The sequence below is a fragment of the Rhinoraja longicauda genome, chromosome 33 (assembly GCF_053455715.1).
Source record: "Rhinoraja longicauda isolate Sanriku21f chromosome 33, sRhiLon1.1, whole genome shotgun sequence".
Lineage (NCBI taxonomy): Eukaryota > Metazoa > Chordata > Chondrichthyes > Rajiformes > Arhynchobatidae > Rhinoraja > Rhinoraja longicauda.
This window is the reverse complement of record NC_135985.1, coordinates 7,840,634-8,128,991: the sequence shown is the minus strand read 5'-3', so window position 1 is coordinate 8,128,991 and position 288,358 is coordinate 7,840,634. Positions and strand designations below refer to the sequence as shown.

The 288,358-nt window shown below is 44.3% G+C and overlaps 2 protein-coding genes across 6 annotated transcripts; one reads left to right on the top strand and one right to left on the bottom strand.

The window, feature by feature from the left end:
• Positions 1-153,354: 153,354 nt before the first annotated feature.
• On the top strand, positions 153,355-258,709 carry dmxl2 (Dmx-like 2). Of its 4 annotated transcripts, XM_078427225.1 has the most exons (45): positions 153,355-153,645; positions 176,206-176,331; positions 179,756-179,827; positions 185,491-185,569; positions 187,744-187,885; positions 190,022-190,088; positions 190,265-190,443; positions 195,643-195,826; positions 197,537-197,708; positions 199,207-199,413; positions 203,560-203,822; positions 205,464-206,118; positions 207,874-207,995; positions 208,873-208,962; positions 210,514-210,631; positions 211,150-211,266; positions 212,624-212,821; positions 213,728-215,413; positions 217,038-217,145; positions 219,823-219,992; positions 221,952-222,049; positions 223,742-223,907; positions 224,549-224,813; positions 225,664-226,724; positions 228,451-228,642; positions 229,178-229,254; positions 229,560-229,687; positions 229,847-230,095; positions 231,895-232,017; positions 233,777-233,949; positions 234,687-234,820; positions 236,618-236,703; positions 239,412-239,613; positions 240,475-240,592; positions 242,406-242,471; positions 242,845-242,931; positions 243,580-243,701; positions 245,271-245,406; positions 245,547-245,607; positions 249,342-249,469; positions 251,501-251,578; positions 252,238-252,329; positions 253,141-253,193; positions 254,102-254,319; positions 255,460-258,709. In XM_078427225.1, the coding sequence occupies exons 1-45, from the start codon at positions 153,559-153,561 to the stop codon at positions 255,667-255,669; spliced, it is 9,165 nt and encodes a 3,054-aa protein (XP_078283351.1). In that variant the 5' UTR covers positions 153,355-153,558; the 3' UTR covers positions 255,670-258,709. The 4 variants fall into 4 exon arrangements, with proteins under 4 accessions (XP_078283351.1, XP_078283349.1, XP_078283348.1 ...); XM_078427223.1 differs by lacking the exon at positions 231,895-232,017 and having other exon boundaries at positions 213,782-215,413; positions 255,460-258,707; XM_078427222.1 differs by lacking the exon at positions 231,895-232,017 and having other exon boundaries at positions 255,460-258,706.
• Positions 257,394-288,041, bottom strand: gldn (gliomedin). 2 transcript variants are annotated; one of them, XM_078427228.1, is made up of 10 exons: positions 287,879-288,041; positions 270,782-270,833; positions 265,022-265,048; positions 264,829-264,927; positions 263,051-263,206; positions 262,479-262,595; positions 262,304-262,390; positions 262,092-262,217; positions 260,496-260,649; positions 257,394-258,918 (listed from the first exon to the last, which is right to left on the bottom strand). In XM_078427228.1, the coding sequence occupies exons 1-10, from the start codon at positions 287,879-287,881 to the stop codon at positions 258,447-258,449; spliced, it is 1,293 nt and encodes a 430-aa protein (XP_078283354.1). In that variant the 5' UTR covers positions 287,882-288,041; the 3' UTR covers positions 257,394-258,446. The 2 variants fall into 2 exon arrangements, with proteins under 2 accessions (XP_078283354.1, XP_078283353.1); XM_078427227.1 differs by lacking the exon at positions 287,879-288,041 and adding an exon at positions 281,866-282,288.
• Between the last annotated feature and the right edge of the window lie 317 nt (positions 288,042-288,358).

Below are 288,358 nucleotides of genomic sequence, written 5' to 3'. Positions count from 1 at the left end.
GATCATGGCTGATCATTCTCAATCAGTACCCCGTTCCTGCCTTCTCCCCATACCCCCTGACTCCGCTATCCTTAAGAGCTCTATCCAGCTCTCGCTTGAATGCATTCAGAGAATTGGCCTCCACTGCCTTCTGAGACAGAGAATCCACAGATTCACAACTCTCATCCTCCGGCATTTCTGGCTCCTGCAACGTGATCCCACCACAAGTCACATCTTCCCATCCCCAGCCCTTTCCGCCTTCCGCAGAGACCGCTCCCTCCACAAACTTCTAGGTTCACTCATCCCTTCGCAACCTAGGGAAAGTTGGGCCAAAGAGCCTGTTCCCATGCTTTATGACTATCATTCTGCGACTATTCCTAACGATATATTTTACTTTATTCAATAAAAATTTCAGCCGTCTATTATCTTTTATGGTTGCGTTCACCCAGGGGGGAAAAAAAGGTAAGGCTTGTGATGAATTATTATGTTACAGTCAAGTCTGCAGAATTCAGAGGAAGCATAACTAGGCACCCTCCAGCAGTTTGATTAGAACAAATTAAGAGAACAGTTTCTGACAAGGACCCAATGAAAATGTACATGGCTTCAGTTGGTAGTTCTGTATGTTATTATGAACAGCATTTCACTTCTTTATTAGATTCACGATGCATACTGTCACACCGGAAGCAGCACACTTGTCAGATGTGATAACGTCAGACGATTTGCCGTTAAACCAAGACTTTGCCATGCACAGAAGTAGGCGCGGAAGACGCAAGGAACTGCAGATGCTGGACCATTGAGCAAAATACAAAGTGCTGGAGGAACTAAACAGGCCAGGCAGCATCTGTGGGGGGAATGGCTAGATGATGTTTCAGGTCGGGACCCCAGCTTTCTTCCCCACCCCCCCCCCCCCCTACTCTCTGAATGCATTCCAGAGAGAGCTGGATAGAGCTCTTAAGGATAGCGGAGTCAGGGGGTATGGGGAGAAGGCAGGAACGGGGTACTGATTGAGAATGATCCGCCATGATCACATTGAATGGCGGTGCTGGCTCGAAGGGCCGAATGGCCTCCTCCTGCACCTATTGTTTATTGTCTTACTCCAATCAGCCAAAAGAAGGGTCCTGACCTGAAACGTCACCTGTCCACTCCATGCACAGATGCTGCCTTTACAGAGGAGGCCCTACAGCAGCCTGCAGCTCACCTGGGCTTACCTGGATCAGGACATCCTGCATGTGGACCGGACTTTGGACTTGGGACTTTTTCTTTTGTAAATGGCGAGGAAAAAATATGGTGACTTGTGTATGTGTGAGTTGTGCAAAAAGAATCTCACCGTGTGCAGTGCACATGTAACAATAAAGAATTATTGAGCCGGTGGTAGAGTCTTTGCCTCACAGCGCCGGCGACCCAGGTTCGATCATGACTACGGGTGCTGCCTGTACAGAGTTTGCACGTTCTCCCTGTGACCCCCCCAGGGTTTTCTCCGGGTGCTCCGGTTTCCTCCCACACTCCAAAGACGTGCAGCTCTGTAGGTTAATTGGCTTCTGTAAACTGTCCCCAGTGTGTGGGATAGAACTAGTGTATGGATAAACGTTGGTCGGTGTGGACCGAAGGGCCTGTTTCCACGCTGTATCTCTAAACTCAACTCAAGAAAAGGGTGGTGTGAGACGGCAGCCTGTTTATGTGACGCAGGTTGCAGGAGCTCCCTGGGGCAGGGCTGGAGGTCAAGTGGTCACATAGGCCTCACTGCACCTCGCATCCACTTCCAGGAGAGCAAGCCAAGGACAATTGGACCCATGCCCCCCCAGCCTGGTTAGTGCAGACATGAGGAGAATATCGACAACAAATTGACCCAATCTCATTACCCAATTTGGCTGGAAGCTTAGGCATACAATATAACTGCAAGTGACATTGCAAAGTCATTCATTCACAAAATGCTGGAGCGACTCAGCGGGTCAGGCAGCATCTCAGGAGAGAAGGAATGGGCGACGTTTCGGGTCGAGACCAAAGTCATTCTGTCTGCGCAGCAGAGGAGCAGATGGTTTCCACTATCATGAGTCGAGATAAATGATCCGTTGGGAAACCTGTCATAATCTGTCTACTTTAGTTAAGGTTTATTATCAAGTGTACCGAGGTACAGTGAAAAGCTTTTTGTTGCATGCTATTTAATCAGCGGAAAGACTATAGGTGATCACAATCGAGCCGCTCTCAGTGTACAGGTACGTGTTAGAGGGAATACTGTTTAGTGCAAGGTAAAGTCCGGTTAAAGATAGTCCAAAAGTCTCCAGTGACCTTCAGATAGTTGCTCAGGACTGCTCTCTAGTTGTTGATAGGATGGTTCAGTTGCCTGATAACAGTTAGACAATAGACAATAGACAATAGGTGCAGGAGGAGGCCATTCGGCCCTTTGAGCCAGCACCGCCATTCAATATGATCATGGCTGATCATTCTCAATCAGTACCCCGTTCCTGCCTTCTCCCCATACCCCCTGACTCCGCTATCCTTAAGAGCTCTATCCAGCTCTCTCTTGATTGCATTCAGAGAATTGGCCTCCACTGCCTTCTGAGGCAGAGAATTCCACAGATTTACAACTCTCTGACTGAAAAGTTTTTTTCTCATCTCCGTTCTAAATGGCCTACCCCTTATTCTTAAACTGTGGCCCCTTGTTCTGGACTCCCCCAACATTGGGAACATGTTTCCTGCCTCTAACGTGCCCAACCCCCTTAATAATCTTATACGTTTCGATAAGATCCCCTCTTGGGAAGGAACTGTCCCTGAATCTGGAGGTGTGCGTTCTCACACTTCTGTACCTCTTGCCTGATGGGAGAGGGGAGAGGAGGGAGTGGCTGGGGTGAGACTGGACCATGATTTTGCTGGTTAACATCAATGGATGAGCGCCAATGACCACAGCCATCTTTACCCTCCCCTGTGTCTTAACTGTGTGGATTGACCTTATACAAAGACCATCGAAAAATGAATGCAGGGGAAGAATTGATGTTATTGCTGTCTGACATCGAATGCAAGATAGTGAAGCTTATTCATTGAAATTTAGATTTATTGCAGTCTGCATCCTTTGAAAGGAAGCTGGGTGTAGATTTTCCATGACAAATATCGAGTTTTCTTTGTTTAGGAACTGTCGGCAAGACCAACAATACTTATCAAATTTAATAATATAATGCAATTGAATAGGGACTCACATCCTCGAATATCTCAAAGCATTTTAGACAATAATCTTTTTGTGCGAGTGTTGTGTATCCTCCGGTCTCCGTTAATTAAAACTGATTCTTCATTGCACCTTTCCCATATCATTTTTATCACCTATCTTTTATGATTACGAGACAGGACATCGCACATGATTAAAACACTGAGTTGGGGAAATAGATTAATGATGTGCCTCCTAATTGGTTCTGGAAAGGTACATTTTATTGTTGAGGGGAGCTCGGTTTGATTTTCCTGCACCTTTTTATGTAAACAAGAGGCTTTGACTGGGGGGAGGACAGACCACAGGTCGAACACAGCGGGTCAGGCAGCATCCACGGTGGGAATGGACAGACGTGTTTCAGGTCGGGACCCTTCTTCAAGTCCATTTCACTCCACAGATGCTGCCTGACCTGCTGAGTTCTTCCAGCAGCGTATTGTTTTCCCTCAGGATTCCAGTATTTGAAGTCTCTTTTTTTGGAACTACGCAGTGGAAATAGACCCTTCAGACCACCAAGTCCATGCCAACCAACGGTCACCCAGATACGAGTTCTATCCTACACGCTAGGCCCAATATACAGAAGCCAATGAGAGATAAATGAGCACGATGACCTGGGCTCAGAGACGGTGGGAGAAGTGTAGGTGGGGACCTGGGAAAGAGAATGTGGAATGGGAGGTATTGCTTGAGAATCGTGAATTCAATGTTTACTCCCTTAGCCGTATACGAGGTGCTGTTCTTCCACTTTGCGTGTAGCCTGATTCTGGCAATGGAGGAGGCCCAGGACCAAAAGGTCGCTATGGGAATGGGAAGAGGAATTAAAATATAGGAACACCACCGATTCTCCGGCAACTGGTGGTCTGGCAACTCCGAGTGATACTGTAAATAAAGTTAAGCTCCAACCAGATAAATGTGAGGTTATCCACTTTGGTGGCAAGAACAGGAAAGCAGACTATTACCTGAATGGTGGCCGATTAGGAGAAGGGGAGATGCAACGAGACCTGGGTGTCGTGGTACACCAGTCATTGAAAGTAGGCATGCAGGTGCAGCAGGCAGTGAAGAAAGCGAATGGTATGTTGGCATTCATAGCGAGGGGATTTGAGTATAGGAGCAGGGAGGTTCTGCTGCAGTTGTACAGGGCATTGGTGAGACCACACCTGGAGTATTGCGTACAGTTTTGGTCTCCTAATCTGAGGAAAAACATTCTTGCCATAGAGGGAGTACAGAGAAGGTTCACCAGATTGATTCCTGGGATGGTAGGACTTTCATATGAAGAAAGACTGGATAGACTCGGCTTGTACTCACTGGAATTTAGAAGATTGAGGGGGAATCTTATAGAAACTTACAAAATTCTTAAGGGGTTGGACAGGCCAGATGCAGGAAGATTGTTCCCAATGTAGCGGTACGCACGGTAGCGCAGCGGTAGAGTTGCTGCTTTACAGCGAATGCAGCGCCGGAGACACAGGTTCGATCCTGACTACGGGTGCTGCACTGAAAGGAGTTTGTACGTTCTCCCCGTGACCTGCGTGGGTTTTCTCCGAGATCTTCGGTTTCCTCCCACACTCCAAAGACGTACAGGTATGTAGGTTAATTGGCTGGGTAAATGTAAAAATTGTCCCTAGTGGGTGTAGGATAGTGTTAATGTACGGGGATCACTGGGCGGCACGGACTTGGAGGGCCGAAAAGGCCTGTTTCCGGCTGTAGATATATGATATGATATGATATGATAATGTTGGGGAAGTCCTGAACAAAGGGGCACAGTTTAAGGATAAGGGGGAAGTCTTTTAGGACCGAGATGAGAAAGTTTTTTTTCACACAGAGAGTGGTGAATCTGTGGAATTCTCTGCCACAGAAGGTAGTTGAGGCCAGTTCATTGGCAATATTTAAGAGGGAGTTAGATGTGGCCCTTGTGGCTAAAGGGATCAGGGGGTATGGAGAGAAGGCAGGTACGGGATACTGTTGGATGATCAGCCATGATCATATTGAATGGCGGTGCAGGCTCGAAGGGCCGAATGGCCTACTCCTGCACCTATTTTCTATGTTTCTATCAGGATAATCACAAGTTATTTGGGTTGGATCTCTTGGGGTCCATTGGATAATTCTTGCCCTCTTATGCACGAATGAAATATAGACTATTCAGGCTGGACACATTTCGCAGAGTACAGTGGAACCCCGACGACCTGAATCTCTGGCTTTAATGCTGCTGGGGTAATCAAGATTGATGCATGACCAAATGTGGCACAGCGGTAGAGTTGCTGCCTAACAGCACCAGAGAGCTAGGTTCAATCCTGACAACGGGTGCTGTCCGTATGGAGTTTGCCCGTTCTACCTGTGACCGCGTGGGTTTTCTCCAGGTGCTCCATTTTCCTCTCGCATCCCAAAGCCGTGCGGGCTTGTAGGTTAATTGGCTTCTATAAATTGTCCCTGGTGTGCAGGATAGAACTAGTGTATGGGTCTCGGCCCGAAACGTCACCCATTCCTTCTCTCCTGAGATGCTGCCTGACCCGCTGAGTTACTCCGGCATTTTGTGAAATAAATACCTTCGATTTGTACCAGCATCTGCAGTTATTTTCTTCCACTAGTGTATGGGTGACAGATGGGCAGCATGGACTCGGTGGGCCGAAAGGCCAGTTTTCACGCCGTATCTCCAAAACTAAAACTTAAAAACTAGAACTAAATCTGTAAATTTCAGTATTCAAGTCTGATGCTGGCAGAGCTGAGGCAGGAAAATACAAGTAGGATGTAATTTTTTTTTAATACTTTGCTTTATTTACAGTAACGATTAATGCAAGGAACTGTTCAATGAGACGAGGCTTGTCTTGTGAGGTCTCTGTTGGATGGGGGGGATAAACAGTGGACCATGAGCTACAGGAACAGTGAAAGCACTCACTGCCACAGCCTATTATGGGCGGCGCGGTGGCGCAGTGGTAGAGTTGCAGTCTTTTAGGACCGAGATGAGAACGTTTTTTTTCACACAGAGAGTGGTGAATCTGTGGAATTCTCTGCCACAGAGGGTAGTTGAGGCCAGTTCATTGGCTATATTTAAGAGGGAGTTAGATGTGGCCCTTGTGGCTAAAGGGATCAGGGGGTATGGAGAGAAAGCAGGTACAGGTTACTGAGTTGGATGATCAGCCATGATCATATTGAATGGCGGTGTGTACAGGCTCGAAGGGCCGAATGGCCTACTCCTGCACCTATTTTCTATGTTTCCATGTTTCTTACAGCGATCGCAACGCCGGAGACCCGGGTTGGATCCCAACTGCGGGTGCTGTCCGTACGGAGTTTGTACGTTCTCCCCGTGACCTGCGTGGGTTTTTTCTCCGAGATCTTCGGTTTCCTCCCACACTCCAAAGACGTGCAGGTTTGTAGGTTAATTGGCTTGGTAAATGTATAAAAAATAGTCCCTAGTGGGTGTAGGGTGGCGTTAATGTGCGGGGATCGCTGGTCGGCGCTGTATCTCGAAACTAAAACTAAGGTAAATAAATGTGGGCCCACGTTTCCTGCAAAATATGGAATTACCAGGTATCTGGAAAAAATAGTTATATAATGGCAACGGATGAAAGGGTTTCAGCGAGAGAACATTATGAACCAGCTTTTCATATAATCTGAGACTGAGCTATTCTGTTACAGCCATTAGTGCCCTCACAGCTATGTGATTTGAACACAATACAAATGTATTATTTCTGTATGTTGTTTGTAATTTTACTCCTCGGAACAGTGTTTGTTCTGCCCAGTGATCTGAGGCTGGAGTGAGAGGAATGTGGTAATCATGTCCTACTCTCAAAGTGAGGAGAAATAATAGTGAATTTAAGATGTCAAGTCGAGGGGCCTCTCTGTTTTATCAGAACATCTAAAGATTCCCTGACCACTATTTTAAAAGATGAGTAATGGAAATATCCCTGGAGCCCTGGTCAACCTTTAACCCACAAGTGATATTATTTAGAAAACATTATTCTCTTGCTGTTTGTGGCATCCTGCTGTGTGCATGTGGGTATTTACCTTGTAGCCTTGATTTTAATCTTGTATAGTCTTTTCAGAAGAAGGGTCTCGACCTGAAACGTCACCCATTCCTTCTCTCCAGAGATGCTGCCTGTCCCGCTGAGTTACTCCATCTTTTCGGGTCTACCTTCGATAGTCTTTTCTTTGACTGGATAGCACGCAACAAAAACTTTTCACTGTGCCTCGGTACATTTGACAATAATAAACTGAACTAAAGATAGACACAAGAAGCTGGAGTAACTCAGCGGGTCAGGCAGCATCTCTGGAGAGAAGGAATGGGTGACGTTTCAGGTCGAGACCCTTTCTCAGACTGGTTAGGGATAAGGGAAATGAGAGATACGGGGGAGAGGGGGGGAGAGAGAGGAGCAGAGAGAGAGAGGGCAGAGAGAGAGAGAGGGCAGAGAGAGAGAGGGCAGAGAGAGAGAGAGGGCAGAGAGAGGGCAGAGAGGGGGCAGAGAGAGAGAGAGAAAGGGGCAGAGAGAGAGGGGGCAGAGAGAGAGGGGGCAGAGAGAGAGAGGTGCAGAGAGAGAGAGAGGGGCAGAGAGAGAGAGAGGGCAGAGAGAGAGAGGGCAGAGAGAGAGAGGGCAGAGAGAGGGCAGAGAGGGGGCAGAGAGAGAGAGAAAGGGGCAGAGAGAGAGGGGGCAGAGAGAGAGAGAGGGGCAGAGAGAGAGAGAGAAAGGAAAATGGAGCACCTGGAGAAAACCCACGCAGTCACAGCGAGAACAAGGAATGAAAGATGTGCAAAAAAAGTAACGATGATAAAGGAAACAGGCCATTGTTAGTTGTTTGTTGGGTGAGAACGAGAAGCTGGTGTGACTTGGGTGGGGGAGGGGTAGAGGGAGGGAATGCCGGGGTTACTTGAAGTGAGAGAAATCAATATTCACACCACTGGGCTGTAAGCTGGCCAAGCGAAATATGAGATGCTGTTCCTCCAACTAACGAAACGTCTGTGCTGTTATTACGTTATTGCATGGGGCACGGCCTGCAGGATTGTCCACCGTGCATCGTTCACACACTGTTGTTTACGCTGACCTGGCATCGTGAAAGTGGCTCTGGGTTGGATCCGGTTTATGAACTTCAGCTTCAAATGAACTCGATGCGGACTCCATAATCTTTGCGGCACGGTGGCGCAGCGGTAGAGTTGCCGCCTTACAGCGAATGCAGCGCCAGAGACCCGGGTTCGATCCCGACCACGGGGGCGTGTCTGTGCGGAGTTTGTACGTTCTCTCAGTGACCTGCGTGGGCTTTCTCCGAGATCTTCGGTTTCCACACTCCAAAGACGTACAGGTTTGCAGGTTAATTGGCTTGGTAAATGGGCGCCAAAAGGGCCTGTTTTCCGCGCTGTATCTCTAAACTAAACTGAACTAAACTTTCCAGACTCGAGCCACGCCAGTCAGTGAAGGCAGCTTCTGGGCAATGGGCCGATTGGAGGAATTGCAATGGTCTTTAAGTTAATGGGGCAAAACGTAAGACCCAGGCCAAGACCCTTCTTCAGACATGGGTCTGACAAGGGTTCTGACCCAAAACACCACCGACTCCTTCTCTCCAGAGCTGCTGACTGACCCACTGAGTTACTCCAGCATTTTGTGTCTTTTTTTGGTGTAAACCAGCATCTGCAGTTCCATCCTACACATAAGACCCAGGACCTTCCGTCTTCCCCTCTCCTCCGTCGACCCAACTACAAATATCAGGGTCTTAAACCTGGTCATAGAGTCATAGAAGCCTGACCAAGTTGCCTTATTGGGCTAGTCCCATTCACCTGCATTTGGCTCATAGCCTTCTAAACCCATCCTATGCATTCCATTGTTCATGGTGTGGACTCTTATACATCAGCAAGGCCAAACGTAGACTGGGCGATCGCTTCGCTGAACACCTTCGCTCAGTCCGCCTGAACCTACCTGATCTCCCGGTTGCTAAACACTTTAATTCCCTTTCCCATTCCCACACTGACCTTTCTGTCCTAGGCCTCCATTGTCAGAGTGAGGACAAAAGTAACAGCATCTTGTATCTCACTTTGGCGGCTTACAACCCAGTGGTATGAATATTGAATCTTCTAACTTCAAGTAACCCTGACATTCCCTCACTCTCCAACCCTCCCCCACCCAAGTCGTAGCAGTTTCAAAGTCGTCGTGTTGCATCTCATTGTCTATACACGTTCTGACCGAGGACACAGCTGACAATGGCCTGGCCCCTTTATCATCGTTACTCGTTTGCATATCTTTTATCAGTCTGAAGAAGGGTCTCGACCCGAAACGTCACCCATTCCTTCTCTCCTGAGATGCTGCCTAACCTGCTGAGTTATTCCAGCATTTTGTGAAACAAATCTTTCATTCATTTGTTCTATATCTCTCTACATCACCGTATATATCTCTCGATTCCCTCTCCCCTGACTCTCAGTCTGAAGAAGGGTCTTGATCCTAAAGGTCACCTATTCCTTTTCTCCAGAGATGCTGTCTGACCCACCGAGTTACTCCAGCTTTTGTTTCAGTCCATCTTCTGTCCAAGGTCCAGTCTTCTTTTGGTTGCAAAACTTTGCAAGGTTGTCCTTCAACCAAGAGTGGGAATATGGCAATAAAACATAGAAACATAGAAAATCGGTGCAGAAGGAGGCCATTTGGCCCTTTGAGCCAGCACCGCCGTTCATTGTGATCATGGCTGACCATCCACAGTCAGTAACCTGTGCCCAACTTCTCCCCATATCCCTTGATTCCACTAGCCCCCAGAGCTCTATCTAACTCTCTCTTAAATCCATCCAGTGATTTGGCCTCCACTGCCCTCTGTGGCAGAGAATTCCACAAATTCACAACTCTCTGGATGAAAAAGTTCCTTCTCACCTCTGTTTTAAATGGCCTCCCCTTTATTCTTAGACTGTGGCCCCTGGTTCTGGACTCCCCCAACATTGGAAACAATTTTCCTGCTTGTCCACTCCTTTTATAATTTTATACGTCTCTATAAGATCCCCTCTCATCCTTCTAAACTCCAGTGAATACAAGCCCAGTCTTTTCAATCTTTCCTCGTATGACAGTCCCGCCATCCCGCCAATAAGGAGATGGGAGGTGAGAGATGATGTGGTGAAAAAGTCTGGGAACGCAGCAATCTCAACTCATGTTTGGGTTTCCCTGTTGGCAACCCAGAGGGACTTTCAGAAACTTTATCCATTTGTCCTCTTGAGCAAAGGTCTTTCCTCTGCTGTTTCCCACTGCCGAATGGCCTTGTCCTGCATCTATTTTCTAACTGCAAGGCAGTCACAACTAACAGGCACTTCAATTGATTACCATTCCTTGCTAAACGACACTCAAAACCTGTAAATGGCAGTGTTTACAAGGAATGTAATCACTTACGAAACGTGTTTAGCAATCAGTCGCACCCTCCCCACCGAGCCTTTGCCAAAATAATAATGCGTACTTGTGTTTGGAACATCCTGGTTGAATCAACTTTCAGCAAGGGTGGCAGAACCATGGAGAGATGAGTGACTGGGTTCACTTAGCACAGTACAGAACCATCATTAGTCTGGTGTAGGAAGGAACTGCAGATGCTGGTTTACACCGAAGATAGACACAAAATGCTGGAGTAACTCAGCGGGACAGGCAACTTCTCTGGAGATGCTGCCTGTCCCGCTGAGTTACTCCAGCATTTTGTGTCTATCTTCATCATTAGAATGGAATAGACAGACAAGGTTTCAGGACAGGATCTTTTAGTTTTAGTTTAGTTTAGAGATACAGCGCGGAAACAGGCCCTTCCGGCCTACCGGTTCCGCGCCGACCAGCGATCCCCGCACATTAACATTATCCTATACCCACCAGGGACAATATTTTACATTTACCAAGCCAATTAACCTACATACCTGTACGTCTTTGGAGTGTGGGAGGAAACCGAAGATCTCGAAGAAAACCCACGCAGGTCACGGGGAGAACGTACAAACTCTGTACAGACAGCGCCCGTAGTCGGGACCGAACCCGGGTCTCCGGCGCTGCATTCGCCGTAAGGCAGCAACTCTACCGCTGCGCCACCGTGCCGCCCAAACATCATTGAAGAAGGGTCCCAACTCGAAACATCATCCCTCCATTTTGCTCCACAGATGCTGCCTGACCCGCTGAGTTCCTCCAGCCATTTGTGTTGTCCTACCGAGAGTGATCAAGATGCCTTCATCACCGATGAGCAGTTTGGTACCAGCTGTGTGATTTCTCTTTGTTGTTGTAAATAGTACGGCTTAACGGCACGTCCAAAAAGTTTTAAATTACTTAAGTCAATTTCTAACATGTGTTGATTTTATGCTTCTTAGTTATTAGTGTATTACATTAGAAGTTAATTGGTCATAAAATCAAACATAAGAACGGTAAGTAAAACATTGAGAGCAAAAAAATGTTGATGATGTAGCTTAATTTTTAATCATAGTGCATATCGGCACATTATTGTCCACAATAATGCACCGGGTACCAGGAATCAAACATCTCCCTCTATCAACATAAGCCAGCTCGTGCGGCACGGTGGCACGGCGGCACGGCGGCACGGTGGCGCAGCGGTAGAGCTACTGCCTGACAGCGCCAGAGACCCAGGTTCGACGGAGTTTGTATGGATTTTCTCTGAGATCCTCAGTTGCCTCCCGCACTACAAAGACGTACAGGTTTGTTGGTTAATTAGCTTGGCATAAAGGTGTGCATATAAAATTGTCCCCAGTGTGTGTCGGGCAGTGTTAATCTGGCCCCACAGCAGAAGTGTCCATGTCGCGGGGCTGGAATCTGGAAGTGTCCGGAGGTAATTCTGCTACCACCATCATCTATTGTACCCAATATGGCCCCCACTGATTGTCGCCGGAAGCTTGCGCCCTCTTCAGGACGGACGATGACAGTGATGTGACATTTGAAACCTGGATGATGGACACGAAAGAAGAAGTGTTAATGTGCGGGGATCGCTGGGCCTCCGCGCTGTATCGCTAAACTAAACTAAACTAATGCACGCTTTGCACACTCTGTGAAACACCAATGGCTTTCCCCAGTAAACCTGAGCAGTTTCCCCAATAGTATTGACATTGGATGGAAAAGCACAAAGTGCTGGAGGAACTCAGCGGGTCTGGCAGCATCTGTGGAGGGAAATGGACAGATGACGTTTCTGGTCGGGACCTTTCTTCAGACTTAAGGAGCAGGGGGGAGAAAGCCAAGAAAGGGAGGTGACGGGTGGGAAGTGATAGGTGGATACAGGGGAGGGTGGTGATGGCAGATGGGTGGAGTAAGTGACAATGGCTGGAGGTGAAAGGAAGACAAAAGAGTGTCAGATAAGGACAGAAGAGGCGTGAAATGTAAAGCCAGAGAGAGGAATATGAGGGAGGAGAGAGGGGGCATGAAAGCCGATATGGGATGCCGGGACTGGAGATGCGTGTACAGAGGAGGGCAAAGGAGCAGGGTGATGGGGTTTCAGTTTCAGTTTAGTCTATTGTCATGTTTACCGAGGTACAATAAAAAGCTGTTGTTGTAACCGCCCGTGCCCCACGTGACCTCACCCAGCCAGCGGCCACTTGCTCCCGCACCACCAATGGTGGCCGCCCGGGCCGGGAGGCGGGTTGCTACGCAACCTCCATTAAGCGGTGTCCGGGCCTCCGGACCTACACTGTCCAGACCTACAGCGGCCTCCAGACCTACACTGTCCGGACCTACACTGTCCAGACCTACAGCGGCCTCCAGACCTACACTGTCTAGACCTACAGCGGCCTCCAGACCTACACTGTCTAGACCTACAGCGGCCTCCAGTCCTACAGCGGTCCCCGGACCTACACCGTCCAGACCTACAGCGGCCTCCAGACCTACACTGTCTAGACCTACAGCGGCCCCCAGACCTACACTTTCTAGACCTACAGCGGCCTCCAGACCTACAGCGTCCATACCTACAGCCTCCAGACCTGCAGCGGCCTCCAGACCTACAGCGTCCAGGCCTACACCATCCGGACTTACAGCATCCGGGCCTACACTGTCTAGACCTACACTGTCTAGGCCTACAGCGTTCCCCGGCCCTAATACGGGACAAGGGCGGTCCCGTACGAGACAAACCAATTTAGCCCAAAATATGGGATGTCCTGGCTAATATGGGACAGTTGGCAACGCTAGTAATACTTGAAGTTGAAGAATTCAATGTCAAAGTCATTTTACTTTGAAGAGTGTAGGATTCCTTAGTCTATTTCTCCATCTTGTGTTAGCAGTTTAATTTTATACTGGAAACTCCGACTTTGAAGAGGTGACTTACTTGACCCTGGTTCTTTGGCAAGTGAGGATGTCATCGGCCTGGTGCATGCACCATCTGGTGGTCTGAGCCTGCACCTGCGGCTGGGCAGAACGTTTCTGAGATGCATCCTTAGGGTGCAGTAAGCTAAAGAGTCAAGAGTGTTTGTGTAGGAAGGAACTGCAGATGCTGGCTTAAAGCGAAGATAGACGCAAAGTGCTGGAGTAACTCAGCGGGACGGGCAGCATCTCTGGAGAGAAGGAATGGGGTGACGTTTCGGGTCGAGACCCTTCTTCAGACCGATGTCAGGGGAGAGGGAGATACATAGATATCAAGGTAGTGTAGGACAAAGGGAATGGAGACCAAGGAGAATGTGGAATAGATCACTGTTAGCTGGGAGAAGGTAACAACAAAACAAACAGAGATAAAATGTAGTCGGAGACAGTAAGCCTGGTCGGAGAACTGGGAAGGGGGAGGGATGGGGAGAGAGGGAAGTTGGAGAAGTCAATGTTCATACCGCTGGGGTGTGAGCTGCCCAAGTGAAATATGAGGTGCTGTTCCTCCAATTTGCGCTGGGCCTCACTCTGACAATGGAGGAGGCCCAGGACAGAAAAGTCAGTGTGGGAATGGGAGGGGGGAGTTAAAGTGTTTAGCAACCCAGAGATCAGGTAGGTTTAGGCAGACTGAACGGAGGTGTTCAGCAAAATGCCGAAGAGGGATTAAGTGCCGTAAACACTGGGCCGCAGGGCTGGCATGGCGGGCTATGGCCTGTAGATGGAGCCCCCGAGCCCGGTCCCTGCTCGTCCCCTGTGGATCGGAGAGGAATATGGAGGAAGCCAGTGATGGCAGATGCAAGAGCAAGGGCAAGTAAGAGAGGGAACCGGTATCTCAATAGACAATAGACAATAGACAATAGGTGCAGGAGGAGGCCATTCGGCTCTTCGAGGCAGCACCACCATTCAACGTGATCATGGCTGATCATTCTCAATCAGTACCCCGTTCCTGCCTTCTCCCCCTGACTCCGCTATCCTTAAGAGCTCTATCTAGCTCTCTCTTGAATGCATTCAGAGAATTGGCCTCCACTGCCCTCTGAGGCAGAGAATTCCACAGATTTACAACTCTCTGACTGAAACAGTTTTTCCTCATCTCTGTTCTAAATGGCCTACCCCTTATTCTTAAACTGTGGCCCCTGGTTCTGGACTCCCCCAACATTGGGAACATGTTCCCTGCCTCTAACGTGTCCAACCCCTTAATAATCTTATACATTTCGATAAGATCCCCTCTCATCCTTCTAAATTCCAGTGTATACAAGCCTAGCCGCTCCAGTCTTTCAACATACGACAGTCCCGCCATTCCGGGAATTAACCTAGTAAACCTACGCTGCACGCCCTCAATGGCAAGAATGTCCTTCCTCAAATTTGGAGACCAAAACTGCACACAGTACTCCAGGTGCGGTCTCACTAGGGCCCTGTACAACTGCACATAGTACTCCAGGTGCGGTCTCACTAGGGCCCTGTACAACTGCAGAAGGACCTCTTTGCTCCTATACTCATCTTCCATGCTCTCAATTGGGCTGCAGAAGGCACCATGGGCACAAAGGCTGAAGGTGGCCGGGCGAGGAGAGGAGAGGGACGGCGGTTCGGTGGATGACCCGGACCAAGGCGACGGCTGGATGATCACTGGTCAGCGTGGACTGGGTGGGCCGAACGATCTGTTTCCATGCTGTATCTCTGAAGTCTAAAGTAAATTGTAAAGTTCACTTGGTGAAGCCATTCAAGTAACTGCCATGATATTGTTCCAATTGCTTGATGCCAATGGTTCATATTTTTTAGTTCAGTTTTAGTTTAGTTTAGAGACACAGCATGGAAACAGAACCTTTGCCTGACCGAGTCCACGCCGGCCAGCGATCGCTGTACACTAGCACTATCCTACACACCAGGGACATATTACAATCTTTACCGAGGCCAATTAACCGCCAAACTTGTTTGTCTTTGGAGTGTGGGTGGAAACCGGAGCACCCGGAGAAAACCCACTCGGTCACGGGGAGAACATACAAACTCCGAACGGACAAGCAACCGTTGAACCCGGGCCTCCAGCGCTGTGAGGCATTGAACTCTACCGCTGCGCCACCGTGCCTCCTCTCACAAGTGGGATATCTGCATTCAAATTGCAAGGCACGGTGTTTCCTGACTTGTATTGTCCCTGAGCATAACTTGTCTGACAAAATGGTTTCTGTCAGTTGTGCCATAACGTATTTTGCAAAAACATCAAAGCGTATTCCACGCGCCAGTTAACAGCCACGTTTAGCACTCAGGCAAGCGAGCATCACTGGTGATCTTGTGCCACTGTCCTCATTGTTTCAGTGGATGAAACGTTCGTGAAGATGGCTGTGCGCGTCAATTGATTCGCAGTGGTATTCAGTGCCGAGAGGCGACAGGGGTCCCTCACCTTTGAAGATTGCCCATATAGTTTCCCACGTTACTGCAGAACAACAGGATCCTGCCTCTGAAAGTACGGATGCATTTTTGTTGGCAAGATTGAATTGAAGGCATGTGTTTCAGTTTAATAAGCTAATGGTGCCTGACCTGTGTGAGAATTATGGGGGCTGGAAGCTTCACTTTGCAACTAATTTATTTGCTGCTTTCCGCCATTTACTCATCAGGTTGGAGTGGGTGTCACAAAGACATTACTCGTCTACCCGCGATCAAATTCATTGTCCCAATTGATCCCTTGAATGCATCCACTCTGCTTTTCACCATCTTTCTTCAAAACCTTCTTAGGGGTGACACATCTCCATAGCACAAGACACTTAGACAATAAACAATAGACAATAGGTGCAGGAGGAAGCCATTCAGCCCTTCGAGCCAGCACCGCCATTCAATGTGATCATGGCTGATCATTCTCAATCAGTACCCCGTTCCTGTCTTCTCCCCATACCCCCTGACTCCGCTATCCTTAAGAGCTCTATCTAGCTCTCTCTTGAATGCATTCAGAGAATTGGCCTCCATTTGTTCAAGAATGTTTTAAAAGGAATCATGAGGATGAGGATTAGGATTAGGAGCGGCATGGTGGCGCAGCGGTAGAGTTGCTGCCTTACAGCGCCAGAGATCCGGGTTCGATCCTGACTATGGGTGCTGTCTGTAAGGAGTTTGTACGTTCTTTAGAAGGATGACAGGGGATCTCATCGTAACATATAAAACTCTTAAAGGATTGTACAGGCTAGATCCAGGAAAAACGTTCCCGATGTTGGTGGAATCCAGAACCAGAGGTTACAGTTGAAGAATATGGGGTAGGTCATTTAGGACTGAGCTGAGGAAAAAACTTTTCACCCACAGAGAGTTGTGAATCTGTGGAATTCTCCCCCACAGAGGGCAGTGGAGGCCAATTCACTGGATGTTTTCAAGAGAGAGTTAGATTTAGCTCTTCGGGTTAAAAGAATCGAGAGATATGGGGAGATAGAAGAAACGGGGTCCTGATTTTGGATGATCAACCATGATCATATTGAAGGGTAGGAAAATAACCCCAGATGCTGGTTCAAATTGAAGGTAGACACAAAATGCTGGAGTAACTCAGCGGTCAGGCAGCATCTCAGGAGAGAAGGAATGGGTGACTTTTCAGATTGAGACCCTTCTTCAGACCCAAAACGTCACCCATTCCTTCTCTCCTGAGATGCTGCCTGACCCGGTGAGTTACCCCAGCATTTTGTGTCTATGATCATATTGAATGGCGTTGTTGGCTCGAATGGCCTGCTCCTGAACCCAATTTCTTTGTTTCTATGTTCTCCCCGTGACTGCGTGGGTTTCCTCCAGGTGCTCCGGTTTCCTCCCACACACTAGAAAGCCGTAGAGGCTTTGTATGTTAATTGGCAAAGATTGACAATAGACAATAGACAATAGAAAATAGGTGCAGGAGAACGCCATTCGGCCCTTCGAGCCAGCACCGCCATTCAATGTGATCATGGCTGATCATTCTCAATCAGTACCCCGTTCCTGCCTTCTCCCCATACCCCCTGACTCCGCTATCCTTAAGAGCTCTATCCAGCTCTCTCTTGAATGTATTCAGAGAATTGGCATTCCACTGCCCTCTGAGGCAGAGAATTCCACAGATTCACAACTCTCTGACTAAAACAGTTTTTCCTCATCTCTGTTCTAAATGACCTACCCCTTATTCTTAAACTGTGGCCCCTGGTTCTGGACTCCCCCAACATTGGGAACATGTTTTCTGCCTCTAACGTGTCCAACCCCTTAATAATTTTATACGTTTCAATAAGATCCCCTCTCATCCTTCTAAATTCCAGTGTATACAAATCTAGTCGCTCCAGTCTTTCAACATATGACAGTCCCACCGTTCTGGGAATTAACCTAGTAAACCTACGCTGCACGCCCTCAATAGCAAGAATACCCTTCCTCAAATTTGGAGACCAAAACTGTACACAGTACTCCAGGTGTGGTCTCACTAGGGCCCTGTACAACTGCAGAAGGACCTCTTTGCTCCTATACTCAACTCCTCTTATTATGAAGGCCAACATTCCATTGGCTTTCCATTGGTAACAATTGTAAATTGTCCCTAGTTTGTGGCGTGTGTTGGTGTACGGGGTGATCGCTGCTCAGCACAGACTCAGTGGGCCGAAGGGCCTGTTTCCGCACTGTGCCTCTTATCTAAACTAAACTAAATTAAAGACTGAATATGCTGTACTAATTTCTTAGGAATATGCTGCCTAATTCATTTTACTCTATTTATTCCCAGGATGAGGAGAGCATTGGTAATGCCAGCATCTTATTCCATCCATCAGTATTAATTCCTAATTGAGGAGCCAGTTTAGAGTCGGCCTCGGTGACAAGTTTGAAGTCACATTTAAATCAGATCGAGTGAAGAGGTACAGCATGTCACTGAAGGACATTTGTGACCCAGATGGGCTTTTACAGCATCCAGTAGTTTTATGGTTATCATTACTGATATGAACTTTCATTCCCAATTTACTTAATTGCTTGAATTTAATTCCCAGCTGCTGTGGTGGGAGTCCACATCTCTGAGTAAGAGGCTCTGCATGGTAGTCCAGTAATGTACGCACTAATGCCAAGATACCTGTCATTACAGCGGTGCTCAAATTGAGTTTACATAGCAGCTCAAAATCGCTCCAGCACACAGTGAAAATTGGCACATGTTTTGCACCAAAGTGTAATTTCTTCTTTTACAATGGTAATGACTTTAGACTTTCGAGATACAGACCCTTCAGTCCACTGAGTCCACACCGACCAGCAATCCCCACGTGCACTAGCACGATCCTACACACGAGGGACAATTTTATAGCTTACCGAAGCAAATTAACCTGCAAACCTGTCACGTCTTTGGAGCTTGGGAGGAAACCGGAGCACCCGGAGGAAAGCCAAGCGGTCACAGGGAGAACGTACAAACACCGTACAAACAGCACCTGTGATCAGGATGGAACCTGGCGGTTATGTAGGAGAAAGTTAACCTAGGATGAGCAGTTGTCGGCACTGGGCCTGTACTCGCTGGAGTTTAGAAGAACGAGGGGGATCCTCATTGAAAACATATAGAATAGTGAAAGGCTTGGATAGAGTGGATGTGGAGAGGGTGTTTCCACGAGTGGAGGAGTGGAGGACTAGACGTCACAGCCTCAGAATTAAAGGACGTTCTTTTGGGAAGGAGATGAGGAGAAATTTCTTTAGTCAGAGGGGTGGTGAATTTGGGGAATTCTTTTAGATTTTCAGATTTAGAGATACAGCGCGGAAACAGGCCCTACAGCCCACCGAGTCCGCGCCGCCCAGCGATCCCCGCACATTAACACTATCCTACACACGCTAGGGACAATTTTTTTTACATTTACCCAGTCAATTAACCTGCATACCTGTACGTCTTTGGAGTGTGGGAGGAAACCGAAGATCTCGGAGAAAATCCACGCAGGTCACGGGGAGAACGTACAAACTCCGTACAGACGGCGCCCATAGTCAGGATCAAACCTGAGTCTCCGGCGCTGCATTCGCTGTAAGGCAGCAACTCTATCGCTGCGCCACCGTGCCGCCCTTCTTTGCCACAGAGGCCAAGTCAGTAGATATTTTCAAGGCAGAGATAGATAGATTCTTGATTAGCATGGGTGTCAGAGGTAATGGGGAGAAGGTGGGAGAATGGGGTGAGGAGGGAGAGATAGGTCAGCCATGATTGAATGGCGGAGTTGACTTGAAGGGCCTAATTCTACTCCTATTCCTTACGACTCTATGACCTTAAGGCAGCAGCTCTACCGCTGTACCACCATGCTGCTCCCGGGGATAGTAGCAGAGTACGGCCCACCGAGTCCGCGCCGCCTAGCGATCCCCGCACACTAACACTATCCTACACCCACGAGGGACAATTTTTACATTTGCCCAGCCAATTAACCTACATACCTGTACGACTTTGGAGTGTGGGAGGAAACCGAAGATCTCGGAGAAAACCCACGCAGGTCACGGGGAGAACGTACAAACTCCGTACAGACGGCGCCCGTAGTCAGGATCGAACCTGAGTCTCCGGCACTGCATTCGCTGTAAGGCAGCAACTCTACCGCTGCACCACCGTGCCGGATTTTTGTGGAAATATAGCTTTGTTAGTGCAAGAAATGCTGCTGTTAAATAAAGGTTATATGGTTGTAATGGATGGTAGCAGATCGTCTTCTGGGACCGGCATGCAAAGAGTTATCACAACACCTTGGTCCATGGTAGTGTAAAAGATGTCCATAGAGTTAGTTCTGTTGTCAAGGTAGGATTGGGGTTGTGCAGGTTGGTTCAAGAATCTGATGGTTGTAAGAAAGTCATTTAGTTTAGACAATAGACAATAGACAATAGGTGCAGGAGTAGGCCATTCAGCCCTTCGAGCTAGCACCGCCATTCAATGCGATCATGGCTGATCACTCTCAAGTTTATAGTTTATAGATACAGCGCGGAATCAGGCCCTTCGGCCCACCGAGTCTGCATCGACCAGCGATCCCCGCACATTAACACTATCCTACACACACTGGGGACAATTTTACATTCATACATTCATGCCAAGCCAATTAACCTACAAACCTGTACAGTACGTCTTTGGAGTGTGGGAGGAAACCCAAGATCTCGGAGAAGACCCACGCGGTCACGGGGAGAACGTGCAAACTCCAAACAGACAAGCGCCCGTAGTCAGGGTTGAACCCAGGTCTACTGGCACTGTAAGGCAGCGTCTCTACCAGTGCGCCATCGTGCCACCCAGTTACTGAACCTGGTGATGTGCGACCTCAGGCTTAAGTCCCTCCTGCCCAACGGTAACAGTGAGGTGGGGATGGTGGGGATGCGTGATGATAAATGCCACCTTCTGATGCCACCGTGCCTCTGTCGGCTGAGCAGAGTGTCGAGAGGGCGTTACCTAATCAGAGACGGCAGTAAATTGTGAAACCGCGATCAGGCATAATCAGGGAACTGGAAATGAACTTGCATAAAACACATGAGTATTTTCACAAAATACTTGTCAGGACACATATTTCTTATGACATCTGGCTAACTCATTTATATGGTTAATGGCCACTCTAAGCAATGAGTAGTGAAAAGCAATTGTCATTTGAGGGCAGATTTCAAAGTCACGGCAACAATTTACATCAGGTCCAAATGATTATCTTGAATGAAGCGTGCACTCTGGTTAACGTGTGTGAAATATTATTCCCTGTCAACAACCACAGTAGTATCAGGCACTGACTGCTTCATCAATTGGTTCTGTGTGATCTTTCCGCGTTGAAATGAGCATACGTTGTGACATTGGGCTCACATTTTGTCCTGATCATAATACTGCCCATAGTTCATGGGATATTCTAGCCTTATCTACATTCTTAAGGGGTTGGACAGGCTAGATGCAGGAAGATTGTTCCCGATGTTGGGGAAGTCCAGAACAAGGGGTCACAGTTTAAGGAAAAGGGGGAAGTCTTTTAGGACCGAGATGAGAACGTTTTTTTTCACACAGAGAGTGGTGAATCTGTGGAATTCTCTGCCACAGAAGGTAGTTGAGGCCAGTTCATTGGCTATATTTAAGAGGGAGTTAGATGTGGCCCTTGTGGCTGAAGGGATCAGGGGGTATGGAGAGGAGGCAGGTACGGGATACTGAGTTGGATGATCAGCCATGATCATATTGAATGGCGGTGCAGGCTCGAAGGGCCGAATGGCCTACTCCTGCACCTATTTTCTAAGTTTCTATGTTTCTATGTCAGACTCAAACTTGTTATTCAATTGTAACAGTGAGTGGTAAGAAGATGTGTTGAGCGTGTTGAAGTGCCACACCAGGAAGGACAATATTTAAATGCCCCCTTTCGTTATAATTATTTGTTTTCACAATTTTTACGGACGTTGGCAGGTCAAGAGTTAATAACTTCACAAACTGCCGGATTAACTCAGCGGGACAGGCAGCCTCCCTGGAGAGAAGGAATGGGTGACGTTTCGGGTCGAGACTCTTTCTCGTACTGGTTAGGGGTACAGGAAACGAGAGATATAGGCGGTGATGTGGAGAGATAAAGAACAATGAATGAAAGATGTGCAGAAAAGTAACGATGATAAAGGAAACAGGCCATTGTTAGGTGTTTGTAGGGTGAGAATGAGAAGCTGGTGGGACTTAGGTGGGGGAGGGATAGAGGGAATGCTGGGGCTACTTGAATTTAGAGAAATCAATATTCATACCACTGGGCTGTAAGCTGCCCAAGCGAAATATGAGATGCAGAAATTTGCGTTTAGCCTCACTCTGACAATGGAGGAGACCGAGGACAGAAAGGTCTGTCTTCTTCTTGCGTTTGAGGCAGCAGAAGTTATGAAGCTGCTTCTGCTTCTGCTGTCTCTGTTTGTTGTCGTTCGCCTGACTGAGGTCAGTTGACAGGGCTCGCCACGGGGAGGTCGACAACGTGAGCCCCAGAAAGGTCTGTGTGGGAATGGGAAGGAGAATTAGTGTCCAACAACCGGGAGATCAGGTAGGTTCAGGCGGGCTGAGCGAAGGTGGTCCACGAAACGATCGCGTTTGGTCTCGCCGATGTATAAGAGTCCGCATCTTCAACAACGGATACAGTGGAAGAGCTTGGAAGGAATGGGCCTTGTTTCGGGTCGAGACCCTTCTTCAGACTGAGAGTCAGGGGAGAGGGAGACAGAGATGTGGAAGGGTAAGGTGTGAGAACACAGATCAAAGGGGATGGGGATCAAGGAAAGGCAGAATGCTACATTGTTGGCTGAGGGGAAGGTGAGAATGAGGCATACACACAGTAATGTTTAATCAGGAGGACAATGAAACGTCGCAGAACGAGGGTGGGGGACGGACGGAGAGAGAGGGAAAGCAAGTCAAGTCAAGTCAAGTCAATTTTATTTGTATAGCACATTTAAAAACAACCCACGTTGACCAAAGTGCTGTACATCAGTTCAGGTACTAAAAACGAACATACAATGGCACACAAACATAACAGCACATACATAAACAGTTCACAGCGCCCCCCTCAGAGGGCCTCAAACACTAGGGAGTAGAAATAGGTTTTGAGCCTGGACTTAAAGGAGTCGATGGAGGGGGCAGTTCTGATGGGGAGAGGGATGCTGTTCCACAGTCTCGGAGCTGCAACCGCAAAAGCGCCATAGCAAGGGTTATTTGAAGTGAGGGAGCTTCCTCACAAACTCCATTCCCTGAGCGACTGACTGCAACTCTCTCCAGGACAACAGTCTGATCAGAGTCGCGTTTGACTCTCAGGTGGGCAGCTGGCCACGTATAGGTGACATCACAAAGATAGGTTATGTCCTCTCTGTTAATGACCAGACGTCTTCATGCCTCATCGATTTATTCACAAAATGCTGGAGTAACTCAGCAGGTCAGGCAGCATCTCGGGAGAGAAGGAATGGGTGACGTTTCGGGTCGAGACCCTTCTTCAGAAGTGCCATGTGCTGTTATGTTTGTGTGCCAATAGACAATAGACAATAGACAATAGGTGCAGGAGTAGGCCATTCAGCCCTTCGAGCCAGCACCGCCATTCAATGCGATCATGGCTGATCACTCTCAATCAGTACCCCGTTCCTGCCTTCTCCCCATACCCCCTCACTCCGCTATCCTTAAGAGCTCTATCCAGCTCTCTCTTGAAAGCATCCAACGAACTGGCCTCCACTGCCTTCTGAGGCAGAGAATTCCACACCTTCACCACTCTCTGACTGAAAAAGTTCCTCATCTCCGTTCTAAATGGCCTACCCCTTATTCTTAAACTGTGGCCCCTTGTTCTGGACTCCCCCAACATTGGGAACATGTTTCCTGCCTCTAATGTGTCCAATCCCCTAATTATCTTATATGTTTGTCCATTGTATGTTCGACCTGAAACGTCACCCATTCCTTCTCTCCCGAGATGCTGCCTGACCTGCTGAGTTACTCCACCATTTTGTGAATAAATCGATTTGTACCAGCATCTGCAGTTATTTTCTTATACGTCTTCATGCCTCAGCTCCTTTGCGGTTGGAAGTCACGCCTACACCTCTGTTGCCTCTGCCCTCAGGACATGACAGGTTTCGGTCCCTGACAGTTGCCCACCACCCAAACAGATTGTTGCGAATCACTTTGCAGACACTGCAGTTGATGCCTGACCCGCTGAGTTCCTCCAACAATTTGTGTTCCGCTCAGGATTCCAGCGTCTGCAGTTTCTTGTGTCTTCTCCAAATGTTTTTTTTTCTTCACTGTCAGAATCGCAAAAGAATTATTAACATTCATGGAGAATTATTTAATATTCAAATTTTAAAAGTTAAAACTAAGAGCAAAATAAACCAGCCAAAAAATTATTAAACTAGAAGCCATTTATTTCTTTGCCTGAAAACGGCTGAGTGCGGGTGGTTCAAACAGATCCCAAGACAAATGATTGCAGTTGTCAAAACCGCACAAACAGCAGTCCATAAATTCGGGTCTTTGGCATTCTTTTCGAACTCATAAAGTCTCAAACAGCTGCTTGGGGGGACAAAAAAATCACATTTTGATGGGAAGCTGCCAGGATTTTCCTGCAAAAATGTGGCCAGCTATCTCCGCAACCCCAGGAATAGCTCCCTGTCCATGTTCTTAAGCAGCCTGGTGTTCCTCATTGCACAGACCCTCATAAAAATGAAGGATAGCATGAAACTAAGTTGTGCTTTGCTTCTCCATCCAGCTCCTCTGGCAGGCCACATGGTGCTGACAAGTGTCCCTGCTGAACTAAAACACATTTCCATTGAACATTTCAATCAACAGTTTCTCAACGCTTAAACTAACATAACCCCCCATTCCTCCCTCCCCCTTTTCCTCCCTTCCTCCCCCCTTCCTCTCCCCTCCCTCCCACCCTCCTCCCCTTCCTCCCTCCCTCCCCCTTCCTACCTCCTTCCCCCCTTCCTCCCTCCCTCCCCTTCCTACCTCCTTCCCTCCTTCCTCCCTCCCTCCCTCCCCCATTCCTCCCCCTGCTTCCTCCCTCCCCTCTTCCTCCCTCCCTCTCCCCTCCCACCCCCCTTCCTCCCATCCCTCCCCCCTTCCTACCTCCTTCCCCCCTTCCTCCCTCCCTCTCCCTCCCCCCTTCCTCCCACTCCCCCCTTCCTACCTCCTCCCCCCCTTCCTCCCTCCCCCTCTTCCTCCCTCCCTCCCCCCTTCCTACCTCCTTCCCCCTTCCTCCCTCCCTCTCCCTCCCCCCTTCCTCCCTCCCCCTCCCTCCCCCCTTCCTACCTCCTCCCCCTCTTCCTCCCTCCCCCCTTCCTCCCTCCCTCCCCCCTTCCTCCCTCCCTCCCCCTCTTCCTTCCTCCCTCCCCCTCTTCCTCCCTCCCTCCCCCCTTCCTACCTTCCCCCTTCCTCCCTCCCCTCCCCCTCCCCTCCCCCCCCCCCCCCCCCCCACTGTTCCAGAAACTGCCTTTCTTGTTATTTATGTTGAATAAGCGACTTTGTGTACCATAATTAACTTTCATTTTCTTGGAACAATACAAGCAAAATGTGTTGTAGGCATACAGCGCAGAAACAGGCCATTCCGCCCACTTTCCCCTTCTACTACATTACAGTATGGGCATTTGGCCCATATTTGTCCAAATATTTCCCATTCATGTTCCTGGTCAAATGCCTGTTAAACATTGTTTGTAGTGCATTTGTTATACTTGTTACAGTATAGTGTTGATTGCTGTTATTAATATTTATTGAGAAGTTGAGGCTACCATTGGATGGTGTTGGATAGATCATCATCATCATATATATACAGCCAGAAACAGGCCTTTTCGGCCCTCCAAGTCCGTGCCGCCCAGCGATCCCCACACATTAACACTATCCTACACCCACTAGGGATAATTTTTACATTTACCCAGTCAATTAACCTACATACCTGTACGTCTTTGGAGTGTGGGAGGAAACCGAAGATCTCGGAGAAAACCCACGCAGGTCATGGGGAGAACGTACAAACTCCTTACAGTGCAGCACCCGTAGTCAGGATCGAACCTGAGTCTCCGGCGCTGCATTCGCTGTAAAGCAGCAACTCTACCGCTGCGCTACCGTGCCGCCCTATAGATAGGAATGGTTTGGAGGGCTGTGGGCTAAATTAAGGCAAATGGGACTAGCCCAGTACACCAACGTGGTTGGCATTGGCAAGGTGGGCTGAAGGGCCTGCTTCCGTACTGCACAGCTCTATGACTCCCCCTTGACTTTGTCTTTCCGTGACGATTCCAGAGGGTTGTTCCTCAGTGAGGGCCAGGATCTTGGGCCTACACATCGCTTCGTGACGAGTCAGTGTTCCATCTTCATTTAATTTTAGTTTTAGTTTAGTTTAGAGATACAGTATGGAAACAGGCCCTTTGGCCCACCGAGTCCGTGCCGGCTAGTGATCCCCGCACACATATACTATATATATATATATATATTCCTTTATTCGACCCCCACCGGGGAAATTTACAATCCCACACACACTGGGGACCATTTACAATTTACTCCAAGCTAATTAGCCTACAAACCTGTATGTCCTTGGAGTGTGGGAGGAAACCGAAGATCCCGGAAAAAACCCCCACCCAAACTCCGTACAGACAAGTACCTGTGGACAGGATCGAACCCTGGTCTCTGGCGCTGTAAGGCGGTATCTCTGCCGCCGTGCCACCCTGCCGCCCAGGGACCATTGGAGTTACAGATACGATAGTGTTGGATTTTTGTTGCTTCTTTTCGCCTGAAAGCGATCACTGCACGAAACATAAAGCCTCTTGGCTTCACGAAGAGACAAGAATGTTGATGAAGGCCATGGTTAGAGATACAGTAAAACATAATACACTCCCGCAAGCTTACAACCACCGCGTCACAGATGTGGTCAGTTCTTTGGATTATTGGATGGATGACATTTATTTATGTATGCACACATTAGGTTAAAGGTCATCGGCAAGGGAAGGCACAGGGAGCAAAGGGCACACAACTCTAATAGAAGGATTTGCATTAGAATTTGTAAGATCTCTCTCTCGAGAGAGAGAGACCATGAAATGCCTTGTCATTGACTAATGTAAAACAGATAATGAAGGGAATATGTTATCTCGCCAATGTCAAATATATAAAAGTAACCCACAGCATATTGTATGGAACGCATGATTTTACCTTTATCCATCCATGTTCTGGAAGAATAAGGCCAAGATATTTAAAATTAAGCGAATTAATTTTTTTAATAAGTGTCTTTATAAAAGTAATCACTCCACCAAATGGCGTCCATTTAGTTCACCCCCCTCCCCCCCCGAAAACATGAACAAGGTTAAAATCTATCCAGACGTTGCTGTTTTTCTTTTGAACAAAGCTTTTAATTTGTGTTTTCAGCATCAATATAAATAAAAGATGTGTAGCTGGTGGGAACATTCAGAGAACAATATAAAATGTAAAGACCCACTCAGGTTTATTCCCATCTGTGCTCAAGTATCTGGCCGTACCTATTGATTCCACTCACAGAAGGTCAACCAGCATATACCTCTCTCCTTTCAACGTTACTTCAGGAAAAGTTGAAAGGTTTGTCCGTTGCCTTGTTTTATTGCTCGGTACAAAAGAACAGCAAAGTTCTGGTTTCCTTCAGTCAGCTCCCAACACTGGTTTTGTTTCCGGTAATTGCTGTGGTCTGAAACACAGTCCATCCACTGGGCATTCTCTGAACTAGCATACCTTCTCATTTTTCTGTGAGCTGCTGATTTGTAGCTGCCCTCCCGAGGGCTTCTCAGTTAAGCATTGGGTCCCTGATAGGAAAGATTAACTGTAAAGATGCAAGGAACTGCAGATGCTGGAAGCCCGAGCAAACACACAAAGTGCTGGAGGAACTCAGCAGGTCAGGCGGCATCTGTGGAGAGAATGGACGGACAATGATTCGGGTTGGGACCCTTCTTCTTAACGCAATAAGTCATAGGAGTAGAATTAGGCCATTCAACCCATCGAGTCTACTCTGCCATTCAATCATGGCTGAACTATTTTTCCCTCTCATCCCCATTCTCCTGTCATCTCCCCGTTACCTTACTAATCAAGAACCTATCAGTCTCTGCATTAGAAATACCCAATGTCTTGGCTTCCACGGCCGTCTGTGGCAATGAATTCCAGAGGTAATTCTAGAGGAAATTTCAGAGGAACAGTGACAGGGAAATTGGACTCGCTTACATGGGCCAGCATGGACGAGTTGGGCCGAAGGGCCTGTTTCTGTGCTCGATACTCTGCGACTCTAAAGTGACGACTTTACTTAGAATTATTCCTTGATATTCAAAGTTATACAATTTAAATAGGATTGCACCGTAAAATGTTCCATATTGGTTACTCACGATGCTATTTGTGCATCTGACATTAGCCTTCTTAATGCTGTTTGAATTACTAATGCACATTTACCTAGAATTGGCCGGGCACCAAATCAAATTTTGATTCATCACAGACCATCTGAAGTCTTTCCAGAGAACCTGGATCAGAATGGAAGTGCTCAAAACATGAAGTTAATCTTTGCCTTCCACTATATTGAAGCCAATCAGTCAATACATTGGGAGAAAGTGAACAAATCAGGCCCAAAACTGGCTGGGAAATACCGACAGTTCCTGGCAGAATTATTTGCCATTATATGTAGAAGTTGGGAGGCCATGTTGCAGTTGTATAAGATGTTGGTGAGACCTCATTTAGAGTATTGTGTTCAGTTCAGGGCACCATGTTACAGGAAATATGTTGTCAAGCTGGAAAGGGTACAGAGAAGATTTACGTGGATGTTGCCGGGACTAGAGGGCCTGAGGATATGAGGGAGAGGTTGAGTCTGGAACTCTATTCCTTGGAGCGCTGGGACTCTAGTCCTTGGAGCGCTGGGACTCTATTCCTTGGAGCGCTGGCACTCTATTCCTTGGAGCGCTGGGACTCTAATCCTTGGAGCACTGGGACTCTATTCCTTGGAGCGCTGGGACTCTATTCCTTGGAGCGCTGGGACTCTAATCCTTGGAGCACTGGGACTCTATTCCTTGGAGCGCTGGGACTCTATTCCTTGGAGAGCTGGGACTATTCCTTGGAGCGCTGGGACTATTCCTTGGAGCACTGGGACTCTATTCCTTGGAGCGCTGGAGGATGAGGGGTGATCTTATAGAGGTGTATAAAATCATGAGGAATAGATCGGGTAGATGCACAGTCTCTTGCCCAGAGTAGGTGAATCGAGGGCCAGAGGACATAGGTTTAAGGTGAAGCGGGAAAGATTTAATAGGAATCTGAGGGGCAACTTTTTCACACAAAAGGTGCTGGGCGTATGGAACAAGCTGCCAGAGGAGGTAGTTGAGGCTGGGACTATCCCAACATTTAAGAAACAGTTAGACAAGTACATGGATAGGATAGGTTTGGAGGGATATGGACCAAACGCGGGCAGGTGGGAGTAGTGTAGCTGGGACATGTTGGCTGGTGTGGGCAAGTAGGGTTGAAGGGACTGTTTCCTCTATGACTCTAATACACAAACTTGGTGCTGCTCCACCTTTCCAAAGGATGTTTTCTGCCAAGGGTGTACGTAATTACCACAGGTGACATGGATAGAAAATTGGTTGACGGACAGAAAGCAAAGAGTGGGGATAAATGAGTCCCTTTCGGAATGGCAGGCAGTGACCAGTGGGGTCCCGCAAGGTTCGGTGCTGGGACCCCAGCTATTTACGATATACATTAATGACTTAGATGAAGGGATTAAAAGTACCATTAGCAAATTTGCAGATGATACTAAGCTGGGGGGGTAGTGTGAATTGTGAGGAAGATGCAATAAGGCTGCAGGGTGACTTGGACAGGTTGTGTGAGTGGGCGGATACATGGCAGATGCAGTTTAATGTAGATAAGTGTGAGGTTATTCACTTTGGAAGTAAGAATAGAAAGGCAGATTATTATCTGAATGGTGTCAAGTTAGGAAGAGGGGATGTTCAACGAGATCTGGGTGTCCTAGTGCATCAGTCACTGAAAGGAAGCATGCAGGTAAAGCAGGCAGTGAAGAAAGCCAATGGAATGTTGGCCTTCATAACAAGAGGAGTTGAGTATAGGAGCAAAGAGGTCCTTCTACAGTTGTACCGGGCCCTGGTGAGACCGCACCTGGAGTACTGTGTGCAGTTTTGGTCTCCAAATTTGAGGAAGGATATTCTTGCTATTGAGGGCGTGCAGCGTAGGTTCACTAGGTTAATTCCCGGAATGGCGGGACTGTCGTATGTTGAAAGGCTGGAGCAATTAGGCTTGTATACACTGGAATTTAGAAGGATGAGGGGGGATCTTATTGAAACATATAAGATAATTAGGGGATTGGACACATTAGAGGCAGGAAACATGTTCCCAATGTTGGGGGAGTCCAGAACAAGGGGCCACAGTTTAAGAATAAGGGGTAGGCCATTTAGAACGGAGATGAGGAAGAACTTTTTCAGTCAGAGAGTGGTGAAGGTGTGGAATTCTCTGCCTCAGAAGGCAGTGGAGGCCAGTTCGTTGGACGCTTTCAAGAGAGAGGTGGATAGAGCTCTTAAGGATAGCAGAGTGAGGGGGTATGGGGAGAAGGCAGGAACGGGGTACTGATTGAGAGTGATCAGCCATGATCGCATTGAATGGCGGTGCTGGCTCGAAGGGCTGAATGGCCTACTCCTGCACCTATTGTCTATTGTCTATTGTCTATTGAGACAGATATGAGCTAGGCAGCCATTTCTGACTTATCTCCTTGTATTGTGGTACCTTCAACAAGAAAATTCAGGCAAAGGAATTTGACATTGAGAAAAAGGGTGTGGATTGAATGTAGGGTTATAGATGGGTGATACAGTGGCACGGCGATAGAGTTGCTGCCTTACAGCACTTACAGCGCAGAGACCCAGGTTCGATCCCGACTACAGGTGCTGTCTGTACGGAGTTTGTACGTTCTCCCTGTGACCACATGGGTTTTCTCCGAGATCTTCGGTTTCTTCGTAGGTTAATTGGCCTGGTATAAATGTACTAAATGTCCCTAATGTGTGTAGCATAGTGTTAGCGTGCGGGGATCACTGATCGGTGTGGACTCGGTGGGCCGAAGAGCCTGTTTCCACGCTGTGTCTCTAAACTAAACTAAACTAAACTAAACTAAACTAAACTAAACTAAACTAAACTAAACTAAACTAAACTAAACTAAACTAAACTAAACTAAACTAAACTAAACTAAACTAAATTAAAAATGACTTTCCAGCTTGGAAATAGGCCCTTTGGTCCAATCTATCCATGCCAACCATCTGAGTTAGTCCCATTTCCCTGCCTTCCGCCCATATTCCTCTAAACCTTTCCTGTCCAAGTCCCTGCCCAAATGTCTTTTAAATGTTGCTTTAGAACCTGCCTGGATTTCTTCGTCTGGCAGCTCGTTTCTATACCCACCCCCCTCTGTGTAAACATATTTGCAGAAGTGTTAATAGCCATATTAATTTGAGCACTCATGCAATTTTATCACCCATCATCGTTTTTTTCTACAGCTAGAAAATACAAATAATGAACAATTTCCTTCAGGCTAATAGCTGAATCATATTCATCTTCCACACAGTGCTTGCACCAGCACCGAATGTGAATGCAAAAGAATTAAAAGACATTATGGTTTCTGCTTGTGTCTGACGAAGGGTGGCAACACAAAACATCGCCTGTTCATTCCCTCTCCAGACGCTGCCTGACCCGCTGAGTTTCTCCAGACGCTGCCTGACCCGCTGAGTTCCTCCAGCCACTTTAGTTTAGTGGAGTTTCGAGATACAGCGTGGGAACAGACTCTTCAGCCGCCCGGAGTCCAAGCCGACCAGTGGTCACCTGTACCCTAGTTCTATCCTACACACCAGGGGGAATTTACAGAAGCCAATTAACCTACAAGCCTGCACGCCTTTGGAATGTGGGAGGAAACCAGAGCACCCAGTGGAAGCCCACGTGGTCACAGGGGGAACGTGCAAACACCGTGCGGACAGCATCCGTAGTCGGGATGGTTCCTGGGTCTCTGGCGCTGTGAGGGAGTAACTCTACCACTGTGCCACCATGCCGCCTTTTGTGTTTCATGGTTCCTGATTATCGTTCTGTGCTGAGCAAAAGATCTCCAGAGAACGTAGACTTCAAAAGGAGATTTTTCTCGATGATATTCAACTCCATAGCACCCAAAACAGCTCCGATCTGACAAAGACTCAGAGCTGCTCCAGATACTGGCTTTACAGTTCAATATCATTATGTCCAGCTGACTGAGCTGGAACTCTAATCCCTTTAAATTCCCCTTCCTTTTCTCACGTGGATTTCATCAGTCATTTGGGCCACATCTGAAGCTTGCGTTCTTGCCTGGCCCCTGGTGTTTGAGTTTAGAAGGATGAGGAGGGACCTCATTGAAAATTCCCAAACAGTGAAAGGCCTGGATAGAGTGGATGTGGAGAGGATGTTTCCACTAGTGGGAGAGTCTAGGACCAGAGGTCATAGCCTCAGAATTAAAGGATGTTACTTTAGGAAGGAGTTGAGGAGGAATTTCTTTAGTCAGAGGGTGGTGAATCAGTAGAATTCTTTGCCACAGAAGGCTGTGGAGGCCGTCAATTGATATTTTTAAGGCAGAGATTGATAGATTCTTGATTGGTACAGGTGTCAGAGGTTATGGGGAGAAGGCAGGAGAATGGGGTTGAGATGGAGAGGTAGATCGGCCATGATTGAATGGCGGGATAGACTCGGCAGGCCGAAAGGCCTAATTCTGCCCTGAGAAATGTTGGCGTTAGTATCTCACAGGAAATCCAAGTCTAAACAAAACCAACAGCTTGACAGCAGCTATGAATAGACTTGGGTTCCCATAACATCTTTCAGGATGTGCCATAACACTTCACAGCAAAGGAAGCAATTCTGATGTGGAGTCACTCAGTCATGAAGGAAATGGAACAGCTGATGTGTGCTGCAAATGTGCTCAAACAGCGATGTGCTAATGAGCAAATAATCCGCTTCACTCATCTTGATGGTTTAGTGTGGTTTAGAGATACAGCACAGAAACAGGCCCTTCGGCCCACTGGCTACACACACTAACACTATCCTGCACACTAGGGACAATTTACAATTTTTACCGATGCCAGGTAGCCTACAAACCTATACAATCTATGGAGTGTGGGAGGTAACCGGAGCACCCGGGGAAAACCCACGCGGTCACAGGGAAAATGTACAAACTCCGTACAGACAGCACCGGTAGTCAGGATCGAACCCATGTCTCTTGCCCCTGTGAGGCAGCAACTCTACCGCTGCACCACTGATTGAGAAACAACTAATGGACAGGACAGCCTTCGACAAGGTCCCACATAGGAGATTAGTGGGCAAAATTAGAGCACATGGTATTGGGGGGTAGGGTACCGACATGGATAGAAAATTGGTTGACAGACAGAAAGCAAAGAGTGGGGATAAATGGGTCCCTTTCGGAATGGCAGGCAGTGACCAGTGGGATACCGCAAGGTTCGGTGCTGGGACCCCAGCTATTTACGATATACATTAATGACTTAGACAAAGGGATTAAAAGTACCATTAGCAAATTTGCAGATGATACTAAGCTGGGGGGTAGTGTGAATTGTGTGGAAGATGCAATAAGGCTGCAGGGTGACTTGGACAGGTTGTGTGAGTGGGCGGATACATGGCAGATGCAGTTTAATGTAGATAAGTGTGAGGTTATTCACTTTGGAAGTAAGAATAGAAAGGCAGATTATTATCTGAATGGTGTCAAGTTAGGAAGAGGGGATGTTCAATGAGATCTGGGTGTCCTAGTGCATCAGTCACTGAAAGGAAGCATGCAGGTACAGCAGGCAGTGAAGAAAGCCAATGGAATGTTGGCCTTCATAACAAGAGGAGTTGAGTATAGGAGCAAAGAGGTCCTTCTACAGTTGTACCGGGCCCTGGTGAGACCGCACCTGGAGTACTGTGTGCAGTTTTGGTCTCCAAATTTGAGGAAGGATATTCTTGCTATTGAGGGCGTGCAGCGTAGGTTCACTAGGTTAATTCCCGGAATGGCGGGACTGTCGTATGTTGAAAGGCTGGAGCAATTAGGCTTGTATACACTGGAATTTAGAAGGACGAGGGGGGATCTTATTGAAACATATAAGATAATTAGGGGATTGGACACATTAGAGGCAGGAAACATGTTCCCAATGTTGGGGGAGTCCAGAACAAGGGGCCACAGTTTAAGAATAAGGGGTAGGCCATTTAGAACGGAGATGAGGAAGAACTTTTTCAGTCAGAGAGTGGTGAAGGTGTGGAATTCTCTGCCTCAGAAGGCAGTGGAGGCCAGTTCGTTGGATGCTTTCAAGAGAGAGCTGGATAGAGCTCTTAAGGATAGCGGAGTGAGGGGGTATGGGGAGAAGGCAGGAACGGGGTACTGATTGAGAGTGATCAGCCATGATCGCATTGAATGGCGGTGCTGGCTCGAAGGGCTGAATGGCCTCCTCCTGCACCTATTGCCTATTGTCTATTGTCTATAGGACGCAAAGGTAAGTTCTCTTCTGTTTGAATAATGCCATTGTGCACTTTGCATGTACACGTGTCTTGTTGTCAGGTTAGTATTGCACCTAAGAGACGGCACCTCCAGCAGTGCAACACCCTTGCAGCACTACACTGGAGTGTGGCGTTGGAATTACGTGCACAGATTGGAGACCTCTCACGGGTGGGAAAGGTTGAGAAGGTTCAGGGACCAGCCGAGACGAGGCATCCTGGTCAGCATGGATCAGGGAGAGGAAGGCCGTGGGAGAGCAGGGACGGCCGTCAGAGAACCACGTGCGATGGAGAGCCACGTGCAGTGGCACGCAGTAGATAGGACTGCTCGGTGAACTTTTGTAACTTCGGCCCCAAAACATGGTGACACTTGTGCACTGCCTCGGTCAATAAGTTCATAAGTTCATAAGCGATAGGAGCGGAATTAGGCCATTCGGCACATCAAGTCTATTCCGCCATTCAATCATGGCTGATCTATCTCTCCCTCCTAACCCCATTCTCCTACCTTCCCCCCCCCCCCATAACCCCTGACACCTTGTGTCTCCATCTTGATGGGGAGTTGTTTGTGTGGTGGACACTCTGTGTTTTTGCTTCTCAAGGTCTGGATCCAACGATTCAGATCCTGTTCCTTTAATTTTGGTTCCAATCCCCTCGTCCCAATCCACACGAAGAACGAGGTATCGTCTCATCTGTCAAAATCCTTTCATATCACAAGTCCTCAAGCAGCCCCTCATTGTTCTACGCTGGAGGGAACGCTGATCAAGATGCCGTCTAAGCCCGTGTGAATGAATGAGCCCAGCAGGTAAGCTGTGGCCCTCCTGCTGCAGTTAATCCAAGTTAGTTCTGAAGCCTCCTGGGTTTGGATGGTACAGTGTCACATCAGGGAGTGACATTACATCAAGGAACACCAGGGGCATTTTGCATTCATTTATTGGACACAAGAAATATTTAATAGAAATAATTCATGTTGAATAAAATATTGATCGAGTTCAGTTTAATTTTTTGCCTGGATTGGAAGATTCAAATCTGAAATGCAATGTTTTTTTTGGGAAAGTTATCATGAAGAGTTTTGTTCATTTGCATGACTGTAGACGGGTGTTTTTATGTGAGGGTATGGAGGTGTATCGGCAACTCCTACAGCTTGGGAACAAGCCCTTCAGCCCAACTTGCTCCATCCACACCCATCCCACCTGCCCGCATTTGGCCCAAATCACTCCAAACCTTTCCTATCCATCTACCTGTCCAAGTGTCTTTTAAATGTTATAGTCCCTGCCTCAACTACCCCCTCTGGCAGGTCATTCCGTGTACCCAACTCCCTGTGTGTGAAAAAGTTGCCCTCTCGAGTTCCTATTAAATATTTCTCCTCTCACCTTAAACCTATGGTTCCCAAGTCCCCTGCTCTAGGTAAAAGGCTCCATCCATCTCCCCTGTCTATTCCCCTCCTGATCTCATACGCCTCCTTACGATCCTCCTGTACTGCAAGGAATATTGTCCTAGCTACTCAGTCCCTCAGGTCCTGGCAACATCTTTGTGAGCCTTCTCTGCACTATTTCTAGCTTAACATCTTTCCTAAAGCAGGGTGACCAAAACTGAACATAATACTCCAAATGTGGCCCCAGCAACATCTTTGTGAATCTTCTCTGCACTATTTCTAGCTTAACATCTTTGGTGTAGCTCCCTTAGTTTAGTTTAGTTCAGAGATACAATTATGGAATCAGGCCCTTCAGCCCAGCGACCAGCGATCCACAACGACCAGCGATCCCCGTACATTAACACTATCCTACACACACTAGGGACAATTTACATTTACACCAACCCAATTAACCTACAAATCTGTACGTCATTGGAGTGTGGGAGGAAACCGAAGATCATAAGTGATAGGAGTAGAATTAGACCATTCGGCCCATCAAGTCTATTCCCCCATTAAATCATGGATGATCTATCTCTCCCTCCTAACCCCATTCTCCTGCCTTCTCCCCATAACCTCTGACACCCGTACTAATCAGGAATCTATCCATCTCTGCCTTAAAATTATCCATTGCCTTGGCCTCCACAGCCTTCTGTGGCAATGAATTCCAGAGAATCTCCACCCTCTGATTGAAGAAATCCCTCCTCATCTCCTTCCTAAAGGAACGTCCTTTAATTCTGAGGCTATGACCTCCGGTCCGAGACTCTCCTCTCCTAGACTCTAGGTGAGATCTTCCATGTGATTTTGCTGGGTTTGCATTTCACTGTACTCAGGTACACGTGACAATAAAGTATCATTGAATGATTACATCAGTGAGTTGGGCCGAAGGGCCTGTTTCTGGGCTGTGTGACTCTATGTGAGTGCTGGAAGGGAACTTGATTATTTTCTGACTGAGAAACAGAATCGCTATCATTATGCCATGGCTGATATAAGACACATTAAAGCAGTTTAATACCCACTTTAGATGAGGCAGTTCATTGCCCGCTGAAACTTCACCTCCATAAATAATGTGTGAAAAAAAATATTCATCAGCATTGAAACACTGAAAATATATCATCGCTTCTCCAATATGTAATCAGGAGAGGTCTTTATACCGTTATTTATTTTTAAAAAACATACACTGTCCTTACAAGAAAGCCTTATCTTGCTTTATTACTTTTATTCGTTCCTGCATCGAGATAAGTTAATAGACGCACCACTATTTCTATTTAAATGCATGTCTGACCTCTGAAACCCAGATTAAACGTGAATAAAGTGGGTGCTGAAGAATCCTGCCTCTAATATACTCGGAAATTCTGACTCAGTGGAGCACATAATTGCAAAGACACACTTAAAGAACATCAGACTTCTGTGGTGTCTTTAACCAAATTCTAATCTTTAAAACTTCCAGGCATTTCTGCAGCCCTTCATTTGCATTTTCTTCTCCACTGACTGGCGATAAGAGGAGGAACATACATGGTTCCTTCACACCATCTCTGCAGAGCTGCGTTGGAATGCATTGAAAATAAATGAGTTCTCCTGAGGATATCGGAGATGGAATGATCATTTAGGAAGGTTAATGACTGTTTTGAGACACGAGGCCGTTGTATGTTAAATAGTTTGCCAAAAACATATCGCTGACAAGGCGTGGGTTTGTCCTGTGACACCCCGTGACCCTTGTGGAGAAGGGGAGATGCTGCCCTGATGAGTATTTCTCCACTGAACCAGGTCATGTTTACTTCACTCAGTGTTATTTATATGGGTTAAACTGGCCCCAGCAATACAGGACATTCCCTTACGTAGACAAGCTGACTTAATGAGGTCAATATCCACAATTCAGGTTGTAATCAGCATCGACAGCCTCACTAAAAAGCTTCCATCCTTCAGTTTTCCATTGGCAACTGAGTTACAAATGGAAAAATAAGTTAATCACATTAGCGCCTAGATCAATAACCATACAGTACGGGATCTAAATGTTACATTTAAATCTCTCCTTCCACGCTGTCTGTATTGGTATTGGTTTATTGTTGTGACATGCACTCAGATACAGTGAAGACTGTTTAGTTTAGTTTCGTTCAGTTTAGTTTAGTTTAGTTCAGAGATAGAGCACGAAAACAGGCCCTTCGGCCCACCGTGTGCGCGATGACCAGCGATCCCCATACACGAACACTGTCCTGCGCACTAGCGACAAGTCTACAATTTTTACTGAAGTCAATGAATTCATCTACAAACCTGAGGTGTTTATTTCACAAAATGCTGGAGTTACTCAGCGGGTCAGGCAGCATCTCAGGAGGGAAGGAACGGGTGACGTTTCGGGTCGAGACCCTTCTTCAGACTGATGTCCTAATCTACACAACCTGTACCTCTTTGAAGTGTGGGAGGAAACCGGAGTTCCCGGAGGAAACCCACGCGGTCACGGGGAGAACGTAAAACTCTGTACAGACAGCACCCGTGGTCAGGATCAAACCCGGGTCTCTGGCGCTGTAAGGCAGTAACTCTACCGCTGCGTCACCCATTCGTTTGTGTGTTATCCAGAAAAAATCATACTATACATGATTTCAAGTACAGCAGGTGGTGCAAAAAGTTGCCCCACACATTCCCTTGAAACTTTGCCCCTCTCACCTGAAAGCTACGCCCTCGAGTATTTGATTTTTCCATCCGGGAAATAAAAGATTCTAACTGTTTGATTTACGTGGCACTGTTTCTTACCAGTATTCCGCACGTGACGGTGAGGGTACCTTCAAGAATGGAAGACGTGGATATCCTCACAGTCTACATGCACTGCTGCTCCCCTGCCTCCCCATTGACTGGTTGGTGATCATCATCATATATATACAGCCGGAAACAGGCCTTTTCGGCCCACCAAGTCCGTGCCGCCCAGTGATCCCCGCACATTAACACTATCCTACACCCACTAGGGACAATTTTTACATTTACCCAGCCAATTAACCGACATACCTGTACGTCTTTGGAGTGTGGGAGGAAACCGAAGATCTCGGAGAAAACCCACGCAGGTCACGGGGAGAATGTACAAACTCCTTACAGTGCAGCACCCGTAGTCAGGATCAAACCTGAGTCTCCGGCGCTGCATTCGCTGTAAAGCAGCAACTCTACCGCTGCGCTACCGTGATGCAGCTCCAATGCATGCAGCAGTCTGACCTGCTATCTTAAGAGCTATCTGTGGAATTCCCTGCTTCAGAAGGCAGTGGAGGCCAATTCTCTGAATGCATTCAAGAGAGAGCTGGATAGAGCCCTTAAGGATAGCGGAGTCAGAGGGTATGGGGAGAAGGCAGGAACGGGGTACTGATTGAGAATGATCAACCATGATCACATTGAATAGCGGTGCTGGCTCGAAGGGCCGAATGGCCTCCTCCTGCACCTATTGTCTATTGTCTATTGTCTATTGACCTCCCCCATAGCAATGTGAATTCCACCTTCCTGATTATTCCTGTAAAACGCTGTCAGGGAGAGAGTTATTCCTCACAGCCTCTGTTGAATCCCAATGTAGTTTTATTACGCAATTACTGCCGGAAAAGGCCGTGTACAATTAGAGACTTCAACACTTCTCATGAAAAAGCAATCATGAGATACAATACTTAACATACAAATAGTTTGAATTACTTTACTGTGATAAATATATAACAACATTTCACAATATGAACATTAGTTCAGTTTAAGAATAGAGACACAAAAAGCTGGAGTAACCCAGCGGGTCAGGCAGCATCTCTGGAGAAAACATGGAAGCACATGGTGCAGGAGTAGGCCATTCGGCCCTTCGAGCCAGCACCACCATTCAATATGATCATGGCTGATCATCCAGAATCAATAGACCATTCCTGCTTTTTCCCCCATATCCCTTGGTTCCTTTAGCTGCAAGAACTAAATCTAACTCTCTCTTGAATAGGTGACGTTTTACAATAGATAATAGACAATAGGTGCAGGAAGCCATTCGGCCCTTCGAGCCAGCACCGCCATTCAATGTGATCATGGCTGATCATTCTCAATCAGTACCCCGTTCCTGCCTTCTCCCCATACCCCCTGCCTCCGCTATCCTTAAGAGCTCTATCCAACTCTCTCTCTTGAATGCATTCAGAGAATTGGCCTCCACTGCCTTCTGAGGCAGAGAATTCCACAGATTCACAACTCTCTGACTGAAAAAGTTTTTCCTCATCTCCGTTCTAAATGGCCTACCCCTTATTCTTAAACTGTGGCCCCTTGTTTCTGGAGTCCCCCAACATTGGGAACATGTTTCCTGCCTCTAACGTGTCCAACCCCTTAATAATCTTATACATTTCGATAAGATCCCCTCTCATCCTTCTAAATTCCAGTGTGTACAAGCCTAGTCGCTCCAGTCTTTCAGCATATGACAGTCCCGCCATTCCAGGAATTAACCCAGTTTTGGGTTGAGACACTTCCTCTGAGTCTGGGTTAAAACGTGGTCGTGAAGTCAGAGAGCAGGAGGAATCACAGAGGGGGAGGAGAGAGAGAGAGGGGGTGTTGCAGAACTCTCGTCGGAGGGTGCAGGAGAACTTCTTCAAAGTAGGCACACCTTGAGGAGATTTCACAGTGGAGCAGACAAAATGTGTGGGAAGGAACTGCAGGTGCTGGTTTACACCAAAGATAGACACAAAAAGCTGGAGTAACTCTACGGGTCAGGCACCATCTCTGGAGAAACAGAATAGGTGGCGTTTCGGGTCGAGACCCTTCCTCAGACCAGTCTAGTTTAGTTTAGTTTAGAGATACAGCATGGAAAGAGGCCCTTCAACCCACTGAGAACATGCCAACCAGCAATCATCCAAACACTAGCTCTTTCCTCCACACGGAATAAATTACTGAAGCCGATTAACCTACAAACCCGCACGTCTTTGGAATGTGGGAGGAAACCGGAGCACCCGGAGAAAACCATCGCAGTCACGGGGAGAACGTACAAACTCCGCACTGACAACGGCAGTAGTCAGAATCGAACCTGGGACTCTGACACTGTAAAGCAGCAACTCTACCGCTGCGCCACTGTGCCGCCCAGGTATTCTGTTTTATATTTAATTTCCATTCTTTGTAGGTAATCTTGCACGTATCTGCTGAGTTTAGTGTCCACTCCTCTGGGGGAAAAAAACTAGTCAAGACACACAGAGCAATACGAACTAGAGCTCTTAAGGCAGTAAATGCCACAAATAAAATAACATAAAATAGAGCACTACAAATAACAGGCCATCAAATGTTACATGAAACTACGAAAGATCACATGATGTAAAATACCATTGCACACTAATATGTCCTCTGTACTTTACACAGCTTTTACTCCTTGCCATAACTTTAACTTACAGTACACTCTGAGTAAGTCCTAAACCTAATTCTGAGTGCAATTCACGGCAGCTATCGTTCAGAGAAGCCCACTCCCATTTGTACAGATTATCCTCCTGGTTCCTTACAAACCACCACTTAACGTCAAGTTTGAAGAAGGGTCTCGACCCGAAACGTCACCCATTCCTTCTCTCCAGAGTCGCTGCCTGACCCGCTGAGTTACTCCAGCTTTTGGTGTCTATCTTTGGTTTGAACCAGCATCTGTGGTTCCTTCCCACACATAACTTCAGTATCACGCACTCTAACTTCACATGATTTTGAACACAATTCATACCTGCAATCACTTGCCAACATTGCAGGCCAAACTTCCAGGCGCCAATCACTCACACGACATTGCAGTTCAATAGTTAGTCATTTTCGTTTGATGGTAGACATTTATTGAGCTGAGGATCAAAGAATTTGGTGTTGCTCCTTTTTTCCAGTTCAGTTTAGTTTAGAGATACAGTGCGGAATCAGGCCCAGCGAGTCTGCACCGACCAGCGATCCCCACACACTAACACTACCCTACACACACTAGGGACAATTTACATTTATACCAAGCCAATTAACCTACAAACCTGTACGTCTTTGGAGTGTGGGAGGAAACCGAAGATCTCGGAGAAAATGCATGCGGTCATGGGGAGAACGTACAAACTCTGTGCAGACAGCCCCCGTAGTCGGGATGGAACCCAGGCCTCTGGCGCTGTAAGGCAGCAACTCTACCACTACGCCACCGTGCTGCCCACAGGGGGCGAGCCCTCACATTCCACCTCATTTCACAATAGTCTCAGTTTGTTTCGGAAGACTTCCCTTCAGCCTTGTTGACGAGGAACAATTTGCACTTGGCCAGAGTTGAAGAGTTCCATCAATGAGTCTGACAGAGAAATGCATTTCAGTCGGGTTCAGACTAAGGGCTGAGGGAAACAGTGAGGAAAAGTCATATGATCATAAGGAATAGGCCATTCGGCCCATCAAGTCTACTCTGCCTTTCAATCATGGCTGATCTATCTCTCCCTCCTAACCCCATTCTCATGCCTTCTCCCCATAACCTCTGACACCTGTACTAATCAAGAATCTATCTATCTCTGCCTTAACAATTTCCGCTGACTTGGCCTCCACAGAACCTCTGTGGCAAAGAATTCCACAGATTCACCACCCTCTGAATAAAGAAATTTCTCCTCATGTCCTTCCTAAAAGAACGTCCTTTAATTCTGAACATGGGCTGAAAGGCACGTTTGTTTGTTGTAGGCTCAGTATTTAGAGAACAACGAGGGTCCCAGCCTGGGGGGGAGGGGCACTGAGAGAGCAAAGAGAGACCACTGAGATGATACTGAACACTTTAGATTTTTTTTAGATTTAGATTTAGAGATACAGCACGGAAACAGGCCCTTCGGCCCACCGAGTCCGCGCCGCCCAGCGATCCCTGCACATTAACACTATCCTACACACACTAGGGACAATTTTTACATTTACCCAGTCAATTAACCTACATACCTGTACGTCTTTGGAGTGCGGGAGGAAACCGAAGATCTCGGAGAAAACCCACGCAGGTCACGGAGAGAACGTACAAACTCCGTACAGACGTCAGGATCGAACCTGAGTCTCCGGCGCTGCATTCGCTGTAAGGCAGCAACTCTACCGCTGCGCCACCGTGCCGCCCTATAGCTTTGTAACTTTGTCGGCGCCCTATAGCTAGCGACTCTTTGCATACCCTGTGCGTGATGAGCAAAACACAGCATTTCACTTGACATGTCACATGTGACAATAACAGACCATTCATTCATTCCCTTCGCTTGAAAAACTGAACAAAACCCCCTCAAACTCCACTGAGTCAACAGAAGCATCGAGACAAATTAAAAGATAATGGCAATTAATTATTTCTAATGCACAATAAGCATAGCTAAAGCTTGGCACTTTGTAGAATAATTATTGTAAGTATTTGAGCGATGAAGGAAAGTCTATTTTGTAATCAACATAATCGGCAAATGTAAATTAGATATACTTAACAAACTTCATTAATGGGTCGTCTCATTAAGACGAGCAATTAGATCTTTTTATTACACGCATCCCATGCACTTCGGAAGTGAAATGCTCATTTCAGATGGCTGCTAATAGCCAGTATGTAACTAACCTCTTATTTGCGCGGCAGATGTTTCCAGAGTGACATTTCATCCTGGCCTTAAATTACTTCGTTAAAACTGCGGAGGAATTGCATCAGAAGACCCCACCCACCTTGCCTTCATGTGGGCAACTCAAGCTCAAGGGGTCTCCAGGGCGACACGGTGGCGCAGCAGCAGAGTTGCCGCCTTACGTCGCTCCAGAGACCCGGGTTCGATCCTGACTATGGGTGCTGTCTGTACAGAGTTTGGACGCTCTCTCCGTGACCTGCGTGGGTTATCTCCAGGAACTCCAGTTTCCTCCCACACCCCAAAGACGTACCGGTTTGAAGGTTAATTGGCTGGGTAACATTGTAAATTGTCCCTAGTGTGTGTGGCATAGTGTTGGTCAAGTCAAGTCAAGTCAATTTTATTTGTATAGCACATTTAAAAACAACCCACGTTGACCAAAGTGCTGTACATTTGATTAGGTTCCAATAGAAAAAAAATGAAAACATACAGTAGCACGCAAACAGTTCACAGCGCCTCCTCAATGAGCCTCAAACGCTAGGGAGTAGAAATATGTTTTGAGCCTGGACTTAAAGGAGTCGATGGAGGGGGCAGTTCTGATGGGGAGAGGGATGCTGTTCCACAGTCTAGGAGCTGCAACCGCAAAAGCGCGGTCACCCCTGAGTTTAAGCCTAGACCGCGGGATAGTGAATAGCCCCAAGTCGGCCGATCTGAGGGACCTGGAGTTAGAGAGGGGGGTTAGAAGATTTTTGATGTAGGGGGGGGAGTGTCCATTTAGGGCTTTATACGTGAATAGGAGGAGCTTGAAGTTGATTCTGTACCGTACAGGGAGCCAGTGGAGAGAGGCCAGAATCGGGGTGAATCTGGTGTGCGGGGATCGCTGGTCTGCGCAGACTCGGTGGGCCGAAGGGCCTGTTTCCGCGCTGTATCTCTAAACTAAGCTAAACTGAAGGTACTGGAGGAGTTATCTCTGCGCGAGAGGGCAAGAGAGATTGTAAGAGGCCTCCACTCTACCGCTGCGCCACCATGCCATTCTAGACATAGAAAGATATTCTAGCCTTAGAGGGAGGACAGAGAAGGTTCACCAGATTGATCCCTGGGATGGCAGGACTTTCATATGAAGAAAGACTGGATAGACTAGGCTTATACTCGCTGGAACTTAGAAGACTGAGGGGGGATCTTATAGAAACATATAAAATTCTTAAGGGGTTGGAGAGGCTAGATGCGGGAAGATTGTTCCCGATGTTGGGGAAGTCCAGAACCAGGGGTCACAGCTTAAGGATAAGGGGGAAGTCTTTTAGGACCGAGATGAGAAAACATTTCATCACACAGAGAGTGTTGAGTCTGTGGAATTCTCTGCCACAGAAGGTAGTTGAGGCCAGTTCATTGGCTATATTTAAGAGGGAGTTAGATGTGGCCCTTGTGGCTAAAGGGATCAGGGGGTATGGAGAAAAGGCAGGTACAGGTTACTGAGCTGGATGATCAGCCATGATCATATTGAATGGCGGTGCAGGCTCGAAGGGCCGAATGGCCTACTCCTGCACTTATTTTCCATGTTTCTATGTTTCTATGCCACCTGCCCCTTTCCTCTTCTCTCCTCCACTCTTCTCTGAATCCTTGACATCTATGCCTCGGACACTCGATTAACAAAAGGCAACACTTTAAAGAAAGATACCTTTGAAGTCCCATCCCGAAAAGTCACCGATCCATGTTCTCCAGAGATGCTGCCTGACCCGCTGAGTTATTCCAGCACTTTACGTCTTTTTATTATAAAGCAGCATCTGCAGTTCCTTGTTTCTCCAAGGTGCTTTTGTTCTTATTTCGACCGTGCAGCTGCAACCAGCTTCGCCAGTGCAGGATGTTCTTCAACAGGCGGAAAGTGTGGAGATGCTTTGTGGAATGTCTTTATAGTATAGTGAGTCCGTAACGGTCAGGAAATTGCCTGGTACCTTCAAGCTAAGAATGACGCAAGCATTGCATCAACAGGGAAATACTCAATGATTTGCAATTGATTAAAGCTCATTTCCCTGTGGCACATTATTGGATTTACAGAGCACCAGACAACCGATGATGTCATTATTGATCAACACTGACACAAAGCCATTCCCAGTAGAATATCCAGAGATAGTTTCCACAATAAGATGTCTGGACTCCTTCCGAACTAACGTAATTTAGTGAAGCTAAATTTTGTGAGCTGCTGCTAAGTAACTCCACTGACGCTGTTTGACATAAAGCAGGGTGGCAGTGTGAACTGCGAAGAGGATGTTAGGAAGTTGCAGGGTGACTTGGACAGGTTGAGTGAGTGGGCAGATAGATGCACGGCAGTTGCAGTACAATGTAGATAAGTGTGAGGTTATCCACTTTGGCAGCAAGAACAAGGAGGCAGATTATTATCTCAATGCTGTTAGATTAGGAAAAAAGGTAAATGCAACGAGACCTGGGTGTCCTTGTACATCAGTCACTGAAAGTAAACATGCAGGTAGAGCAGGCAGTGAAGAAAGCTAATGGCATGTTGGCCTTCATAACGAGAGGATTTGAGTATAGGAGTAAAGAGGTCCTTCGGCAGTTGGTGAGACCACATCTGGGGTATTGTGTGCAGTTTTGGTCTCCTAATTTAAGGAAGGACACCCTTGCTATTGAGGGAGTGCAGCGTAGGTTCAAGAGGTTAATCCCTGGGATGGCGGGACTGTCATATGAGGAAAGATTGGAAAGACTGGGCTTGGATTCACTGGAATTTGGAAGGATTAGAGGGGATCTTATAGAAGCATATAAAATTATAAAAGGACTGGACAAGCTAGATGCAGGAAAAATGGTCCCAATGTTGGGGGTGTCTAGAACCAGGGGCCGCAGTCTAAGAATAAAGGGGAGGCCATTTAAAACTCATACGAGAAAAAACTTTTTCACCCAGAGAGTTGTGAATTTGTGGAATTCTCTGCCACAGAGGGTAGTGGAGGCCAATTCGCTGGATGAATTTAAAAGAGAGTTAGATAGAGCTCTAGGGGCTAGCGGAATCAAGGGGTATGGGGAGAAGGCAGGCACGGGTTACAGATTGTGGATGATCAGCCATGACCACAATGAATGGTCTCCTCCTGCACCTATTTTCTATGTTTCTATGTTTCCAGGAGATAGACACAAAATGCTGGAGTAACTCAGCGGGGCAGGCATCATCTCTGGAGAGAAGGAATGGGTGACGTTTTGGGTCGAGACCCTTCTTCAGACCCGACCCGACAGGTCTCGACCCGAAACCTTCTCTCCAGAGATGCTGCCTGTCCCGCAGAGTTACTCCAGCATTTTGTGTCTATCTTCAATTTAAGCCGGCATCTGCAGTTCCTCTCGACACCGTTTCCAGGAGAGGTACTTTGTTCAGATGCCACCTTGCTTCAGAAGCAGTCGGCAATTTATTGAGCCGCGCAGGAAACATCTTGTCAAAAGTTGACGTACACGCACAGCGGACACAACTGTGCTGATATTTAGAAAGTTATTAAAACCTGCTGTGAGACAAGCCTTCTGAATTGAAGTCAACAGAGGGGCAACTCACTTTGGAAGCACTTGACGCAGAGCCCTGATTTTAGTGGAAGATTTGGAGTATTGTGCGCAGTTCTGGTCACCCCATGACTGGAAGGGTGCGGAGGCTTTGGACAGGGTGCGGAGGAGGTCTACCAGAATGATGCCTGGAATAGAGGGTTTCATCTGCAGGGAGAGGTTGGAGAGACATGGATTGTTTTTCTCCGGAATGCCGGACGGAGGTTGCGGGGAGACCTTTAGACTTGAGATCTTAGAGATGCCGTGCAGATTACACCCCATCTAGTCTGCACTGACCAGCGATCAGCCATACATAGACGCTATCCTGCACGCTAGAAAAGCCATTTACCAAAGCCAATTAACCTAAAAACTGCACCTTTTTTGGAGTGTGGGAGGAAACCCGGAGTAAATCCAACAAGGTCACAGGGAGGAAGTGCAAACTCCATACAGGCAACACCCGTAGTTAGGATCGAACCTGACACTGTGAGACAGCAACTCTACCACTGTGCCGCCGAACCTGATAGCAGTATATAGAATGATCACAGGCATAGATAGAGTAGATAGTTAGAACCTTTACCCCAGGATGGAACAATCCTACAGGGCGGCACGGTAGAGTTGCTGCCTTCCAGCGAATGCAGCGCCAGAGACTCAGGTTCGATCCCGACTACGGGCACCGTCTGTACGGAGTTTGTACGTTCTCCCCGTGACCTGCGTGGGTTTTCTCCGAGATCTTCGGTTTCCTCCCACACTCCAAAGACGTACAGGTATGTAGGTTAATTGGCTGGGCAAATGTAAAAATTGTCCCTAGTGTGTGTAGGATAGTGTTAGTGTGCGGGGATCGCTGGGCGGCGCGGACCTGGTGGGCCGAAGGGCCTGTATCTCTAAATCTAAATCTAAAAAAATCTAAATCATATACTAGAGTACATTTAAGGTGTAAGGTGCTTTAAGGGGCAAAGTTTAAAGGAGATGTGTGGGGTAAGGTGTTTACATAGAGGGTAGTGAGAGCTTATTGTGTTATCGAGAGCAATGGTTAAAGCGGACAGGATACTAGCATTGGAGAGAGTTTTCGATAGACACGTGTGTGTGCAGGGAATGGGGGGATATGGATTATGTGCAGACAGGCAGCAGTTGGGGCGGCACAGCGGTAGAGTTGCTGCCTGACAGCGCTTACAGCGCCAGAGACCCGCGATCGATCCCGACTGCGGGTGCTATCTGCACAGAGTTTGTACGTTCTCCCCGTGACCTCTGAGATCTTCGGTTTCCTCCCACTTTCCAAAGGCATACAGGTTTGGAGGTTAATTGGCTTGGTATAAATGTAAAATTGTCCCTCGTGTGTGTGGGACAGTGTTAATGTGCGGGGGATCGCTGGTCGGAGTGGACTCGGTGGGCCGAAGGGCCTGTTTCCGCGTTTTATCTCTAAACTAAAGTAAAGTTGGTCTTGACAGAGTGGGCCAAAGGACCTGTTCTGGTGCTGCTCTGTTCTATGGTCTCTGTTCTAGTGTGAGCGAGTTGGTGGTGGGTTGATAGAAGGCTGTGGGGTGATCTTATTTTTGAGGTGCAACATCATGAGGGGCATGGATAAAGTGAACGCTCACAGGACGGATTCTTCCCAGTGGGAGTGGAGTATAAAACTAGAGGGCGTGGGCTTGAGGAGAGAGGAGAGAGATTTAAGAGATACCTCAGGGGTAACTTTTCTCAGAGGGTAGTCCGTGTTTGGAATGAGCTGCCAGAGGAACCTATAGAAACGGATGCAATAGACAATAGACAATAGGTGCAGGAGTAGGCCATTCAGTCCTTCGAGCCAGCACCGCCATTCAATGCGATCATGGCTGATCACTCTCAATCAGTACCCCGTTCCTGCCTTCTCCCCATACCCCCTCACTCCGCTATCCTTAAGAGCTCTATCCAGCTCTCTCTTGAAAGCATCCAACGAACTGGCCTCCACTGCCTTCTGAGGCAGAGAATTCCACACCTTCACCACCCTCTGACTGAAAAAGTTCTTCCTCATCTCCGTTCTAAATGGCCTACTTTCAAAGGACATTAGGACAGATATATAGATAAGTCTTTAGTGCGATAGGCCAAATGGGACTGGCCTAATATACCTATTTGGTCAGCATGGACAAGGTGGCCAAAGGGCCTGTTTCCGTGCTGTACAGTTCTATGACTCTATGACTCACCCAATCCATTGTTGACAGTGAAGTACATTGATATCTCTCACAGCTACTTTAATATTCCATTAAGCAATCATTTAGCAGTTCATTTTCTAGAAGGTGATCCACAGAACACCCACACTTTTAATTTCTAGCCGACGGTTTAATAAGGTGGGACATTTCAGCAACCTTTAAGGCATGAATTTTGATCGGGTACAATGCCTAATTATTTTTCTGTGATTCGCATTTAATCGGGCAGAAGTTTTCGCACATTAGAAAGTTGTGTTTGAGGGTTTAATTTGAGACGTTCAGCTTGTTCCAAACTGCATGTGCAAAGGATCAGAGACGCACAAAGTTTTACTTGATGTGGTAATTGGGATTAGGTTCAGCCTTAAAGAATCAAATTAATGTGGTTGAAAACTGAAAAGGTGGATATTCAGTCTCAAAATGGTCCAACTATATAATTCAACTCAGTAATTTGTGAGCATGAGTGGCAGTTTTAATTTCACTCTTCATCTGCTTGTGTTTGGACAGAGACAGAACAGAGCTTTAGATTTTCCAGGTATCACAAAAAAACTGGAGTAACTCAGTGGGTCAGGCACAAAAAGCTGGAGTAACTCAGCGGGTCAGGCACAAAAAGCTGGAGTAACTCAGCGGGTCAGATTTTTCAGGACATTTACGGATATAAATTCAACAGGTTGGGCACAATCACGGGAGAGAGAAAAATAGTCAACATTGCAGGCTGGTCACCTATCATAAGATCTTGAGTTTCGTTTGAGTCTAGTTTATTGTCACGTGTACCGAGGTAGAGCGAAAAGGTTTTGCTGCATTAGCGGAAAGACAATGCATGATTACAATCGAGCCATTCACAGTGTACAGGTACATGACAAAGGGAATATCGATTAGTGCACGATGAAGCCAGTAAAGTCCGATCAAAGATCGTCCCAGGGCCTCCAATGAGGTAGATAGTAGTTCACTAGTTGTGGTAGGACGGTTCAGTTGCCTGATAGCAGCTGGGAAGAAACTGTCCCTGAATCTGGAGGTGTGAGTTTCACACTTGGAAATGTTGAAAAAAATCAAGCATGTTTTAAGTCACAGAGCCACGTATTACAGCACGGAAACAGGCCCTTCGGCCCTCTTTGTTCATGCCAACCAAGTTGGTATACAGGGCTACTCCCGTATTCCTCTAAATCCTTCCGATCCATATATCTGCCCAAAATATATTTTAATAGTCGTAATTGTATCTGCTTCCATAGTCAAGTCAAGTCAAGTTTATTTGTTACATACACATACACGATGTGCAGTGAAATGAAAGTGGGAATGCCTGCGGATTGTGCACAAAAAAGAATTACAGTTACAGCATATAAATAAAGTTAATAAGTTACTATAGTGTAGACAAAAATTTAGTCTCTGGAGTTATAAAAGTTGACAGTCCTGATGGCCTGTGGGAAGAAACTCCGTCTCATCCTCTCCGTTTTCACAGCGTGACAGCGTGATAGCTTCCAATGGCAATTCCTTCCAGTTACAGATTATCCTCTGCATGATAACGTTGCCCCTGAGGTCACTCTTAAACCTCGCCGATCTCCCTTAGTCCATTGCCCTCTAGTTTTTGAATCATCTAATCTGGGAAAAGACACCGAGTGTTCACTTTATCCATTCCCCTCATGGTCTCGTACACCTCAATTAGAATAAGGGTTCCCACCTGAAGCATCACCCTATTCCTTTTCTCCAAACATGTTGCCATACCCGCTGAGTTACTCCAGCATTCTGTGTCTATCTTCGGTATAAACCAGCATCTGCGGTTACTTCAAACACATTCTCCGGTAAGGTCACCTCTCATTGAAACACTCCAACCAAAAAAGTCCCAGCTTGCCCAACCTCTCCCCATAACGCAAGCCCGCAAGGTCTGGTGACACACTGGTGAACCTCTCTCTTCTGCACACTTTCCAACTTAATGCCATTTTTGCAGCAAAGGTAGAATGTGCAGAGAACAGAAGCAATGCCTGGGTTGGGAGGGAGGCCAACACGTACTCTTTCTCTAAATCAGAAAATGCTGGAAATACTCAGCAGGTCAGATTGATTCGTGAGGAGAGAAAACGGAGAAAATATCTTGGGTCCAAGACCTTCTGAGAGCGCAAAGAAACGTGGTTTAACTTGTAGAGAGGGAGAGGGGTGAAGAGAACAAATGGCGCAGCGGTAGAGCAGCTGCCTTACAGTGCCAGAGACCCTGGTACGACCCTGACCTCGGGTGCTGTCTGTACGGAGTTTGTACGTTCTCCCCGCCTTCGCGTGGGTTTTCTCCGGGTGCTCCGGTTTCCTCCGACACTCCAAAGATGTACAGGTTTGTACAGGTGGTTAATTTGGCTTCGGTAAAAATTGTGGTGTGGAGGATATTGCCAGTGTGCGGAGATTGCTGGTCGGTGTGGACTCGGTGGTTTCTGCACTGTATCTCTAAACTAAACTAAACCGATGGAATATGCCATTCAAGCCCTTCCGTTAATTTATTTGTTACATTGACGACTATCGATGCTGCTTCGTGCACACATGTGGAACTCAGAAGTGTCAACACCTCCACTGCCAATTCCCACCCTGTCTCACGTACTCAAGATTGCAGCATCTGAAGTCTCTTGTGTTGTTACATCGAAATTTCCTGCTTCTACTGAAAGATCGATAGGCTGAAATGTTTACTCTGATTTCCTCTCTCGGTGGACAGTGAAGATTCACTTCAGGCTTGCTGGAAATATATATATTTTTTAGATTTAGAGATACAGCGCGGAAACAGGCCCTTCGGCCCACCGAGTCCGCGCCGCCCAGTGATCCCCACACATTAACACTATCCTACACACACTAGGGACAATTTTTACATTTACCCAGTCAATTAACCTACATACCTGTACGTCTTTGGAGTGTGGGAGGAAACCGAAGATCTCGGAGAAAATCCACGCAGGTCACGGGGAGAACGTACAAACTCCGTACAGACGGCGCCCGTAGTCGGGATCGAACCTGAGTCTCCGGCGCTGCATTCGCTGTAGGGCAGCAACTCTACCGCCGCGCCACCGTGCCGACCTCATGTTTCTCTTGTTAAGACAATTAGAACAATTGGTCAGTTGATTGCTGCATCTGCCAAGTGACATGGCCACAGGACTGCTTGGCAGGGTGTGAGCATGCCCTAAGATGGCTCCGCAGGAGAACCTTGGTGTGCCAATCTTGTGTGAAGTTTCTCTCCACTCATTTCAATGAGCAGCTTTGAGTCTAGGTTTTACCAATAGACCGCTTTATCTGTTAATGCACTTCATCCTGAATAATGGAACAGATTCGTGCGGCACGGTGGCGCAGCGGTAGAGCTGCTGCCTTACAGCGCCGAAGACACGGTTTTGATCCAGACCATGGGTGCTGTCTGTAATGAGTTTGTGCGTTCTCCCCGTGACCTATGTGGGTTTTCACTGGGATCTCCGGTTTCTTCCCACACTCCAAAGATGTACAGGTTCGTAGGTTAATTGGCTTCAGTAGTGCAGGAGAGTGATAGTGCATGGGGATTGTTGGTCGGCACGGACTTGGTGGGCTGAAGGCCCTGTTTCCACGCTGTATCCCGCAGGCAGGTACTCTAAAACCATTTAAAAGACACGTGGACAGGTACATGGATAGGAAAGGTTTAGAGGGACATGGACCTAGTGTAGATGGGGCATCTTGGTCGGCGTGGGCAAGTTGGGATGAAGGGCCTGTTTCCATGCTCTATGACTCTTTTAAATTTAAATTTATGGATTGTCATGTCCTCATGAATCAGCGAGACTGCATACAAAGAGGTAGAGGTTGAATTACAAGGTTGCTCACCAACCACAGCAGTCTCTCAATTCCTACTGCATGTTGAACGTCTGAAAATATTACTGCTTCATCTATGTGCCATGGGCCTTGTGATCCACACACACACGCACGCATGCACGCACACACACACACACACACACACGCACGCACTCCCACACACGTACACACACACACACACATGAGCACACACGCACACATACATATACACACACACACACACACATGCACACACACACAAACACACACACACACACACACACGCACACACATGTGCACACATGCACACACACACACACACGCACACACATGCGCACACATGCACACATACATATACACACACACACGCACACATAAACACACACACACGCACACACACATGTGCACACACGCACACATACGTACACATACACACGCACACACGTACACACGCACACACACACACACCCACGTCTGTACAAGGTACTTCCTATATTTCCAAAGCAACTAGCAAGGAGCAACCATTAGTACGTGTGTGAATCAATATGTGTGTAGTTGGACCAGAGAACACCTTAGTGAACACACTAGAGGGAAAAGCAAGTTTCCATTCTCCAAGCAACAGTTAACTCCATTGCAAAAATACCAACTTTAGTATTGGTATTGGGTTATCATTGCCACGTGAACCAAGACACAGTGAAAAGCTTTGTTTATGTGTTCCCCAGTCAATCCTACTATACATGAGCACAATCAAACCATACAGAAGACATCAGGTAGTGTAAAGAGAAAAATACCAGAGTGAAGAATATAGGTTTACAGCATTGTAGCAGTATAGTTATAGAGAAAAACTCTAACGTCCGCAATGACGTAGGTTGGAAGATCGGGTCGACACCTTAGTTTGCAGACGGACTGCAGTCTTCTTCTTCTTCTTCCGTGTCCATCATCCACGTTTCAAATGTTGACATCGCTGTCATTGTCCGTCCTGAAAAGGGTGCAAGCTTCCAGCGACAATCAGTGGGAGCCATCACTTGTTGCAATAGATGATGGTGGTAGCAGAATTAGACCTGGACACTTCCAGTTTCCCGCCCCGCGACGTGGACACTTCTGCTACGTCGTCTGTAGTCTGATAACAGCAGAGAGCTTGTCCCTGATTCTGGTGATACTTTGCTCAGCATCATCTGCTCCCACATATTACATGACGGCATGGTGGTGCAGCGGTAGAGTTTCTGCCTTACAGTGCCAGAGACAAGGGTCAGATCCTGAGTACAGGTGCTGTCTGTACGGGGTTTGTACGTTCTCCCCGTGACCTGCGTGGGTTTTCGCCGAGATCTTCGATTTCCCCGTGCACTCCAAAGACGCACAGGTCTGTAGGCTAATTGGTTTGGTGTAAATGTGAAATTGTCCCTGGTGTATGTAGGATAGTGTTAATCAAGTCAAGTCAATTTTATTTGTATAGCACATTTAAAAACAACCCACGTTGACCAAAGTGCTGTACATCAGTTAATGTGCGGGGACCGCTGGTCAGTGCGGACTCGATGGGCCAAAGGGCCTGTTTCCGTACTGTATCACCAAACTAAACTAAACTAAACTAAACTACACAGTCAAAGTTCCTTGAGGCAATAAAATATGACTGCAAAGTATTCACAAGACTTAAAAAGGACAGAGAACGCCATCATTCTACTGCACGGTGAAACAGTAGCAGAGTTGCTGCCTTTCGGCGCTTGCAGCGCCAGAGACCTGGGTTCGATCCCGACTACGGGTGCTGTCTGTGTGGAGTTTGTACGTAATAGCGTCTCACAGCATGAAACAGGCCCTTCAGCCCATTGAATTGGGGTATTGACCATCAAGCAGTAGAAACAAAGAATTGCAGATGCTGGTTTATCCTTAGTGTGTGTGTGTGTAGGATAACGTTAGTGTGCGGGGATCGCTGGTCGATGCGAACTCGGTTTACCAAAGGGCCTGTTTCCGCGCTGTGTCTGTAAACCAAACTAAACTACATGGTTGAAGATACTTAACATTACTCTACGAAGGTATTTATTCACAAAATGCTGGAGTAACTCAGCAGGTCAGGCAGCATCTCAGGAAAGAAGGAATGGGCGACGTTTCGGGTCGAGACCCTTCTTCAGACTCGGAGTGGAGGGAGGGAGGGAGGAGGGAGGAGGGGAAGGGAGGGGGAAGGGGGGGAGGGTGGTGGGGGAGGGTAGGGGGGAGGGGAGGGGGGGAGGAGAGGGTGCTGCACCAATGCAGGAGAGGTTTGGGCCCAACGGGTCTAGTTTATTATATATATATAGATCAATGATTTGGATAAGAGTGTAGGTGGCCCTTCGAGCCAGCACCACCATTCAATGTGATCATGGCTGATCATTCTCAATCAGTACCCCGTTCCTGCCTTCTCCCCATACCCCCTGACTCCGCTATCCTTAAGAGCTCTATCTAGCTCTCTCTTGAATGCTAGGTAGTTTGCAGATGACACAAGAGTTAGGGGTGGACAATGAAGAAGGTTGTCCAAGTTTACAACAGGATCCAAATCAATTGGGAAAGTGGGCAAAGGAATGGCAGATGGAATTTAACTTGGGCAAGTGCAAAGTGACGCATTTTGGAACGTTAAACCAGGGGAGGACACACACAATGAATGAGAAGGAGTGTTGGAGAGTAACCTAGGAGTAAAAGTACATAGTTCTCTGAAAGTGGCAATGCAGGAAGCCAAGGTGGTGAAGAAGACCTCTGGGGCATTTGCCTTCATCGACGGGGCATTGCGTGCACAAGGTGGGACATTATGTTACAATTGTACAAGAGAAGTTGAGGCTTCACCTGGATTATTGCGTGCAGTTCTGGCCAACATGCTGGAGGGCTGATGTGATTAAGCTTCAGAGAGTGCAAAAAGTTTCACGAGAATGCCGTCGGGGCTGGAGTATTTGAGTTATATGGAGAAACTGGATATCTGGGCTGAATCCCCTGGAGCAGAGGAGGCTGAGGGGTGACCGAATAGAGGCTTATAAAACCACAAGGAGCATGGATAAGATGGATTGTCAAAGTCTTTATCCCAGGGTCTAAAATCAGGTTTAATGTGGGAGGGGAAAGATTTAAAGGGGACCTGAGGGACAGATATTTCACACAGAGGGTGGTGGGTATATGGAACAAACTGCCAGAGGAAGTGGCAGAGACGGATACAATTACAATGTTCACAATACACTTGGACAGGCACATGGCTGGGAAGGTTTTACTCACCTTAGCCTCTAGATACTCATCCATTGCCTGATTTGCGGTTGCAGCTCCTAGACTGTGGAACAGCATCCCTCTCCCCATCAGAACTGCCCCCTCCATCGACTCCTTTAAGTCCAGGCACAAAACCTATTTCTACTCCCCTAGCGTTTGAGGCCCTCTGAGGGGGCGCTGTGAATTGTTTATGTATGTGCTGTTATGTTTATGTGCCATTGTATGTTCGTTCTTAGTACCTGAACTGATGTACAGCACTTTGGTCAACGTGGGTTGTTTTTAAGTGTGCAATACAAATAAAATTGATTTGATTTGACTGATCCACTCTTAAGGAGGTACTTCAACTTGTTGAAGGAAAAGGGCATGGCTCATGATGTCTGCTGTATATGACAGGGCCACATTGCACACAGTTTGGTTGCCAGATCTTGCCCCATCCCTTCCCTTCACCTCTCTCTTCAGGGTGGCACGGTGGTGCAGCGGTAGAGTTGCCACCTCACAGCGCCAGAGACGCGGGTTGGATCCTGACTCCGGGAGTTTGTGCGTTCTCCCCGTGACCGCGTGGGTTTTCTCCGGGTGCTCCAGTTTCCAGCCACACTCCAAAGACGTGAGGGTTTGTAGGTTAATTGGCTTTGGTAAAACTATAAATTGTCCCTAGTCTGTAGGGTGGTGCTAGTGTGTGTGGGGATCGCTGGTCGGTGCGGACTCAGTGGGCCGAAGGGCCTGTTTCTGCGCTGCACCTCAAAAGTTTCACGCCCCACCCCTTGCATTCAACTCTCTCGACCAGCTATCTCCCTTCTACTCCACCAGTCCGAAGAGAGGTCCCGACCCAAAACGTCATCTACCCATTTCCCTTCACAGATGCTGCCTGCCCGTTTTGGCACCCAGGCACCTTGGATTAATTCCCATTCACATCCCTGACAGCTGGTGTTCAGAAAAGCAGCAACCTAATTATTTTCAACAGACCAAGGTTTAAAAACTGAGCATATTGAACGGTAGACGCAAAATGCTGGAGTAACTCAGCGGTTCAGGCAGCATCTCGGGAGAGAAGGAATGGGTGACGGGTTATATGGATATCTGGGCTGAATCCCTGGAGCAGAGGAGGCTGAGGGGTGACCCAATAGAGGTTTATAAAACCACAAGGAGCATGGATAAGATGGATTGTCAAAGTCTTTATCCCTTTGGGTCTCGACCCGAAACGTCACCCATTCCTTCTCTCCCGAGATGCTGCCTGACCCGCTGAGTTACTCCAGCATTTTGTGCCTACCTTCGATTTAAACCAGCGTCTGCAGTTTTCTTCCTACTTACAAATGTGTAATATCAGCCTGCCATTTCGCAGTGTGATTTTGAACGTGATTAGATTCGAGGTTGTAGACGATGTACATGCAATCCGTGACTGTTACACTAAGCCCCAGAGAGCAGAACAGACAACCGGGGAACTCCAGTCTTGTTTGCCATAGCACCTCGATCCACAGTGAAGAACGTCGCCTCTGGCAGTCCAGGCTGCTTAGATTATTAACTTGGATGTGAACCCGGAGTTGTTGACAAGAGGAGCGATCCACAGGCCAGGCTTACCTCAGAGGTGTACAGTTTAGCTGACGGAGAAATGGGTGCCAAAAGGTCGGCTTCATGGATCATCGCTATTCGTGTTTGCTTAGTAATCCAACAAGCAAGAAGATATTTCCACAGAGAGCAGCTGCATAGGAGAGGCTTTAAAATTAATTTTGTATTATAAGGTTACCAGGAATATGAAATTGGAAGGTACCATTGCGCTACTGGCTCTCAGGAAATGAAATATTTCTGTATCAGGGACAGGATCAGTTGAGCTGCTCTTTTGGGATTTAACGGAGGGCCAACAGAACGTAGAACAGAACAGCACACCAACAGGCCCGTTGGACCAACAATGTCGAACATGATGCCAAGTTACACTAATCCCCTCGGCCTGCATGTCATTCACATTCCTCCATTGCCTGCAGGGGGAAAAAAAACTGCAGATGCTGGTTTAAATCGAAGGTAGGCCCAAAATGCTGGAGTAACTCAGCAGGACAGGCAGCATCTCGGGAGAGAAGGAATGGCTGACGTTTCGGGCCGAGAGCCTTCTTCGGACTTTGACCAGTCTGAAGAAGGGTCTCGACCCGAAACGTCACCCATTCCTGCCCTCCCGAGATGCTGCCTGTCCCGCTGAGTCCTCCTTCTTCTTAGGCCCCCCCTCGGTCGTGGCTGACCATGGTTGATGCATCCTAGTTGGCTGCTTGCTCCATACCTCGGCTGGAGCAGGGTCGCTTGTGGCCGAAGAGACCAAAGTGGGAGTGACAGTCTCTGTGGCAAAGGTCACATTTGTGTGTGGTCTCTGGTCTGTTGAAGTTGCTGCCTTGCTTTCTCCATGCCCGCTTGTATGCTGCCGCGTTCATCAGTTTCTCTTCCCCCGTTTTGAGACGTTGGTTCAGGGTACCTCTCTTTCTTCTCTCCCGAGATGCTGCCTGTCCCGCTGAGACCCCCATTCCCTGCATAGCCACATGCCCATCTAAAAGCCCCTGAAACCCCACTATCTGTCTCACCACCTCCCTTGGCAACGCATTAAAGGCGCCCACCACCGTCTGTGTATAAAGGTTGCCCATCACCTTTAAACTTTGCCCCTCTCACCTTCGAACTATGCCCTCTAGTCCTTGACATTTCCACCCTGGGTATTCTATGCCCAATGCCATAAAATATCTCAGGGACGTGTTGAAGCTGGATTCTCATTAATGTCTTTTGGGCTTATCAGCCTTTAATAAAAATTGAATGTAGAAATTTGTTATCATATCATATCATATCATATCATATATATGCAGCCGGAAACAGGCCTTTTCGGCCCACCAAGTCCGTGCCGCCCAGCGATCCCCGTACATTAACACTATCTTACACCCACTAGGGACAATTTTTACATTTTTCACATTTTACACAGCCAATTAACCTACATACCTGTACGTCTTTGGAGTTGTGCCCTGTTTTCCAACCACTGCTGAAACTGATGAATGATCGTTGTGGAGCAGGGCTCAAGATTGTTCACAGACTCGCTGACAATATACAGAGCTCCAGAAGGGATCCATCGATGTACCAGTGACACTATGTGGGACATGTTTACAGGCAGCTGCGGGAGACAGTAGAGAAAGGAAACTCTAAAGGAGACCCACCACCTGGACCCATCACTGAGTTTAGTTTGGGTTGGTTTGGAGATACAGCGTGGAAACAGGCCCCTTCAGATCACTGAGTCCGTGCCGACCAACCATCACCCCGTTCCGTCCTACACACTAGGAATAATTTACAGAAGCCAACTAACCTACAAACGTGTGCGTCTTTGGAGTGTGAGAGGAAACTGGAGCACCCGGAGAAACCCAAGTGGTCACAGGGAGAAGGTACAAACTCTCCCACCAGTGGAAACATCCTCTCCACATCCAGGTAGAGTTTGATATCGTTCTTAGGGCTAAGGGAATCAAGGGATATGGGGAGAAAGCAGGAAAAGGGTACGGATTCTGGGTGATCAGCCATGATCAGGTGAATGACAGTGCTGGCTCAAAGGGCCGAATGGCCTTCTCCTGCACCTATTTTCTATGTTTCTATGTTTATTCCTTGGCAGGTCAAGTACTTCTCCAAATGGTTCTTATCTGCTGCTTCAGCTGCTAAGGTGCTTCTTGTAAAGACCCGCGATGGTTAAAATTGCTTCGGGGCAGCTTGTAGCGTGGAGGATGCATTGTACATGGTGTCAGTTAAATCCATATCAGATGTCCACTTCCTGCTGAGGAGGGAGGCAAGTGGTGAAGCTCACATTTGTGCCGCCAATGTTTTACAACCGACCCCCCGTGTTTTGCAAGGCAACCTGATATGTTAAGGTCAAAGCCATGTATGAGACATGATTAACAGCAGTCAAACATTGTGTCCAAATCCCATTTCTCTGGCCCCTCTATCAACGTATGAAGGACTCCCTTGCAGATTTGGAACTTCTCGGTCAGAAAGTAGCTCTGTAAGAGTCTGAGGAAGGGTCTCTACCCAAAACGTCACCCATTCCTTCCCTCCAAAGATGCTGCCTGTCCCACTGAGTTACTCCAGCATTTTTGTGTCTACCAGAAGTGTAAGACAGATCATAAGAGGTAGGAGTAGAATGAGGCCATTCGGCCCATCAAGTCTACTCCACCATTCAATCGTGGCTGATCTATCTCTCTCCTAACCCCAATCTCCTGCCTTCTTACAATGCAATACAATATAATATATCTTTATTGTCATTGTACGGGGGTACAACGAGATTGGGAATGCGCCTCCCATACGATGCAATAATTTAATTAGCTAGTCAGTATTAATTTAAACAACCCAAACCGTACTAATCAAGAATCTATCTATCTCTGCCTTAAATATATCCGCTGACTTTGCCTCCACAGCCTTCTGTGGCAAAGAATTCCACAGATTCACCACCCTAAAGAAATTTCTCCTCATCTCCTTCCTGGAAGAACGTCCTTTAATTCTGAGGCTGTGACCTCTAGTCCTAGACTCTCCCACCAGTGGAAACATCCTCTCCACATCCAAGTGGGCGGGTCGTGAGTGGAAACGGTATCATTTAACTGCAAGGTGACGCAAGGTCAAGTTGGTGCTCGGTAAATTTCCAATAGATATCAGGAATTTCCATTTCATGTAGAGAATGACAAACATTTACCGAATGTGTTGCCAACATGCTGGAGGTTAAAAACAGCGGATTGAGTTAGAAGATAATTGCATTTATAATATATATATAATATATAATTTATAATAATTATAATTTATAATATCTGGTAACTCACTTTGTGAATCCAACTTAATTCGAGTGATCCACCTGAGTAGAATATATCAACAGATGCAAATCTCAAGTGAGTCAGAGTGCAGGGTTTAGACAATAGACAATAGACAATAGACAATAGACAATAGACAATAGACAATAGACAATAGGTGCAGGAGGAGGCCATTCGGCCCTTCGAGGCAGTACCGCCATTCAATATGATCATGGCTGATCATTCTCAATCTGTACCCTGTTCCTGCCTTCTCCCCATACCCCCTGACTCCGCTATCCTTAAGAGCTCTATCTAGCTCTCTCTTGAATGCATTCAGAGAATTGGCCTCCACTGCCTTCTGAGGCAGAGAATTCCACAGATTCACAACTCTCTGACTGAAAATGTTTTTCCTCATCTCAGTTCTAAATGGCCTACTCCTTATTCTTAAACTGTGGCCCCTTGTTCTGGACTACCCCAACATTGGGAACAAAATTGGTTGGCAGACAGAAAGTAAAGAGTGGAGATAAATTGGTCCCTTTCAGAATGGCAGGCAGTAACTAGTGGGGTACCACAAGGCTCGGTGCTGGGACCGCAGCTATTTAAAATATACATTAATGACTTGGATGAAGGGATTCAAAGTACCATTAGCAAATTTGCAGATGATACAAAGCTGGGTGGTAGTGTGAACTGTGAGGAAGATGCTATGAGGTTGCAGGGTGACTTGGACAGGTTGTGTGAGTGGGCGGATGCATGGCAGATGCAGTTTAATGTGGATAAGTGTGAGGTTATCCACTTTGGTGGTAAGAATAGGAAAGCAGATTATTATCTGAATGGTGTCAAGTTAGGAAAAGGGGACGTACAACGAGATCTGGGTGTCCTAGTGCATCAGTCACTGAAAGGAAGCGTGCAGGTACAGCAGGCAGTGAAGAAAGCCAATGGAATGTTGCCATTCATAACAAGAGGAGTTGAGTATAGGAGCAAAGAGTTCCTTCTGCAGTTGTACAGGGCCCTAGTGAGACCGCACCTGGAGTACTGTGTGCAGTTTTGGTCTCCAAATTTGAGGAAGGATATTCTTGATATTGAGGGCGTGCAGCGTAGGTTCACTAGGTTAATTCCCGGAATGGTGGGATTTTCACATGTTAAGACTGGAGCGACTAGGCTTGTATACACTGGAATTTAGAAGGCTGAGAGGGGATTTTATCGAAACATATAAGATTATTAAGGGGTTGGAGTCCAGAATCAGGGGCCACAATTTAAGAATAAGGGGTAGGCCATTTAGAACGGAGATGAGGAAAAACTTTTTCAGTCAGAGAGTTGTGAATCTGTGGAATTCTCTGGCTCAGAAGGCAGTGGAGGCCAATTCTCTGAATGCATTCAAGAGAGAGCTGGATAGAGCTTTTAAGGATAGCGGAGTCAGGGGGTATGGGGAGAAGGCAGGAACGGGGTACTGATTGAGAATGATCAGCCATGATCACATTGAATGGCAGTGCTGGCTCGAAGGGCCGAATGGGCTCCTCCTGCACCTATTGTCTAATGTCGATTGATACAGCATGGAAACAGTACGTTTGGCTCACCGAGTCCACATTAACCATCAACCTCCCGCTAACACAAATATAATACAACTTTATTTTCTCCACACAGTTAGCAATTCACTTCAAATTCTGCCACTCACCTACATACAATGGGAAATTTAGAGACTAAGTAACTTACCGCACATCATTAGGATGTGGGAGGAAACCGGAGCACTCGGTGGAAGGCCCACGCGTTCACAGGAAGACCACGCAAACTCCACACAGGCAGCACCTGAGGCCAGGATCGATCCCGGGTCTCTGGCGCTGTGAGGCAGGGTTTCTTCCAAGCAGTTGGGGCAGGTGAAAAGGGAGGAACAGAGTTAATGCTTCAGTTCTAATAATATTTCACCAGATCATTGAAAATGATGGAATGAACGTAAATCAATAGAAATCCATGTAGTAATCACATTTTCAGTACAAATGGCAACTCTCACTGCCCTAACAGCCTCCTCTGAGAAATATATCAAGTAATTGTAGCTAATTGCAAGTCCAACGTGCAACATTAGATGAAAATATACTGCCCAAGACTGTTTTGAATATTTAAGGTAATGGCAGCTGTTAGCTGATTAATATTCTTCGAAGAAAATAATGACTGTGCAAAGATCTCAGCAGGTTACAAAGGCTAGTTCATTGGTAGCAGCTCCAGGAATGGTTGCTAGCCAATAATAAAGGTTCCACCGTGCATAGTTATGGCTTGGGATTTTAGCTGACTTGAATTATGCGTAAAGCAGCTGTTTTATATCTGTGAGTTTGTTTGTTCAGACAACACTACGCTGCCAGCTCTTGAGGGTCTGAGCTGTAGGGAGAGTTTCATGTTTTTAGGAAAGAAAACTGCAGATGCTGGTTTAAAAAGAAGGTAGACACAAAATGCTGGAGTAACTCAGCGGGTCAGGCAGCATCTCTGGAGAGAAGGTATAGGTGGCGTTTCAGGTCCTGACCCTTCTTTCATTTTTTTAGTTTAGTTTAGAGATACAGCGTGGAAACAGGCCCTTCGGCCCACCGAGTCCGCGGCGACCAGCGATCCCCGCACGCTAACACTATCCTACGCACACTGGCGACAATTTACATTCATTCCAAGCCGATTAGCCTGCAAACCTGTGCGTCTTTGGAGTGTGGGAGAAAACCGGAGATCACGGAGAAAACCCACGCAGGTCACGGGGAAAAGGTTTTCAAGAGAGAGTTAGATTGAGCATTTAGGGCCAAAGGAATCAAGGGACATGGGGAGAAAGCAAGAACGGGGCAAATTGGAGGAACTGCACATCGTATTTCGCTTGGCCCGCTTACATCCCAGTGGCATGAACGTTGATTTCTACAAGTTCAACCCCTGCATTCCCTCTCCCCCTCCCATCCCCCACCCTAGTCGGCCTACTAGTTCCTCTGTTCGCACCTTTCTTTATCACCTCTTTCCCAGCCAACAAACGGACATTTTATTTGGCTCGGCCCTTCCTTGGTGCTCCGGTTTTCTCTCACACTCCAAAGACGTACAGGTTTGTAAGTTAGCTGCTCTCATTTGTCCTCAGTGTTTAGGGTGGACCTCATGTATGGGTGATCGTTGATTGGAACATACTCGGTTGACAATAGACAATAGGTGCAGGAGTAGGCCATTCGGCCCTTCGAGCCAGCACCACCATTCAATGTGATCATGGCTGATCATTCTCAATCAGTACCCCGTTCCTGCATTCTCCCCATACCCCCTGACTCCGCTATCCTTAAGAGCTCTATCTAGCTCTCTCTTGAATGCATTCAGAGAATTGGCCTCCACTGCCTTCTGAGGCAGAGAATTCCACAGATTTACAACTCTCTGACTGAAAAAGTTTTTCCTCATCTCCGTTCTAAATGGCCTACCCCTTATTCTTAAACTGTGGCTCCTGATTCTGGTCTCCCCCAACATTGGGAACATGTTTCCTGCCTCTAACGTGTCCAACACCTTAATAATCTTATATGTTTCGATAAGATCCCCTCTCATCCTTCTAAATTCTAGTGTATACAGGCCTAGCTGCTCCAGTCTTTCAACATATGACAGTCCAGCCATTCTAGGAATTAACCTAGTAAACCTACGCTGCACGCCCTCAATAGCAAGAATATCCTTCTTCAAATTTGGAGACCAAAACTGCACACAGTACTCCAGGTGCGGTCTCACTAGGGCCCTATACAACTGCAGATGGACCTCTTTGCTCCTATACTCAACTCCTCTTGTTATGAAGGCCAACATTCCATTGGCTTTCTTCACTGCCTGCTGTACCTGCATGCTTCCTTTCAGTGACTGATGCACTAGGACACCCAGATCTCGTTGGAATCCCCTTTTCCTATCTTGACACCATTCAGATAATAATCTACCTTTCTATTCTTACCACCAAAGTGGATAACCTCACACTTATCCACATTAAACTGCATCCGCCCACTCACACAACCTGTCCAAGTCACCCTGCAACCTCATAGCATCTGCCTCACAGCTCACACCACCACCCAGCTTTGTATCATCTGCAAATTTGCTAATGGTATTTTTAATCCCTTCATCCAAGTCATTAATGTATGTTGGTCTGAAGGGCTTGCTTACACGCTGTATCTCTGAACTAAAATACACTAAACCCACTGTAGTGTTGCACTCGAGGAATGACCTCTTTCAATTGTCTCCAGAAACACTCCATCCTCACAATCCAGGCGTTAATGTCACTGGTCCAAGCAACCCATAACCATCAATTAAAATAACATTTTAAAATACATCCTTCCATCAAGCACACTGAGCATGCCAGCATTTAACAGCCGGATGATGAACAATTCCCACAGTTTGCCAGGAAAGTGATTTTATTTTTTGCCTACGCATTGTAAGTATTTCATTCATGCTCTTGCCTTATCATGAAGAAAATTCACAGAATCCATGGTCAGGTTAAAGAGCTAGTAGCCAGGGAGTGCTACTGTTGTCCCTGCTTTCTCCCCCATCTTCGATTGCGCTGCTGGCTCACTGCGCCAGGTTCGATCCTGACCACGCAGTCTGTCTGTGCGGAGTTTCCATGTTCTCACTGGGAGACCGGATGGGTTTAACACCGGGTGCTCCAGGGGTTTCCTCCCACATCCCCAAAAACATGTGGGTTTGGTCATACATTCCAGCAGCAGAATTAGGCCGTCCGGCCCATCAAGTCTACTCTGCCATTCAATCATGGCTGATCTATCTCTCCCATTCTCCTGACTTGAAACATATAAGATTGTTAAGGGATTGGACGCGCTAGAGGCAGGAATCCTGTTCCCAATGTTGGGGAAGTCCAGAACCAGGGGCCACCATTTAAGAATAAGGGGTAGGCCATTTAGAACGGAGATGAGGAAAAACTTTTTCACTCAGAGAGTTGTAAATCTGTGGAATTCTCGGCCTCAGAAGGCAGTGGAGGCCAATTCTCTGGATGCTTTCAAAAGAGACTTAGATAAAGCTCTTAATGATAGCGGAGTCAGGGGGTATGGAGAGAAGGCAGGAACGGGATTGTGAATGATCAGCCATGATCACATTGAATGGCGGTGCTGGCTCGAAGGGCCGAATGGCCTACTCCTGCACCTATTGTCTATTGTCTATTGCCTTCTCCCCGTGTTTGTTGGCTAATTGGTCTTTGTAAATTGTCCCCCAGTGTGTAGGGAGTGGATGAGAAAGTGGGATAACATAGAACTGGTGTAGACACAAAATGTTGGAGCAACTCAGTGGGACAGGCAGCATGTCTGGTTAGAAGGAATGGGTGACGTTTTGGGTTGAGACCCTTCTTCAGACTGAGGGTGAGGGGAGAGGGTTACAGAGATAAGGAAGTGTAAGAGATCAAAAGCGATAAAGTTCAAGAAAAATGTAGAATAGACCATTGTTAGCTGGGAGAAGGTGACAACAAAGTGCAATGTAATCAGGGGGACAATCAAACTGGTCGGAGAACTGGGAAAGGGGAGGGATGGGGAGAGAGGGAAAGCAAGGAAGTTAGAGAAGTCAATGTTCACACCGTTGGGGTATAAGCTGCCCAAGTGAAATATGAGGTGCTGTTCCTCCAATTTGCGCTGGGCCTCTCTCTGACCCGAATGCGTCTCAGCTCCCAGACTGTGGCAGGGTGTAGACTTGAGCATTCCTGTGTGTGCTCACTTTAAAAAGCGAGGAAATGTAACTTTCACGAGCTACACAATCAATGAACAAAGAGCAAATTAAAACACATAATGCCTCGTGAGAATGAGACAGCACCAGTCAAGATGAGCTGGACAAACTGACCATATTGGTTAAAGGAAGGGAAATGGATCTTAAAACGTGGTAATGAGCATTGATTCAGGAGGTGGGCTGGTATGTTTACAATAGGACCACGTCTATCATTTGAGGTGGAAAAGTGACATGAACAGGATGTAATTATCCAATCAATGTGAAGCCACAATTAACACCAAGCAAAACTGGAGATGCGTGGACTTCCCCTGCCTTCGATCGAAGGCATCTAATTGCAGTAGGAAAGAACTGCAGATGCTGATCGAAGGCAGACACAACATGCTGGAGTAACTCAGCGGGACAGGCGGCATCACTGGAGAGAAGGAATGGGCAACATCACAGTCTGGTTTGGGAACAGCTCTGCCCAGGACAGGAAGGCCCTGCAGAGAGTAGTGCGTTCGGCTGAACGCACCATGGGAACTACACTCGCCCCCCTGCAGGACCTATACATCAGGAGGTGCAGATCGAGAGCAAGCAAGATTATGAGGGACCCCTACCACCCCAGTAACGGACTGTTCCAGCTGCTACGGTCAGGCAAACGCCTCCGCTGTCACACTGTGAAAACGTAGAGGATGAGACGGAGTTTCTTCCCACAGGCCATCAGGACTGTTAACTTTTATAACTCCAGGGATAAAATTTTGTCTTCTCTGTATTAACTTTAATTTATATGCTGTAACCGTAATTCTTTTTTTTGCACAATCTGCAGGCATTGCCACTTTCATTTCACTGCACATCGTGTATGTGTATGTGACAAATAAACGTGACTTGGGTGACATTTCGGATTGAGACGTTAGAGAGGAAGGGTCCCGACCCGAAACGTCACCCATTTCTTCTCTCCAGAGTTGCTGCCTGTCTCGCTGAGTTACTCTAGCATTTTGTGTCTGTTGCATTTAATTGCAGATAGATTTAGCTCCCTTTAAAAAGAAGCTGGATGAACATTCATGAAGGATGAAGGCAAATGTAACCACCGTAGGCTGTGCAAATGCAAGGGTTCTGCTGTAATTGGGTCAGTGAATGATACTGGCCTGATTTTGTGCGTATAAATAGAGTTTGCACATGCACAATTAAATGTGTTGGACCCGGAGTTTGTGTGACTCTAATGTGTTCACACTATATGTGCCTCTGCATCTGTTCAAGGTGTTTCCTAATGAATCTTGCTGTAAAATATCTCGACCTTGTCACACTTCATTACTTGGGTTAAAGTGAGACTTTAATGATCTATTAATCCATGTGTACTACTTGGCAACTTAACATTTTTAAGTAAAAAAATAATGTTACAAGTTTGTGTTGCAATTTTCCCAATAACCAACTATTGAAAGGATTCCAGTGCACATTTGAACAACTATTTGGAAATTTGGTGGGTTTTAAATTTTAACGGCTCATTATTTTTAAGTTCATGATGATGTTTCAGCTACTTTAAGCTTTTTTTTTTGTGAGTTTGAATCTTGAATTCTGCTCTGGAGGCAAGTTGAGTTTCAAATTGTGCATTTTTTCCATTTGTGAAAATTATTAAATTTGATTTGTTTCGTAGCCAGCTTGATGAGTTAATTGTTGGGTGCCAGGGGTCCAATTGAACTGAGAAGGAAAGCAGCCAGTGTTGGGACTTGTTGAGGAAAAAAACATGGAAGAAAACGAGGGCTGCAGATGCTGTCATTTGGAGGATATACTCTGCTGGAAGAACTCAACAGGTCAGGCGTCATCTGTGGAAGCAGAGGGGTGGTCGCCATTTTGAATCCTGATGCAGAGTCTTGACCTGAAATGGTGATCATTCCTCTGCCTCCATAACTGAGTTCCTCTAATAACTGTGTTTTACTTTAATTATCTGTGAAAGACTTAACTTAAAGGTTGATGGATTTTGGGGATTGGCTGTAAATGTCACCCCTTTACCTCTGGTGTAGGCTGAAAGGAGAGAACGATACAAAAAGCTGGAGTAACTCAGACAACATCTCTGGAGAAAAGGAATAGGTGACGTTTCGGGTTGAGATCCTTCGCCACCTATTCATTTTCTCCAGAGATGCTGCCTGTCCCGCTGAGTTACCCCGGCATTTTGTGTCTATCTTCAGTATAAACCAGCATCTGCAGTTCCATCCTACACATTCCGTACATACAGCACCTAGAGTCAGGATCACACCTGGGTATCTGGCCCAGTAAGGCAGCAACTCTACTCTTTTTGTTATAAAGTGATTTCTGCTCGATTGGAAACTGATTCATTGCTGGTCTTTCAGGGATCTGGACTCCATGATAATGTTCGAACTGTTGCTTTTCAAAAAAATAAAAAGAAGCAGGAGGTTTCGGAGTTAAATCTTCTTTGGGGATTTTACCGGCTTGAACACTTTATCATGGATTCTTCTCAGACCTTTAATTCGGGAACAGTCCCAGTGTAAATGAAGTGAGATCCTCTACATCTTTGAGACTTCTGTACCGGCTGAGTTTGTAAATCCCTGGAGAAACCAATCTACATGATAATGAGCACATTTTAAAATTGCTGTGAGCTTGCGTTTGGTAATAAATTGCCTAATGCTTTATTCAAGCTTCTGGATATTTTCTCATACACGTGGTGGTGATGAATAACCATTAAGTAGAATTTCCCCCCCCCCCCCATACATCTTGGATTATAGTTTTACCAAAGGATAAAGGGATATAGAACGGATGGATTGACAGCAAAATGGAGATTAAAATTAGTTTGAAAACCAGACCTGCTGATGCTGCTATAAGGTATTAAAAAAGTGAGACTGGTCAGGCACATCTGTGGCAAGAGAAATGGGTGATACTTTGGACTGAAGTTCTATCAATAGAATACGTTTTTTATTGTTTAGTTTGGAGGTACAGCATGGAGACAGGCCCTTCGGCCCACCGAGTCCGCACCGACCAGCGATCCACGCACACTAGCACTATCCTACACACATTAGGGACAATTTTACACTTATACCAAGCCAATTAGCCTACAAACCTGTACATATCTGGAGTGTGGGAGTGTGGGAGGAAACCGAAGATCTGGGAGAAAAGAGCAAGCGGTCACGGGGAGGACGTACGAACTCCGTACAGGCAGCACCCGTAGTCGGGATCGAACCCGGGTCTCCGGCGCTACGAGCCATTTTAATAGACAATAGACAATAGGTGCAGGAGTAGGCCATTCGGCCCTTCGAGCCAGCACCGCCATTCAATGTGTTCACGGCTGATCATTCACAATCAGTACCCCGTTCCTGCCCTCTCCCCATACCCCCTGACTCCGCTATCATTAAGAGCACTATCTAACTCTCATCTATCTTGCTCTATCCAATAGATGGACCTGTTAAAAGAGAACTACAACACAAAGTGATTTCTCCGTTCTTAATCTTGAAGATAGACTTCAAGGCAACACAAAACATAACACGGTTTGGATGTTGGATTGAAAGCACCATTTTTCCTTTCAGAGGTGGGGGAGGGGGGAGAGAATATTCCAAAGTGGCCAGAAATTCAGCAGTGCAAGATTGGAGATGTCAGATCCTCGTCCTGATCCAAATATAATATTTGGTTGCTGTGAAGTAAAGAAATAGCGGAATAAAACAGTTTGTGTTCAGTATCCTTGGATCGCATTTATTATATTTTGATCAAGGTGGGGATCTGACAGGAATAGCTTGCTTTCCCATCTTGGTTTGGGGACAGCTCCATCCAAGACCACAGGAAATTGCAGCAAATTGTGGACGCAGCCCAGACCATCACACAAACCAACCTCCCTTCCATTGACTCCAATTATACCTCGCGCTGCCTTGGCAAGGCCAGCAGCATAATCAAGGACAAGTCTCACCCTGGCCACTCCCTCTTCTCCCCTCTCCCACCAGGCAAAAAGTGCAGAAGTGTGAAAACGCACATGTCCAGATTCAGGGACAGTTTCTTCCCAACTGTTATCAGGAAACTGAACCATCCTACCAACTAGTGGGCTGTACTGAGCTACTATCTACCTCATTGGAGACCCTCGGATTATCCTTGATCGGACTTCACTGGCTCAATTGCAATCAGGTCTTTGTCTTTCCACTGACTGGTGAGCACGCAACAAAAGCTTCTCACTGTACCTCGTTACACGTGACAATAAACTAAACTGAACTCAATAAATCTCTGATTTTCTGTCGGGTCGTGACCATGTTATGAACCTCCAGATTCAGGGACAGTTTCTTCCCAACTGTTATCAGGCAACTGAACCATCCCACCACAACCAGAGAGCAGTGCTGAGCTACTATCTACCTCATTGGTGGCCCTCAGACTATCCTTGATCGGACTTTGCTATTCCCTTAACATACATCTATACACTGTAAATGGCTCGATTGTAATCATGCATTGTCTTTCTGCTGACTGGTTAGCACGCAACAAAAGCTTTGCACTGCACATAAGAATCATAGAGTGATACAGTGTGGAAACAGGCCCTTCGGCTCAACTTGCCCACGCCGACCAACATGTCCCAGCTAGACAAGTTCCACCTGCCCGCAATTGGTCCATGTCTCGTGCAGCAATAAACTAAACTGAACTGAAGACTGTGAGATTTTGACCTCCACCACAACCGATCAAACTCTGTGTCTCGACATGTTCATGGTTTCGGCCATTTGATCAATTGGATGCAGCTGAGGCAATGTATGAAGAATATTGACATGTTCATAAATATATAACGTTTGATAATCCTTCATTACTTCATTAAAATATTTAAACCACTTCCAACTCTGTCCTGGAGGCTATTTTTCAGTTCTGGGCAGTATCTTCAATTAGATTTTTGTCAGATGGAAAATGTCAGTGGAAATTAGATTTGGCTGATCTTCAGTTAATCTGAACTTTCCACTCTGAATTGATTTGCATTGAATATGTTTTTATGCAACGGTTAAAATTGTTAATATTAGCTGCAGATTGGAGCTACATCCAATTAAATACAAGTGCCGTCCATCAAGTGTGGAATTAAAGCTGTCAAACTTACTTACTTTTGAAAGAAAAAACATGCACAGCCTATAAATCTGAGCAAAACGGATTTTGTTTCTTAAAATGTGATATTTCATTCATAATTCAGTGTCTAACTACATTATTTTCCCATTCTGGATGATTACAGCAGAAGAGCAAGGACACTTTCACTTTCACATGTGGCTAAGTACAACATTTCAGAATGCAAAGCTTGTCAGTATAATTCACTCATGGCCATTCTATCAATGGCAAAATCCATAATGAATGTGCATATGGAATTTATATTTATGAGGCTGCTCTCCAAGTCACCTGCTACTTGTTATGTTAATTAAGGGAGAACGAGAGTGGAGGGAGGGCGAGGGGGGCTTCTCAACGCAACGAATCCCGGCACGATAATTAAAACAATACTCGTGTATCTTGAGGTGAACTTTGGTTTCCTTTACGGGTTGTCCCTCTGGCAGAGTCTCGCCGCTCTGAATCTCGCCTCGCACCTGGAGAGAGATGAGCTCGGGTTCCAGCTTGCAAGTGTAGACTTGAGTGGTGAGACTCTGCAGGCTCGCCCTGCCTTGCATACTCCTGCATCTCCTCCCACGGCTGTTTTGCGAGTCTGTTCGCAATAGTCTGGAGCACCTCGATTAAACTGCCAACCGCCCCGCTGTGCAGCACTTTGCCCGTTTTGCTCATTCTCTCCCACTTGCTTCTTTTCTCACTCGATGCCGCTGTGTTGCAGTTAACAAAACAGTGCAGGAAGGAACTGCAGGCGCTGGTTTACACCGAAGATAGACACAAAGTACTGGAGTAACTCAGGTAGCATCCAAGCGTCTCGACCTGAAACGTCACCCATTCCTTTGCTCCAGAGATGCTGCCTGTCCTGCTGAGTTACTCCAGCATTTGGTGTCTATCTTAATGTTGGGAATGGTCCGGGCAGCACCTGTGGAAACTCAGCAGGGCTAATGTTGCAGATGGAGGATTTCTCATCCTGATTTTTCCCACCTTATCAGCTCAGAATTTACTCTCTCACCTCTCTGCATCCTAGCCTCTTTCCCCACAACTAGCATGCCCCTTTTAAACGTTCTTTCTTCACTAAACATTTGGCCAGACTTCAAGAATGTTTAATTGTCTCACATACTGGCAGCAGAACAATGAAATTCCTGCTTACTGCAGCTTAACAGGCCCATTAATGCATGGTAATAATACAATAGATTAATAATTGGTCGTTCGAAGTAACCAAACCATTAGGACACACGATGCATTTTGCTTTGAACTATTTGGGCCGCACAGTGGCCCAGCGGTAGATCATAACTGATAGGAGTAGAGTTAGGCCATTCGGCCCTTCAAGTCTACTCCGCCATTCAATCGTGGCTGGTCTACCTCTTCCTCCCAACCCCATTCTCCAGCCTTCTCCTCATAACCACTGACACCCTTACTAGTCAAAGAGTTGCTGCCTTAAGAGCACCAGGGACCAGAGCTCGACCCTGACTGCCTGTATGGAGTTTGTACGTTATCGCTGGGACCACGTGGGTTTTCTCCGGGCGCTCAGGTTTCCTCCCACATTCCAAAGACGTGCAGGTTTATTGCCTTCTGTAAATTGTTCCTGGCGTGTAGGATAGAACTAGGGTAGGGGTGATCGCTGGGTGGCGTGGACTAAAGGGTCTGTTTCCACGTTGTATATCTAAACTTACACTAAAGTAATTTGCTCTCAGCATGGGAGGGGGTAGTTCCGTTTACATGGGGTTACTGTACCGCAGTGGTTAAACTGGTAATCGTACACCTTGCTGAGTATTTTCATGAGAAACTTGCTGCTCTGCTATTTCCCGTGGCAATCTTTCAATTTCTGACTAAAGTATCGTCTTGCCCAGCAGATGGGGAGCAGCCACCACTGCTGCCTTCAGGCTTCCCTGTAACATTGAGGCTCCCGTTTCACTCAGAGGAGACGTGAACAGTCGAGTTGCCCCCCCCCCCCACCTCCGGCTAAGGTAGTCGTGTGATTCGAAAGTCTTCTCCCTCTGGAGAGAGGAGACGTGGAACTGGGAGGGAAGTGGAGCCCTCCAGCACAAATCACCTCAGGCCTTGCATGTCAACACTGCCCACGATGCATTAAAAACAATTGCTCGAAGCTACAACTTGTTCTACCTTCTGCAAGCTTAACTGAGGAACTGGTTTAGTTTAATTTACTTTAGAGATACAGCACGGAAACAGGCCCTTCGGCCCACCGAGTCCGCACCGACCAGCAATCCCCACACATTACCCTACAACACTATCCTACACACACTATGCACAATTTACACTTGTACTAAGTATGCAAACCCAAGCCAATTAACCTACGAACCTGTACGTGTTTGTAGTGTGGGAGGAAACCGAAGGTCTCGGAGTAAACCCTCACAGTCACGGGGAGAACGTGCAAACTCCGTACAGACATCACCTGTAGTCGGGATCAAGCCCGAATCTCCGGCGCTGCAAGGCAGCAACTCTACCGCTGCGCCATCGTTAATGTAACTGGGGAAATTGGTTCTTTTTTTGTTTATAAACTAAATTTCAATACTGACATTTCTGGCTTGGAGCTGGTCATTAACATGATTTAACCTAGTTTTTTGTTTTCATTAACGGATGGAATTTTATTACATTGGTTTAAAATATTTGGTGTTCGGCAATAAGTGTGTTTAAGCTGAAACTCTTGGGAGAAAACAACACTTCCTTAAACAGGCTTAATCTGTAACCAAATCAGGATTTGGGGCCCAAATGGAAACTCGAACCCTGGTTCCTTTCGGCACTGAACATGAATATGTTCTGTTGCCCTGTGCCTGTTTTTACTGTGATCAGGGTAAACTCTAGCCTTTCAGTGTGAACAGTAAATAGTGCAGTGGGTGGTCAAAGAAGTGCCCAGATTGTAGCTTCTAAATGGAAAGACCAGAATTTTAATAATGTTTTCTTGACCCAAGGACATCTCAAAACGTCATCAAATATTTTTTAAGTGAAGCATCCATATTATTGCTAAACGTGGAAGTCAATGTGTGCACAGAGCTCAATGAATGGGATTCATGTCCTAAAGTTGTAGGCACAAGGAACTGCAGATGCTGATTTATGCAAAAGGTGGTGTCACGGGTAGATGGGATGGTCAAAAAAGGCTTTTGGCACATCAGCTTTCATCGGTCAGAGTACTGAGTATACAAGTTGGGAGGTCATGTTGCAGTTGTTTAAGAAGTTGGTGGGGCTGCAGTTGGAGTATTGTGTTCAGTTCTGGGTACCATATTATAGGAAAGATGGTGTCAGGTTGCAAACGGTACAGAGATGGGGATGTTGCCAGGACTCGAGGGTCTGTGCTATAGGGAGAGGTTGAGCTGGCTGGGACTCTCTTCCTTGGAGCACAGGAGGATGAGGGGTGATCTTATAGAGGTGTCTAAAATCATGATGGGAATAGATAAGGTAGATGCACAGAGTCTCTTGCCCAGATCAGGCAGCATCTCTGGAGAACATTAGCAGGTGATGTTTTGGATCGGGACCCTTCAGTCTGAAGATTGGTCCCGACCTGAGACGTCACCTATCCGTGTTCTCCAGAGATGCTGGTTGACCTACTGAATGACTCCAGCACTTTTTTGTGTCTCGTCCTGAAATAATAATAATAATAATAATAATGTATTTTATTTATATAGCGCTTTTCATATACTCAAAGACGCTTTACAGAGATTTAGAGAACATAGGGAAATTAATAAATAGATAAATAAGTAAATAAATAAACGAACAGAGAAAGGAGACAGAAGGTGAGGTGACCTTCAGTGGTTGAAGGCAGTACTGAACAGGTGAGACTTCAGCGATGTTTTGAATGTGGTAAGTGTGGAGGAGTCTCTAACGTTTTGGGGTAGTGAGTTCCATAGGGTGGGAGCAGCGATGGAGAAAGCCCTGTCCCCCCAGGATCTGAGTTTGGTCCGGATGTGGGGGGATAGGAGATTGGCAGCAGCAGAGCGGAGGGTGCAGGTGGGAGTGTGCCTGTGGAGGAGGTCGGTCAGGTAGGATGGGGCCAGGTTATGGAGGGCTTTGTAGGTTATGAGGAGGATTTTGTACTGGATTCTCTGGGGGATGGGGAGCCAGTGGAGTTTATAAAGGACGGGGGTGATATGGTCACGGATCGGGGTGTGGGTGAGTAGACGGGCAGCGGAGTTTTGAATGTATTGAAGTTTACTGGTGATTTTTGAGGGTGCGCCATAGAGGAGGCTGTTGCAGTAGTCCAGACGGGAGGTGATGAAGGCGTGGATGAGGGTTTCTGCAGCTGTGGAGGAGAGGGATGGACGGAGACGGGCAATGTTTTTGAGGTGGAAGAAGGCTGTCTTTGTGATGTGTTTGATGTGTTTGTCGAAGGAGAGGGCTTGATCAAAGATGATTCCAAGATTCCGGATGTGAGGTGAGGTGGATACTGGGAGACCATCAATGTTGAGGATGAAGTTTTGGGTGGATTTGGTGAGCGTTTTTGGACCATAATACTTCATTAATCTTGCCCCCCCCCCAACCAATCTTCTGAGCGGGGATCTGCCAACCACCTGAATGTACACACAGAGCAAAGGTCTGATTATCGCATCTAAAAGATGATACACCCAGACTTTTCACTTGAGTCTTTGAGGGTGGACTTTGAGCCACCAACCTTCTGATTATTGGATGTGTACATTGCCTCTCAACGTCATTCAACACGACTGCCAAGTTTTACCTCCTTCGAGTAAGGACCGTTACCACAGAAAAGAAGACCTTCAACACAGCCGCTGGTCCATTCCAGATGCTCAAGAAATATCAAGTGGAAATTGAATTTGGTCATTGCATTTAGGAGCTCGTGACATTCAATGGAGTGTAATGAATGCAAGAGAAGCAATTCATGTCATGTCACAAAAAAATCAATTGAAATTCACCTCCCGGCTCTTTAACATAAAGGACAATGATCGGGCTTTGCAATGGCTGCAAAGAATCGTCACAAAGGAGCACACACAGTCAATGTTGAACTGATTCCTGTGAAGCTGTGACAATTGAATGGAGTCATCTGCCTCTCGGTATTTAACGTCTCTCAAACAGGCAGCACAGCGGTGAAACTGATACATCAGCTCTCTCAATGCTCCTGCTCCACAATGCGATCCTGACATCTTATCTATGTGCACGTTCTCCATGTTACTGTGTAGGGTTCCCCCAAGGGTTCTGGTTTCCTTCCACGTCAAAAGATGTGGGTTATTTGGAAGCTGTAAATTATCTCTGGTGTGTAAAAAGGGTCGATGTGGGGAAAGTAAAACACGGGATTCGTGTAAGTGAATGCTTGATGCCCCCTTTCTCCTCCATTGTCGTTTTACTGTAGACACAAAACGCTGGAGTAACTCAGCGAGTCAGGCAGCATCTCGGGAGAGAAGGAATGGGTGAGGCTTCGGGTCGAGACCCTTCTTCAGACTGATGTCAGGGGAGGGGGGGGGGGGGCGGGACAGAACCGCACAAAACCGGACAAGCTATTTGTGGATGGGTATTAAATAATATTCCAGCGATAACTATGTGAGACCAGGATATGAGGAAAGCTCATGGTAGCTGTACAACTTTGAAATTGTTCTCAGTAGACTACTTTCAGACCCGCCATAAAAATGTCCAGAAATGTTTACAATGCAAAAGATTGTGAAAATATCAGGCCCTGTTTCTTAAATGATCAGAGGGGCTTGTATGTGAATAGGAGGAGCTTGAAGTTGATTCTGTACTGTACTGGGAGCCAGTGGAGAGAAGCCAGAATCGTGGTGATGTGGTCCCTTTTACGGGTACCCGTCAGGAGTCTCGCTGCGGCGTTTTGGACCAATTGCAGGCGGGACAGGGATGATTGGCTGATCCCAGTGTATAGGGAGTTGCAGTAGTCTCGGCGGGAGGAAATGAATGCGTGGATGATTTTTTCAATGTCGTCAAATTGGAGGAATGGTTTGATTTTAGCTATGGTACGAAGCTGGAAGAAGCTGGCTTTTACCACAGCGTTGACTTGCTTGTCAAACTTTAATGCAGAGTCAAATATCACGCCAAGGTTTTTGACATGCGGTTTGACTAGGGAGGATAGGCTTCCAAGGCTGCCTGTTATCGTTTTGATGGAGTCGGGGGGCGAATAGGATGACCTCAGACTTGCTCTCGTTTAGTTGAAGGAAGTTCTGTGCCATCCAACATTTTATGTCCTCAAGGCAGTGCATGAGGTTGATTAAATTTGACCAGTTGTTGGGTTTCAGGGGGAGATAAAACTGTGTGCCATCCGCATAGCAGTGGAAAGAAATGCCGTGCCTTTGAATGATTTGGCCGGGGGGGGAGCATGTACAGATGGTGGTGGGTATATAGAACGAGCTGCCAGAGGAGGCCCGGAGACCTTTCTTCTAGACCCGAAACGTCGCCCATTCCTTCTCACCAGGGATGCTGCCTGTCCCGCTGAGTTACACCAGCTTTTTGACTATCTTACGGTTTAAACCAGCGTCTGCAGTTCCTTTCTACACAACTAATTGAACTGGTTCCAACTGAGGATTAGCAATTTGCAGGGATCTCGATCCAAGATTTAAAACTCCTGGGAATCCTTTGGATGTAAGCACTTGATGGAAATAGTGGGACTGTGAGGAGGAATATAGGTTGTGGAGTGAAGTAGTGGGGGCAATAGAATTGCTGAAAGCAGACATGGACTTGATGGGCCGAATGGTCTCCAAAGGCCTCCCCACATCTGTCACACTAACCATCAAAATGCTGAAACTCTGGGCATATGAGTTTTGATTTAGTCTCTGCATTTTAAAAAAAGTGGGCTAAATTTAAACTCGGAGAGCCAATGAGTGGGAAGGAGAATAAAATGGGAGGCATGGCAGACTGCAGAAGCATCTTCTCCTCTAATGCTCTTGTGTAACCTCAGACTTTAAAGATACACCACAGAGACGGGGCCATTGTGCCCACCAAGTCCCTGCTGACCAGCGATCCACCCCGTACACTAGCACTATCCTACGCACCGGGGACAATACACAGATTTTACCAAAGGCTATTAACCTGCAAACCTGTACGTCTTTGGAATGTGGGAGGAAACCGGAGCACCCGGAGAAAACCCACGAGGTCCTCAGGGGAGATCGTAGAAATTCCCCACGGACAGCGCCCATGGTCTGGATGGAACCCGGGTCTCTGGTGCTGAGAGGCAGCAGCTCTACTGCCTTGAATGAATAACTTGTATCGATGTTCTTTTTGGTGCTGAATGAATGTTTCACTGTCGGGTAAACCAGTGATGACCTTTTTAATGCAGCCCCCTGGATAAGCACAAAATCGTGCAGCTTGTGATCTTTTAATTCCCTGCTTGTAAAAAAGAATCGCAAACTCTGAATATTTGCACGTCGCAGAGAAGTAAGTGCCTGACCAGCCATTGCCTGTTCAAGTCAGCCGATCACAGCTGATTCGCCACGTCTTGGTATCGATCTGCAAGTTGCCCCAGGCGGCATCTGTGGAGGAAAATGATGGGTGACCCTGCATCTGAAGAGGTGTCCTGACCTGCATTCAAGAGAGAGTTAGAGCATTCAAGAGAGAGCTAGATAAGAATAGCGGAGTCAGGGGGTATGGGGAGAAGGCAGGAACGGGGTACTGATTGAGAATGATCAGCCATGATCACATTGAATGGTGGTGCTGGCTCGAAGGGCCGAATGGCCTACTCCTGCACCTACTGTCTATTGTCTATCCCACCTACACTCTTATCCAAATCATTGATATATATATATATATAATAAACTAGACCAAGTGGACCCGTTGGGCCCAAACCTCTCCTGCATTGGTGCAGCACCCTCTCCTCCCCCCCTCCCCTCCCCCACCACCCTTCCCACCCCCCTCCCACCTGGGGCAAGTTGCAGATCAATAACAAGACGTGGCGAATCAGCTTTGATCGGCGAGAGTCTTGTAATTTGTGGAGCGGCTCGGCTGACTTGAACAGGCAATGGCTGGTCAGGCACTTACTTCTCTGCGACGTGCAAATATTCAGAGCCACTGGTGCTGGCTCGAAGGGCCGAATGGCCTCCTCCTGCACCTATTGTCTATTGAAACGTCATCCATCCTTTTCCTCCAGAGATACTGCCTGACCCGCTGAGTTGCTGCAGCACCTTATGTCTATCTCTACCACTCATCCCTCATGAATCTTTCCCAGTGAGGGTGTATGAGTCCAGAATTTGCCTTTGGGCAGCGTGAACTCCATAGCATGCATCCTTTTTCTCGAGAAAGTACACTGATTATATTTCAAATAATAAGGAGAAAGCTTTCTTCTTACAATATTACCATCCGCACCCTGTGAGACACATGGACGCACAATTCAATAACTATATTAAAGTCAATAATGCCAATTAACTTCAATTTGGCTCCTGGCCTACCAACTTTGCCTCCCCGTTTGGAAGGCCAGTCCATTCCTACTGGTCTTCTGAGGAATTTGACTAAGTGCAATATCATCGTACAATGTGGTAACTTAACCCAGCTGTGTCTTTGCTAATATGTTTTGATTTTTTTTTTTCTTTCTCTGGAATTTATTTCCTCCTTTGCTAATTCTCCATCTCTTGTGAGTTGTGCCTCCAGGCTAGATATTTGCTCAGTCAGAGAGAAGTGGTGGGGAGGCTTACTTTTGATTCTGGGGAGCCTGCTGGCTAAATGATTTCTGAATACCCCGCAGTGTGTATCTTCAGGGGGTTATTTTTGTTTGCCGTCCTGTGCTGGCTGTTTTAAGGATCACAAGCCTCGCCTACAGCACTTGGCAGTGGCTATATTGGCCTGTGACACAAGCTGAGTGTTCTGCAAACACTCAGCAGGTCAGGCAGCGTCTGTGGTGAGAGACGCTTTGCAGACCAAAGGGTAGGTGTAGTTGGAAATTGAATCTCCATCGAGGTAAGAGATTTTAAAAAAATTCCCCCATCCCCACCCCTCCCCCACTCCCCACATAAAACAAGCTAAAGAACACTAAAAATATACATTTAACACATACTATTAAAGCAACAAAGAAGGAAGGGACGGACAGACTGTTGGCGAGGCAGCCATTGCTGGCGCCACCCGGTGGAGTAATTGATTACCTGGGTTAAATGGTATGAGATGGCCTTGTGTTTAGAGGCACAGAGTTTAGATGCTTAAGTAATTGTTAAATGGTGAGAGTGGGAAATGTTGACATTTGAAGGAACCAGTACCCCAGTCACCGAACGTCACTAGACAAATGCAACAAGCACGTTGGAGGGTCATTAGTCTGTTGGCCCTTGTGGGAGGATGTAAATACAGGCGTAAAGGTGCCTTGTTGCAGTTACACGGGGCTTTGCTGAGACTGTGATTCAAATTGCGTACACTTTTAGTCTCAAAGTTTAGTTTCGAGATACAGCGAAGAAACAGGCCGTTCAGCCCACCGAGTTGACTTCGACCAGCGATCCCCACACACTAACACCATCCTACACACACTAGGGACAATTGTTTACATTTATACCAAGCCAATTAACCTACAAACCTGAACGTCTTTGGAGTGTGGGAGGAAACCCAAGATCTCGGAGAAAACCCACACAGTCACAGGGAGAATTTACAAACTCCGTACAGACGGCACCCGTAGTCGGGATCGAACCAGGGTCTCAGTCACTTTAAGCACTGTAAGGCAGCAACTGTACTGCCACACCACCTAGTGCCACCTAGTTACTGCCATGGAGGGAGTGCAGGAGACACTCCCTAGACTGGTGGATGGGGAGGCTTGTTGTACAAAGTGAGACTGAGATAAGCTGATGTTCTCTGGAGTTTAGAAGAATGAGGCATGAACTCGGTGAAACGTGCAACATTACACTGGGGCTTGGTGCCAAGTTTGGAAAGGTCGTTCCAGAAAATGTACAATGTTCATCCAAAGAAAATGGGGGCTCCTCAAGATTGCATAATTGAATGAGCGCAGAGATTTCATCAAAAGGTCCATATCCTCTTGGTAACCTTTCACCTCTTTGATAAGTGAACGTGTACCTCTACTGGTAACCTAATGATGTTCAAAGACAACATTTGAGGAAGAGACATCCAGAGGCCCTGTGTAAAATGGCACATCTATAACAATAATGTTTTTGCCCCATCCATAAACTAAGACGGTAACCTGCAATTTGTGAACGTTAATCAAAAAGAAGAAGAAACATTCTCTCCCCTTCCTTCCGGCGGCACAGTGGTGCAGCGGCAGAATTGTTGCCTTACAGCGCCAGGGACCTGGGTTGGATCCTGATCATGGGTGCGGTCTGTACGGAGTTTGTATGTTCTCACTGTGACTGTGACCGCGTGGGATTTTCGTCGGGAGCTCCGATTTCCTCTCACGCTTCAATGACGAACAGGTTTGTAGGTTAATTGGCTCAAGTAAAATTGTAAATTGTCCCTAGTGTGTAGGATAGTGCCAGTGTATGGGGTGATCGCTGGTCAGCATGGACTCCGTGGGCCGAAGGGCCTGTTTCCCACTGTGTCTCTAAAGTCACCCCCATTAAGACCTCTTTAGGATCATTTGTTTCACTCGCAGTCCATAGCAGACTGTCAAATGATGCTGCCTGTCCCGCTGAGTTACTCTAGCATTTTATGTCTACCTTCGGTATAAACCAGCATCTGCAGTTCCTTCCTACACATTCCATCTGCTCCACTGTGAAATCTCCTCAAGGTATGCCTACTTTGAAGAAGTTCTCCTTTCTCCGACGCGAATTCACACATAGCCCTTCCATTTCTGTCTCCCTCTCACCACGCTCAGTCTGAAGAAGCTTCTCTCCAGAGATGCTGCCTTGTCCTGCTGAGTTACTCCAGCATTTTGTCTATCAAATCTGATTGGAACCATTCTAAATTTGAACAGGAAGCTCCAATAGTAAGTTCAGACAATGTTACAAAAGGAAGACGGGTTTTCTTTCGGCATGGTTATCCTTTATCTCTCAGTAATCATTGGTAAGTTGTATTGCTCAATGGCATTACACTTGCTGATTGTTTGCAGCAATTGGGATCTTTCAAACAAGCCTGCCCCCTCCTGATGAACAGGGGAACAACAGTTACAACTGAAGATAGACACAAAATGCTGGAGTAACTCAGCGGGACAGGCAGCATCTCTGGAGAGAAGGAATGGGTGACGTTTTTTGGGTCGACCCTTCTTCAGACTGATGTCAGTGGAGAGGGAGATACATAGATAAGGAAGTGTAAGGTGTGAAAATAGGACAAAGGGAATGGAGATCAAGGAGAATGTAGAATAGATCATTGTTAGCTGGGAGAAGGTGACATGAAAGCAAACAGAGATAAAATGTAAGGTAGACACAAAATGCTGGAGTAACTCAGCGGGTCAGGCAGCATCTCTGGAGAGAAGGAATGTATCCAGAGATGCTGCCTGAGCCGCTGAGTTACTCCAGCATTTTGTGTCTACCTTCGACTTAAACCAGCATCTGCAGTTTTCTTTCCTAGAGATAAAATGTAGGCAGAAACAGTAAGACTGGCCGGAGAATTGGGAAGGGGGAGGGATGGAGAGAGGGAAAGCTTTACTTGAAGTGAGAGAAGTCAATGTTCCTACCGCTGGGGTGTAAGCTGCCCAAGCAAAATATAAAGTGCTGTTCCTCCAATTTGCGCTGGGCCTCACTCTGACAATGGAGGAGCCTCGGACAGAAAGGTTACAACTGGTTGCTTCACTACACGCATCATTAAATCCCGCCTCTAATGTGTCACTTGAACTTGACCTTGAAATATGTAATAAACTCTCTAATGAAGATGCTCGCATCATCAAAACTTCACATTAAAACAGGCAAGCTTGTAACACATAACAAAATCTTTTTTTTTTAAACCCTCAGTGATAGCTTTACTTGAAATGATCATTAAGACATGTCATAGCTGCAGTGAACTTGATGACCAATCTACTGGTCATCTGCTTAAAGAATTTATTACATTGCAGGGTGAATTGTACAATTACTGGCTCGTTGGAACCGCAGTTAAACAGTCGAATGTTACAATGTGATAACACAGCTCTGTGACTTGCTTACAATCAATTGTTGGGCCATTCCCAGCCAGAGATGGGATAATCTCACGGAATATCAGAGCACATCCTTCGTGTTCGTGAGAAAGCTTCTCACAACTGCTGCATTGGGTTTCTGATAAAAGTCTGCATGAATCTATACCATTGTATCATCAATCTGTCCTCTGCTTCCACATACAAGCCCTGCAGGCATACCTTGTCTAAGTCAATAAGCTGGATCCCCCCCCCCATCCTTGCATTTCAAGTGTACTTGTCTCAACTACCTTCTCTGGCACCTTGCTCCATATACTCACCACACTCCGAGTGAAAAATCTGTCCCTCGGGTTCCTATTAAATCTTTCCCCACTCATTTTAAATCTATGTTCTCTGGTTCTTGACTCCCCTACCCTGAGTAAAAGACACTGTACGTTCACCCTGTCAATTCCCCTCGTGATTTTAAATGCTTCTAAGATCACCCCTTGGCATCCTGTGCTCCAAGGAATAAGGTCCTAGCCTGCCCGATCTCTCCCTGAAGCTCAGGCCCCTGTGACCTGGCAGCATCCTCGTAAATCTACTATTCCCTGTGAAGGTCCTGCCCTGGTTGGACTTCCCAGAATGCAACCCCTCTCGCTCCTCTGCATTTAACTCCCTGTCCAAATGTCTTGAGGTTGTTAATGTTCCATTTGAAGTTTTAACAAAATGGCAAATCTGTACACTTGCAGTTAAACATCGTTACAGAAGCCACAGTTTGTAATACCCTAATTAACCACAGGAAATCAATTAAACTTCCATTTTTATAGACTATTCTTGATGTAAAAAGACTCTTTAAAAAAAGTTAAGCTCTTTGAATAAAAGGTAACTGAGTTTTAAATACCAGATTGTAAGTGATGTAGACACAAAGCTGGAGTAACTCAACGGGTCAGGCAGCATCTCTGGAGAGAAGGAACGGGTGACGTTTCAGGTCGAGACCCTTCTTCAGACTGTGATGGAGCACCATTTCTTGGTAATACAACAAAATGGAATTGTACAGCAAGGAAACAGACCCTTTGGCCCAATTCATCCATGCTGACCAAGGTTCCCTATCTAAACTAATCCCATTTGCCTGAGTTTGCTTCATATCCATCTAAACCTTTACTATCCATGGATCTGAACAATGTCTTTTAATGGGACAGGTTTAGAGGGATGTGGGACCAGTGTAGATGGGACATGTTGACCGGTGTGGGCAAGTTGGGCCAAAGGGCCTGTTTCCACACTGTAAGACTCTATGACTCTAATGTTATTGTTGTATCTTTTTCAACTACTTCCACTGGCAGCTCTGACATTTAATAAAAGCATTAAAGATTTTCCACTTCAGATGTTGTTGCCTGGCGTGTGAGTAGCTCAGATATAATCTTTCATCTATTACAAAAATGATTCCAGGGATGGCTGGATTGTATGAGGAGCATTTGATGGCTCTGGGCCTGTATTCACTGGAGTTTAGAAGGAAATCTACCAGACAATGAAAGGCCGAGGTGGAGCGGATGTGGAGAGGATGTTCCCAGTAATGGGAGAGTCTAAGACCAGAGGGCACAGCATCAGAATAAAAGAATGGCGATGAGAGTCTAAAGTTTTTCTTTAGCCAGAGGGTGGTGAATCTGTGGAATTCATTCCCACAGAGGGCTGTGGAGGCCAAGTCATTGGGTATTTTTAATGTGCAGGTTGAAAGGTTCTTGCTTCGAAAGGGCATCAAAGGTTACAGGGAGAAGGCAGGAGAATGGGGTTGAGAGGGAAAATAGATCAGCTAATAATGAATGCCGGAGCAGACATTTTGGGCCGAATGGCACAATTCTGTTCCTATGCCTTATGGTCTTATGATAATTGACCAAGCCCCAACTGAACGTGACCACAAGTGCAGTAACTGAACAAAAGATTGACGAATGAGTATAGAATAACGCAGCATTTGAGCCACAGTCATTGCTGGATAACCTCCCTTATTCTAAAACCTAAATTTATATTCTGATTATTGCAGAATGATCTTTTTATAATTTCATTTTTAACTCATTGAAATAATTTCATTTTTTTACATAAACAAAGTGCTGGAGTCACTCCAGCAGGTCAGGCAGCATCTCTGGAGAACATCGATAGGCGATGTTTCCTGAAAGGATTCTCCTTCGGCCTGTGTTAATTGCCGTATATACTGGCAATGCAATTCTTACTTGCTGCAGCTTTACAGGCCCATTAATGCAAATATCCAGCAATCAGCAATACAATGATAAATAATCAATATTTGGAAACCTGACAATAAGTGCAAAATCAAAGTGCGTAGTGCAACGAAAATGATGTTGATGGTGGATCTTTGCTGAGGTTAGTATTGCGCAGTCTGGTTACTGAGAAGCAACTGTCCTTGAACATGGAGCTGGTGGATCTTGGTCTCCGGTACCAGCTCCCCGATGGTGGTATTGAGATGAGACCGTGGCCGGGCTGGTGCGCGACTTTCATAGTGGCTGTCTCTTTGAGGCAGCACCTCCTGTGGATATCTTCGATGGTGGGGAGGTCATAGGGTTGCCAACTATCTCACTCCCAAATGCGGGACAAGGTGACGTCACCGCCCCGCGCCTCACGTGACCTCACCCAGCCAGCGGCCACGCGCTCCCGCTCCTCCAATGGCGGCCGCCCGGGCCGGGAGGCGGGTTGCTACGCAACCTCCGTTGGGCGAACACACTCGGCCCCGCCCCCGAACACACACTCCGTTAGCCTACACTGTCCCAGCCGGCTGTTGTGTGTTCGGGGAGCGGCCCACGGATATAATACGGGACAAGGGCGGTCCCGTACGGGACAAACCAATTTAGCCCAAAATACGGGATGTCCCGGCTACTACGGGATGTCCCGGCTAATACGGGACAGTTGGCAACCCTAGGAGGTCAGTACCCATGATGGACCTGGTGGTGTCTACCGCTCTCTGCAGTCCCCTTTATTCCCGGGCACCTCAGTTGTCGAACCAGGCCGTGATGCAACCAGTCAGTGTGCTCTCTCTCCACAGCGACCCTGGAGAAGTCAAGATCTGAAAAAAGGGCAATTTCAAACCCCGGCGATCACCAGGTGTTCAAAGTCATTGTAACCACCTTCCAGCGGTTACTGCCAGTACAATCTGGGCTTTGTTCGCGTGGTGGAGACTGCGATAGAATGGAATAATGCTCCCCCCTTGTGCAGTGGCAGGGCAGAGGACTCTTGGGTCCGTTTCTAAAAACATAGAAACATAGAAAATAGGTGCAGGAGGAGGCCATTCGGCCCTTCGAGCCAGCACCGCCATTCATTGTGATCATGGCTGATCGTCCACAATCAGTAACCCGTGCCTGCCTTCTCCCCATATCCCTTGATTCCACTAGCCCCTAGAGTTCTATCTAACTCTCTCTTAAATCCGTCCAGTGAATTGGCCTCCACTGCCCTCTGTGGCAGAGAATTCCACAAATTCACAACTCTCTCGGTGAAAAAGCTCCTTCTCACCTCAGTTTTACATGGCCTCCCCTTTATTCTAAGACTGTGGCCCCTGGTTCTGGACTCGCCCAATTATCAGCCTGTTCCTCATGCAGTCTACCATTTAGTTCAGTTTATTGTCACGTGTACCGACGAGGTACAGTGAAAAGCTTTTGTTGCGTGCTAACCAGTCAGCGGAAAGACAATCCATGATCACAATCGAGCCACTTGCAGTGTATAGAAACATGATACATGTTCTTCCACTCCTGCAGTGAAGTACCTTCAACTCCTCCTGCAGGAACAATTTTTCCACTGCTTTTGATAACCTCTGAGTCTATGCTATTTAATTTATTGCCCATTAATTCCCTGCAGATACTGCTAATTATCATTGTACTTGGTGCTCTTTACTTTAATCCAGTCAATTTGATCTGCTTTCAACCTTTGGTGACAAGGTGGTGAGACAACGTGCTGGACTAATACCTGTAGAAGTCAGGACTGTAAAAAGGCATACAGTGGCCTGCGGTAGAGTTGCTGCCTTAGTGCTGGAGACCCAAGTTTGATCCTGACTACAGGGTTGCTGTTTCTATGTTCTTCTTGCGACCGCGTGGGTTTTCTCCAGGTGCTCCAGTTTCCTCCCACGCTCCGAAGACCTATAGGTTTGTAGGTTACCAAAGAGACACAGAGTGCTGGAGTAACTCAGCGGGTCGGGCAGCATCTCTGGAGGAAAAGGATGGGTGGCGTTTTGGGTCAGAACACTTCTTCAGATCCGAAACCTCACCCATACTTTTCCTTCAGAAATGCTGTCTGACCCACTGAGTTACTCCAGCACTTTATGTCTATCTTCAATATGAACCAGCATCTGCAGTTCCTTTCTACACAGGTTTGTAGGTGAATTGGCTTCTGGAATTTGTAAATTATCCCTCGTGTGGAGGTTAATTCCCGGAATGGCGGGACTATCATATGTTGAAAGACTGGAGCGACTTGGCTTGTATACACTGGAATTTAGAAGAATGGTCTTATCGAAACGTATAAGATTATTAAGGGGTTGGACACGCTAGAGGCAGGAAACATGTTCCCAATGTTGGGGGAGTCCAGAACAAGGGGCCACAGTTTAAGAATAAGGGGTAGGCCATTTAGAACTGAGATGAGGAAAAACTTTTTCAGTCAGAGAGTTGTGAATCTGTGGAATTCTCTGCCTCAGAAGGCAGTGGAGGCCAATTCTCTGAATGCATTCAAGAGAGAGCTGGATAGAGCTCTTAAGGATAGCGGAGTCAGGGGGTATGGGGAGAAGGCAGGAACGGGGTACTGATTGAGAATGATCAGCCATGATCACATTGAATGGCGGAGCTGGCTCGAAGGGCCGAATGGCCTCCTCCTGCACCTATTGTCTATTGTCTATATTGCTAGTGTGTGGGGTGATTGCTGGTCGGCATGGACTCGCTGGGCCGAAGGGCCTGATTCCACACTGCATCTCTAAAGTCAGGTCTAATACAGGCCTCCATTACTACTGCAGTTTCTCTTCTGGAATTTGATGCTGTGTAAACAGGTTGGTTTAAATTGACTCCAGCTGACACTTGGGACAAATCAAAGCAGCTGGAATTCCAGAATAAACAGAAGTGCAGATTGGGAGTTGATTAGGAAGACAGAGGGCAGCACTTTGCAATCACTGTCAGACGCCAATGCAAGCCCATCAGTCATGTGTGTCAGCGGTAAAAAATGACGTCTCTGCAGTAAAGTTGGATCATTTATCCTTGTGCGAATTAATTGAACAAACTTCTGCCGTACTTAGCAGTTGCTACCAAATTAATCAGAACAGCAAAGTCACAATATTCGCTAATCCTGCTCCATTTCCCCTTCTCTGAATAATTAAAGTGGGCTACAACAAAACGGCATCATTGATTTTGTCCACTCCTTCCTTGCATCTATGTGGTACAGCACTGTATTGCTGAGTTTATTAGTCATACAGCATGGAAACAGGCCCTTTGGCCCAACTTGCCCAAACCAGCCAACATACTCTATCTACGCTAGTCCCACCTGCTAGGACTATCTGGCCTATATCCCCCTAAACCTGTCCTATCCATGTACCCATCCAAATGTTTCTTAAATGTTGCAATAGTACCTGCCTCACCTACATCCTCCGGCAGCTCGTTCCAAACCCCCCTCCACACTCTGTGCTTCAAAAAAATAGTTCCCATTAGATCTCCCCCCCCCCCCCCCCCACCTTACACCTGTCCTCTGGTGCTCGATTCCCCTACTCTAAGCAAGAGACTATGCGTTTACCCGATCTATTCCTCATTATTTTGTACGCCTCTATAAGATCACCCCTCTTCTTCCTGCGCTCCATGGAATAAAGTCCTAGCCTGCTCAACCTCTCCCCAGAGCTGAGGCCCTCGGGTCCTGGCAGCATCCTCGTAAATCTTCTCTGCTTGACAACATCTGTCCCACCTGGAGACGAAAGCTGAACGCAATACTCTAAATGTGGCCTCGCCAATGTCTTAAGGTTTGATCTAAAGCACATACAACGCAAATGAATGCTGATGTTAAAGGCATCACGCTGCCCACACCCCAAAATAAAATCTAATTCAGAATGTTTGCATTAAGATATCATAAGAGAACAAATACAGGACTCAAAGGGTTTGTGTTCCACAGGAGCTCAACCATTCACCCCGGTCGGTACTGGGCTCCCAATGCAGATATTAATTATTTCTCAAGTTATTTCAAAGTATTTGCCTCCATAATCTTATCAGGAACCTGATTCCACACGTTGATCAAGGTTTAAGTTTATTATTGTCACATGTCGAGAGGTGAAGGGGAAAAGATTTAATAGGAATCTGAGGGGTAACTTTTTCCACACAAAGGGTGGTGGGTTGTATGGAACGAGCTGCCAGATGAGGTAGTTGAGGCTGGGACTATCCCAACGTTTAAGAAACAGTTAGACAGGGACATGGAAGGTAGACACGCAATGCTGGAGTAACTCAGCGGGTCAGACAGCATCTCAGGAGAGAAGGAATGGGTGACGTTTCGGGTCGAGACCCTTCTTCAGAGATGCTGCATGACCTGCTGAGTTACTCCAGCATTGCGTGTCTAACTTCGATTTTAACCAGCGTCTGCAATTTGTTTCCTAGGCAGGGACATGGATAGGACAGGTTTGGAGGGATATGGACCAAACGCGGGCAGGTGGGACTAGTGTAGCTGGGACATGTTGGCCGGTGTGGGCAAGTTGGGCCAAAGGGCCTGTTTCCACACTGAATCACTCTATGACTCCATGCCCCCATGTAGCAACCGACAGAGAAAAGCTTTGTTTTGCATGCTATCCAAACTGAACAGATTGGATATACCATATATACATACAATCAAGTCAAATTCAAATACAATAGAGAAAGCAATGGGGAAAATACAGGGTGCAGAATATAGTCCTCAGCATTGTAGTGCATCAGTTCCTTGGACCAAGTTCAATGTCGTAGAGGTAAATTGGATGGTACTCCAGCTTATGCAAGGACTATTCAAAATCCTGATAACAGAAGCTGTTTCTGATCAATCTGCAAACTACAAAAGTTCTGACAACTGGTCAGGATTTGCCCTTTTATTAGTTGGACCTGTCTAGTCGTCCTGCTGTCAGGTTGGGCCGAAGGGCCTGCTTTCATGCGACATGACTCTATAAAACAGGGTGAAGTTTTAATGTTTCTCCCTCAATGCTGTGGGGAAAGTAGTGGTGAGCTTGCATCAACCGCTGCAGTCTGTGCGACTGCTGTTTATTGCAGCGACTTCCAACAATTGACTGGTTTGCTGAGGTTCCTGAGGGAGAGACTATTAGTCAGTCACAGCCAGCCCGGCCCGTGTGGAAACAGAGTGGGGAAACGCAACTGAGATTCTTTACTGCAGTGTGGGGCCGGCTTCTATGACAATTCAATAGTTTCATGGTCAACGCTATTTATTTCACTGAACTCAAATCTCCCTGCAGGGGGGCACAGTGGTAGAGTTGTCACCTCACAGCGCCAGGGACCCAGGTTCAATCCCGACCACGGGTGCTGTCTGTACGGAGTTTGTATGATCTCCCCGTGACCTGCATGGGTTTTCTCCGAGAACTTTGGCTTCCTCCCACACTGCACAGACGTGCAGGTTTGTAGGTTACATGGCGGGGTATAATTGTCAAAAATTGGCCCGAGTGCAGGATAGCGAGTTAAAGTGCTGGGATCGCTCGTCGGCGCAGACTCGATGGGCCGAAGGGCCTGTTTCCGTGCTGTATCTCTAAACTAAACAAAAGCACCTGTCGTCAGAATCGAACCCGGGTCACGAGTGAGAGAATAAGCGTCCATGTGGGCTGGGACTAACATTCCGCTGTTGTTGTTTGCGGCCTTCAGGATGTTGTGGGAGGGTTGTGCTGAGAACAACAACAAGGCCTTGGGGGCAGCACTGACCCAAACATGGGTGCAGATGACCAGCGCGAGGCGGGAACTGAGCCGGTCCGTTATTTAAGAATAAAGTTTCAGAAAAGTTGCTTCCAAGGGACTGTAAATGGTTCAGTGTCACTCACTACAGGATTAGCCCGTTAGTCAGAACATAATGAGGCCGGAAAAGCTACTTTTGGGCAAAGCTCATTAGTTCGCTCCAGTCAGCAAAGCTGACCGTTTTTTAAAGCATCGCATCCATCACTTGATTCAGACATCTCCTTTCCGTTTTGGTGAAAGGAAGCACTTGGGGACAGTGAAACTGCCAAGGCCTTCCAATGGTTGCTGCCATCCCAACATCAGAGAGCACGGCTAAAGTGTGCCAACCCCTCTCATCTGTCTCCAAAATCCAACCCCTCTCATCTGTCTCCAAAATCCACACCAGTTCAGCAGCATCTTCACACGGAATCGACATGTGGGAAAATAACTGCAGACGCTGGTACAAATTGAAGGTATCACAAAATGCTGGAGTAACTCAGCGGGTCAGGCAGCATCTCCAGAGAGAAGGAACGGGTGACGTTTCGGGTCGAGACCCCTCTTTGGACTGATGTCGGGGGGGGGGCGGGTCGGGACAAAGAAAGGTATAAAGGTGGAGAAAGGATATAGGTGTGACATCAGTCTGAAGAAGGGTCAGCACCAACATTCAATGTGATCATGGCTGATCATTCTCAATCAGTACCCCGTCCCTGCCTCCTCCCCATACCCCCTGACTCCGCTATCCTTAAGAGCTCTATCTAGCTCTCTCTTGAATGCATTCAGAGAATTGGCCTCCACTGCCTTCTGAGGCAGAAAATTCCACAGATTCACAACTCTCTGACTGAAAAAGTTTTTCCTCATCTCCGTTCTAAATGGCCTACCCCTTATTCTTAAACTGTGGCCCCTGGTTCTGGACTCCCCCAACATTGGGAACATGTTTCCTGCCTCTAACGTGTCCAACCCCTTAATAATCTTATATGTTTCGATAAAGATCCCCTCTCATCCTTCTAAACTCCAGTGTATACAAGCCTAGTCGCTCCAGTCTTTTCACATACGACATGTCTGTCTGCAGTTCCTTCTAGCATACACATTTTGCCGAGGTTGGTGTTGTTCGGTGTTCGAGAGCCTGATGGTTGTTGGGGAAGACGCTGCCCTTGAAGCTGGTGGTCACAGTGTTCAGGTTTCTCTGCATACTTCCTGATGGTAGCAGCGAGCTGAGAGTGTGGCCAGGGCCCTGTGAGTCTTTGATACATCAAAGGCTGTCTGTTGTATGATTGGGGTTTGGCTCTGCTTTTTCCAATTGGCCTCTGACACCGGAAGACGGGTCGTGACCGCGCACTGCGTTATCTGTTGCAATGTAGTCGTGACAAAAACAATTGTTGGCTAACTCTCCTTCCCTTCAAATTGTCTGGCCACTTATCTTGTGGAGGGCAGTCTTGTAATACTTGGTCTCCCACAACTGTTCCCAACCCAGCTGAACTGCAGCTGAAACAACAAACAGTCAAGTAAAGGTCCAGTGTTCTTTCCAATGTCTCTTTATATAAGAGGGCATAAGCTCTTTTGCAACTCACTTTATACCATTGATCAAACGTTGCGTTCTTGGTCCTGCCCTTGAGTCACAATCGAGAAAGCTGTGCATACACAAGCTGTGGCAATATTTCATTAATGGGTTGCAGTCGATGCCATTGCTTCAGGGAATGTGTTCATCAGGCCAGCATCGTCGTGGAGCCAGCATGGGTCGGTCGCTCCTGTGGTTTTCACGCCAGGTGAGAGGAGATTGGTGATCGCGCCAACTTGGATCGTGCCGCGTCAAGACTTCCATGCCCAGTCCCGAAATAGCGTGAGACAGATGGAGATGGGCCAGCCAAGATCCACAAGAAACATTCTCTTTGCTGGCGGATCGGTTCAATAATAAAGTGCAAACGACCCGGCTGAGCTTGGGAGGAGGAAAAAGGTACAAAGATAGCCTAGAGGGGAAGGATGTGCATTTCCCTAGTGCCATTCCTGATCTCGTATCAATACATTTTGATTTGGCCCGATAACCTAGAGTAGTATTAAGGTTGGCACAACAGTAGAGTTGCTGCCCCACAGAGCCAGAGACCCGTGTTCAATCCTCACTACGGGTGCTGTCTGTGTGGGGTTTGTACGTTCTCCTCGTGGCCACGTGGGTTTACTATGGGTTTTCTCCCACACTCCACAGACGCACAGGTTTGTAGGTTAATTGGCTTTGGTAAAATTGTCTGATTCACCTCCATGTTGGAGGTGATGGAAATATCGGAGGGTTCGGTTGAGTTTATTGTCACGTGTACCGAGGTACAGTGAACAGCTTTTTGTCGCGTGCTAACCAGCATGATGCGTTGCATGCGGAGGCTGGTGGGGTTGAAAGGTGAGGACCAGAGGAACTCTATCCTTGTGGCCTCTGAGGGGAGAGAGAAGGGGAGTGAGAGCAAAACTACGGGACACAGGAGAAGTGGGTGACGGTTAGAAACATAGAAAATAGGTGCAGGAGGAGGCCATTCGGCCCTTCGAGCCTGTACGCACCGCCATTCATTGTGATCATGGCTGATCATCCACAATCAGTAACCCGTGCCTGCCTTCTCCCCATACCCCTTGATTCCGCTAGCCCCAAGAGCTCTTTCTAACTGTCTTTTAAATTCATCCAGTGAATTGGCCTCCACTGCCTTCTGTGGCAGAGAATTCCACAAATTCACAACTCTCTGGGTGAAAAAGTTTTTTTCTCACCTCAGTTTTAAATGGCCTCCCCTTTATTCTTAGACTGTGGCCCTTGGTTCTGGACTCCCCCAACATTGGGAACATTTTTATCCTGCATCTAGCTTGTCCAGTTGTCCTTTTATGATTTTATACGTCACTATAAGATCCCCTCTCTTCCTTCTAAACTCCTGTAAATACAAGCCTAGTCTTTCCAATCTTTCCTCGTATGATCCAGCTGTGAGAGCCAGGGGGAACACATCTCGCCCCGGAATGGAGAGCCTCGACTCGGGAGCAGACGTGGCAGAGGTGGGGGAATTGAGAGCAGGGGGCAGCATCTGTGCAATGGGGGGGAAGTGTGGTCCAGATAACTGTGGGAGTCTTTGTGAGTTTGTAGTAGACGTCAGTGTATAGTCTATCTCCTGTGATGGAGATGGAGAGATGAAGAAAGGCGGAGTGACGTCAGGGATAGTCCAGGTGAATTTGAGGGCAATTCAGCACTGGGAATTTTAGCCTGAATTACATTGAGGAACTTGAACACAAAACCGTCTGATTTGGCATATTGGTTTGGGGGACTGGTATTTGGGGGGGAGCGTTGGGTTGGGATATTCAGGGGAGAGGGGGTATGGTGGGAGGGGACTGTGGACAGGTAGCGTATAGGCCTAACATTTGAAACGCAGACACAATAACCTGGCTTCACCCCATGTATTTTATTCTCAATTTGTACCAGAAGATCAAAATAGCAAGAGGTATAAAAGTATGCTTTTTGTACTGATATTCTACAATTTCCCTTTAGTCAAGCCTGGGAGAGTTTATTACTATAATGCTTCTGACAATCCACGTGTCACTGAGTCTGTAAATTGAACAGATAACAGTTTTAATGTGTCATCTACAGCAATGAAATCCAGTGAAGTGTTAGATTAAAGCCACATTGCCCCACAATGGTTACTTTTTTCAATTAAATTGGGATTGAAAAGCATTCACTTCCCAGTTAGGGACCGTGAATAAATCATTGCACAAAACCTTTTCATTCGCTAGTTATTTTTGACTACTTGCTCTGTATTAGACCTTTCCCACAGATCATCCCAAACTGCCAATCGGTTTTGTAGGAAGGAACTGCAGATGCTGGTTTAAAACCGAAGATAGACACAAAATGCTGGGGCAACTCAGCGGGTCAGGCAGCATCTCTGGAGGAAAGGAATGGGTGACGTTATGGGTCGAGTCTGAAGAAGGTGTCTCGACCCGAAACCTGGATAGAGTGGACGTGGAGAGGATTTTCCCACTAGTGGGAGAGTCTAGAACTAGAGGTCACAGCCACAGAATTAACGGACCTTCTTTTAGGAAGGAGATGAGGAGAAACTTCTTTAGTCAGAGGGTGGTGAATCTGAGGAATTCTTGGCTGCCAGTGGATATTTTTAAGGCAGAGATAGATAGATTCTTGGTTAGTACAGGTGTCGGAGGTTATGGGAAGAGAATGGCATTAAGACGGAGAGATAGATCAGCCATGATTGAATGGCGGAATAGACTTGATGGGCCGAATGGCCTAATTCTACTCCTATTCCTCATGAAACGTCACCTATTCCTTTTCTCCAGAGAAGCTGCCTGAGCCGCTGAGTTACTCCAGCTTTTGTGTCTCACTTCTGCCAATGAGTGATTGAGGTAAAGTGCAGCAAGTTATGTGTGGGGCGCTCTGAAGATGAAAGGAGCACAGTGAAGATAGAAGAAATCAATTTCATGCTGATCTGGTTTCCTACAGAACACTCACTAGATTATTTCACCCGTGTTATGTTCTCTTCAAAAACTGTTGAAGAAGGGTCTCAACCCAAAACGTCACCTGTAGAGGTGCCTGACCCGCTGAGTTACTCCAGCTTTTTGTGTCTATCCGCTGTACATGGGCTAGCTATCCCTCCGAGACACTGTTTTCGAAGACAGCTGTTGTGTTGTGACCAGCCCCGAGCAACAGAACACGTCTTTCTTTGAATATGTAGAGGAAACGCAAGGAGATGCATCGGCTGGAATCTGGAGGGACTCAGCGGGTCAGGCAGCGTCTGTGGAGGGAGTGGACAGGTCCTGACCTAAACAGCATCTGTCCATCCCCTCCACAGATAAATGGCACCAAATGCTGGAGTATCTCGGCGGGTCAGGCAAATCTCGATAGGACCCGGTTGGCATGGTGGCACAGCGGCATAACTTCCTCAGAGTGCAGTTGGGGGGGGGGGGGTTGTGGAAAAGAGAGGCAGGGGTGCGGCAAAGCTTGGCAAGTGATAGGTGGATAATCTGGTAATCTGTGTAATCTGGCCATGCGTTTCAACGTTAACTACTTTAATGGCAGGAACATCGGTATAGAAAATCATGAGGGGAATAGATGGGGTGGATGCATAGCCTTTTACCCAGGACCGGGGAGTCAAAAACAAGGGGACATTTGTTTAAGGTTAGAGTAGTACGAATCTGAGGAGCAACTTATTCACTCAGATGGTGGTGGGTATATAGAACGAGCTGCCAGAGGAGGACGTTGAGACAGGTACTAAAACAGCATTAAAATACATTTGGACAGGTACAGGGATAGGAAAGATCTAGAAGGATATAGGCTAAATTCAAACAAGTAGGACTAGCTAGATTTAGATTTTATTTTAGATTTAGAGATACAGCGCGGAAACAGGCCCTTCGGCCCACCGAGTCCGCGCCGCCCAGCGATCCCTGCACATTAACACTATCCTACACGCACTAGGGACAATTTTAAAAAACTTTTTTTTTTACATTTACCCACTCAATTAACCTACATACCTGTACGTCTTTGGAGTGTGGGAGGAAACCGAAGATCTCGGAAAAAAACCCTCGCAGGTCACTTGGAGAACGTACAAACTCTGCACGGAAGGCGCCCGTAGTCAGGATCGAACCTGAGTCTCCGGCGCTGCATTCGCTGTAAGGCAGCAACTCTACCGCTGCGCCACCGTGCCGCCCTAGATGCAGCATTTTAGCCAGCATGGAAGAGTTGGGACTTCTATAGCTTCCTCTGGCAGCTCATTCCACATAGGGACTGTCCTTTGAAAATGTTGCCCTCGAGGTCCCTCTTAAATTCTCCCCTCTTACCTCACACCCCTATGCCTTCTAGCATCAGATGCGAAGCAGAGTTTGTTTTGGTTGACAGACACAGCATGGAAACAGGCCTCTTCGGCCCAGCGAGTCCGCGCCTGCCATCGATCACCCGCTCGGATTAGTTCACTGTTACCTGACTTTCATATCCACTCGCTACACACTAGGGGCAACTTACAGAACCCAGTTAATGAAAGATGGACGGGGAAAGTACATTTAGGGATTGAGGACAAAATCCTCAATCCTTGGACAAAGTTCTGATAGGTGTAGGGAAAATGTGAAATAGTCCATTTTTTGCATGAGAAACAAAAGGAAAGAAACATACTATGGAAATGGTGAGAAAACACACTGGTATGTGATGCAAGGCACCCTGGTTATCCTGGCCCTCCATTCTGAAAAATTCAATGGTCGTATCTCATATTTTGCTTGGGCAGCTTACAACCCAGCGGTATGAGTATTGAGTAGGAAGGAACTGCAGACGCTGGTTTAAACCGACGATAGACACAAAAAGCTGGAGTAACTCAGCAGGTCAGGCAGCATCTCTGGAGAGAAGGAATGGATGACGTTTCGGGTCGAGGCCCTTTTTCGGACTGAGAGTCGGGGGAAAGGGAAACGAGAGAGATATAGACGGTGATATCAAGGGATAGAGAACAAATGAAAGAAAGATATGCAAAAAAGTAACGATGATAAAGGAATCAGACCATTGTTAGCTGTTTGCTGGGTGAGAACGAGAAGCTGGTGCGATTTGGGTGGTAGAGGGATGGAGAGAGAGGGAGAACGCAGCGGTTAGTTGAAGTTCGAGAAATCAATATTCATACCACTGAGTTGTAATATTGATTTTTCCAACTTCAAGTAACCCTTGCTCTCCCTCTCTCTCCGTCCCTCCCATCCCAGTTCTCCAACCAGTTCTACTGTCCTCCTGATTAAATATTACCATAGTGCCGCATTGTCACCTTCCCCTCGGCTAACAATGAACTATTCTGCATTTCCTTATCACCTGTAATTTTCCCACCTTGCCCGTCCATATCTCTACACTCCCTCTGCCCTGACTCTTAGCCTGAAGAAGGGACTCGTCCCGAAACGTCACCCATTCCTTCTCTCCGGAGGTGCTGCCTGTCCCGCTGAGTTACTCCAGCATTTTGTGTCTATCTTCGGTGTAAACCAGCATCTGCAGTTCCTTCCTGCACATCTATGCTCCTTCCATTGGTTTGTCGACACCCCCGACGGAACATGAAATGGAGAAACAAGGAACGGCAAATGCAGGAATCTCGAGCATAGAAGAAATTGCTGGAGGGACTCAGCGGGTCGGGTAGCGTCTTTGCAGGGCATCAGGTGGAGTTGCGGGAAAGGCATTATTTTGTAACTGGATGTTGTCCTCCTCGGAAGGATGAGAGGAGATCTTATGAAAACATAAGGAGTTTGTACGTTCTCCCCGTGACCTGCGTGGGTTTTCTCCGAGATCTTCGGTTTCCTCCCACACTCCAAAGACGTACAGGTATGTAGGTTAATTGACTGGGTAAATGTAAAAAATTGTCCCTAGTGTGTGTAGGATAGTGTTAATGTGCGGGGATCGCTGGGCGGTGCGGACTTGGTGGGCCGAAAAGGCCTGTTTCCGCGCTGTATCTGAAATATAATAAAATATATAATATAAATATATAAAATTCTTAATGGATTGAACAGGCTAGATGCAGGAAAAATGTCCCCAATGTTGGAGTCCAGAACCAGGGGTCACAGTTTAAGAATAAGGGGTAGGCCATTTAGGACTGAGATGAGGAAAAAACTTTTTCACCCAAGGATATGTGAATCTGTGGAATTCTCTGCCACAGAAGGCAGTGGAGGCCAATTCACTGGATGTTTTCAAGGGAGAGTTAGATATAGCTCTTCAGGCTAACAGAATCAAGGGATATGGGGAGAAAGCAGGAACGGTGTACTGATTTAGGATGATCAGCCATGATCATATTGAATGGCGGTATTTATTCACAAAATGCTGGAGTAACTCAGCAGGTCAGGCAGCATCTTGGAGAGAAAGAATGGGTGACGTTTCGGGTCGAGACCCTTCTTCAGTCTGAAGAAGGGTCTCGACCCAAAACGTCACCCATTCCTTCTCTCCAAGATGCTGCCTGACCTGCTGAGTTACTCCAGCATTTTGTGAATAAATACCTTCGATTTGTACCAGCATCTGCAGTTATTTTCTTACACTACATATTGAATGGCGGTGTTAGCACAAAGGGCCGAATGGCTTACTCCTGCACCCATTTTCTATGTTTCTATGTTGTTTGAAAAGAAAGCATGTCAGAATCCCAATAGAGGTGCATGTAAAACCACTGCAACCCATTCATTCACACAGGTGCCGAGCTTGGTTTGATACTGTTACATTGCACGGCATTGCAATGGACAGCAAGATAAAAAATACATCTGACAGATGACTCCTGAGCATTCACACAGTCAGACAGGTGGAAAAACTATGGACAATTTTCAATCTGTTATAGGTTGCTTGAGCTCCCATAACTTTTGAATTATTAACCTTGCAGCTAGAAAAGTTACACAGGATATTTATTACCAAAGTGCCCAGAATTTATGAATGAAGTTCAGGGATGCATAGCAAAGCTCGCCTCGTGCAGTCACTCAGGACTGAGAGCAATTTGCTACCCCTCCGGTGTTGAGGAGTGGAAGATGCTTACACATGGTTTTATTTAATGTGGGAAAGTGTTGCACATCACTTAGCACACAGGCCTAACAGAATGTGGTCTTTGTCCTGTCGCGGTAAGGTCCAGGACAAATAGAGACCAAGCCATTCAGCACAGACTTGGTGCGTACATACACACACACACACACACACAGACACACACACACACACACACACACACACACACACACACACACACACACACACGCACACACACACACACAGACGCACACACACACACACACAGACACACACACACACAAACACACACACACACACACACAGACGCACACACACACACACACGCACACACACACACACACACACACACACACACACACACACACACACACGTTATGTGTATTGAGCAATCACAGATGCAATTGTGTGAGACTGCAGATGAATTGGCTTGGTTTGTGTGTAAATTGTCCCCAGTGTGTGTCAGATAGTGTTAGTGTGCGGGGATCGCTGGTCGGTGCGGACTCAATGGGCCAAAGGGCCTGTTTCTGCGCTGTATCTCTAAACTAAAGTAAACTAAACTAAGCTTGTGCCGCACACCCTGCGTCCAGGGCAGAATGTTGGTCACGTAAAAGCTTCTTGATGCAGTCTCCTCACGTGAGAGACACGCCAATGAATGTCAGACACGTTGGGAGAACTTCAATATCAACAGAAACATCTTCTTCAGCTTTTTCTTTGAAAGTTTCTGCGTTTGGAACTATTAAAGATCCAATTTACCATAAGAACGATCACAATCATCTTCTGTAACTGTCACTTGCGTGTCAAAGATGGGCACTTCTGTCCAATATCCGCAGTGGAGTGAATTTTAAACCAAACATAAATCAAACTGGATAACAAAATAAATTGTTGCTCATTTGGATGAGGGAGAATGAGGAGAAAGGAAGGAGGTAAAAAAAATAAACAGTGCGCGTCTGGAGATTGCCTTTCCTCGCCAGTCAGTGGGGCATCAATGGGAGTTTGGCAAACTGCAGCTCACTTTGTCACCATTCTCCAGGGCGTCTGACAGTTGCAAGCATAGGAAGCAGGCAGCTTCAAGGATGTCGTCTCTGGAGAAAAGGAATAGGTGACGTTTCGGGTCTAGAGTCGAAGGGAGAAGGGTCTCAACCCGAAACATCACCTATTGATGCTGAGTTGCTGAGTTGCTGAGTTGCTGAGTTGCTGAGTTGCTGAGTTGCTCCAGCTTTTTGAGTCCATCTTCAGTTTAAACTGGCATCTGCAGTTCTTTCCTACAGCTTCAAGGATGTCCCAGCCTTGGACTGAACACTGAGCAAAATACAAAGTGCTGGAGGAACTGACTGTTGAAGGGCGGCACGGCGGCACAGCGGCAGAGTTGCTGCCTTACAAGTGCCGGAGACCCGGGTTTGACCCCTGTCACGTCTCCGATCCCATCCTCGTTGCCAATGTCACATCTCCGTCTCAGATGTGTAATAATGAAGCAGACACAATCCGTGGGAATTACATGACTTAGTCTCCAATGTTTATTTCATCTACTGACTGCGACTTTCCAGGTCTTGCATCATCCAGCATACACAGCAAGCACACTCCCCCGCTCTCCGGTCACCTGATGCACACGTCACCATATTTGCATATCAACATCATGACTCATCATCATGACAATCCTGACTGCGGGTGCTGTCTGTACGGAGTTTGTACGTTCTCCCTGTGACCGTGTGGGTTTTCCCCTGGTGCTCCAGTTTCCTCCCACACTACCAAGATGTAAAAGGTTTGTAAGTTAATTGGCTTTGGTAAAGATTGTAAATAGTTTGTAGTGTGTAGGATAGTGCTAGTGTACGGGGATCGCTGGTCGGCGCGGACTCGGTGGACCGAATGGCCTGCTTCCACACTATATCACTAAACTAAACTAAACTATACTAAACTAAACAGGATGGTTACAGAGAAGAGAGACCCTGATTGGGCGGTCACGGTGGCGCAGTGGTAGAGTTGCCGCCTTACAGCGAATGCAGCGCCGGAGACCCGGGTTCGATCCCGACAACGGGCGCCGTCTGTACGGAGTTTGTACGTTCTCCCCGTGACCTGCGTGGGTTTTCTCCGAGATCTTCGGTTTCCTCCCGCACTCCAAAGACGTGCAGGTTTGAAGGTTAATTGGCTTGGTAAATGTAGAAATTGTCCCTGGTGCGTGTAGGACAGTGTTAGTGTGCGGGGATCGCAGGTTGGCATGGACTCGGTGGGCCGAAGGGCCTGTATCTCTACACTAAATTTCAGATATGGACCACCCTCAGAGAAAACGTTGTTCCTGAGGTCCCACTTAAATCTCTCCCCTCCAATATCAAGCCTATGATATGTAGAATCATCTACCCTTGGAAAAAGACTGTTCACTTTATCCGTGCCCCTCGTGATGTTGTTATACACTTCAATCTCACCCCTCAGCCTTCTGCACTCAAAAGAAAAAAAAGTCCCAGCCTGTCCACCATCTCCCCATAACTCAAGCCCACACAAGCCCAGGTAGCAACCTGGTGAATTTCCTCTGCACCTTTTCCAATTTAATAATAATAATAATAATAATATATTTATTTTATATAGCGCCTTATCACATGCTCAAAGCGCTTTACAAATACAATTAACATAGAGACAAACAGACAAACTATCCTGACGGAAAAGCGGCGAATACTCAACGCCAGCGTCCTCTCACGTCAGGGTCCGGCAGCAGACATCAAAAAGCACAAGACACACAGGTACAATTTTTTTTTACACAAAACAGCCATCACAGTGATTGCTCTAGGCATACCCTCACTGTGATGGAAGGCAAAGTCTTATCTCCTCCTCATTCTTCTCCCGTGGCGCCACGAGGCAGTCGAGGCTCCCAACCCCTTGAAGCCCCCACCGGGCGATGGAAAGTCCCAGGGTCGAGCCGAGCAGGCCGATGAAAGTCCTGGGCCCCCACCGGGCGATGTAAAGTGCCGCGGCCAGGCCACGCAGGGCGATGAAAGTCCTGAGCCCCCACCGGGCGATGTAAAGTGCTGCGGCCGAGCCACGCAGGGCGATGAAGGGCCTGCGGGTGGGTTGATTGTACCTCGCGCTTCGGGGCGGTTGAAGCTGCTACGGCTGGAGCTCCCAAAAGCCGGTCGCCAGCCAGGGACCTGCGAACTCCCGATGTTGCGGTCTGCAGGGCCCACGGCCGAAGCCTCCGAGATGGTAAGTCCAGGCCCTGCGACCGGAGTCTTCGAGGTCGATCCCAGCTGGAGGCCGCCGACTCCACGATGTTAGGCCGTAGCGCGAACGGAGATACGACACGGTAAAGGTCGCATCTCCGTTGAGGAGGAGATTGAAAAAAAAGGTTTCCCCCAACCCCCCCACCACCCCCCTACATACACAGAATTAAAAATAAAACAAAACGTACATTTAACAACGACAATGACAAAAAATGACATCCTTTCAGTAGCTGGGTGGTCGGGACTGCACTCAGTGCTCCATCTTGGATTCTGCAGCGACCTGTGTGTCTGCATCATGATTCCAAAGGAAGGAAGTCTTCCAAAGGTGCAAGTATTCACTAGGGCTTTTAGGAACATCCAGAGAAGAATGTTCATGAGATTGAGCTATTTGAGGACTCCAGGCACTTTTTCTCGAAAGGCATCGGCGTTTTCAAAAGAAGTACGACGACTCTATCCCCGACAATTAACCTTTTCTTTCCATTTCCCACATCTCCAATCTTGCTTTCCACAAACACACCACATCAATTTGGACCAAGCAGCAATAATAACAAGAACTGCTTGCACTGCCGAGTGGAAAACTAATGAACTGATGTTAATCATTTGGGAGCTGGGAAACAAAATGCAATCACTGGTTCAAATTAAATTCAACAGTCTGTACAAAATTTGATTCTGTCACTCAGAGAAAGGGATTGATTTAGTTTAGTTTCGAGACACAGCTCGGAAACAGGCCCTTCGGCCCACAGAGTCCAGCGATCCCCGTACACTAACACCATCCTGCACACACTCGGGACAATTTGCAATTATTCCGAACCCAATTAACCGAGTAACCTGTATGTTTTTGGAGTGTGGGAGGAAACCGGACTCCTGGAGAAAACCCACACGGGTTGCGGGGAGAACGTGCAAACTCCGTACAGACAGCACCCATAGTCAGGATCGGCCCCGGGTCTCTGGCGCTGCAAGGCAGTAACTCTACCGCTGTGCCACCATGCCACCTGAACTTTGGGGCTGAGAATTCGACAACCCTTCTGGTATTTTTTTTGCTCTCTGGCAAAATGTCCTTTTACGCTGATGTTGCAACAAGCTCACGGACTCCAGCACTTTGTTCATCTGCTGCTCCAGTGGCTGTGTGTCTTCAGGCATGGCGACTGCTTGCCAGTCTGTGCTAACACACCTCTTGAGAGAAAACATCCAGTGGAGCTTTGAACTTACACCAGGATCGAGAACATCACTCGAGCACTGTGGCACCCTACAACGTTGGAACTGTGCAAACAGGGCAAACAACAACAGGCCACTTTATTTAAGACGGGGAAAAAAACGCACAAGGCCATTTATTTAATGCAGTGCAAGCAGTGTGTTGATATTGGAGTGGGTTTTATCTTGTCAATAGCGATGCATTATAAAACATTTATCACTTTATGGAATGTCACGTCTCAGCCTTCTTGCAGTACGCACCATAAAAATAAGCCTCTTTGCAAGAGCTGGGTTTCAGAACCAGAGGAAGGGTCTGGAGGGAAATGTTTGTGTGTAGTGTTTCTGAATATCACTTGGCTGTGCAGACTGCCTTTGATTGTTTTGTAGCACAAAAGGCACAAGAATGAAAGTAGGTCATCTGCTTGAGAGTAAAACCAAATAATTGAAGGATTTTAGTTTAGGGATACAGTGCGTGGAAACATGCCCTTCGGCCCACCAAGTCCATGCCGCCTATCGATTACCACTTCCGTGTTATCCTACATTTTCCTCATCCACTCCCAACGCACTAGGGGCAATTTACAGAGGCTGGTTAAGGGTGGAAACATGCCCTTCGGCCCACCAAGTCCATGCTGACCATCGATCACCAATCCTCTAAGAATTTTATATGTTTCTATAAGATCCCTATAGAGGGATGTGGGCCCAACGTGGGCTGGTGGGACTAGTGGCATTGGGCCATCCTGCCCGGAATGGACAGGTTGGGCCGAAGGGCCTGTATCCATGTTGTATGGCTTTATGGGTATTCGAAGAGATATCGGATCGCCCCTAACTATTAGTTAAACAGAGAATAGGTGCAGGAGGCGGCCATTTTGGCCTTCGAGCCAACAGCGCCATTCATTGTGATCATGGCTGATCATCTCCAATCAGTAACCCGTGCCTGCCTTCTCCCCATACCCCTTGATTCCACTAGTTCAGATGCAAGAGGGAGTAGTTGATTTACTGGAGGTCTCATGCAACGAGATGCGAAGAATCAAAAATATTCTTACGCTACGTGAACGACTGCCTGGCCACAGTAGTGCGGCCCTCTGTGGTAACTGTGGAAATATTCCAGCGTTCTGCTCATGTGCTCCATAAATCACCAGGTTATGTTGCTTTAACGATAATCATCAAAATTTGAAAGGAAAGCTTCTGACGTGTCTCTCACGGAAATATTTAAATGAACATTTTTTTGTGCAATCAGCAACGAACCATAAAAAATAAAATAAACCATGTCAGCCATCATTACCACATGGGATGCATACATTTTTTGCGGGAACTTTAATTACAATTAGGGTTGTCAAAAGCCTAATGCAGCCAACTCATTCTTCGGGTCATAGAGTGTTTATACAGAGTGGAAACAGGCACTTCGGCCCAACTTGTACAGGGCCCTGGTGAGACTGCACCTGGAGTACTGTGTGCAGTTTTGGTCTCCAAATTTGAGGAAGGATATTCTTGCTATTGAGGGCGTGCAGCGTAGGTTTACTAGGTTAATTCCCGGAATGGCGGGACTGTCATATGTTGAAAGACTGGAGCGACTAGGCTTGTATACACTGGAATTTAGAAGGATGAGAGGAAATCTTATCAAAACGTAAAAGATTATTAAGGGGTTGGACACGTTAGAGGCAGGAAACATGTTCCCAATGTTGGGGGCGTCCAGAACCAGGGGCCACAGTTTAAGAATAAGGGCTAGGCCATTTAGAACTGAGATGAGGAAAAACTTTTTCAGTCAGAGAGTTGTGAATCTGTGGAATTCTCTGCCTCAGAAGGCAGTGGAGGCCAATTCTCTGAATGCATTCAAGAGAGAGCTGGATAGAGCTCTTAAGGATAGCGGAGTCACGGGGTATGGGGAGAAGGCAGGAACGGGGTACTGATTGAGAATGATCAGCCATGATCACATTGAATGGCGGTGCTGGCTCGAAGGGCCGAATGGCCTCCTCCTGCACCTATTGTCTATTGTCTATTGTCTAACTTTGCCAACATGTTCCAGCTACACTAGTCCCACCTGCTTGCGTTTGGCACGTGTCCCCCTAATCCTGTCCTATCCATGTACCTGTCAAATTGTTTCTTAAACGTTGCGATAGTCCCAGCCTCGACTACCTCCTCCGGCAGCTCGTTCCAAACACCCGCCACCCATTGTGTGGAAAAAGTTACCCCTCACATTCTTATTAAATCTTTTCCTTTTCAGATTTAATAGGAATCTGAGGGTACCTTTTTCACCCAGAGGGTGGTAGGTGTGTGAGCACGTCGCATTTATTCAGGACTCAGATAGATCCATTTCTCTAAAAACGTCCAATTGTTGGCTGTTTGTGACAGTCTCATGTTTTGACTCTACTTTGGGAGTAATCAGCATTACTCAACAGAGATGCAGCTCACAGGGATATTAAATTAGTTCAGTACAGGCTGCCTCCTGGGATTACAGAGGAGAATTCTGTTCAGTTGCAACAAATTCCAATCAGTTAATGGAAAATTCATTTTGCCCTTGCACAGTTGAGCAAGCAGCAAAATATATGTTCAGGTTTATACTTCACTTTGTAAAAATATACCTTGCCAGTATCGGGAAACTCAATATGATTTAGAAATAAACCGTAAACCACTCTTTATTTAGTTATGTTTAGAGATACAGTGTGGAAACAGGCCCTTCGGCCCACTGACTCCACGCTGACCATCGATCATCTCTTCGCTCTGGTTCTGTTATCCCACTTTATCACTCCCTACAAACGAGGGGCAATTTACAGAGGCCGATTAGCCTACAAATCTGCACGTCTTTTGTGATGTGGGAGGAAACCGGGGCACCCGGAGGAAACCCACACAGTCGCAGGATGAACGTACAAACTCCGCACAGACAGCACCCACGGCCTCTAGCGCTGTGAGGCAGCACCTCCACCAACTGCAGCCCTAGTACAGTCCTTGACCACATTGTGAATATTTCAGCGCAGGCTGTGATTTACCACAAAACAATGGTTCTGTTTACAAACCTGTTTTAAGCAAGCCGCACTGTCCAATGCTTCTCTCCTGCTTAATGCAACTTGATGTACAGGACGACCGCATGTAAGAGTGGCGTCGACGCTTTTGATAAGCCAGCCTTCATCGGTCAGGGAATTAAGTATATTTTACCATTTTGTCTTCCCATTCCCCCACTAACCTTTCCGCCTCTTCCTTTGCTAGAGTGAGGCCACACACAAACAACAGCTTACAACCCAACGGTATGAACATTGAATTCTCCAAGTTTAGGTTACCACAAACCCTCCCTCCACCTTCTTTCACCCCCCATCCCCCTTCACACCCTGTGCCCCATCTGGACTCGTACCTATTTCTCCCCTCCCCTTCCATCCACATTCCTTCCTCTAGCTTCACAATTCGCAACTCTTCAATCCTTTTGCCTCGCACCAGAAATGAGTAGGTTGACCTATGATGAGCGTTTGTCAGCACTGGACCTGTACTTGCTGGAGTTTACAAGAATAAGGGGGGACCTCGTTGAAACATTTAGAATAGTGAAAGGCTTGGGTAGAGTGGATGTGGGGAGGATTTTCCACTAGTGGGAGAGTCCAGGACTACAGGTCACAGCCTCCGAATTAAAGGACGTTCTTTTAGGAAGGAGATGAGGAGAAATTTATTTAATCAGAGGGTGGTGAATTTGTGGAATTCTTTGCCACAGAAGGCTGTGAAGGCCGTAAGTGGATATTTTTAAGGAGATAGATAGATTCTTGATTAGTACAGGTCAGAGGTTATGGGGAGAAGGCAGAATGGGGTTAGGAGGGAGAGACAGATCAGCCACGATTGAATGGCAGAGTAGACTTGATGGGGCCGAATGACCTAATTCTACTCCTATCACTTATGACCTTTTGGCCTTCTGCCCTTTCATCTTTGGCCTTTGACAAACCATCTGCCTGTCAAAAACCCTATTCACCTGAATCCACCTGTGACTTGCCAGGCTTTGTCCTGCCCCTCCACCCTTCCAGCTTTCTCTCCCCACCACCATCAATCTGAAGAAGAATCTCGACCCGAAACATTACCTATCCACGCTCTCCATAAATGCTGCCTGACCCGCTGAGTTACTCCGGCACGTTGTGCCTTATTTTGTAAACCAGCATCTGCAGTTCCTTATTTCCACAATTGAGCGTAGAGGTTGGGCCGTTATGTTACAGTTGTCCGAGATGTTGATGAGGCCTCGCTGGGCGTATTGCGCTCAGTTTTGGTCTCGCTGCCGCAGGGAAGATGTCATTAAGCTGCCTGTTCAGTTCCACTTTCTCCTCCCTCGCATGTCTAAATAACCTGGTGAACATTGCAACGAGGACATTTTCCAAAATTGTTCCTTTCTACTTTAGCGAAACCAGTCGAAGTACAGCACTCAATTTAATGGACAAAAGGATGCAAAGTGCTGGAGTAACTCAGTAGGTCATCTCTGGAATCTCTCCATTTAATGGAATAGTTTGCATTCCCTGTGACTGCAGCTCCCTCTGCTGGATGGCTGATATAAAAGGCAAGGTAGATCAGACATTCCACTGCATGCATCCCGACAGACCACTCCTCCAGGCCTACCAAATACACTCGGACAAGTACATGGATGGGTATATGGGCCAAACATGGGCTAATGAGAGCAAAACCAAACATCAGGCAACAGGAGACACCAAACATCTGTCGAGGCCCCATGTTATAATGACATTATTTTTTTTAATGGAGTCATAGAGTCTTACAGCATGGAAACAGGACCTTCGGCCCAACTTGCCCACAGCAGCCAACATGTCCCACCTGCCTGCGTTTGGCCCATATCCCTCTAATCCCTGTCCTATCCATGTACCTGTCTAAATGTTTCTTAAACATTGCGATAGTGCCTGCCTCAACTACCTCCTCCAATAGCTCGTTCCACACACCCACCACCCTTTGTGTGAAAAAGTTACCCCTCAGGTTTAAGGTGAGGGGGGAAAGATTTAATAGGAACCTATGTCCTCTGGTTCTCGATTCTCCTACTCTGGGCAAGAGATTCTGTGCGTCTACCTGATCTATTGCTCTCATGACTTTGTACACCTCTACAAGATCACCCCTCATCCTCTTTAACACTTCAAATACTTTAACACTTTTTCATTGCAGAAAGATTAGCTGTTATTACATTATGCTTTTACTTTCACCCCCTGAAATCTCTGACCTAGTTCTCTAAGCTAGGTGCAGAAGTTAGGAGTTCATGTTAAAGTTACATAAGAAGTTGGTGAGACCACATTTAGAGTAATGTGTTTAGTTTTGAGCATCGTGTTGTAGGAAAAATGCTGTCAAGATGGAAAGGGTGCAGAGAAGATTTACGAGGATGTTGCCAGGACTCGAGGGCCTGAGCTATAGGGAGAGGTTGAGCAGACGAGGACTTTATTCCTTGTAGCTCAGTAGGATGAGAGGTCATCCGCAAACTCTCAAACTTCACAACCCTGATTGGACTGATCCAGGATGGGGAGGAATCTGCCTACAGACAGGAAGTGACACAGCTGGCGTCCTGGTGCCTTCTAAACAACCTGGAGCTCAATGCTCTCAAGACAGTGGAACTGATTGTAGACTTTAGGAGAGCTCCCCCTCCCCTCCCCCCACTCACCATCAACAACACCACAGTCACATCTGTGGGGTCATTTAAGTTCCTTGGAACCATCATCTCCAGGGACCTTAAATGGAGGGCCATAAATCGACTCCACAGTCAAAAAGGCCCAACAGAGGATGTACTTCCTGCGGCAACTGCCATCGTGGAGTCTGTCCTCACCTTCTCCATCATGGTCTGGTTTGGGTCAGCCACCAAGCATGACATCTGGAGGCTGCAACGAATAGTTCAATCAGCTGAGAAGGTTGTTGGCTGCAACCTTCCCCCCATTGACGAACTGTACACTGCAAGGGCCAGGAAGCGAGCGGGCAAGATCATCTCTGACCCCTCTCACCCTGGCCACAAACTCTTTGAAGCACTTCCCTCTGGAAGGCGACTCCGGACTGTCAAAGCAGCCACAGCCAGACATAAAAACAGCTTTTTTTCCACAAGTAGTAGCTCTACTCAATAACCAAAAGTCTGTAGTCTCTTTTTGCTCTGGGTTATTTCACACATGTTTAAAATATAATGTTGTATTCTTAAGATTCATGATTCAAGATTCAAGATTCAAGATAGCTTTATTTGTCATCCAATATTGGACGAAATTCAGTCACCCACAGTCCAACAATAAAAGCATTAAATAGGCATTAAAATTACACAACCCCAAAAACACACAAAAAAAGAAACATCCATCAAAGAAACATCCATCACAGTGAGTCTCCTCCAGTCCTCTCCTCACTGTGATGGAAGGCCACAATGTCTTTCCCTTCTCCTGCTGTCCTCTCCCGCAGTCAGGCTGTTGTGGTTGCAGGCCGCGCCGGACGATCCGCAGCGGGCCGAGCCTAAGGCGAGTCGCAGCCGCTCCCGCAGCCTCCGAAGACGGCCGGCTCCGCCGATGATAAGTCCGATCCGGGCGGGCGAACACGCTGCTGCTGTTGTTGCACGTCGGGGCGGTCGGGGCGGCCCGACATTGAAGCCCCCGCCCAGCAGAGAAACATCCCGCGGCATATTTTAGGCCGCGCCGGACGGTGAAATGTCCGCGGCCCAAGCCCCGCGACCCCGGGGCGGGCGAACACGCTGCCGCTGCCGGAGCTCCCGATGTCGGCATCCACGCGGCCCGAGCCTAAGGCGAGTCGCAGCCGCTCCCGCAGCCTCCGAGGACGGCCGGCTCCGCTGATGGTAAGTCCGATCCGCGGGCTCTGCGAACCAGAGCCCTGGAGACCGCCAGCTCCAGGAGTTGGGCCGATGGTAGGCCGCAGCTGGAACGGAGACAACACCCAGAAAACAAAGGTCGGGTCTCCGTTCGGAAGGGACACATATTTACAATTTTACAGTTCCCCCCCTCCCCCCCACATACACACATAGTACACAAACACAAAAACACGACATCACAACTACAATTAAGACCAAAAAAAACAACAAAAACACAAAGACAAATGGACCGCAGGTAAGCCGCAGCTGCTATGGCAGCGCCGCCATTTTGCAAGCCTGTTTAATGGTTTAATGTTTTGTGCTTTATTCTTAATTGTTTACTGTATGTCCGTGTTGTTACTTGTGAGCGGAGCACCAAGGCACATTCCTTGTATGTGTACATACTTGGCCGATAAACTTATTCATTCATCCCTGAGGTGAACAATCTCCTCACTGACTATTCCTAAGGTTTCCAGGAGAGGGAGCAATTGCATCCGATCAGAAGATTAACCCAGCAGCCTGGCTTACTGACGGAAAGTTTGATCAACATGATCGAGAAACCTGCAAAAATCAACACTTGGTGTTTTCCTTTCAATGACAGAAATATCTCCAGAGAATAATGCTCAAAACATGACCATCTCAGTGCTAATGCCCCACGTTGATGAGGCAGGTGGGCAAGCAGGGAAAATTATGCGTCGGCTGGAACTGCAGATGCTGGTTTACACCGAAGATAGACACAAAATGGTGGAGTAACTCAGCGGGACAGGCAGTGTCTCTGGAGAGAAGGAATGGGTGATGTTGCGAGGGACTGATTAACCATTTTGGAGTGACCTTCTGGTTTTCAGATACTTTGCACGGTGGTCATAGATTCGGAGAGTCACACAGCTTGGAAACAGGCCAGATGCCCCATCTAAGCTAGTCCAATTTGCCTGCTTTAGGCCCATATCCCTCCAAACATTTCCGCTCCATTGACCTATCCAAATGTCTTTTAGATGTTCTTATTGTCTGAAGAAGAGTCTCGACCAGGAATGTCACCCATTCCTTTTCTCCAGAGATGCTGCCTGTCCCACTGAGTCACTCCACTATTTTGTGTCTATGAGCAGAGAAAATTAGTTTAACTTGATGTCATGTTCAGCAGAGACATTGTGGGCCAAAAGGCCAGTTCATGTGCTGTACTGTTTTATGTTCTAGCCCTAGCCCTCATTCCGGCACAGTGGCGCAGCGGTAGAGTTGCTGCCTTACAGCGAATGCCTGACTACGGGCACCGCCTGTACGGAGTTTGTACGTTCTCCCCGTGACCTGCATGGGTTTTCTCCGAGATCTTCGGTTTCCTCCCACACTCCAAAGATGTACAGGTATGTAGGTTAATTGACTGGGTAAATGTAAAAATTGTCCCTAGTGTGTGTAGGATAGTGTTAGTGTGCGGGGATCGCTGGGCGGCGCGGACTCGGTGGGCCGAAGGGCCTGTTTCCGCGCTGTATCTCTAAAAAAAAACCTGACTCCATCCTGTCCCATTTCCCACTGACTATCAAAATATCCAATCTTCCCATCCTGGTCCCCTTTGGGATGATAACCCTTCGTCCCTGTAATTGATGGGAAATGGTCCCTGACATTTACTGAACTTACTTTGGGGTGTGGACATTACTAGCAAAGGTAGCATTTAATCATTCGGCATTTCTAATTGCTTTGAAGGGCACTAGGGAGACATCTTCTTGAACAACGTCTTGTGTACAGCTGGAGGAACATTTATACATTGGATGCAAGTTTCAGGAGCCACCATGTGGCCTTTTCAGAGGAAGAGTCTGTCTTCAAGTTATCTCCATCAAATTTGTGCTGATGGCCATCGATGTCTGTGACCCTTGTGTACAACCCTGAGGGGAATAGAGAGGGACTGCATGGAGTCAACTTACCAGGTTAGGGACATCAAGAACAAGTTTAAGGTTGGAGGGGAGAGGTTTAACGCCAACCTCAGAGGCAACATTTTGCACACAGAGGGTGGTGGGTGGATGGAATGAGCTGCCAGAGGAGGTAGTTGAGGCAGGGACAATAAGAACATCTAAAAGACATTTGGATAGGTCAATGGAGCGGAAATGTTTGGAGGGATATGGGCCTAAAGCAGGCAAATTGGACTAGCTTAGATGGGGCATCTGGCCTGTTTCCAAGCTGTGTGACTCTCCGAATCTATGACCTCCGTGCAAAGTATCTGAAAACCAGAAGGTCACTCCAAAATGGTTAATCAGTCCCTCGCAAAAGGAAAACTTCCCAAGGATGGACACAAAATGCTGGAGTAACTCAGCAGGTCAGGCAGCATCTCTGGAGAAAAGGAATAGGTGACGTTTCGGGTCGAGACCATTCTTCAGACTGAGAGTCAGGGGAAAGGGGAATGAGAGATATAGATGGTATTTAGGACAAATGACGAGGGCATATGCAAAAAGCAACGATAATCGAGGAAATGTCGAGCCCACAATGGTGCATCTGTATAACACAAGAGAGAGTTAGATTTAGCTCTTAGGACTAACGGAATCAAGGGATATGGGGAGAAACCAGGAACGGGGTACTGATTTTGGATGATCAGCCATGATCATATTGAATGGAGGTGCTGGCTCGAAGGGACAAATGGCCTACTCCTGCACCTATTTTCTATGTTTCCAACACGTTATCACCTAACCCACAGCCGACAATGGACCATTGTGGGGTCCTCATTTCCATGATTATCGTTGCTATTTGATTAGCTCCCGACCATTTGTCCTGTTAAATGTTGTTATCGTACCCTGCCTCAACTACCTCCTCTGGCAGCTTGCTCCATGTACCATCACGGATGAATGAAAATCAACACAGGATGATTGATTAAAAGTGCAATATTTAGAGGCCATTGTCCTCAGCTGTTTTGGAAATAATTTTCCTTTTTATTTTTTTTTTATTTTTTTAATTTTGAAAAGCATATGTACAAATAGAAATTTTTTAAAAACACATTTGTTACAGAGTTCTTACATAGCTTCAATTTTTAAATTTTTGAAGAGAGAAAGTAAAAATAAAAAAAACCTATAAACTTGGGGAGAGAGAATAGGAGGGTTAAAATTTTTTTTAAAAAAGGATCGGCACGGTAGCGCAGCGGTAGAGTTGCTGCTTTACAGCGAATGCAGCGCCGGAGACTCAGGTTCGATCCTGACTACCGGTGCTGCACTGTAAGGAGTTTGTACGTTCTCCCCGTGACCTGCGTGGGTTTTCTCCGAGATCTTCGGTTTCCTCCCACACTCCAAAGACGTACAGGTATGTAGGTTAATTGGCTGGGTAAATGTAAAAATTGTCCCTAGTGGGTGTAGGATAGTGTTAATGTACGGGGATCGCTGGGCGGCACGGACGTGGAGGGCCGAAAAGGCCTGTTTCCGGCTGTATATATATGATGATATGATGATGATGATGATATGATGATCTAACTATAAAAATTAAAGGGAGTAGATCCGGGAGACAATAACCACAGTTGTACATCCAACCCCTAACTCAAGTTTCAACTTTTAATTTATAATTTTTATTTTAGTCCTGTGCCAAACCCATTTACTTTTCTAAAAATTCAATAAATGGAGACCATATTTTTAAAAATAACTCAGGTTTGTCGATTAAGGCAAATCTTATTTTTTCCAAATGCAGGGTCTCTGTCATTTCCGTAGTCCACATTTTAATTGTGGGGGTTATTGTTTTTTTCCAAAATGTAAGTATTAATTTTTTCGCAGTTATTAGACTGTAATCAAGAAAATGTACCTGACTTGCTGTAAAATTTGTAGTATGTTCTGATAATCCTAATATAATTAATTTTGGATCCATATCTAATTTTTTGTTAATAACTTTAGGAACTATTTTAAAAATCTCCAACCAGAAGTTTTGCATTTTTATACAAGTTACGAAAATATGAGTTAAATTAGCTTCTTGAAATTGACATTTATCACAAATAGGAGAGATACTAGGAAAAATCCTATTTAATTTCATCTTCGAATAATGTAATCTATGTATTATTTTAAATTGTATTAAGGAATGTCTAGTATTTAATGAACATTGATGTATATGTTGTAAACTTTCATCCCATATATCTTGCATTATAAGTTGATTCAATTCGTCCTCCCATGCTCGTCTATAAGATTCTGATGACGGAATGTCAGTGTCAAGGAGAGTATTATAAATAAATAAATAATTTTCCTTTTGTCAGCACATGAATATTAAAAAAATAATATCACGAAAAGGTATCTAAATGTGTCCGTTTCACAATTGCCTGTTTGCTTTGGGGAAAGTTTTATGAACTGCTTTTCAGGAAGTGGCATTATCTTTAACAAAGAAGGCAAACCTACTTCCTTTTTGTGAACACACCCAGCCTGAAACATTGTGCAAGATGGCCAGCGGCTGCTGGAAATGGTGCTTTTCGGACAGTTTGATGCTATCAATAACATGTTATGTTATTTGGGGCGGCACAGAGGCACGGCAGTAGAGTTTGCTGCCTTAAACCCCCGAGACACCCGGGTTCAATCTGACTGTGGGTGCTGTCTGTATGGAGTCTGTACGTTCTCACTGTGACCACATGGGTTTTCTCCGGGTGCTCTGGTTTCCTCCCACACTCCAAGTTTGTAGGTTAATTGGCTTCAGGATGGTGCTAGTGTACTGGGTAATCACTGGTCGGCGCGGACTCGGTGGGCCGAAGGACCTGTTTCCACGCTGTATCGCTCTAAACGCTAAAGTCTAAGGTTTAGCGAACTCCCAATGAAACACAATTATTACAAGCACATTAAATCACAGAGACCAATATTTATTTTGTTTTCTGCAAGCAAAGTTAAAACATGAAGTTTTTGCCATTAATGTTGATGTTTTTACTGCAAATAATAACTACCCCCAACAGTTCCAATTTATGATACAGAATATGGTTCCAATCCTTTCAGTGTCGTTAAAACAAATCTCTGAATGAGTGAAATGTATTTACTATGAAAACTGGTATACATGCTTTCTGGGAACTTCTGAAAGGGGATGTTGTGATTTGTACGGTTCAGTTACTTCTCATTTCTGTGTTCATCTAACAAAATTAGGATTGGTAGAATTTAACGTTCAATTTTCAAAATGCTACCTCTTCCTGTCTATATTTACATGTGCGTTCACACTTTACTGAACTTGAAGCAATTAAATTATAAAACATTACAGCGTTTGTTAAAAATGTATACTTAATAGGTGTCAAAATTTGAATTGATTCACCAAAATGTGAAGGGAAATGATCAGTCTGAAGAAGGGTCTTGACCCGAAACGTCACCCATTCCTTCTCTCCAGAGATGCTGCCTGACCCGCTGAGTTACTCCAGCATTTTGTGATACCTTCGATTTGTACCAGCATCTGCAGTTATTTTCCTAGGGAAATGATAGATATATTTGGAATCCAAGTAAGGTATTAAACTGATGCCCCGGGCCGGGCAGCTGCCATTGTTGGAGCGGGAGCACGTGGCCGCTGGCTGGGTGAGGTCACGTGGGGCGCGGGGCGGTGACATCACCCTTTGTCCCTTACTCGGGAGAGAGGAAGTTGGCAACCCTAATTGTCGTTCACTGTTCCAATAGACAATAGACAATAGGTGCAGGAGGAGCCATTCAGCCCTTCGAGCCAGCACCGCCATTCAATGTGATCATGGCTGATCATTCTCAATCAGTACCCCATTCCTGCCTTCTCCCCATACCCCCTGACTCCGCTATCCTTAAGAGCTCTATCTAGCTCTCTCCAACTTGCAGATCCAGAGAAACTAATAGAGCTGCTCTGCGATGGAAATTAGAAGCAAATAAAAATAAAAACGCATTGTTCACAATCCAGGAGGAAACATAAAATAGGCCAAATGAACCTTGTTCTTTGGAAGGGAACAGCGTGTTTAATAAGTAATTTCTCAGAATGGATGTAAAAAGTAAAAATGGCAGGCTGTTATCTGAATGCCACAAGTCATGTGTTCATCACATAACTCAAACAAAAGGAGATGGTATGGAAAAGATGATTGAAATTGATTGATCTTTTGCTCGAAGCTCTTGCAGGCAGGAACTGCGAACAGAACATGCCAGATGGGGGCTAATACTTGTGCAATAACATTATTCACAGAGGTCAATGCCACTACATTTGTTCTTGCTAATTGAGGTAATTTGATTGTTATCATTCTGGAACTAACAGCTGTTTCAAACAATAACGTACAGCGGGGCTCCTAAAGTACCTTGTCTCAAGCAAGGAGATTGGAAAATTGCCTCTTGTTAATAATGGAAAGGAATTGCTTTTACCCGTCTGACTTGAGTAAATTACAGAGTGCTGGAGGGACTCAGTGGGTCAGGCAGCGTCTGTAGAGGGAATGGACAGGCGACGTTTTCAGTCGGGACCCTTGTTCAGTTCTGCACTTGTTCCCCTTCCCCTCAGACAGAACAAGGTTAGAGTTCCCCTGGTCCCCACCTCTAACGCCACCAGCCTCCACATCCAACGCATCGTTCACCGACATTTCAGCCATTGTCTGCCGAAAGGTCCCATCCCAAAATGGGAGGGTCGGCACGGTGGCGCAGCGGCAGAGGTTGCTGCCTTACAGTGCCAGAGACCCAGGTTCGATCCTGATTACAGGTGCTTGGCTGTGCAGAGTTTGTACGTTCTCCCTGTGACCTGCGTGCGTTTTCTCTGAGATCTTCGGTTTCCTCCCACACTCCAAAGACGTACAGGGTTGTAGATTAATTGGCTTGGTATAAATTCCTAGTGTGTGTGTGTGGAGTAGTGTTAATGTGAGGGGATCGCTGGTCGGTGCGGACTCGGTGGGCCGAAGGATCTGTTTCCGCACTGTGTCTCTAAACTAAATGAAATACTGCCCGTCCATCCCCTCCACAGGTGCTGCCTAACCCGCTGAGTTCTTCCAGCACATTGTGACTCGACTGTGATGATATTGCTGCAGCCAGCAGTACAGATCTATATCACACAAATCATGTGAGTTGACGTGTAGAATTCACAAAGTAATATCATATGCTTATCTGTGGTGATATACAGTATTGTACAAGAACACATCAGTGTTTATTGTCATTATTGTGCATAATCCATTCCATCATTTCCCTCTTATTGGTGGTCATAAAATTGATGAATAGAACCATCTACAATTTATCAGAACAGTGTTCTTTCATACTTCTTAGATTATTATATGTATTTATACCGGAGTGAGAAGAATAAAGTGTGATGATTAATGATCTAATGTTGAGTCGTGCATATTAATAAACTGAGGTACCAGAAACAGACAATGCAAGAGCGTTACTATGAGCTTTAATGCAAAAACCTTGCATTTGATGACATTGAAATGGATGATCTTCTTCTTGCATTTGAGGCAGCAGAAGTTATGAAGCTGCTTCTGCTCTCTCTGTTTGTTGTCGTTTGCCTGACTGAGGTCAGTTGACAGGGCTCACCACGGGGAGGTCGACAACGTGAGCCCCAAATGGGTGATCATCGATCATGATCAAATGGATGATCATCAAGCTGGAAAGGTTTACAGAGAAGATTTACGAGGATGTTGCCAGGACTCGAGGGTCTGAGCCAAGGGGAGAAGTTGGGCAGGCTGGGAGCCGATTCCGTGGAGCGCAGGAGGATAAGGGGTGATCTTTATTGAGGTGTACAAAATAATGAGAGGAATAGATCGGGTAGTTGCACAGACTCTTGCCCAGAGTAGGGGAATCGAGGACCTGAAGACATAGGTTTAAGGAGAAGGGGAAAAAAAAAGAATAGGAATCTGAGGTGTAGCTTTTTCACACAAAGGGTGGTGGGTGTATGGAACAAGCTGCCAGAGGAGGTGGTTGAGGCAGGGACTATCCCAATGTTTAAGAAACAGTTAGACAAGTACATGGATAGGACAGGTTTGGAGGGATATGGGCCAAATGCGGGCAGGTGGGACTAGTGTAGCTCAGACATGTTGGCCGGTGTGGGTAAGTTGGGCCGAAGGGCTTGCTTCTACGCTGTGTGACTCTATGACAATAAATATTTCAGCAGAGATGATTAATGCCAACGCTGTAATAACTCAATGATTGACACATAATCTAGTTATCACTTTTATGCGTCAATATCAGACCTTTGGTTCATCACGCATTAAATTAGTTTTGTGCCAATAACATTGTTGACGTCAAACCTGATTTCCTGAATACCTGAAATGAGATTATTATCTTTGGTTTTCATCAATAATAACAACTTACGTTGATATAGGACCTTGTCACTTGGAGAGTTCAAGTGTTTCATTGTGGTATGTTCTGCCAATGGAACAATGAAATTCTTACTTGCTGCAGCTTTACAGGCAATACAATAACACACAGATAAATATATAATAATTAAAAATACAATGAATTAATAACTGTAATACTAGTTGACCACAACAGTGTAAAACTGAAGTCTGTACTACAACACCATTCCTAGAAGGCCAGAGATGCTGAGGTTAGTGTTGAGCAGTGTTCAAGACCCAGATGGTTGCAGGGAAGATGCTGTTCTTGAACCTAGTGATAGACACGAAATGCGGGAGTAACTCAGCGGGACCGGCAGTATGGTGCCGCGGTAGAGTTGCTGCCTTACAGCGAACGCAGCGCCGGAGACTCAGGTTCGATCCTGACTACGGGTGCTGTCTGTACGGAGTTTGTACGTTCTCCCCGTGACCTGCGTGGGTTTTCTCCGAGATCTTCGGTTTCCCCCCACACTCCAAAGACGGACAGGTTTGTAGGTTAATTGGCTGGGCAAATGTAAAAATTGTCCCTAGTGTGGGTGTAGGATAGTGTTAGTGTGCGGGGATCGCTGGGCGGCGCGGACCCGGTGGGCCGAAGGGCCTGTTTCTGCGCTGTATCTCTAAATCTAAAAATCTAAAATCTCTGGGGAGAAGCAATGGGTGACGTTTCGGGTCGAGACCCTTCTTCTTCAGTCTGTCAGGGGAGAGGGAGATATGGCAGGGTAAAATATGGAATCACATGATCAAAGGGGACGATGATCAAGGAAATGTGCATTGGTTCATTGGTAGCTGAGGGAAAGGTGACAACAAGGCACACGATCAATAATGTTTAATCGGGAGGACAATGAAACTAGTCGGAGAACTAGGATGTGGGAAGGACAGAGAGAGGGGGAAAGCTTATTCTACTAAAACATGATATTGGTCAAACTTTGAGTCGGGACAATATTCACCCTTGATCTAATGCATACAAGATGCTTATTTCTGAGATTGTGTTTTATTATTGGTTACTTTACCAACTCTATACATTTCTTGTCATATCTCCACAGCAGATTTAACAAGTTATTAATTATAATAACATAACTCAATAAAGGAAGTGCAAGGACTGAGTGTAAATAGATTAAGGGCGGCACGGTAGCGCAGCGGTAGAGTTGCTGCTTTACAGCGAATGCAGCGCCGGAGACACAGGTTCGATCCTGACTACGGGTGCTGCACTGTAAGGAGTTTGTACGTTCTCCCCGTGACCTGCGTGGGTTTTCTCCGAGATCTTCGGTTTCCTCCCACACTCCAAAGACGTACAGGTATGTAGGTTAATTGGCTGGGTAAATGTAAAAAAAATAAAAATTGTCCCTAGTGGGTGTAGGATAGTGTTAATGTGCGGGGATCACTGGGCGGCATGGACTTGGAGGGCCGAAAAGGCCTGTTTCCGGCTGTAGATATATGATATGATATGATATGATTAGCAGAGCAATTGTGTAATCAAGGCCAAGGTTGAGACTCACAGTCTGAAGAAGGGTCTCAACCCAAAACGTCGCCTATCCCTTTTCTCCACAGATGCTGCCTGACTCGCTGAGTTACTCCAGCATTTTGTGTCCACCTTCGATTTAAACCAGCATCTGCAGTTCTTTCCCACACATGCTGCCTGACCCGCTGTATTGCTCTCTGCATGACAGTTTAACAGTACTACGAGGTGCTTCCTGCCTGGTTTCGGTGGACTAATGATGGTTGGAACTTAGACCTGTAGTAAACAAGCTATTGCACTTAGTTCTTCTACCTTTAGTTGAGATATTGCGTGCAAACCGGTCCCAAAGGCAGAAAATGCTGGGAAAGCTCATCAGATTGGGCAGCATCTGTGGAAATAGAAACAGTATTAGATAATGAATGTCTTAGACATGCAATCAAAGTCTCAGATTGAAGACACTTCACCATTTAGACGTTAGACCTTAGAGATACAGCGTGGAAACTGACCCTTTAGCCCACCGACCCACACGCTGGTTCTATCCTACACATTAGGAACAATTTACAGAAGCCAATTAAGAATAAAGGGGAGGCCATTTAAAACTGAGGTGAGAAGAAACGTTTTCACCCCGAGAGTTGTGAATTTGTGGAATTCTCTGCCACAGAGGGCAGTGGAGGTCAATTCACTGGATGAACTCAAAAGAGAGTTAGATGGAGCTCTAGGGCCTAGTGGAATCAAGGGATATGGGGAGAAGGCAGGCACAGGTTACTGATTGTGGATGATCAGCCGTGACCACAATGAATGGCGGTGCTGGTTCGAAGGGCCGAATGGCCTTCTGCACCTATTTTCTATGTTTCAATGTTTCTACAAACCTGCCGTTTTTGGAATGCGGGAGGAAACTGAAGCACCTGGAGAAAACCCACACAGAGAAAGTACAAACTCCGTATCGACAGCACCCATAACCAGAGATAGACACAAAAAGCTGGAGTAACTCAGCGGGACAGGCAACATCTCTGGAGAGAAGGAATGGGTGACGTTTCAGGTTGAGACCCTTCTTCAGCCACAGCCAGTATCGAACCTGCGTCTCTGGCACTGTAAGACAGCAACTCCACTGCTGCTCCACAGCCCCGTCCTAATGTAGACAGAGCCATTGAACGTATGAGCAGAATTAGACCATTTGGCCCATCGAGTCTGTTCTGCCTATTAATCATGGCTGATTTACTTTTCCCTCTCAACTCCATTCTCCTGCTTTCTCCCCGTAACCTTTGACAGCTTTACTAATCAAGAACCTATCAAAGGTATTTATTCACAAAATGCTGGAGTAACTCAGCAGGTCAGGCAGCATCTCAGGAGAGAAGGAATGGGCGACGTTTCGGGTCGAGACCCCTCTTCAGTCTGAAGAAGGGTCTCGACCCGAAATGTCGCCCATTCCTTCTCTCCTGAGATGCTGCCTGACCTGCTGAGTTACTCCGGCATTTTGTGAATAAATACCTTTGATTTGTACCAGCATCTGCAGTTATTTTCTTATAAGAAGCTATCAATCTCCGCTTTAAAATACCCAATGGCTTGGCCTCCACTGACAACTGTGGCGATGAATTCCACAGATTCACCAGCCTCTGGCTAAAGGAATTGCCCCATATCTCCATTCTGAAGAGATGTCCTTTTATTCTGAGGCTGTGCCCTCTGGTCCCAGACTCTCCCAGACTTCATACTCAAGCCCTGAGCTTAACAGTGCTTGAGAAGAGAGAGTGGCTACATTTTTCAATTCCAATATAATTCTGAATTTAATTTCACTATTTCCAGCAGGAAGGATGTTTATAAACTGTGAAAGCAATTTCATAAATTCTTAGCCTTCACAGATGCACACGGGTATATATTTGTTTTTGTGGCTGGCACTCAGCAGAAAGATCCTCTATCTATTAAATTGCAGTAGATCTCATTACAAATAATGCAAAACATTTGCAATGCCGTTATTCCTTCAGTCATTAATTTCTTTGAGAAGTAAGATTAGATTTGGGATTGCAGTGTTTGCAATAGTCACAGCTGTGATCTCGGTCTTGCCGGAAGAGCTGGGGAACAACACCCTGTGGATCAAAGCACTTGAGCAGCACGGTGGCGCAGCGGTAGAGTTGCTGCCTTCGAGCGCCACAGACCCGGGTTCGATCCTGACTACGGGTGCTGTCTGTACGGAGTTTGTACGTTTTCCTGCGTAGGTTTTTCCGGGTGCTTCGGTTTCCTCCCACACTCCGAAGACGTACAGGTTTTTTAGGTCAATTGGCTTGGTGTATGTGTAAATTGTCCCTAGTGTGTGTAGGATAGTGTAAGTGTGCAGGGGTCGCTGGTCGGCGCGGACTCGGTGGGCCGAAGGGCCTGTCTCCGCGCTGTATCTCTAAACTAAACTAAACACTTCTGGCCTCTTCGTTCGCCCCTTGCCAGGTACACAGATGGAACATTCTGGAACATTCCTCAGGCGCTGCCAAAGATACTAGAGGAGCAAGATGAACCACTCCGTCGAAATCGCCTATACTGAAGTGTAGTACGCTAAGGAGCGTAACGTCCGCCATTTTAGTAGGCAAAATCTGTTGTTCGCTATGCCTCTCGCAGTGTAATCAGTGTTTTGGGGGAACAGTGAGTGACGATACCATAAAAATATGGTATGTGCGATGATACCATAAAAATACAGAATATATCTCATCTATCAATTCTCAGATTTTTGTTATTTCTCTTTTTAAATGTTTCTGCAAGCTTCTGCCTACTAAAATGGCGCCGTGACATACTACGTTTCTTAGGGTGGAGTGGTCTATCTTGCTCTGCTCTGTTATCTTTGGGCACTGCTAGATCTGGAATCCTTGTGCCGCTGGATGCTGAGCTAGAGTTGAGCTGTGTTCCACGTGACACCAGCACTGGCCTGTCTAACACCACCTCATTCACTGGAATGAGGATCAAGAATAATACATCACCGGAACAGGCCCTTTGACCCACAATGTCCATGCTGAACATGATGTCGTGCTAAACCGTTCTCTGCCTGCAAGTGCTCCATATTCCTCCATTCCCTGCATATCCACAAGGCTTTCTAAAAGCCTCATGAAAACTGTGTGTAGCAAGGAACTGCAGATGCTGGTCTATACCGAAGATAGGTTCAAAATGGTGGAGCAACTCAGCAGGTCAGGCAGCATCTCTGGAGAAAAGGAATAGGTAACGTTTCAGGTCTCGAGCCGAAATGTCACCTATTCCTTTTCTCCAGAGATGCTGCCTGACCTGCTGAGTTACTCCACCATTTTGTGTCTAGCCTCATAAACACTACTAATATCAAATATACGAGCAACGGAACAATGAAATTCTTACTTGCTGCATCTTAACAGGCCTGTAAATGTAACAGCACACAAATAAATATGCAATAATCAATAATGCAATAAATTAATAACTTTGCAGACTGTGATGGAAAAGTTAATGAAGATAAGTGTTTTTTTAACTTTAATTATCATGAGTTTTTAAAAATATTTGATCAGTTAAATAAGGTTAGAGGTGCCTGTTAGACCTGTCATATTCTCACAAAATACTAGCGTACTGTCACAAAATAAGCACTGATTACACCTAAATAACTTTCCGGGCAAAGGCAATTAATATTTCCCACTACATCTCTGCACGTTCTCAATAAGGAAACTTCCACCTGACCATTCCTTCTCTTCCTGAGATGCTGCCTGACCCGCTGAGTTACTCCAGCAATTTGTGTCTACCTTCGATTTAAACGAGCATCTGCAATTATTTTCCTACACATCCTTCCACCTGACTGTTTGGGTAAAAACAACATTGCTTGCTACGCACACGCACACGCACGCGCGCACACGCGCACACGCACACGCACACGCACACATACGCACATGCACACAAACGCACACAAACACACACCCCTGCAGTTAACACCATACTGAGATGAATCTCTCTTAAATGTCACTGCACACACTCCTGTACTGTGTATGTTGACAGTGTAAGTGCAAGGGCCGCACGGTGGCGCAGCGGTGGAATTGCTGCCTCACAGCGCTAGAGTTCACTCCTGCCTACGGGTGCTGTCTGTGTGGAGTTTGCATGTTCTCCCTGTGACTGTGTGGGCTTACTCCAGGTGCTCCAGTTTCCTCCCACATTCCAAAGATGTGGTTGTTTGTGGGTTAATTGGCTTCTGTAAAATATCCTTAGTGGTGTAGGATAGAACTAGTGTACGGGTAATTGCTAGCCATTGGCCCAAAGGGCCTGTGTCCACTAAGTATCTCTACACTAAACTAAACTAAAAAAACAATAGATGATTCTCCTTCAGTACCTGAGCTTCTGGGAACGTAAAGAGAAGATCCACAAAGGGGTATTTCATAGGTAGAAGTTAATACTGCACTGTGACCAGCTAGAAATAAGAGACCCGGAATCCGATACCACCTGTCTCCATTTCGCATGATTGTTTCATGAACAGCAGACCTGATGCACAAAACACATTCTATGCACAATGAGTGTTAGTCTATTCTGGGACCTCCTTTCAAAATTGTACACAATTACTAATCCGGTGTAAACAAAAGGAAACCACCATTATGATGCACATGACAGGAATTCACTTCTCTTTCATGACGTGACCCGGGTTTTATCATGAAGTGCTGCTGCCAGGTTTGGATAGGTAAACAGTGTTGTGGCTTATTGGAGGAGTTCGAAACACTAGCTCCTGCTTGCAATGATGTCGGCTCACCACTTGCAAGATGTAACTTTCTTCCTTGGGCAGGTGAATGGGAAGGTTTATAGACTCAGCATCACACAGCATGGAACAGGCCTTACGGCCCAATTAGGCCATGCCGACCAAAATGCCCCATCTAAGCTAGTCCTGTTTGCCTGCATTTAGAGTCATAGGGAAACAGGGAAACAGGCCCTTTGGCCCAACTCATCCATGCCAACCAAGATGCCCATTCTAAGCTCATCCTATTTGCCTGTATTTGATCAATATCCCTCTATATTGTCCTATCCATATGCCTGTTTACGTGTCTTTTAAATGTTGTATAGTACCTGCCTTAACTACTTCCTCTATTAATTTGTTCCATAATACACCAACCACCCTCTGTGTGAAAATGTTGCCTCTCAGGTTCTTATTAAATCTTCCCCCCACAACTTAAACCCATGCCCTCCAGTTTTTGATTTCCTTACCTGGGGAAAAGACTGCGATTTCACCCTATCTATTCTCCTCTTGATTTTATGCATTGCTATAAGATTTTATTATCCTCTATAAAATCAAAATTAAGATCAAGATTATATTTAATCTTAAAAGCCGACCAGTCAGAAATTTCAGAGGTAAGGCAGTTATTTCGGTATTTTCACACTCTTTGGAGAATTGCAGAGTTATGAATCAATCTGATAGACTAAGATGTGAAAATGACAGCTACAGTCATAACTTTATATTGGCAAATGGCTCATCACATATTGATAGAGGTTTTTGTGAACTTCCATCAACCATCTAGTGCATCAGTCACTGAAAGGAAGCATGCAGGTACAGCAGGCAGTGAAGAAAGCCAATGGAATGTTGGCCTTCATAACAAGAGGAGTTGAGTATAGGAGCAAAGAGGTCCTTCTGCAGTTGTACAGGGCCCTAGTGAGACCGCACCTGGAGGACTGTGTGCAGTTTTGGTCTCCAAATTTGAGGAAGGATATTCTTGCTATTGAGGGCGTGCAGCGTAGGTTTACTAGGTTAATTCCCGGAATGGCGGGACTATCATATCTTGAAAGACTGGAGCGACTAGGCTTGTATACACTGGAATTTAGAAGGATGAGAGGAGATCTTATCGAAATGTATAAGATTATTAAGGGGTTGGACACGTTAGAGGCAGGAAACATGTTCCCAATGTTGGGGGAGTCCAGAACAAGGGGCCACAGTTTAAGAATAAGGGGTAGGCCATTTAGAACTGAGATGAGGAAAAACTTTTTCAGTCAGAGAGTTGTGAATCTGTGGAATTCTCTGCCTCAGAAGGCAGTGGAGGCCAATTCTCTGAATGCATTCAAGAGAGAGCTAGATAGAGCTCTTAAGGATAGCGGTGTCAGGGGGTATGTGGAGAAGGCAGGAACGGGGTACTGATTGAGAATGATCAGCCATGATCACATTCAATGGCGGTGCTGGCTCGAAGGGCCGAATGGCCTCCTCCTGCACCTATTGTCTATTGTCTATTGTCCATTGTCTATAGACTGATACCTTAAGGCCATTTACACTGAGTCCACGCCGACCATCAATCACTCGCTCACACCAGTTCTATGCTATCTCACTTTCTCATCCACTCCCTAAACATTAGGAGAAATTTACAGAAGCCAATTAATCTACAAACTGCACATCTTTAGGATGTGGGAGGAAACCAGAGTAAATCAACGTGGTCACAGGGAGAGCATGCAAACTCCACGCAGGCAGCACCTGAGGTCCAGATCGAGCCAACTGTGAGGCTGCAGATCTAGCACTGTGCGCTCCCTAAAATTAACCTCCTGGGTAAAACTTCACCTTCAGTTAGATGTGGTAAACAGGTGATATTTTAATAGGCACATGTTGAAATTTCCTTCCATTGATACACACAGTTTGCAGACAAGTCTTCCATCCCTACGCGTAAGGACTCTCTAATTTGCAATAAGCTCCTACTTGATTGATGCAGTCGTTTCATGCGCTGATGAGATATTTGTTCACCGACTTATCTGTCTGTCTCACCCACAAATGGCTGACATCCCTTGACCTTTCCAGTGGTAAGTGTTATTGCTCTGCCTCTGGGAAGTAATATGTCTGTATATTCCACGCAGAAATGTTCAGACGCATTCAAGCGTAAATATATTATCGGAGAGCAATTAATTCCAACAACTTGGACAAGTTCGACTGGATGCATAACTTCCCCTATTTCTGGTCTGCCTCACACCCCCTTAAAAGAACAACCAATCTCATGGCTGCCTGCCAGTTCAAGTAATCTACTTATTACAATAGAGTCAGAGGGTCATGGACACATGGAGCATGGGATCGAAGCAGGAATCTCAAACAAACGTCCACACAGACCAGTGAGCACCCATCTATATTAATCCCATCCTCCGCCATTTTGTCCTCAGTCCTCTATGACTACTTTGGCATTATAGACAATAGACAATAGGTGCAGGAGTAGGCCATTCAGCCCTTCGAGCCAGCACCGCCGTTCAATGCGATCATGGCTGATCACTCTCAATCAGTACCCCGTTCCTGCCTTCTCCCCATACCCCCTCACTCCGCTATCCTTAAGAGCTCTATCCAGCTCTCTCTTGAAAGCATCCAACGAACTGGCCTCCACTGCCTTCTGAGGCAGAGAATTCCACACCTTCACCACTCTCTGACTGAAAAAGTTCTTCCTCATCTCCGTTCTAAATTGGGCTCGGTTTTCTTGGATGAGTGCTTATCCTTGTCCTTGTGTTGTAGCACAAGTAATTCACCTGTAGGATTCAAGTCCTCATCTAGAATCATCTTGCATGCTGTCAGAGATACATCTTCAATCACTCTCTCAGGCAGTGCATTCCAGGTGCTCTCCGCTCTCCAGGTGAAAAAGGCGCCCATCAGATCCCCTCTAAATCTCTCCCCCCTTGCCCTAAATCTATGCCCTCTCGTTTTATTTACCTCTGAAATGGGGGAAAGTTTCCTGAAGTCTGCCCCTAGCTATATACCTCTCGTCATTTTATGCTCCTCAATCAGATCCACTTGAACTCCTCCACTCCAGGGACAAGCAGAAAAATGGGATTGGTGAGTTTGCTCTGGGAACTAGCATAGGCTTGATCGGCAGAATGGCCAACTATGCCATTCGGAAATAAAGCATTTCGAAAGGGGAACCGGAGCAAATGTTCCACATCTTTATTATTTCACGTGTAGTCTCTCTTTAACTTGTCTGTATAACCCAGCATGCCAAATAACTCAGGCAGTCAATAAAAGCTATTAATTGTGAACTTCTTCACATTCATTCAGTCAGCCAGGATGTTGTTGAAGGTCTTTGGTCACATTTGTTCCAACAGAAGAATTTACTAAGTACTTTAATTGGCAACAATGCAGCGATTGTTAATTGAAGTTGAGGATGATCGTTGGCAGTTCTCCAGAGAACACAGGACAGTTCTTTCCAGCTCAACAACAAGACACAAGAGACAAAGTCATTGATGCGGAACCATTGTGCCATTCTGAAACACTGCGTGTTATAATGTGGCAACTGTGAGCGTTTTGCTCATTTATGCTCCAGGTGTATTCCGTAAGATATTTAATTTCTGGCTTAACATTTTTCTTTGACCCTCCAGTCTCGCGTAAATCCCACAGCCACGCTTCCACCCCCAACCCTGCATCCTTGGCATTAATGATTAAGAAGGCTTTAAGCTATTTTCATTTACTGCTCCTGCAGTTGATAGGTTTCGATGTACCATTTTTAACGGCCCACTTTATAACGAGAGGGAAACGAGAGATATAGACGGTGAGATAGACACATTTAGTGTCTATCTGCTGTTCGTTCCTACCCAATATTGGGTGAATGCTTGAGCTTCATTATTCCAGCACAGAATATAAAATAAAGAACAGTACAGCACAAGAACAGGCTGTCCATCCACAATGTCCGTGATGCCAAATTAAGATTGAACTAACCTCTTCTGCCTGCACATGATCCACATCCCTCCATTCCCTGCATGTCCATGTGTCTTTCTAAAAGCCTCTTAAACACCACTATCTGCCTCCACCACTACCCCCTGGCAGCTTGGTCCAGGCACCCACCACTCTCGATGTAATAAAACTTGTCCCACACATCTTCTTTGAACTTTGTCCCTCTCACTTTAACACTATGCCCTCAAGTCTTTGACATTTCCACCTGGTTCTGACTGTCTCCCCCATCTATGTCGTTCATCATTGGGTCTACTATCAGGTCTCCTCTTCTGCACCCTGGCCACTCCCCCTTCTCCCGTCTCCCGTCAGGCGAAATGTGTGGAAGTGTGAAAACACACACCTTCAGCTTCAGGGACAGTTTCTTCCCAGCTGTTATCTGGCAACTGAACCATCCTACCACAATTACAGAGGAGTCCTGAACTGCTATCTACCTCATTGGTGACCCTCGGACTCTTTTTGATCGGACTTTATTGGTTTTATCTTGCACCAAACATTATTCCCTCGTTATATATCCGTACACTGTGAATGGTTCGATTGTAATCGTGTATTGTCTTTCCGCTGACTGGATAGCATGCAGCAAAAACATTTCACTGTACCCGGTACACATGACAATAAACTAAGCTGAAACTAAACTGAAATGGAAACAGCTCAAAATTGCTGGGATTAAATTCCATCTGCCATTTCCCCACCCATATCTGTAGCTGATCTCTATCCCGCTGTATACTTTGACAGTTTTCGCACTGTCCACAACTCCAGTAATTTTCTTGTCGTCTGCGAACCTGCCTGCAAATGTTCCCTTTAAACTGGCAGGTGGCCACAAAAGCAATTTCCAGATAATTGTTTCTGGTTATTGCAAAATGTCTCCCTATGGACTCTGCATTGCTAGAAAAGATCACACTACACAAAATAACTTGTATGTTGTAGCAAGGCAATTTTGCTCAAAATTGAGTCAAATAACGCATGAAGGACTATTATGAACTTGCTTCAAATAGTCCACTGGAAGAGGAAATTGCATCACAGGGTATTAACATTTTAGGAAACCTTTGTAAATATTGCAGTAATGATCTTGGTCGGTTTAGCACATATCTCTGCTTTAACATTACAACAAAAGCCTTGGTCGAAGGAAATATCAAAATTTACTGTTTCTTTGCAAACAGTTAAAAATAAAATTAAATTATGCCTTTTTTTAGAAACGGCTACATAAAATGTTAAAACTGTAAGCTATTTAGATTATTTTCAAGGTCACTTTAAGGTATTTATTATTATAAAACTGTGAGTTAGTCGGCGAGCAATGGAGGAACACGCAATGTTCGAAAGAGAATTCCAAATTAACATTTATAATCTCGGTAGTTGGTCACTGAAATATGCAGCACTTTCCACATTATCAAAATCTATATTTCGTATTTTCTTTCTCCAACGCTTTGCCGAAGACTGATTTTATTCTGGACTCATTTCATAAACCCCCAGCAGAATCGATATTCTGCATTCTCTCTGGGCAGTGCCACACTCTCAAAATTGAACAACTCTATAGAACATCCCTTGAGCGTAATTGAGTTATTCAACCATAACTGTTCAGGCAAAGACGGCCTCTCCTGTGATTGTCAAATCCAAGAGCACAGATGGAGGTCACTGAGATACATGCTAATAGCTGTGGCTTTGCTGGGAAGATTTATGTATCAGCATTAAACCTCCAAATACGTGCGTGAATCAGAGAATAGAATCAGAGACGTTTGCAGCAAGGAAGAAAATAATTCAGCCCAGCTCTTCAATGCTGGCCAAAGGTGAATTTAAGGTTAATCTCGCCTTCCACCTCTTTGTCCATAGCTCTGAAGATTATTTATTAACGACTAATGTTATGACAATTTCCGCCTCCACAACAGGGCAACTGGTAGAGCCGCTGCCTCACCGTGCCACAGAGTCGGTTCAAACCTGACTTTGGCTGTCTGTATGGAGTTTGCACGTTCTCCCTGTGACCACGTGGGTTTCCTCCAGGTGCTCCAGTTCCCTCCCACATTGCCCCTAGTGTGTCGGGAGTGGATGTGAACGTAGGATGACATAGAACGAGTGTGAAAGTGTGGTCGGCGGTTAGGGTTGGCAACTATCTCACTCCCAAATAAGGGGCAAGGTGACGTCACCGTCCCGCGCCCCACGTGACCTCACCCAGCCAGCGGCCACGTGCTCCCGCTCCACCAATGGCGGTCGCCTGGGCTGGTAGGAGGGTTGCTACGCAACCTCCGTTAGGCGACGCCCGGGCCCCCGGGTCTACACTGTCCGGGCCTACACTGTCCGGACCTAGGCTGTCCGGACCTACACTGTCCGGGCCTACACTGTCCGGGCCTACACTGTCCGGGCCTACACTGTCTGGACCTACACAGTCCGGACCTGCACTGTCCGGACCTACACTGTCCGGGCCTACACTGTCCGGGCCTACACTGTCCGGACCTGCACTGTCCGGACCTGCACTGTCCGCACCTACACTGTCCGGGCCTACACTGTCCGGGCCTACACTCTCCGGGCCTACACTGTCCGGGCCTACACTGTTCGGGCCTACATTGTCTGGACCTACACTGTCCGCACCTACACTGTCCGGGCCTACACTGTCCGGGCCTACACTGTCCGGGCCTACATTGTCTGGACCTACACTGTTCGCACCTACACTGTCCGGGCCTACACTGTCCGGACCTACACTGTCCGGACCTGCACTGTCCGGGCCTACATTGTCTGGACCTACACTGTCCGGACCTACAGCATCCGGACCTACACTGTCTGGGCCTACACTGTCCGGACCTACAGCGTCCGGACCTACAGGGCCCCCCCGGGCCTAATACGGGACAAGGGCAGTCCTGTATGGGACAAACCAATTTAGCCCAAAATACAGGATGTCCCGGCTAATACGGGACAGTTGGCAACCCTATCGATGGTCGATGTGGTCTTGGTGGGCCGAAGGTCCTGATTGCATGCTGTGTGTTTAAACTAAACTAAACTAAACTCCATCATTCAAGCAGTGAGTTCAACATTCCACCCCCCCCCCAACCCAACTTGTCACATGCAATATTTCACCACAATTTCCCTTAAACCCTCTACTAATTAAGTTAAATCGATAGCACTCATTGTTGGCCTCATTGCTGAAAGGTCATCTAGTTAACTCTGTCTATGCTGCTCATGATTTGATAACGAATATCTGCGGATGCTGATTTATACCACAGATGGACACAAAGTGCTGGAATAACTCAGCGGGTCAGCAAGCATCCCAGGAGAGCATGGGTAGGTGACGTTTCAGGTCGGAACACTTCTTCAGACTGATAAGCTTGTGAACTAAATCTACTCATCTTGACTGTTCCAGAAAAATACTAGTTTGGATAATGTCAAGTCAAGTCAAGTCAATTTTATTTGTATAGCACATTTAAAAACAACCCACGTTGACCAAAGTGCTGTACATCTGATTAGGTACTAAGGAAAAAAAATGAAACATACAGTAGCACGCAAACAGTTCACAGCGCCTCCTCAATGAGCCTCAAACGCTAGGGAGTAGAAATAGGTTTTGAGCCTGGACTTAAAGGAGTCGATGGATGGGGCAGTTCTGATGGGGAGAGGGATGCTGTTCCACAGTCTAGGAGCTGCAACCGCAAAAGCGTGGTCACCCCTGAGCTTAAGCCTAGACCGCTTAAGCTTAGGCTTAAGCCTAAGCCTATATGTCCTAATATATCTCAATAATCAACTGCTTTATGTCATAAAATTCGATTTTTTTTTAGTTTTAGTGTAGTCAATTGTCGGGTGTACTGAGGTACCGTGAAAGGTTTTTTGTTGCGTGCTATCCAGTCAGCGGAAAGACAATACATGATTATGGTTGAGCCGTCCACAGTGTACAGATACAGGAAAAAGGGAATAACACCTTCAGGCTGAAGAAGGGTCTCGACCCGAAACGTCACCCACTCCTTCTCTCCAGAGATGCTGCCTGTCCCGCTGAGTTACTCCAACATTTTGTGCCTGTCTTCGATTTAAACCAGCATCTGCAGTTCCATCCTGCACATTTTATCGCAAGATAAAGTCTGATTAAAGATACTCCAAGGAACCGTGACAAATACTCAGAACAGGCTACAGTCTAGAAGAAAGGGGAAATGTTGAAAGGTTTGCAGAGCGCCCTTTCATCCGATTTCAGAGAGCTACCAACAGCTGCGTTTGCCAATCATGGTAACTCGTCTAAAATTCGAGCACAGCCACTCATTACATTAGAACGACTTTAGAGATACAGCGTGGAAACAGGCCCTTTCGGCCCACCGGGTCCGCGCCGACCAGCGATCCCCGCACACTAACACTATCCTATACCCATTGACAATTACCAAGCCAATTAACCTACACACCTGTACATCTTTGGAGTGTGGGAGGAAACCGAAGATCTCGGAGAAAACCCACGCAGGTCACGGGGAGAACGTACAAACTCCGTACAGACGGCACCAGTGGTCAGGATCGAACCCTTGTCTCCGGCGCTGCATTCGCTGTAAGGCAGCAACTCTACCGCTGCGCCACCGTGACTTACAACACAATCAGACCGGTCAGCCCGCCAAGTCTGTGCTGACCATAAATTACATATCTGTAGTAAAGCAAAAGAAGCAAAGCTCAGCGGGAGTTCAACGGGCCAGGCAGCCTCAGTGGTGGGCAGAACGATGGTCGATGTTTTGGCTCAAGACCTTGAATCAGGACTGATACAGAGTGACTCAAAATCTCCACCGTCGCTCTGCCTCTGCAGATGCTGCCTGATCCACTGTTCCTCCAGTAGTTGTTTTGTTTGCTCCGTCGTCTGCCGTTTCTTGTGTCTACATATTTGTTCTCATCCTATTCCGTAGTTTACTATCCGCGGTCTCCCATGTCTGGGAATATAGAGCACAGAACTGTGCAACACAAGAACAGGCCCTTAATCCCACAATGCCTGAGCTGAGCATAATGCCAAGACCAACTCTCCTCTGCCTGCACATAATCCATATCCCTCCATTCCCTGCATATCCATATGCCTTTCCAAAAGTCTTTAAACACCACAGATGTATCGGCCTAAACCACCACCCCAGGCAACACGTCCAGACGCTCATCACACTCTGTGTAAAGAACTTGCTCCACACATCTTCTTCACATTTTGCCCCTCTCAACTGAACTCTCTGTCTTTAGTATTTGATTTTTCTATCCTGGGAAGAAGGTTCTGACTGTCTACCCTATCTATGCCTCTCATCAATAGACAATAAACAATAGACAATAGGTGCAGGAGTAGGCCATTCGGCCCTTCGAGCCAGCACCACCATTCAATGTGATCATGGCTGATCATTCTCAATCAGTACCCCGTTCCTGCCTTCTCCCCATACCCCCTGACTCCGCTATCCTTAAGAGCTCTATCCAGCTCTCTCTTGAATGCATTCAGAGAATTGGCCTCCACTGCCTTCTGAGGCAGAGAATTCCACAGATTCACAACTCTCTGACTGAAAAAGTTTTTCCTCATCTCCGTTCTAAATGGCCTACCTCTTATTCTTAAACTGTGGCCCCTTGTTCTGGACTCCCCCAACATTGGGAACATGTTTCCTGCCTCTAACGTGTCCAACCCCTTAATAATCTTATACGTTTCGATAAGATCCCCTCTCATCCTTCTAAATTCCAGTGTATACAAGCCTAGTCGTCATTTTATCTACTTGTATCAGGTCTCCCCGCAACCTCCAGTGTTCCAGAAAAAAACATCCAAGTTTGGCCTACCTCTCAGCCACACCATCCTGTATTGCAGTGGTAAATAAGAGGGTGGCGCAGCGCTAGAGTTGCTACCTTACAGCGCCAGAGATCCGGGTTCAATCCTGACTACGGGACTACGGGTGCTGTCTGTACGGATGTTTGTACGTTCTCCCCATGACCGCGTGGGTTTTCTCAGAGATCTTAAGTTTCCTCCCACACTTTGTTTCATATGGATAGGACAGGTTTGGAGGGATATGGACCAAATGCTGGTAGGTGGGACTAGTGTAGCTGGGACATGTTGGCCGATGTGGGTAAGACCTGTTTCCACTCTGTATCACTCTATGACTCTATGACTCCAAAGACATAGAGGTTTGTAGGTTAATTGGCTTGGTATAAATGTATATCGTAAAATGTAAATTGTCCCTTGTGTGTGTAAGATAGTGTGTAAGATCGCTGGTCGACGTAGATTAGGTGGGCCGAAGGGCGTGTTTCCGGATTGTATCTCTAAACTAAACTAAACTAATCTGCATTAGAACCTCAGACAAATTAATTTGTAGCTCAGATGTCAGTGGAAAGTGAATCGGGAGCAGGGAGTTCAGTGGTGTCAGAGTCAAACTCCTTTTCAATCCCAGGGAACTGTGTGATAAAATGTTTACTTAAAGAAAATCCCGTTGTTTTCTTTTCATATAAGTGTATATGTGAAGCTAAATGTACGTGTGGTTATTTGTTGTTTTGCCCGTCTTAAAAGATGCATGAAAACCCCCATCTTCTTGAACTGTTGGTACTATTTTTTGCAGGCAAATGCAGCAGCTAATTTGCACACAGTCCCAGAACACCAACACACTAATCTATTTTGATGATATAGTTTTAAAAATAAAAGGTAGCTTGCCCCCTTGGGAAGGTTTTCTGAGAAATCCATTCACCGTCAGTAATGTCTCTGAATCAAGTAACTGTTGGAAGCAGAGTGCTGAACATATTGTGTTTTCCACCCCCACTTAGGTTTTAGTTTGAAAGATACATTGCGGAAACAGGCCCTTCAGCCCGCTGAGTCCGTGCCAACAAACAATCGTACATTAGTTCAATGTCCGACATGCTAGGGGCGCTTTACAGAAGCCAATTAACCTGCAGACTTGCTCGTCTTTGGGATGTGGGAGGAAACAGTAGCACCAGGAGAAAACCCACATGGGCGCAATGTGGCACAGTGGCACAAAGATAGATTTGCTACCTTACAACGACAGAAACCCGGGTTCGATCCTGACTACGGGTGCTGTCTGGATGGATTTCGTACGTTCTCCCCGTGACCGCCTGGGTTTTCTCCGGGAGCTCCTGTTCCCTCCCACATTCCAAATGCGTGCGCGTTTGTAGGATAATTGGCTTCTGTAAATTGTCGTGAATGTGTAGGATCGAACAAATGTACGGGTGGGTGATCGCTGGTCGGTGTGGGCTTGGTGGGCCGATGGGCCTGTTTTCACGCCGCACCTCCAAGCCAAACAAAATTAAACTTAACTAAATGTATGAACTCCGTATAAACAACGTCCATAGTCAGGATTGAACTCGGGTTTCTGGCGCCGTAAGGCAGCTATTCTACCTCTGCTCCACCATCTTGTCCCGACTAGTTTAGTTTAGTTTAGAGATACAGCACGGAAACAGGCCCTTTGGCCCACCGAGTCCGCGCCGACCAGCGATCCCCGCACACTAACACCATCCTACACACATTAGGGACAATTTACATTTATACCAAGCCAATTAACCTACAAACCTGTACACCTTTGGAGTGTGGGAGGAAACCGAAGATCTCAGAGAAAACCCACGCAGGTCATGGGGAGAACGTACAAACTCCATACAGACAGGGCCCATTGTCCGTGGGGAACTTCGTTACATTTTTCTCAGGCAGTTTCCCTCTGATCTGAAGAAGGGTCTGGACCCGAAACGTCACCCATTCCTTCTCTCCAGAGATGCTGCCTGACCTGCTGAGTCACTCCAGCATTTTGTGTTTATCTTCGATTAAACCAGCATCTGCAGTTCCTTCCTACACAGAGGAAGCTGTGGAAGGGTTTGTCACAGGAGGCGGAGACCTGTGGATTTGGGACTGTACCAGAAATTCAATACCACTGCACGGTGGGATTAGTGAATTGGCATTGTTCCCTTCTTCTGTCGATACGTTACACGGAAGCTTCTCAGTGTTTGTTCAGGTGGACAAACAAGATCAGAGGAAATGTGTAAGAAGGGACTGCAGCTGCTGGTTTAAACCTTCCTCAGACTGAAGAAGGGTCTCGACCCGAAACGTCACCCAGTCATTCTCTCCAGAGATGCTGCCTGTCCCGCTGAGTTACTCCAGAATTTTGTGTCTATCGTGTGTTGTTCTGAGTCCCAACATGTGATGTAATCCGCACCGACCTTGCTGGATGGGATTTGATGCTGAAGGGGATATCCTGCATTTATTTTTATACTTGTCCTTTATTAAGTTTTATTAATACCTCAGATAGCTGCAATCATTTCAGGACAAATTAAATCAATCATTAAATTATAGAAATAATTGATACTGATTGTTCAGTGGTTATTTGTCTAGACTAATAAACTGATACGGATGCAGTTATTAAGGTCTCTGAAATCCTAATGGAGTCAAGCAGCGTGTCAAAAGGCCCTTCAGCCCAACTCACCAATGCTGACCAAGGTGCCCCTTCTAAGTTAGTCCCATATGTGCACATTTGGCCCATTTCCGTCTAAAACTTTTCTATTCATGTACCTTTCTAAGTGTCTTTTTAATGCTGTTTATATTCCCGGCCTCAACTACCTCCTCTTGTAGCTCGTTCCACATACTCACCATCCTATGAGTGATAAAGGTGCCCCTCGTGTTCGTATGAACTCTTGCCTCTCACTTCTTAAAACTATGTAGTCTGGTTTTTGAATCCCCCTACCCTGGGTAAAAGACCCTGTGCATTCACCCTATCTATCCCCCCCCCCCCTCACGCTTAAACTATTGTACGTGTTGCTTAGTTTATCTTGCTGCAAAAGAAATTACCACACAATGTAATGGGAAACGGGACTTAGAATAGGCTTTGATCCGGTCCTGCGCCCCACTCAGAATCATTTGCTGAGATATTCGCACATGGAGCATTGTGTTTAGTTTTGGTCACCCTGCTAGAGGGCAGAAGCCATTTAACTGGAAAGGGTGCAGGGAAGATTCACGAGGATGTTGCCAGGACTCGCAGGCCTGAGCTTTAGGGAGAGGTGGGCAGGGTAGGAGTTTATTACTTCACAAGTTCCCAAGTTCACAAGTAATAGGAGTAGATTTAGGCCATTTGGCCCATTGAGTCTACTCCGCCATTCTGTGTTGCAGTGCTAATTGTTTAGGAGTGCCGGAGCTGTCACTGGTGCCAGAGCGGCCGCTGTTAAATTCCCCGCTGTTTATTTGGGCTTTTATTTTTTACAGAGGTGCTGGAGCGGCGCTCCGGTGAGCTCCGGCAGCACTGTACCCCTGCCGCCATACAATCATGGCGGATCTCTGCCTCCTAATCCCATTTTCCTGCCTGCTCCCCATAGCCCTTGACACCCGTTCTAATCAAGAATATGTCTATCTCTGCCTTAAAAATATCCTCTGACTTGGCCTCCACAGCCCTCTGTGGCAATGAGCTCCACAGATTAACCACCCTCTGACTAAAGGAGTGCAGGGTGATCTTGGAGAGGTGCATAAAATTATAAGGGGAATAGAAAGGGGCAATGCACAGTCTTTTTTTTCTAGGGTAGAGGAATCAAGAACTAGAGGGACCAGGTTTAAGGAGAGAGGGGAAAGATTTAACAGGATCATGAGGGGCATCTTTTTCACAGAGGGGTGGTGGGTCTATGAACGGGCAACCTGAGGAAGCTCTTGAGGCGGGGCTTAAAACAATAAACATAATTGAAGATACATTTGGACAGGTACACAGATAGGACAGGTTTAAAGGGATATGGGCCAAACGCAGACAAATGGGATCAGCCTAGATGGGGCATTTTGGTTAGCACGGCGGAGATGGGCCAAAGAGCCTGTTTCCATGCTGTACGTGTCTAAGACTAATCAGGTAATCAGTAAATCATCATTTTTCAAAACGTTGGATGGCAGATTCAATTGTTTGCCTGTTTACATTACAGAACGTTGATGTCAAAAATGTTTCCTAGATTTAATTGGATCATCATTGATCATTCAAACCTAGATCTCTCTTAATGATATTGAAAATGTATATATTTATTAATAAAGTTAACCGTAAAATACACAGCTTATTAAATAATAGTAATCCATGAGGCAACATCTATCTGTGACTGATAATTATGACGCAGGTCAGTATTTATGGCATTTCCAGCATTTTATTTCAGTTTTTAAAATCCCAACCTATGATTATATCTACCTTGACCTCACTGTTCCATATTTCTACAACCCCTTCAATATCCCCGCCTCTGCAACTCTGGGTTCTTATTCGTTCCTCTGTTTAGGGGAGTATTACAACTGCCTCTAGAATTGCCAGCTTGAGAATTTGTAACACTTGGAAAGATACCTGGATAGAAACAGTTTGGAGGGATGTGGGCCAAACACGGATAAATGGGACTCGCTTAGAGGGGGCACCTTGGTCGGTATGGAGGAGTTGGGCTGGAGGGCCTGTTTCCGTGCTCTATGGCTCTATCTATGACACTCTGACCTCTGTGCAAAACAAAGATACTAGAGGAACAAGATGGACCACTCCGTTGAAATCGCCTAGACTGAAGTGTAAGAAAATAACTGCAGATGCTGGTACAAATCGAAGGTATTTATTCACAAAATGCTGGAGTAACTCAGCAGGTCAGGCAGCATCGAGAGATGCTGCCTGACCTGCTGAGTTACTCCAGCATTTTGTAAGTAGACTGAAGTGTAGTACGCAAAGGAGCCATTTTAGTAGGCAAAACCCACCGTTCGCTCTGCCTCTCACAGTGTAATCAGTGTTTTGGGGAACAGTATACCATTAAAATGCAGAATATATCACATCTGTCAATTCACAGATTTTTGTTCTTTTTCTTTTTAAATGTTTCTGCAAGTTTCTGCCTACTAAAATGGCGCCTTGGCGGTTTTTAGAGTCGAGTGGTCTATCTTGTTCCTCTAGTATCTTTGGCGCAAAGTGACTGAAAACCAGAAGCTCACCCCAAAATGGCTAATCAGTCCCAGGCAAAGGAGGAATTTCTTAGGAACTTTTGGAAGGATTTGTGTCCAGAAGAATAGATTGGTTTCATTATTGCTGGCATGGATACCACACAGTTCAAACATCCTCCAATGTTCTTCGATAGCTGGCTTCTTGTTTTCGTTGGTTTCACGTCTTATAACTATCAATAAAGAACTAACGTGCACTCACAGCAGGGGCATCGTTCTGAACATAGGACAGATTTTCCATTATGTGCCTCTGTTATTGAATGGAAATACTTATGTAACCAAGCATCTTTTCTGTTGGACTTGCAAACAGAGGATGACAATACCACAGGCATGGGATATCAGACAGAATCATTATTTAGTCACATTCCTTTAGAGAAAAACTAAACGCAACTGACATCATTCACAATGCAATGGGCAATATCTCATATCAAACATTGACTTAAGAACGTCTAATGTATAATCTGAACAGCAGATAAAAGGGAACACTGTGTGAGCACTTCTATTCAGCCAGCACAACGATCACCTATTCAGCCTGGGGGTAATGAATACCCAACATAATGGTTCATGTACCGCTGTGAAAGATTAATAATTTGTAAATTCATCTTTCAATTCATGGATTTCCTCTAGTATAACTATTAATATTTTAATATCATTCTGATATTTCAGTGGCTTTAGTGAAATAAGCATCTTTTTTTTTTTTAAACCTAAGATTCTCAGAGGATGTAACAATTTGTATTCTTTCACCATCTCATCTAAAATCACGGTAACCACTGGAATTAACATAAAGTTCCCTTTCCCATTAAGTTGGAAAGAGTGCAGAGAAGATTTACGAGGATGTTGCCAGGACTCGAGGGCCTGAGCTATAGGGAGCAGTTGGGAAGGCTAGGACTTTATTCCTTGGAGTGCAGGTGACTGAGGGGTGATCTCATAGAGGGGTATAAAATCATGAGAGGAATGGATAGGGTGAATGCACTTTATTTTACAGTGTATTTTACAGGAATCAAGAACTAGAGGGCATAGGTTTAAGGTGAGAGGGCAGGATTTAACAGGAACCTGAGGAACAATGTGTTCCCACACAAGATGGTGGGTCTATGGAACAAATTGCTAGCCCTGACATCAGTCTGAAGAAGGCTCTCAACCCGAAACCCTTCTCTCCAGAGATGCTGCCTGAGTCACTCCAGCATTTTGTGTCGACCTTTGATTTAAACCAGCATCTGCAGTTCTTTCCTACACGAATTGCCATTCAAAGTAATTGAAGCAGGTACAATAACAACATTAAAAAGAGCATTTGGATAGATACATGTATCGGAAAGTTTAGACGGATATGGGCCAAACCCAGGCAAATGAAACTAGCTTAGATGGGCCATTTTGGTTGGCGTGGAACAGTTGGACCAAAGGACCTGTTTCTGTGCTGTATGACTTGCCTTAGAGGGAGTACAGAGAAGGTTCACCAGATTGATCCGGGACTTTCATATGAGGAAAGACTGGATAGACTGGGCTTGTACTCGCTGGAATTTAGAAGACTGAGGGGGGATCTTATTGAAACATTTAAAATTCTTAAGGGGTTGGAGAGGCTAGATGCGGGAAGATTGTTCCCGATGTTGGGGGAGTCCAGGACCAGGGGTCACAGCTTAAGGATAAGGGGGAAGTCTTTTAGGACCGAGATGAGAAAACATTTCTTCACACAGAGAGTGGTGAGTCTGTGGAATTCTCTGCCACAGAAGGTAGTTGAGGCCAGTTCATTGGCTATATTTAAGAGGGAGTTAGATGTGGCCCTTTTTGCTAAAGGGATCAGGGGGTATGGAGAGAAGGCAGGTACGGGCTACTGAGCTGGATGATCAGCCATGATCATATTGAATGGCGGTGCAGGCTCGAAGGGCCGAATGGCCTACTCCTGCACCTATTTTCTATGTTTCTATGTTTCATGTTTCCATGACTCGAAATACCATAAAACTGGACTTCAGAGGATTTGAAGAGAATCAAATCCTGTTGTCTGGTTTGCATTGATAAGTCTTCTGATCATATAGTGACTGACAAAGTTGATGCTAGAAAGCTGAATTTTCTTACTATTTCTGTTTTCTTACTATACGCTGTTTGGTCAACTAACGTCACCCGGTGGCAAAGTGTCACAGCTGGTGGAGCTGATGCCTCACTGCGCCAGTGACTCGGGTTCAATCCCAGCGTCAAGCGCTGCCCTGCACGTTCTCCTTGTGACCGCACAAGTCTCCCCTGGGTGTTCTGCTCTCCCCCCGCACTCCAAACACATACAACCATGAAGAAGGGTCTCGACTCGAAACATCACCCATTCCTTCTCGCCAGAGATGCTGCCTATCAACGCCAAGTTACTCCAGCTTTTGTGTCTATCTTTGGTTTAAACCAGCGTCTGCAGTTCCTTCCTACATACAACCAAGTATCATTTATAGGGGGAAAAAAACTGCAGATGCTGGTTTAAATCGAAGGTAGACACAAAATGCTGGAGTAACTCAGCGGGTCAGGCAGCATCTCGGGAGAGAAGGAATGAGTGACGTTTCGGGTCGAGACCCTTCATCAGTCTGAAGAAGGGTCTCGACCTGAAACCTCACCCATTCCTTCTCTCCCAAGATGTCGCCTGACCCGCTGAGTTACCCAAGTATTATTTATATATGAAATAAATTACCAATGGAATAATATCAGCTTCTCAGAACCTTAGATTTGTTCCAAGGGCACGATAAATTCGGACTGATAGTTTGGATTTGATTGTGTGCTTGGTTTGGGTTACTGCAATCACATTGAAGATTAGGTCAGTAGTGTTTGGTTCACTATGTAAATAACAGCCAGGACTCACCAGGTGCACAACATTCCTAATCTGTTTCTATCACACTGGTTTTCTTTGCTTTATTTGCTCTCCTTATAATGTGCTTTATTAGTCAGTCGAAGAATGATAGTTCATAAGTTAATAAGTTAATAAGTTATAGGAGCAGAATTAGGCCCTGTCAGGTCTACTCTGCCATTCAATCATGGCTGATCTATCTTTTAATACGATACGATACGATGGAACTTAATTAGCCCCGGAGGGAAATTGATCTGCCAACAGTCATAAAAACACAAAAACACAAAATACGTGAAACATGAAATTAAAGTCACGAGCGGAAAGGATTAGGGATGTGCAAAAATTGGGGGGGGGGAGGGGGGGAGGGGGGAGAGTCAGTCTCAGTCTCAGTCTACCCCACGACAGAAGGGGAAGGAGTTGTACAGTTTGATAGCCACAGGGAAGAAGGATCTCCTGTGGTGTTCTGTCCTGCATCTTGGACAAACCAGTCTGTTGCTGAACCTCTCAACCCCATTCTCCTGCCTTCTCCCCGTAACCCCAGGCACCCTTACTAACCAGGATGTGATTGGAATGATAATATGATGCGGAATGATAATATAGTTAGTAAATGAATGATGGCCAAATGACTTTTATTCCAACCTGTTATACATTCTCAAACGTAGAATAATTCATACCACAAATAGTGATATTGATATTTTACTGTGGTTCCAACTTAATTACAGAGTTCACACACCATTTATTGTTTTATGTGCAATATCTACTTCCAGCAGATGCACAAACTGACACAGAAAAATAACTATTAAAATAACTAACATGACTGATAAGTGCTCTGCGGCTGCAAGCTATAATTGGCTCAGAGAGATCAAACTAGCTTCAATTAAGGTTTGAAAGGATATTTTGTCCTCCATGCTTTTGTGATGTCTGCAAAGTACGAGAAAGTGCTTTTGATCACTAATATCCACCTGATTGAAGATCTCAGCAGCACAATGAAACTCCAAGTCTACCCATCCACTCATATAGCTCAATCCCTCATGGCCTGGCCACATCATTGTAAATCTTCTCTGCACTCATTCCAGCTTAATGATATCCTTCCTATGGTACGGTGACCAAAACTGAACACAGTACTCCAGGTATGGTCTCACCAGCGTCTTGTACAATTATAACGTAATTCTATGCTCATTACCTTGACTGACGAAGGCCAATGTACCAAAAGCCTTTTTGGCCACCCTATCTCAGTTCAGTTTCAGTTCTGTTTAGTTCATTGTCTTGTGTACTGTGGTACAGTGAAAAGCTTTTGTTGCGTGCTATCCAGTCAGTGGACAGGCAATACATGGTTACAATCTTGTACATTTACAGTGTACAGCTACATGATAAAGGAATAATGTTTATTGCAAGGTAAAGCCAGCAAAATCCAATCGAGGGTCACCAAAGAGGTAGATAGTCGTTCAGCACTATCTACCTGTGATGACACAGGGAACTATGTACCAGTGTCTTTGTAAAACTACCTGGCCCGCACATCTCCTTCAAACTTCAACATTTCCGCCCTGGGATAAAAGGTTCTGATGCTCTACCGTGTTTACTAACGTGTTTATGCCTCTCATCATTTTACACTCATCAGATCTTCCCTCAGGCTCCGGTGCTCCAGAGACCAGTCCCTGAATGCTGTGGCAGCTGCCAAAGCTCTGTTCCCTCCATCGCCAGGCATCAAAGTCATCACGATTTTCAAATGCTTTTGAACATCTCTGAAATTGAGCAACGTTTGAAATCGAATAAAAGTGGAGTCGTGTTATTTGAAGAAAACGAAAGTTCCACCACGCATTCAAACGTAATGAACAAACTGTACAAAAACTAGAAATGATTCAAATAATTTACTTTTTACATTTCTTTTCCTCTAGCCTTATCATGTGTGGAGGAATCAATGGATCCTTTTGGTAGATCTAAAATGGAGCCCGAAAAACGAGCCGATCTCCATGTGTAACCTCTGTGAGCACCAGCTCTGTGCTGGACTCGGTGAGGCATCCAGTGCTGCAATGAATTGGAAGATACACCATCAAATATCAGTAGCTCGGGACTTCTCTATTTGACTACACGTGCACTGAAATCCCAGTTTTAAGTGTATCTTAATAGGTAAGTAAGCAAGGTAGTGTGTAGCAGCAATATCCAGGCCAACAATGCTCAATAATTTGCACCATCTCTAGGGTATGACTTGGGCAAATTAATGAACTAAATTAGTGTTGAGATGCCTGCAGGAACTGAAATCATCAGAAAAATCTAAATAATTTTTTCCCCCAAAAAAATAAACTTTATTCGAAACGAAAAATATATATAAAACAAGAACTGTGCAAAAACTCTTCTGTCATTCACAGCGGCTGTACATACATTCATTACCGTTGTATTTGGTAGTGTTCACAAAACCCATTATTATACCAGGCAAGAAGATGACTTCTTCAGACCTTTGAAGAAGGGTGTCGACCTGAAACAACACCTATTTCTTTTCTCCAGAGATGCTGTTTGACCCACTTAGTTACTCCAGCTTTTTGTGTCTATCTTCGGTTTAAACCAGCATCTGCAATTCCTTCCTAGACATTATACCAGACACCTAAGCCACTTATGTGCACAACTGGGGTGATATCCCTTCCCTCGTTTGGGGGGCATCTCCACCACACCCTGCCCCCCCCAATGAGCAGCAGTGGAAGGAGGCTAAACTGTGGTCCTCCTCCACAGAGCCTTGGCGTTGGCTGTTTCAGTGCCTCACTCAGCACGTACTCCTGCAGTCTGGAGCAGGCCAGTCGGCAATATTCCCCGACGGTCGTCTCGCTCTGCTGGGAGGTCAAGAGGGTTCAGGCATACCATTCAAAACAAACACCTAAAAATAAGTATCAGGCAAAAGGCAGGGCCGTTTTTACAGCATTATGGGCCCCCGGGCAAAGCAGTGTACTGGGGCCCCTACCGTTACTCTCCCCCACCCCCCTTTCCCTACCAGCCCCCCCCTGTCGTGCCGGCGAAAAGCACTTACCGAAAAGCACTTAGCGATGGACTTAGGGTGCTACATTGTTGCGAAAAGCACTTACAGATCGCTGTGAGAAGCACTTAGGGACCGAAAATGTTGCGAAAAAAGCACTTATTGAACCTACATTTTTAAAGTAGTATTTATTTATTGCAAGTCACTTAACATACACACAAATCAGCATGGGGCCCCTATGCTCGTGGGCCCCCGGGCAAGTGCCCATCAGGCCCATGCGTTAAGACGGCCCTGACAAGAGGAGGTGGTTGAAGCAGGTACAATCACAACATTTAAAAGACATTTGGATGGGTACATAGGAAAATTCATTCCCTCCACAGGTGCCTGACCCACTGAGTACGTCAGTGGTTTGGTTTCCAGCATCTGCAGTCCTTATGTTCCCATCAGAGCTCAGCCAACATAAAATCCAGAAGGATTTATCCCATGCAAAGTGATACACATCTGGAACACCATCACAGGGCTGCAGAAGCTGGATTAATTCAAACTTTCAAGCCTTGATTGATGAATTTTATCTTTGCGATGATTATCAAAAGATAACATTAACAAACATAAGCCCATGAATGAACAATAGATGCAAATTAACCCAAAGATCTTAAATGTCATTAAGTCATGAAGCAAATAATTATAATTTGGGAATGTTGCTGCTTGTAAGTATTCTCATTTGTCCTACTAAAGGTTCAATGAATAATATTATATTGTGTAGGAAGGAACTGCAGATGCTGGTTTAAACCAAAGATAGACACAAAAAGCTGGAGTAACTCAGCGGGTCAGACAGCATCTCTGGAGAAAAGGAATGGGTGACGTTTTGGGTCGATTGTCCACCATACTATATAGTCGATATAGAGACTAAATTGTATTGGAATCAACCAGATGAAGTTAAAGTAAGTGGTTCTAATTGCAGATTATTTTTAATGGGTTAGATAATACAATATAGACAATACACTGAGATTGAGGAAAGATAAAAAATAAAGAAAATAAATACAAGACCGACAGAAGTATGAGAAAACCAAACCATTAGGCACCATTTACAACACAGACCTGAAAATATAACAGATACATTTAAGATAGACACAAAATGCTGGAAATACCTAGCGAGACAGGCAGCATCTCTGGAGAGAAGGAATGGGTGACGTTTCAGGTCAAGACCCTTCTTCAGCATGTTGTGTCTATATTCAGTCATAAACCAGCATCTGCAGTTCATTCCTACACATTAGCAGATACATTCATAAACCTTTTGATCAAAACATTTTCTATTGTTCAGCATCACCAGGGTACATCCATACGCCATCTTTTCATCCCCTAAATTAAGGAGTCAAGGGTCAAGAGTGTTTAATTATCATATGTACCTAAATGGAACAATGAAATTCTTACTTGCAGCAGCACAACAGGTTTGTAAATACAATGCTCAACAGATAACATAGAGAGAGTCACAGAGTCACTATGCCGGAAACAGGCCCTTCGGCCCAATTTCCCCATGCTGACTAAGATCTCCCAACTACACTAGTCCCACCTGCCTATGTTTGCCCCATATACCTCTCAACCTTTCCTATCCATGTATGTCCAAATATCTTTTAAATGTCAAGTGTTTTTTTTATCATACGTTCCAAAAAGGAACAATGAAATTCTTAATTATACCGTCCCTAGAGATATGGATGTTGTTCTAGTACCTGCCTCAACTGCCCCCTCTGGCAGCTCGCTCCATATACCCACCATCCTCTGTGTGAAAAAGTTGCCCCTCTGCTTCCTATTACATCCATCGATTTTAAAATGTGATTTTGCTCACAGTTCCAGCATCCGGCAGTTCTTTGCGTTTCCATTATAAAATTTGAGCTTAGCCAACATAAAATCCAGAATTTAAACCGTTCCTGTCCTGTTTAAATTTTAAGCGTAATAAACAAAACAAAGTAATATGTCCAATAAATAAAAATCCCTAATATAATGCAAAACAAACAAAAGCCTGAAGTCTCCTAGTTGCAACCAAGACAGTTCGTAGTTCAAGGTTTAGTTGGTGTTTTATAGTGTTCAATAGCTTGATGGTTGTTGGGAAGAAGCTGTCCTACCATGTCACAAACAACCTAATATCTAATGAGAATCAGCAATTATAATAGAGAATCGTTTCACTTTTGCACCAGCAACTATAATGTGCCATTTGTGTTGTACATGTGATTCTTTTCTTTTGAAATTCAGCCTGATTACCCTGAGACTGGGCTACATCAATGAAAGATTGGACACGTTAGAGGCAGGAAACATGTTCCCAATGTTAGGGGAGTCCAGAACCAGGGGCCACAGTTTAAGAATAAGGGGTAGACCATTTAGAACGGATGTGAGGAAAAACTTTTTCACTCAGAGAGTTGTAAATCTGTGGAATTCTCTGCCTTAGAAGGCAGTGGAGGCCAATTCTCTGAATGCATTCAAGAGAGAGCTAGATAGAGCTCTTAAGGATAGCGGAGTCAGGGGGTATGGGGAGAAGGCAGGAACGGGGTACTGATTGAGAATGATCAGCCATGATCACATTGAATGGCGGTGCTGGCTCGAAGGGCCGAATGGCCTCCTCCTGCACCTATTGTCTATTGTCTATTGTCTATAGGATTTTACAAAATCATAATAAGTAAATCTACAATATACAACTGAAAAAAGTAAATTGTCCACTCTATTCTTTCCTTCAATGCAAAAATAACAATTGTGACTCACTTTCCTTTTAGATATTGGCTGATCAACCTGACCTAGATTACTCCTTTTACAGAACATAGCCAAAGTCCGAGGTTAAAAAGCTGCTGTTGACTGTCTCCGAGGTGCATCCACTGATTAAATAATGATCGAGTTACAGTAAGCCATTTTATAATCGAGTTACAGTAAGCCATCCGGAGAAATCTGCATCTTCCTCACAAATAATGAATAAAGTGCCACTCTTTGGTTGTTGCAAAGAAACCTTTAATGAATGAAATGATCTTGACTTTTAAACAATCGTCATTATTCCTGATTAACTCAGCAACAATATGGCAGCGCATCCAGTGTGTATGGTCCCCTGGAGAAATTACCTTGTAGATTTTAAGTTTTTTAGGTCTAGTTTTAGTTTTGGAGATTTAGTTTAGTTTAACTTAGTTTAGCTTAGAGGTACAATGTGGAAACAGGTCCTTTGCCCCACCAAGTCCACGCCGACCAGCGAGTATACTAGTTCTATCCTACACACAAGAGACAATTTTCCAGAGGCCAATTAACCTACAAACCTGCCGCCTTTGGGAAGGAGAATAGGAAAAAAACTGCAGATGCTGGTACAAATCGAAGGTAAACAAAAAAATACCGTTGTGACTCAGCGGGTCAGGCAGCATCTCTGGAGAGAAGGAATGGGTGACCTTTTCTTCTGTCTGAAGAAGGGTCTCGACCCGAAACGGCACCCATTCCTTCTCTCCAGAGAAGCTGCCTGACCCGCTGAGTTACTCCAGCATTTTTTGTCGGCCACCTTTGGGATGTGAGAGGAAACTAGAGAACCTGGAGGAAACCCACACAGTCACCGGGAGAACATGCAAACTCCGTAAAGACAGCACCCGTAGTCAGGATCGAACCAGGGTGTCTGCCGCTGTGAGCACGCACCTCCACCAGCTGCACCACTGTGCCATTTTAATGTTTTACACGCACTCAAAATGCACATTCCGAAATCTATCTCTTGCCACAATTTTGCTTAAATGAAAAGATGGTAATCATTTAATAGGTTCCATTTATGGCATGGCATTCTGAAAACATGAGCTCTTGTTCTGTTCATTTATATTTCCTTCAGAAGTTTGGGCTTTCAGAGCGCAGGGACAAGTGTGGGCACAGATGGAATGATCTGTCTACAATTTGGCCAGCTGTTACTGGGCATAAATGGCAGAACTGCACCTGTTTTCCTCTGCGTATGGTGGTTACATGTCCCCTTTGAACAAACATAAAACATAGAATGACACAGCAAAGGAACAGGCCCTTCAGTCCACAAGTTCCTTGCCAAGAATGATGCCCAAACTGATCTCCACTGCATTCACATAATCCATAACCCTCCAACCCCTGCATATCCTTGTGCCGATCTAAAAGCCTCTAAAACACCACAATTGTATCTGCCTCCACCACCTCTGGCAGCCCATTCCAGTCACCAACCACTCTCTGTGTCAAAAACTTGCTCTGCCCATCTTCTTTAAACATTGCCCCTGTCATCTAAAGCTGTGCTCTCTAGTCTTTGACATTTCTACCCTGGGAGAAAGGTTCTGGCTGTCTACCCTGTCTATGCCAAAGAAGGTATTTAAAAAGTTGCTGGTAATCTTTGCTGAAGTTCACCCAACATTAGGAAGTTTTAGGATACATGACTTGTTTCACTTCAAGGTGTGGCACTTAACTTCAAGTGGCACAACAGGTAGAGTTGCTGCCTTACAGCGCCAGAGACCCGGGTTCGATCCTGATCACGGGTGCTGTCTGTATGAGTTTGTATGTTCTCCCTGTGACTGTGTGGGTTTTCTCTGGGTGCTCCGGTTTCCTCCCACACTCCAAAGATGCATAGGTTTGTAGCTTAATTGGCTTCAATAAAAATTATAATTTGTCCCTAGTGTGTAGGATAGTGCTAGGATACCGGGATCGCTGATCAGCGTGGACTCGGTGTGCCGAAGGTCCTGTTTCCACGCTGTATCTCTAAAGTCTAAAGAACCATTATATCCTTGAAGTATAGGGTTTCAGGCTGCAAATTGGACCTTCTAGGTTCAATCCTATCTTCTGGCCAGGCCCGGGTACAAATCTTTCAGGCACGTTCATAACTGTAAAACCTAAATGTGAGTTCAATTCAACCATGTGCAAAGGAGAACAATGTGGGCAGACGTGTGGTCAATCACTTCAATAGGAAGGAAAAAGTATGTTTTAAAAATTAAAGTCAACTTTTAAATGTCAGTGCCCAGAGAAGGTTAGGATGCAGGTTCTACAAGCTATTAGGTGGTAAATGGCATGGTGGCCTTTCGTCAAAGTGGTGGGTGGCACAGTGATGCAACAGGTTGCACCAGTTATCTCACTGCTCCAGCAACCCAGGCTCAATCCTAACCTCCCACTGCCTGTGTGGAGTTTGCACGTTTTCCTTGTCGACATGTGGGTTCCCCCTGATGCTCTGGTTTCCCCCCCAAATCACAACGATAGTAATACTGCTCTTGGTTCTCGGTTCTTGGTCCTCCAAAATATTCCAAATGGAATTTAAACTGGAGGTGGAGGAGGCTCTAAATTACCTCTGGTGTAGGTGACCAGTGGGATAATCAAGAGGTATCCAAAGGCATGAGAAATAAATGTGGGGGAGGAGAACAGGTTTGTTCTGAGATGTGGCACAGGCCAGAACACCTTCTTCTTGGTGCTAAAAGAAGACACAAAGTGCTGGAGTAACTCAGCGGATCAGTCGGCATCTCACGAAAAGATGGATGGGTGCGACCCTTCAGACTGATTGTGATGGAGGGGGGGAGGGGGGAGATGGGGGGGGGGGGCGGAAGGAACCTGGAAGAGAGGAGGGGGAATACAAAACCTGGCAAGTTTTAGGTGGACCCAGGTGAGGGAGGGTTATAATAGGCAGACAGTTAAAGGCCAGAGATGAAAAGACAGAAGGTGTGAGACAAAAGAATTGAAGAGTTGCGAATTGGAAAGTTTCTTGATGCCGCCTGACCCGCTGAGTTCCCTCAGCAGTCTGTTCCCTGTTGAAGATATCAGTGCCTGCACCTTGGCGTGACTCTTTGGCCTCCTTCTATGTTGTAAGAAAATATGAATTTTTAAAAAAACCTGCAGAAACTTTATGGGGCTAAGGTGAAACCATTGCCGGATCATTCAGTAGAAAGCTTAAGTGAAAAGCTTTATTGTTGCAAACTATCCAGTCAGCGGAAAGACTATACCTGAATACAATCAAGCAGTCCACAGTGTACAGATACAGGATAATGGGAATAACGTTTAGTGCAAGAATAAATCCAGTAAAGTCCGATTAAAGAAAGTCCCAGGGTCTCCAATGAGGTAGATGGTAGGTCAGGACTGCTCTCTAGTTGGTGATAGGATGACCCAGTTACCTGATAACAACTGGGAAGAAACTGTCCCTGAATCTAGAGATAAATGTAAAACATTGGGACCAGGTAATATAGAAAGATTGGACCACCATCAAGAACATAGAACAGCACGGCACAGGTACCAGCCCTTGGCCCACAATGTTTGTGCCAAACATGATGTCAAGTTAAACTGATCTCATCTGCCTGTACATGATCCATATTCCTCCATTCCCTGTACTTCCATGTGCCTAAAAGAATCTTAAGCACCACTATTGTGTCTGCCTCTCCACCGTCCCTGGCAATGCGTTCCATGCCTCCGCCACTCTCTGTCACAGTGAGATACAGGAAACTGCAGATGCTGGAATCTTAAGCAAAATTCAAAGGGCTAGAGGAATTCATCCACACCCTGCACACTCGGGGCAATCTAGAGCGGCCAATTAACCTACAAACCCGCACGTCTTTGGCATGTGGGAGGAAAGCAGAGCACCCGGAGGAAACCCATGCGGTCACAGGGAGAACGTGCAAACTCCACACACACAGCACTTGAGGTCAGGATCAAACCCGGGTCCCTGGCGCTGTGAGACAGCAGCTCTTCAGTCTGAAGAAGTGTCTCAACCCAAAACGTCACCCATTCCTTCTCTCCTGAGATGCTGCCTGACCTGCTGAGTTACTCCACCATTTTATGAATAAATACCTTCGATTTGTACCAGCATCTGCAGTTATTTTCTTACACTATGAGGGGGGTGATCGGCAGATTGGTAAGCGACAAAGGCCAGAGGTGAAAAGGAGACAAAATGCATCAATTAATATGAATTAGAGAGAATAATTGAATTGAAGAAGCTTGGAAAAGAAGTTGGACGAAGAAGGATTCTTAAGAGAAATTTTGCTGATGGTCAAATGCACTTAAATAATATAAGAAAATAACTGCAGATGCTGGTACAAATCGATTTATTCACAAAATGTTGGAGTAACTCAGCAGGTCAGGCAGCATCTCGGGAGAGAAGGAATGGGTGACGTTTCTGGTCGAGACCCTTCTTCAGACGTTCTGTTAAGGTCATTATTTGGTGCATTTTGCATGTGGCAAATTGGGATTTCCCTCTTGCAAAGACAGGTGTCCTTGGCAGCTATGCATTGGATGCATTGTTGGGTGCGCACCCCAGGCTGGGGGGGGGGGGGGGGTTGGAGTGGGGGAACTCCGCTGCGGCAGGGCAACGTCACCGCTCCCCCCCCCCCCCCCCCCTCAGCCCTCAGCGTCACGTGGTCGCGAAGGGAGGGGCGGCAGGAGTGGCGCGCGCGGCCGGGCGGGCGGAGGTGCGGGAGCGGGAGCGCGCGCGCACACGCGCACGCGCAGGCGCGTTCCCGACGATCGCGCGCGTTCCCGACAACACCTCCCCCTCCCCTCCTCCGCGCGCGTTCCCGACAACACCTCCCCCTCCCCTCCCCGGGCGCGCGTTCACGACGCAGCCGCAGCGGGCACGGCGCTGATCCGGGTATTTTAAAATGAAGCGAGCGCTGCCGGCGCCCGGGAGCGGCTGAGGGAAGGAGGAGGTCGTCGTCGACGGCGGATGTTCACAGCAGAGCAGTCGGCTCGGTGTTCGTGAGGGAACTTTGGACTCATCAACAAATATAAACATATATAAGAATCAAAACAACACAGCCGGGGCCGGAGATGTTGTGAGGGACGGACGGAGCCGGCGCCATGCATCTCCATCAGGTCCTGACTGGAGCTGTCAACCCCGGCGACAACTGCTACTCGGTCGGCGGCGTCGATGACATCCCCTTCACGGTAAGCCCGGGACTGTCTGTTCATGTGTGACCCCCCCCCGGTCTGGATGCTGGGGGTGTGGGTGGGTGGGTTACTATCCGGAGATAGGTTCCTTCCCCCCCCCCCCCCCCCTTCACTCACCAGCATTAACCCCCTCTCCTCGCCCACACACCCATCGATATATCTCTCTCCTCCCTCCACTCCGACACAGCAGATCCAGAGCTGTGGCCCTCACCATTATTATCTCACCTCTGCACCCATCGCTCTCTCCCCTCCCTCATCCCCGATCTCCCATTCCCCACCTAAGACATCACCCTCCCCAATACCAACCCTACTCCTTCTCCACCTCCATGCCCACTCCCCCACCCTTCCCCACTCCCATCACCTCCTTTCCCACCCCCACCTCTACATCCAACACCCATTAATCTTCCCGATCCCCCTCCCCAACACCATCTGTCTTCATCCTCCTCCTCCTCCCCTTCCCATCCCCCCCCACCCCTCATCCTCCCCACCCCATCCTCCCCACCCCCATCCTTCCCCCCACCCCCATCCTTCCCCCCACCCCCATCCTTCCCCCCACCCCCATCCTTCCCCCCACCCCCATCCTTCCCCCCACCCCCATCCTCCCCCTCCATCCTTCACCCCCCACCCATCCTCCGCCCCCATCCTCCGCCCCCATCCTCCGCCCCCATCCCCCGCCCCTCATCTTCCCCCGCCCCTCATCTTCCCCCGCCCCTCATCCTCCCCCGCCCCTCATCCTCCCCCGCCCCTCATCCTCCCCCGCCCCTCATCCTCCCCCGCCCCCCATCCTCCCCCGCCCCCCATCCTCCCCCGCCCCCCATCCTCCCCCGCCCCCACCCCCCCATCCTCCCCCACCCCCCCATCCTCCCCCACCCCCCCCATCCTCCCCCACCCCCCCCCATCCTCCCCCATCCTCCCCCACCCCCCCCATCCTCCCCCACCCCCCCATCCTCCCCCACCCCCCCCATCCTCCCCCACCCCCCCCATCCTCCCCCACCCCCCCCCATCCTCCCCCACCCCCATCCTTCCCCCCACCCCCATCCTTCCCCCCACCCCCATCCTTCCCCCCACCCCCATCCTCCCCCTCCATCCTTCACCCCCCACCCATCCTCCGCCCCCATCCTCCGCCCCCATCCTCCGCCCCCATCCCCCGCCCCTCATCTTCCCCCGCCCCTCATCTTCCCCCGCCCCTCATCCTCCCCCGCCCCTCATCCTCCCCCGCCCCTCATCCTCCCCCGCCCCCCATCCTCCCCCGCCCCCCATCCTCCCCCGCCCCCCATCCTCCCCCGCCCCCACCCCCCCATCCTCCCCCACCCCCCCATCCTCCCCCACCCCCCCCATCCTCCCCCACCCCCCCCCATCCTCCCCCATCCTCCCCCACCCCCCCCATCCTCCCCCACCCCCCCCATCCTCCCCCACCCCCCCCATCCTCCCCCACCCCCCCCATCCTCCCCCACCCCCCCCCATCCTCCCCCACCCCCCCCATCCTCCCCCACCCCTGCCCCCCATCCTCCCCCACCCCTGCCCCCCATCCTCCCCCACCCCTGCCCCCCATCCTCCCCCGCCCCCCATCCTCCCCACCCCCCCCATCCTCCCCACCCCCCCCATCCTCCCCACCCCCCCCCCATCCTCCCCACCCCCCCCCATCCTCCCCACCCCCCCCCATCCTCCCCACCCCCCCCCATCCTCCCCACCCCCCCCCATCCTCCCCACCCCCCCCATCCTCCCCACCCCCCCCATTTTCCCCCACCCCCCCATCCTCCCCCACCCCCCCCATCCTCCCCCACCCCCCCCATCCTCCCCCACCCCCCCCATCCTCCCCCACCCCCCCCATCCTCCCCCACCCCCCCATCCTCCCCCACCCCCCCCATCCTCCCCCACCCCCCCCATCCTCCCCCACCCCCCCATCCTCCCCCACCCCCCCCATCCTCCCCCCCCCCCCCCCCATCCTCCCCCACCCCCCCCATCCTCCCCCACCCCCCCCATCCTCCCCCACCCCCCCATCCTCCCCCATCCTCCCCAACCCCATCCTTCCCCAATCCCCATTCTTGCCCATTCACCTTCTGCACCCTTGTCACCCTCCCCAAAACCATGTGTTCTCCATCCCCCTTTCCCAACCCTGTTCCCCACCCCTATCCCTGTTCCCACTCACTATCCCTTTCCCCACCCCATCCTCCTTCCCTGCTGCCACCCTGTCACTGACCCTACCCCTGTCCTCCACACTTCCCATCCCCATACTCATTGTTATCTCCCTCCTCTTTCAATTCCCACCCCTACTCCTCTCCCTTCTCCCCTCTGCTATCCTCCTTCCCCACCCTCGTTGCCCATCTCCTCACCCCCCTCGCCCTCCAGTGCATGGGTAATGCAGGCAGCAGTGATGCAGCAGCTCCTGTCATTCCGTGGGTGTGCGCTAAGCCCAAATTAACTTGTGTATAAGCCCTGCTGTAGTTGCACGGGTCGGTGCCTATTACTGCTGCATTAATTCTTAACCGGCTTCTCTCCCTAAACAAATGCCTGTGTAGTTGTTCACCTTCTCCCCCTCCGCCTCTCGTACACCACAGCTGTGCAGCTCTCACATGATCTTTGATGATCCGTATCAGCACAATCAGATATCTCCCAGTTCTATTTCGAGGGAAGAAACTATTGCCATTATTATTGCTGCAACAGTAGGGATTGGCTGATGCTGTAATATGTTGTGTGGTGCTTGCTGACTTGATCGCATTAATAAATCATGGTGCTGAAACAGTCTGACTGTGACCTCCTTCAGAATTTCCAACAGGTTTCCATAACTTGTTTTGTTATGGTACTGCAATTGTGCCAGGACAAAACTATGCACGGATGCAATCTGGGATACTGCATAACACTTAGTCGGTAACTGCAGTGTTTATTTTGGATGAGAATGATGAGGCGGAGGGATTAGGTCGTACCGTACAATTCATTGAAAGCAGGTCTTGCAGTTTTATAAGTACAAAACGGAAACAAATTTCCTTCACAGAGTAAATAAATGTCTTTAGTAAATGTTGTGCCTTTTAATAGGCTTTTGTCATCAACAGTTGTTGATAATTCCTAAGAAATTTAATGCATTCGTCATTTGAATGAATTCATGCTATTTGAATTCATGCAAAAGTAACCAAATCTTGGTGAGAGTTGCAGTAGCAGAGAAATGTGCCACATGGTTACGTTGCGTTAAACATTCCCTGCAGCAAATACTGGCTTTTACTCAGTTTTTTCAAAACTAAATTTAGTTGTGACTTTTTAAATATAAATCAGATTTGTATAATATAACTGTCAGCTGAATACAGTTGACACAACTGCTTTGATTTCAGGACAGTGGATGTTCTGTGGATATTCAAAACAAAGGAATCGAGGGATGTGCAGGAAAGTAGCTTAGATTATAATATTAGTCATGATTAATATGGGCTGCTCCTATTTATGTTCTTGTGCTCAGCTTTAAGTATGTATTCTAAACCAAAATTGTAATGCAGTACCTAGCAAAGTAGAGAATCCAGGGAACTGCAAGCTGGTAAGCCTCACATCAGTAGTAGGAAGCAATTAGAGAGAATTCTTTGCAATAGGATTTGCACTTATTTGGAAGAGAATGGGCTAATTAGGAATAGCCAACACGGGTTTGCACGCGGCAGGTAGTGTTTCACTAACTTGAGTGAGTTTTTTTAGGAGGTGACAAAGCAGATTGATGAAGGTGTGGTGGTGGATGTTGTATACATGGATATTAGTAAGGCTTTTGATAAGGTTCTTCATGGTATGCTGACATTTTCTTATGATGCATTCACACACACACCAGGGGCAATTTGCAGTGGTCAATTAATGTACCAATCGACAACTCTCCGGGATGTTGGAGGAGGCCCATATGGTCACAAGGAAAGCAAGCAATCTTCAAAGTGCTAGCGCCTCAGGTCAGGATTGAACCCAAGCCTCTGTCATTGCGAAGAGTGGCTCTATCAGCTGTGCCATCATGCTGCCATTTCTCCAGTCAATTTTGACACAAAGGAATGTCAGATAGTTACCCAGATAATCAGGGTAGTTGGTCAGCCATGCCAAATCAGCTTCTCCTCTTTCATTAATGACCTTTTGCTCATCTTGCGATTACAAAGCTGGCTTTTGCAGATAACTGCACGGTATTAAATCCCATTCAACAGGATATAGATGGTCAGACTTTACAGCATAGAAATAGACCCTTCAATCCAGCATATCCAATCTTTCTTTGTCTATCTACACCAATCTCACGCCCACATTAGGATGATATCCTTTGCCATGCCGGTTTAAGTATTTGTGTACATGTCTCTTAAACGTAGTAATTGTCTCTGATTCCACTACCACCTCTGACAGCATGTTGCAGATGCCATCCACACTCTGGGTAAAAACAAAAACCGAATGCTCATATATTCCCTTTAGACCTCCGACCTCTCACTTTCAATCTATGTCCAAAGACATACACAAAGTGCTAGAGTAACTCAGTGGATCAGGCAGCATCTCTGGAGATAAAGGATAGGTGACGTTTTGGGCCAGAACCCTTCCTCTGACCCGCTGAGTTACTCCAGCACTTAATAATAATAATAAATTTTATTTGTCATATGTAGGTTGGCACAGGGTCAACGGTACAATGAAATGTATTTGACAAGACAACGGGTCACCTAAGCAGTAATATTCCAAGGATAAATAAGATTTTGAAAAATGACATTAGTAAGGTAAAAAGACAATATTAAAACTAGGTAAAAAGACAATATTAAAAATAATCATGTATGATTTGAAATGTGTTTATGAGTTCAGAGGCCTGATGGTAGAAATTGTTCTTAAGTCTGGTGGTACGCGCAGCCATACTCCTGTATCGTCTGCCTGATGGTAACAAGGAGAACAGCCTGCGTGCTGGGTGGCTGTGGTCCTTGAACAAGGGGCCACAGTTTAAGAATAAGGGGTAGGCCATTTAGAACGGAGATGAGGAAGAACTTTTTCAGTCAGAGAGTGGTGAAGGTGTGGAATTCTCTGCCTCAGAAGGTAGTGGAGGCCAGTTCGTTGGATGCTTTCAAGAGAGAGCTGGATAGAGCTCTTAAGGATAGCGGAGTGAGGGGGTATGGGGAGAAGGCAGGAACGGGATACTGATTGAGAGTGATCAGCCATGATTGCATTGAATGGCGGTGCTGGCTCGAAGGGCTGAATGGCCTACTCCTGCACCTATTGTCTATTGTCTATTGATGGTGCAGCGTGCTTTCCGCAGGCACCGCCGGTAGAAAATGTCCTGAATGGCCGGGAGACAGTTGCCAGTGATGTGCTGTGCCGTCTTCACCACTCTGTAGTGATTTGTGGCTGTGGGCGGAACAGTTCCCGTACCAGACTGTAATGCAGCCCGTCAGCAGATTCTCGATGGTGCATCTGTAGAAGTTTGTGAGAATGCTGGCGTTCATGCCAAACTTCCTCAGTCTTGTCAGGAAAAAGAGCCGCTGGTGGGCCTTCTTTTTTATTGTGTCCATGTGCAGTGTCCAGGACAGGTCCTCAGTGATATGTACAGCGAGGAAATTAAAGCTGCTGACCCTTTCAACCTCAGCATCACCGATGTGGATTCAAGATTCAAGATATCTTTATTTGTCATCCAAAAAACAAGTTTTTTGGACGAAATTTAGTCACCCACAGTCCAACAATAAAAGCACTAAAATAAGCAAATTACACAACCCCAACCAACACGCAAAAAAAAGAAACATCCATCACAGTGAGTCTCCTCCAGTCCCCTCCTCACTGTGAATGAAGGCCAGAATGTCTTTTCCCTTCCCCTGCTGTCTTCTCCTGCGGTCAGGCTGGTGTCGTTGCCACGTTCCAGGCTGCGCCGGACGATGAAAGGTCCGCAGCGGGCCGACCCAAGCCCCGCGATCCGGTGCGGGCGAACACGCTGTCGCTGTTGCTGCACGTCGGGGTGGTCGTGGCTCCCGACATTGAAGCCCCCGCCGATGGGGAGGTGTCCACTCCCCCGCTGTCTCCTGTAGTCCACGATCATCTCTTTAGTTTTGCTGACATTGAGAGAGGTTATTTTCCTGGCACTAGCTGTTTAGTGCCTTTACCTCCTCTCTGTATGCTGTCTCATTGTTGTCTGTGATGAGGCCCAAGATGGTCGTGTTGTCAGCAAACTTTAGGATGCTGTTTGAGCTGTGCTTAGCAGTACAGTCGTGTGTGAACAGGGAGTACAGGAGAGGACTGAGCACACAGCCCTGTGGTGTACCTGTGTTGAGGATCAGTGAGGAAGAGGTGTGGCTGCCAATTCTCACCACCTGGGGCCTGTCCGTCAGGAAATCGAATATCCATCCGCAGATGGAGGTCTCCAGTCCAAGATCAAGGAGCTTGGGGACGAGTTTTGAGGGAATAATAGTGTTGAATGCCGAGCTGTAGTCAATAAAGAGCATTCTCACATATGTATTTCCTTTGTCCAGGTGGGTGAGCGCAGTATGTATTGCCATGGTGATGGCGTCGTCTGTGGCCCTGTTTGGTCTATATGCAAACTGAAGAGGGTCCAAGGTGTCAGGGAGAGAGGAGCAGATGTGAGTTTTGACTAGTCGCTCGAAGCACTTCGTGATGACTGATGTCAGTGCGACAGGACGGTAGTCATTTAAACAGGAGGTTACTGGTTTCTTTGGAACAGGATGCTTTGAAGGAGGTAGGAACCACAGACTGACTCAGAGATAGGTTGAAGATGTTGGCGAACACCTCTGCCAGTTGATCAGCACACGCTCGTGAGGGCCCGCCCTGGAATACCATCCGGCCCTGGAGCTTTGCGGTCGAAGACCTTTTTGAAGGACCGCCTCATGTCAGCCGTTTGTAAGGACAGTGTGGTAGTCCCCCTGCACACCTGTGGACTCGTGGTGGGCGCTGTGTTGTCTGCATCCAACCGGGCGTAAAAGGTGTTAAGCTCTTCCGAGAGCGAAGCGGTAGGCTGAACGGTGCTCCTGTTTTTCCCTTTGTAGTCTGTGATGCAGCGTAATCCACTCCACGTGCGTCTGGAGTCCAAGCTGTAGTAGTTCGATTCCACTTTGTTTCTGTAGTCTCTCTTGGCTTTCCTGATGGACTTCAGGAGGTCATATCTGGCTACCTTGTAGGCGTTGAGGTCGCCTGAGTTGAAGGCAGTAGTCCGTGCTTTAAGTTTAGCATGGATTTCCCGTCCGACCCAGGGTTTCTGATTTGGGTAAGTGCAGATGGTGGCTTTTGGAACCACATTATTGATGCACTTACTTATGTAGCCTAAGACAGAGTCTGTGTATTCGTTATAGAGAATAGGTATAGGAGTAGGCCATTCGGCCCTTCGAGCCAGCACCGCCATTCAATGTGATCATGGTTGATCATTCTCAATCAGTACCCCGTTCCTGCCTTCTCCCCATACTCCCTGACTCCGCTATCCTTAAGAGCTCTATCTAGCTCTCTGTTGAATGCTCTCTCTTATTGCCTTCTGCTGCGTCTTCAAACATCTGCCAATCAGTTGGGTCAAAGCAGTCCTGTAAGGCCTCATCAACCTCATTGTTCCATTTATATATAACCCTGGAAACTTTTTTTCCTGTTTTAGTTTCTGCCTGTATGCAGGCAGCAGTAGAGTGGAACATTTGTGTGTCTATCTTCGTTATAAACCAGCATCTGCAGTTCTTTGTTTCTACTTAAATCTACGTCCTCCTGTTTTGATGTCCCTATGATGGTAAAATCTACTCAAACTATGCTTCTTGCAATCTTATATACTTCAGGGCAAACATGTCCAGCCTAACCAACTCTTCCCATAACTATTGTCATCCAATCTACATAACACCTGGTGAATCTTCTTTGCACTCTCTCCAGCCCAGTCACATCCTTGTGGTGTCTAGAAATGCACAGATTGTGTAAGTGTGAGAAGGCTACCACCGCCACTAGTTAAATAAACAAACAACATGTTGACCTTTCATTACAAGGAAGTTGGGATTTAGAATTGGGGAAGTATTGTAATATTTTTTACAGCGAGTTGGCAAGGGCACACCTGGAATACTGTGTACAATTTTGGCCACCTTAATTAGCAAACGATATTTTGGCAAAAGAGATTCACCAAGCTGATTCCTGGAAAGAGAGGATTGACCTAAAATGAGATGCTAAAGAAGTTATATATTCACTGGTTTAAATGAATAACGAGTGCTGGAAATGCTAGAAATGTTTAAGATGCAAAGGGAACTTGATAGGCTAAATGTTCAGATGTTTCCATCTGTGGAAGGGTCTAATGAGGTGATGTAGATGTGAGACAAGGGAAGCAATCATTTAAAACCAAGATGTGTGCTAATTTCTTCAACAGAAGGTGGTGAGTTTCTAGAATTCTCTACCCCAGAGCATTGTGGAAGCTAGAGATAAAATGTAAATAAATAAATATTTCAAAGATCAGGAATTGAGGACTGTGGAGAGCTGAAAAAGAAGAGGAGTTGTGATCTGGTACTAATCAGCCATGCTTGCATTGAATTTGTGGCAGACCCGTGAGTGTAGGTGGCCTGTTCCTGTTTTTTTGTGTTCTTTATAATTCTTCATATATTGAAACCTTTTCTGCCCATTATTGTAAACTCTTCATGACAAGAGGGCTTGGCTGGTAAACAGAAAACAATATATGCTTGGATTGGCCCCATTGAAGAACTCCTCCCTGATAACCTGGGCATGAAATAATTGATGTGCCAAGCATAGAAGATCTCCACGAAGAAGGTGTCTACATCCTATTGTTGACATTAAACAATATTACATTTTTCATTATCAAGCATGTTATGAAATGCTGCAATCTCGCACTGAATCTCATGCTAATATTTGAATCTCATGGCTAGTAGAACACATCGGAGACTGAATATTCTGTGATGAGTGGCTATCCTCCTAACTTCACAAAATAGTCTTTAATACCTCTAAGGCACAAATCAGCGATATGATACCTATCTGCAAGCATGTCGATGTAACATTCAGGAAGCTTGATGTAATTCAAGACAAAGCATTCCATTCTATCTATCAGCTTGGATATCCATTTCATCTACCGCTGACCAATGTGGTTACATCGTGCAATATTTACACAGTCCACTGGAATAACCTGCCAAACTGTTTTTAGCAGCATGTACTAAATTTGTTGCCTTTGTTGCCACATGAGGGAAACAGTCGTGTGCAAAGCCCATCACTTTTATCTTTTTGTAAGTCGCACCCATTTTGACTAGGGTGTACATCGCCTTTTGTTTTATTTGATCAAAAATTTGGCACTGTCCAACTCAGCACCTTTATGATTTGAACAGCACCAATTCAAGAAGTCAACCTATTGCTACCTTCCCAACAGGAGTTGGACAGAAGAATATACAATCATGAGAGGCCCAGATAGGGTAGGCAAAGTCTTTTTCACAATATGAAAAAATCAAATGCTAGAGGGCATAGCTTTAAGGTGAGAGAGGCAAAGATTAAAGGAGACGTGTGGGCAAGTTTTTTTTTTACACAGAGGGTGGTGAGTCCCTGGAACGTGCTGCAAGGGGTGGTGGTTGAAGAAGAAACAATCGTTGCATATAAAATGCTTTTGGATAGGCTAATGGATATGCAGAAAATGGAGGGATATGGATTACGTGTAAGAAGGAACTGCAGATGCAGGTTTAAACCAAGATAGACACAAAAAGCTGGAGTAACTAAGCTGGACAGGCAGCATCTCTGGAGAGAAGGAATGGGTGACGTTTTGGGTCGAGACCAATGAATGAAAGATGTGCAAAAAAGTAACGATGATAAAGGATATGCAAAAAGCAACATCATTCATTGTTCTTTATCTCTACACATCACCTTGTATATCTCTCATTTCCCTTATCCTTAACCAGTCTGAAGAAGGGTCTCCACCCGAAATGTCACCCATTCCTTCTCTCCAGAGATGCTGCCTGTCCCGCTGAGTTACTCCAGCTTTATATGTCTATCTTTGGGATATGGATTATGTTCAGGTAGATAAGAGATAGTCTTGGCATCATGTTCGGCAGTGGCATTGTGCGCTGATGTGCCTGTTCTTGTGCTGTACTGCTCTATGTTTTAAGTAATAAATATGGACTATGCCTCAAACAATTTCTGACTACATTTTCTCATTAAGCAAATTATTTTGTTGCCAATATAAGTTTTACACAGCATTACATACCTGAATATAGATGGACATAATGGCACAATCCTTCTAATTTGAAGTTTGCTTCAAGCTATTATACAATTACCTTTTGTATTTTCTTTGAATGTTTTAATGCAAAATATAGCTGTATTATATATTCATATTTTGAAATAGCACAGAAGTAAAGTGATTAGATATATACACAACATTTCTGGGATTTAGTTCAACTACTGTAAAAAAAAAAAAAAAATTGCATCTTTTTACGTATTCAAGAGTTTTTGGGGTCTTCCAAAATACATGTACCTATTTGTTTAAAAATGCGCATTTATATAGTGCCTTTGAAGACATTTCCGAACACATCATAGCCCGTGCAGTATATTTTGAAGCTTAGTCCCTGGTTGTGTAAACCTAGCAACCAACTTGGGTATCACAAGCTTTCAAATAGCAATGTAAAAATGATGATTAAATCTTTTTTTCTACGAAAATACTTGAAGGTTAAGTATACCAAGAATAACTTTACTAATTTTTGAAATAGTTTCATGGAATTATTTACATCCCCCATGAGGACTGGCTGTACTCTAATGCTTCATTGGGAAGATGGCAACTCCAACAGCATAGCATTCCCTTAGTTCTCCACAACACTTTCAGTTTAAATTTTTGCGATTGAGGTTGTAAAGTAGCCTTTAAACCAGGAGTCTTTTGCTTTGGGCAAGATTGTTTCCTGTTAAACTGCAAGGTGTACTTGGCTGGGGTATTTATTTATATTAAACATCAATTTGTATACAGCCAGCTCCCACCAAGAGAAATGAATTGTTGTGAAGATGAGGTCATTTATTTCAGTGACAACAGCCAAGGGATAAATATTGGCCAGGATGCAGGGAAGAAGGTGTTGCATCTCTCCCAAGCTGTAATTATTATAAAAGTTCAATGGAATCTTTTGCATCTATTAAAGAATGCAGATATGCCTTTTTTTATTTTGCTGGATGCTGTCCATTAGTATAGAGAAAGCAATTTTTAAAGGGAACCTAGCCCTAATTATAGTCGCACTTCATCCTCGTAGACTGAGCAATAGAGGATGATATAACATGCTCTGGTTTATTAAATATAATTTTAATTAGGATTGTGTTACTCTTTGTAAGCCTCTGGTAAATTCAGTGATTATTCCTGACTCAAATATGAACTAGATATTTAATATAGCTTCATTAGTATATTTAGAGTGGAATAAATAATTCTGAAATTAGTGTTTGTCTTCATTGTTTAATTTGAGGTTTAACCAACAATGATGGTTGAAATCAAATCTCTGAATTAATTGAAAAGACAAAGACTACAATGTGTTGAAATAGTTTTGTGTATTTTGTAAGGTTGAAATCAAATTACACTGAGAGGGCTTTTGCACCAGTTTTCTTTGAGTTTCATTACATGATGTTCACTGGCTTTGTTTACGTGTACTTTTGATTTCGTGAAAACTGAAACCAGTTGTGCATTTAATTGTAGACACAAAATGCTGGAGTAACTCAGCGGGACAGGCAGCATCTCTGGAAAGAAGGAATGGGTGACATTTCGGGTTGAGACCCTTCTTCAGACTTTAGTTTAAATGTACCAGATATTTGAAAATGTATTCAAGCAGGTACAGGTAAATTATTGCACATGTATATATATCACTTGGGTTCAAGCCTCAATCTCCATGTGATTCTCAAATGAGTTTGTGCGTAGCCCTTAAATAAAAACCTAAATGGTACTATATCCAGTTTAAAATCCACTAACAAAGAATAGACAAATTTACCCGAATTTTAAAAATATATATAAATTCTGAATTCACAGACCAAAATTAGTTGCAAAAATGATGACTGCCACTTGGCATTTGTGGAGTAGATACTATGTTTGTGCATGCAGGATGGTGCAATGAGCTGGAGGTGAGGTGATCTTAAATGATGAAATTCATACATATTTTTGCAGGTAAAGAAATGTTGAAGTTTCAAATCTGACACTTCTGGGGCTTGGTGGTTGGAGAAGTTGTTTAAAGATGCAAGGAGGGATTGGAGAACATGTGATTTCCAAATCTGCACCAACAAAACGCAATCAACAAAAAAAAATTGAATTAACGATTGGAGCTCGGGATGCTTTAGATTTTCAAATAATGATTGTTTGACAGTGCTTTCCAGCAGGAGAAGGTGAAAATGAAACCCTCAAATCACTGTTCATTGTTGGAGGCAACAAAGGTAATGGATGTTCTGACCTTCAGCTTGGATTGATTTTTTTTTGGTCTTATGATTTTTCTTCCTTTACTTATTTTGTTTCTGGGAAGACACTTCGTTGTAGTCTTGTTTCATGAACATTGACATTTGGGAAGTGTAAACTCTTAAAGAAGGTTTTACTGTTATGGAGTTCTATTTCTTCCAACTTGTTTAAAACTCTGATCACTAACTCCATGGAATTCATTGCTCTCCTCTGCTACTGTTTGATTCCAGATCTTTTATGTTAACATTCTGTTTGATCCTGAGCTTATATTTGAACCACATTCAAAACAGCACTGAAGTCTCACCTGTTCAGCACTGCCTTCAACCACTGACCGTCACCTCACCTTCTGTCTCCTTTTTCTGTTCGTTTACTTATTTATCTATTTATTTTCTTCTCTATGTTCTAGTAATCCCTGTAAAGCGTCTTTGAGTGTTTGAAAAGTGCTATATAAATGTAATGCATTATTATTATTATTATTTCCCCAATATCACCAATGCCCTTTTGGTACTTATGTTGCAACCTATCTGATCCTGAATCTCCCCAATGGTATTTCTGTGAGATGCTATGTGAATATACGTTGTTACTGAGCAACAGAAAACAGAATATTTGCATATGCGGCCGAATGAAAGTATCTGATTTGAGTGAAGATGGATCATGTAGGCGAGAATTGGTCTTCATGTCCACTGCCTAAGATGGAGATAGCAATCTCTTTAAAGATTGGTTGTCCCCTTTAGGATGGCACACATTTGCACGGATGATTGTGTAAGTTTCCAAACGGCCATTTTGAATGAGTACTGGCATGTGTGGAACTGTTAGCTAGCATGAACTATAACTTTCGGGGAGGGAACTGTTTATAACGGAACAAATATTTTATTTGTTTAACATGGGAACACTTCTTGTGCAAGTGTTTGGTGGTATGTTGGGATGGTACTAACACTGCTTACTTTAGAAAATAAAACTTATAGTTTTACTATGAAATGACTTGTGGGTACCTAGCTTTGTAATATCCCTTTGTATCCATTTTCCATTTTTTTGTTCATATTAATTTTGCGCTAAAATATATGAAGTCACATAGTTGTTGTGATTGAGTAACTCAGCAGGTCAGGCAGCATCTAGGAGAGAGGGAATGGGTGACGTTTCGGGTCGAGACCCTTCACCCATTCCCTCTCTCCTAGATGCTGCCTGACCTGCTGAGTTACTCCAGCATTTTGTGATACCTTTGATTTGTACCAGCATCTGCAATTATTTTCCTACACTAGTTGTTGTGATTGAGGTGTCTAGCTAATTCAGGTTATACTGCTGCTTGGGGTCATTGCTAGTGCAGTGGTAAAGTTTGAGTTTTACTTTGCAAAATCTTAATGGGTTGCTTTGCGGAGTCCATTATTTTAACGAGAGTCTAAATTTGATTTTCCATCAGTGCCTTCAGAACTGTGGAGCACCATTCTGTCTGCCAGCTTTATTGTGCTGAAATTTACAGATGCAGAAGCCCATGCAGACTAAGTTTAAAGTCTAGAACACTCAATTGCCCAAAAATAACGTGTTCTTCATTTTAGCATAAAACTGGAAATATGGTTATTTTTCACCTAATTTATATTTTGTAAATGTATTATCTATTAATTATGGTACACATGCAACATTTACAAGGATTAACTGAATTGAAGTTGAAAACTTTATTAAAAAAATCTCCTTAACATCTTTCAAAAACATAAGAGATCCTAGGTATTGTGTACATTTGTAACAGTATGACTCGTGCTTCCAGAGGTAAATAATCTTTCCTTCCTGATTTTTAGACTAATTATAATGAAACATAATTAAAGCTGTGGATGGAAAAACTTGGAATTTATTCAGTGCTATACATGTTTTAATGACCTAACAGCCTTTAAAAGAGCACATTTTCTAGTGAGCATGCTACATCCAAACCTGCAATGCCATTAATAACATCTGCGTTTTTAAACACTTTTTTCCAATACAAGAGCAATGCAGCAGAACAAATGAGGGCGCAAAACTGTTATTTTCTCTGCCAATACACAATCCCGTTTCCTGGTGCAATGAGACATAGACTCATGATCACTTTCATGCTGCAAACACGTGTTCCCTCTAAATTTTCTTCACTCGGGCTGTAAAAGAGGTGACCTATTATACTAAGACATTGGCATGAAATATCCCAAACTGGAAAAAAAGTGAAAGGAATTTTTAAAAGGGCATTAACTGCGGCTTCATCCGTGTCACGTCATTAGTAATCCCTTTCGCATCTACATTCTACAAATGCACGGAAGTAAATATTTGCGCTTTATGAACATTTCCTGTACTTCAAATGAGAATTATACACAAGTCTAGATGCTGCTACTTGCATCATATGGGTTGTAATTGGATTTGCTACTTGAACTATGCAGACCTTTGGGGAACTGCAAAAATGTTAAAATAAGGATGCATATTATGTTAGCTTAATTAGAGATGCCAATCTTGGCTTGGTGTCCCTCCCTTGCCTTTGACTCAGCAAAATTTTGGTCAAACCTCGCATGAGAGCTTTAAGTATATAATCCAGGATGACTCTTACAAAACAACATTTTCTGAATAGACGTGTTGGCTTTGAAATGGAATGTTAAACTGAGATCCTATGTACTTTGGAAGAATGCAAAAGATTGTGTTAATTTAAAGAGGAGGTATTTTCTCCTGGGGTAGGCATTGCACTATAATATACTTCCAAGGTGGTTCTTTGGCTGTGAAGTGCTTTGTGATGTACGTGAAAGGGGTCTTTTATTTTCCCTGAAATTAGATTTTTTGTGCATTTAAACTTCTTGCTTTAGTCACTTTGTGATTTAGGTAACTACTCTCCTTTGTGAATTCTCCCAGCTGTTCTCTACAATGTGACAGATCGATAGTAACACTAGATCTAAAACAAAATGTGGAAAGTTGTAGCAATCACTGTAGACATCCAAGGCTTAAATTATGTTCCCTGTTATTTTGTGGTTCATCCACCGCCTATCAGAAGCTAGAATTATTAACATATTATTAATTGTCGCAGAAGATTGCTGTAATTTTCCTTGTGGATTAGAAAGCATTTGAAATCTTGGCATATTATCCATCTGTACCTGTTAAAGAAACAGGATTTGAAAGTTCCACTAAATGTGTGGCAACTGTACGTGTGAACCAATCCCCAGGCTAGGCGTCCGAATGCGGAAATCATTGTTGGGTAATTCACACTCAAACTATTGCACTAATAAACTGGTAAGCCTTAATCTAAATAGTTTAATATGACTATAATTAACCAGTTGCACTTTTTTTGGAAAATTATATTGAGCTCATTGTTATTTGGGAGAATGAAATGACTTTTAAATGGATTTTGCAGTCCTAGCTACGAATGTCCGAGAGTATGTTAATGTGATCACCAGAAATTTTATATTCATTTTTATATTTGAGAAGTCAGGAGAAATCTGAAGATTTTTTTCTGTAGCAAGTATGATGCTTAAAAAGGCCTAGAATTTGCTGGCTGCAATGGCACTGGTGGATCAGCAGATGTTTTGTTTATAAACCACATCTCGGGAATACCCAAGGGCTAATGCACTCTCAAATTGGATTTGTACAAGGAAAAGCCTGTTCTTTGACAGCGTGGAGTAATTAAAGTGGAAAGATCTGGGGGCTGTGATGAGGGGAAGAAGAGTGGCTCCTAGGCAATGAGTGAATGTCAGGCATTTTATTTGAAATAGAGGTATTAGGATTGGCATGGGCAGGCATTAAGAATTGGTTTTCACACTTGAGGATCAGTAAGGTTGAGCAGAGGATTGTTTTTAGAATTCAGGGCAGTTGGGAGTGAATGAGTTGTGAAACAAATGAGGAATACGGTTAGAGATTGTTGTGAGAGATTTTTTTAGTTGATTCAAGTAGTAGTAGATTGGCCGAAGACGTGTCGGATTTGGAATGTGACCTGGGAAGATGAGAATTTGGGGAGGATAGGAGCCCTGAGGGAGGAGGTAGAAGTAAGAAAATTACTTAAATAACAAAAGTTCATTTAAATTGGCAGGCATCTTGAGTGGATCATGGACTGGGCGGGTGTGGATTGTAAAAATGATATTCAGATCTGCAGTGCAAGTTATTGGACGCCATGTAACATATCCAAGGCTCTCTGATCATATTTATTCATATAAAAAGGTCTCGGACCAAAATTCCCGAATTATGTTAGAGATTCCTAATTTTCTACTGAAACTATTACCAGCGAAGATGTAGTTAATCAAATGGCTTGTAACTAGTTATCTGGAAGACATCAGTAAGGTATCTGCCATAAGTAGGGCTGTAGAAGCATACTGTTGCGATTTTAACCACCAAGGGCCATGGCAGCTTGTACAGGAGCCTTGCTCTTTGTCAACATTGTTAAATTTTGAAAGACTGTGTTAAAATTAAAATGTTTAAATTCTTTAATGTTTAGAGAATAATCTAAAGGAATTAAACAAAGAAATAAATATTTTTTTATTTATAAAGAAGGCTCTCGACCCGAAACGTCACCCATTCCTTCTCTCCAGAGATGCTGCCTGTACTGCTGAGTTACAGCATTTTTTGTCTACCTTCGATTTAAACCAGCATCTGCAGTTCTTTTCTACACATAAGAAATAAATAAACTATTTTAAAACAATAAAAAAAGATTTTAGGCCCTGAAATCACCATTCAAACAAAGGACTAACCATTCCAGTGTCAAATTTAGATACATGGGAGTGGCTAATATCCTGAAGTAATGCTAGGGAATTCTGTAGACTCCTTTCCTGGTGTTTGTCATGTGACATGGCCCTATCTAGCAGAGAGTCTGTATGTCCAGGAGTTATTTGGAGTGGCTGAATGCTGGTGGCACCCTTCATTATTGCTGGCTGGAGTTCGACTTGACCGGATAGCAATTTACAAAGCACTTTCTAGGTAATGTTTTCATTTTTTCAAATAAATTTGTCCATTATGATTGCTGGACAACAAAAATTTAATAAATACCCCAGTTTATAAGTAACTAAATAAAATCTAATATTGTTAAGACCTTTGTATTGTTATGGAATTGGATCACCCATCAATGTTTTCCATTTAGTGATAATGTACTATTGATAGCTAATTGCCTTTTTTTTTCCCACTCTTAACATGCACCATGTTATATGATAACATGCACCAGTACAGAATCACATTGGGTTAATTGACAGATGGCTCTCAGCAGCAGGGTGGATTCAGTAGAAACGGTGCTGATTAAAGAAGCAGAGTGATTTACAGGCATATTAGAATTTTTAATTTTACTCTTGTTAAGACAAGTGATATTTTTTCTCTCTGTAACATAGGACAAATTCTGTTTGACATGTTTATTGATGACAGGAACCGAAGTTATTTTGAATGCAGCGATGAAGTAACATTGTGGGATGCAATTAGATATAAAATTCAAATCGTAGATTTTAGAGAGAGAAACTCATTTTCTTTCTTCTACAGTTGGGTTTTGTTGCAAATATGACTACATTCATATATTTCTGAACTGGATATCGATTTCTTAAGTTCTTTCTATTTTTGCTGCAGCTTACCTCTGCACTTTAGCTGCAGTGACTTAAAGGATATTATCCACACCTTCAACTGTTGTTATTATCAGCTCGTGGTTAAACAGACTTTCATGTGGCTTAACGCATTGTTCACATTATTTGATAATTTTGTGACTTCCTTTAGCAAGGAATGTTGGATGCAGCATTTTGCGTTTCAGTGACAAATTTATTTTGAGTGCATTTGCAGAATATAAGCTGATTACAAATCAAAGATTAACAAATGTACACAACATTCTATAGAATGTACATTAATTCTGTGCAGCTGCTATATTTAAAGGTACATTTTAGATAAAATGATGAACAATACTTTCAATTGCTTGCTTTCATTCTGTTGGTCTCATTCTCCTCAAAATTGCCACTATTCCAGATTCAATACAGAGTGCAGAAATACCTTTTGTTACTGCATTGCAAGCCATTTTAAAGCCTTTTCCTTTTCTACCCCCACCTTTAACGCCAAATGACCAGCTCATAACCTCTGCTTCAGCTTTTTAAAAATTACATAAAATTATGAGAAACAGAGATGAGGTCAATAGAATCTTTACGCCAGGGTGGAAATGTCAGACTCGAGTGCATAGCTTTAAGATGAGATGGGCAAAGTTTAATATGCAGGGCAAGTGTTTTTACACAGAGTAGCAGGTGCCTAGAATGTGTTGCCAGGTGTGATGGTGAAGGCAGATGCAAGATAAGCGTTTCAGAAGCTTTCAGATAGGCACATGGATATGGATCATATCATATCATATCATATATATACAGCCGGAAACAGGCCTTTTCGGCCCCCCAAGTCCGTGCTGCCCAGTGATCCCCGCACATTAACACTATCCTACACCCACTAGGGACAATTTTTACATTTACCCAGCCAATTAACCTACATACCTGTACGTCTTTGGACTGTGGGAGGAAACCGAAGATCTCGGAGAAAACCCACGCAGGTCATGGGGAGAACGTACAAACTCCTTACAGTACAGCACCTGTAGTCAGGATCGAACCTGAGTCTCCGGCGCTGCATTCGCTGTAAAGCAGCAACTCTACCGCTGCGCTGCCGTGCCGCCCGATATGTAGGAATGTATCTTCATATGTAGGAAGATGTGGTTAGTTCATCTTGGCATAATTTTCGATAAAGACTTTGTGGGCCAAAGTCCATGTTCCCATGCTGTACTTTTCTATATTCTATTTGTTTCTCCCTTGCATTAGATTCCATGCTAATCTATCTAGTTATAGTTAAAGATCTCTGCAAATGTCTTTTTTTAATTCCCCAGCTGTATGTCATCATATTACAAAATTCCCTGATGACATTGGGGCAGCACAGTGATACAGCAGTAGAGTTGCTTCTTTTCTGCGTCAGACACCCGGGTTCGATCCTGACCGCTGCTGTTTGTATGGAGTTTGTACTTTCTCCCTGTGACCGTCTGGGTTTTCTCCAAGTGCTCCGATTTCCTCCCACACTCCAAAGACGTACAGGTTTGTAGGTTAATTGGCTTTGGTAAAAAATTGTAAATTGTCCCTAGTGTGTAGGATAGTACTAGTGTACGGAGTGATCAGGGCAGACTCGGTGGGTCAAAGGGCCTGTTTCCATGCTATATCTTTGATGTACTGAAAAAAGTATATTGAAACTAAACAGTACTTTTGGAAAGAAGAATATAGTAACGGTATATGCTAATTGTCTCGTATAAAGTGGGATGGAAAAGACTTACGTAGAATATAAAGATAGGTATTGTCTTCATTCTGTGTTTAAGATTAATTGTAACCATTTTACCAGAAGAAGATGATGAAATGATGTCCTGGACAAGTACTTGGGTCTGCTTTCTTCACCACCTGACTTTTTTCAAATTTATCCAAGCATAATTAAGATTATTGGTGCAGGTGCTAGAACTGCACGCCAAAACAGAAAATGCTGAAATATTCAGCAGCACGAGCAGCATCTGTTGGAAGAGAAACAGGAGGATATCACTCCTTATTCGGCACTAGATCGGGCAGTATGCAATATCGAGTGATACCCTGGCAGTTAGGTGTGTTCAAGAGAGAGTCAAGAGTGTGTTATTGTCACATGTCCCAAATAGAACAATGAAATTCTTACTTGCTGCAGCACAACAGAATATGTCATCCTTCTTCCAAAGTCCACAATCAGTTAATTGGTTTTACTGATATTGAGCGCTAGGTTGTTGTGCTGGCACCATTTGGTCAATCAGTCGATCTCACTTCTGTACTCTGACTCATTACCATCTATAATTCGGCCAACAATGGTGGTGTCTACGGCGAACTTGAAGATGGAGTTCACTCTGTATCTGGCAGAGCTACACAGTCATGAGTATAGCGTGAGTAGAGCAGGGGGCTGAGCACACAGCCTTGAGGTGCTCCCGTACTGATTATTAATGAGGAAGAAGTATTTCTGCCAATTCGAACATACTGCGGTGTGTGGCTGAGGAAGTCATGGATCCAATTGCAGAGGGACGTGCAGAGACTCGTGATTACTGATGTTATCTGCATGTGTGCGTTTAGCATTTGAGGAAATGTATATCAACATTAACATAATCACTTGGTAAAACAAAATAATACAAAACTACCTGAATTTGTTGCTGAATTAGTAATCCAGAAGCCAAGGCAAACAATCTATTAAATCATAGAACCGTGCAGCATGGATACAGGCCCTGTCGGCCCACTTTCTTGCTAATTCCATTTACTTGTGTTAGGCTTTATCTCCCTATGCCTTTCCTATCAAAGTATGTATTCAAATGCCTTTTAAATGTTTTAATTGTATTCTCCTCTATCACCAGCTACCGCCACTTGTTCTAGATATTCACCACTCTGTGTGAAAGACTGACTCCTCGGATCTCCTTTAAACCTCCCTCCCTCTCACTTTAAACATGTGCTCCTCGTTCTAGATTTCCCCTATCCTGTGGGGCAGGTGGGAACTCTGCCTATCTAGCCTATCTATGCTTATAATTATGTAAACTTTGTAAGTGCACTCTCAACCTCTTGAGTTCCAGTGAGAATATACCTAGACTATTCAATCTCTTCTCATAACTGCAGCTCCCCATTCCAGGTTGCATCCTGTGAATCTTGTCTGCGCCCTTTCTTTTGCTACCACATCCGAGTTCGGTATCTCGCTTCTTCAGACTTCTGAAGAAGGGTCTTGACCCGAAACCTCACCCATTCCTTCTCTCCCGAGATACTGCCTGACCCGCTGAGTTACTCCTGCATTTTGTGTCTACCTTTGATTTAAACCAGCATCTGCAGTTTTTTTTCCTAGAGTTTGAAGGGAGGTGGGCAAAAAGTTACCCATTGCAAATTGACAGTTGTGGCTGTCACACACATTCTGCATCCACTTATTCAGGTGATACGTGCTTACCCCCACAGCCCAAAATTGCATGAATGCGCATGGCTTTGCCCAGCAACATATAAAACAAAATAAATAACAAAGTCAATCATATATTAATTCAAATAGGGTCCTGTAAGCATGTCCATTACATACGGTACAAGTTACAATGCAAAAGAAAATCGTCACAATCTCGCTCACTCACTGAAGCATAAAGCAATAAAACCTGCAAAATCATTGTAGTTTTGTACAAATTGACCATAAATACACCTAATTAATAGTTTTGAAACCAGTATTTTCTTAACTCGAAGAAGCAAAACTGGAAAATAAGGATGAAATGCAGGTTTGTATACATGTGACCTATGACCTGCGCATGCACGGTCGAGATTCCGAACTCTCTTATTGCCACTGGCCTAGTATGGAGCAGAGTCCAGGAACTATCTGTGAAGCTCTGCCAGCATCTTTGGGACTTTTGGTTTGTGCAGAGATCATGACCATGGTGAGGAATTGAGGAATGCTGCCAGTTTTGTGTGCCTCTGCCAGCATTTTCAAGCAACTTCCAGTTATGTTCAGGCAATAAGTTCTAAGCAGCTCCTAATCCATATTCTGACACTACTGGACCTGCTGCAATGTCTTGGGTTGCAGCCCTTATCCCCTGTCACCCTCTCCAACATAGAAGATTGCTGCCTACTGGAAATGCACTGGAAATACAGCACTTCAACCAGATGGATGCTATCGTCCAACTTTAGACATTAAGCCAGTTTGTTGGATATTCCTTCTGCTGTTTTTAAGTGTAGACTTGATTACTCAATGTGTGGCAGGTTAGGTTGACGCAGCAGGAACAAAATTAACAAAATTGAAATGAGGTAAAAATGAGTAATAATCCAGAAATACAATAATAACAATAGTTATTGGAAGCCAGACATAGCTGAGGTAGAATAGAATAAATAGAATCGCCTTCTGGTGTTGGATATTTCCACTCGGGGGGGGGGGGGGGGAAGAAGGGAAGGTTCTGGCTGTCTACCCTATCTATGCCATGTATAAAATGTATGTCCGCTGAAATGTATGAATAGATACTGTTTTTACATGCAATATTATTGGGTATTATTAGTGACTATGTATGTGCACATAAAAGTATTAATTGACAAAACCTGAAAAATAGTTCATACTTATTTTTAAATGTTCCTAGTGTATTCAGAATTGTTGTCTTGATGTAAGACATTGAGATTTAACATTAGCTTCATGTCATCATTATTCTTTTTTTTAAACATACTTCATTCCTCCCTTGATTTTGTGATACCATGTGGCAGAAAATGTTTGAGATTCGTTAATTGTTTCTTGTGATTTCTGCTTTGCTTTGACAGGCCTATGCTTCAGGTTGTGACATTGTCATTCTTGGAAGTGACTTTGAATGTGTTCAGATCATCCCTGGTGCTAAACATGGAAACATCCAAGTCGGGTGTGTGGAATGTTCCCTTCAGCAAGGCCGGGTAAAGTATTGTTTTCTGACTAATCCCTGTCATGCATGGGTGACGTTTATGCCATATTTTAAGGTTTTATTGGTTTACTTTACCTGTGTGCATTCTGCAATTTAGTGCATGCTACGGATTTAGTACACGTTAACAATTTATTTACAATTATTTTAGTTCAAATGTTCTGATTCGTATGTTATTTAAGAAATTTGAAATAGGTAACATTAGAATCTAGGGAGAGTTATCCACAGAGGTAAAGTTGCCATTTTTGTGAGGTGGAAACTGCTCAAGCAGAAGATAGGCCACCAGTTAGGATTAACCCTACCAAAGCAAGATTGTGATCATCTGGGTTGTCTGGAATGAGTGAGGACTCCCAGCCTTGAGCAAATCAAGTTGGCGAATTGATACTGCACAGTTGCATGGAATTCTGCACTTTCTATGTGATTTCAACATTAAATTATCAATTCTTCCCTCGTGAGTTGACTTGGGCCAGAGCATCCATCTGAATTCTGTCATCTTGGAACTACCTTTACTCAAGGCTAAAGAGGCTTGAACTGATCCCTATAATGATAGCACGGTAGTCATTTGGTCCTTTGGAACCATTTTAACACCCAGGGAGGATAGTTTAGAGATGCAGTGTGGAAACAGGCCCTTCAGCCCACCGAGTCCACGCCGACCAGCAATCATCAATACACTAGTTTTATCCTACACTCTAGGGACAATTTCCAGAAGCCAATTAACCCACAAACCTGTACGTCTGTGGAATGTGGGAGGAAACCTGAACAGCTGTAGAAAAACCCACTTGGTCACAGGGAGAACATACAAACTCCGTACAGACAGCACCTAAGGTCAGGATCGAACCCGGGACTATGGCGCAACAGCGCAGCAAATCTACTGCTGTGCTGCTCATTACTGGATAAATAATACCACAATTATGGGGTATCCTAATATTGCCATTACACTCCCCCATTATTTTCTTACACCCTCTGCAACTTATTTTCTCTTACCCGTGGCCATTAATTCTCCCTAGATTCTTTGTGCTATTAATATACATTAAGGTATAATTTGCAATAGCCAACTAACCTACTTGCATGTCTTGGGCCATCGGAACAGCTGCAGGACACACTTGCAAACACTTCTTTGCCCGTAGCCTGGTGGGGATGCTTGCTAGTTGTTGAGTTGATGTATGCGCTTAAACCTACCGCAGATGTGACGTACTTTTTATAAGCAATGTAGTGAGTAGCACGATTTGTCATAAATGCAGGACACTTGCCAAGTTTCTGCTGCTCAGAACATGGAATGGCACTCTATTATCTTGAATGCTAGATTCATGGCTTGGACGTGCCGAGGAGCTTCAATTGGCGCTTATTATCCAGTGAATGTATATCCAACCTACATGGATGTGAGCTTGCAAATTGTGTAGGAAAGAACTGCAGGTGCTGGTTTAAATCGAAGGTAGACACAAAATGCTGGTTTAACTTAGCGGGACAGGCAGCATCTCTGGAGAGAAGGAATGGGTGACGTTTCGGGCCGAGACCCTTCTTCAGACGGGTCTCTGAAGAAGGGTCTCGACCCGAAACGTCACCCATTCCTTCTCTCCAGAGGTGCTGCCTGTCTCGCTGAGTTACTCCAACATGGATGTGAGCTTGTTGTTTAATACTTCTCTTTCGGATAATGCTTTCCACCAGCTATTGTCTCATTGCAAGTTATATAATAATAATAATAATAATAATACATTTTATTTATATAGCGCTTTTCATATACTCAAAGACGCTTTACAGAGATTTTGAGAACATAGGGAAATTAATAAATAGATAAATAAGTAAATAAATAAATGAACAGAGAAAGGAGACAGTAGGTGAGGTGACCTTCAGTGGTTGAAGGCAGTACTGAACAGGTGAGACTTCAGCGATGTTTTGAATGTGGTGAGTGTGGGGGAGTCTCTAACGGTTTGGGGTAGTGAGTTCCATAGGGTGGGAGCAGCGATGGAGAAAGCCCTGTCCCCCCCAGGATCTGAGTTTAGTCCGGATGTGGGGGGATAGGAGATTGGCAGCGGCAGAGCGGAGGGTGCAGGTGGGAGTGTGCCTGTGGAGGAGGTCGGTCAGGTAGGATGGGGCCAGGTTATGGAGGGCTTTGTAGGTTATGAGGAGGATTTTGTACTGGATTCTCTGGGGGATGGGGAGCCAGTGGAGTTTATAAAGGACGGGGGTGATATGGTCACGGATCGAGGTGTGTGTGAGTAGACGGGCAGCGGAGTTTTGAATGTATTGAAGTTTATTGATGATTTTTGAGGGTGCGCCATAGAGGAGGCTGTTGCAGTAGTCCAGACGGGAGGTGATGAAGGCGTGGGTGAGGGTTTCTGCAGCTGTGGAGGAGAGGGATGGACGGAGACGGGCAATGTTTTTGAGGTGGAAGAAGGCTGTCTTTGTGATGTGTTTGATGTGTTTGTCGAAGGAGAGGGTTTGATCAAGGATGATTCCAAGATTCCGGATGTGAGGTGAGGTGGATACTGGGAGACCATCAATGTTGAGGATGAAGTTTTGGGTGGATTTGGTGAGCATTTTTGGACCAATGATGATGATTTCAGATTTGTTGCAATTGAGTTTGAGGAAGTTTGATTGAAGCCAAGATTTTATTTCAGTAATGCAGTTTGTCAGTGTAGAGTGTGTGGTGGAGGAGATTGACTTGGTGGAGATGAGGAGCTGGATATCATCGGCGAAGCAGTGGAAGTTGAGACCATGACGGCGGATTAATTGACCAAGGGGGAACAGGTAGAGGATGAAGAGGAGGGGGCCAAGGACTGAGCCTTGGGGGACACCTTGGGGGAGGGGAGCGGTGGGGGATTTACAGTTGTTAATGGAGATGAACTGGTGTCTGTCAGAGAGGTAAGATTTAAACCAGGATAGGGCTGTGCCGGTGATGTTAAGGGAGGTTTCAAGTCGGGTGAGGAGAATGGAGGAGAATATAAGGCTTCAATGTGACTGAAGAACCAACACAAAGGATCTTGTGTTTCATCTTTTTTATATCCTAACAATATAGTTATCCAGTACAATCTTCCCTAGGTTACAAGTTTCTGAATTCAATTTCTGTGAACTTTTTGTGACTCAAATAGTTCACAAGTTGGAAATGTGACTGCAAAGAGTTCCCATGTAGCAAAGGATGCCTGCAGCCAACAAATCCATCCCACTGATCTCCCAAATACTCATATGTACAGGTTGTACGTATGTCAGATGTTTGTGAACTGGAGAGGATCTGTACAGTGAATAGGCTCAGAGAAATTTCAAATTGTTATGAATATTACAAATTGGGTGCAGTGATAATGCATAACCTGCTGTACACTATTGAATTTGCATTATTTCCAGAACTTTATGATGTTTCTGTTCTATTTAGATGATCAAAGGTTCATACAGTGGATAAATAAGTTTAATTGTGTTATTTCTAGATTGCTGCTTCTTATGGAAACACTGTTTGCATTTTTGAGCCCGTACCATCAAGGCATTACAAAAGAAAACTTGTGAGTATTATCACATATTCGAGTTATTCTTTGAAAATGTTACAACATAATCTTTTATTTTCTTCCGGGTAATTTTTATACTTTGTATATAGTTTTTAGAGCTGGTTGTTTTTTTTGCATCATCTAGAATTATCTAGAGAAGAAAAAGTCAAATAAAAGACAGATTTGTCTGTTTCGTGTGCTGTCTGGTATAGAGTTGGAAAAATCATATTTTCATAATTTGACAAATATGAAGCAGGCCAAGGCCATGCGCACAATTCTTCTTTGTCAAAGCTCCCAGCAAAGGATCTTTCCAAGACATGTTGTGAGCATGCTGCCTGATTTTGTTCAGTTGGGTCTGAACTCTTTCTGTAGCTCTGTATTCCTTCAATTTTTGTCGATGAGCCAGATTAAACTTGATAAAACATTCTTCAGTAAAATATTTAACTGTTGCTTCAAACCCTGCATTGTTTGTCCAACTGTAATTTGGATATCCTAGAATATGTGGTGCTGAGGAAAACGATCAGCCACAAACTTATTGAATGACAGAACAAGCAAGGGGCCGAATGGCTTCCTTCTGCTTCTGTTCTAATAGCTAACAAACTTGGGCAAGAAGGACAATAGATATTCCCATTTTTATAGTACATCTATAATGAGTTTTGTATCTTTATAAATTAGTTCCGTAGCATAAACGATGCAAGTGACCTCCAAAATGCACCCAGAAACTATCTTTCACTTTTAATCTCCGTGAAGTACAGCAAAAGATTCTGTGTGTTGTGCTGCCCCACGTCACATCCTCTCGGTTTAGAATTTTTGTCAATTTCCTTAACTTTGTTGCTTCTAAGTGAAGATAAGGTACCACGTTGATAATTATGATGTGTCGGTTGTTCTGCTTTTGTACTGTATATTCCTATAATAATAATGCCTCTGTCATTGTCAGTACATGTGTAGAAATATAGTGACAGTTTATTGAATTAAAAAATAGAAGCCTGCTTCTGTTTGTGATTTAGTGATATGTGAATATCCATTGCAAGACTGGCATTTATTGGCTGCACTATAATTGTTGACTATTTGGATATCTTGAAATCATTCTGGGTTAAATTTTCTGAAAATTAACCCAGTTAAAATGTATTCAAAATGCAGCCTGAACTTAATTTACCAAAAGGGTGGACTGACCAAAAAGTCTGAGAGTCATACAACATTGAAATAGGCCTTTAGGGCCAACCCATCCATGTTGACAAAGATGCCCCATGTAAGTGAGTCCACTACTCCTGAAGTTAATACATTGTTTTGAAAAATGCCAACACAGCAATCTTTTTCCCAGGGTAGAGGAGTTCAGAACTAGAAAGCATGGGTTTAAGAGACATGAGGAGCATTTTCTGCACACAGGGGGTGATATGTATATGGAATGAGCTGCCAGAGGGAGCGCTGGAGGTAGGTACAATGGCAATGTTTAAAAAACATTTATGCACGTACATAGAGAGGAAAGGTTTGAGCTGTGTGGGCGAAATGCAGGCAAATCAATTATGAAACCTGGTCAGTTGGGCCGAAGCACCTGTTCTCATGCCATATGATTATATAACCACTTTCTAAATACCTCCGTCCAACTTTACCAAAGTACAAAACGAAAAAAACGTATTTGTGAACCTAAAAGTAATTCTAATCACAGTTGTATAATGTGAGTTGAGCTGGATTTTTCCTTTATCAATGATGGAAAAGCATCAATAGATTACCTTGAAAGATAGTTGACCTGATGTTTCAAGGCCTTTGTAGAGTAAATATTCTCTAATTTGACATGTTTTTTAGTGCACTGCTCTCTGCAGGGTCCACTGTCATCTGTACAGTGTACAATAAATGCAGTGCTTTGAGGTTCTGGCCAGCAGGTGGTGATGCATCCTTTACCATATATTATCCCACAGTCACCTTTTGATATGACTGCTTTATATCGTTGAAACTTGTGGAGAAAGATATCGTTCGTTGGTTTGCCATGTTACACTGTATTCTTCAAATATGCAGAACTAATACTATGGAGAATGCAAAAAGAAGTCTAAATCGTAAACCCGTGCTCAATATCTGTTTCTCAGTAAATATCAGATGTTTAGCGTGGTTTATTGTCACGTGTACCGAGGTACAGTGAAAAGTTTTTTGGTGTATGCTGTCCAGTCAGCGGAAAGACTAGACATGATTACAATCAAGCCGTTCACAGTGTACATCTACATATTAAAGGGAATAATGTTTAAGATAAGATAAAGTCCAGTAAAGTCGATTAAAGATAGTCCGAGGGTCTCCAATGAAGTAGATGGTAGATCAGGACAGCTCTCTAGTTGATGATAGAATGGTTCAGTTGCCTGTTAACAGCTGGGAAGAAACTGAATCTGGAGGTACTTCTCTACCGGGAAAATGGGATTAAAATTAGACTGTGTTTGGTAACGGGCGGCACGGACACGATGGGCCGAAGGGCCTCTTTCTGTGCTGTAGGACTCTATGACTCTTGCCTGAAAGTTGAGGGGAGGAGGGGGTGTCTGGTGTGAGACTCGTCCTTGATTATGCTGGTGGCCTTACCGAGGCAGCGTGATGTGTAGATGGAATCAATAGAAAGGAGGTTGGTTGGAGTGATGATCTGGACCGCGTCCACCATTCTCTGCAATTTCTTGCAGTCTTGGGTCGAACTGTTCTCAAACCATGCTGTGATGCATCCCGATAAAATGCTTTCTACAACGCATCTGTAGAAGCTGGCGAGAGATGTTGGGGCATGCTGAACTTCCCAAGCCTTTTAAGGAAGAAGAGGCATTGGTATGCTTTCTTGGTCATTGCTTCAATATGGCAGATTCAGGACATGTTGCTGGTTTACTTTGCCCTATGTTAATGATTGAGACTGACCCAATACATTTGTGACACCACATTGTGAACAGACTCTATTGTGGAACTTGTGTATAACGCAGCGGTAGAGTTGCTGCTTTACAGCGAATGCAGCGCCGGAGACTCAGGTTCGATCCTGACTACGGGTGCTGCACTGTAAGGAGTTTGTACGTTCTCCCCGTGACCTGCGTGGGTTTTCTCCGAGATCTTCGGTTTCCTCCCACACTCCAAAGACGTACAGGTATGTAGGTTAATTGGCTGGGTAAATGTAAAAATTGTCCCTAGTGGGTGTAGGATAGTGTTAATGTGCGGGGATCGCTGGGCGGCACGGACTTGGAGGGCCGAAAAGGCCTGTTTCCGGCTGTATATATATGATATGATATGATATGATATTAACATCTGCCCCATGCTTACCTCATGCCCTGTTTGCAGCCAGTAGCAGATTCTGGCACAGTGGTAACTGTAAGTTGCACAGGGTGCCAACATCCGATTTGGTGGCCGAGAGTGTGAACTCTAATGATAGTACATCTTCGTTACTGTTTTCCTGCTCTGCCACCTCTGAGCCATCTTGACATTTGAATTGAAAGTTATAGTTATACAGCATGAAAATTGGCCCATCTTGCCCATGCTGACCAAGATGGCATATCTAGTCCCACCTGCCTGCATTTGGCCCATATCCCATCCGTGTACCTGTCCAAATGTCTTTTAAATGTTGCTATAGTTTCTGCCTCAACTGCATCCTCTGTCAGCTTGTTCCATATACCTACCACCCTCTGTGGAAAAAGTTCCTATTACATTTTCCCACTTAAACTGGTTCTTGATTCCCTTACTCTAGCTAAAGTATTCCCTTACTCTAGCTAAAAGACTGCATTCCCCCTAACCCCTTCATGATCTTGTACATCTCTAAAGATCACTCCTCGTCCTCCCGCACACCAAAGCCTAAAGTCCTAGCATGCCCAAGCTCCCTATAGTTCAGCCCCTCAAATCCTGGCAGCATCCTTGTAAACCTTTTTTTTCACTCTTTCCAGCTTAATCATTTTAGAATACATTCCCTAACTTGTACTACCTTTGTAGAATCATTGAACTTTCAATACTTCATAGAAACATAGAAAATAGGTGCAGTAGTAGGCCATTCGGCCCTTCGAGCCTACACCGCCATTCAATATGATCAAGGCTGATCATCCAGCTCAGTAACCTGTACCTGCCTTCTCTCCATACCCACTGATCCCTTTAACCACAAGGGCCACATCTAACTCCCTCTTAAATATAGCCAATGAACTGGCCTCAACTACCTTCTGTGGCAGAGAATTCCACAGACTCACCACTCTCTGTGTGAAGAAATGTTTTCTCATCTCGGTCCTAAAAGACTTCCCCCTTATCCTTAAGCTGTGACCCCTGGTTCTGGACTTCCCCAACATCGGGAACAATCTTCCCGCATCTAGCCTCTCCAACCCCTTAAGAATTTTATATGTTTCAATAAGATCCCCCTCAGTCTTCTAAATTCCAGCGAGTATAGTCAAGTCAAGTCAAGTCAATTTTATTTGTATAGCACATTTAAAAACAACCCACGTTGACCAAAGTGCTGCACATCTGATTAGGAAAAAAGAAAAAGAAACGTACAGTAGCAGGCAGCCAAACACAACGGCGCGGCCATCTTGAACAAAATGTTTAACTAAAGCAGAATGGTGTCCCGCGGCCGCGCCGCACCGGGCGATGGAAGGCCTCGCGGCCGAGCCGCACCGGGCGCTGTTCAGTCCCGCGGCCGCGCAGGGCGATGGAAGGCCCCGGGAAGAGACCTAAAAAAACAAGAAAGATTTCCCCCACCCACACCCCCCCCCCCCCCCACATACCCACATACCCACCCACCCTCACCACCCCCCCCCCCACATACACAACCAAAACAAAACACCCCACCACCAACACAAACAAAAAGTATAAGCCTAGTCTATCCAGTCTTTCTTCATATGAAAGTCCTGCCATCCCAGGGATCAATCTGGTGAACCTTCTCTGTACTCCCTCTAAGGCTAGAATGTCTTTCCTCAGATTAGGAGACCAAAACTGTACACAATACTCCAGGTGCGGTCTCACCAAGGCCCTGTACAACTGCAGCAGAACCTCCCTGCTCCTATACTCAAATCCTCTTGCTATGAATGCTAACATACCATTCGCTTTCTTCACTGCCTGCTGCACCTGCACGCTTGCTTTCAATGACTGGTGCACCATGACACCCAGGTCACGTTGCATCTCCCCCTTTCCTAATTGGCCACCATTCAGGCAATACTCTGCTTTCCTGTTCTTGCCGCCAAAGTGGATAACCTCACATTTATCCACATTATATTGCATCTGCCATGCATTTGCCCACTCTCCTAATCCAAGTCACTCTGCAGCCTCCTAACATCCTCCTCTTCAACAGGCCTTTGGAGTTAAAGTGGCATGAGCCTCTGCAGGTGTAAAGCCCCATCAATGTAAGCAAATGCATTTCACTTCCAGTACTTGTTACATGGGTCAGGAGTCCATGGATGGGAATAGCCATGAGATTCTGAGACATTACAATAAAGACAGATTTCATCTGTGGATTATCATTTGATGTTAATTCATTTGGAATCTTGGATTGAGTCCAATTTTTTTTTGTCGCCGACAGGGTCATAATCTGTGAAAGTCTAATTCGTACAATCTTTCCCCATGTTAATTGATTCATTATTAAAGCATCTATTGTAATTTTAGTTCTTTGTTCTGTTAATCATTTAACAGGTTGCACTAATCTCTACAGAAATAAAACTTCTGAAATATTCAATTTTGTTTTAAAACATTATCTAAAACTACAGGTCCTAAATTATCAATGGCAAAAGAGAGGGCAGTTTTTCCTCCAATCCATGGCATACAACTTGGCCTGGGATCCACAAGGTAACTGGATCTGTTTGGTAAAATGTAACTGCTTATGCCGATATACTGTTATTATTGCTCTTGGTTTAAAACTAATTTCATCTATTTGTAACTCAACGTAAAAATATTTTAAAAATATTTTCAAGTCAAGTTGAGTTTATTTTTAATGATTTGTAAAGATAATTTTCTTAAACTGTGGTTTAAATACTTCTGTAGATTTAAAACTTTATTTCTCATAATGTAAACCTTTATGTGCAAAAATAAAGTACGTTATGCACAAATGCAGCTTCACACATAATGGAGCCCAGATGCAATAGAGCTGTAAATTGTTTTCTGTTTTGGTAAAATCAAGGTACAGTGAAACTCTGATAATCCAGCACCCTCAGAACTTTGGTGCCAAACTAGTAGACTTTATTGACTGTTTGATGTTATTCCTTTGGTGGGCCGAAGGGCCTGTTTATGCACTGTATCTCAAAACTAAACTAAAAAATAGTGAATGGCCAGAGTGGCAGGCATCCTTAACAATACCTCCAGCGCACATGAAGATGGACTAGCTGGAGGGAAGTGATGAGCTTGAGATGGACTGGGCTGTGTTCACCAGGTTCAGGCTGTCAAGAGCAGAGCAGCTGCCATACCAAGCTGAAACGCAATCTGTCAGAATACCTTCTAAAACACATGTAGAATTCTGGGACAATCCTCATGGATATGCCAAATTTTCACAGGCACTGAAGAAAGTAAATACGCTGATGCTCCTCCTTGATCACCACATCAGTGTGAAGGTGCCTGGTTGGGTTGCTGGTGCAATGGATATCTAGGAACTTAAAGCAAATGAGGGCAGTAGACTGTTGCTGAAAGATGTCGATGAAGCTTGTGGCTGGTTGATGGCACACATCTAAGGACTCCATCCAGCTAGCTGCTTTCCAAGAAATCATCCATGTGAAAGCAGAACTGACTTCTGCAATGGACAAGTATGTGATCAAGCTAACGGGACCTGCAAATTGTCCTAGGGTGTAGGACTAGAACTAGTGTATGGGTGATCGCTCACCGGTGTGAACACGGTGGGCCATAGAACCAGTTTCCACGCTGTATCTCCAAACTAAAGGTTTGCCTATTTAAAACATACGAATGTTAGATTATTGAGGTTTTGCTGTACCTATAATTCTATAACTGCAGACTTTTTGATTTCCGAAGGAGAGTAAACACATTTGCATCCAGAAGGCTTGCATCCATTTGCACAATTTAATTGTAAAATGTCAGAGATCCTTAAAGGTCAATGCTGATCTTTAAAGTGATATAACTAGCCAATTATCAACTCAGCACCAGTTAGAAACTTCCCCTTATACAATACAATACAATATATCTTTATTGTCATTGTACAGGGGTACAACCTGAGATTGGGAATGTGCCTCCCATACGATGCAATAATTTAATTAATTTAAAGAACAACAACCCAACGAAACAAATTGTAACAGTTTTAAGACAAAATAAAGTGCAAGTAGATCTGTGCCGGATCACTGTGCGATGTGACCATCCGGCTCAGCAGGACCGGTTCATAGCAGCTATGGCCCTGGGGATGAAGCTGTTCCTGAGTCTGGAGGTGCGGGCGTAGAAGGCCTTGTATCGTCTGCCCGATGGAAGGAGTTCGAACAGACTGTTGCAGGGGTGTGAAGAGTCTTTGTGGATGCTGGTGGCTTTTCTGAGGCATCATGTGTTGTAGATGCTCTCCAAGGCTGGTAGCTGTGTTCCGATGGTCCTCTGAGCTCTATGAACTACCCGCTGAACACAAACTTCCACATTCGTTGAAACCAAGTATAAAGAGTTCTGGCCCGCCAAGCATTTGAGTAACCTGGCTCAACTAGACAGTTGTGTAGTAAACCAGGTATCCGGTTGAGTTTGCCCTCAGGGCTCTCGTGAATCTAACACTCCATGCCAAATCTTAACTCCAAAGAAATCTAGCTTATTTCTACTTAACTGAATTGGATACGTTAACATCTAAGTTTATATAACATTTATATTTGTAATCAGCCTCCAAATGTTGCTGCCTCCTTTTGTAGAGATTAATATTGGTGGTATCTTAAGAGGAAGTCAATTTAACTGCGAGAATGAAACAAAAACAGACATTGTTGGAAACACTCAGTAAGTCATTTTAAAACTAGATTTGTTTTGATTGCAGTTTTATTCCCTTTTCTGCATAGGTAATCAGTTATTGACAGCTACAGATCATCTACAGTTGTGGTCGCCTCCCTCGAGTGATGTTCTTGAGGAAGAGAGTAGTTCTGCTGAGGAATGCAAATTCCAACCAGATTTAAATGACTGGAAATGCACCTGGCAGTGCAAGTAAGTGCCAACTAACATGTTCAAATTTTTGTTTGGCTCTTCATTTATTGTCCTGCAGCAGTTAGGTGGGGGTCAGGAGAGGGGAATAGGGGTAGGGAGAGGGGAATGGGGTTGGAGGCAGGGCTGGGGGAGTGGGGGTGAGGGCAGGGGAGGGACGTGGGGGTGGGGTGGGTCAGTGGGGGGAGGAGGGGGGATAAGGGGGATTGAGTGGGGGGGGGGGTTGAGGGTGCTACACCAATACAGGAGAGGCTTTAAGTCCAGAGCTCACTCAGTGACGACACCCTCTCCCCTTCCCTGTTCCCCCTCTACGAGGAATGGGTCCACTTGATCTAGTTTAATCTATTAGCCTGGGCGCTTTGGAATAGTGTAATTGCTTTTCTTTTCTACCGGAGATGACAAATAAGATGTTAATAAAAATTCTCATGAAAGGTACCACTTCTGGAAGCCACGTCTAGTTATCTTTTTTCTCACTGTACTTCTGATGCTGGTTTTGTGTGAAGACAGTCTTCTCAGTGTTTCACTAAAGGTTTATATTTTACAAAGTTTCTGGCTGAAAACTTGTACCTCCATCCAAGATTTTGGCACCCCTCTAAGTGAGACTTTTGTATGCAAGGTGATTAAGAGAGTGGAAACTGGCTTAAAATTGAGCCCTGGTTTTCAGTAACATTTATACAAATAATCAGTCCCTACAAGCTGCTGACTCGTTTTGTAGAGATTAGTCTTGGTGGTATTTTAAGAGGAAGTAAATCTAACTGCGAGAGTGGAACAAAAACTGACAATGCTGGAAACACTCAGCCAGTCAGGCAGCATTTGTGAAGAAAGAAATTGTTAACATTTCTGGTTGAATTATTTTTGAATTTAAATCACTTTTGTAATACAGAATTTGCAATAGGCCATGTGAACTTGGCAAGGACCCATAAAGAGCAACACTGGAATATTGCATCATCTATTTTAGAGTCATTTAATTGTACAGCACGGTATCAGGCCCTTCGGAACAACTTGTCCCTACCATCCAAAATGCCCCATGTATTCCAGTCCTATCTGCTTGCATTTGGCTCATATCTCTCTAAACCTTTCCTATCCATGTGCCTGTCCAAATATCTTTTAAATGTTTAGTTTAGTTTGCTTTAGTTTAGAGATACAGCATGGAAACGGGCCCTATGGCTCACCGATACATGCCGATGATTGATCTAGTTCACTAGTTATAGTCCTGCAGACTATGGATAATTTGCAGAAGCCAATTAATCTTCAAACCTGCACATCTTCGGAGCATGGGAGGAAATCGGAGTGCCCAGAGGAAACTCATTGAGATCCTTTTCTATGAAGCAAAGAAAAAAGGCACAATTACTAGAAAATGTGGGGAGTGAATATTTGGATTGTAATATTATGGGAGAGTATTTAATACAACCTCATATTTTCTTGAGAATAATATATGAACGTACCTAATCTTTGAAGTTGGACCAGTAACTAGACAAGTTAGTTTCATTCAACATTTTTGGTGATATTGAGAAGCTTTATTGCTAAATCCTTATCTTTGCATAATATGGTGGAAGAAAATAGAAAAACCTTTTGTTGGTATAGTAATGAATAAATTGAGGGATTTGCATTTATATTGTAGGAGATTGCAGGATGCTATGCATCTAATAAAATATTTTTAGTGTTTTCAGTGTTGCAATGTAAATTGCCAAGAGTAGGCTCAGTAATAGATATGAGATAATAATTAAATAATAATATAGTGATAAATATTAGCCTGGGCATTTTACTTTGAAATAGTGTGATTGCTTTTCTCTAAGAATTTCATCTGAAAGGTGGCAAGTATAACAGCACAATACTGCCTTAGTGCTAAAGTGTTAATCTAAATTATTTGCTTAATGCTTTAGTGTTACATGAATCCTTAACATGAATCCTTAACATACTGACTCGAGAGCTGAGCATGCCACCACTATGTCATGGCTGACACCTTTTTAAATCTATGATTGAATTAATAAATTTTCAAAAATAATTTTTACTGCTCGATTTGACATAATTGACTACTGGAACAGGTGCAAAATTAAATAAATATTTGTGTTTAAATGTTGGAATCAATGGTGATCTGTTTAAATGTACAACATTAATGTATTTCATTCTGCTTCTTAGGACTGCTATTCCAATATATCTCATGAAGTGGTCCCCTGATGGTGAATACTTTGCAACAGCAGGAAAGGTAAGATTTTGATGTAACACTTTTAAAAATTTGAGCAGAAGCCTTGATTTTTGTTTTGGCATTAGCTATGTAAATAATTTAAGCAAAATTAATTAAGCTGCAGAAGTAAGATTAGTAGAAGGATTTGTATTTTGCATTTGTTTATAACGTGTGAATACATTTTGTTTTCCATGCAGGATGACTCCCTTCTGAAAGTATGGTATCTGACCATGGGCTGGAAATCTGCAGTTATAATTGGAGAAATTCTAGGGGAAAGAAGTATTTCTACAGCAATAGGCTTCTCCTTTGTATATCTGGCACATCCTCGTGCAGTGACAGGATTTTCATGGCGGAAGACCAGTAAATATATGCCAAGGTTAGAGCTGCGTTTGGATTAATTATCGTAAAGGCAATTTCATATTTGTCTTTTAACATGCCGATCAGTCCAAAATCATAGGAAGGCTGCTACTGAGTGTAATTTCGAAGGAGAGCAGGGCGTCAGTGGAACTTGCCATGCCAGAGTGGTGTTTTCCTGAGTTCGGATTAAGACGTGTATATTAAGCTGGTGTTGAGTTGGCAAAATCACTTAGCACAGTGATTGAGGGCAGTGGACTTGTTCTGAACTCACTAGGTTTATTCTGGGGAAGGTCAGAGACGAGTTTGCCTCTTAATTAATAGTAGCTTTGTATGGATATTTGGTCTGGTGTGAGGCATGTAAATAACATGCCCTGTTTAATGTAGTTGACTGAAGACGACACTAATGTTTGTTTGCTTATCCATGCATCAAGTTTGGTTAATTTGTGGAGACAAAGTAGATGGCATTTTTCTAGTGCCTGGAAATACCTGTTGAGGACAGTTCTGGCTTCAGAAGCATTTCGGAAGGCAAAGAATTCGGCAGCCTTGAAGATTATGACCTCAGTGCCATGCCTTGAGGTCTTAGTTTTTGAATTGCTTTTTCGCAGCAATGTTGGCTGTCAATGAAATGTTGGCTGTCAATGTTTGCTTTATTATTGGAGGGCAATGTGGTGCAAAGGGTTTGAGGGCAGGGGTAAATTATGGAGAAATGGTTAGTAGAGTACCATTTTCATGTATATGCTCAATGCTCTCGTGCTACAGTGAACACGTTGACTGTGGTTTAGAGGGCAACCACCAATTTTGCACAAGCACAAGACCAGTGGTAATCTCTGAAAATTGTCCTCAATTCAGAATTGTGTCCTGGCAAAATAATGAGCAGGTAGATAGAGGAAGAGATTCAACGACGTGTTTAAATCCTGCTACATCCCCACTGGCTTCTGAGAATCTCTAGTCCAAGATTTGTCAAAGTTGAAAACGAGGGTTGAAGATGTTACTGACAACCTTGGCATGCTTTGGGTGCATACTGAAACCCTACATGAGTGCAGAAGAAGTGCACCATATCAGAAACTATCCACTTGTCTTCCCTGTCAGGCACCACCTATCCCATTAGTGGAAGAACGGTGATTCCCACATCAGGCTGCTCAGAACTCTCAAACCTAGAGTGGATGCATATCCTTTATCCCAAGAGACTATCCAAGAAGTATAATATCAGATGTGTTGAGAATTGTGCTCCATTATAATTGCCTATCTAGTTGAATAATTTGCATTGTTGTGCAGACGAACAATAATTTGCCTGAATTATTAGTGGCTGTCTGTCATATGTGGAATTGCACCTTATGGGATGGTAGAAAAGAAACAAAAACTCTTTAACAAAGATATTTAAAAATTCAAATACAAGAAGCACTTTTTTGTTCCATTTTATGAAATAAAAAAACAGATGGTAATCACTCTAGAAATGTGACCAGGTGCTTCCCGGCAGGTGGCACTTGCCCTCCGTTTCTTCCTCGACCGTAGAACCAGCCAATCCCCATCGACCAACACTCTCCTCCGCCTAGCAGAGCTGGTTCTTACCCTCAACAACTTCTCCTTTGACTCCTCCCACTTCCTCCAAACCAGAGGCGTAGCTATGGGCACTCGCATGGGCCCTAGCTACGCCTGCCTCTTTGTCGGGTACGTCGAACAATCCCTGTTCCAGACGTACACTGGCCCCATCCCCGAACTCTACCTCCGCTACATCGACGACTGCATTGGTGCTACCTCTTGCACCCATGCAGAACTCACTGACTTTATACACTTCACCTCCAATTTCCATCCTGCCCTTAAATATACCTGGACTATCTCTGACATCTCCCTCCCGTTTCTGGACCTCACCATCTCCATCACAGGAGAAAAATTAGTGACGGACATTTATTACAAGCCCACCGACTCGCACAGCTATCTGGACTACACTTCTTCCCACCCGGTCCCCTGCAAAAAGTCTATCCCCTACTCCCAATTCCTCCGTCTACGCCGCATCTGTGCCCGGGATGAGGTGTTTCAGACTAGGGCTTCCGAGATGTCCTCGTTTTTCAGAAAACGGGGCTTCCCCTCCTCCATTATAGATGAGGCTCTCACTAGGGTCTCTTCTACATCCCGCAGCTCCGCTCTTGCTCCCCATCCCCCCACTCGCAACAAGGACAGGATCCCCCTCGTTCTCACCTTCCACCCCACCAGCCAGCGGATCCAACATATCATCCACCAACATTTCCGTCACCTACAACAGGACCCCACCACTGGCCATATCTTCCCATCCCCTCCCCTCTCTGCATTCCGCAGAGACCGTTCCCTCCGCAACTCCCTGGTCCACTCGTCCCTTCCTACCCAAACCACCCTAACCCCGGGCACTTTCCCTTGCAACCGCACGAGATGCAACACCTGTCCCTTTACCTCCCCCCTCAACTCCATCAAAGGACCCAAACATTCTTTCCAGGTGAGACAGAGGTTCACCTGCACCTCCTCCAACCTCATCTATTGCATCCGCTGCTCTAGATGTCAACTCATCTATATCGGCGAAACCAAGCGCAGGCTCGGCGATCGCTTCGCTGAACACCTGCGCTCGGTCCGCATTAACGCCACTGATCTCCCGGTGGCCCAGCACTTCAACTCCCCCTCCCATTCCCAGTCTGACCTCTCTGTCATGGGCCTCCTCCAGTGCCATAGTGAGGCCCGCCGGAAATTGGAGGAGCAGCACCTCATATTTCGCCTGGGCAGTTTGCGGCCCGGTGGTATGAACGTTGACTTCTCCAACTTCAGATAGCTCCTCTGTCCCTCCCTTCCCCTCCTCCTTCCCAGATCTCCCTCTATCTTCCTGTCTCCACCTATATCCTTCCTTTGTCCCACCCCCGACATCAGTCTGAAGAAGGGTCTCGACCCGAAACGTCACCCATTCCTTCTCTCCCGAGATGCTGCCTGACCTGCTGAGTTACTCCAGCATTTTGTGAATAAATCGATTTGTACCAGCATCTGCAGTTATTTTCTTATAATACAGGTGGCACTTTATCATACCTAACAAGGGTTTCTGTATCAGTTATAGATTGGATAATACCATTAAATCTGCACTTTTGCCTTTTGAGGAATGTGGAGAGGAGGGGGGGGGGGGGGAGGCTTGAGGGAGTGACGGGTGAGGGATGGAAATTGGACCAAGTTGTGCCACGTCACTATTATTGGGCACTGGAACATCTGGATCTTATTGGAACATCTGGATCTTCACAGCACAATGGTAGATTAAGTTTAAACATTTTTATTCTTCTGCCTTCCACTGCGTACAAAGTTGCTCCTGACCTTCCACCACCCTGCCCCTTCCCCAAAACCCAGATTTTGACAATAGGTCTTAACTATTGCAAGGTTTGCCCACTAACAAAACGGGTCCTGAGTGGGACCCCAAGTCTACTTGTCTGTTTTCTCCACACCCCTCCCCCTCCACTCCATCGCAGCATCTCCCTCAAGTCTGTCCAATTGATCGATTTTCAAACATGAAAATGTGTAATAATCTTTTAGTGACACGTGAGACATCGAAATAAGCAGCCGATGACCAACAGGTTTGCCGGTTGATGCAGTAATTCGGCAGGACCAAGATTTCCCTGCTGTCGTCTGTTATATTGCGAAGCATGAAAGAACAAGTGAATAGCACTAGAGACAAAGATTACAGGAGAAATTGCACCTCTTACCATTTGAGTCTTTCTTGGGAACCATTTGTAAAGTGCACTTTTCTACCTATTTAGTTTTTGCATTTCTCTGGTGCACTTGGAAAGGACATTAGATATTGAAGTGATTAAATTTAATCTCAAGGGTGGAGGTGAAACAACAGGGAAGGCTTTAATGTTCTTGTCCATGAAGCATCCATCTGTGTCCAAGATATAACAGGTCTTTGGATAGAGTTTCGGTTAAAAATAGATACAAAATAACATTCTGCAGCCAATATAATTTGCATTATTTTGCAAAGTTGTATTTTTAGGATTGAATTTGCTGTAAAATGCTACAACAGTAAGCATTATTGAGTTACAGATTTCAACATTCAAGCACAAGTCCTCTGTTCTGAAAAAGACTAAAAATGCAGGGGTAACCCAGTGCGCAAGCAACATCTCCCATGGAAAACATGGATAGGTGATGGGTTGGGACCCTTTTTCAGACCTATTATAGCGTGGGGGGGGGGGAGCTGAAAGAGAGGAGGGTAGGACAAAGCCTGGCAAGCGATAGGTGGATACAGGAGAGGAGGCGTTTTGATAGACGGATGGTTGGGAAAAGGCCAGAGATGAAAAGAGGTGAGATAGAAGAGGTGAGAATTGTGAAGCCAGAGGAAAGAATGTACGGAGAAGGGTAGAAATGGGCATGAATCAGGTACGTCACAGGAAAGGGGGGGGGGGGGGGGAGGGAGGAAGGATTGCTGTAGGTTAGTTGACTAAAACTGGAGAATTCAATGATCGTACCATCGGGTTACAATCTACCCAGTCAGAATATGAAGTGTTGTTCAAGTGTTTTGTTGAAATATGGAACTGTGGTTTGCAGTTCACCAACAGCACCTCATATTTCGCCTGGGCAGTTTGCAGCGAAGTGGTATGAACGTTTACTTCTCCAACTTTAGATAGTTCCTCTGTCCCTCTCTTCCCCTCCCCTTCCCAGATCTCCCACAGTCTTCCTGTCTCCACCTATATCCTTCCTTTGTCCCGCCCCCCCTGACATCAGTCTGAAGAAGGGTCTCGACCCGAAACATCGCCCATTCCTTCTCTCCTGAGATGCTGCCTGACCTGCTGAGTTACTCCAGCATTTTGTGAATAAATACCTTCGATTTGTACCAGCATCTGCAGTTATTTTCTTACACAACCATAACTGTGGTGTCTGCTTGCTAAACCTGCACAAGATTAGCCAAGGCATTCGAAGAGTATCCATTAATTTCACAATATGTTGTAAGCATAAAGTGATTATTATTCAGGTTATGATTTTCTTTCTAGGGAAATGATTTTAGAGCATTTTAATCTTTTTTATTTCATTTGTTTCTGTTTGTCAAGTGCATTTGATGTATCTCAAAGATAATGAATTAATGCGAGGCAGTCATGAGTGATTGTAGCTAGCTAGTGGCAGCAAGATCTGGCCTTTAGTAATCTGTTACTGAAAAATTACTCTTAAAATAGAAGGGTACTTCTATTGGATTTGGATGCCGACGATTTCACGGTTTTCTTTCCAGGAGCTCTGTGTGCAATGTGATTCTGACTTCATGTCAAGATGGTGTCTGCCGGCTGTGGGCTGAAACATTATTGCCAGAAGATAATCTTTTTGGAGGACAAATGGCAGAGACCACTATCAATACCTCAAGCACCAACCTTTCTCATGGTGGAAGTCAGAAAGACAAAATCCAGCATGCTCTAGAGGTAATTCTTTCCAAATCCAAAAAAATAGAAAGAGTAGGATAGATGTAATGTAGATGTGGTTCATTTAATGTGTATCAAATATATATATTTAGTTTGTATATTCCATGTTTTGACAGCTTAATGCTTGAACCTTTAAAACAAATCCTACTCTATCTGAAATTGTATTGTGTAGGAAACAAATGTGCCTATTGTTCTAACATTGAAATAGGTCTGTAATTTCAGTGTGGTGTACTTCTGAAGAAGTCAGACAAACCTGAGGTCCCTTGCCATGAGTATGTGCATAGTCTACTCATTCTATTGGTGTTTTGTCAGCGTCTTCGAATATATGTGTATTTATGTATAAGCTAGGGTTTTTTGTTTTTGTCAGAGCACCTTACTTAAATTGTCTATTTAATCCAGATGTTCAGCTGCGACCTTCAGCTACTGAATGCATTTGAATAAATACTCTGCCTACAATTTCGAAAAGATGTGTCGCCTTTTGAAAATATAAATCACATATTACAAAGTCTAAACGCTATGGTATTATGAAACAAAAGCATACCATTTGATAAAGATATGTTGAATTTTCAACCACTAATATTTTGAAGATGCCAACAATGGCATATTTAAAATGAGTAAACGTTGCACATACTGAAGTTATGCATTTCAATAAGCTTACCTTGGTTATATGTACATCACACGCCAGTTTCAAGATCGGAGCAAGCAAGTATATTTATTTCCTATAAAATGTTGCATTTTCGTAGGAAATATCATTGTTGCAAGCAACAGCAGATGCTAGTTTACACAAAAAAACCACCATAAAATGCTGGAGTAACTTGGTGGGCCAGGCAGCATCTTTGAAGAAAATAGATGGGTGACTTTTGAGTCAGGACTCTTCTTCAGACTGATTGTATGGGGGGGGGGGGGGGGAGGAGGAGGAGGGGGGGGGGAGGAGGAGGAGGGGAGGAGAGAGAGAAAGCTTACAATGTAGTGTAAGGGACGTGACAAAACCCTGGCAAGTGATAGGTGGATACAGGTGAGCAGGGGTTGATTGGCAGATGGGTGGACAAAGGCTAAAGATGAGACAAGTCAAGGAGACAAAAGGGTGTAAGGTGAGGAGAGAAGAGAGTGAAATGTGAAGCCAGAGGAAGGGATATAGGTGAAAGGGGATGGAGGGTCAGGATAGTGGGTGAAATGGGTGCGCTAAATATTTTTGTATGGGCTCTCACAGACTGCAGGAGAGTAAGTCCGGTAAGTCGCAGGGCTTGATGTTTCATGCAGTGCTTCTTTCATTGTGCTTATTTGTGTTCCCCTATCAGTACAGTTATCCCCGGATGGTCAGACCTTAGAACACCCACCCATCTTTTTGACTTGACTGCAGCAAACTTGAGATCTTGGCTGGATCAAACATAATTTGTTTCCTTTTTGTCAGGATTTTCAGGCAGCCTTTGCCATTATATTATCCTTTGTACGTTTAGTATTATCTGTGGGGAAGAGCATGTTGAAAAATACTTTGTTGATAAAGGGTTGCATATGTAAGTAGCTTATTGAAATTTTGGGAACGGTTGCTGGTATAAATTGCTAAAATATAAGATTGTCATCAATTAGACAAGCTTAGTTGCATTTAAGCTGTATTGATCCAAACTAGGTGTTTGCTAAAGCACTAATGACCTTACACTCTCACATAAATACTTGTTCATTGATTAACTGGATTAATAATATCTTTTGCAGACAATTCATCATTTGAAGCATCTCAGTAGCCGTCGCCGATCCTCAGTCCTGACTGCCCATATGGAAGTTTTGCCAAGCCAACTTGGATCGCAGGAAGTCCACAGACAAATATCGCATTATGCTAATGCACTATGTCACTTCCATATTGCGGCAAGCATTAATCCGAATACAGGTTGGAATCAATAGAACTTACTCATTTTTCCCAGTTAAGGTAATCTAAGTTATTTAAATACAACTTGACACATCAAAGGTAAAAATAACTTTCAGTTTAGAATCTCATCTGGCTATTTTAAGTGCAGCTCCTGTGGGGTAGATTGAATATCATGTAATGTCAGCTTTCTGGCCCAACGGCATAAAATTCCCTCCTGGTGCTGTTTTATCTTCAATGATTTTGAAAAGTTCGAGGTTCATGTTTCCATTCAGGCAGGACCTCAATTTAAACCTAAAAGCCACAATCTTGACTTGTGCAGCAAAATTATTTGGGAAGATGTCAGCCTGATGTGATATTTTCCAACCAAATCTGATGTGATGTAACAGTTATGTCAGAATAGGCCACTTAAGGAATATTTCTATTCTTCAGTAAGGTTCTTTAGGTACCATGTGGAACAGGACTGCTTTTCTTCTCTCCAGAGATGCTGCCTGTCCCGCTGAGTTACTCCAGCATTTTGTGTCCACCTTCGATTTAAACCAGCACCTGCAGTTCTTTCCTACTCGGGACTGCTTTTGCTGATCTCCTACCCTGACCTTTCCCCTTCCTCCTGATAATCAATGTCTTTCAGATGTGTCCTTTTTCAGTAGAGATTAATAGAGTGCTCATCTTACTCCAACAGCAATCACCTCTCATTCCAATTCTACCTTGATCCCATTTCTAGTTACTGCCTGCCAGTGTTGACATTCTTGCCAGCTTTGGCTGGAGCACAACTTCAGAAATTAATAAATGACTTGGTATATTCCACGTTCTCATGTTGTGATATTCTAGTAAACTCTTGATATTTCAAGTAATATTTTTTTTTACTGAGCTGAAATTTCTGATTTTACTTTTGGAAATTACTGATGTGACAATTGAGGAAAAAATATTTATATTCTAAAGAATTCAGTTCTGAAATCTGTGGTTGTTTTCGTGAATTCTCTCAAGGTTTGGTGGAAACCTAGTAAATGGCTGTAAATTCAGTTGGGCTTTGAACTTGTGGCATATTTTAGATATGCGATTGTGGCAATTAAGCATTTATGTGTCCATAAAAAAAAAATCATGTAATACTCGTGGGAGGGTGGGTGGGTGGGTGGAGAGGGGTAGAGAAACTCCTCAAGACAAGATTTTCTAGTTCTTACCCATAAAATTGCAAAGGAACTGTGCATGTTTTATCGAGCTATGAAATAAATATCTTCAAGAAAGGAACTTTGAGGTTAATTGAAATACACCACATATAAATGCTCTTTTATTTCTCCAGCCTTTTTATTAAGAAAATATTTTAAATTTGAAAATATTTTGAAAGCATTTTGCTTAAACCAAACTGAAGCAAAATGCAGCTGCGTTCAAAACATTCTCCATTGTTCCGTTGACTTAATGCTTCAGTTTGATTGAATGCAAAACGCAATTTAGATGGAGATGAATATATTTCTCAGTTTGATGTTACCCTTGAGGAAGCTAATATTTCAGTTGTTATGCACAGATATTCCACCAGCACTAGCTGGAACAGCTTTCAACATCGAAGAAGGTGGTGGAAATTTTGTCGTTCATTGGCTGAACAACAAAGAGCTCCATTTTACATCCTCTATTGAAATTTTCATGGAGCATCTAAGGAAACTCACAGATCAACAGATGGAGGATGAGTTCGACATTGCCAGTCAGAATGGATTGAGATTGAAACTAGATTCTGGTGAGCAGAGCAAGTAGTAAGTTGTGTTGTACATTGTAGCATAATTTGATCTCTAGTAGGATTTGTTATTTTTAAGAAATGTATAGATATGGCATTTGATGATGTTGGATAAGGCATTGGCCTTAATTTTGTTTTGTTTCTGTCCAGAAAATTGCCCACCAAGGGAGACCTTTATGGGTATGGGCCACACAACCAATGCTCAATGGCCATGCTGATTTGGATTTGGTTGTCTTAATGTTGCTGTTACAAAATCTCCAAACTTGGTTCTTACCAGAACATTTCAAAGGAATCATGCAAATCAAATATGTTTAAGAAAGGAATCTTGTGGTTAATTAAAATACATCATTAAAGAGGGAACGAAAGGGGCACTTTTTTAATTATGTGAACAAGAATTGAAAACGTTTTATTTTTTTGTAAACTACATAATTTCTATCGATTGGTTAAAGTTGCTCCCAGTCCTTTCACAATTATTATTGCTTGCTTTTGCAATGTTATTTGGTCAGAAGTAATCATCAATAAAGTGGCTCTGTATTGCCACATAAGGCATAGCTTAAACTTAGCTGGTTATTAATCTATCATTCATTTTATGGGCCAGGTAACATAGTGATCCTGAGAGTTCTGAGTGATTCTTAATGCTTTCATCCCATATTCCATGGCAGTAGTTTGGCCAAGCTTGTATTGCAACAATCACGAGCATCTTTTGCTTTGATGCTCCAGGTCAATAGACAATAGATGCAGGAGGAGGCCATTCGGCCCTTCGAGCCAGCACCGCCATTCAATGTGATCATGGCTGATCATTCTCAATCAGTACCCCGTTCCTGCCTTCTCCCCATACCCCCTGACTCTGCTATCCTTAAGAGCTCTATCTAGCTCTCTCTTGAATGCATTCAGAGAATTGGCCTCCACTGCCTTCTGAGGTCTGGAGCTGGATGTTCAATATTCTTGCCCTGCATGGTTCAATGATCAAACTGAATACATGGAGTTTTCAGTAGAAGAGCTAAAATGTTAGTGGGGAGGCAAACAATCTTATAAATAATATTGAACACACTCTTTTCAAACTTATTGCTTGAAATTAGAAAATTTAATGTTTTGAACGCAATATTAAGTCTTGGTGGAGTAATGGAAATGTAGAAAAGATATCCTAGATCTGCAGAAGCCCTGGGAGTAAATGGCTGGATTTAAGTTCCATTAATCTGAATGCTGTGTTTGAAGATGCTTAATATAAGTGATTAAAGACAGAACCTACATCTTCAAATGCCGTCTCTGAACTGCATCACAAACCTTAAAAACAATTCAGTTCACCATGCCTATCAATCATCTTCCGACTGTCTTTGTCAATCGGGATCTGTACATATGCTTTGCTCAGCTCTCTCTCACTTAAACCACTATTGCAAACTCCTGTTACGAATATCACAGCACAGCCAGCAATCTAACCAACCATCCAAGCCATGCAACCTATTTTGCAACACTCGCTGATTAAGGACCTCCTCCCTAATATCCAAACATATCAAAGCCAGCATGTTATGTGTAGCAGAAGATGCCAAGCATGCCATAAAAAAATCATTTTTACTATGATTTTGATGTACATTGCTGATTCTGTTGCATCTACTGCTGCAGCCATTCAAGATAATTGCAGCAAATTCTCCAACTCGCATCCTACTTTACCTTCTTTCACAGACTTTTCTGATATATCTACATCAGGAGCGTGCACTTCTCACCCCATTCCTTATCTCTTTCTCCTTTCAGACTGCCAGGAACTGCTGCCTGGCCAAAGAATGTAGGCACAGTGGCTTGATTCACACACAACCTATAATCAGATAGGCACGGCATGTAATTTCAGATATATTATGAAGATGGAGCTGATGAGACTATGGAAATGAAGCTTCACAGCTATGGCAGAGGCAAAGCTAATCTGAATGCTAATGTTGCAGAGAGTAAGGTCACACAGGTTGCACTGTGGCCAGCCCCAATGAGTAGTCTACAAAAAACAGTGGGAGGTATGTCAAACTAAATGCTTGGTGTTGAGAGGCCAGCCCGTAGGTGTATCCTCCATATCAAGCAGTGTAAGTTCATTTCAGAGCATGGAATCTATCCCATGCAGCATGAAAGTGGTGGTGAACTCAGTTTGTGTGCTAGTGAACTAACTTGTGGAACATTGCTGAAGTCTGATTGCTCAAGTTGCAAATTCCTGTGCCATACAAATAATAGCCACCAAATGTTTGACTTGTAGATTGTGGCAGAGTTGGCATGAAATTTATGCGTTTGGTCAGTAGCATGCATGACCTCCTGGGTCTTCAATCCTGAAGGGTCATATTCTACGGCTACTGTGGGTGCACCAGTGGTTCAGATTTCAGTGAAGCTCCTTGATAAATTTCAGTATTTCTTCATTGAGACAGAATAGGGCATTTGTTCACTGATCACATTAGGCAGTTATGGCTTGGAGTGCCTTCCTCTTCCTCTCCTCCTCCTTCATCGAGTAGATTGTTTTCTTTGCACATCCTCTATTTACACATGTAATGCAGTATTCCAAAATATATGCAGAATATATTCCAAAATATATGCAGGGTCGGGGAAAACCTTTTTTCAATCTCTTGCCTTGCCGGAGATGCGATTGTTTTCTGGATCGTATCTCTGGTCGCTCTGCGGCCTAACATTATGGAGCTGGCGGCCTTGCTCGAGGCTGACTTTGAGCCCCACCGCAAGGCCATGGACTTGCCATCGGAGCTTGCAATCCCTTGCCTGCGGATTTCAACATCGAGGAGCTCGCAGTCTCGGATAGAGACTAATGTCAGGAAGCTCCAAAGTCGCAGAAGGTTTGACCAGCCCCGACCCGGGGTCCGATCGCCCGGCGCGGGGGAGCTGCGATGCAGGAGCTGCGATGCAGGAGCTGCGATGCAGGAGCTTAATTAGCCCGACACAGAGGACCTGACCGCCGACTACGGGAGCCAAGATCATCGCGTCAGTGGAAGGCTCGAGGCTCCCAACCGCGGGAGAACAAAGAAGGGAAGCGATTGAACTTTTTTCACCTTCCATCACAGTGAGGAATGTGGAGGAGTCACTGTGGTGAATGTTTATGTTAAAATGTATTTTATGTGTATTGTTGCTTTTTATTGGTATGACTGTATGGCAAATCAAATTCCTCGTGTGTTGCAAAACATACTTGGCTAATAAAGTATGATTATGATTATATCCAAACCCGTGAATGGTTTATGCAGGCCTTGACTGTCCTTCATTATTTTCACATAATTTTCCTTGTAGAATAATTCATCTTTACATAATGACAAAAAGGTCAAAACACATAGAATTGAAGCATCAATCAGTAGAAGTCAACTAGCAATCAACCAGTAAATAGTTGATCATTCCATTAAACAGCAGCGGTTGGAGTCTTGCATGTCGCTTAATATGTATTCATCCATGCAGAGTGACAAGTGGTGCATGAACTTGAAATAGAACTCGTGTGTCTGCATTGATGTAAAATCACATCTTCCACACAGTTGACATGGTAATCTGCCTGCTCTGCATACTTCTGATGGATGACTATCATTATAGCAATTTGGCAATTCACAGCAGAAGTGTGCTTTAAACTATTTTGACTCTCAAATAACAATCACTCGCTTTGTACATGTTGGATGTAGTTAAAAATAAATGGAATCAATGAAAATATTTACATTTTTATTGTATTGACAAAGTTTATTCTTTTTTACAGCAGTAATTCCAGATTTTAGAGCAGTATTAAAATTCCTCTAATTCATAAGTTCATAAGTCTAGGAGCAGAGTTAGGCCATTCGGCCCATCGAGTCTACACTGCCATTCAATCATGGCTGACCTATCTCTCTCACAACACCATTCACCTGTCTTCTCCCCATAACCTTAGTGCCCTTGCTAATCAAGAATCTGTCAATCTTTGTCTTAAAAGTACCAAATGACTTGGCCTCCACAGCTGTCTGTGGCAATGAATTCCTCAGATTCACCACCCTCTGCCTGGACATTTCTCCTCATCTCCTTTCTAAAGGTACAATGTCTCACAGATTGTGGAACACATTGGAGATCGAAACAGCACATAAATGTTTATTGAAAATTGCACCGAGCTTATTTGAAATCCTGTACTCTCTGCGTTAAAACTGGTTTATCTCAATTTTGTCACAGAACCAGAAGAGACTTCAGAGAAGGGATCAGAGTATGAATCTGAAGAGGCTGAACAAGATGGGAGAAACAAAGTATCTTCACTGTCTGATGCTGGAGTTCCACTGCCCACCATTTTATTTGATCAAAATATTGAAGCGCTGCAAACTGAGTGGAACAAGAATGCTGATATGCTGTTTACAATCCATCCTATAGATGGTTCATTTTTGGTGTGGCATGTGAAGTATTTGGATGAGTACCATCCTGGAATATTTAGACAAGTCCAGGTACAGTCAAAAGACCTTAATTTGTGTTTTATATATTAAATAGAAGTAATCTAGGTTAAAAAAACAAACAATGTGTTCAAATGAACTTTGATGATACTGCTTGGAAATGTAATCAAATTTGGCAGTGAGTTTGGTATCTATACGCATTAAAACATGTAATGATTTATTATGAACAAGCAAATTCTCTGCTGTCTAGTATAGTCAATGTTTGGTTTTGGAACTTGTGGAAACTTTCACTTAAATTGATTTCTAATATTTTTTGCACTATAATAATTACATATCCTGAGTGGAAATATCTCAAAAGATAGCTCGTTCCAGAAAGGTCTGGGCCTTACTGTTATCATTGGCCCGATTTTAATTGGAAAGTTTATGAATGAGTCCATCTCTTCATCGTTTTATCTTTCCACCTTCTTTCTCAGCCGATAAAATTTATTTAATGTTACTATTTTTCAAACCTGCATCAAAATATAAGTTCTGAGGTGATCAGTCTAATTCCAAAAGATTATCTCTTTCCCACATTTGGTAACGTGCAACTTATTAGGCCCGGATAACTGCATCATTTGTTCCTGATTTCTAAATAATGCTCTGCATTAGTTCCTTCAGAAAGTTCAAAACAAGTGCTTGAATGTGTGAAGTTTTATCTAATGTTATAGAGGTATATAAAATCATGAAGGGAATAGGTGGGGTAAATGGACAGATTTTTTTCCCCAGCGTAGGGGAATCAAAAACTAGAGAGCACAAGTTTAACACGAGGTGGGAAAGGTTTAATAGGAACCTGAGGGGCAACATATTCATGCAGATGGTGCTACGTATATGGAATGAGCTGCCAGAGGAAGTAGTTGAAGGTACAATATCATTTATAGGGCATTTGGATATGTACATGGATAGGAAAGCTTTTTGAGAGATATGGGACAAACACGAGCAAATGGGACTAACTAAGACGAGGCATCTTGGTCGGCATGGATGAGTTGGGCTGAGCGGCCGATTTCCATGCTGTTTGACTCTGACTATAACTCTACATGCCCATAAAATGTGAATCTGTTGTGCATAATGATGATAGGATAGTATTGGGTGCCAAGTCATTGTTTTCTTTTGTCCTCGGGCAGAGTTCTACTAAACTTTATTTTAAACTTATGACTTTCAGTTGCAGCTTTCAAATTATAGAGGTAAGCTCTATAAATGTTGAATCCTATGGTCAGGAGAAGTTATAATTTCTTATTTGGTTCCATGGTGTAAGAATATATTTATTTTTTATATAAATTGAATCATATAAATCTTACTTTAGCAATCTTGTGGACAATGAACACCTATTTCTGCGTATTAATTCATAAAGTTTTTCAAACTGAGATAATGTCAGCTGCAGACATAAATGTCTGCTGAGCAAAGTAATTTCCTCATTTAGATGTCAAAACTAAACATAAAATTTGCTGCTTTAGAAATCATCTTCTGACCATTTTACGAATGTTTTGCTCAGAGCCACTAACTCTTCTTGTCAGTTTGGTTCCCTTTTGGGTCCTGTGTTCACCTCTTAATGCTTTTATTATGTTAGGAGGTTTATTGTAAATAGTTGCTTTTTGTAGGCAGGCACATTTTCAAATTCTGTTGAAGTAGGAAAAATATCTAATTCTTTTTGAATTTTAGGTTGCATTTTCATCACGGATTCCTGTTGCTTTTCCGACTGGTGATGCCAACTCGCTCAGCAGAAATATAATGATGTATGCATGCACTGCCACAAATGCTAAACACCAACCCGATAATGATCAGAAAATTAATGGATTGACCCATTGTGTGAATGTTTCAAAAATAAATATTGTCATTCCATCAGTTATGATGATTTCAAAACACATTGATGGATCGCTAAATCAATGGGCAGTAACTTTTGCTGAAGAATCAGCCTTTAGCACGGTTCTGATTGTGTCTCACAAGTTCAGATATTGTGGCCATCGTTTCCACCTAAATGATTTGGCTTGCCATTCAGTGCTGCCCTTGTTGTTGACTTCTTCACATCACAATGCTCTCAAGACTCCCGAAACTGACGTTGCTGAAGAAAAGGTTAAGGTAGAACCTGTGAAATCCTTAAAAGGCCCAAGAATGCAACAGGTTAAAAATGCTGCCACACGAACATTTCACGATCCTAATGCCATCTACAGCGAACTGATTCTATGGCGTATGGACCCAATAGGACCATTATCGTATTCTGGGGGTGTTTCAGAGTTGGCACGTATCAATTCCCTGCACACTTCAGCCTTTTCAAATGTGGCCTGGCTTCCAACATTGATCCCGAGCTACTGCCTTGGTAAGTTTGGTTCACACTAATTTTGATGTAGGTCAAGTATATAATTTGTAAACCAGCACCAGTGGTTCATTGTTTCTATATAATCAAAGTAGTTGTTTGTGGCACATTAGTCAAAAATTAATTGAATCTTTTAATAAGTTCATTAATTCTTGGTGAAACAGAAAATCTGTTGTAAAATTAGATCCCAAAGCCCTTTTAGAACATTTTACTCGTCGACCCTTTGGGCATTACTTTCCCTCACTGACTGTATGCATCAGGATAATGTCAGTTTGTAACTGCATTTTCTTGAAGTTGGGTATGTAAACTTTTTAGTTAACAAACATCTGGATATTATAGAGAATATCTTGCATCAAGATCCAATAGACTTCTAGAGACTTCTATCTTTTCGAGAAAACACAAAGGTTGTAGCCATCAAAATCAAAGCAACAAAATCTGAATATTCCTTCAGGATATGTCACTATAATGTACATAATATTCCCACATTATAAATATTCCAAGCCAGGTGTGCTTGTAAAATTCATGCGACAAGTGTTATGTTGTGGATTTGTATCCAAAGGAAATGGGGTTGTGATATCCAAGAATATTTTGTGTAAAGCTAGCTTTTGTGACTTAAGACTGGATTCTATTCTGGAACTTAAGGACTAAAGGATAGTGTGGGCATCCCCACGGTATCATCTGGTCTCAATGTGTCCATGTAGTATAAATGGACAAAGAATTATTCATCACTCTGAAGAAGTGTCTCGACCCGAAACGTCACCCATTCCTTCTCTCCCGAGATGCTGCCTGACCCGCTGAGTTACTCCAGCATTTTGTGTCTACCTAAGAATTATTCAAATATTGGTGTAAGCAAGAATTATTAATATTAACCTTATTTGTTAAAGCAATGTCTCAAAAAACATGGCCCAAGGGATTATACTTCAGTAACTTTTCTTGGCTGTTGACTGATTTCTTATCTTGTAAATAAAACAGTTGTCATTAGTAATATTGAAATTGTGCATTTATATCAAACCACTTGGTGTTATGCCATAACTAATGTTACTTGTTCAATGACTGAACAACCAAGAATGTTGTTTCTGTCTAATACATGAGAATGGAACAGCATTTGTTATGTTACTGAACTGGTAATGCAGAAACCTGATGTGAGCATCAATTGAAATCCCATCCCATCAACTGGGGAAGTTACATTTTATGGGAATTAAAAAGTAATCGTGGTCATTAAAGTATTATTTAGTGTAGTCTAGAGATACAACGGGGAAACAGACCCTTCAGCCCACCAGGTCCACGCCAACCAGCAATCCCCGCACATTAACACTATTCTACACACACTAGGAACAATTTACACATACACCAAGCTAATTAACCCACATACCTGTACGTCTTTGGAGTGTGGGAGGGAACCAAAGATCTCGGATAAAACCCACGCAGTCACAGGGAGAACGTACAAGTTATGTCTTTTCCATAACTTATGACCCATAATATTTAAAGGAACGTTCAACATCTTTGCAAATAGGTTCTGTGTGAAGACAATTGTAAATTACTTTTCACCTTTCCCTAGTTATTTGGAACAATTTCTTTAAATGTTCACGCAAACATTTACTCAATATAGGCTAACAACACCCATTGTTTCACCCTCTTAATGTAAAAGGGGCCATTAGTGGCAGGCTAAATATTAAGTTGCATTATTTGCTGTTAAATCTTTAACAATCAATAGCATAAATAACAATGAAATTATTATTATTCCATTTTAACCTTTAGGCACATACTGCAACTCTGCCAGTGCTTGCTTTGTTGCTTCTGATGGTCAGAATCTCAGACTCTACCAGGCTGTTGTTGATGCGAGGAAACTTCTGGATGAACTGTCTGATCCAGAAATATCGGTGAGTTAATGACTATGAAATTGAAAGAAGCGGAATTAATGTCATCATAATTGACATTATAAGATGTTTCTTAAATAATTTTAATCATATGATTAGTTTTGTGATCTTTTTTTTAAATTTAAAAGAAATGGGTATTGGGAGAACTAAGACATTTTGGAAGATGTAGATTTTAAGACAAATAAGGTGAGGAAACTGGGCTGACAATTATTTACGAGGGGAAATGTGGTATCATGAAGACCTCGAGCTGCATGGCATGGAAATAGGCCCTGAGGCCCACTTTGTCCCTGTTGACCAATTGGGCATTCTGGGCTAGTCCCATTTCCCTACATTTGGCTCATAGCACTCTAAACCCTTCCTATCCACATTTCTGTCCAAAAGTCTTTTGAAAGCCATGATTGCAAAGTGGAGTGTACAGATGCTGAAGTCGTGGTTACTAATGGTTTGGCAAGATTGAGGAAAACCAGGGTTACAGCGATAAAGTGCTGGACTGGGGGGGCATTGTGTGGGATGCGAGAATAGCGGTCGGTGTTAATGTAGAAATGTAAACATCAAAACGTATTTTAGATTATACTGTTGGCCTTAGAATCCATGAAGGTCCAAGGCCAATAGTTACAGGTAAATGGGACTTACTGAACGTTAAAGTGCACAGAGTTTTTATACGCCAGGAAGGAGAAGCCTTGCATTATAAAGTAGAAATGTGACAAAACCATGGATAAGGATCTCGGTAGTTTATTCACAGAATTAGGTCTGAAAATATGATTTCTTTAAAATTCAGGAATATACAATTTTTTTAATGAGGCCTTTGTCATTATTTTTGCATTGTATATGTTGTGTGTGTAACTGCTGCATTTGATATTTTATTACATCATTTTTGCAGAAACTTGTTGGTGAAGTATTCAACATAGTAAGCCAGCAATCAACAGCTCGTCCCGGTTGCATTATTGAACTGGATGTAATAACTGCTCAGGTTAGAAATTTGGACTGGTGTGAAATATGATGTGAATTTTACATTTTTGTTTGTGTTAGAACTTCAAATTTACCCTCTTAGGCACCAATGCTAGAGAAATATCTAATTGTAAATATAATCTAATATCTCATCTAGATACTTAACCGTCAGAGACTCCTCCTCACTCACCACATTCAAAACATCACTGAAGTCTCACCTGTTCAGCACTGCCTTCAACCACTGACCGTCACCTCACCTTCTGTCTCCTTTTTCTGTTCGTTTACTTATCTATCTATTTATTTTCTTCTCTATGTTCTAGTAATCCCTGTAAAGAATCTTTGAGTGTTTGAAAAGCGCTATATAAATGTAATGCATTATTATTATTATTATTATTAAATGCTATGAGAGTCTCTGTCTTCAGTATCCCTTCTTCAGTGCATTCCAAATTCCAGCAATTCTCTGTGTGGAAAAAAATTGTCCACTTAAACTTTGCATGACAATAGACAATAGGTGCAGGAGTAGGCCATTCGGCCCTTCGAGCCAGCACCACCATTCAATGTGATCATGGCTGATCATTCTCAATCAGTACCCCGTTCCTGCCTTCTCCCCATACCCCCTGACTCCGCTGTCCTTAAGAGCTCTATCTAGTTCTCTCTTGAAAGCATTCAGAGAACTGGCCTCCACTGCCTTCTGAGGCAGATAATTTCACAGATTTACAACTCTGACTGAAAAAGTTTCCTCATTTCTGTTCTAAATTGCCTACCCCTTATTCTTAAACTGTGGCCCCTGGGTCTGGACTCCCCCAACATTGGGAACATGTTTCCTGCCTCTAACGTGTCCAACCCCTTAATAATCTTATGTTTCAATAAGATTCCCTCTCATTCTAAATTCCAGTGTATACAAGCCTAGTCGCTCCAGTCTTTCAACATTCGACAGTCCCACCATTCCGGGAATTAACTTAGTAAACCTATGCTGCATGTGCTTACTTTTTTCCTTTTTGACCAAATTTACAATCTCTTTGGTCATCCAAGGTTCCCTTACTTTGCCATCCTTATCCCTCCTCTCTATTGGAACATGCAGGTTCTGAACTTCGCACAACTGCCCGTTAAACAACTCCCACAAGTCAGATTGCTCCCAGTGTGCCCTCCCGAGCTCCTCCCTAATAACTGTCATTTATTCCAATTTAGCATCTTCCTGCAAGTTCCAGCCTCCTCTCCATTCACAAAATCTTAAAGCTTATGTGACAAAACTGACATGTGACCTCTCTCCATTACCCTCTTACCCCCCCCCCCCCCCCCCCCCCCCCCATGCATGTGCCATCAAGATCATACCTCCTTTCACTAAAATACCCTGTAATAAAAGTTAATGTTAATTAAAGCTCTAGTATGAGGTTTCTAGTCATGTATGGAACCTACTGAAGCTCTGAGACCACCTCCATCCAAAGGTCTCATTACTTGGGCTTCACAGTGGTTGGAGAATAACTATCCTAACGTGAAATATCAAATTTACAAATAAACTGCTGATGTTTAACATGGTGTGTTTGACTAAACCCCTGTAATATTACTGTTTCAGTGTGGTTCAAACACACAACTACTTCATGTATTCCAAGAAGATTTTATTCTGGGATATAAGCCACTAGAAGAAAAAAATAATAAAGAACAGGAATTTTCCTCTACTCAACCTGCACAAGGTATGCTGGGTCAATTGTAAGGTCTTTTAACTTGGTATGTTTTGACTCAATACTTTGCTTAAATCTACTCCAATCTATTTTTTATTTCATTTGGGAGTTCTTTTTCCTCTGATCACTGTCCAGTATTTAATTAGAAACTGTAAACTGTCACATCGGCACAGTCCCAAGGAACTGTTGTGCCGATATTTGTGTGAAAAGCGCTCCTGTTAACTGGACAAAAAGTATCTTGTCGTGTTTTTCAAAATGCCAGAGTTCCTTGAAGTGTTTCATTAACTGGTCATTTGTCTTATTTGCTGTTTCATCTCCTATACTTTTTCCTGTATTTGGATAAAGCACTTCCTAACGATTGGGGATAATTTCTAGTGATGTGATTTAATATAAATATTCTTTTGTTTTCAGTCTTTTCTTGTGCTGAATTTTCATAGATAATACCTAGGCACAAGTTTTATCAGTCTGTCTCTTATGTCAATGGGAAGATTGGTTGTTTTTTTGAGTTGTTTGCATTTCTGTCATTTCAGGATACCATGCACCATCATTCTCTGAAAAGTTCTACCTTGTGGTTATAGAACGAGACAAGAGTCAATCTGTTCTGCACATGTGGCATCTTCATTTGAAGTCTGAACAGCCTCGTGTGGGTAGGTGTATGAAAGTATTGCACACGGGTTGATTTAAAATTCTGTTTGAAATTAGCACTGTCCCGTTGAGGTTGCATAACTAAGAGCCTACCAAACTAGCTTAATGAACTTCAGAACATAGCAACCAACTTGGGCAAAGAATTGTGGAAAAGTAATGTGAAGGAAAGAACTGCAGATACCGGTTCAAAATCGAAGATAGACACAAAATGCTGAAGTAACTCAGCGGGACAGGCAGCATCTCCGGTGAGAAGGAATGGGTGATGTTTCGGGTCGAGACCTCTGAAGAAGGGTCTCGACCCGAAACATCACCCATTCCTTCTCCCCAGAGATGCTGCCTGTCCCGCTGAGTTACTCCAGCACTTTGTGTATATCTGTGGAAAAGTAATATTTGCCTTTATTAATTGTGATTGTTTGTAGGTCAATAGCTTTACTAACGTCTGTGCACTGGGTGATATAGTTAAAATTAGATAGGCAATTATTTTGTACTTTAAATGCCTTGTCTCGCTCAGCTAAATCACATCCGCAAATAAAAACACAAAGTACTAGAGTAACTCAGCTGGGCAGACAGTATCAGTGGAGAACACAGATAGGTGACATTTCTGGTTAGGACCCTTCTTCAGACTGATCAGCCTTTTGGCGGTTCCTTGTTTCTAGCATCCATTATTATTATTTTTAATCTAGCAAACTTCTGCTTTCAACGCAAGTTCCTTGGTACACAGATGTTCATTGTTGCAGTCCAGGGATGGGATTGGGTTGGTTTAGTTCATAGGGTTTGCTGCACAGACAAGTAATCGGTTGACAGAAAGCGTGTCCACAGTAACCTTGGAATGCCACTGCAGTGCAGTAATTTCTGCAGTAACCAGAAATTAGAGATTTAACAATACCAGGCCTACATTGCAGTAGTGGACCATGCTGTTTGTTCCAGAACTTAATAAAAATACAAAGATACATTTAAAGAATTCTGAGAACACATTCATACACCACAAAGCAATGAAACCCATTATTTGTTAAGTTCAAACTGCTTTTTTCCTATTCCAGGGGTGGATTTTCCCCAGAATCTGATTTTGCCCATTCATTGGAATGGGGCTGTTGTTTAACCAAACTCAGCTGAGCAGGAAGGAGTCCAGCCAGTGGGGAATCTCCTTGACTTGAGGGGAGTTCTCTAGAGTAGCATTTGGATAGGTACACTGGCATTGGCAGGGTGCAAATTATTTGTGTCTGCACCAGGAGCAAGGATAGTTCACAATAGCGATGCTGGATGGTTGAGGAACCATATCTGATGATTAGTAAAAATGTTTAAAAGTTGCATTTATTAATTCTTGCATTTCTCTTTCTCTCTCCATAAAACTGACAACAGAAGTGAGCACGTCAGATAAACTGCTGACTTTATCAGAAGACAAGAGTTTTGGCTTATCTCCAAATTTGCTACCACGCTCTGCATCAGTTGCAAATCTTCAGACTGCTAGCAAACTGATACTTAACTCCAAATTAGTTTATAGTCAACAGTTAAACCTGCCTGAAGGAGTGGAAGTAATCCGAGCAACACCTTCTGCAGGTAACTTTTTCCTCTATTTGATGATGTCTTTTTTTTCTCTATTTAACCTTCTTGTCTTTGCACATCTATATGTTCTGATGGTAAAATGGTACACAGGCTACAATCCTTGTAACAACCATTAGCAACCTATGGAGGCAGCTTTGAAGCTTGGTGCTGGTTTGGGTAAATTGATGTATTTGCATAATGGTCAGAGTTACTGGCATGGTATTGGTTTATTATTGTCACGTGTACCAAGGTACAGTAAAAAGCTTTTGTTTGTGGGCTACGGTGAAGAGTTGACGTTGGCACTGCTGTAGATGGAAGCAATGAACATAACAAATTGTGCTTGTTTGGTAATATTAATAGGGTGGTGCATGGTAGGGCACGTACACTTGATTTGATGAAGTGCCATTGTAAAATTCAATCCTACACGAGTCCCAAGGCATTACGCACAAATGCACTAGGGCATTTCTGTAAGGTATATCATTGCAGGGCAGGACTAGAGAGTGATAGAGGTGATGATGAAAGTGAAGAATGACGGGGAAACCAAAAGAGATTAGTATACTGTTTGAATAATCAGCCCCGAGATGCTGCCTGACCTGCTGAGTTACTCCAGCATTTTGTGAATAAATACCTTCGATTTGTACCAGCATCTGTAGTTTTTTTCCCACATACTGATGTCGCCATACAAATATCTTGTCCGCATAATATGACGAGAACACTTAATAATTCTTCAGGGCTAAAACCTGCTTTGGTGATTAAAGTGCTTGAGAAGACTGACTTGTCCATCTTCCTCCAAACGGGTACCACCTTTAACGTTCCATTGTTCCAGAGTATCGACATTTTCCCAGTGCCATTTTCATGTGTTGTGTGCTACAGCTTTAACTGAGAATGTCTCACTGTTATAATAGTTTTTCTTTCTTTTAGGTCACTTAAGTTCCTCCTCAATTTATCCAGTCTGCCTTGCACCTTATCTAATAGTGACGTCATGCTCTGACGGTAATGTGAGATTCTGGCGATGTACTGTGGAGAAAAATGCAAACTCTGAAAATTCTGAAGAAGTACGTGCCTATTGGTGGGAAACTTGGCCGCTGATGAATGAAGAAGGAGAACACAATGACAGTGCAGTGAGTGTCACTGGGCGTCCAGTGGCTGTCAGCTGTTCATACACGGGCCGTTTAGCTGTAGCTTACAAAGAGTCTTTACAGCCTAACTGCGTTACATCGAAAGAATTTTCAATGCACGTCTCCATTTTTGAGTGTGAATCTACTGGAGGATCAGAGTGGGTGTTGGAACAAACAATTCGTTTGGATGATTTGGGAAAAGTTGGCAGTGTCCTGGATTCGAGAGTCAGCGTAGACAGCAATTTATTTGTGTATAATAAATCAGAGCTTTATCTTCAAGGCAAAAACATGATGTCGAACATAAAACATTTAGTGCATTTGGACTGGGTGTCGAAAGAAGATGGTTCTCATATACTTACCGTAGGAGTGGGTTCCAAGATTCTAATGTATGGAAGATTGTCAGGGATTGTAACAGAGCAAGCCACGAGTAAAGATGGGCTGGCTGTAATTACTTTGCCACTAGGGGGAAGTATTAAACAAGGCACCAAGTCAAAATGGGTATTGCTGAGATGTGTGGATTTGATATCTTCTGTAGATGGAACTCCTTCACTTCCAGTTTCTTTATCCTGGGTGAGAGATGGCATTCTAGTTATCGGGATGGACTGTGAAATGCATGTGTATGCACAATGGAAGCACTCGACAAAACCACTAAACGATACCGAAAATGGAAGTTTCTCATCTTATGATGAGTTAACTGATGGTGACACATTTGAAACTAAAATGTTTCCAAAACGGCACAGTGTTGCTGATGGAACAGCTATTGTAGATGATATGTTTGGGGTCCCAGGAATGCTTCAAGATGGTGGTTTGTTTGAAGCTGCTCATATTCTTTTCCCCACTCTCCCTCAATATCATCCCACTCAGCTACTAGAACTTATGGATTTGGGCAAAGTGCGCAGAGCTAAGGCAATCCTTTCACATTTGGTTAAATGTATTGCTGGAGAAGTTGCCATCTTCAGGGACAAAGACCCAGGGGAAGGAGGAGGACCACGACGCCACCTTTCTCGAACCATCAGCATCAGTGGAAGTACAGGCAAAGATACAATTATAGCGGGAAGAGAAGGTACTCGTGATTATACCGAAATAGATTCAATTCCACCGCTCCCTCTTTATGCACTGCTGTCAGCTGATCAGGACAACTCTTATAAAACTGCAGAAGAAACTGCTAAAGTAAACAAAAGTTCACGGCCGCAGAGTAAAAAAATGGAGGATCATTATGCTGATTTGTTTCAGTCTACAAGTTTAACCACGGATGACTTTGTTGACTTTGTAATTGAGAAGAAGGAATCTAAATCCAAAGTCATTAATTTATCCCAGTATGGACCAACGTACTTTGGGCCCGAACACGCTCGTGTCCTTTCCAGTCATTTGATGCACTCGAGTTTGCCAGGACTTACACGATTAGAACAAATGTTCCTTGTAGCTTTAGCTGACACGGTGGCGACTACAAGCACGGAAGTCAATGAAAATAGGGACAAGAATTATTCTGGTACGTATATAACCTTTTGGGTTATTTTCTAAGCCTATATCAATTCTATTATAATGATAGCATAATCTTGCGTATTTGTACAATAGTAGTGGGTTTTACCAATAAACATTTGTAAACAGCATACTTATTTGCTGAAACAGAGCACCATGCAAACATTGTGGCGGCGTCAGATAATTAGCTCACAAAATATTTCCAGTCAAACATTGCAATTAATATTACTATTTTTGATTTAGAAATAAAGCAAGGATATATTTTACCTACTTTATTCACTGAGCTGATTGGATCTGGTTTGTTGCCTGCTTTGTACCTCAGCCGATTATATTTTCTTTAGAAATTCTTGAAACTTCGTATTGAGCCAAATGGTGAGATTGGGATCTGGTAATCAACTCCAGCAGAAGATTCTGGGTTCAAATGCCAGTCGAAGCTTTCAGTTGAATTCTAGGCTTGGCACTATGGTGTAGTAAGTGTTCCAATATTGGAGAGGCCATCTTTTGGATGAGGCATTGGACTCATCACTTCTGAACATTTAAAGATAAAACTGGAGATGCTAAAGTCTAAAACAAAAGCAGGTTGGACAGTTTCTATGGGATGAGAAATATAATTGATGTTGGGAGTATTTAAAGAGTGGGGACTTATTCTTGGGAGTATATAAATAGCAGGGATTTTTGACTCTGGATCTCAGATTCATTGCTGAGCTCATTAATATCTGGATCAGTTTACCAATGTAAGAAATCCCTCCTAAAATTATACCATCATTGCCTGTGAACTTCATTGAATCATTGAAAATAATTATTGAAAATAGCCATGTCAGGGGGAAAATATATTTTTAAATGACAAACCCTGATGGGCCAAGTAGTTAATATTTTCTTGTTTTTTTCATATGATTCGTCCATCTAATTGCTTTTCTGCAGTTCTCTATATAAACTAAAGCACATTTATATGAACCTCAAGGATGTTAATAAGCCGTGTTTTAATTTGTAAGTGATATAAATTGTGCGGTATCTAGTACTTTTTTGTCGACAGAAAGTTGCCGAAACTCACTTCGTTCAGTGCTGTTGGTGTCCATAGCAGATCATCGTCCGATAAGCTGCCTAAGCTTTTTACTGCCGCGACCACCTAATTTTATTGATTTTATTTGTTAAACTTGTAATTAGTAAAAATGCTAAAAATGTGAAAATCTGTTTTTCAACCTCAAAGAGGTGCCAATGCACAGTATAGTGTGCTGTCACAAAGAAAGCACTGGTGTAAATTCTCAATATTTGAATTATTTTTCTCTCCATCCTCATGCACTTCCAAATGATGACATGTAAATTGTTTTATTCTTCAACATTGACTATAGTGTTTTTCACAATTGTAACTGCATGCAAGGAATGCAGTTGTTTTTTCTAAACAGTGAATAGAATTTAGTAATCCTACTTGTCTCACAAAAAATCAGTATGTAAGCTGTAATAAAACACTTCATTGCAGGCAGTATAGCATGATTTAAAAATGCATTAATTTTCTGATGCAATTCATTTAGGAAAGCTAATGTTGTAATAAGCAACGCATACAGTATATGTGAGCATCTCCATTAGTATCCCTGGTTATTGCCAGCTGAGGTAAAATCTGTCTGTTTTTATTGGAGGTGAAACTTTGGATGAATGTGGTTTACGTTATTTGCTTGCCATGCGCTTGCATATTTGCCTGCTGACATCACTGCCTCCAGTCTACAGACTCCAGCTTTTACATCAAGGTAGGAGATTTGAGTAAAGTATCAGGGTGTAATTTAATGCTCAAAGGATAATAGTTGTTTTGTCATTTTTATTTGTATGTCTCGGAATTAACTACAACTTGAAACGCCCTTCTCCGGCATCCTTGGGATCTGACTGGTGCCAGACCACGGAAATTGTCATTATCTTCCTTTGAGCAGGAGTCCTGTTCATTCCAGGTATAGACACTTCCTGGGGCACGTAAGGGGTCCGAGAACAATTTGATTAGTGTAGAGATACAGCATGGAAATAGGCCACACCGACCATTGATCACCCGTTCACGCTAGTTGTGTGTTATCCCATTTTCACATCCACTCCCTACACACTAGGGGCAATTTCCAGAGGCCAATTAACATCTGAAGAAAGGTCTCGACCCGAAACGTCACCCATTCCTTCTCTCCAGATATGCTGCCCGCCCCGCTGAGTTACTCCAGCATTTTGTATCTACCTTCGATTTAAACCAGCATCTGCAGTTCTTTCCTACATATTTAAATGCATGTATATTTTTTAAGTTTCCTCTAGGGGGAGGGTGGGTGGAGAGGTGGAGGCAACCATCATTCTAACCTCGAGCACATGAAACCGAAGTTTCAATTCCACTGAGGCAGCTGATTATCTGTGTGTTGATGTTCCCATGGCTCCCTGTGTCACTGAGGTCATTACTACCCATTCCACACTGCAAGATTTTCTTTGTCATCTTTGTCAGCTGCCTTTCCAGTCTCCCCAACTTCATTATACCAACCAACTTGATACTTGTGTGTGCATCCACATGAATATCTATTCCTTGTGTTATCTTACTCCATATTCCTGAGGTTTCTCTGCCTGCGTCCTCCTCCTAGCCTTAAACTCCTTAAGACTGGCCTTCATCTGCTGCCCCCGTCCTTGTATTCCCTCATCTTGCTTACCATCCATATTCTGAACACACCACTTCAGCATGTTCTGAAGCTGGCCGAACAAAGAAGAGGACAAAAACAATGAACCTCTTCTTTGGTGGGATACTATGCCATTCCTGACATTTGTGCCTCCAGCCCTGGGTCGTTTTGTTGTCTGGAAGAAGGAAATTGCTGCTATAATTTGGGAGCTACAATATGAAAAATAATGATAATGCTGGAAAGTGTTTTGTCTGAAATAAAATACTTTTAGGTTCTGGCTGTTCTCAGCAATATATTTAACTTAGAAAAACAATTGATAGCAGCAAGACCTGTTTTTTAAAAATAACTATCGTATGCCCAATCTGTGGTGAAAAATGGTTTGGTAAATCTGTTTAGGCTTGTGTTATGCTTAAACTATAAACCATTAATTTGTCCTAAAATGGTAATAATGGGGAACATCGTCACTAGTTTAATAACAAAGGTTCATCCGTATTCTTTTGAACCAGCTTCTTCATTTCCTGAAGGTAACATGTTGCTGATTACTTTGTTTCTACGCAAAAATAAAAATCCATTATCCTAGCAAACTGACTCTCCTTTTGTGTCACAAAAGAACAAGGACATCATTGGCAAAGGTTAAATGTATTCTTGTCTTCTGTCCAAATGTGCACTGCAATCAGGGTCGTTCACTTTCCTTGCCTAGAGGCTTGTTCCATCGTTTATTTTGAGTTAGCACAATTCAGTTTAGAATTAATCTATTAACCTCTATTCAATACTTTTTTTTATCTGTATGCTGAGCATCATATATCCCAAATTAAGTATTGTGACTTTATAATATGCTATTCACGACCAAAGATATTAACAGCGTTAACGTTTCTTCTCCAAAAGCTATTTGAGCAATTAGTAAGTGGAATCTTAATTCTAAATGACAGTAGTTCGAATTCAATGTGTTCATGGGTGCTTCAAACAACGACCACAAAATAATGATTGAAGAATAATTAACGATGGGCAGGAATAGTTGGGGTAAAGGGAGAATAAACTTGATTTCCATTGTGTGTTTGAGGAGGTTCTGATCAAACCAAGATAAGCCAGATGATAATAGTTGCAGAGTTCAATTGTAGAATATGTAAAATGTAGAAACTGTCACTGTATCTGGATAATATAGATGTTGGTGTGTAAATGGTGCAGGAAAAAGCTGATGATAAAATTTTGGTGCACACCAGGGATAATGAGCTGGAGGAGAAGCCTTTGGAAGCATGATGACTATTATGTGGAGTAAGGTGGCATGCAGTGGCAATGTGGGTGAATGGAATGTTTGACCATGCTGAGCAACATGGGCAAACCGAGAGCACGAGAGGTGCCCTGCACCACAACTGCAGTCATGCGTATTGATTAGCGTAATCCTGTATATTCATCTTGTTGTATTGATTAATGTAATCCTGTATCTTCATCCCGTGGGCAGGACTAAAAGCAAATTAATATGATGTGGATAAAACATTGTGTAAAGACTAAGGCCTTATTTGAATTATAAGAAGTAATTGAGCAGAGTATTGACTCTGAAGTCAATTATAGCAATGAATATTCATAGGTAGCTTTACTATTTGTTAAGAGTAATTTGTGTTCATGTTATGTCATTTTTTCTTCTTGCATCATTAGACATGTTATCTATTAGTAACAGCTCACTTTACACAGTGCATCTGGACTGATATTTTTGCATATATTTAACATATATTTAACATAGCAACTTGGATCACTAACTCTTTTATGTACATAAAATTGTTACTGCATTTTGTAGGCTTGTCTACATGTCACTTTGCCTGGGCCTTTCATTCTGAAGCGGAGGAAGAGTTGCTCAGTATGATTCCTGCCATGCAAAAAGGGGATCCTCAGTGGTCTGATCTGAAAGCCATGGGAGTCGGATGGTGGATTCGAAATATTAATACGCTCCGCAAGTGCATTGAGAAGGTACTGCAATCCGAAGGTTTTAAGAATTCCCCAACTAGTATAGTGAAAGTAGTGAATAAAAACACATGGGTAAAATGGAGCCTCCATAAATCGTGGGTGGGGAGGGTGATGTTTTGGAGGGAAACCATTTAAAACCACACATCAGATTGTAGGTGAGAATGGATTTTGTTCTTAACCTGCCTCAAATGTTTTGCTTAGTTAAGAAGTGCTTTATGCATTCGCAATGCAAGCTGGTATTTCTCAGTTCAAAGTGAAATATTACATGAATATTTCCTCATTATCTCTTCACAGCATGAGCTATAATGCTTTCCATTATTGCTCAGTCTGGTTCTTTTCAAGTTAATAACTAGCTAACATCTTTGTTTTAATTGAATTATTGCTAAGCTACATTTTTCATTGGAAAATGTCAGGTATCAAATGGCAATTAAACAAAAACAAAAAGTTGCATTGTATTATTAACTAACAGAGCAATTTAAGATAACTCTGGTGTGGTAATCCTCAAATCATAATTGTGTATGCAGCAGAATCAAGTATAGAACGCACAGACAAGAATGACACCATATTTAATGTAGTCTGAATATTCACTTGCATTATTTCATTTGGTGTCAGTAGAACCACAATAAATTTAGGGGGGCAAACATTCAGAATGTATTATCTTTTAGGTAAAGATTAAGTGGAGTTTGATTGAGTGGGAAAAAATCTTCTGGAACCCTGTTGTCTAGACTTCTAGACCAAAATGATCCCTTTGCTAAGGTGTCATATGCTGGCAAAGTTTATTGACGATAAACCAGGATTTTAATGCCTTGCAGTCTGTGACCTATGCACCACTCCCAGATCAAGGCACTCAGAGATCCACACAACCCAATTAAATGCTTGTGGGTAAGGACCTCAATAGAACCTTTCATTGTGAAGAACGTCACCTATCCATGTTCACTAGAGATGCTGCCAGACCTCCTGAGTTACTACAGCACTTTGTGTCCTTTTGTGTATTTTAATGGCATATTGGTTTTAATGGCATATTAAACGCTACTTTTATCCCTTAGCCTAAAAAGTCATTTTAAATATGTGAATTATGAATTGCTTGGATAAGTATTTCACATTTCCATATCAATTTTTAAATTATGAAAAAGTCTGAAGAAGGGTCTCGACCCAAAAGGTCACCCATTCCTTACATCCTGAGATGCTGCCTGTCCCGCTGAGTTACTCCAGCATTTTGTGTCTATGTTCAGAGTAAACCAGCGTCTGCAGTTTCCTCCTGCACATTTTATTTTATTGTTGCGTTTTGCTTTTACATTGATCTTATGCAAATGTTATGATCTTAATTTTACACAAGCTTTTTAAGCATATTCAATTCCTTGTTTGGTGGGTGAGAGTTCACGAATATAACCGACAGCCCAGCCTGTGTATCACTGAAGGCTGGTGTTGCCCTAGAGCTGACGTCAGGCAGCAACTTATGTTTGTGTAAGAGAACTCTGCACTGCAGAAGTGGTTAGATTATTGTGGTCAGAAATCATCATATCATATCATATCATATACATACAGCCGGAAACAGGCCTTTTCGGCCCTCCAAGTCCGTGCCGCCCAGTGATCCCCGTACATTAACACTATCCTACACCCACTAGGGACAATTTTTACATTTACCCAGCCAATTAACCTACATACCTGTACGTCTTTGGAGTGTGGGAGGAAACCGAAGATCTCGGAGTAAACCCACGCAGGTCACGGGGAGAACGTACAAACTCCTTACAGTGCAGCACCCGTAGTCAGGATCGAACCTGAGTCTCCGGCGCTGCATTCGCTGTAAAGCAGCAACTCTACCGCTGCGCTACCGTGCCGCCCTTGTCATGAGCACTGTCACTATATTCCAAAATTCCAGAGCAAACCGTTTTCTACTTCAATCAGTCCCTTCAGTGCTACTGGTACAGAAATGGGAATACCGCTTTTCTCTTTTTCACACAGGTTGCAAAAGCCGCTTTCCAAAGGAACAACGATGCATTGGATGCTGCCTTATTTTATCTTGCTATAAAGAAAAAGGCTGTACTCTGGGGTTTATTCAGGTATGTTCAATAGAAAAATGCTAAGGTCAGTTATTGCAAAGGGAACACGATGAAGCTCTTGCATTTGATATCTGTTCTTCCGAGTTGTGTCTTTCACACAAATGATCACTACTAACCCTGAAGATCGAGACTCTGAATCAAGATACCTCTTGTGAAATAAAACTGTTCCTTGCGTAAACCCCAGTGATAAGGACTTTATTTGTATTTCTTCTGTAATTGATTTGACTAGGTTGATCTCAGAATGCATTGATGTTTAATGACATCATGGGGTTTTTTTGTCTCGATGCAATTGGCTTTTAGACAGACTATTTTATTTTTCTGTCCTCTGATCAACTATTAGTACCCTGTCCTTTTAAAATTCTTTGAAACGAAGTGGATCTTTATATTGATGATGCTGACAAGTCTTTCACAGTGAACATGTGATGAATTTTGTTGTCACCAGCATGGTTTTGACACAGGCAAAGCTAAATCTGCAGTGATACTGTGACACACTTTAAAATAATTTCTTGTTGGCCATAGTTGATTACAAGTTCAACAGTAAAGGCCTGGACACAGATTCTTAAAATATCTAATTCGTTATGTGGTGTTAGTGACCAAAAATCGTATATGATGCAGAAGATCCTATGATCCCTTTCCATCGTGCATGCAAAATCCAAAAGTATTTCAAATGTGGTTTTGTGATAAATCGCATCCATTTACTCAAAACATCTTTAAAAATACATAATTTGACGAATAAAACGAGGCATAAATGGTTAGTAACTTTGGCTCGGAATTTTGGAGTTGTACGAACCATACAATAAATTTTGTCTGTAATTTTCCACTGGTGAATGATAGCAGGAGTGGTGAGGAGAAAATTACGAAGAAAGATGATTGAGGAGACGAGGATAATCAGATGATGTGGACGAGGGCTTTTGGGGGATTAGCAGAGGAGTTAGAGAGTACAATAATAGGGGGAGAAGGTTTGTGATCAGTTGGAGGTGGGATAGAAGAAGATTGAAAAGGGGGAAGAGTAGGAAGAAGGAACTCTTTCTGAAGATTTCAATCATTTTTAAGGCAGAGATTGGCAGATTCTTGATTAGTAAGGGTGTCGGGGGTTATGGGGTGAAGGCAGGAGAATGGGGTTGAGAGGGAAAGATAGATCAGCCATGATTGAATGGCTGAGCAGACTTGATGGGCCAAATGGCCCAATTCTGCTCCTAGAACTTAAGAACTTATAATTACCTATTTAAAAAACCTTGGGCACAGAATGTAATTATTTAAGAACCAAATATAACAGAAAATAATTTCAGTGACATTAATTGTGTGATGTATGTCAATTGATGGCACTGCCCAGGCCAGGTCTGTTACAAAGCACACATTGTGTGCACAAGGTGCCCAACTGCATTTCTTCCCCCTGCTCCAATCAATCTGATTAAAGGTCCCGACCTGAAAACGTCCGTCCATTCCCTCCACAGATGTAGCCTGACCTGCTGAATTCCACCAGCATTTTATTTTTTGCTCGAGTTTCCAGCTTCTGCATTTTCTTGTGTCCACATTGCATGGTTTTAGTTTCCTCTGAAATCCTATCTCATTTTTAATTAAACCTTTGCACCTAACCTGTTACCTGACTGATGGAATTGATGCAACAGCATCAAAAATTACAAATTTAACACTTGCAGCAGGAATGTAATTTGTCATATTTCTTTTCCTCAGATCCCAGCTGGATAAAAAGATGACTGAGTTTTTCAAACACAATTTCATTGAAGATAGATGGCGTAAAGCAGCATTAAAAAATGCATTTTCTTTGCTCGGTAAGCAGCGCTTTGAGCAGGCTGCAGCATTTTTCCTTTTGGCTGGTTCTTTAAAGGATTCTATTGAGGTAATGTTGGTTTTCCTAGTTCAAAGCGTAAATTATTTGTTTTCAAAACAACCTAGTCAAAACAGTGTTTTATTATTTATATGTTACTGCTGTAGCTGATATCATTACAACACTTTATCTTTATTACACTTAGTTTATTTAAAGGTAACTGCTTTATCAATTCATTTAAGTTTTAGTACCATTTAGTGTTGAAATAGTATTTCAGGGTTAGCTATCCAGAAATCCAGAGAATTTCAATTGAATCCCATGGCTGTAAAAGTAAAGGAAACTATATTCTATGTACTCCATAACAGATTTGGGGGAAAGCAAGTATTATTTTTGTAATTTTTAACATACAGAAAACCATATATTCTAGTGTAAAGTTATTTTTTTAACTGTAATTCACAATTGTGTAATCAGACTTGCACATCTTTTTACTTTTACTGAGCAAATTCAAATGCAAGGTATCACAAAATGCTGGAGTAACTCAGCAGGTCAGGCAGCATCTCTGGAGAGAAGGAATGTGCATTCCTTCTCTCCAGAGATGCTGCCTGACCTGCTGAGTTACTCCAGCATTTTGTGACACCTTCCATTTGTACCAGCATCTGCAGTTATTTTCCTACACAAATTCAAATGCAATGTTTGTGTTGATGCCCCGACAGGTGATCCTGGAAAAGATGGATGACATCCAATTGGCCATGGTCGTTGCTCGACTGTATGAATCTGATTATGAAACATCCTCCACATGTAAATCTATCCTTTATCAGAAGGTTCTTGGCTGTAAGGCAGATGGGTCTGAGTTTGCACCAAGCAAACTACATCCAGATCCATTTCTGCGGAGTATTGCATATTGGACTCTGAAGGATTATTCCATTGCATTAGATACTCTGCTCGAGCAACCAACAAAAGGTACTGAAGAACATCCAGGTATGAATGTCCAACTTTATATATTTTGTGAACAAACATACCATTAAATGCATAAGAATAATAAATGCATGTATAGAGTATTTTCTTTTTAACCAGATTGGCCTAAGTGTTATGCCACCAGGCACCCATTTGGTTTAGTTTAGGCACCATGCAGTCTTTTGTGTCCCCAAAAATGATCATTTTGATTGAAATAAAGAAAATCAGTCTTATTTGGAAAAGATAACAAGTGGAATCCTCAAACAATAGGCATCTACAGATAATGGTTGATTGGGTTCTGGATACTACACTGCTTTGCTCTGAGCTCTTTGTGTCATCATTGAATACAGTCAAGAGAAATCAACATTAACATTACAAACATATATAAGCATCATCTCATTTAATGACACTCCTGCTCCCCCAGCCAAATTAACCCTGACATCTGACCTCGGGTACTGGCAGCTATTGCACCTGTGTGCCACCACTTATTTTCACACATTCTGCTCTTCCCACAATCCCCAACCCCCATTTCATTCTGATTGTCCATCAAAACCTGTGACCATAAACCTATCCCCACTAAAACTTGCATTTTTCCTGTTTTCTCCCCCCACCCCATCACCACTGGAGCTTGCATTCTACCACAGAAGCTATCATTTACAATTAGGTTGCAAGTGTTAATTTCTGCTTTTTGCAGTTTCTATAAAATTATCCATATAGGAGTACGGTCTTGAGTCTCAACAAGGTCTTGGGGCTCAGTAGTCTTCACTGTTCATGTGTAGTGTAATTGCCAAGCATCGGCATTACTTCTAAAGTTTGTGTTTGGCTGCATCTAAGCTACAATAAAACTACTTCTGTAGTTTCTATTATGTTCCAGGAATTCTTATAAAGTCTTGCAACCCAGTAGTCTTCAGTTTCTACAATTATCTTCGTGCTCATCCACTGCTGATGAGAAGACATTTTGCTCCTCCCGAAGGCTCGTTAGGAATTGCCGCTCAAAAAATCAAAGAAGATGAAATCAACCTCATTGAGAGAAAATTATTTTTTACCACAGCAAATGCTCATTTTAAAGTTGGTTGCCCAGTCTTGGCTCTTGAGGTACTGTCCAAAATCCCAAAAGTCATGAAAAAATCAAAGCCATCCTTAACAACGGGAAAGCCCAGGATAATTGTCCAAGGCCAAAATGGTGTCGCAGAAAATGGAGACGGCACTAACGATGCAAACCGGCCACAGACTGCAACAGGTACATCAAGCCAGGGATGGCAATCAAGTAATTCTGCTGGCTTTGATTGGGGAGCACCAGTAGTCACGGTTTCTGATGAGGCACTAAAACTTGATTGGGATAATGATTTAGAAGATGAATATGAAGAGAAAGAGGAAGGTGGGTTGGTTATGAAAGATGCGGAAAAGGTGGATGTGGCTGAGAAAGGAGTTCCTGGAGAATCTCCAGCTGTTCAAAGGGAGGATTCCATTTCTCAAGTTGATGTAATAGCAGAACAGTTAAAATTCAGAGCCTGTTTGAAAATTCTAATGACTGAACTTAGGACATTAGCTACAGGATATGAAGTGGATGGCGGAAAGCTCCGATTTCAACTGTACAACTGGCTGGAGAAAGAAATCCATGCAATGCATCAGATCTGCAATTATAAAACCGAAGTGAAAGATTTGATTGTTGAAATCGATAAAAAGATCCGAGGTTCATTTGACCAAGAAGAATTAACCGAGAGTGCAGAAGGAGCTTCATACGAGAGGCATCAGATTGATCGGAGAAGGCTCCAAGCAAAGCAAGAGCACGCAGAAAGAAGGAAATGGTGGCTGCGGAGAAATCAAGCTCTGCTTAGAGTGTTTCTAAGCTACTGCAGTTTGCATGGTGCGCAGGGTGGTGGCTTAGCATCCGTCAGAATGGAACTTATCTTCCTATTGCAGGAATCACAGCAGGTAAAGTACTCTGCGGATAATAGTGAAAAACATACCATTGAAACATAGGATCTAGAAGATGTGTTCATAATGCATGAGATGAGGGACATATTTTTGCCATTTGCAGCTTATCTAATTAGTAGGTGAAGCCAAATGGCTGAGAAATGCATACACACACTACCCAAGTGGAGTTGAAACATTTGCCATGCTTCCAATGCTGCAACACTGGCCATACTTTAAAAGTGCATCTCTTCCGAATACCCTAGGGTCATGAAAGGAGCAGTATAGTACTGTACATCTTTGCTACCCACTTCCTTTCTCTTCCTACAGAGGTCATATCAGTAGAAGTCACTGATGGGTATTGACTGCTATTTAGGTTCTGAAAGTTAAGACTTCACTTAAAACTTTAGAGATACAGCGCTGAAACAGGTCCTTCGGCCCATAGTGTCCGCACTGACCAATGATCACCCCGCACTAGGGACAATTTACAATTTTACCGAAGTCAATTAACCTGCAAACCTGTACGTTTAGTTTAGAGATACAGCGTGGAAACAGGCCCTTCGGCCCACTGGGTTCGCGCCGACCAGCGATCCCCGCACATTAACCCTATCCTACATCCACTAGGGACAATTTTTACCTTTACCAAGTCAATTAAGCTACAAACCTGTACATCTTTGGAGTGTGGGAGGAAACTGAAGATCTCTGAGAAAACCCACGCAGTCACAGGGAGAACGTACAAACTCCATACAGACAACACCCGTAGTCAGGATGGAACCTAGGTCTCTGGTGCTGTAGGGCAGCAACTCTACTACTGCGCCACTATGCCGCCACTAGTTCATAGTTCAGATAATTCAGAAACTCCAATAGTTCAGCATCTTCGTCACCTTGGGTCCCCTTAGGTTCAACAGGGTCCTGATACCCATGCCCCATGAAACTGAGCAGATCTGCTGGGAAACATGTGATGCTATTTGTATTGTATAACATCTAAAGATAATTTTTTATTGTGTTGGAGTATTAATTGCAGTAACATTCAATAGCACAAATATCTGCCCATCCAGTAGTATTGAAGCCATGAGCTTATCTGGTTATCAGGTTTATTGTAGTTAATGTCAAATTTCACAGTGATAAGAATGAGGACTAATTAAAAATCACGAAACACTTGGTAATAAATCACATTCAGTTTATTTGGGCTTTAATCCAGGCTGTTTATGAATTGTATATTTTTGATGTTGTTAGGTTCCTTTTGCATGTTTATTATATCAAACTAATTTTAGGCACATTTGTATAACAAAGAACTCCCAACACTCGCGCAGTTCCTTCCTACACACCTCATCTTTACATTGGACTGGTAGGATGGAAAATATTTGTAAGATCAAAAATATTAATCAAATAAAAACCTTGATTTTATTTTCTTAGTGATTAATGAGGTATGGATAAAATAATGGTTGCACTCTTAATTTACCCACTTAATTAGTCAATAAATTACCCAATAAATTACCCCAATGGTTTATTCCATGTGTTTCATCACTCATTAAGCTTGAGGCAGTTCAAGAAGGTGATCAACCTAAAGGGAATGTGAGACTGGGTGGTGTTTAAGCCTTTTGACCAATGTACTTATTTATAAGGAATCACTATTCCACCAGTGTTTTCCTTCACTGTGAATGGATTGGCTAATCTAGCAATATGATATTATTCTGTGCAATGTCGATCTGTTATAAGGCCTAATACTGATTTTATTCGATGACAGGAAACCACTGTGAAACAACTTCAATCCCCTCTTCCTTTGCCTACAACTTTACCCCTCCTTTCTGCAACCATTGCTTCAACGAAAACTGTGATAGCCAACCCCATCATGCATTTGAGTAATCACATCCATGATATCTTGTACACTGTGGTGCAGATGAATTGTCCACCTCTTCCAGGTCTTAAGGATGAGAAGGTAGCAATTTTATTACACTTTATAATCTTTTATAATGCTAATAATATTGGATGCTGTTATTACTTCTGTTTTTAGAAACGAAAGCCATATGCCAGTGAGATTTCCTTTGATTGAAGGAGAATAGTTTTATTTGGGTTCAAGCTGTGGTGGCAATAAAAGACTCGGCAAACTGGTCATCCCAGGCCAGTGGAAATCTGCAATACTTCAGGGTACAGTTGAAGACCCAATTTGGCTTATTAATGGAATTGGTCAAATTAAATGGTCATTAGTTACTTGGTTGCAGTTTATTCTGACCAAACAAGTTCGAGGCAGGTAGACTCCATGATTTTAGCTAGTTAAATTTCTGTAGTAACATCTGACCTGGGCGTAGATCAGAGTAATTCATTCTTAAATATTCTGGACATAGAAAGCTTTGTTTTAAGTATTGCTAATTAAAGCACTATATGTTGAAGAGAAGATTGTCGTACAAAATATATTTGTACTAACAGAATAATGTCCTGATTTGTAATTCGGACTGTGTTGCATCTCTTACTAGATTTTCATCCTGCACACTTCAGCAGCATCACTCTCAGCCTGCATTTACCAGTCTCTATGTGACAGCCACAGCTACAGGTAAGTGTATTTATTGTGGTATCTTTCTTCAAATTATGTAGTGAAGTTAATTAGTTTGCATCTTTCTGTAAGATATCATGAATCAGAATACAATTGATGAAGGTAGACACAAACTGGCATCTGCAGTTTTTAACCAGTATCTGCAGTTTTTTTCCTCCAATTGATGAAGACTGTTCTTTAATTAATAACTATAAAAATGTGACCTGACGTTAAATGAATATTTGCATTAGTTCTGTATTACAGTGATCTAGCATGTCCCTGTTAAGACAGCACAAGTATACCTCAATGTCATATTCTCTCAACAGTCAAACAGCTACAAACCTATTTACAGGAATGGTTTATCAGGGGCTTTTATTGGGTGAAAGAAGAAGATTGCGGACTGAAAGCATTGAAGAGCATCTAACTCCTAACTCTTCACCTTCACATTGGCCTGGTAAGATGGAAAAACTTGTGAGTTTTCATAAAAACTAATAGAAACTTTGAATTTGTTTTCTTAGAAATCAATTAGTTATGGATAAGATTTCAATTAGGCAAGAATGTTGTTTGCTTTCTGCCTGACTAACTAATAAGTTATCCTATTTGTTTGTTGCAGGTGTTTCATCACTGATTAATCTTCTTGGATCTATTCATGAAGATGATCAACCCAAACTGAAAGTGGTGCTTTGTGAGGCAGTGATTGGTGTTTATCTAAGTCTTTTGATTCATGGTCTGGCTACGCAGGATAGTAATGAGCTCTTTCGTTTAGTTGCTCATCCTCTAAATAATCGAACCTGGGCTGCAGTGTTTGGAGGAGGTGCAAAAACGATAATAAAACCTAAAAGGAGGCCAGAACTTGCACCAGGTAAGTCAGTTTCCTTAAATAGCAGACAGAATTTGCATCTGTATAAAAATGTTTAACATTAAAAGCATCCCAAGAGGTTTCATGAGAGTGCAGTCAGTTCAAAACTTAAACCATTGAAACAGGTTCTCAAAAGCTTAATGGACGAAGTAGGTCGTAATAGAAGTGGAGAAAATTGGGAAACTAGAGAGTTGAAGGCATGATCTTCAAAAAGCTGCTTGACAATTTATCAAACCTTTGCTTACCTCAGCTGCTTTACAATGGTCATCTTTGACTTTTTAGTTAAGTTTACTGTCACATGTATCGATGTACAGTGAAAAGCCTTTTTTGTTGCGTGCTATCCAGCCAGTGGAAAAATGACATATGATTACAATCAAGCTGTCTACAGTGTACAGATACAGGATGATGGGAATAATGTGCAAGATAAAGTCCAGTAAACTCCAATTTCAACATCGTCCGAGGGTCTCCAATTAGGTAGATCAGGACTGGTAGGTCAGGACTGGTAGGTCAGGACTGTTCTCTAGTTGGTGATAGAATGGTTCAATTGTCTGACAACAGCTGGGAAGAAATGGTCCATGAATCTGGAGGTGTGCGCTTTTACACTTCTGTACCTCTTGCCTGATGGGAGAGGGGAGAAGAGAGAGGGGCGAGGATGATACTCATCCTTTATTATGTTGGTGGCCTTGCCGAGGCAATGTGAATTGTAGACGGACAGCGTGAATTGTGATCATTTCGAAAGTTCGAAATAATTTTTTTAATATAACCAAGATTTGCACATGGCACATTATCTGTGATGGGGTCAGTCAAAATAAATGATGTCATCACATTTCACATGTTTTCGTAGGACTTTTTGCAAACTTGGTGATTTTGTATTAGTAACAGTATCTAGGCCTAGACTACTTGTATTTTGCATCATTTTAGTGCAATGCAACAGTGGGTTTGGTGAGCTTTTACCTAGACTGATCTGAAGCAAATCTTGGACACCATTGTCCAATTGCCCTGCCTTGAGAATTGGAATTAAGTTGCTAATCGTCCTCATTCAGAAAAGAAAGTCGAATGATAATTGAAAGGGGTGGGTGTGTTGGGTTTCTGAGCTAATTTGGTAGGCATCACTGCAAGATCGACCCATTACTGTCCATTTACATCTGCCCATCTGGTAATCTCAATATAGGTTCATGAATGTTACTTATTTTGCGCTATATAATGGCTTTAAACGTTTTATTTGTTGCATTTCTATTGATAATGCTGCATGTTTTATCTTTTGTATCTTTCATGATCAAGTTTAGGAATTAATTTTTCCCCAGTGACAGAATTTGAATTCCTTTTTAAAAGAGCACTGTAGGTTTAGGTTTATTATCACACGTACCAAGATTTATTATTATCACACGTACCAAGCATTGTTTTGCATGCACTCCAAACAGATCAGATATATCATACCCAGAAACAATCAGTCCAAACTCAAATACAATAGATAGAACAAAGGGAAGGATACCGAATGCAGAATATAGTTCTCAGCACACACACATTCCCACTCCCCCTAAACCCAGCCCCACCATAGCGCCCTCAACCCCAGCAACCCACAGCCCCCACCATAGCCACACCACCCCCCAGCCCGGCCACAACCCCCCCCCCCCACTTTAATTCAGTGCGATAATGTTGTTTATAATTGTCATTTTGAAACATCATCCTTAGTAACCAAATGCTTGAATTATTCTAGCATTGATCATTATAGATTTAGCTGCCATTTAAATTTGACCGTAAGGCTATTTTTAAACAAACAAAAACACTAATTTATGGTGCAGGATTGCCAAATGTTTCAGCTGCATTGAATTTGGAGCAAAATACTGCCTTGAAGACAGAAACTGTAGATGTGTGTGTGTCTCCTAGCTGTGAGACTGGAGCACAACACACACCAGGACTGGATGGTGAGTGACAGCTATGGTTGCAGTGGTTTGGGATGCTTTGCTCAGTTTTGATCTTTTTCTACTCCGTGTGAAACTTTCCACTTCCCGACATTTCTATAAGTCAGTAAATAAAATTATCTTTAAGTATATATTTAACCTTCCCTAAATTTGATGTCCAATCTTAAGATTAATTTTATTATGAAGAGTATCTTTTCTTGTTTGCCTCTTAATGCTTGTAAAATTTGAAAGATTGGATCATTTTGTTTAATTAAAACTGATATTAAGAACAGCAAACTGTAAAATATCGTGTAAGGCTGATGTAATTGAGAAGCTCATTGGTTTCTGAGTCTCATGGAACAGTAAAAAAGAACACAAGTACTAGAGTAATTCAAATGGTCAGGCAGCATCTCTGGAGAAGATGGATAGTTTGGTTTTTGGTTGGAGATTTTGGAGAAATTGTAACTCCATTGTAACTAGTTAAGGGCCTGTCCCACTTAGGCGATTTTTTTTTTAGGCGACTGCCGGCGACTGTTATAGTCGTAGCAGGTCGCTGAAAAACCGGCTACTGGACCCCCCCCCCAAGACAATGTCTACGACAAGCTACAACAACCTACCACTTAGTCGACAGCAAGCAACCGGCGACCCAATCATCGCGAGTAGGACGTCCACCTATGACCGCACCTACGACAACCTACGACCACACAGGTGACAACCGAAATCAACCTTTGTCCACCCGACAAGCTACGACCGTGTCGGCGACAACTGAAGATAATTCGTGTCATTTTGGCCTCCAGTTTTGACGCCGGTACCTGTCGCCAGTTGACATAGGTAGTTGCCAATGGAATTCACCGAAGTCAGCACCGGCGACAACCTACGTCACCTGGCGACAATCTACGACAGCACCTATGTCAGGAGACGTCAAGCTACGCTCATTGGCGTCAAACCCACTGTTGCCAAATAAATTTCAACATTCTGAAAATCCAACGACGACCAGAAAGACCCTATGACTCTGGGCGACTGAGGAGACCACTCACGACCATACAGGCGACACTCCGGCGACCATGTGGCGACAGCCTAGACGCCTGTAGTCGCCTAAAAAATCGCCAAGTGGGACAGGGGTTTTAGTTGACAAAATTATCAAATTCTGCTGTTTCGATCATGATCTGGAACCTATTTCACTGAGAATAATTTTAACCTAATTTGAAGTGAGGAACGTTTTCTAGTTTGGCCCATCTGACTTTAAATTGCATTAATTATTACTTATGATTTTAAAATGATGGAGCAGTGATAGCACTTTTGCAACATTTGTTCATGAAACTGAAATAAATGTGAAGTATGTACTCGGCCCTGCGCAACTACATGCATTTGTATAAAATTAAAATATGCAAATAATAATCCATTGGAGTTGAATTAGAATTATCAACTTTTGCATCGGTTGATAACATTTCCTTTGTTAACTTTCAAGTTTTTGATTTACATGAATGTTTGAAGCATTGTATTCATTTTGAACATATTCCATGTTTCCTATGATCAATACAAAGAGTACTGATGATTTTAGGGCTACATGACATTTGTGTTATGCTTGAGATGTTGTTCGTCATGTTTAGCCGATACCTCTTGAATGTCTGGCACTGAGCCACTCTCTTTAGATTGTTAATCCAGAGAACATGGGAAATGAAGCTACAATTAACTATTTAGCTTCTGATCAACCATATGAACTACATGATGACCTGCAACTACATGATGACTCACAACATGTTTATCATTTCACTTTGGACAGTTCCTCCAGAAGACATTGACCGATATCGCAGAAGATTTAACATGAAGATGTTGGTTCCTGGTAGACCAGTAAAAGAGGCTTCAACACCACCACCTGTACCTGCAGAGAGACCTTCATACAAGGAAACATTTATTCCCCCTGAGCTCAGTATGTGGGATTATTTTGTAGCCAAGGTGAGGACAGTGATTAAATATTGCACAATTACTTTAATAATTACTTCAGTCAAATGGAATAGTCTCCTTGTAGTGGCGTGTGTGACTTAACGATGAAAGCTTTAAATTTCTCTCGGACTTTATGTATATTAGGTACATTGTGGCCCATAAGCATGCACATTTAATTTGCTGTAAAATGGTGGATATTATGCCCATGTTTGTCATAAACTCCTCATCTCCTTCCGAAAAGAACATCCTTTATTTCTGAATATGTATCGTGGTTGCCATGGAAGAGGTAGGTTGAAAGGACCTCTTTCTGTGCTGTACAATTGTGTGAAGTGCTGCCATTATTTTTTCAGGCCTCCAGTTGCATTTCCAATTGATCTTGTCACCAAAGCAACCCTTTCAACATTCCAATCTCCTGATGGGAGCCCATTTATTCAAGTGTGCCTTTACCTAATCTCCAATACCTCTCCAGGCCTGCTCCTCCTCCCATGCCAGTTCTCTCAAGCCTCCACCCTGCTCCCCCTTCTCTCTGCAGACGGTCTGATTTTGTCTGCTTGTTCTACTATTACCCAAAGGCTTTGTTCTTATGCGCAACAGATTTTAACTTCCATTACTAGCACATGCTCCTTCGCTGCATGTTCTCTTTACTCTTAAGTTAAGAAAACTTCCAGGCCATTGTATTATTTTGGAAAGATTTATTTTCAAAATTCTTTGCCTAATCTCATTTTAATTGAAGTATTTGTGCTTTAAAGCCATTCCTGCCACCGTCTGAGAGTGGATTTATGTACGACTCAGATGAAAGTATCCCTAGTGATGATGACGATGACGATGATGCTTTTATTTCTGACGTTCAGCTCCAAGAACATTCTGATCCTAACTCATACAGGTTAGTTACAAAGGAGCTTTGTTGCCAAGAAAATTGTTTCATGTATTTTTAAATGTCAATGTAAAAGCCAAAAAATCCACTTGCAGAAACAAGAAACCTCAGATGCTTGTTTACAAATTGTCTTTTTTTATACATTGTTTTAAAAGATTATATTTCATAAAATTGGCATCATATGAATTGGTTTACAGGGCATATGTGGGGACTTTGTTTTCTATTAAAAGTAAAGTTCTACTTTTTGTACAAGGCTATTTATTAATCTGGTCATTCTTGGTGGTCACATTATTTTGCAGATGGCAAATAGGGTTTTGTGGCACAGAGGGAGCAAAGTAGGGTTTGGGGTAGACAGTTCTGCAGTGTGTGAATATGGTGACCATCACTTCACCAGGCCGACAGAAGGATGGACAAAACTGCAGCCAATAACTTGGAGACAGGCCATTGACAAAGAAGAATGTGCGAAGCTACAATAGAGACTCAAAGTCTGATGGCTTCATCTGATTTTTTAATATTTTTGTTCTGGGGTATTGATGTCACATTTATTTCCAATCCCAAATTATGCCTGAACCAAGTGTTCATGCAAAGTCATTATGAGAGCAATTTTGAATCAGCCAGATAAGGATGGCAAATTTCTTTCCTTTTAAAGCACTTTTTAGTGAACCAGATGAATTTTCTGGCAAATAGTACTTTCTGGTATCACTGCTGATGCTAGGTTTTTAATTCCAAGTTTATTTAACAATTTAAATTCTCCAGCTGCCAGACTGGAATTCAATATTTTGTCTCTGAACCATTAGATGAACCCCTTGGATGCTAGTCCAATAAACTAAACACTTAGCTACTTTAGTCTGACGGCCTGATCCTGTAGTTAAACTCTTCGACTAGTTTAAAGACAGGTGTATCTCTTACTGTTAAAAAGAAACACAAGGAATTGCAGTTGCTGGAATCTTGAGCAAAACATGGTGCTGGAAGAACTCAGTAGGTCAGGCACACCTCTAGCCTTGTCACTTACTCCACCAATCTGTCAATCACGCCCCTATCCCCCTCACCAGTATCCACCTGTCACTTGCCAGGCTTTGTCCCATCCCCACCTCACTTTTCCAGCTTTCTCCCCCTAACTCCAATCAGTCTGAAGAAGGGTCCTAGCCCGAAATATCGCCTATCCATTTCTTCCACAGATGCTGCCTGAGCTCCTCCAGCACTTTGTTTTCCTCCTGTTGTTATGTGTTCTTTATTTCATTTGTATTATTTGACGGAGAGAGTGGCTCTAATTAGGAATCAGCGATTTGGTCTCTTGTTGGTGCTTGTTAAAGAATATTTGAAAGAAAAAATGCTTGAGTAACTTGGCAGGTCAGGCACCATTTCAGGAGAACAAGGAGAGCCTGACCTGCTGAGTTACTCCAGTGCTTTGTGCCATTATTTTATAAACCTGCATCCACTGTTCCTTGGGTTCAAAAAATATTTTGATGTGTCTGCGCAGCGGTAGAGTTGCTGCTTTACAGCGAATGCAGCGCCGGAGACTCAGGTTCGATCCTGACTACGGGCGCTGCACTGTAAGGAGTTTGTAGGTTCTCCCCGTGACCTGCGTGGGTTTTCTCCGAGATCTTCGGTTTCCTCCCACACTCCAAAGACGTACAGGTATGTAGGTAAATTAGCTGGGTAAATGTAAAAATTGTCCCTAGTGGGTGTAGGATAGTGTTAATGTGCGGGGATCGCTGGGCGGCACGGACTTGGTGGGCCGAAAAGGCCTGTTTCCGGCTGTTTATATATGATATGATGATAATTCCATGTGTATTTATTTTTCAGCTGGGCTCTGATCCGTTTTGGGATGGTTAAGCTTGCATTGCACAATATAAAAAACTTCTTTCCTGTTGTAGGATTGGATTTCACAGGTATGGCTTTTTCTGTTGAAGTTGCTATTTAAATTGTGCCACAATTAGAAAAATAACGCACTTGAAATGAAATCTTCATCTGCAATTTAAAAACCTTTTCATAGTTTATTCTTTGCAATTGCTGAGTAACTAATATTGAACTGTTTTACTCTCTTCCCTTCAAAAATAAATTGCTCTTCTTGATCCATTATCACTGAACTGTCAAAAGATTTAATGTCTTGGTTTCGTAGAGGCCTTTTTTCATAGGCAAGAACCCCAACATGTCCTAATAAGCACCTTTTTGCTTCTGGCACGATTATTCAAACATTTGTCTTGATGGGAACTTTGGCACAGACACAAACAGTGTCTGTTAGATACAAGCAGCTGAGGCATATCATGTCAGTCAATGAACAATGATGATTTGATACTAACACTGGCATTTTGGAGTTCATCACACCAGTTACAGCCTTGTTTGGTAATAGGATGGATGCCCATGAGCGCTATTTGAATGAACCATCAGCTACATACTGGTTAGTTGCTGGTTGATTTATTCCAGCTGTTGGTTTGTTTCCCAAATGCTTCGTACTGTCAAGAGTTGGTCCAAATTGCAGTTCATAAGGAAAAATAGGCCGAATGCTGAAGGCATTCTGCTGACTTCTACCTAATGGCTAAGCCAGTTGTTCCTAGCATTGAGTGAAGTGGTAGGCATTTGCAAGTTTGCAACTCTCTTTGCAAGTTTCTATGACCGAGTTGAATCTGGGGAGTGCAGGAATGAGAGCAAGCTGCTGAAGAGAGAAAGGAAAGGAGCTTTTGGAAGGAAGCAGTAATCAGCCGCGATGTTTAAGCAGTTACTCTCCCATACGTGTCTGATAACTTATGCTTGTGAAATAATCTTCTTCACTGAATTCCACCACCTGCTGCATCCAACCAGTAGAGCAGATTAAAGATTATAGTTTAAGACTGTCAAAGTGACCTTAAGATAATTTCACCTTTCAGAATGGAGCTCGATAGATTGGTCGTCTACTTTCGATTGACATACTATTTTTTTTAAATGTCATTAATGCCTTCTATTCAAAGAGAGTCTGGTACATTTCATGTCTCATTCTGGAGATCAACAGACTATAGTGAACATATGGTTTTGATAGGATTACAATGTATACATGGTGCAGGATGTTACTGTCTACATGCACATTAATTTACGGATACCAAGTATCAACTCTGTCCTGAACTGGATCCAGCATGGTTTTATGCTTTCTTAAAGAGCAGATAGTGCGTGAAGATAGGCAGTGAATCATGTTCAGTATTCTGGCCAACTAAACTTAAATGACAAGTTAAAAAGTAGCACTAGACAACAAGCCTGTTCTGTTCACCGACAGCATGCCTGACAATTCTGGTGTATACCCCTCAGAGGTGGTCAGCTTCACTGAAACACTTCTGCTGCCTAGACTGCTCCGGAGAAGCTATGAAGTTTATACGATATGAGGCGGGGGTTTATTCGATCTAATATTTGAATCACTTCTATTTCTTTTTGTCTCTGAAACATTCAGAAGTATTTAGTCTTTGGTCCTAGCTAAAATGTGACCTAGCTGACTATTAATTATTTTATTCTCCTGCCTTCATTTGGGGCGAGATCTATTATTTCATCCCAGTTTACCAAAGAACAATGCCCTGACACCCACTTCAGCACTATCACAACAAATATCCCTGCAGTTTGTTTTAAATATTTTTCAAATTGCATGTGGAAAGCTACTGCTATCCTATCAAGCATTATATTCCAAGTTCTAAACCCTCTGATTTCTGATACTTAAAACTATTGGAAACTGCTCTAAAAATTCAGACACAGTACTTTTATAGCACTATGCATACTGAAATCAATTCTCTCATTTTCACAATGGAAAGCAAATAACGACTGCTGATTCCAGATCAAATGGTGCCACTCCAAAAAAAATGTGTCGTGCTTTGCCAGGGAAATTAGTTCACCTGGTTTAGAGAGGCACATGACATTGGGTATCATCACAATAAGTTTTTAGTAACCACTCTTATCACAGCATTCGCCTGGTTAGGTGCCCACCTGGCATGGGAAAGCAACTTTGATTGATCCCCCTGAAATTAATTTCTGCCTGTCACACGCGTCATCCTACCATCTTCAACCATGCGTGCATAACCACACCCTTCAAGTCTCTCCTCTGGCATGCATTTAAAATGTTACTATTTTACCTGTTGTCTCTTCTGATTCTTCCTAACAAAATGTTTTGCCATTCAATTCTCTCTAATTAATTACATCTGCCTTTCACCCCTCCAATCTGTCAACCTTCTGGTCTGTTTTGATCTTCCTGCTTATTGGAGTGTATGCATGTTTTTGAAATAAACAATAGTTATAAATGATCGCATGAGTTGAATTGGCTTGAAATAATAGTTTATTTAACAAAAATGTTCGTGTTGAAAGTTTTAAGCAGTTGGCCAGGAAAATTGGGAAATCTGTGAAAATCCTGGGTAGTGCATTATTAGTATATTTAATAATAAATATTTAATTTTAGAGTGCTTGCATCACATTAAGTTAAGTCACTTGCAAACATTAGGATTAACATGTTTTCCATTCTAACATTATTTACTTTGGTTTTGAAAACCAAGCATTATTCTGTTTATAGAATCCTAAATGAGTTTAAGAATTGACTGGCAGTCTAATAATGTCATCCATTTTGTCTTCATCAAATGTATATTTCCCATAGATCTTCCAGTAACTTCACCTTTGGGTAATGCTGTTATGAAAACCTTGGAAAACTGGCAGCAAATACTTCATGCAAAAATGGAACAGTTTGAAGGGCCACCTCCAAACTTCATTAACACATATCCCAATGATTTCTCTAACGTTGCTGGACCAGCTATTCTGCGACACAAAGCAATGCTTGAACCAGAGAACACTCCATTCAAGTAAGAGAACTACTGAAAAGTAGACTTTGTGGGGTATAATTTTTTCATCAGTCGACATCAGTTAGTGCTGTAATAGTTACAGATGAAAAAATATTTTCAAGGTTACTAGTCAGAAATCGTCGCTAAAAAATAAATAGCAGAACACCTTTGAAAATGGATTAGGCAGCTAAAAAGGTCATGTTTGATTTTTCCATTATTTTTCTTATTAAATAACATAACAGCTAAGTGAGTACAACAATACCAGTTATATAAAACATAAGAATCATGAACCAGAGGACAGTCATAGGTTTAAGGTGAGGGAGGGAAAGATTTAATGGGAACCTGAGGGACAACTTTTTTTACACAAAAGTTATTTGGAAAAAGCTGCCAGAGGAGGTAGTTGAGGCAGGTACTATCATAGCTTTAAAAATAAAAAATTTGGACAGGTACATGGATAGGTTGGGTTTAAAGGATATGGGCCTAACACGGGTAGATGGGACTAGTGTATATGGGGCATGTTGGTCAGTGTGGGCAAGTTGGGCCGAAGGGCCTGTTTCCAAACTGTATGACTCTTAAGATTTGCAATATTGATTTAAACATGCTTACCTTTTGTATAAATGGCACAATCATTGCCAAATGTTTGTCTGCACAACACAATTTATTTGCAAGCTTGAATCGACACAGCTCCTGGCTTTTGTTGTTTAAGCTTTGATGCTAAAGGTGATCTGTAACATGATTTGTTTAATCAAGAAGCTTGTGTTTCATCTGTTAATATGAAGTTCCAGTTAAGCTTAGAATTATTGTTGCAGGCTAAAAAAAATGAGACCCATAAATTTATCATTATGCTTATGTGGACAAAATATGCTATTTACTTTACTTCAGGTCAAAGCATTATACCACCTTCCCTGTTAAAAGGCTGTGGTGGTACTTAGTCAAGCAAGAAATTCTGCAAGACACATTTATACGATTTATTTTCACGAAGAAAAGAAGGCAAAGTGAGGTAAATGGGCGTGAGGATATAAGTTGTTGCCTTTTTTAATATTTTGTAGTTTGAATTAGTATTCTAGATTTAAAGATCAACCACATATTTGGCACAACATAATATAAAGGGTGCTAATGATGATGTGTCAGCTTATAATAATTAAGTTGTAAAAAATCAACTTGGTATAGCTCTACTATACTTGTACATCTTTCCTTTGGGAATAAACAGGATGTTTAGTTAAAATGATGGTCAGGCATTTCCCTTCCTACCATAGTAACTACTGGGTTTTGGGCAATGGTCGTCTTGCAGGCAAGCAAAAACTAATTTCCTATGAATGTTGGATCCCTGTGGTAGAAGTAGTTTTTATTCAGTACCATGCAAGTCAAGCTGTCCATGAGAAATCTAGAAATTTGTTGTTTCTAATGTGCTTTCTTTGTGAACCATAGCAGGATAGCAGCTTGAACTTCACAACAAAATCACTGGCCTCCTGACTGTTCCACTGTGGAACCCTCCCACTTGTCACATCTTTACCCAGGGATAAAATTGCTTGGCTTTCATCCTGGTGTAATCCTGATGGCTCATGGGTAATTTACACCAATCACAAATAAACTGCATGGAAATTCATCATTGAATTTTGCCAAAATCAGGTGTTATTCTCGATCTGCATTACTTGCTTATTTCTGAATTGGAGGCATTTAAAATAGACTTTAACGAAGGGATCCCTTTAACGAAGGAAAAGGAAAATTGGGTTTTGATTTCTCCTGGAAATGAGTATGCCATCAAACAGCTGAAATGGTGAATATGTGTGTGATTGCAACTGTGAGATTGCAACTGTGCATGACTGCTACCAGCCTCAACATGGCCACAAGTCTGGCAATATCATAATCGCTAGAGAATTTTGTATTAAGAATTCCCAGTGAAATGATGAATATGCTAGTATTAGCAGAATCCTGGGTCTTGCTTAGAAAAGAAAAATAGCAAAATGGAGAAAGTAGGGTTGAGTGCATCTGTAATTACAATTATTATCGGATGACTCTGTTACATCACGTGCAGACTTAATACCTTGGAGCAGCATTATTTACAATTATAATTTCCATTTTTATTAAAAGTGTTGGCAAGAAATCAAATCAATTACATCAGTTCTTGGAAGTTAATTTTCTATTTGGTTAACATTAGCAAAAGGAAATGCACACTAAATTGGAATGATTTTCTAACCCTTAAATAAGTTAGGCACATCATCAGTATATTGCTTGCCACCTTGTTTTATAATCCTGGCAGTATTGTTCATTTAGGCCATTATCTTTTTTAATGTGATTATTTCAAAAATATGTCTGACTGTAAGAAGTCTCTTCAGAAATAGAAAAAAAATCCTATTGTACCCAAATCTTGTTACGATTGGAAAATTTGTAACGGAGCATGAATAATTCTCAATCTACAAAGATAAATCACTCCTCTACCTTTCTTTGCGAACAACACAATTTGGTATAAAAAGGTTTACAAACCAAAGTACTTTTTGGTCATTAGGTTTGTCATGAAATTTCTTTCTGTGCCTTCACAGTATAATGTTTATCACCTTTTTTTTCCCAATGTAATTTTTATTCCTTCCACGTTTTACACATTTCATCTAATGGCAAATTAACAGGATTGATTCGCCATTTTTGTGAAATATGAAGAAATCAATCAATAATGTCAATATAATACAATTGCTGCTTTTGCCAATGCAATACTGCCAGGTTTTCATTTTTTTTTAATTCAGTAAAAACATTTTATTCATTTTCATTTTTTTTCTGTGCATGTGTAATGTGCTGTGACTGTGTGCTGTGTTGTGTAGTCAGTAGAAGACCATGTGGACCAAGTCAAACAAAACTACGTCGGGGACCATCGTGGCAGCAACAAGGTAGTATCCCTTTCCCACCCCTTTGTCTTTGGCAGCTGTTCTAATCGCACTAGCTTCAACATCTTGTTTAATGGTGTGTGAAAGTAAATAATCGTGCACACGCAAAGCTCTATATCATTGTGATTGTGGAGAATATAATTTCAATTCATTCTGTATGAGTTCAAAAGGGTTACATGGATTATTATTATGCACAGCTTTTTGCTGCATTGCTAAAACCATTAAACAGTTGGTATGCTGGTCATTCTTTTAACGTTTTGCTGAATATTTTATTTCCAAATAAAAAGGCAAGCAACATCATTGGTACAGAATTGAAGTGCATTAAAACTATTGAAATCTTGATCCGTACACTATTATATGTAGTATTGTATTTTAGGTTGAAGCGGATATGGGCTATCCAGGTGGAAAATCAAAGATTATTCATAAAGATTCTGATGCCATCATGGCATTTGCAATTAATAAGGTAAGAAATCAAGTGCCTTTTAATGCAAAAAGAAAATTTACAAATGGTATCATCACTAGTTAATCAGGCTTCCCAGAACTTCCTAGACCCAACAAAGTGGAAGGAGACAGGAAGGGCAAGATTCGTAAATCACTCTAAAGCACTTCTTGTGCACTCTTCTTGTCAGTAAACCTACCTAGGAGCTTGGCTTAGTAGTGACCTCATGCTGCTGGCATCAGGAGCTCCTACTGGACCAACTATTAGCCTGTCTACTGTGCTGCTTTAGAGGGCTACTTGCAGAAGAAAACGTCAGTCTGAAGGGTCCTATCCCGAAATGTCGCCTGCCTATTCCTTCTGCAGATGCTGCCTGACATGCTGAGTTCCTCCAGCATTTCATTTTGCAAAAGAAAAAGAATTGCAGGTTGTTTGGGAAAGACTGTTCTCCCAAAGTAACTGCTCCTCAGTACTTCCACTTTCATATTAATATGGCTGTAAATGCAACAACTTCTTTTCCAGATTGCTATTGTTTTGCAATTTTTTTTCTTGAATTATTTCGATTGATGTGCCTATCAAGGTAAATATCACTGCACCTTCCAGTTTATTGAGAAGACTTTCTTTACTCTTACTTTGGTTTGAATTTTGTCTTATGTTTTTCTCCCCTCACAAAAGGCAAATTCCAATGAGATAGCTCTGGCTTCCACACATGATGTACAAGAACTTGATGTATCTGCAATTCTAACTGCTCAGCCTTTTACGTGGATTGGTGAAGATTCAGACAGAGATTCCAGAAGGTTATTAACTTTACTTAATCTCTTAGAATGCTTTTATAGAGTTGTACATCACGGAAGCAAGCCCTTCCGCCCAATTTGTCCATGCCAACCAAGATGTCGACCTGAGCTGGTCACATTTACTTGCATTTAGCCCATATCCCTATAAACCTTTCCTATATGTCCACATATTTTAAATGTGGATACAAGAATCTGCTGATGCTTGTTTACAAAAATAACACAGTACTGGAGTAACTCGGCAGGTGAGGCAGCATCGTTGGAGAACATGGATAGGTGATGTTTTGGATCTGGACCCTTCTTCAGACCAGAGTCACCTATCAATGTTTTCCAGCAATGCTGCCTGACCAGCTGAGTTACCCTCACGCTTTGTGTCATGTTTTTTAAATGTTGTGATTATTCCTGCCTCTAGCACTTCTTTTGGCAGCTCATTCCATATATCCACCAACATCTGTGTGAAAAACTTCTCCGTCAGAGCAAGTTTAAATCTTTCACCTCTAGTTTTAGACTTCCCTACCCTGGGAAAAATAATAATTACCTTATCTACACCCCTCGGGATGTTGTAAACCTCTTTAAGGTCACCCCTCAGCTTTGTTTGCTCCAGGGAAAGCAGTCCCAGTCTATCCAATCTCTCCTTATAACTCAACCGCCCGAGTTCCTGTAACATCCTTGTGAATCTTTTTTGCATTATCTAAATCTTAATCACATCCTTCCAATAACATGATGACCAGAACCTCCTGCAATACTTTAAAAATAGTCTCACCAATAGTCTCATTGTCTTTCCACAAAGTACTCCGACTGATCAAGGCAAGCATACCAGATGCCACCTTCACCACCCTATCTACCTGTGCCGTCACTTTGAGAAAACAGTGCACTTGTACCCTTTGGTCTCTGTTCTGCAGCACTCCTCTGGGCCCTGTCATTCACTGTATAATGTATCCCTATTTGGATTTTAAATAAAATGCTCACATCATCAGAAGTTATAATAATTTACAATATGCGGCACAGAAATGGGCGCGTGGAAGTGTTTCTCCAGAGATGCTGCCTGTCCCACTGAGTTACTCCAGTGCTTTGTGTCTAAGTTTGGTATAAAGCAGCATCTGCAGTTCTTTGTTTCTTCAGAAATTGGCTATTTGGCCCAAATTGCTTTCATTTATGGCCTAAGATAGACACAAAAAAGCTGGAATAACTCAGCTGGTCAGACAGCATCTCAGGAGAAAATAAATAGGTAACGTTTCAGTTCGAGACCCTTCTTCAGTCTGATCCGAAATGTCACCTATTCCGTCACCCTCTCGTCCCGAAACGTCGCCTATTCCTTTTCTTCAGAGATGCTGTCTGGCCCGTTGAGTTTCTCCAGTTTTTTGTGTCTATCTTCGGTTTAAACCAGCATCCGCAGTTTATTCATCTATGGCCTACCTGATAAGCTTTGTGTCTTTCCTTGGTCAACTCCTGCCAATGTAAACTCTTGTGTTCTTGATATAAACTGTCCACCCTGCTCTCCCCTCTAAATTTTGCATCACCCTTGAATTTAGAAATTACTTTATTGGAGTGTCTAATTATTGATATCTCTTACAGTTCTGACGATCTTGAGCATCGCTCACTGGGCAGCACCAGCCAAACAAGTACAACTCATTTTTCATCCAGCCAACTTTCTAATTCTTCTTCAATGCCTTGGCTAGGTAGTGGGCAGACCAGCACAGGAGCCACTGTGGTACGTCTGCTCCTATGGCTTATGATCTTATGTATTTAATAATCAATACAAATATTAATTATGGTGAACCACCATTTACTCAAAATGAAGAAATATTTTTTCCAATACAATTGTTGATTTATACATTTTCCTCATTACAGATCATAAAGAGAAACTTGAATAATGTGAAGAGGATGACCTCCCATCCAGCTCACCGATACTGTGAGTGCTTAAATGAGATTAAGCCCATTTTGTTTCTCAGACCTAACAGAAGACCTTGCATACGTTCTGCACAAAGACCAAATAAATGACAATATGTTTAAAGCAATAATTTGTTCTTCATCACAAATTAACAATGCAGGGCTTTGTAATCTGCAGCCCTGGAAACCAGAAGACTATATTGGCATAAAGTTGAGATCATTGGGCCCTGTTTATGAGATCTGATCCTAGATCCTTGAAACTAGCATCAGAATTCACTGTGCATTCTGATGAATCAAAACGTTCCAGAAGCAGTATTGATGGTTCTTTTAGTTATTGCCTCCTCTGCCTTGGAAACCTCCTTGAGATCAAGGATGATTTGTTTCCACTCCAGTTCTGAGCCTTATGTGAGAACTGTCCAACAATGCAGAGCATGCATGATGGAGTGAGGTGATGTGTTCCATTCATCATTTTCACTGGGCCTGTATGTACTCTTGTACTCTGATTGTCGTCTTGGGCCAGGAGGGCAGAGAAAGCTGGAGGTGAGGAAGGGCAGGACAAAGCCTGGCAAATAATAGGTGGATACAGGTGGGGGGGGGGGGAGTAACTATGGGTCTGAAGTTATTTTTAAAGCCACACTGAGTAGGGGCAACTCATTTCCTTCCCTCTTGATAGTTAGGTAGTTCTTGGTTGCTGTTGGTGATGGTATATTTTAATTCCAAGTTATTTATTAGAATAAATCCAAATTAAACCCACTCTCTGCCAAATTCCACGCATCGTCATTGGCAATGAAAATTTGTGCCTGGCTTCTTCCAGTGTGCAGCTGGAGATTTTTACAATATTTCATTGGATTGAGATTTTATAATTTTGTTTATTCAAAGGGACCGAAACTGTGTTATTTTTTATCTTGCCAAAAACCAGCAGGCACTAAGAGCACTACAAAAATTGCAGGCTACCTCTCGGTGTCTGTACATAAACCCACCGCACCTCAATTCCATAAAGGAAGTAAATAGGCTTTTTGTCCTCCTTTGCTTAACTGGTATCTAACCAAAGGCAAGGTTTTATGCAGGTCAGTACCTAGTACCCAAGTGATAATGTCCACATTTGGAAGGTATTTATTCATAAAATGCTGGAGTAACTCAGCAGGTCAGGCAGCATCTCAGGAGAGAAGGAATGGGTGACGTTTCGGGTCGAGACCCTTCTTCAGACTGAAGAAGGGTCATGACCCGTAACATCACCTATTCCTTCTCTCCTGAGATGCTGCCTGACCTGCTGAGTTACTCCAGCATTTTGTGAATAAATACCTTCGATTTGTACCAGCATCTGCAGTTATTTTCTTACATGTCCACATTTGGCATCAGAATGCTGTGACGACAGCATTGACAATCACACACACTAAAAGTTGATTACTGGCCAGCAAGGATTATCCATTGACAGTATGGTCACGTATATACAATGAAGACCATGCCGAACAAATTGCTAACATGCTGAAACAATACCCACACAGACTTTGGAGGAACTGTGTATTGCTCTGTAGAGCAAGTTTCAAGATCTTGGCGACTTTCTGCAAGCTAATTAAATATTTTACTTGCTGTTACAAGTTGAGGTAAGAATACTTTTCTTGCAGTCACTGATTGAGGTAAGAATATTTCACAGGAGGTACAGTGCAGATTTTCAAGCAATGGTATGGAATTGAAGGAGGGGGGCATTAGACAATAGGTGCAGAAGTAGGCCATTCGGCCCTTCGAGCCAGCACCACCATTCAATGTGATCATGGATGATCATTCTCAATCAGTACCCCGTTCCTGCCTTCTCCCCATACCCCCTGACTCCGCTATCCTTAAGAGCTCTATCTAGCTCTCTCTTGAATGCATTCAGAGAATTGGCCTCCACTGCCTTCTGAGGCAGTGAATTCCACAGATTTACAACTCTGACTGAAAAAGTTTTTCCTCGTCTCTGTTCTAAATGGCCTACCCCTTATTCTTAAACTGTGGCCCCTGGTTCTGGACTCCCCCAACATTTTCTGCCTCTAATGTGTCCAACCCCTTAATAATCATATGTTTCGATAAGATCCCCTCATCCTTCTAAATTCCAGTGTATACAAGCCTAGCCGCTCCGGTCATTCAACACATGACAGTCCCGCCATTCCGGGAATTAACCTAGTAAACTTGCGCTGCACGCCCTCAATAGCAAGAATAACCTTCCTCAAATTTGGAGACCAAAACTGCACACAGTACTCCAGGTGCGGTCTCACTAGGGCCCTATACAACTAAAGAAGGACCTCTTTGCTCCTATACTCAACTCCTCTTGTTATGAAGGCCAACATTCTATTGGCTTTCTTCACTGCCTGCTGTACCTGCATGCTTCCTTTCAGTGACTGATGCACTCGGACACCCAGATCTCGTTGTACGTCCCCTTTACCTAACTTGACACCATTCAGATAATAATCTGCCTTCTTATTCTTACCACCAAAGTGGATAACCTCACACTTATCCACATTAAACTGCATCTGCCATGTATCCGCCCACTCACACAACCTGTCCAAGTCACCCTGCAACCTCATAGCATCTTCCTCACAGCTCACACCACCACCCAGCTTTGTATCATCTGCAAATTTGCTAATGGTACTTTTAATCCCTTCATCCAAGTCATTAATGTATATTGATGGAATTTTCATCAGAAAAATCGGCATCTCTTTCATTGGAGTTAGCGAGTGATCCTAAAAAATAATTGCTGTTTTACTTGTACTGTTAAACAATAATAGAATATAATGTTCTTGAATGATATGAAGGAAAATCCTTTGTTGTTACAACCTTTCATCGTGTATCTTAAAATTCTCATTGTACAGAAATTCCATTATAGGTTGTCTCTAGCCTCCAAGTCCTGCAGTTGTTATATTTCCTCCAATGTTCCTCCTGCACAGAGCTTGTGCCTTCTTCATTTCTTTGATTGCATCATTGGCAACCATGTAGCCCATTAATGTCTTAATTTGCACATTAAAATTGCTTTTGCATTGATCACTGAGAGGAGAGAAAAGTATATCCTCTCCACATCTACCTTGTCAGGACTCATTGGGATCTCGTGTTTCAATCAAGTCTCCTCTCACTTTCCTAAACTAAACAACAACAAAAAAACTCAATATAGCGTTTCCTTGCATGTCAACCTGCCTATTCCAGGTCTCAAGCTGTTAAACCTCCTCTGAACTGCAAACAACACACTAACATCTCGATTTAATTAAAGAGACTAATGAAGTACACAGTATTCCAAATTAGGTCTTACCAATGCTCTGTCTAATTGAAGCATTCCTCCCTATTTTTTGTATTCGATTGAGCATTAAACAATTGCTTTCTGATAGCTTTGTGAATTAGTTGCTTCACCTGCATACTTCTGTAAATGCAGAATCAATGGCGACTGATATGAGATTACACACGATGACATTTATCTGATGTATTTCTGATTCTGAATTGAACAAATTCAGCATCCATGTTTCGGAATCCCTTTGCATTCAAGCCGGCAAAAGGCAGGGCATGGCATTTGTGCTCCATACTAATCCAATTAAGTATTGATGAGTATTAAATCCTTTGACACAAGAGGTTGAGCCAGTCATTTATTTTGAACTTAAAAGGAATGCAGATTTTTATTATGAATGAAAAGAAAAGCAAGTTGCTCAATAATTTATTGTAGGCAGAAATAATTTATTCATTTATGTTTGTACTTCGCCTCTGAACTGACAACTTCTTCCATTTCATTCCAATCAGATCTGACAGGCGCACAAGATGGAAGTGTTCGAATGTTTGAATGGAATCGGCCACAGCAGGTTATATGTTTCCGGCAAGCTGGAAATGCCAGGGTTACCCGACTTTACTTTAATACCCAAGGCAATAAGGTTAGTCCTTACTGTACGTTTAATGTGCGTTAGTATTGTTGCACGCTAAGGTGTCGTCTTTCTGAAATTATAGAATTTTCTCACCCATTCAACCCAATTCAATTTTTGAGAAAAGTTTCCAAAATTATTAGAATGAAAATGCAAAATATTTATCCAAGCGTGATCAGTTTCATTACAAATGTGAGGTTATCCACTTTGGCGGCAAGAACAGGAAAGCAGAGTATTACCTGAATGGTGACCGATTGGGAGAAGGGGAGATGCAACGTGACCTGGGTGTCATGGTGCACCAGTCATTGAAAGCAAGCATGCAGGTGCAGCAGGCAGTGAAGAAAGCGAATGGTATGTTGGCATTCATAGCAAGAGGATTTGAGTTTAGGAGCAGGGAGGTTCTGCTGCAGTTGTACAGGGCCTTGGTGAGACTGCACCTGGAGTATTGTGTGCAGTTTTGGTCTCCTAACCTGAGGAAAGACGTTCTTGCCTTAGAAGGAGTACAGAGAAGGTTCACCAGATTAATCCCTGGGATGGCGGGACTTGCATATGAGGAAAGACTGGATAGACTGGGCTTGTACTCGCTGGAATTTAGAAGACTGAGGGGGGATCTTATAGAAACATATAAAATTCTTAAGGGGTTGGAGAGGCTAGATGCGGGAAGATTGTTCCCGATGTTGGGGGAGTCCAGAACCAGGGGTCACAGCTTAAGGATAAGGGGGAAGTCTTTTAGGACCGAGATGAGAAAACATTTCTTCACACAGAGAGTGGTGAGTCTGTGGAATTCTCTGCCACAGAAGGTAGTTGAGGCCAGTTCATTGGCTATATTTAAGAGGGAGTTAGATGTGGCCCTTTTTGTTAAAAGGATCAGGGGGTATGGAGAGAAGGCAGGTACAGGCTACTGAGCTGGATGATCAGCCATGATCATATTGAATGGCGGTGCAGGCTCGAAGGGCCGAATGGCCTACTCCTGCACCTACTTTCTATGTTTCTATGTTTCTAAAATGTATGTTCCATTGTTATTTGTGATGCAAGAACGAAATAAAACTGAACATTAGAAACAACCAACACGCAAACGTTTAGTATTGATGACGACAGTTCAATTTCTCCCCCAGTGTCTCAGAAAAGTATATGACAGTTTCAGAAGGAATGCATCCGTTCAAATAAACAAATAGCACATTCAAATATATTTATATGTGATGTCCATGTAAAAGCCCTTCAGTTACAGAAATGTCCCCTTGTAGAATTCTCAAATCCTGCCCAAAATATTGAGACATGGAATAAGATTGGCTCTCAGGGGAAAAAAAGTTTTTGAGGCCAGTAGAAAAAAAAATCAGAGTGGATGGTGATGTGACACTAATTTGATGTTTCAATCTGAAGAAGGTGGAATGGGTTTATTGGTCTCTCTCTGTCCTCTAGAATTCTTTGATTATTTCACAGTCATGAGATGTCAAAAGCTCAGTTGTTGTTGGGAAAACAATGGAAAAATAGAATGCAATTTTTTTGTAGTACGGAATCTCAAAAGATATCTGGGTGAAAAGGTTTTTCCTCATCTCAGTCCTAAATGGCCTACCCTTTATTCTTAAACTGTGACCCCTGGTTCGGGGCTCCACCAACATCAAGAACATTTTTCCTGCAACTAGCCTGTACAATCCTTTAATGTTATATGTTTCTATAAGATCTCCTCGCATCTTTCTAAATCCCAGTGAATGCAACCCCAGTCAATCCATTCTTTCATCATATGTCAGCCCCGCCATCCTGGGAATTCATGTGGTGAACCTACGCTGTACTCCCTCAATAACAAGACTGTCCTTCCTCAAATTGGGAGACCAAAACTGTGCACAATACTCCAGGTGTGGTTCCTTCCGACACATTGTGCTGAAAGCCAGCTCCCAGTAGAAGACCAGACAGTGTGGTTCAAGGGCAAGCATGTCGTGATGCTGGGACAGAGGAACACCTCCCCCAGTATTCATCACTCTTTAAAAATAGTTTCAGAAAGGTTTGACTAAAATATTACCTTTACCTTTCTTTTAAATTCTGTAGTTGGGAGTGGCAGACGGAGAAGGTTATCTCAGCCTTTGGCAAGTCAACCAGACTGGATCTAACCCCAAACCTTATCTTGTAAGTTATAGAAGTCATCTTGTAACTTGTTAAGATATATTTTGGGTTTGCCGAATAAATAATTTTCTCTTGGACGTTATAGACATGCTAAAAATTGGTTCAGTATTTCTTTATCCCTTGTGGAGTTGTAGATGTGCTGTTTAGTTTAGAGAAAGAGTTGTCTTCTAAATATTGAATGTTTCAAATGTAGTATTTCAGTTCTTGCAATCATTGTAACACAATTAACCATTACTTCGAAAAACAAAGCAAATGATTCTGTTTGGAATACTGTGCTGTTAGTTTTTTTGATGATATGCTATTACAATGCGTTTGGGTTACTGTGCTATAATAGTGTGTTTGGGATACTGTGTTATAACAGTGTGTTTGGGATACTGTGATATTACAGTGTGTTTGGGATACTGTGATATTACAGTGTGTTTGGGATACTGCGCTGTTACAGTGTGTTTGGAATACTGTGCTATAATAGTGTGTTTGGAATACTGTGCTGTTACAGTGTGTTTGGGATACTGTGCTATAATAGTGTGTTTGGGATACCGTGATATTACAGTGCGTTGTTTGGGGTACTGTGATATTACAGTGCGTTGTTTGGGATACTGTGATATTACAGTGCGTTGTTTGGGATATTGTGCAGTTACAGTGCGTTATTTGATTAATTGCAGAGCTGGCAGTGCCACAGTAAAGCTGCTGGTGACTTCGCATTCGTTACCTCCTCAAGCCTCCTAACGACAGCAGGGCAATCCAATGACGGCAGGTACAACAAACTCCTGTAATGATCAAAGAAGATTTGCTTCCCGATCTAAAAGGGTTCATTTTCTAAAATGCTTTTTTCTCAATTTAAGTGTTGGTGTATTTTCTTTATCGATTCAACGTTATTTACTGGTACCTTAACTAATTACTTCTGTTAATTGTAACATTAATGCTAAAGAGCAAATCTTGTTGCTCTTTTTATTGAATTTTGTGTAGTCCCATGTGACGAAAGATCTTTCTCTGTAGTTCAAGAGAAGAGCGATGTTCTGCCCTCTCTTGGTATTGGTTTATTCTTGTTATGTGAACTGAGGTACAGTGAAAAGCTTTTGTTTGTGTGCTATGCAGTTAAATCAGATCATACTGTACATGAGTACAATCAAGCCATACACTAGCGCAATAGGTAGTGCCAACTGAAAAATGCCAGTTGCAGTATATAGTGTTACAGTAAACAGAGAAAAAGGTCCTGTGTCTGTAATGAGGTAGATTGGAAGATCGGAACTACACCCGCACTTATGGAGGACAGTTCAGTAGCCTGATCACAGCAGGGAAGTCTCTTATTCTATAAAACAGGACACAAAGTGTCTGTGCAATAAGGGATCATCAGCAACCAGGCTCGAGTGAATCTGGAACAGATTTCACAAACAAATTCTACAGCTTGGTAATGGTCGTGGGAGTGGAACCAGGAAATTGATCCGTTTGTTGGCTGGAATATTACTCGCGTACATCTGTTTTTTCCTCAATGATAGAGCTGCTGAATATTAAATGTTAAAAAGGTGTGATTAGATTTTAACTGACAATTCTACTTCTCTTTCCAGAAATGTTTGCCTTTGGGATACACTAATTTCACCACATAACAGTCTTGTGCATGGTATGATCATTGTTTCTAACCTTTATAATACCTGTTAGTGATAGAAATATCGTACTAATTTCCATTTTTACATTTTAGTGGAATTCTATGAATCAACCACTCTGAGGAATTCTTTGTTAGAAATTGTATTTTACTCTGTTTTAAGTGTGCTCTGATGATGCAGAAATCACATCATGTAGTTCTGATGTATATGGTATAAAGGGCTGTGGTAATAGAACAGGCTGTAATGTTCAAATGCCATGAACATAGGAACCTGAGGACGGGGTGGTGCAACGTACCAATACAAGCATAGAGACCACATGTTGGACATTGGCAATTGCAACACAATTGTACCAAATGATTGCACAATCTATTCCAGCAAAGTTTAGATTATGTGTAAGATAATGTGTAAGATTATGTGTATCTGAAATATGAAAATATGAAAATATGCACATGAAAAAGGGTCTTAATGGTTCTAGGCTACTTTTAATTTGGCATCTCATTGGAAATATTCTCTCTGTTACACAATCAGCGACCTACATCCAGATAACATGGTTCTTTTGGTGTGTTCCCAATTTAAAGAAAACTAAGGAATTCAGGGACCAAAGCATGGATCCCGGGCCTCAGATATATCGGAGGACACTGTGGGAAGCTAGACAGGAAATTACAGGCTAAGATGTATGAATTATCATTAGACACGGATGAGATGCTGGAAGATTGGAGAGTTCTGATTTTTCTGTTGCTGCATGATGAATTTGTTTGAAAATATATAATGTGTATAGGCATCAAGGCAACCCCATATCATCAAAATTAAAATTAATAGAATTGTCATTCAGGTACAGTAATGATATTTGTGCATGATTAATTTGTTATACTAACCATAATTTTTTAAGATTAATGTGTTTTAATGCTTTTTCTTTAATCCCTAGGCTTTGTCTGCCATGAAAATGGTGCCACGGTATTGCAGTATGCACCAAAACAGCAACTTCTCATCTCCGGGGGCAGGAAGGGCTTTGTCTGCATTTTTGACATAAGGCAGAGACAATTGCTACACACCTTTCAGGCACATGATTCAGCTATTAAGGCCCTTGCTCTGGACGCCACTGAAGATAATTTCATTACAGGTTCAGCCGAAGGGAATATGAAGGTAAGGCATCTGCACAAAAAACCTCCTTTAGACTTTGAGACAAGTCTCTAGGTGAGATGTTTTCCCCACTGAAACCTGCTGCCACAAGTTTCCAACATTCTGATGTGAATTTCTAACTAACGTGGAAGAGCAATCGGCTGAATATGGCCACTGGACACCATTGATACAAGTCCCATTCAGATGATGGGGAGGGTATCAGCAAGGGAGGGTATGTGCTTTGAATGTTACTGCCAGAATAGCAACCTCTGGCTTTTCCTCTGCAGCCATTGTCTTTTGCATTTGAACTGCAACAACATTGGAGTCTGCATCAGTCATATATTGTCCCATTGTGTCTTAATTATTAAGCATTTTATACTTGGTCATTTTTATACTGATACTCTCGCCAATTATGTTTGTACGGTGCCAATTAATCAGATGTTTTAACGACCTGCTTGTACTCTGGATTTCCACCCTCAACTTGGATTGATTGTCCTAGACCTCCAATTAACATTCCACATCATCAATGTGTTTGTTTTGCTTCAGTCTCTATCTGCCTCCTGTGGTACATCAGTTGACATACCTGATACTTCACAATGGTCATTTCTATTGGTGTAGGGCATTTTCTGTAAAAAATGTTTTAATACTTTACAGTTGTGCGATGCAATTTTACTAACCTGGAGATTTTAATTGTAGGCAGCAATCGTTCCCACAGTGCACAGTACAACTAAATTGTTTAAAGTCATTTTTTGCCAAAATTTAATTGCAGAACTGACTAAATGGACATATTTGATTATGAAGTAACACAAGTTATTTGCACAGTAGGGTGGCGCAGTGGTAGAGTTGTTGCCTTACAGAGCCAGAGACCCAGGTTCGATCCTGACTATGGGTACGGTCTGTATAGAGATTGCACGCTCTGCCTGCGTCCACATTCCAAAGACGTGTAAGTTAATTGGCTTCGGTGGAAAAAAAAATTGTAAGATGTCCCTAGTGTGCAGGATCGTGCTAGTGTACAGAGTGAACACTGGTCAGAGTGTACTTGGTGGGCCGAAAGGTCTGTTTTGGCACTGTATCTCCAAGGACTAAATAGAAGAGAAAGTAAATAGAAGTAAAATCTGAAGTTGACATGAATTTCGGAGAATTATTCAAGTTTTTGTTTTGCAGGTGTGGAGGTTGACAAGTCATGGGTTAATCCATTCATTCACTAATGAACATGCCAAGCAGTCGATCTTTCGTAACATTGGCACAGGGATTGTGCAGCTGGAAATCCGGCCAAGAAATCGCATCTTTTCCTGTGGAGCAGATGGAACTTTGAAGACGAGAGTTTTGCCGGATTATTTTAATATTCCGACTGGAATATTTGACATCTTGTAGTTTCCTGGGCTTATTCTGGTTTCTGGTTACTCTAAAACATGGGCAACTCACATATAGTGTGGGAATGCGTAAGCTGTCATTTAGACTGCTTGATGTTTGGGAATGAGATCCCTGGTTCGGCATTTTGCAGAACTCTTCTATTAGCATCGGATCTTGGAAGGCTTGAAATACATGTGAAGAGAGTCATTTAAAGAAATATAGTGTGGCTTTGTGGTATAAAGGCTTAAGAATCCATATTAAAACCCGTAGGGCAGACATGCATGAACTGTATTATCACTTCAAAGCAATGCAGTTGCAGGTTGTTGGTTATGCACTGTGAACACAATGCAGAATCTTTGGTGTACTGTAAGTGAATGGACATTAAAAGTATGTGCCCATAGCTAAAATCCATCTGCACTGAGGAAAACCATGTAGTAATTTATTGGAAAACCCCATGTGTAATGATAGCGTGAATTGATTTCTAGAATTTAAATTAATTATTTTATCATCCTTGAAAGAATTTTCAACGTTAACACTGCGGCAGATACATGATCTTAACTGAAAGTTGCAATGCAAAAATGGTATCCAATATCATTCAGATGTATAGTTTGATTTGTCAGTTTATAGATATTTTTTAATTTAATCACTCGAGTTAAATCTATTGAATGAAAAATTAATGCCTTTATTGCACACTTCCTAAACCTTTTTGAGACTGTTGTCCTCATTGCAAACTATTCATCATGATATTGTGTAGTACAGTCTAATAATGGCGTTGTATATCTATACTTGAAAAGCAAGGAAATGAGATGGTATTTTTGTTCATTTTGAATTAGCTTTATTGTTAGTATATCTGTTGAATCTGAACATTGCACTATAATATAAAGTATGATATGACAATATTTGTATTTGAAAATGGAAGAGTCCTATTATGTGTAAAAGATTGGATTTCCTTGGATGAATGTCTGGCTAACTGGCCCAACACTTTATGTAACATTCTGATATTTAAGTTATTTTATTCTGTGAATTAAGATAACATGCAACCAAGAGTTCTATATGATCTATTTTGCCTGTAATATACTTTTTAATTTATTGTACTTGTTTTCTGTATGTACATCCTGCTAAACATGGTAAGTAAACCCTGAGGACCATAAGACAGTATTTGGCACATTGTCTGTGAAGTTGTCTTCTCATATTTTGTGTCCGTGTTCTGTACCAAATTCATTGCATTTCTGTGTGGACTAAGCAAAGTATGGACTCTACATCTCCCGCTTGAAACTATACCCAAAATAGTTGTGCGTCCCAGTCTTTGTAAGTCAAATAAATTTTTAATGTGTGTAGCTAACTGTCTGCTATATCATCTTTGCATTGTTGGAAAATCTGAGTCTATAGTTATATATGATCTCCAGAACCTGGCACCAGAATGGGAGCTTAGGTTTTGTGACGGTTGCCTCTTTGTTCATTCGGGCTCGAAGCACCGAGTCTGCAAAGCTGTGGAATCTCGAGGACAATCTCTTGTTCACAGCTTAATGATGTGAAGTTGACAAGCAATATGTCATGAGAGGCTCTTCAGTTTCATCATAATTACCAAGAGCCACCACATAACAGCAAGAACACTTGTGGTGTGACACAGCGGGGCTTCTCTGGCCCTTCTAACCCAATCTAAGATCAATTTCATGAGCAATCTGTCATAATAGCACTTGTAGTTAGACTAGTTATGACTCATTAAAACTAAAAACTCGGTCCAGAGATCTGTCGTGGATTTGGGAAGTGGTGGAGAGAGATGCTCCCCATGCAGATGGCCTAACAACACTGCAGTGGAGGTCATGTGAGATAGTAATCCCACAAGGCCATAAAACATAGGCTCAGAATTAGGCCAATTGCCCCATCAAATCTAACCCTGCATATCTACTGTGTATAATTCTAGTTTTGCAATGTCCCATGTTTAAAAAAAAAAGCAGACCACCACTATTCTAACCTATTCCAAATAAATACCATGATTATAAATTATCTGATATCAACATATACGTATGTCCGGGAACCATATTTGAAATGGGTAGTTAACAAAAATACTTTACTAATCCCTTATCAAGCAGCATCAATCATACAGCTGTTATACTAAGTGTAAGAAAATAACTGCAGATGCTGGTACAAATCGAAGGTATTTATTCACAAAGTGCTGGAGTAACTCAGCAGGTCAGGCAGCATCTCAGGAGAGAAGGAATGGGTGATGTTTCAGGTCGAGACCCTTCTTCAGACTGATGTCAGGGGGGCGGGACAAAGGAAGGATATAGGTGGAGACAGGAAGACAGTGGGAGATCTGGGAAGGGGATTGGAAGAGAGGGACAGAGGAACTATCTAAAGTTGGAGAAGTCGATGTTCATACCACTGGGCTGCAAGCTGCCCAGGTGAAATATGAGGTGCTGTTCCTCCAATTTCCGGTGGGCCTCACTATGGCACTGGAGGAGGCCCATGACAGAAAGGTCAGACTGGGAATGGGAGGGGGAGTTGAAGTGCTCACATCTATTGAACATTTACTAACATCCATTGAACATTTTATTAACAACTGATATAAACAGCATTGATCACATAATGTTGCATTATAGAACATTAAAAGGTGTAAAAGTGACAATTAACAATTTGGACATGTTGCTGAAATATTAAAAATATTAGATATTTTGTGCAAATGCCAAATATTTTAAAGTTGTATTATGGCATTAGAGAAAATTATTTACCTTGTGAAAATCTCATTAGTAGCTATGCCAGTTAACACGTGCATAAATTATTGCTATCACCTGCATTTATTTAGCTGGTAAAAACTGTAGACCATACCTTCTTAAGTAGCCATTTTCCCATGTATGCAATTGATGATCATGTGGATTGTATGATATCATTGTAAGCATATCATTTGATGATCTTAAATCAAAATTTACATCAAGTTGCTTTTCTTTCAACAAATCAAATGCAAAAACTACTTTGGAGTCCGTGGTGTCTGTGAGGTAGAGAATGCTACGTGCAATGAATGCATTTCCTGCCTTCGATTTGGGATAAGTGGTGTTAATATTCTGAACTATGGCAAATGATTTTTCATCGCTCTCAATCTGGCCAACCACAATGTTTTCATCGTGACTAGAAGCATAGATTATCCAAAGCCCACTTTTGTCTGCAGTTAAATCAAAATAAGTCTTTGCATTTCGAAAGAGATAGTTGCGATTATTGTGCAAAGCATTGTCCATTTTCATACGTTGGGCCAGTTTCCCATCGAGATGAAATCTAAACCAAACAAGGAAACGTTAGTACAATTGCATGCTTCACTGTTATTTTCTGAAATCCTTGCACTTGCCCATGCAAACCAAGGTGTCCCATCTATACTAGTCCTACCTGCCCACGTTTGGCCCTTATCCCTCTAAACCTTTCCTATCCATGTACCTGTCCAGATGTCTTTTAAATGGTGGGGTTTTTTTTTTTCTTTCTTCCAACTTCCATTAGCTCTTCTGGTGAATAAAGACTAACCGCATATATTAAAGAATCATACTGCGCCAGAGACCCGGGTTCATTCCTGACCAAGCGTGCTGTCTGTGGAGTTTGTATGTTCTCTCTGTGACGTGTGGGTTTTCTCCGGCTGCTCAAGTTTCCACCCACATTTCAAGGACGTGCAGATTTTTAGATAAATTGGCTTCTGTAAATTGCCCTTAGTGTGTAATATGCAAAAGCAATATAACAGAACTAGTGTATGGGTGATCGATGGCGAGGATCAGGTGGACTGAAGGGCCTGTTTCTAGACAAATTATAACTTGCATCGACAATAGACCAATGAAGTTCTTACTTGCTGCCTAACAGGCTCCTTAATGCAATATCATAAATATAGTAATCAGTAATGCAATAAATTAATAACCTCAATACTAATGCAGGTATCACCAAATGCTGGAGTAACTCAGCAGGTCAGGCAGCATCTAGGAGAGAAGGAATGGGTGACGTTTTGGGTCGAGACCCTTCTTCAGACTGATGTCAGGGGGGCGGGACAAAGAAAGGATATAGGTGGAGACAGGAAGACTGGGAGAACTGGGGAGGGGAAGAGAGGCGTAGAGGAACTATCTAAAGTTAGAGAAGTCAATGTTCATACCGCTGGGCTGTAAGCTGCCCAAGCGAAATATGAGGTGCTGTTCCTCCAATTTCCAGTGGGCCTCACTGTGACACTGGAGGAGGCCCATGACAAAGGTCAGACTGGGATGGGGAATTGAAGTGCTCAACCACCGGGAGATCGGGTTGGTTAAGGCGGACTGAGCGAAGGTGTTGAGTGAAACGATCGCCGAGCCTGCATTTGGTCTCGCCGATGTAGAGAAGTTGACATCTGGAACAGTGGATACAATAGATGAGGTTGGAGGAGGTGCAGGTGAACCTATGTCTCTCCTGGAAAGACTGGGTCCTTGGATGGAGTTGAGGGGGGAGGTAATTTCCTGCACAATACTAATGCATCTCTTTAAAGGCAGCAGGCTGGAGGGATCCAGATAATAATGAACACATTTACTGATCATTTAGAAACAAGGATTGGCAGATGCTGGTTTACAAAAAAAAGACAAATGCTGGAGTAACTCAACTGATCAGGCAGCATCTCTGGAGAGCATAGATATGTGACATTTCTAATAGGGACCCTTCAGACTGAGGTGGCTTTTTGAATCAGATCCCTTAATAGAGAAGCTTAGTTCAGTCTGAAGTAGGATCTTAACTTGAAACGTCTCCTATCCATGTTCTTCAAAGACGCTGCTGATCTCCTGTTACTCCAGCATTTTGGGGGGGTTTTCTGCTCATTTTGTGCTCTGTTTTAGAAAATTGCAATTAAGTGCACTCACTTTATAATATTATCTGATCCTCCTTTGTGATAATAAATAGAGCCGTTGTACACTGCGTGACCACAGCCATGGAAGAAGTATGGCAATGTTATTGTTTTGAAGTGACTTCCATTCTTGAGTGCTTCTAAATTTTCATACTCCTTTATTGTCAGTCCTAGAAATAATATGTCAAAATGCATTAATGATGATGTTCAAAGTAATGTGCATGTAAAACCAAAATACCTGCAAGTAGCAAGAGCATCACAGATTATAAAATATCTACTGTGTACAACTTCTAAACCAAAATACAAAGTGCTGGCGGAACTCAGCCGGTCAGGCAGCATCTGCGGAGAGAATGGACAGATGACATTTTGGGTTGGGACCCTTCAGAATGAGTTCCTGCAGTAGTTCATATTTTGCTCAAAATTCCAGCATCTGCAATTTCTTATGCCTCTATCTTACAAAAACCAAGGTGTACAGGCAGGATGGAGAAGAGTTCCAAAATTGTGGAGACAAAAAATAAGGTAACTTTGGTTCTGTCTTCACTAAGGAAGACACACAATCTCCCAGGAATACTTGGGGACCGAGGATCTAGCGGGATGAAGGAAATCCACATTAGTCAAGAAATGGTGTTAGATAAACTGTTGGGATTGAAGCCAGATAAATCCCCAGGACCTGATGGTCTGCATCCCAGAGTACTCAAGGAGGTGGCCCTAGAAATCGTAGATGCAGTGGTGATCGTTTTCCAATGTTCTATAGACTCTGGATCAGTTCTTGTGGAGTGGAAGGTAGCTAATGTAACGCCACTTTTTAAGAAAGTTAAGGAGAGAGAAAATGGAATTATAGGCCAGTTAGCCTGTACACCGGTAGTGGGGAAGGTGCTTGAGTTGATTATTAAAGATGTAATAGCAGCGCATTTGGAAAGCAGTGACAGGATCAGTCAAGATCAGCATGGATTTTTGAAGGGGAAATCATGCTTGATTCATCTGGAATTTTTTGGGGATGTAACAAATAGAATGGATAAGGGAGAGCCAGGTGGTGTATCTGGACTTTCACAAAACTTTTGACAAGGTCCCGCACAAGATATTAGTGTGCAAAATTAGAGCACATGGTATTGGGGGTAGGGTATTGACATGGATAGAGAACTGGTTGGCAGACAGGACGCAAAGAGTAGGTCCTTTTCAGAATGGCAGGCAGTGACTAGTGGGGTGCCGCAAGACTCAGTGCTGGGACCCCAGTTATTTACAATATATATTAACGATTTAGATGAAGGAATTAAATGTAACATCTTCAAGTTTGCAGATGACACAAAGCTGGGTGGCAATGTGAGCTGCGAAGAGGATGCTATGAGGCTGCAGGGTGGCTTGGATAGGTTGGTATGGCAGATGTAGTATAATGTGGATAAATGTGAGCTTATCCACTTTGGTGGCAAGAACAGGAAGGCAGATTATTATTTGAATGGTGTAAGAAGGAACTGCAGATGCTGGATTAAACCGAAGATAGACACAAAAAGCTGGAGTAACTCAGCGGGACAGGCAGCATCTATTTTGTCTATCCTGTGTCTGTAGTTGATTCATTCAGCAACCGAGCACAGTGAAAAGCAAATATAGAACAAACCTGAGAAGTGCTCAACAATCCAAATCTGTTCACTGTGTTTCATCGCATGGTCTGTCATCCATGCTCCAAATGTGTTTTCTATCTTTGTCACATTGTCAGGGTCATCCACTGATTTTATGACACGTCCTATTAAGAGATGTTGCCCAAATGTTAATGTAAAAGTATCGCAATCCAATACCATAATTACGGCCAAAATGGGGGGGAACTCGTACCGGCTTTCTTTGTAAACGAGCTCTGTATTTTCTGAGCAGACGTTCTTCTGATTGAAGTATCATCGTTCGGTTCAGCATGGGCTTTACCTAAATTTGAACACAATCGTGAGTCAAGGTCGTATCAAACATTGCGTGCCACATTCCCATGGAGGGTCCAAATTCAAAGGTCCATTACCGTCGCTGACTAGGTTCTGCTGTTTTCGGGACTTCCCTCTGGAGCCTGGAGGACCAGCGGGTCCAGGTGGTCCGGGAGACCCTGGATGTCCGGGCGGGCCGGGGGGACCTCTCTGACCTGACGGAGAAAGAGACACGCTTAGAAACGTAAATCTATCAGAAACAGTTCACTGACAGTTCACAGCGCGCGAACTGAGGCCCTTCAGCCCACCTTGTCCATGCCGACCATGTTGGCATACGAGGCTGGTCCCATTTGGCCCAAATCTTTCTAAACGCTTCTTATCCACAGTGAAAAGCAAATATGTAACAAAACCTAAGAATTGCTCAACATTGCCTTTGTATCTGTACAAATGCCTTTTAAAAGTCGTAATTGTTAAAGCCATAAGAGCATTCTCTGGTAGCTCATTCCAGATGCAGACTACCCTCAGAGAAATAAGGCTGGCTGAGATCCCTCTTAAATCTCTCACCCCTCATCTTTAGTGTATGCCCTACGTGACATCTTGGTCAGTATGGACGAGCTGGGCCGAAGGGCCTGTTTCTGTGCTATAGGACCATATAGGAACCTCATGGTACCTTCCAAGATGATCTCATTATGAGGTTCTCCTTTCTCGCCTTTCGGTCCAGGAACACCCATTGGACCGGGTAACCCATCTGACCCTGGTGGGCCTGGCTCTCCTGTGTCACCCTTGGGTCCTGCCTCTCCCAGCTCTCCTCTCGGTCCAGGGGGTGCTGTGAATTGAAGAAGAGAACCTGCTTTAATGTGAATTTTAATCAGTTGATTGCTTCATAACGGAAACAAGCAGTTTTGGATATATAAATGATATTAAGAACAGAAAGTGCTGGAGTAATTCAACGGGTCAGGCAGCATCTCTGGAGACAATGGATAGGTGAAGGTTTGGGTCAGGATCCTTCATTCTTTAACGTTGTCTATCCATGTCCATCAGAGATGCTGCCTGGATTGCTGAGTTACTCCTGCACTTTGTGCTTTTGCTCAAGATTTCAGCATCTGCGTTGCCTTACGTCTGCATAAAATAAGACCTTCTGCCTCAAAAAATCCACATTTGCCAACTGATGCTTTCGTATTCATTATTTAATAAATGCAACTTTCAAACTCATGATATATGTTACTTTTTCGTATATATTTCAAGATATCTTTCACCTGGCCAACTTGAGCAATAAAATAAATCGATGAGAAGCACTCAGCAGGTCGGGCAGCATCTTTGGAAAGAAAACCAGTGTTAATGTTTCAGGTTGTTGACCCTTCATAAGAATTTGAAGCCAGAAACACTACCCCTGTATCTTTCTCCCTAGATGCTGCCTGACCCTTTTGAGTGCCCCCAGCACTTTCTGTTTCTGTTTCACACCCGCATCTGTAGTCTTTTTGTTCTGGATTTTCAAGGAAAATTAGCTGTTCTCCATTTCATATTGCCAGAACTTTGCACTGATCGAGGGACTTAGTATTACCCCTCGCCCACAATGATGTTCCTTGCACAGTAAAGGACTCGGGCTGGTTCTGGATCGATCCTTTAGCAGGCAGGATCCTGGAGATAACTTTCCGTACTATAGGTTGGCACTGGCTGGAGAAAATGTGCCACATGATTCCTTGGTCTCATTTTCATCGGCAATAATAATCAATTTCAAGAGTCAAGAGCTGTTTAGATTTAGAGATACAGCGCGGAAACAGGCCCTTCGGCCCACCAAGTCCGCGCCGCCCAGCGTGAATGTGAATAACTTTAAAAATATAACACCGATTTCAACGAAATTGTTCCATTAGCACCAAAGGGACGGCGGTGAGTAAGGTGGGCCTAAAATGTCGCACTATCGTGTACCGTTTTGGCTGTAGTTCAGAAACAAACAAACTAGAGTTTTAGTACATAGAGGTCCTAAAACATTGCAATAAAATTCAATCCATAAAATTGTGAGAGGTATAGATGGAGTAAACAGTTGGTACTTTCTCCCCATGGTGGAACTGTCAAAGCCAGAGGGAGTGGCATGAAAGGCCAAATTTAAAGGAGATTTTTTAGATTTTAAAGGCAAGTTATTTTTTCCACACCAAGGGTGGAACATGCTGCCGGGATTGGTGGTGGAGGCAGATACAATAGTTACGTTTAAGAGGCTTTTAGATAGGCAGATGGATATGTAAATAATGGAGGGATATGGATCATGTGCAGGCAGAGGAGATTAGTTTAACTTGGCATTATGTTCAGCACAGACATGGTGGGCCGAAGGGCCTGTTCCTGTCCTGTACTGTTCTCTGTTCCTGTCCTGTACTGTTCTCTGTTCCATGTTCATTGCAACTGAAGAGGCTGATGATTCTGTGGAGGAATTCTGAAACGTAAAACACTGTCTACCTTTCCGAGCTCGCTTGCCTTCCTTCCCAGGTGGTCCAGGAAGCCCAATGAGTCCTTCTGAACCATTCAATCCAGGTAGACCATCCAAACCAGGGGGGCCTACAGAGACGGATCAATGCGTTAGTCCAAAATCAATAGAGTGGCAAATACTTGTCAGAATTATTTGAGGTTTGAAAGGAGAGTATTGACGTACCTGGAGGTCCAACTGATCCCGGTGGCCCTGTTGTGTATAATTTAGAAAAAAAAGAAAGAGATTGCAGCATATGTTAAAATGTGAGCATACCATGGATTTACAGTTTAATCGTAGGGAGGGTGGAGAAGGATGGGGAATATCTTTGTGTAGGAAGGAACTGCAGATGCTGGTTTACACTGAAGATAGACACAAACTGCTGGAGTAACTCAGCGGCTCAGGCAGCATCTCTGGACAAAAAGAATAGGTGACAATTTGAGTCAAGACCATTCTTCATTATGAAGATGTGTCCCAACGAGATACGTCACCTATTCCTCTTCCCCAGAGATGCTGCCTGAGCCGTTGAGTTACTCCAGCATTTTGTGTCTATCTTCAGTGTAAACCAACATCTGCAGTTCCTTCCTCCACAGAGATATTCCCCATCTGACCCGCTGAGTTACTCTAGCATTTTATGTTTATCTCTGGGGAATATCTCTGGTAGGGTGAGAGCAGGATTGTCCTGGGACTGAACAGATACAATCACAACTTTTTAAAAGGCATTTGGACACGTAAATGGACAAGCTCAGAGGGATATGGGCCAAATGCGGACATCTATGCCAACTTGCTTGGCATGGACAAGGTGGACTGAAGGTCCTGTTTCTGTGCTGTTCGGCCTAATGGCTTTATGAAATCATCTGATCAATGAGTGGCAGCCAGGGAGGAGAAAATTGTGTTTTCTGCGCAAAAGCTATGAAATGAATCCACACTTGGAGGGTGGGGATAGAGATGAGGGAATGCAAAAGGGGACCTTGAAGTTGCCCAGCAGGTCAGGTTGTGCTGAGAGGGAGGGATGGAGACACAGACTCTCACAGGGAGTGTCTTGGCCCACCCTAATGTGAATGGAGAACGCTGCAGAATTCAACAATGAGTCCTGCAAGTTCCAACGTGCCCAGGCATTGTTCCTCGTGCTTACGAAGGCTCTCGTTATAACGGCACGGGAGTCTGCAGGGAGGTCCAAGCAGGAGTGGGTCGGGCAATTAAAGCGGCAAGCCTCAGGAAACTCTGGAGACACGAGAAACTGCAGGTGGCAGTTTACCAAAGAAAAGCGCACAGCGCTGGAGTAATTCAGCGTATGGGAATCAAGAACCAGAGGGCATAAGTTGGAGGTGAGAAAGGAAATATTTAATAGGAGCCTAAGTGGCAACCTTTTCCACTCAGAAGTAGGTGGGTATATGGAACGAGCTGCCAGAGGAGGTAGTTAAGGCAGGTACAATAACAACTTGTATAAGAAAATAACTGCGGATGCTGGTACAAATCGAAGGTATTTATTCACAAAGTGCTGGAGTAACTCAGCAGGTCGGGCAGCATCTCGGGAGAGAAGGAATGGGTGACGTTTCGGGTCGAGTCCCTTCTTCAGACTGATGTCAGGGGGGGCGGGACAAAGGAAGGATGTAGGTGGAGACAGGAAGATAGAGGGAGATCTGGGAAGGAGGAGGGGAAGAGAGGGACAGAGGAACTATCGAAAGTTGGAGAACAACTTGGACAGGTACATGGATAGGAAAGGTTTAGAGGGGCATGGGCCAAACCCAGTGAACTGGGACTAGCTTGGATGTGGCATGTTGGTCGGCATGAACCACTTGGGCTGAAGGGCCTGTTTCTGTGCTGCATGACTCTAACGTGACCCCTTTCCCCCCCTCACGATTTAAGAGAACAACATTCAAATATAGATTCTCGGTCATTGAGATTTTGACCTCCCAAATTCCGCAAAATGTCAAATAACAAATGGAACAATGATACAGTATTGTAGCTTCAGTTCAACCTCACTCGCTCCCTCACACATCCACATTCCCATCCGTGCACCAACCTTTCAAAATATCCTTTGCTCACATTTTTTTCCCCCCCAGATTGTGGGCGCGGCCCATGTTCCCAAGTACTGCCACTAAATTACACCGCACAAATATCCAATCCTCTTGCACAAGCAGAATAAGTGAAACATATTCAATTAATTATCAACATAATTCTCGTGTTTTCCAACACGGATTCAACAAAAGTGACCTCTTGCAGTCTTTTTCCCTGGGGAGGGGGTTGTACAACTAGAGGGCACAGGCTTGAGGTGAGAGGGGAGAGATTTAAGAGGGACCTCGGGGGCAACTTATTTCACTCAGACAGTAGTACGTATCTGGAACAAGCTGCCAGAGGAAGCTATGGAAGCCGAGACTATTGCGACCTTTGAAGGACATAGGTTCTTGGGGGGGGTTGAATTAGGCCATTCGGCCCATCAGGTCTACTCCACCATGATCTATCTTTCCCTCTCAAATTCATTCTCCTGCCTTCTCCCCATAACCCCTGATGCCTGTAATAATCAGGAATCTGTCAATCTCTGCCTTACAAAATATCCATTGACTTGGCCTCCACAGAATTGAATTCCACAGATTTACCACACTCTTGACTAAAGGAATTCCTCCTCATCTCCTTTTTAAAGGTACGTCCTTTAGTTCTGAGGCTGCGGCCTCTGATCCTAGACCCTCCCACTAGTGGACTCGTCCTCTCCACATTCACTGTATCCAGGCCTTTCACTGTTCAGACGTATAGGGACAGATATATGGGATAAGAAGGATTTTGAGGGCCATGAGCCAAATGCAGGCAAATGAGATGAGGCCAGGATGCCAACTTGGTCGGCACAGATGCGGTGGACCAAAGGGTCTGTGCAGCTCCGTGACTCTCAACTAACAACTTGCAAGTGTGGTCGGTGAAGGCAAGAAGATTCATTGCTTACAGGATGAAGACTGTTTCTAAAACATTTTGAAGGGCACGTTCAAGTAAAGATTGCACACTTCGATCTGTGGTTCCCTTGGGTTCAGACCACACCTCACCGTTCCCTCCATTCTCTCGGCTGCATTGCCTTCGAATTCAATTCACCGGAAATGGGATTGGGGTTTCCCAATGAAACCCCTAACTGGAAATGCACGTCTCCATGGAGGGAAATGAGACCCACTCCACTGACCAAGGTCTGGTGACCAGCAGATGGGAAGCAGAAAGATGGGGCAACAAGGTGGAGCAGCGGTAGAGTTGCTGCCTCGCAGCGCCAGAGACCCTGACTACAAGTGCTGTTTATACGTTCTCCCTGTGACCGCGTGGGCTTCCCCGGGTGCTCTGGTTTGCTCCCACAATATAAAGACGAACAAGTTCGTAGGTTAATTGGCGAAGATAAAATTGTAAACTGTCCCCAGTGTGTAGGATAGTACTAGTATACGGGGATCGTTGGTTGGTGCGGGCTCGGTTGGCCAAAGGGCCTGTTTCCCTAAGCTAAATTAAATGAAAAAAGGACCTTCATATGAAGAAAGACTGGATAGACTCGGCTTGTACTCGCTGGAATTTAGAAGATTGAGGGGGGATCTTATAGAAACTTACAAAATTCTTAAGGGGTTGGACAGGCTAGATGCAGGAAGATTGTTCCCGATGTTGGGGAAGTCCAGAACAAGGGGTCACAGTTTAAGGATAAGGGGGAAGTCTTTTAGGACCGAGATGAGAAAGTTTTTTTTCACACAGAGAGTGGTGAATCTGTGGAATTCTCTGCCACAGAAGGTAGTTGAGGCCAGTTCATTGGCTATATTTAAGAGGGAGTTAGATGTGGCCCTTGTGGCTAAAGGGATCAGAGGGTATGGAGAGAAGGCAGGTACGGGATACTGAGTTGGATGATCAGCCATGATCATATTGAATGGCGATGCAGGCTCGAAGGGCCGAATGGCCTACTCCTGCACCTATTTCCTATGTTTCTATGAAAACTAAATCTAGAGTATGCAGGGTCGTGTCCTTTCCTCTGTCTTGTTTGTTCGCTGCAGAGCTTATCCAAGTCCATCAGGGTGAAAGATAAAGTGCTGGAGGAACTCGGCATGTCAGGCTGCATCTGTGGAGGCAACATATAGACGACCTTTCGGTTCAGGACCCTTCCATAGACGCAGGATCTGCGTATTATATGATTCCAGGAACCAGATGGATTTAAGTTTAAGGTGAGGAGGTAAGATTTAATACGTACCTGGGGCTAAAAAAACTGACAAAAGACAGAATGCTTCTGATATTCAGAAACATTCCAAAGTTTTTAAAAAGCTTATGAAAATAATATAAGTAAACTGAAAGTATAAAGGGGAACCTTTTTACACAAAGGGTGGTGGGTATATGGAACGAGCTGCCGGAGAAGGTAGATGAGGCATGCACTTTCATAACTTTCAATAGACATTTAGACAGGTACACGGATAGGACTGGTTTAGCGGGATATGGGCCAAGCGCGGGCAGGTGGGCCTAGTGTAGTTGGGCATCTTGGTCGGCATGGGCAAGTTGGGCCGAAGGGCCTGTATGACTCTCTGAGATGCACCCAAGTCAAAGCCTCGCTATGCATGGATGGTGTCTGCTCACACTGACTGTATATTGATGAATATCTGCAACAAGTTGAACTGGCCGCAGATCAACCACGGGGATAGTGAAGCCATGCTCCTCGACATTCCTCATGTACCCCATCCATGTCGCATTTGTTCTAGCCTCTGTCTCTGCCTTACTCACTCCTCATCTGCTGACTAGAGTTCAGACAGTGGCCGGGAAAACCCCCAGCACTGTCCGAGTTACTCCACTGCTATCGTGTCAGAAGCCCTCACCACGGGGATTAGTGGAGTTCCTCATACACACACAAGTGGTCAAACAGCAGAATAGGTTCAGACCAACCAAAGATGATGGGTCTTCAAAAGCAGCAAAATGTCTATTGTAAAAACCACCCTTTGTGTGACCTGTAACCCATTACTCACTCAATAACTATTAACGCTTTCTGGGAAGATCCTTTTAGAAACCCACTTCAACAATTCTTGTAAAAATGAGGATGTGTAATCCATTTCTGTCCCCATTCCAGCGCAGTGAGGTGTGGTCTGAACCCAAGGGAACCACAGATCGAAGTGTGCAATCTTTACTTTAACGTGCCTCGAGAGGGTGCTGTCTGCTTGGAGTTTGTAGGTTCTCCCTGTGACCGTGTGGGTTTCCTCCGGGGTGCTCTGGTTTCCCCCCGCATCGCAAAGAAGTGAAAGTTTGTGGGTTAATCGGCCTCTGTAAATTGCCCCTAGTGACTGCGAAGAACGTACAACTAGTGTGAACAAATGATGGATGTTCAGCATGGACTCAGTGGGACAAAGGGCCTGTGTCCATCACGCATCTTTCATCAATCGGTCAATTATCTCCAACCACCTCCATTTCCCCGGAAGCAGAGCCGTCCAACAGTTAAACCGATGTATGCATTTCCATACTGCCTGACCCGCTGAGTTACGCCAGCATTTTGCATCTACCTTTGATTTAAACCCAGCATTTGCAGTTCTTTCCTATGCATTTCCATGATAATTACCACATTAAAAAATATATATGATTGGAATAGCCGTCGCTAGCCGTACAGTCTGTCAGAGCTTCTGTGCATCAGTGCTGTTTACAGCAAGCTATGGAATAGCACATCAGCCAAGTCTCAATAACATTGACTTGCAATCTTGCAGGTTGCTAGGGTAACCCCTCACACAGTCCCATTGATGTTCACACACCACCCGACCAATTTATGTGTAGTCCACGGGCAGCCTCAGAAACAACGCGCAAAACTTAATTAGTCTTAACACATTCTAAAATTCATTCCACTACCGCACAAATCTTGGGAATGACACATCACGTTCAGAGCAATGAAGAGCTGCTTACAGATAAGAAATGTTCAATATCATTCAGTCAGATATCCCAGGCAAAGTGGGGAACGATTCAGAAGCGTACCTGTCAAGCATATCCCCTTTGTGCTGTTACACAAGTCCACTAAGATTCGAACCTGTGGAAAAATGTTAACATGGTTATAATAAAAATGTCCCCAAAAAAAGAAAATTATTTACTTATCATGACATGAGGATGGTAGATATTGCCCGGTCCATCCCATTCAATGGCACTGACCATTGAAGAGATCTGCAGGATCCACCCACTGTTGAAGAGATCTGCAGGATCCATCCACTGTTGAAGAGATCTGCAGGATCCACCCACCATTGAAGGGATCTACAGGAGGCGCTGCCTCAAAAATGGCAGCCAATATTACCACAAACCCACACCACCCTGGCCACACTCTCATCTCGCTACTACCTTAAGAAGGAAGGTATAGGAGCCTGACAACCACGACCTCCAGGTTCAACAATAGCTTCTTCCCAACGACCATCAGGCTCTTAAACACTGCACAACACTAACCTCAACAACTGCGATCTACTATAGACTTTGGCCTGGTTTTACTATGGAATTTGGATTTGCACTATTATGGTTACGGACTATTAATTTGTCATATTATTGATTATTAAACATTTATCTGTGTGTTCTCGTTAATGGACCTGTAAAGCAGCAGCAAGTAAGAGTTTCTTTGTTCCACTTGCCTGAACATATGACGATTAAACACTCTTGAATAGCTTTGCCCCCATGAATAAAGTAGATTATCTGAAGCTCACAAGTCATAGAAGCAAAATTAGGCCATTCGGCCCATCGAGTCTACGCCGCCATTCAATCATGGCTGATCTATCTTTCCCTCTCAACCCCATTCACGTGCTTTCTCCCCGTACCCTTTGGCACTCTTGCTAATCAAAAACCTGTCAATCTCCACTTAAAAAGTACCCAACGACTTGGCCCCCACAGCCGTCTGTAGCAATGAATTCCACAGATTCACCACCCTCTGACTAAAGATATTCCTCAACATCTATACATTACTTAAACTCTGTTTGTTTGTGCATTATATAGTTTGGGGCTTGACACGGCCAAAACGGTACACAATAGCATGACAATGTTATGCCCACCATACTCACCATTCCCCCGTGGACTGAATAAACCCACTTTTGTTACTTTTTAAAAACAATTTACCTTATAAACTTTAATAAATGCGCTCCCACCCCTGGGAGGACCAGCCCCCCCCCCCCCTGGGAGGACCAGCGGGAGGACCAGCAGGAGGACCAGCGCCCGTCCCGGCGTGCCTCGCGCCTGATCTTCCTCTCGTGGTGCAGCACGCGGCAGATCCACAAGATGGCCGCCGGCGCCGATCGCAGCCGAGCTGCAGCAGAGGCTTCGGCTTCGGCTTCACGCCCGGTCCGGAGGAGGAATGGGGCCGAGGTCAATGGCTTCTCCCTGCCCACTCTCGCCCACCCACGGCCCTGGGAGACGTTCGCCGCCCGGCAACGGGTCCATGTCCTTCGTCGCAGATCGCAGCCGAGCTGCACGATACGCTTCGGCTCCTCAGGAGAGGCCCTCAGGAGAAACGGGGCCGAGGTCAGTGCTTTGTCCCTGTCCCCCCCTTGCACAGCCTCGGCCACGGGGGCACTCCCCAACAGACAATGGCTCCACAGTTGGGCCGAGAGGGGAGGAGGGGGAGGGGGGGGGTGGGGAGCAGGGGATGGGAAGCGGGGGATAGGTGGGGGGAAGGATGAAGGGGATGGGGGTGGGAGGAGGGCGGGGGGAGGGCGGTGGGGGAGGGAGGGCGGAGAGGGAGAGGGGAGGGGAGGAGAGGTTGCTGCACCAATGCAGGAGAGGTTTGGACCCAACGGGTCCACTTGGTCTAGTTTCCTTTATAAAGGTACGTCCTTTAATTCTGTAGTCCTTTTCGCTCCTGAACATTTAAAGGATCTTTGTGCAGACCTAATTGTATTTGGCTTTGAAGCAATTAGCCGCATTCTAAGGTTCTGAAAGGCATTTCATTTTATCATTCTGCGTTTGAATTTATCAAAGGTAAACAGGACGGGGGTTTCCTTGCCACCTGTCCTGTTTTCTCGGCATGATTCCCCTGACATCGCCATTGCGTTTCTGTTCTCCATTGTCCAGTTGTTGGGGTGCTGGAATCACAGCTCGTAACTCGTGGAGGTGGGTCCTGTCCACTGGCACGTCTCCTGGATGCAATGTGTATCACTGCCTTTAGCTCAGTGACCGCGAATACTCAGGAATAGCCCGTACCTGCCAGGAGATCTTTATGCATTAAGATCTGTCTCATTTTTCATGGGAATGGAACATAATGTTCCAATTTTTGGTAACCAGCCAACAAACACCACCAAACCTCTCTCTTCCCTCTGCTCACCTGATGTGCACCCATTTCTCCCACAATCCCACCCATCCTTCCCCTCCCCCCCCCCCCCTCCCCCCCATTTTCTTCTACCTACATCCCTTCCTCCAGCTCCACAATCACCACTCTCCTTCGGGTTGCCAACTTCCTCACTCCCAAGTCAGGGACAAAAGATGACGTCACCGCCCCGCGCCCCACCTGACCTCACCCAGCCAGCGGCCATGTGCTCCCCCTCCACTAGGGGCGGCCGCCCGGGCCGGGAGGCGGGTTGCTACGCAATTTCCGTCAGGCAGCGTCCGGGCCTCCGGGCCTCAACTGTCCGGGCCTACAGCGGCCCCCAGGCCTACAGTGTCCCTGCCTACAATGTCCAAACCTACAGCGGCCCCCGGGCCTAATGCGGGACAAGGGCGGTCCCGTACGGGACAAACCAATTTAGCCCAATATACAGGATGTCCCGGCTAATACGGGAACAGTTGGCAATCCTAACTCTCCTTATCTCACACTTCTTGTCTTTTCATCTCTGGCCTCTGTCCAGCTATATGCCCCCCCTCATCTGTATCCACCTATCACTTGCCTGAGTGTGTGTGTGTGTGTTTCCCCCCCCCTCCCCCTCCCCCTCCCCCTCCTCCTCCCCCTCCTCCTCCCCCATGCCTCTCATCTACATTCTTTAAATAAACTTAACAATTGTGAGATTGGATACTTTATACTTTCAGTTTACATATTATTTTCTTAAGCGTTTAAAAAACTTTGGAATGTTTCTGAATGTCAGAAGCATTCGGTCTTTTGTCAGCTTTTATTTAGCCAGCTAGACAGGGGATATGTGAAGCCAGGTTTCAGTTTTGATGATAAATCTTCTGATACAACTTTAGGCCTGTTTCCACACTGGACCTCTAAAGTCTAAAGACTATTTAATCGTTTCAGAGTCACTGTTGCTCCAAAAAGCTGTTTCTAATTCCAGATTTATTGATTGAATGAATTAATTTGAATTCCCCAACTAATTTGTTTAGGTGATATGCTCACTGGCTCCCATCTTTTGTCAAAGAATCTGAATCTCTCGGTCTGTTGTTTAATGGTCATGATGCAGATCCAGCATTGTGTCCAATCCAGTTGAACATTATCATTGAATTTGTTTCCACCAAACATTCATGTAATATATTCCAAATCACAGTACTTTGCCTCTTCAAAAATATTTCCCCTGTGTCAGTTGTGGTTCCTTTGGCAATTGCAGAAACTGTGCATATTCTGCCAATCTCAATCATCTCCCCCTGTAGATAGTTGCTCCTCTTCCAATCTGGCAAACTCCTGTCCCGCTGAGTTACTCCAGCATTTTGTGTCTATTTTCGATTTAAACCAGCATCTGCTGTTCTTTCCTTCACATTTTGTCCGCTCCACTGCGAAATCTCCGCAAGATATGTCTACTTTGAAGAAGTTCTCCTCCTCTCTCATTGCTCCCCCTCTGTCGCATTCTATCTCTGTACCGCCCTCTCCCCCGATATCAGTCTGAAGAAGGGTCTCGACCCAAAACATCACCCATTCCCTCTCTCCAGAGATGCTGCCCCGTCCCGCTAAGTTACTCCAGCATTTTGTGTCTATCTTCGATTTAAACCGGCATCTGCAGTTCCTCCCTACACAAACTCCGTAAGAATTCCTCAATCTCCTTCCTCTCCCAGTTCAACGATGAACACCGACAGATGGAGCTAACTCTGCTCATCAAGGCCTTGATCTCCCTCCTACATTGTCATGCTTTGCCTTTGACGAATATACATCCCTGACAAGACCCACTACAGGAAGGAGGTGAACCAGCTGGCCGCGTGGTGCACAGACAACAATCTCTTCCTGAATGTGGAGAAAACAAAGGAGATTGTTGTCGACTTCAGGAGAACGCACACCCAACACCCCCACCCACTGACCATCAATGTTGCTGCTGTGGAGCAGGTGAGCAGCACCAAATTCCTGGGGGTGAACATCACCGAGGATCTCTCCTGGAGCAACAACACCACGCCCATCGCCAAGAAAGCCCAGCAGCGCCTCTACTTCCTCCGCAAACTGAAGAGAGCGGGATCCCCCACACCCATCATGTACACTTTTTACCGAGGCGCCATCGAGAGCATCCGCAGCAGCTGCATCACTGTGTGGTTCGGAAGCTGCACAGCCTCCAGCCGTAAGACCCTGCAGCGCATAGTGAACACTGCTGAGAGGATCACTGGCGCCTCACTCCCAACACTCCTGGTCCTTTACACCACCCGCCTCACCCGCAAAGCATTGAGCATTGTGGGTGACCCCTCCCACCCCTCCAACAGCCTCTTCACCCTCCTGCCTTCAGGGAGAAGGTTTCGCAGCCTGAGGTCGAGCACCACCCGACTAAAGAACAGTTTTTTCCACCAGGCTGTCAGGATGCTGAACTCTCTCCCCTCCCTCCCTCCTCTCTCCCCTGCCCCCATTGGACCTGGACTTTAACACCCCACACACACGCACGTCCAGCACCAGACACTTTTTTTAACGCTGCTATGGACAGGCTTTGCACTACTGTTCATTATTTTTTATTGTAATATATTCATCTTCATCTTGTTTTCATTGAAGTGACTATATTTTATATTGATTGTTGTTTGCTGTGCCTTTTTAATTTTAACTTCGTTTAATGCACTTTATTCCTCGGGATTGTGGGAAACGGTATTTCGATTTTCTGTCTGTGTAAACTAACTGGAAATTGACAATAAAGTTGACTTTGACTTTGACTTTGACTAAAGCTGAAGGTACCACACAATACAACTCAAAACATGGGGCAAATGGGTCTAGCGTAGACGGGGCAGGGATGAGTTTAGCTTAGTTTTGTTTTGGCGATACAGCGTGGAAACAGGCCCTGGACTGTCGATCACCCATACACAAGTTCCATGTTATCAAAGTTTTGCATCCTGCACACTAGGGACAATTTACAGAAGCTAATTAATCTACAAACCTGCCTGGGGCACCTGGAGAAAACCCACACGGTCACAGGGAGAACATGCAAACCCCACACAGGCAGCACCTGTACTCAGGATTGAAACCAGGGGCCTGGTGCTGTGAGGCAGGAGCTCTATTAACTGCACCACTGGGCCAAAGGACATGTTTATGTGCTGTAACACTCGGTGTGTTCTAACACTCGATCACTCTCACTTTTTTAAACTTGTGAATTATCCAGTTAAATTCCTTTTCTAACTCAAGTTGTATTATTCATGTGAACTATCATACTTGCTCTTCAATAAACCTCTTGTTTTGCTCAGGCAGTTTTCCTGCCAACTATTTGATGTATTAATTTGACTTGTTCTTTGTTTAGAAATGCAAGATTTAATGCTTGCCAGTTGCAATGGTTTGAACTTTATAAGTGGGCATAATCTTCACTAGGTACATTGAGAGTAGACATTGAACTAAAACCTGATGGAATTGTCCCGACAGGGAATAATCCTTTCCATAATAATTCCCTTTGTCGTGATTTACATGCACTTGAGGAACCTTTGAGAATAATTTATTTGTTATAAACCATACTGCGCTTCAAAGTATTCTCAGTTGAAATAGACAATAGACAATAGGTGCAGGAGTAGGCCATTCGGCCCTTCGAGCCAGCACCACCATTAAATGTGATCATGGCTGATCATTCTCAATCTCTACCCCGTTCCTGCCTTCTCCCCATGCCCCCCTGACTCCGCTATCCTTAAGAGCTCTATCTAGCTCTCTCTTAAATGCATTCAAAGAATTGGCCTCCACTGCCTTCTGAGGCAGAGAATTCCACAGATTCACAACTCTCTGACTGAAATTTTTTTTCCTCATCTCCGTTCTAATCTTACTTCCCAAGTTTAGTTTATGTCAGAGATACAAGGAACCAGGCTCTTCGGCCTTGACTTTCAATGCTGACCATTGATGACCCACTCGCAGTAGTTCTATATTATCCCAGTTTCACATCCACTCCCTACACACTAGGGGGTGATGTACAGAGGTCAATTAACCAACAAATCCACACGTCTTTGGGATATGGGCGGAAACAGGACTAATGGTTCCGTTGTAGAGCTGCTGCTTCACAACGCCGGACGCACAGGTTCGACCCTGACCTCCGGTGATCACTGTGGACTTCCTCCGAGGTCCTCTGATTTCCTCCCACATCCCAAAGACATGTGATTTGTAGGTTAATTGACCTCTGTAAATAGCCCCTAGCGTGTAGGAAGTGAGAAAATCACATAACATTGAACTAATGTGAATGGGTGATCAATGTGGTCAGTGTGGACTCGATGGGCCTAAGGGCCTGCTGTATCTCTAAACTAAACTAAACTAAATTATCCAGTCAGTCAGTTGTCACAATGTTTCTGAAAGTCAACAAGAATTCTCAGGAGAATATCAGAGACAGTGAATCTTACCCTCGGGTGTACAGCCAAACAATGATGTCAAGTTATAACTTTTTTCACACACTGATGAGCAATAACACTATGAATAATTAGTGCTGATTAGTCAGGGTGGCAAAGGTTATGGGGAGAAGGCAGGAGGATGGGGTTGAGAGGGAAAGATAGACGAGCCATGTTTGAATGGGGGGGGGGAGGGAGGAGGGGGGAGGGGGGAGAGGGGGGAGGGGGGAGGGGGGAGAGGGGGGAGGGGGGAGGGAGGAGGGGACATTCTTGAAGGACAGAATGGCCTAATTCTGCTCCTGTGTGTAAATGGAGTTAAACCATTGGCTTGGATAGTCAGGCTCCCACCAATGCTGACAACGTGAGGCTGTGGAACCAGTACTAACTGGGGTCAATAAATCACACATATTAATGAAGGTAGACACAAAATGCTGGAGTAACTCAGCAGGTCAGACAGCATCTCTGGAGGGAAGGAATGGGTGGCGTTTCGTGTCGAGACACTTCTTTAGCCTCAACACTAACGCAGACTGAAGAAGGGTCTCGACCCGAAACGTCACCCATTCCTTCTCTCCCGAGATGCTGCATGACCTGCTGAGTTACTCCAGCATTTTGTGAATAGATCGATTTGTACCAGCATCTGCAGTTATTTTCTTATACTATTTTATTTTGCCTGCCCTATAGACATTGTTTTTTTTGCACTATTAAGGTCAGGTTACTAAGTACTACTGAATATTAATTTATTGTATATTTATCTGTGTGTAACTGTGTTTACAAGCCTGCCAAGCTGCTGCAAGTAAGAATCTTATTGTTCTGTTGCCTTTACACATGACAGTTAAACACTTCGATAGGTTTTATTTGGATACTTGGACTTGCACAATAATATCATCAGTCCTTCATCATGTTTCTAAATCCTGGGTCCCCCCCACAATGTCACTATGGGGACATTCTCACCAAAGGTCCAGCCGTGATTGAAGAAAGCCATTCACTCCTCTTTCCCTCGGACAATCAGGGTGTGACAATACCCTGTTCTGTACTGTTCGGGAACTCAGCAGGTCAGGCAGCATCTGTGGAGGGGGTGGACAGGTGATGTTTTGGGTCAGGACCCTTCTTCAGGCTGGTGGCATAGGGGAGAGAAAGCTAGGAAAGAGACTTTCTTCCCTCCCCCCCCCCCCTACACTCCAATCAGCCTGAAAAAAAAGATCCCACCCTGAAACGTCAAGTAGGGTTCATTCCCTCCACTGACGCTGCCTGACCTGCTAAGTCCCTCCAGCACTTTGAGTTTTGTTCAAGATTCCGGCATCTGCAGTTTCTTGTGCTTACTTATTGTGTACGATGAATTCACAGTGTTCTCCATCACTGCATCCAGTTGGTATTTAAACAACGCTGAGACAATAGACAATGGACAATAGACAATAGGTGCAGGAGGAGGCCATTCGGCCCTACGAGCCAGCACCGCCATTCAATGTGATCATGGCTGATCATCCACAATCAGTACCCCGTTCCTGCCTTTGCCCCATACCCCCTGACTCCGTTACAATTAAGAGCTCCATCTAACTCTCTCTTGAAAAGCATCCAGAGAACTGGCCTCCACTGCCTTCTGAGGCAGAGAATTCCACAGATTTACAATTCTCTGGGTTAGAAAGTTTTTCCTCATCTCCGTTCTAAATGGCCTACCCCTTATTCTTAAACTGTGGCCCCTGGTTCTGGACTGAAGGTTTCATCCCAGCTTCTTCATCAAGAGTCAATTATTGAATTCAATTAATTAACCGCATTCCGGAATAAAATCCGAGCCTGAAGTCCCGAGACTCTTGTAAACTCTATTCGATTCACTGATGAACCTCACACGAAGGAATCATCTGTGATTCCTGGCTCTGACCACCTAATATGTGACTCCAATCCCACAACAGTTGCCCTCTGAGATGACCACACATACCATTCCGATCAAGGGCAAATAGGGATGGATATCAAATGCTGGGGTTGCCAGTAAACACCCACATTTCATGAACAAGGTAAAACATTCTCATCTCAGTGAGGCCGCACTCGGGTTACTGCGTAGGAAGAAAACTGCAGGTGCTGGTTAAATTCGAAGGTAGACACGAAATGCTGGAGTAACTCAGCGGGTCAGGCAGCATCTCGGGAGAGAAGGGATGGGTGACGTTTCGTGTCGAGACACTTCTTCAGTCTGAAGAAGGGTCTGGACCCGAAACATCACCCATTCCTTCTGTCCCGAGATGCTGCCTGGCCCGCTGAGTTACTCCAGCATTTAGTTTCTACCTTTGACTTATACCAGCATCTGCAGTTGTTTTTCTTACCCACGTTTCGGGTCGAGACCCTTCTTCAGACTGATGTCAGGGGAGGGGGTGGGACCGCCCCCAATCCCTTCTCTCCTGAGATGCTGCCTGACCCGCTGAGTTACTCCGGCATTTTGTGTCTTCCCTCGGGTCACTGTGTTAGTTTTGGTCCCTGCTGTACGAGAGATGCCATTTAAGCTGGAAAACATGCGGGGGGCGATTTGCGAGGATGTTGCCAGGTCTCTCAGTCCTGAGAGGGAGAGGTTGGGCAGGTGAAGAGTTTATTCCTTGGAGCGCAGAAGGCTGAGAGACATATAAAATCATGAGGCCGATCGACAAGCTGAATGCACAGTCTATTTTCCCCAAGGTTTGGGAATCGAGAATGAGAGGGCGTTGGTTTAAGGTGAGAGGGGTAACTTTTTCATGTGTGTGGAACGAACTGCCAGAGGAGGTCATTGAGGCAGGTACAAAAACCATAGTTAAAAGACATTTGGACAGGTACATGGACAGGAAAGGTTTAGAGGGATAGGGGCCAAATGCAGACAAATGGGACTAGCACAGATGAGGCACATCACTCAGCATGGACCAGATGGGCCGAAGGGCCTGTTTGTATGCTGAAAAACTCTACGATACTATTTACTAACTTGACCATCCAGCCTTTATTCTTCATATTCTAGGAAGTGACTAGGATCCCAGTTGGAATTTTTCTTAAAGTATTTAATACCTTGTTCCCTTCAGTCTAATTCAAACTGGAAGTCACAATTTAAACTCTCAGCCCCAATCCCTCAGTTAAAATGGCGGAGGCCCCCTCCCCCCCTGGGCACAAAGGTGGAGGGGCGAAGAGAGGGATGTCGGGTCACTGGTCGATCCAGCCGTCCAAGAAAGGCGATGGCTGGAGGCCCTGCAGCAGCCTGGGGCTCGCCTGGGTCAGGCACTGCCTGTGTGACCTCGAGCACGGGCTAGCTTTGAAAATGGCGCCCACACCTGGCGCCCCTGGCGTTCGGGCTCAGCGGACTATTTCTGTACACTTTGCTAATCGGGGATTGTGCTTGGGTATGATAATACTCTACTGGACTCTATGCAAGAAAAGAATTTCACGGTGCGTTTGCACATGTGAAAAAATAAAGAACCATTGAGACTTTTGTTTTAAAGTGTATGACGGAACTGCAGATGCTGGTTTACACTGAGGATAGACACAAATTAGCAGAGTAACTCAGTGGGACAGGCAGCATCTCTGGAGAGAAGGAATGGATAGACGTTTCAGGACGAGACCCTTCTTCGGGCTGAGAGTCAGGGGAGAGGAAGACTAGAGTCCAACTGGGATCCTAGTCACAGTGAAGAAAGCCAATGGAATGTTGGCCTTCATAACAAGAGGTGTTGAGTATAGGAGCAAAGAGGTCCTTCTGCAGTTGTACAGGGCCCTGGTGAGACCGCACCTGGAGTACTGTGTGCAGTTTTGGTCTCCAAATTTGAGGAAGGATATTCTTGCTATTGATGGCGTGCAGCATAGGTTTACTAGGTTAATTCCTAGAATGGCGGGACTGTCGTATGTTGAAAGACTGGAGCGACTAGGCTTTTATACACTGGAATTTAGAAGGATGAGAGGGGATCTTATCGAAACGTATAAGATTATTAAGGGGTTGGACACGTTAGAGGCAGGAAACATGTTCCCAATGTTGGGGGGAGTCCAGAACCAGGGGCCACAGTTTAAGAATAAGGGGTAGGCCATTTAGAACGGAGATGAGAAAAAAACTTTTTCAGTCAGAGAGTTGTGAATCTGTGGAATTCTCTGCCTCAGAAGGCAGTGGAGGCCAATTCTCTGAATGCATTCAAGAGAGAGCTAGATAGAGCTCTTAAGGATAGCGGAGCCAGGGGGTATGGGGAGAAGGCAGGAACGGGGTACTGATTGAGAATGATCAGCCATGATCACATTGAATGGCGGTGCTGGCTCGAAGGGCCGAATGGCCTACTCCTGCACGTATTGTCTATTGTCTATTGTCTATAGAGACATGGAAGGGAAAGGTGTGAAAACACAGATCAAAGGGGACGAATGGTACATTGTTAGTCGACGAGGCATTAATTAATGCCTTTGTTTGAAAGGGTGCTGCAACTTGCTGTACTTACGGGGATCATTGAATAAGTCATCATCATGATGCTGTCCTCGGCTTCTCCCTGGGTCCCAGGGTTGTGTTGGCTTCGCCTATTCCGGTTCTTCTGCTCAGCCAGTTCCCGGGCGCCCTGGGTTAGACCCGAGACAAGCTCCAGGGACCAGGTTGCGGACAGTTCCTCCAGGCGGCTCTCCAACGCGCCCACCTGCGACCTAAGGTTGCCGGACTGCAGGAAGAGGTAGACCAGGCCGCCACAGTTCAACAGGGTGACCAAGAGGGTGCCCGAGACCAACACCTTGCCAACCACTGAGCTGCCCTGGTCGCCCTGCAGAGTCATCCCTCCTGCAGCCCGCGGGGAATGGGTGGGAGGGAGGGAGAGGGTGACCCGAGCCCCAGGCTGCAGAAACCCTCTGAGCTGAGAGCTGGCGAGCTCAACCACTGCTTCTGACCACGTTAGACTGGCACCTACTTTATATGCAGCCGTACGCTTTCTGACCAGTGTCGGCGGGCGGGGGAAGGCAGGGTCTGAGCTGAGTTGCAAACACTCCATTCATCCCTGAGTCACAGGCATGCCATTCAGTGCCCAGAGAGCCAGGCTCACTCCCCTCGTCAACAGGGCAGCCAGCCCTCACTGGCCACTGATGTACTGGGAGCGTTAAAGATTCTGCTTGCAGCAAGCAATTCCTCCAAGCTTAATACTCCCAGGTGCTGGGCAATGCCTGCCAGTCCCCTTCACATTCTACTCTTGAGAAGATACTGCGATAATCCCCTCAATGATCTGTCGAACTGACCACAGGCATTTATTCGAAGGTGGACACAAAATGCTGGGGTAACTCAGTGGGTCAGGCGGCATCTCGGGAGAGAAGGGATGGGTGAGGTCTGACGAAAGGGTCTCGAACCGAAACGTCACCCATTCCTTCCCTCCTGAGATGCTGCCTGACCTGCTGAGTTACTCCAGCATTTTGTGAATAAATACCTTCGATTTGTACCGGCATCTGCAGGTTTTTTTTCCTACACAGGCATTTATTCCCCTGTTGAGATCATTTGCAAGTAAGTCAAAATACAGCAGATAAATAGCGATGCTGCCTAACCGGCTGAGTTACTCCAGCACTTTGTGTTTATCTTTGTAGTGTAAGAAAATAACTGCAGATGCTGGTACAAATCGAAGGTGTTTATTTCACAAAATGCTGGAGTAACTCAGCAGGTCAGGCAGCATCTCAGGAGGGAAGGAATGGGTGACATTTCGGGTCGAGACCCTTCTTCAGACCGCTTCAGACCCTCCATCAGTCTGAAGAAGGGTCTCGACCCGAAACGTCACCCATTCCTTCTCTCCTGAGATGCTGCCTGTCCCGCTGAGTTACTCCAGCACTTTGTGTCTATCTTTGGTATCTGCCAGCATCTGCAGTTCCTTTCTACATGACATACAGCAGATATTGGAAATCATCGATAAAAACAGAAAATGCTCTTTTTTAAATAACTTTCATCTCATCGTCATAGACTCGTTCAGCATGGAAACAGATGCCAACAAGATGTCCCATTAAAAATAGCCCCATTTACCCATGTTTAGCCCACATCCCTCTGAACCTCTTCTATCCATTTACCTGTTCGAATGTATTTTACAGTAGTTTAATTTAGAGATACAGCGCAGAAACAGGCCCTTCGGCCCACCGGGTTCATGCCGACCAGCGATCCCCGCACATTAACACCATCCTACGCACACTGCGGACAATTTACATTTATACCAAGCCAATTAGCCTACCAACCTGCACGTCTTTGGAGTGTGGGAGGAAACCGAAGATCTCGGAGAAATGCCACGCAGGTCACGGGGAGAACGTACAAACTCCGTACAGACAGCACCCGTAGTCGGGATCGAACCCGGGTCTCTGGCACTGCAAGCGCTGTAAGGCAGCAACTCTACCGCTGCGCCACCGATCCACCATGTTGTTATTATATGTTGTTATAGTACCTCCCTCAACTACTCCCTTTGGCAGCTCGTTCCATACACCCACCACCCTCTCCATGGTAAAAGCTGCTTCTCAGTTTCCTATTAAATCTTTCCCCTCTCACCTTAAACCTCTGTCCTCTAGATCTTGATTCCCCTACCCAGACTCTCTGCATCAATTCCTCTCATGATCTTAAACACCTGTATAAGATTGCCCCTCAGCCTTCTGCACACCAAGGAATAAAGTCCTTGCCTGCCCAACCTCTCCCGAAAGACCACCACCTCGAGTTCTGCCAACATCCTCATAAACGTCTGCACTCTTTCGAGCTTCATGGCATCCTTTCTATAGCATGGTGACCAAAACAGAACACGGTACTACTCCAACTGTGGCCTCACCACTATCTTGTACAACTGTAACATAACATGCTAACTTCCAAACCCAATTCCCTGATTGATAAAGGCCAGCGTGCAAAAAGCCTTTGTCCACCAACCCATCCACTATCTCAAAGTAGTGGAATTCTCTGCCTCAGAAGGCAGTGGAGGCCAATTCTCTGAATGCATTCAAGAGGGAGCTGGATAGAGCTCTTAATGATAGCGGAGTCATGGGGAGAAGGCAGGACCGGGGTACTGATTGTGAATGATCAGCCAAGATCACATTGAATGGCGGTGCTGGCTCGAAGGGCCGAATGGCCTACTCCTGCACCTATTGTCTATTGTCTATTATCTATAGTGCTTGTTACTTACAGAAGTGTTGCTATGGGCCAGCACCTTTCAATTCTTTAAATACTAAATGTAAATAATTAAAATAAAGTAATAATATATAATTTTGGGCGGCACGGTGGCGTAGCGGTAGAGTTGCTGCCTTACAGCGCCAGAGACTGCCCCGGGTTTGATTCTGACTATGGGTGTTTGTCTGTACGGAGTTTGTACGTTCTCCCTGTGACCTGCATGGGTTTTCCCTGTGTCCTCCCGTTTCCTCCGACAATCCAAAGACGTGCGGGTTTGTAGGTTAATTGGCTCGGAAAAGTTTGTAATTTGTCCCTAGTGTGTGTGAGATGGTGTTAATATGCGGGGATCGATGGTCGGCACGGACATGATGGGCCGAAGGGCCTGTTTCCACGTTGTATATCTAAAATCTAAAGTCTAAACATTAATTTTACTCAAATATGAACATTGGTCTTCAATAGTTGTAATGATACACGAATGAAGGTTGTACATTAAGTTCGTTTTTGAAAAGTATTGCTGGTGAAAACCTATGAAAGGAGGCTCCCTTAGTTGCTTAAAACCTATTTGAATGTGGCTGTGTGAATCTGTACCGAGCAGGCTAAAGGTTGGGACTATAGTAGACACAATAATATGTGCAGACAGGGATTTCTATGTGAAAAATTCACCAGACTAAACGGTAAAAGAAGCAGAAATGTAATTGCATGGAGACGTTAATGGATCTATCCTGAACTTTGTTCAGAAAGATAAAGGAACACGCTATTATTCAACTAACAAGAAATCAAAGCGTTTGATGACGGAGAAGGTTTGCAGTCCAAGGTAAAGCAACAGTCTGTCCTAAACCAAGGTGGAAACATTTGGAGTGTCTGAGGCTTCGCTGAGGGTCACGCAGACATTGCTCAATGCAACACTGCATCTGATGGCAATGCTGAAATGAAAACTTCTCTAGAAAAGAAAATGAACTGAAATCCTGACGTTGTGTTGAGGTGAGCCCTGGAGTGCTCTTCAAGAGTCAGACAGCACGGAAACTGGCCCTTCAGCCCAACCGGTCCGTGCTGCCCAACACACTGCATCATTTTCACTCCTGTCATTCCCTCTCCCGCCGGGCAGAAGATGCAAAAGCTTAAAAACACCGTACCACCAGACATCGGAAATGCTCCTTCCCTTCTGTCATCAGACCACTGAACGGTCCTTCCATAAGCTAAGATATTGTCTGATTTACCTCCACCTCACCCCACTGTGCACATTGGACGTTGTCTATGGAACTGATGCATTGCAATGCTGAGATGTGCATTCTGCCTGCATCTTCCCCTTTGCTCTACCAATTGTACTCGAGATTGCCTTGATTGTGTTCACGTTTAGTATATAGGGTCTGAAGAAGGGTCTCGACCCGAAACGTCACCCATTCCTTCTCTCCAGAGATGCTGCCTGACCTGCTGAGTTACTCCAGCATTTTGTGATACCTCCGATTCGTACCAGCATCTGCAGTTATTTTGCTACCCAATACACAGTCATAAGTTGTGCAGCATGGAAACAAGCCCTTTGGTCCACCAGAGATAGACACAAGATGCTGGAGTAACTCAGCGGGTCAGGCAGCATCTCTGGAGAGAAGGAATGGGTGATGTTTCGGCTCGTGACCCTTCTTCAGACTTTTCCTTCCTACACATCTGTGGTCCACCATATCCATGCAGACCAAATTGGCACACTGGCCGAGCCCCCTCTCCCTGCGTTTGGCCCAGAACCTTCTAAACCCTTCCGATCCATATATCCGTCCTAATTGTGCATGACAGAACAGAGATACCGATATAAGGCCACATGATGTAGGGTGGAAGTTTAAGATCTAATATATTGGAAGGGATATTATGGAAGTGAATTTAGAAGATTGAGGGGGGATCTTATAGAAACTTACAAAATTCTTAAGGTGTTGGACAGGCTAGATGCAGGAAGATTGTTCCCAATGTTGGGGAAGTCCAGAACAAGGGGTCACAGTTTAAGGATAAGGGGAAGTCTTTTAGGACCGAGATGAGAAAGTTTTTTTTCACACAGAGAGTGGTGAATCTGTGGAATTCTCTGCCACAGAAGATAGTTGAGGCCAGTTCATTGGCTATATTTAAGAGGGAGTTAGATGTGGCCCTTGTGGCTAAAGGGATCAGGGGGTATGGAGAGAAGGCAGGTACAGGATACTGAGTTGGATGATCAGCCATGATCATATTGAATGGCGGTGCAGGCTCGAAGGGCCGAAGGGCCTGTTTGCATGCTGTATGTCTAAAACTAAAACTCAAACTCAAAGATCATTTCACCTGCCATGTTGAGTGTGTTTAAATGTACCTTAAACCATTTGAACCATTGCCTTCATCCTTGGTGTAATTATTTTAATCACCATTGAAATTAGATTCATATGCCTGGCGGACATATTTCTCTTTGTGATTCCATTAAATTAAAGTCAAGTTGGCTAACTGATTTACAGTTGGATTGAAGTGCATTTGGGAGATGAACTGAACAATTGACTCTTAAGGTGCAAATGAATGACTTTCTTGTTTTGAAAAGGATGAAGTGCAGTGGAGAAGCAATGAGAGTAATGAGTAGTGGCTCCAGCACCATGCTTGTGCCTTGAATGGGAAAATATCATGTGAAACCTCGATGAAGAAAATCAGTGGTACTGAACTTTGGGATAGCACGGTGGATCAGCGGTAGAGCTGCTGCCTCACGGCGCCAGAGACCCGGGTTCGATCCTGACCACGGGTGCCATTGGAAACAGTTTCCCTGTGACCACATGGGTTTTCTCAGGGCGCTCTGGTTTCCCCTCACACTCCAAAGACATGCAGGTTTTTGTAGATTAATTAGCTCTTTGTAGATTAATTGTGAGCGTGCGAGAATCGCTGGTTGGTACGGACTCGGTGGGCCGAAGGGCCTGTTTCTGCACTCTAGTGTATCTCGAAACTACACTAACGTAAACTGAACTCATAAGATAATGTTTAAAGTTAATAGAAATTATACTACCTAAGCTCACTTCCCTGGCACTCCTTTTAAGTTATCTGAAAAAAATAACTGTCTTTCTGCCTGTGTTGGCAAAGAAACTGCAGATGCTGGTTAAACTCGAAGGTAGACACAAAATGCTGGAGTAACTCAATGGGTCAGGCAGCATCTCGGGAGAGAAGGAATGGGTGACGTTTCGGGTCGAGACCAAGGGAGGGAGAGAGGGAGAGGGAGAGGGAGGGAGAGGGAGAGGGAGAGGGAGGGAGAGGGAGGGAGAGGGAGAGAGAGAGAGGGAGAGAGAGAGAGAGAGAGAGGGGGAGAGAGGGAGAGAGAGGGAGAGAGAGAGGGAGAGAGGGAGAGAGAGGGGGAGAGAGAGAGAGAGACTCACCATCTTCTGACTCCAAGGTGAGGCTACTTCCTACTGAGTCAGAGTCCACACCACAGAATACTTTAGCCTTTGGAATCCTTTCCAGTGTCATCGTTCAGGGATTGTTCAACAGTGGGTTGTTTTGCGATTATGAATCCATGTTGAATAGGTCACTGCCCACACAGGCTGAAGCCTTTCGTATGTACTCTCCTCGAGTCCAAATGCTGCTTTGTATTATTTTCTAAAATAAATAATAATGCCATTAATCGCGCAGTCCTTTCATGTTAAGCTGCGAATAAACCACTGGCCTTGTGCTGGAGGAGGAATGCCTGGGAAGTTGGGGACCTTTGTCCTCTTGGACTGTGAACTCTCGGCTTGAAGGAGGATAAGAAAGTTCTGCTGTGATGTGGGCCAAAGGCAGGCAAATAAGGCTAGCTTAGAAGGGGCACCTTGGTGGGCATGGACGAGTTGGGCCGAAGGGCCTGCTTCTGTGCTGTGTGA

What these genes read in the sequence shown, in the direction of transcription:
- dmxl2 (XM_078427225.1), top strand. Translation starts at nt 153,559, where the DNA reads ATGCATCTCCATCAGGTCCTGACTGGAGCTGTCAACCCCGGCGACAAC. An exon ending in ACACACACCAGGACTGGATG is followed by an intron (nt 232,018 to 233,776) that starts GTGAGTGACAGC and finishes CACTTTGGACAG; the next exon opens with TTCCTCCAGAAGACATTGAC. An exon ending in CCATCCAGCTCACCGATACT is followed by an intron (nt 245,608 to 249,341) that starts GTGAGTGCTTAA and finishes CATTCCAATCAG; the next exon opens with ATCTGACAGGCGCACAAGAT.
- gldn (XM_078427227.1), bottom strand. Translation starts at nt 282,186, where the DNA reads ATGACTCTGCAGGGCGACCAGGGCAGCTCAGTGGTTGGCAAGGTGTTG. An exon ending in TAATGAGATCATCTTGGAAG is followed by an intron (nt 262,596 to 263,050) that starts GTACCATGAGGT and finishes TTTCTCCGTCAG; the next exon opens with GTCAGAGAGGTCCCCCCGGC. An exon ending in GCAGAACCTAGTCAGCGACG is followed by an intron (nt 262,391 to 262,478) that starts GTAATGGACCTT and finishes GTTCAAATTTAG; the next exon opens with GTAAAGCCCATGCTGAACCG.